Here is a 288,358-nt window from a genome sequence, read left to right as displayed (position 1 = left end):
GCAGTAAGGTACTTAATTGTTATCCAGAAATGATTTGATATTGAGATAAAAATGGCTGCATTGGACCTTTTTAAGGCCTAATGGGAGCTAGGGTGCGCAGCATGCATGTGTGGAGAGGGTGCGGTCGGATCGGAATTGAGTGAGAGACGTAACGGAGGTAAAAAAGAATGTAGGGAGAAGAACTGATCACTTGGCTAAGTTTGAGTCACTAATGCACATAACACATGGAAGGAACACTGGAGTCTATGTGAATTCATGGTTGTCTTCTGGACAAAATGTCACCTGCAGAAGCAGATTCAAGATGCCGCCTACTGTACGACTGCGGTATAACTTAATTGCCCCCTAGCGGTCATACCAAGCAATATGATTTGATATGGAATTGTATTAAATGTTCTTATCGTTTTAACGGAAAACCCATTTAAAAAATGGCAGTTTAAACGTTAAGAAATATTTTCCATTTGTCACATCCCTAAACCATAGTAGGTCTCCAAGCAGATACCTGCTGTACAACATATTTTCAGTCTCAGCTTACCTGCAAGTCAGATAAAGCGCTTATAATGACTCATAACTATCTCATGGACAGGAAGCCACTCAAAAAGAGGATGAGTTTCATCCACTTGGATCTTCAGTTTTTGATTGGCCCCTTGCAGGTGACTGAAGGTGGATGATATTATAGCTGTAAAAAATGTAATTCTGATTGTTGGGGGTTTACTGTCATTCATGAGTTGCCAAGACTGTTACAAGCATGGAGGGGTCCAGATAATGATCACAGTCATTTAACTTGGGCTTTGGTTTGATTGGTCGCAACCCAATTGTTTGTAACTAAATGCCCCAAACCTTTTTGAATGGGATGTCTGTACAGTCTGTAGATTGTAAAGTCTTGCAGACTTGGCAGCTCCTTTGACTTCCTATTATTCTGTGCTGTTATTACCTGTCCTGCCCTGTGCTGTGTGTTGTGGTGCTGAGCCAGCGTAAATGCTGTTTGTATCCACATCTCCCCCAGGTATTGAAAACCCCGAGCGCTCCCCCACCCACCCCGTCCCCCACCCTGGTGTCTGTGCAGGCCCTGGTCCGCATGCCCGTTCTGCCGCTGCCTGTAGGTCTGTCAGTGCCGAAAACCCAAACGGTTGGGGGTCCTTGGGTCCTACTTGAGCCCACCTGCAGGGATGGCCCCTCGTGTTTAAAACAGGTTGTATACCACTTTCAGTACATTGAAGGTAAGCTATCCCCCCCCCCCTCCTCCTCCTCCAAAAAACAAAACCCATCAACTTCACCTGGTTATTACCTCATGTTTATTTATTTTTAAATATATTTTAATATTGTACACATTGTTTTAGCCAGATGCCCCCATAGACATGATTTACATGTTGTTTAAAAACATGTCAAAGACAAACTGGATAAAAGTAAGCTTAATCAAGCAAATCAGTCACGCACCCAAATTGTGGAGAGAAAGTTGGCAAATCAGTCACGCACCCAAATTGTGGAGAGAAAGTTGGGTCGGGTATGGGGGGCTGTATCCAACAAGCTATGATGGACAAGACAAGAGCACCTTCAGTGTACTATGTTATCTTACTGGAACAGCTCAGATGTATTTGCTCCTGTAATGAATACCTTTTTGTTTTCCCCGTGTTCCCTTTGATACAATGTTAGAAACTGCATGTGAGGATAGCAGTCTTGCTACGTATACAAATCCATGTGTTGCGGTTCTTTTAGGTGTGTTCCTCTAAAAAAATAAGGATATTGAAGTGTTTTGTTTCCCCTCTATCACTGGTTTTCATGTTTGTATGACCATGCTGTCTTTTGATACAGGGATATTTCTGCTCTGAGCTTTGAGTCTGCTTGTTATGAGCGGTAATTACCTCTACTTTATTTTGTGTGTATATATCATTATAATGTTCTTTATAGGAGCAAAACAGAAATAAAAGAGCCCACATGAGTAGCTAATGGAGTATTTATGCCTTTTCCACAAATGTCTTCCCTACATACACATGTCAATGTTCAGGCCCCTTTAAGTGTCTAACAATTAACAGAAATGTAGTATTTTTAAAGCTAATCCACCAAACCTAAACTAGAATACTTTTGTTTTCATCAGCATTTGTGCAGCTTTTAGGCTGGAATCCCAACTTGATTTGTGCGCAAAACTTGACTAACACAGATTTCAAGTTAGGATTTGGCCCATATATGATACATTTAGTTCAAATCAAATAAGCAAAAGACAACAACAAAAAACATCCTTTTGTGTGCTTTTTTACTGACACTAACTGATGTTTGTGATGTTTTCCCCCACAATTATGTTTCCTGTGGTGGCTGAGAGCGAGACAGTCCAGCACCTTCTCCAGCCTGGGCTCCACTTTCAGAGAGACAAGACCTCCACCAAGCCACTTATCAAGGTCATTTTTTATGGCATGTGTAGATCCAAAAAGCAAACAACACTGGGCTGATAGAAAAGTCAAGATGGGGAATTACTTTCACTTACTATTTTCTTGAAGTAATTACTTTTTAAATTTATAATATAAATATATATAGTATTTAAAATAAATAAAGTAAATTTACTTTTTTCTTCTTATCATAGACACTCATAAACATACCTTAAGTTTGGTTCCAAAAGTTTGCGCTCACAAGACTTTTAAGGCCTTGTATTTTTTACAGATGACAGACTCTTTCTGGTTAACAAAGTATCATTCCCAGCTGCTCATATACCTGACTGCGAATGTTTGGTTAATCATATGGCTCTAAACTGGTTCCAGATTGCCACAAGCAAGGCTTCAGGTAGCTTGTCTTGTAACTGTGTCAAAGTTTAGCCAAGATACTTGTTAATTTGTTCTCTATATATTCTAGGTGCTGCCACTTTAGAGAAGAAAAGCACAAGGAACCTCATCTGGACAAAGGTTTCTGTTCTGGAGATAGTTACTGTATTTGTAAAGGTGGACTCATCAATATGACAGAATCATACAGAAATCAACAACAGTATTCAAATCTTCTGAGATTGCCACTTGAGGCTTTTCCCAATGTGAGCTAGGCTCAAGGGAGGGTGCAGATTGGGAAGAGCCAAATGTGGCAGTCTTGGCAGATTGTTTTATTCTGTTTTCTGTAAGCAGAAAGAAGCTCTGCTGTGTATGATGTGATTTTGCTAAGTCAACCTTTAAAAGGCATGATGTCATGATCTGATTTGCTGTTCTTTTTCAAACATGTTAGCAGCAACTACTGTGGTTACCATAATGAGCCAGTATTGGACACATTGGGTGAGATCTTGGAATCATTATAGACGTTTGAGATTTGTTCATGAACTCAATGCTTTGCTTATGGATTCTGAGCAAAGCCAAATAGATGGCAATCGTGTTAGGTAATAATAATAATATGCCATTTAGCAGACGCTTTTATCCAAAGCGACTTACAGTCATGTGCGCATACATTTTTACGTATGGGTGGTCCCGGGGATCGAACCCACTACCCTGGCGTTACAAGCGCCATGCTCTACCAATTGAGCTAATTTAGATTAAACTTGTGTTATAATTTGGCTAAATCTATGCCAAAGTGACCATCAACAATAAGGTAATACGTTTTCATGTTATTGATCAATATCGGCAGATTCATATTATCATTGTGGTAACGTTGCAATTTTGTGTTTTATTTTTCAGGGTAAGTCAGAACTGTCTTGGTTTCATCAAAGTCTCCTTTTTCTGCTTTGGTGCCCATGTAAGACTCAAGACCAGAGAGATGTTCAACGATGGGCCCTGTGGATATTTCTCAGAACATTATAAAACAGAAATATGTTTTTAAATGTATGTAACACATTTGTCCATATCCTTCACTTTATTCATGTGATCCAACCCGAATAATTGGACACCACTTTTTCCAATATGATATAAAACATAAATATGTATATTTTGTCCGCTGTTGAGAACATAACTTGTACTCATTTTCATGTGTGTATAAATATAATAAACATGTCTGTGAAAAGTATTTGGTATAGTCCGTGCCTATCTGATTATCAATAAGAGATCTTTGGTAACTGTTTACTTGGACACTGTCAAGGCCTACATAATCGTGTAGCCATAATGACATCCTGACTTGGCCTATGTCTGCTTAAGTCTAAGCCCTTAGGTCGCAATATCTACTAAGCTAACATATGGAATTGTTTTAAGATGTTCATAAAATTGATAATTTAGCCATTTGATTTAGAATTTTTGGACCCCTGTAGGTAGATATATTTTTGAAATAAAAAAATCATGATGAAACATTGAATTTGGCCTTTACTGCTAGATCCCATAGAAACGCATTGAATAACATTTGTACATGGCAAAACGGTCAAAAAATGAATCATAAGGAATAAGACACGGCAAGAGCATGGTGAACGGATAGATGTGGTTATGGACAGAGAGGAAGAAGAAGAGCCGAGTGCAGTGGGAAGATGTGTGTTGAGGAAGAATAGTGCCAAGTACAAACCATATTCTGCTGTCGCTGATAGCTCAGAAATTGAACCTAAGGAGAGTGAGGATGAATTACCTGTGGTGGCAGGTGTGGTGCAGACCTCAGAGTCTCACCCCAGCCCAGTGGGAGTGACATTTTTGGAGGAAGTGGATCCCTGCCTTTTGGCTGATCCATATGTAGTCTCAGGCTGGGTAGGAAAGACGTTGGGTACTGTTAAATCGGTGAAGGTAGCTCGAAGTGGACTTGATTTTTTTTGTTTGTTCCATCCAGAGGGAGCAGGCGCATTGCGTCACACGACTAGGGACAAGACCTGTGACTTGCTTTACTCTCCATAGCAGGACGCCTTTGAAAGGAGTGATTTACTGGTGTGCCGTTAAATGTTGAGGTGGAGCAACTGAAATTGAATATTCCCTGTGTCTGTGACACCCACTGTTTGGTGTGACGCAGACCTGTCCTTTTGAGTTTTGAAGCAGTCTTTACCCGATAAATCCATGTTAGGATACGTCGGTTATCCAGTGAGAGCTTTTGTGCCGAACCCACTAAGGTGTTTCAGATGTCAAGCTTATGGTCATGTTGCAATAGTGGGAAGGAGGGAGATTCCGAGATGTGAGAAGTGAGCAAGAGGGCATGGGATAAAGGAATCTGTAGTATCGGTGGGAAAAAACAGTCAATTGTGGGGGTGCCCATGTTGCTGGGGATCAGAAGTGCCCGGTGCGAGAGAGACCGGTTGAGGTTACCAGGGTCAGAGTAGAACATAAGGTGTCGTATGCTAAGGCAGTGAAGAGAGTAGAGGATGATGGGTCAAGGTTGAGTAGTAGGCTTAGGGCAATACAGAGTGATATACTGGTGGTGGTCATGGTCTCCCGAGTGGCGCAGTGGTCTAAGGCTAGATGTGCTAGATGTGCCACTAGAGATCCTGATTCGTATCCAGGCTCTGTCGTAGCTGGCCGCGACCGGGAGACCCATGGGGCGGCGCACAATTGGCCCAGCGTCGTCCAGGGTAGGGGAGGGAATGGCCAGCAGGGATGTAGCTCAGTTTGTAGAGCATGGTGTTTGCAATGCCAGAGTTGTGGGTTCGTTTCCCACAGGGGGCCAGTATGAAAAAATTAAAATTATGTATGCACTCACTAACTGTAAGTCGCTCTGGATAAGAGCGTCTGCTAAATGACAAAAAAATAAATAAATATATATATATACAAATTTGTGTTTCAATAAGGTTGGCTTCTTACCATTCATTGACATGGTTATCAACTTTACCGCAGAAATGGAACGTAAATCAGAGAAAATAGATGTTGTAGTGACAGCTGCAGAGAAGTACTAGGGTGTATGAGTTTTTTCTGCAGAAAAGTTACAAGGTGTGTTGAATGAAAGAATCCTGTCCTCCCAGGCCATCGGCCTGTTATAGGATCAGTTAGGGTGAAGTAGTGGATTGGGGTGGTTTTGTATGAAATAGTGGTTTATAGGTCACTGGCGTACCGGACACCCCCATGAGCTCTGGGGGCCCATGCGCATGGCATCGATGTAGTTCCTTATGAGTTTTAGTTTAAAAAATGATCTCTCCGCAGTTACAGGGATGGTAAAAACAGCTTGATTGCCATAGTAACATCAGGGAAACTGGACAGAAGGTAGTTGTACTTCAAATAAAGCAGTTCTGTTACATCTTTAATTGAGCCTCTCATTCTCCTTAATTGCCAGCCTCAACACGTTACGGAAATATATTAACTGTATAGGAAGCTCTGGGGACAGGTCGTCTGGATACTGGACAGCCAATAAATTGGCAGATGCAAAGAGATTATCATCTTTAGCAGACAACAGTTCTTGAGGGCTTGAACAAAAAAAGTTAATTTGATTTAATTGACCTTGAATATTGCAGCCCAATTGATCCTCAAGCCAACTACATTTCTGCTCATTGTTTGGCTATTTGATGTGTAATTGTTATAAACATTTTATAAATAGCAGTTAAATACAGTATATAGTTATAGATAGCACACTGCATAATGAAACAATCCCTAGTAAGCTAGTGTTTTGAGGATGGACTGACTGTATTATTTGGCATTAATAGAATGGTTTTACGCACAACTTTCTATCCAAGCTGGGAGAGAGCGTGAGGACGGCTCATGTCATGCAGGTTCAGGTAGCCTATACAGAACAGTTGTATATTCTCTGGACCTTGGGGGGACCAGAGAAACTGCGTTATGCCAGTGATATAGGTGTATGGTTAGTTGGTGGTGCAAGTTTTTCCTTTTCCCTTTTCCCATTTCCTTTTTTATTTTTGTATCACAAAATGTGACGTGATTGACCACACACTACCGGATAGTAGATGGCTGCATGCACAAATAAAGACCCTAGCAACAGATTCGGCTCCGCCCACAAAGGGTAAAGAAAAACAAAGCTTTAATTGAAATGCATTCATTTTAGCGCTGTTTTAAAGGTACAATATGCAGAAATCGCTCCGGCATTTCCTGGTTGCAAAAATTCTAATAGTTTGCCTAATTTCAGTTTATGTTACAAAACAATCAATGTTTACCTTCAGACGACTAGTGTAGAAAATCAATGTACCATCTAAACCGCTGTCAAATATCAGTAACACTTCCTTTTAACAAGTCACATAATAAGTTGCATGGACTCACTCTGTGTGCAATAATAGTGTTTAACATGATTTTTGAATGACTACCTCATCTCTGTACCCCACACAATTATCTTGAAGGTCCCTCAGTTGAGCAGTGAATTTCAAACACAGATTCAACCACAAATACCAATAGGTGCCTCGCAAAGAAGGGCACCTATTGGTAGATGGGTAAAAAAAAAAAAGCAGATATTGAATATTCCTTTGAGCATGGTGCTAGTTATGGTGCTAGTTATTATGGTGCTAGTCGCTACATTTACATTTACATTTACATTTACGTCATTTAGCGACTTACAAATTGGTGCATTCACCTTATAGCCAGTAGGATAACCACTTTACAATATGTATATATTTTTTTTGGGGGGGTGGGGTAAGGGGGGTGGGGGGGGGGGGGGGGGGGGGGTAGAATGATTACTTTATCCTATCCCAGGTATTCCTTAAAGAGGTGGGGTTTCAAGTGTCTCCGGAAGGTGGTGAGTGACTTCGCTGTCCTGACGTCGTGAGGGAGCTTGTTCCACCACTGGGGTGCCAGAGAAGCGAACAGTTTTGACTGAGCTGAGCGGGAACTGTGCTTCCGCAGAGGTAGGGGAGCCAGCAGGCCAGAGGTGGATGAACGCAATGCCCTCGTTTGGGTGTAGGGACTGATCAGAGCCTGAAGGTACGGAGGTGCCGTTCCCCTCACAGCTCCGTAGGCAAGCACCATGGTCTTGTAGCAGATGCGAGCTTCAACTGGAAGCCAGTGGAGTGTGCGGAGGAGCGGGGTGACGTGAGAGAACTTGGGAAGGTTGAACACCAGACGGGCTGCGGCATTCTGGATGAGTTGTAGGGGTTTAATGGCACAGGCAGGGAGCCCAGCCAACAGCGAGTTGCAGTAATCCAGACGGGAGATGACAAGTGCCTGGATTAGGACTACAAAGACACAGTCATCCATCCTAACTCAGTTGCTGGAGAGGAGGGAAACTGCTCAGGGATTTCACCATGAGGCCGATGGTAACTTTAAAACAGTTACAGAGTTTAATGGCTGTGATAGGAGAAAACTGACGATGGATCAACAACATTTTAGTTACTCCACAATACTAACCTAATTGACAGAATGAAAAGAAGGAAGCCTGTACAGAATAACAAATATTCCAAAACATGCATCCTGTTTGCAAGAAGGCACTAAAGTAATACTGCAACAAAATGTGGCAAAGCAATCAACTTTTTGTCCTGAATAGAATACAAAGTGTTATGTTTAGGGCAAATCCAATACCAACACACTACTGAGTACCACTCTCCATATTTTAAAGCATAGTGGTGGCTGCATCATGTTATGGGTATGCTCGTAATCGTTAAGTACTGGGGAGTTTTTCAGGATAAAAAATAAATGCAATTGAGCTAAGCACAGGCAAAATCCTAGAGGAAAACCTGGTTCAGTCTGCTTTCCACCAGACACTGGGAGATGTATTCACCTTTCAGCAGGACAATAACATAAAACACGCCAAATCTACACTGGCGTTGCTTACCAAGAAGACAGTGAATGTTCCTGAGTGGCCGAGTTACAGTTTTGACATAAATCTGCTTGAAAATATATGGCCTGACCTGAAAATGGTTGACAAGCAATGATCAACAAACAATTTGACAGAGCTTGAAGAATTTTTAAAATTATAATGGGCAAATGTTGCACAATCCAGGTGTGGAAAGCTCTTAGAGACGTACCCAGAAAGACTCACAGCTGTAATCACTGCCAAAGGTATTTCTAACATGTATTGACCCAGGGGGTTGAATGCTTATCTCATCAAGATATTTTAGTTTTATTTTTCATACATTGTTTACAAATGTTAGAATTTTTCTTCCACTTTGAAATTAAAGAGTATGATTTTTTTTTTTTATAATTTAAATCCATTTTAATCCCACTTTGTAACACAACAAAATTTGGAAAAAGTCAAGGGGTGTGAATACTTTTTGAAGGTACTGTACAAAAAGAATGCTTAATGTATGGGGCATCAGACTGGTCTCATAGACTAGACGTAATATAGTTAACGTAAATCGGGCCAATCAAATTAGTATGATATGTTACATTTGGTATGGTTACATAAGATAGAAGGTTACTTAAGGCAAGTCTCTTCTCCACCCGTTACGGGGTCTGAACCGCCGAAGCCTCCCACCATTAGCTCTGACAAATTGAAAATCCTAATCATTGGCAACTCCATTACTCGCAATATTAAACATAAAAATAATCATCCTGCGATCATACATTGTTTACCAGGGGGCAGGGCTACCGACATAAAGGCTAATCTGAAGATGGTGCTGGCTGAGGCTAAAACTGGCGAGTGTAGATGGTATAGGGATATGGTTATCCATGTCATCACCAACGATGTTAGAATGAAACAGTCAGAGGTCACCAAGCGCAACATAACTTCAGCGTGTAACTTAGCTAGAAAGATGTGTTGACATCGAGTAATTGTCTCTGGCCCCCTCCCAGTTAGGAGGAGTGATGAGCTCTACAGCAGACTCGCACAACTCAATCGCTTGTTGAAAACTGTTTTCTGCCCCTCCCAAAATATATAATTTGTAGATAACTGGTCTTCTTTCTGGGACTCCCCCACAAACAGGACGAAGCCTGGCCTGCTGAGGAGTGACGGACTCCATCCTAGCTGGAGGGGTGCTCTCATCTTATCTATCAACATAGACAGGACTCTCTCCTCTAGCTCATCAATGAGATAGCCTGCTGCCTGTCTGCCACTAGCACAGTCAGTATAGTCAGCTCAGTTTTCCCCATTGAGACCGTGTCTTTGCCTCGATCTATGTCGGGCAAAACTAAACTAAACATGGCTGTGTTCACTTTATAATAATAATAATATGCCATTTAGCAGACACTTTTATCCAAAGCGACTTACAGTCGTGCGTGCATACATTTTTGTGTATGGGTGGTCCCGGGGATCGAACCCACTACCTTGGCGTTACAAGCGCCGTGCTCTACCAGCTGAGCTACAGAGGACCACTTTGTCAGTATAGCTGTAGGTGGGTGTGGTGGTGGAATCAGGCGCAGGACGCACAAAGTAAGTCCAAAAGACTTTAGTGGTTAGCAATAAACACAGCACGAAAATAAATGCCCTGAGGCGAGAAACTCCGCACGCAGGCGAAATAAAACGGGCGCACTAAACACGTGCGACAAAATACTCCAAACACAAATGGAGAGCAGCTCAACCGAGCAAACTGTATAGACACAAGCAATACGCCCGACAGTGAAAACAATCACACACAACACTAGACAAACACAACGAGAACTTATAGGACACTAATTACACTAAACGATAACAGGTGTAACAACAATCAGACAAAAGCAAACGAACATAGAAACATGCAACGGTGGCAGCTAGTATTCCGGAGACGACGAACGCCGAAGCCTGCCCGAGCAAGGAAGAGAGGCAGCCTCGGCCGAAACCGTGACAGTACCCCCCCCTTGACGCGCGGCTCCAGACGTGCGCCGACTCCGGCCTCGGGGACGACCAGGAGGACGCGGAGCAGGGTGCGTCGGGTGCCCACGATGGAATTCCGTCAGGAGAGACGGGTCCAAAATGTCTCTCCTCGGCACCCAGCACCGTTCCTCCGGGCCGTACCCCTCCCACTCCACTAGATATTGGAGACACCCCATCCGACGTCTCGAATCCAAGATGGACCGCACGGAGTACGCCGGTGCCCCCTCGATGTCCAATGGGGGCGGAGGAGTCTCCCTGATCTCACTTTCTTGGAGTGGGCCAGCTACCACCGGCCTGAGAAGAGACACATGGAACGAGGGGTTAATACTTTTATACTCAACAGGCAGTTGTAATTTGTAACACACCTCGTTCAACCTTCTCAGGACTTTAAATGGCCCTACACACCGCCGACCCAGTTTCCGACAGGGCAGGCAGGTTTCTGGTAGAGAGCCAGACTCGATCACCAGGTGCGTACACTGTCATGAGCCTCTCACTCCACCGGGTTACCACCTTATTTTCTTCCACTCTGCTCACCACTCTCTCTACTCAGCCTAACTAGCTCCACCTGTCCCTGCTCTGCTCTGCTCTAATTACTCTGCCAGCTGCGCTGCATTACCCACTACCTCTCCCAGTATTTAAGGCCCTGTCTTTCAGCTCTCCGGTGTCAGATCGTCTGCAAAGCTCACACCCGGAACCTGTTTGCTCGCGCTTCTGGCTCACCCTGGTTTTGTGACCCCGGACCTGCCTGATTTTTGGATACTCGTCTGCCCCAGGAGATCCAGACCTGCTTCTGCCATTACGACTCCTGACTACTCTTCAATCCCGGTAACTCTGACCAGCCTTCTGCCTTGCTACTACGTATTTTGGATTTCCCTTGAACTGTACTGCTGCCTTGTTTCATTCCGCCCTGTTGTGTCTGTGTCTCCCCCCCCCCCCAGGACTTCTGGACCACCCACCACCGGCTTCATAGGACGCATCGCTGCCACTGGGGGGAGCACAGACCCAGCACATTGGACGGGATCCCTGTTACCCCTGGAGCCTTCATTCACTCCCTACTTCCCTTTTCCCTTAAGTTTAATAAACTTTCTGGTGTGACGCAATTGTGGTCCTCTGGTCGTCTGTCTGAACCGTGACAGTACGATCTGACCATTATGGACTCAGCGCACACTTTCCCCGACATTGGAAACCCCGAGCGGTTCAACGGCGATTCAACCCAGGTCCGGCCATTCCTGACTAGCTGCCGACTTCAGTTCTCCTTGCAGCCAAGGACCTTCGCCACGGAGGGGGCTAAAGTTGGGTATGCCATCACTCACCTGACGGGCCGAGCTCGACTCTGGGGAACAGCAGAGTTCGAACGTCAAACCCCCGCATGTGCAACCTTCGACCTGTTTGCTGAGGAGATGCTGAAGGTGTTTGACCTGGATTCACCAACCGCAGAGGCGTCTCGTGAACTGTTCAGTATTCGACAAGGCAGACGTACAGTCGCAGACCATTCCATCGACTTCCGAACCCTGGCTAGACGAAGTTCTTGGAACACACCATCGTTGGTGGACGCGTTCTTCCATAGTTTGGCTGACTATATCAAGGACGAGTTGGTCTCCCATGAACTGCCTTCCACTCTTGATGAAGCCATCGCACTAACTGTCAGGATCGACAGAAGGATACAGACCCGTCGTCGTGAGAGGGGGCGCCAAGGTCCACCTACTACCGGCATTCGGAGAGATCCGACTGGGCTCCTGTCATCTACTGCCACTCACCCAGGTCAGCTTGATCAGTCTGAGCCTATGGAGATTGGGCGAGCCTCTCTCACTCCTGCAGAGCGCCAGCGACGCTTCACCTCAAACCTCTGCCTCTATTGTGGAGGTGATGGACATCGTGTGGTAACCTGCCCTTTAAAGGGCCGAAGCTCACCGGGCATAGGGGGAGTCCGGTTGAGTTCAATGACCATCCAGTCCTCCGACCGCAAACCCCTGCTGCAAGTTCACCTCCGCCTCTCTGACTCAACTCACACCCTGGCTGCTCTGGTGGATTCTGGCGCCGAAGCCAACATAATGGACATCAAGCTGGCACGCCAACTGGGACTGGAGAACCTCCGTTTGACACCTCCTATTCCTGCCCGGGCACTGGACGGACACTTACTCGGATCGGTCACTCATGTCACGGCCCCGGTCTCGATGGGTCTGTCCGGAAACCATCAAGAAACTATCCAGTTTCACCTGCTCCCCTCTCCAGGCCAACCCCTCATCCTGGGTTACCCATGGCTCCGCCGGCACAACCCTCAGCTCGACTGGGTGACCGGGGTGATCAGGGAGTGGGGAGAGGACTGCCACCGAACCTGCCTGCTTGCTGCCGCACTACCCCCTCGGCCAGTACCTACTAACTCCGCTCCTGACCTCTCCAATGTCCCAGAATGCTACCATGGTCTCAGAGAGGTGTTTAACAAAGCAAGAGCCACATCTCTGCCCCCTCACCGACCGTACGACTGTGCCATCGACCTCCTCCCTGGAACAGCCCCTCCAAAGGGTCGTCTTTATTCGTTGTCTGCTCCTGAAAGAAAGTCCATGGAGGACTACATCAATGGCTCTCTGTCCGCAGGATTAATCCGTTCATCTTCATCTCCTGCTGGTGCTGGCTTCTTCTTTGTGGGGAAGAAGGACGGATCTCTTCGCCCCTGCATCGACTACAGGGGACTCAACGACATCACAGTAAAAAACCGTTACCCTCTGCCTCTGCTCACCTCTGCTTTTGAGTTGCTCCAGGGAGCCACTGTTTTTACCAAGTTGGATCTCAGAAACGCTTACCACCTAGTGCGGATCCGGGAGGGAGATGAATGGAAAACCGCATTCAATACACCAACAGGCCACTACGAGTATCTGGTTATGCCTTTTGGCCTCACCAATGCTCCTGCTGTGTTCCAGGCTCTAGTGAATGATGTACTGCGGGACATGTTAAACAAGTTTGTCTTCGTTTACCTGGATGACATCTTAATCTACTCCAGAAACCTGTCTGAACACACCCGCCATGTCCAGCAAGTCCTTCATCGTCTTCTGGAGAATTCCCTCTACGCCAAGGCAGAGAAATGTGAGTTTCACGTCAAGACAGTGGCCTTCCTGGGGTACATAGTGGCAGAGGGAAGTATCCAAATGGATCCTGCCAAAGTATCAGCAGTCACTTCATGGCCAGTTCCGGAGAACAGAAAGAAGCTGCAACAGTTTCTGGGGTTTGCTAACTTCTATAGAAAGTTTATCCGGAACTACAGTACCGTTGCTGCCCCTCTCACTGCTCTAACCAGCACCAAGCAACCCTTCACCTGGACCCCAGCAGCCGACAAAGCCTTCAGTACCCTCAAGGTGAGGTTCACCTCCGCTCCCATCCTCCAGATGCCTGATGTGGACCGGCAATTCATTGTGGAGGTGGACGCCTCGGATGTGGGAGTTGGTGCTGTGATTTCTCAGTGGGCTGCGGAGGATAGGAAGCTCCATCCCTGTGCCTTTTTCTCACGTCGGTTGTCCCCCTCTGAGTGCAATTACGACATAGGGAACCGTGAGCTGCTGGCTGTGAAGCTTGCCTTGGAGGAGTGGCGTCACTGGCTGGAGGGGTCCACCATTCCATTTCTCGTTTGGACCGATCATAAGAACTTGGAGTACATCCGCACGGCCAAACGGTTGAACTCCAGGCAGTCCCGCTGGGCCCTGTTCTTCACCAGGTTTAATTTCACTCTGTCATACCGGCCTGGATCACGCAACACCAAGCCAGACGCCCTCTCCCGTCAATTCCAGAAGGATGACACCCCCTCCAAGGACCCTGTGTCGATTCTGCCAAGTCCCTGCATCGTTGCAGCTCTGACCTGGGCTGTTGAGGAACAGGTGCTGGAGGCTCTCCGTAACCAGCCAGGTCCCAGCACTTGCCCAGCTGACCGCCTTTTTGTCCCCGAAGACCTGAGGTCCCAGGTCGTTCAGTGGGGACATGACTCCCGCCTAGCTTGTCACCCTGGCTCCACCCGCACTTACAACCTGCTCGCCCAGAGGTTCTGGTGGCCCTCTCTGAGGAAGGATGTACGGGAATTCGTCCAAGCCTGCCCCATCTGCAACCAACACAAGTCGTCCTGCCAGCCCCCAGCCGGATTGCTGCAGCCCCTGCCTGTGCCCAGACGTCCCTGGTCTCACATCGCCCTTGACTTTGTCACGGGGCTGCCCCCTTCAAGTGGCATGACCGTCATTCTCACCATAGTTGACCGTTTCAGCAAGATGGCACACTTCATTCCCCTCCCCAAGCTCCCAACCGCCAAGGAGACCGCCCAGGTGGTCCTGGAACACGTCTTCCGGATCCACGGACTGCCAAAGGATGTAGTTTCTGACCGTGGTCCACAATTCTCCTCCGCTTTTTGGAAGGAGTTCTGTCACCTGCTGGGAGCCACAGTCAGTCTGACTTCCGGATTCCATCCCCAATCCAATGGGCAGTCAGAGCGGGCTAATCAGGAGCTCGAGAAGGCACTGCGATGCATGACTTCACGCAACCCCCACTCCTGGTCGCAGCAATTGACATGGGTGGAGTACGCACACAATTCTCTGACCTGCTCTGCCATCGGTATGTCCCCTTTCCAATGTGTTTATGGATACCAGCCTCCTCTATTTGCCAGCCAGGAAGAGGAGGTTACTTGCCCATCTGCACTTGCTTTTGCCCGTCGATGTCGCCGCACCTGGTCACAAGCCCGAGCCACACTCCTCAGATCCGTTGCCAGCTACACTACCGGGGCCAACCGTCGGAGAATTCCTGCTCCCACCTACCATGTTGGTCAAAGGGTGTGGTTGTCATCGAAGAACCTGCCACTCAGGGTGGAGTCGCAGAAGCTGGCACCTCGGTTCATTGGCCCATTCCCTATCATAAGAGTGATTAGCCCAACTGCTGTCCGGCTCCAACTGCCTAATTCCCTGAGGGTGCACCCCACTTTCCATGTGTCTAAGATTAAGCCCATCCATGAGAGTCCGCTGGTCCCTGCTGCGCCTTGTCCTCCTCCTCCACGGCTCGTCGATGGTGGTCTGGTTTACACCGTCCGCCGCCTGCTTCGGTCCAGACGGAGGGGTAGGGGTCTCCAGTACCTCATTGACTGGGAGGGCTATGGACCTGAGGAAAGGACCTGGGTGCCAGCTAGTCGGATTGTGGATAGGACTCTCATCACCGCTTTCCACCAACAGCATCCTGATCAACCTGCAATCCGTAGGGGCCGCCCCAGAGGGGTCCCTAACCGTCCTGCCCGCTCGGCTTCCTGTCCTGTGCCTGATCCTGTCTCGGGACCTGTCCCATCTCCCGACCACGGCCCTCCGGCTTCCTCCGAGGATGAGGACGTTCACTCGGACCGTTCGGAGGAGTTCTAGCCCTCCTCCGGCTCCCCTCCTCCCGCCCGGCGTGGTGTTGCTCTTGGGACTTCTGGGGCCGTCCCTTGGGGGGGGGGTTCTGTCATGAGCCTCTCACTCCACCGGGTTACCACCTTATTTTCTTCCACTCTGCTCACCACTCTCTCTACTCAGCCTAACTAGCTCCACCTGTCCCTGCTCTGCTCTGCTCTAATTACTCTGCCAGCTGCGCTGCATTACCCACTACCTCTCCCAGTATTTAAGGCCCTGTCTTTCAGCTCTCCGGTGTCAGATCGTCTGCAAAGCTCACACCCGGAACCTGTTTGCTCGCGCTTCTGGCTCACCCTGGTTTTGTGACCCCGGACCTGCCTGATTTTTGGATACTCGTCTGCCCCAGGAGATCCAGACCTGCTTCTGCCATTACGACTCCTGACTACTCTTCAATCCCGGTAACTCTGACCAGCCTTCTGCCTTGCTACTACGTATTTTGGATTTCCCTTGAACTGTACTGCTGCCTTGTTTCATTCCGCCCTGTTGTGTCTGTGTCTCCCCCCCCCCCCAGGACTTCTGGACCACCCACCACCGGCTTCATAGGACGCATCGCTGCCACTGGGGGGAGCACAGACCCAGCACATTGGACGGGATCCCTGTTACCCCTGGAGCCTTCATTCACTCCCTACTTCCCTTTTCCCTTAAGTTTAATAAACTTTCTGGTGTGACGCAATTGTGGTCCTCTGGTCGTCTGTCTGAACCGTGACATACACCGGTCCCTCACTGCGGTGGAGATCGGCGCTCGCCTTATGACGACGGAGGGCCCGCTGCAGGTGGACGTGTGCAGCGTTCCATGTCTCCTCCGAGCGCCGCACCCACTCATCCACTGCAGGAGCCTCGATCTGGCTCTGCTGCCAAGGTGCCAGAACCGGCTGGTAACCCAACTCACATTGGAAAGGGGTTAGGTTAGTGGAGGAATGGCGTAGGGAATTCTGGGCCATTTCGGCCCAGGGAACGTACCTTGCCCACTCCTCCGGCCGGTCCTGGCAGTATGTTCTAAGAAACCTACCCACATCCTGGTTCACACGTTCCACCTGCCCATTACTCTCCGGGTGGTAACCCGAGGTGAGGCTCACCGAGACCCCCAACCGCTCCATAAAAGCTCTCCAGACTCTGGAGGTAAATTGGGGACCTCGATCAGACACAATATCCTCAGGTACCCCGTAGTGCCGGAACACATGGGTGAATAGTGCTTCGGCGGTTTGCAGGGCAGTAGGAAGGCCCGGCATAGGGAGCAAACGACAGGCCTTAGAAAACCGGTCCACAACGACCAGTATAGTGGTATTCCCCTGTGAAGGAGGAAGGTCAGTGAGGAAATCCACCGAGAGGTGAGACCATGGTCGTTGTGGAACGGGCAGGGGTAGTAACTTACCCCTAGGCAGATGTCTAGGCGCCTTACACTGGGCGCACACCGAGCAGGAGGAAACATAAACCCTCACATCCCTCGCCAACGTGGGCCACCAGTACTTGGCACTAAGACAGTGCACTGTCCGGCCGATACCAGGGTGTCCAGAGGAGGGTGACGTGTGAGCCCAATAGATCAATCGATCCCGAACCTCGAGCGGAACGTACTTCCGACCCTCCGGGCATTGAGGTGGACTAGGGTCGGTGCGTAACGCCCGCTCGAGTTCAGCATCGACCTCCCACACTACCGGTGCCACCAGACAAGACTCCGGCAGTATGGGAGTGGGCTCCACGGACCTCTCCTCCGTGTCATACCGCCGAGACGTCTGCCTTACCGTTCTGTGACCCAGGGATGTACGTGATCTTAAATGTGAACCGGGTCAAAAACATATTCCACCTCGCCTGGCGAGGGTTCAGCCTCCTCGCTTCCCGGATGTACTCCAGGTTACGGTGGTCCGTCAAAATGAGGAAAGGGTGTTGAGCCCCCTCAAGCCAGTGCCTCCACACCTTTAGGGCCTGTACCACGGCTAACAGCTCCCTGTCCCCTACGTCATAGTTTCGCTCCGCCGGACTGAGCTTCTTGGAATAAAAAGCACAGGGGCGGAGTTTAGGTGGCGCGCCGGACCATTGCGAAAGCACGGCTCCTATACCGGCCTCTGACGCGTCCACCTCTACCTGAAATGGCAAAGAGGGATCCGGATGCGCCAGCACCGGGGCCGAGGTAAACAGGTCCTTCAGCCTCCCAAACGCCCTGTCCGCCTCGGCTGACCACTGCAGACGCACCGGACCCCCCTTCAAAAGAGACGTTATGGGAGCTGCCACCTGTCCAAAACCCCGGATAAACCTCCGGTAGTAATTCGCAAACCCCAAAAACTGCTGCACCTCCTTCACAGTGGTTGGCGTTTGCCAATTACGCACGGCTGACACCCGGTCTACCTCCATCTTCACCCCTGACGCAGACAACTGATAACCCAAAAAGGAGACCGACTCCTGGAAGAACAGACACTTCTCTGCCTTGACATACAGGTCGTGCTCCAACAGCCTCCGCAACACTCGGCGCACCAGGGCCACATGCTCGACTCGGGTAGGCGAGTACACGAGAATGTCATCTATGTACACGACCACCCCCTGCCCCTGCATGTCCCTGAAGATCTCATCCACAAATGATTGGAAAACTGAAGGAGCGTTCATCAACCCGTATGGCATGACAAGATACTCGTAATGGCCCGAGGTGGTACTAAAGGCTGTCTTCCATTCATCGCCCCCCCCCTAATGCGCACCAAGTTGTACGCGCTCCTGAGATCTAATTTAGTGAAGAAACGCGCCCCGTGCAATGACTCCGTCATGGTCGCAATCAGCGCGAGTGGATAACTGTACTTCACCGTGATCTGATTGAGACCACGGTAATCAATGCACGGGCGTAACCCACCATCCTTTTTCTTCACAAAAAAGAAACTCGAGGACGCAGGGGAAGTGGAGGGCCGTATGTATCCTTGTCTCAGAGATTCGTCTATGTAAGTCTCCATAGCTCTCTTCTCCTCCTGAGACAGAGGATACACATGGCTCCGTGGGAGCGCAGCTCCTGCCTGGAGGTCTATCGCACAATCTCCCTGCCTATGGGGAGGCAACTGCGTCGCCCTCGACTTACTGAACACAATAGCCAAATCCCCATACTCAGGGGGAACGTGCAATGCGGGCACCTGGTTTGGACTCTCCACCGAGGTAGCCCCTACGGAAACGCCTAAACATCGACCCACACACTGGGCAGACAACTCCATCAGAGCCCTCTCCTGCCACGAAATAGATGGGTTATGGGTACTCAACCAGGGCATGCCCAGCACTACCGGATACGCAGGCGAGTCGATCAGAAATAGCTGGATCATCTCCTGATGACCCCCCTGCGCACACATCCTAAGTGGCGCCGTGACCTCCCTGATCAAGCCCGCACCCAACGGACGGCTATCTAGGGCATGAACGGGGAAGGGGACGTCAACAGGGAGAAGGGGAATCCCTAAGGCTAAACAAAATTTCTTATCAACAAAATTCCCAGCCGCGCCTGAATCTACCAGCACCTTATGCTGGGAATGAGGTGCTACCTGTGGAAAACGCACAGGTATACAGAAGTGTGCAACAGAGAGCTCTGGGTGAGTGGGGCGCCTACTCACCTGGAAGGACTCCCCAGTGCGGGACCTGTCGTCTTCTCCCCTAGGAGGCCATCCCCAGCACCTAGCCGCGGTGTGTCCTCCCTGACCACAGTTGGTGCAGGAGATGGACCCCCTCGTAATCCGACCCTCCTCTCTCTAGCGCCAGCGCCCCCGAGCTCCATGGGGCACGGCTCGGAGGCGCTGGAGGGTGAAATGGACGGACCCCCCTCAGGACGTCCGCGGGTAGCTAGCAGGGTATCCAGCCTGAATGACATGGCGACCAACTGGTCGAACGAGAGGCTGGTGTCCCTACAGGCCAGCTCCCTACGGACGTCCTCACGTAGACTACATCGGTAGTGATCGATGAGAGCCCGCTCATTCCACCCTGCATCCGCCGCTAGAGTACGGAATTCCAAGGCGAACTCCTGGGCACTCCTCTTCCCCTGCCGGAGGCAGAACAGACGCTCCCCCGCCGCTTTCCCCTCCGGGGGATGGTCAAACACCGCCCTGAAGCGGCGGGAGAACTCGTCGTATGTGATGGTGGTAGCGTCTATTCTCCTCCACTCTGCGTTGGCCCATTCCAACGCCTTACCGGAAAGGCAGGAGATCAGGGCGGACACGCTCTCGTGTCCCGAGGGCGCCGGGTGCACGGTGGCCAGGTAAAGCTCCACCTGGAGAAGGAATCCCTGACACCCGGCAGCGGTCCCATCGTAGGCCCTCGGGAGCGAGAGTCGAACTCCTCTGGGTTCCGGAGCGGGAATGGGCTGACTTGCCGATGGTGCGGGCAGGGAAGATGGCGGTGGAGGTGTCCCTCGGGTCTCCCAGCCTCGGATGGTGGTGATCACCTCCTGCAGTGCGGACCCCATCCGCAGGATCTGGTCATTCTGCTCGCGGACCCTGTCCTCCAACGTCGCCTGTGCTGCTGCGGCTCCTGCTGATTCCATTCGAGCTGGTGTGTGATTCTGTCAGTATAGCTGTAGGTGGGTGTGGTGGTGGAATCAGGCGCAGGACGCACAAAGTAAGTCCAAAAGACTTTAGTGGTTAGCAATAAACACAGCACGAAAATAAATGCCCTGAGGCGAGAAACTCCGCACGCAGGCGAAATAAAACGGGCGCACTAAACACGTGCGACAAAATACTCCAAACACAAATGGAGAGCAGCTCAACCGAGCAAACTGTATAGACACAAGCAATACGCCCGACAGTGAAAACAATCACACACAACACTAGACAAACACAACGAGAACTTATAGGACACTAATTACACTAAACGATAACAGGTGTAACAACAATCAGACAAAAGCAAACGAACATAGAAACATGCAACGGTGGCAGCTAGTATTCCGGAGACGACGAACGCCGAAGCCTGCCCGAGCAAGGAAGAGAGGCAGCCTCGGCCGAAACCGTGACACACTTTAGCAATCTCACTGGAATAAAGACCTGTCAGTATTGAAAGAGATTGTGACAATATCTCACATCTCAAAATAGGACTACTTAATGTTAGATCCCTCACTTCCAAGGCAGTCATAGTCAATTAACTGATCATAATCTTGATGTGATTGGCTTGACTGAAACATGGCTCAAGCCTGATGAATTTACTGTGTTAAATGAGGCCTCTCCTCCTGGTTACACTAGTGACCATATAACCTGCGCATCCTGCGAAGGTGTTGCTAACATTTACGACAGCAAATAAATGACTGAGTTTTTGTCTTCTGAGCTTCTTGTCATGAAATCTATGCAGCCTACTCAATCTCTTTTTATAGCTACTGTTTAAGCGAAATAAGGCGTTTCCATGTTAAGTTGTTTGTTATTTCAAATGAAACTACTAAGTACATTCACAACTATTTTCAAATACATCCAAATAATTCAAATATTTATTTGAAAATACTATTTTTCAAATACTTCCAACGATATGTATTTGAAGTAATTGTAAATACATGCCAATACTTTCTAATTGGCATTTAGAAATAGATTCAAATAGAGCCCCACAGTGGAGGTGTCATAATACCCATAAAACCTAGTGTTCAAAGAGGGAAATGGTTCCAATCGTTTTTCCTCCATTTATTTTTACCATAGGGAATTTTAGAAACAATTAAAATAAGGGCTGTGTTTCGTGTAGGCTTACCCTGGCTTGACGTTTTGATAACCATGTAAATCTCTCTCGGACAAGGTGACTTTTATCAATATATTCAGCTCCATTTACTTTCAGATTCGAAAATGCTGATTAGCATCAAAGTAGACGTCACGCAGGACAACAAATCCCTCCTTGTTTGACCGCTAGGTTTTATAGGTATTATGACTCATACTGTGGTACTCTATATTCATCTACTTACTTTTTTCAAATAAAGGTTATCTTAATACTTGTTTTAAAATATATTGAAAAGTAATTGAAATACATGAACCCAGATCTGCTATGCTGAGGCACTTTATGAATATGGGCCCTGGTTCACACAAGCTTGTGATAGATGTGGTGAAGATTGTACACCTGAAGTAAATGTATCATAGCCAAAAAAGGAGTTGCTATAAGAATATTTGTATTTGTTTTTATTCTGTTTTTATTTGGGAAAAGCAAGGTTCAGACACACATTACATTTTTACAGTATCATTGAGACTCACACCTATCCATAGTTCGGCAATAGTTCAGAAGCAAGTCTAGTCATGCAACGCAGCCCTCAAGGTCACGACCCACTAGCAAGTCCATTCACACAATGTACATAGTTGCCACCATAATTAAAAGTGAGAATATGCAAGATGTCGACAATGAAAAGTATAAAGTTAAAGAGCACACTAAAAGTTGAAACAATCAGTGAGTCAAAAATATCAAAGGAATTAATCATTCTGTATATCCCGATTTTTTAAAATGTCCCCCTTTTATAGTAACTATTAACAGTTGAACAGGAGGATGTTATTACAAAGTATGTGGTTAATGTTGCTCCAACACTCCGTTCTATTACCCTGATGTATTTTCTGCAGAGGAGTGATAAAGAACCAAAGTCAATGAGCTTGTTGATTTCCATAAGGTTTCCCACTCCACAGAAATGGCCTCCCTTTCCCATTTCTCCTTTATGTATAGTGTATTTTTAGATTTGGACTTTAAGAAGCCATTGTATAGTCTGGAGAGTTTTGCTGCATGTTTCTGTAGCTCAGTTGGTATGGGTTTGTTTCCCACGGGGGGCCAGTATGAAAAATGTATGCACTCACTAACTGTAAGTCGCTCTGGATAAGAGCGTCTGCTAAATGACTAAAATGTAAAAACTTTATAAGCAGATATTAATATTGTTCTATAGTCTCCGAATCCTCCTCCTTTATGATTTCATTAAAGCGGTGACATAGGAATATTTGGAGATACTGTATCTATAGAAATCTTGACCTTCTAATCTTTGGCTGTCTTAGTACTTGGAAGCTTTGGAGTGCCCCCTTGTGTACAAAAGTACAGCAGGCTGAGATAATGTTTTTTTTGTTTTTAAGGTATTGATTGTAGCTAGGTCAACCTCATTTAGATGGAAAACCAAGCACAGTTTTGGGTATTAAATAATTTTGATCGTTTTACCAATTAGCCTAAATACATTTTGCTCAAACAAGCTATGACTTATTGACTCATTTTGAGCAACTTGTATTTTTCTTCATCTGGTAGGAAATAAATCGTGCTGCTTCCCTATTTGGCCACTAGATGGAGTCAATGAGCTACCACATATGAGTAGGCCTCCAGCACCAGCCCCTTCTGCGATATAGCCCTGTATGTGCCATTACGCTTTGCAAACGGATAAGAGTTACAGATATAGAGTGATATACTATATGTGCAGGTTTGGTTCTTGTAAACTGACTGATGATGACAGAAATTATCAACAATCATGAAGATAACGTCAAGTAAAGAGCACGAATGGTAAACCATAGAAGGCCTATAGCCCCACAATACGTAGTCACAGCTGTGCACAACTTCCTTCTGACCACGATGCGTTCTGTATTGTACTGTATTGTACTGTATTGTACTGTGACTTCTGAATTTGCCACAAGACAGCTATGAAATGACAACATAAAAAATAACATTCAATGTTATGTAATATTTTTCGACAGCAACAAAACAATCTGTTGGTGGGAAGTGTGTCTGTGCATGTGTCCGTGTATTTGTGCATTTGTGAGTGACTATATATATGTTTATTTCTTAATGCACATTTATGAGACACTTGTAACTGAAAATATTTATTCAAATTCAACAACAGTGACCTACATTTTTGATGATAATTGTCATTGTGAACAGGGCAATACAACTTTTTTGTTTATGACACTTTTTCACTCTCACTGTGAAAGCTAAACATACTCATCACAAATAAGGGCTTTCCTACTTAGAAAGTATTTCAAAGAATTGATCAGTTCATTGATATGCTCCTAACAAAGAAATTGATACAAAAAATAATATGCATAGTAGATCGTAATGACTGGCTAATATAGAAAACAAACCTTATAACATAGAGATGGATAGAGGGTACACTTGCCACAAAGCTGTCTAAGTATGGGCAGCACTTTACACCTTTTCAGACTATACACAATCCAGTGATGGTATGCACCTTTTCAGTTTGTTTACAAACTGTCAATAAACCCAGAAGTAGAAGAAGAAAAATTGACTACTTTAAAATGGAGATAGACCACAATGGTGCTGCCCATGCTGTCACAGAATCCATCATTGCAAAGAAAAGAGGGGTCTTCTTCTCTTTCCCATCTCTCTGCTTTCTAAACAAATGCAAAAAAAGACACAAAAACAACATGGCTGAATTGGCTGAACATTAAAGACCAATGCAAATGCATTAGACCAGTACAGGACCAATGCTGTCATGGTTAGCTCTTTTCCCATCCCTGGCATCGTCAAACACAAATCCCCAACCACACCAGACTGTGATTGTCCATCCTTTGTGGACACCAGCAAAAATGAAAAGGTGTTTGGACCAGCCAATTTAAGAGTCTTATCATGACCAACACTTATAGCAATGCCCCCAAAGAGCCAAGAGGTCTTCCTCGACATTCCCCCAGCTCTCAGAAAGGGACCTCTTCCTTCCCCATGTCACTGCCTCAGCCTCAGCCATGGTCCGATAACCAAAGAAGTCAAAGTCTGATTCAAGAGTGGGCAACCGGGGGAAAAAAACACTACAACTTCTGCATCATGGAATAGAGCGTATGTCCGCAAACAAGTTTGCACAGACCCCAATTGTTATGAGGGACTTCTGGTCGCAAGTGAAAGGTTGTACTATGACCGCGCCTTCAAAGCGAGAGCGCCTGTGTGGTGTCCGTGTCCGACATGACTGATGAGCGCCCGGGGCCTCCCTGGATCTTGCTGAGTTTCCCCTTGGCCGGCCAACAGTGGTAGATGCGGAGAAGCTTGAGGACGTCTCTGCGGAAGCGTACGCCCACAAACACATACAGGAAGGGGTTGAGGCAGGCGTGCGTGTAGGCCAGACTCTTCAGCACCTGGCCGACCACGTCGAAACGCTTTGCCGCGTCGCAGTCCGTCTCGGTGCTGTTGGCTGCCTGGGTGGCCTCCATCACCAGCACGCTGTTGTACGGCAACTGGGAGAGGACAAACACAGCCACCACCACCAGGATCACGCGCAACGCCTTGTGCTTCTGGAAGCTGCGGGTTTTGAGAAGGGTGCGGATGATGCCGGCATAGCAGAACACAATGACCAGCAGGGGCAGGCAGAAGCCCATGCAGATCTGAAGCGCCAGGACCAGGATCTTAGTACGGTTGTTCTCGTTGCTCCAGTAGACCATGGTGCAGTAGCTCTGGCCCTCCAGCTCCTTGACGTTGGCGAACGTGAACTCGGGCAGGGCCAACACCACGGCCAGTAGCCAGACGCAGGCACACACCAACTTGCTGCAGCTCAGCCGCTGTTTCTTGGAGTTCTGGGCCATGGTGGGCTGGACGATGACCACGTAGCGATCGACGCTGATGCAGGTGAGCAGTAGCATGCTGCTGAAGAAGTTGATCTTGTAAAGGGCCGAGGTGACCTTGCAGAGGCCCAGGCCGAAGCTCCATCCCTGGGTGGCCTCCACGGCCCAGAAGGGCAGAGTGCCCAGGAAGAAGAGGTCGGCCACAGCTAGGTTCAACAGGTAGACATCGGTCATGGTCTTGAGACGCTGGCGGAAGTGGAGGTAGATCCAAACTACGGTCAGGTTGCCCAGGCCGCCCAGGATGATGATGGTCCAGTAGAGAGGCGGTTCGTACTGGCCTCGGAATTCCCTGACGGCATATTTGTCGCACATAAAGCCGTCCAGATTGTCCTCACCAGCCGTGGGGGTGAAGCTGGAGTCATAGTCATACACCTGTGTGTGAGACAGGACAGCATACTGTAGCTTGTTGGACATGTGGACCAATTGTGCGAGTAAATGATATGAGCAGAATACACAGTATGTAGACCATGGCTCTCTAATATTTTCTTTCATAAGAGCGACAAAAAATACAATATATGTATGTAATTGAACACTTGAAACGGTTATTAATTAAAATAATACAAATAGCTATTTCACACAAATATAACACACACAATCTTTTATACAAATTGTAAAGAAATGTATAAGTTGTTTACCTCTGAATCCATTAGTGAAGTCACCATGCCACCTATAACTGGCATCTGAAAAGAGAAGGAAGAGGAAAACAACATGAAAATAATACACAGCTATACAGTATATGTCATTGTGTAATATTGGCAGGACTATTTAGTAATGTAATGCTTATTTTCTCTCAGTCTCCTGCTTGTAGATAGTCAATGTTTCACAAATTCCATATTATGTCTAGACTTGCATATCATTGCACATAGTTAGGCAAGAACACGACCTCCTTGTTTTACCATGCCTCATCACTTGCAGTCAAGTGATGGAACTACCACAAAACAATCTGATGGAACTACCACAAAACAATGTGTCAAGACATTTAGAAATGTCCTCACTTAGCATTTTGATCATTTTGATTGCACATCATTCAGAAATAATTGTCCAATCGGACGACAATGAAGTATCTAAATATCAAGGAAACAAACATCCTGTCGTGGCTAATCTATTTCTGAGCATAATGTAAAGAGACAAAGTCAGACAGAAATATTACAACACCATAAAGTGCATACTTTATAGTAATACATGGCGTTATTGATACACTTGAGAACACTGCATGAGACCAGCTTTTCAGACAATTCGACTTACTGTCATTCTCTGCTATTGTGAGTGAGATGTCAATCAGGCGCCTGAATTCAAAATGCTTGTTGGTCGCTTCCTTCTCACTAAGTTGCTTTAGGGAACTGTCTGGCAACGGTCTGCTCTGCAGAGGCTTTTGAAGAATTCAGTTAAACCACAAGTGACGTGCATGAAATCAGTTTGCAAAGCAGGGTGATGCTCTATAGTATTCATTTGGGTGTTTTACCCCCTCTTGCCAGTGCAAACCTGCAGAATGCATAAAGACTGATTAAACTTCAGGGATTTTAGTCATTTATGAAATTGTGAATGTACCTGTCCAGTATACAATGAATGAGTCATAGGAAATTACTTTTTCTATTGTCAGCAGAATTTTCTTCTGCCGTATGTATTCACCCCACATATGCAAGAAGAAAGCTTTCTCAAGACACCTTTGTTCATATACTGATTTACAGTAAATTGCTCAGTGGTGTACTTATATTTTGATTTTGGTTCAGAGATTTTGCTTTGAAATCTCCAATGTGACAATCAAAAATCCTATTACAATGTGTTTTAGACTTATTGACTGTAGAATAAGCATATGCATTATGATGTTTGCTGATGGCGCACACTCACCACACACAACCTCTTCCCTCCTCTTAGGAGTGGAGGCCTATACTGCACACAATGACTTAGGTTTGTTACTTCAGGCACCATGGCACAATGTTGTGGTTACCGTTTCATAATATTGCTGTAATTGATTGAGGAGATGGTCCACTCACCTTGGCCAGCGGGTACACTAACCTGGTGTCGCAGGCTGAATCAGGCCCTGATTAGGGGGGAAGGATGAAAACCAACACTGTAACACGAGGCTGCAACATGGGTGGGGGTAGAAACCTATTGTGCTATCGCTTAAATCCTTATTATATACAGTATGTTATTATATAATATTTACATGCAGATTTTAGTCTGTCTCTATTTGTCAAACGTTGGCTTGCTAAGTAGAGGCGCCGGGTTGACACTGGAGCAGATTAGTAAGGTGATACACTCAAACCAAATGCCGCCAAGTTAAAAATTGCTCAAGGTGTTACCGTACCTTTGTTTTTCACTCTGCATAACTGTTCAAGAGTGACACAGTGTCAGGCATGCTATCATGTGAAGATCGAGTCATAAACAATCAGATGAATTGAAGACATGACAACGCATTGAGGATATTTGACTTGTATGCATGGTCCAAAACCATTATGATATGTGTTGGCATTACATTTTGAAAACGTTTTGAATTTTGTAATGTACATACGGCCTACACTCTTAGAAAAAAGGGTTCTTCAGCTGTCCCCATAGGATAACCCTTTTTGGTTCCAGGTAGAACTCTTTTGGGTTCCATGTAGAACCCTCTGTAGAAAGGGTTCTACATGGAACCCAAAATGGTTTTTCAAAGGGTTCTCCTATGGGAACAGCCAAATAACCCATTTAGGTTCTAGATAGAGGAGGTTCTAAGAGTTATAAGAGTTTAGGTTCTTTTAGGTTCTAAAAGTGTATGAACAGTAATTTCAAAATGTCTAGTCTAGTAACAGCATGCCATCTCGGGTCACCTCTCTAATCGGCTCTGACTGAATAACCCCTGGATGCTACCAGCAGAATATGGAGATTCGACACTGTCATGCTTGCCTTGACTTGCCATTTAGGCCTCTGTGTTGTGTTAACAACTAGTGATATTTCACCTGTCTATCATATCAAGTGAATTTGCACATCATTTGAGCGAAGACATATTGAGAAACACAGACGTGGGCAGGAAAAGCAGTATAACTTAATGGAAATTACACAGAAGTAAGTGTGTGTGTCTCTCTCAGTGTGTGTGTGTGTGTGTGTGTGTGTGTGTGTGCCCTACACTGTAATAAGATATTTTTAAACTTTGCTTGAACTCTTCATCATAAGGGACTGCTTATGATGATAATAAAGCCTATAACCACTGTAATGGCACAAAGCAGCAAACTGGCTAGGCATATTGCTAACCAATAGCTTACCTAGATAACAGCTTTTGCCCTGACAGTGTAAAGCTAGTTGCTATAAGCTGACACCAACATGACTGTTTATAACATCTGGTATGCCATTATTTTAGTGTTATGTAGAACTTATGGTGAAGGGTGAAGATAAAGTGATATTAAACAGATCAATAGGGGGAAAGATTAATTCAAAACATGTTTGTTTATGCCATTTGATTTCCGACCTAGCCTTACATCACTATGTTTGGTACACTTGATTTGGAAATACTGAGATAGAAAGATTATATTAGATTCGTGATGAGAAAAGTGTTGCAATCAATCTTATGCAATGAAGCCGGTAAAACAACACAACAACTCGTGTTTTTGCGAGCCAGAACTCGTGTTTGGATGTAAAATGTTAATAATATCATACCAATTTAACGTTAAGATACCAGTGTTCTCAAGACCAATTCACCATTAAAATGGATGTGTCATACTAATAGGAGAGGTAAATGAGAGTGCAGAGAGAATAACACATTGAAGCTCACCTCCAACATTGTAGCGCTAAACAGGGAAAGACAAACAACAAAGAATACTGTAATAATAAACGGATCATTGACCATGTGCAGCCAAAGTTAACTAAACAGAATCTTTGTCTCTGTGGTAGACTAGTGTCATTTAAAATGCTATATCTTTCTAACAGGAGGGTCTGTGTGTATCAAATCAAATCAAATCAAATTTTATTTGACACATGTGCCGAATACAACAGGTGTAGACCTTACAGTGAAATGCTTATTTACAAGCCCTTAACCAACAATGCAGTTTTAAGAAAAAAATAGTGTAAAATATAGATAAGTAAAAAATATAAATAACTAATAATTAAAGAGCAGCAGTAAAATAAAATAACAGTAGGGAGACTATATAACGGGGGGTACCGGTACAGAGTCAATGTGCGGGGGCACCGGTTAGTCCCCGTGACTGGCCCTCTCCACATATCTTGGCCAGATGTTATCCTACATTAAACAGGAAGACGGATAATAATTTCACTGCTCGTTATCTGCTCTACATGATAATAGTCATCTAGCCAGCTAACGTTAACCCAAAGTCATCATTTATATATGACTCTGGTTAACCTAGCAGCTGTGCACATAACTAGATTCTGTAGATAGCATTTGCTACTTCCTTTGTCCCCACAATGCTGAAGCTTCCATACTTCAACTATTCGGTTTCACCAAAATAATGTTTTCCGTCTACAGAGGCATATCCAATATACTGTGTGTGTGTGTGTGTTTATGTGTGTGTGTGCGCACGCTCTGTGTGTAAGGACCGCGGAGGTGCAGCAGGTTGTGTTCAAGATGAATGTGGAGAGGGCCAGTCACGGGGAGCAGCCCTGCCCACTGCTGCATGCACAGCCATGGAGCTATCGATATAGTCATTGTAAATAAGAATTTGTTCTTAACTGACTTGCCTAGTTAAAGGCCTCTACTTCCAGCCCATACATACTATATACATTTTATGGACACAGTCAAATTCTACAATAATTATATTTTGTTTGTTTTTACTCCTGAACTTCCTCCGATCATTTTCATGCTGTCCATCTGGTTTGCTTCTATATGCCATATTTTTCTAACTGTGCTCTTTCACAAAAGCTCTCAACCTATAACCTATATACTTATTATGGACACAGTATGCTTTACATTAGTTATCTTGTTGTTATTAGTTGTTGTTAGTTGGTATTAGTCCCATCCTTCAGCTCCATTCAACACCTCCCATCTACCTCAACACCATCCATATTGGATTTATATTTGCCATATATTTTTCAACTCTACTGTGATGTTTTACAAAAGTTCTGAACCTTTCTATTCTCATTGTTTCTACAGATTGTACATTGAAAATAAACATTTTTGCTAAAAGTATTATTATATTATTGATCGATTGACTATGACTTTTCAGATCACTCAGTAGTGCTATCTGCAGGGTTAGCTCCAGGTAAATATTGCAATCCTTTAGCCATTCCTGGACCTGTGTCCAAAAACAAGCTACAAATGGACAATACCAAAACAAATGATCTAATGATTCTGTCTCTTCGCAGCAAAATCTGCAGAGCTGGGAAGATTGTATCCCCCATATAAATAACATTCTATTGGTAGCAAGAATTGTATATAATAATTTAAATAGAAACATTCTACGTTTTGAATCCGGCATCGTTTTGCGTATCAATTCATAAACACTATGCCATGGAATCGGTACGTCAAAAATCTCTTCCCAACTATTTTGCAATCTATATGGGACGGCTGTCAATCCTTTGGTCCTTAAATGAAACTGGTATACTTTTTTATTTATCACAATTTTCTTTAACCAATTATATTATTTAATGCAAGGCCGACAGACAAGTTCCTTACTTTTTCCCCATTCCACTTTCCTTTTCCATTTTTGCGGTAATGCTGCAATTATTTGGTTGTAACTTTGGGTAGAGCAGACATTTCCATATGTTTTTGTTAGCTGCATGTGCAACATAACTCCACCAGTCCTACCGATAATATCATTTACGAAGATTATACCTTTTTTTTTTTCAAATAACTTAAAGTGAGAGGTTGTAATCTGAATAAAGGAAAAAAGGCCATTTCTGAACATTGTCTCACCCAATCTTACTAATTTGCTAGAGAACCAGTTCGGATTTCAGTATAACTGTTGCATGACTGAAGCTTTTAGTGATAGGTCTAATGCTTTAATATCTAATAATTTCTGTCCTCCGAATTCATATTCATTAAATAAATAGGCCCGTTCAATTTTGTCTGACTTGCCGTTCCAAATAAAATGGAATATTTTTTTCTCATATAACTTAAAAAACTGTTCGCTAGGCGTAGGCAAGACCATGAGCAAATAGGTAAACTGGGATAATACTAAAGAGTTAATCAGGGTGATTTTTCCACAAATTCACAGGTATTTACCTTTCCATGGTAGCAAGATCTTATCTATTTTTGCTAACTTTCTATTAAAATGTATTGGTGTGAGATAATTTATTTCATTTGGGATATGTATTCCGAGTATATCCACATCACCATCAGACCATTTTATTGGTAAACTACATGGTAATGTAAAATGTTTATTTTTTAGTGATCCAATACGTAATATAGTACATTTATCATAATTTGGTTGTAATCCAGAGAGGTTAGAAAATGTAACTAGATCCTCTATGAGGCTGTGGAGGGATTCAAGTTGTGGAAAAGAAAACATGAATCATCAGCGTACAATGACACCTTTGTTTTTAAGCCCTGGATATCTAATCCCTTGATATTATTGTTGAATCTGATTTTAATAGCTAACATCTCGATGGTAATAATAAATAGATATGCCGATAGTGGACAACCTTGTTTCACTCCTCTTGACAGTTTAAAACTTTCTGAGAAATAGCCATTATTTACTATTTTTCACCTAGGGTTACTATAGATGATTTTAACCCAATTTATAAGAGATTGTCCAAAATTGAAATCCTCCAGGCATTTATATATAAACCCCAGTCGTACTTTATCAAATGCCTTTTCGAAATCTGCTATGAATAGTAGGCCTGGTTTCCCAGATTTTTCATAGTGTTCTATTGTTTCCAGTACTTGCCTTATATTATCTCCAATGTATCGCCCATGTAAAAAACCTGTCTGATTAGAATGAATAATGTCCAACAATACCTTTTTAATTCTATGAGCTATACATTTTGCTAGAATTTTTGCATCACAACACTGAAATGTAAGGGGCCTCCAATGTTTTAAATGGACTGGATCTTTATATTTTCTACTTGTATCCTGTTTCAGTAATAATGAAATCAGACCTTCTTCTTGAGTGTCTGATAATCTACCATTTACATAGGAGTGGTTAAAACATGCTAATAACGATCCTCTGAGTATATCAAGAAAGGTTTGTTATACCTCGACTGGTATGCCATTCAATCCTGGAGTTTTCCCGGACTTAAAGTCTTTAATTGCATCCAGAAGTTCCTCCTCTGTAATTTCACCTTGACATGAGTCTTTCTGTATGGCTGTTAATTTTACATTATCAATAGAAAAAAAATCTCTACAATTTGCTTCAGTTAGAGGAGATGGAGGCGACAGAAACGAAAACATATGCTTAAAGTACTTTGTTTCCTCCTTCAAAATATCATTTGGTGAATCATGGGTGACTCCGTCATTTGTAACCAGTTTCAATAAATTATTTTTGGTAGCATTCCTATGTTGAAGATTTAAAAATAATTTGGCGCATTTTTCCCCATATTCCATCCAGTTTGCTTTATTTTGATAATATATTACACTTGATCTTTCTTGAATAAGTTTCTCCATTTCTTTTTGTTTTTCCTCTAATTTATTCTGACCCTCTATGTAACAGTTTTTATTGCTATCTATCTGTTCTGTTAGACCTTCTATTTCCTTTCGAGATGAGTACTGAATTGCATTGCCTCTAAAGGCACATTTAAAGGTGTCCCATACAATAAGGGGATTTGCTGTACCTATGTTATGTCGGAAAAAAACAGTTTTTAAATTCCTCTGTCCTAGTTAAAAACAAGTTATCATCCAATAGGCTTTGATTACATTTCCAATATCCTCGCACACGTGGAAATTCAGTAAGAGTAATGTATACAGTGGGGAAAAAAAGTATTTAGTCAGCCACCAATTGTGCAAGTTCTCCCACTTAAAAAGATGAGAGAGGCCTGTAATTTTCATCATAGGTACACGTCAACTATGACAGACAAACTGAGCATTTTTTTTCCAGAAAATCACATTGTAGGATTTTTAATGAATTTATTTGCAAATTATGGTGGAAAATAAGTATTTGGTCAATAACAAAAGTTTCTCAATACTTTGTTATATACCCTTTGTTGGCAATGACACAGGTCAAACGTTTTCTGTAAGTCTTCACAAGGTTTTCACACACTGTTGCTGGTATTTTGGCCCATTCCTCCATGCAGATCTCCTCTAGAGCAGTGATGTTTTGGGGCTGTCGCTGGGCAACACGGACTTTCAACTCCCTCCAAAGATTTTCTATGGGGTTGAGATCTGGAGACTGGCTAGGCCACTCCAGGACCTTGAAATGCTTCTTACGAAGCCACTCCTTCGTTGCCCGGGCGGTGTGTTTGGGATCATTGTCATGCTGAAAGACCCAGCCACGTTTCATCTTCAATGCCCTTGCTGATGGAAGGAGGTTTTCACTCAAAATCTCACGATACATGGCCCCATTCATTCTTTCTTTTACACGGATCAGTCGTCCTGGTCCCTTTGCAGAAAAACAGCCCCAAAGCATGATGTTTCCACCCCCATGCTTCACAGTAGGTATGGTGTTCTTTGGATGCAACTCAGCATTCTTTGTCCTCCAAACACGACCAGTTGAGTTTTTACCAAAAAGTTCTATTTTGGTTTCATCTGACCATATGACATTCTCCCAATCCTCTTCTGGATCATCCAAATGCACTCTAGCAAACTTCAGACGGGCCTGGACATGTACTGGCTTAAGCAGGGGGACACGTCTGGCACTGCAGGATTTGAGTCCCTGGCGGCGTAGTGTGTTACTGATGGTAGGCTTTGTTACTTTGGTCCCAGCTCTCTGCAGGTCATTCACTAGGTCCCCCCGTGTGGTTCTGGGATTTTTGCTCACCGTTCTTGTGATCATTTTGACCCCACGGTGTGAGATCTTGCGTGGAGCCCCAGATCGAGGGAGATTATTAGTGGTCTTGTATGTCTTCCATTTCCTAATAATTGCTCCCACAGTTGATTTCTTCAAACCAAGCTGCTTACCTATTGCAGATTCAGTCTTCCCAGCCTGGTGCAGGTCTACAATATTGTTTCTGGTGTCCTTTGACAGCTCTTTGGTCTTGGCCATAGTGGAGTTTGGAGTGTGACTGTTTGAGGTTGTGGACAGGTGTCTTTTATACTGATAACAAGTTCAAACAGGTGCCATTAATACAGGTAACGAGTGGAGGACAGAGGAGCCTCTTAAAGAAGAAGTTACAGGTCTGTGAGAGCCAGAAATCTTGCTTGTTTGTAGGTGACCAAATACTTATTTTCCACCATAATTTGCAAATAAATTCATTAAAAATCCTACAATGTGATTTTCTCGATTATTTTTTTCTCAATTTGTCTGTCATAGTTGACGTGTACCTATGATGAAAATTACAGGCCTCTCTCATCTTTTTAAGTGGGAGAACTTGCAAAATTGGTGGCTGACTAAATACTTTTTTTCACCACTGTATGCCAATTATATGATGGTCCGACCGCATTCTGTCCCCTATCAACACTTTTTAAACTTTTGGTGAAACGAGAATGACATAAAAAATAAGTCAAGACGACTAGCTTGATTGAGTCTCCGCCATGTATATCTCACTAGATCAGGATATTTAAGCCTCCATATATCTACTAGTTCTAATGTATACATGACATTCACGATTTCCGTAAGAGCATAAGGGTGATTGTTTGTAGTGTGATTTCCTTTACGGTCCATTGAGCTATTTAAAACGGTATTATTATCTCCCACCATATTAATAGTCTTGAATTGCTTGCAGAGTTGATAATTTATTATATATATTGTCAAAAAAGTGTGGATCATTATTTGGTCCGTAAAGGCTAATGAGCCATATCTGTTTATGGTCCAATAACATATTTAAAATAATCCATCTACCTTGCGTATCTGTTTGGACAATTTGCACATTCGGATCGAAATTACTGTTAATTAATATCATCACCCCTTTTGAGTTTCTTTGCCTATGGGAGAAGTATATTTCGCCCACCCATTCCTTTTTCCACGCAACTTCATCTAGAATTGTTGAATGAGTTTCCTGTAAACAATAGATATTATATTCCTTCTCTTGGAGCCATGTAAATATTGTTCTTATTTTGTTATTATCTGCTAAGCCATTACAATTATAACTGGCTATATTTATTTCACCACATACCATAATGGGATACAAGTTTCAAATCTATTTATCATTATATATGTTTGTAAATTTACTAATAAAAAATACCATAGCGATTGACTGTCCATATAGCTGTACCATGATATTTGCATTGTTACTAAGTAACCCTCCAATTGTTCTCCACTAATTCCCCCGCTAAAGCCCCTCCCCATCCCAAGTTGGGCCGTCATCCCAGTGATCAGCATACCACCCCCGTCCCCCCGAATCCCTAGGCCCCCGAAAGGCCAGGACCCATCCATCGAAAACAGCACACAGTGCCACCCACAAAACAGAAGCAGGTCAACCGCCAAAAGCATTTCCAATGCTCTCACCTCAATATATATATACAGTGGGGAAAAAAAGTATTTAGTCAGCCACCAATTTTGCAAGTTCTCCCACTTAAAAAGATGAGAGAGGCCTGTAATTTTCATCATAGGTACACGTCAACTATGACAGACAAATTGAGAGAAAAAAATTCCAGAAAATCACATTGTAGGATTTTTAATGAATTTATTTGCAAATTATGGTGGAAAATAAGTATTTGGTCACCTACAAACAAGCACGATTTCTGGCTCTCACAGACCTGTAACTTCTTCTTTAAGAGGCTCCTCTGTCCTCCACTCGTTACCTGTATTAATGGCACCTGTTTGAACTTGTTATCAGTATAAAAGACACCTGTCCACAACCTCAAACAGTCACACTCCAAACTCCACTATGGCCAAGACCAAAGAGCTGTCAAAGGACACCAGAAACAATATTGTAGACCTGCACCAGGCTGGGAAGACTGAATCTGCAATAGGTAAGCAGCTTGGTTTGAAGAAATCAACTGTGTGAGCAATTATTAGGAAATGGAAGACATACAAGACCACTGATAATCTCCCTCGATCTGGGGCTCCACGCAAGATCTCACCCCGTGGGGTCAAAATGATCACAAGAACGGTGAGCAAAAATCCCAGAACCACACGGGGGGACCTAGTGAATGACCTGCAGAGAGCTGGGATCAAAGTAACAAAGCCTACCATCAGTAACACACTACGCCGCCAGGGACTCAAATCCTGCAGTGCCAGACGTGTCCCCCTGCTTAAGCCAGTACATGTCCAGGCCCGTCTGAAGTTTGCTAGAGTGCATTTGGATGATCCAGAAGAGGATTGGGAGAATGTCATATGGTCAGATGAAACCAAAATAGAACTTTTTGGTAAAAACTCAACTCGTCGTGTTTGGAGGACAAAGAATGCTGAGTTGCATCCAAAGAACACCATACCTACTGTGAAGCATGGGGGTGGAAACATCATGCTTTGGGGCTGTTTTTCTGCAAAGGGACCAGGACGACTGATCCGTGTAAAGGAAAGAATGAATGGGGCCATGTAACGTGAGATTTTGAGTGAAAACCTCCTTCCATCAGCAAGGGCATTGAAGATGAAACGTGGCTGGGTCTTTCAGCATGACAATGATCCCAAACACACCGCCCGGGCAACGAAGGAGTGGCTTCGTAAGAAGCATTTCAAGGTCCTGGAGTGGCCTAGCCAGTCTCCAGATCTCAACCCCATAGAAAATCTTTGGAGGGAGTTGAAAGTCCGTGTTGCCCAGCGACAGCCCCAAAACATCACTGCTCTAGAGGAGATCTGCATGGAGGAATGGGCCAAAATACCAGCAACAGTGTGTGAAAACCTTGTGAAGACTTACAGAAAACGTTTGACCTGTGTCATTGCCAACAAAGGGTATATAACAAAGTATTGAGAAACTTTTGTTATTGACCAAATACTTATTTTTCCACCATAATTTGCAAATAAATTCATTAAAAATCCTACAATGTGATTTTCTGGATTTTTTTTCCTCATTTTGTCTGTCATAGTTGACGTGTACCTATGATGAAAATTACAGGCCTCTCTCATCTTTTTAAGTGGGAGAACATGCACAATTGGTGGCTGACTAAATACTTTTTTTCCCCACTGTATATATATATAGCCATTTAAAAATATATAAACCTACCATTAAAATTATAGACTGATCATGTCTTTGTCAGTGGGCAAACGTACAAAATCAGCAGGGGATCAATCCCCACCGGCTAGGTACAAGGTCGTCAAGGTTCTCATTAGCAGCTTTGAGAATTTCCTTGTATATTATGCTCTCCCATCAGGGGGCTCTGGCTTTGTAGGACCAACCCTGCCGGGCAGGCTCAGAATCTTGAGGGGGCGGTGCTGCTCAAGTAGGCCTCTGACCGCATTTATTTTTCTGTTTAGGCTGCATATAGACAACTCACAGCAGGTCCATAAAACAGATGGGGACTTCTCTTTGGGTATGGGTCACTCAGGTGGGTGTCTAGGATATAGGGTTGGGGATCGTTCCATCATGATAGGACAATAAAAAATAGATTAGATGTATACTATATTTTAAAATGTATATCCCTCATCTGCACAAAATTGAAAGCTCTCTCTCACAACCCCTGCTCACAGACACACGTTGATTCTGGGATATGCAACCATTTCCTTTCTCACTCACTTAACGCCACACTTATTCAAACACAAAAACGCACACCATACCTTCCATCACAATTCATCCACACATACCCACATACTGTGCCTTCTATGTCTTCTGTTCGCTATGTTTTTATCTATGTTGATTGAGTACGTGTTCTACTTAGTTGTATTTGAAGATGTATTATTTTGCTTGTTATCTTTTCTTGTAATACCATTTTATCCTTTTATAAAATACTATACATACTATAAATGTTCTTTATTATTACAATACCTACCATGGCTAGTATTGGGTGTTCCATTATTCGACTGCTCTATTAGAACTTTCAGAATAGCCATGGAGTAGTCTTTCTGTAGCGGTACATTTGGTTGTCAATATACAGTTTATCGACAATGAGAGCAACACGCTTCCCTTTTAATCTATTTTCCTTGAAGATTGGGTACAGAACTTTGCGCCGTTCTGCAATCTCCCTTGGGAACTGATCATTCATTCCTATTTTGGTGCCAGCAAGTCTTTTACCTAGGCTTTTAACCATTACTTTATCCTTAAAAAAAGCAAATTTGGCAACGATTGGATGCTCATATCTCTGTCCTCTTTGTCCGAAACGGTGTACACGTTCGACTTGGATTTTATCGACAGCCTCGAGTGGGATTTGAAGCGCTGTTAGAAAGAAGTCCTTCACAATAGTCTCGGTTAAATCTCCCTCTTTTTCCTGGATACCCGTAAGTACTAGATTTTCTCTCATCGATCTAGTTTGCATGTCTAATAAGGCTTCTCTCAGAAAGTTGTTCTCCTTTTTAAGTTCCTGAACGTCAGTTTCTATCTGTCTCTTTTAGTTTTTTTGTATCTTTCTCCATTATCGCAGCTTTTCCGTCACTCATTTCAAAGACTCGCCTTCAACTCTTTTACATCATTACTGACCAACTCTAGTATGCCCAGTTTGTCATTTATCTACTTCAACAGGTCGCTTTCCACACTTACCAGTCCCAGTGGTGAAAAGCATAAATCATCTGTATCAGTCGACGAGTCGCGTTTTCTCTTGGAGATTGATTCTCCTCATTTATCTTCCGTCATGTTTGGGTGTTGCATGTTGTTGTAATATTTGTCGATACATTTTTAGCCTTATAATTTGTTTTGTGTTATTATCCAGATTGAATGTTATTACCCTCGAATATATGAAGTGCTAATATTTAGTCTAACTTACTGATATTTAATATTATGTTGTTATCTTGAGGTGATTTTTACCGCTGTGTATTCAATACGCCATCTTGTCTACCGGACGCCTGCCCACCTATTAGTCCCAACCAATAGGTAACATCTTACTGTCATCTCAGAACCTGGCCAACTCTCCTAGTGGGGCTGTATTATACCCATGGTGCTAGTGCTGCTAAACTAAACTAAGCTCCACCAGACCACACACAGCCAGACAGTCAGGATGACCTAGCCACACCTCTTCACTCTTTCTCACACCTTCATCGTCATCATCAACAACACCACCAGCGCTCTCTTTTTGTTCTGTTCATCTTTAGATAGGAAGATATATAGCTAGGTAGATGTAGAGGCCCACAGTCTGAAAAAGGGTGTAAAGCAGGGGTGTCAAACGTACGGCCCGCGGGCCGGATCAGGCCCGCAAACGGGTTTAATCCGGCCCGCGAGATGATTTAAAAAAAAAAAAAAAAAAAAAAAAAATTTTTTGTATTTTTTTTTTAAGTATAAAAATGCGCTGCAATTTTTCTATAAAATAAACTGCTGTTCCAATTGCGTCCACTGGATGGCGCAATAGCAATTGTGTTAAGCAAGCAAACTGTTTATACCGGGGCAGAGCAAGTAGGTCAGCACGTGCAGCCAATGAGCTACTTTGTTTTGCCCGCGATATTTATTACGGCTTCTACTTTTAACATTATGTGCTTTGGCACCCTCATTGCCCCAATATGTCTCTGTCAAAAAAGAGAAAAGTGGACGCAGAGTGCAGAGGGTTCCAAGAAAAATGGTCATCCTATTTAATCACGGAATTGAATGGGAAAGCTGTATGTTTGGTGTGTTCAGAGCATGTTGCAGTGCTGAAAGAATATAACCTTCGTCGCCACTATGTGAGTCTTCATGCCGACAAATATGACAACTTTCAAGGACAGCGGGGATGAGAGAAGGTGAATGAACTGTTGGCGGGTCTGAAGAAACAGCAGTCTGTGTTTACTCACAGCCGAGACATCAGTGACGCTGCAGTGAAAGCTAGCTACCTCATTGCTAATGAAATCGCAGTGGCTTCAAAACCATTTAGTGAGGGTGAATTTGTAAAAACATGCATGATGAAGGCAGCGGAGATTGTGTGCCCTGAAAAGCGGCAGGCTTTTGCAAATATCAGCCTGACAAGAAACACAGTTGCAGACAGGATTTCCGATCTTTCAGTGGATTTGGACAGCCAGTTGAAGCAAAAAGTAAAGTCATTTATTGCGTTTTCGGTTGCAATTGATGAAAGCACGGACATTACAGATGTTGCACAACTGGCCATTTTTTCATCCGCTGAGTTGATGACACATTGACCGTCACCGAGGAGTTCGTGTTGGTGCTGATGACAGATACAACGACAGCAGCTGATATTTTTACCGCACTCGTCGGCGCGCTGGACAGGGTCGGAGTGGACTGGTCCCGCGCTGTCAGCCTGGCTACAGATGGTGCGCCCTCAATGATCGGGAAAAAAGCAGGCGTTGTGACAAAGTTCAGAGAGAAAGTGCAATCTGCAAATGGAGGACGTGATTTTTTGACTTTTCACTGTATTTTGCACCAGGAGGCTTTGTGTTGCAAGTCATTAAATATGGATAATGTCATGAAGGTGGTCATCCAAACTGTTAATTTCATCCGATCCAGAAGCCTGAATCACCGTCAGTTTGACAGCCTTCTCAGAGAGAAAGACCACATCTATGGCCTGCCATACCACACTGAGGTAAGATGGTTAAGCCGAGGTGCTGTGCTGAGGCGTTTCTTTGATTTACGAGAAGAAATTGAACAGTTCATGGAAGAAAAGGGCAAACCAGTGTTAGAATTTCATTACGCAGAATGGATGCCGGACCTTGCATTTATGGTGGATGTTACAGAGCACCTGAATAACTTGAACAAACAGCTGCAAGGGCGCAACAAAGTTGTCACGCAGTATTATGACAGCATACGTTCTTTCAAGTTGAAGCTGTCATTGTGGGAGACGCAACTTGCCGGTGGTGATGCAGCTCACTTCCCCTGTCTGAAAAATGTGTGCGCGACCCAACATGTGGCAGACATGAAGCGGTTCAAAGATAAAATAACTGGACTGTTACGGGAGTTTGAGCAACGCTTTCAGATTTATGTTTATATGTTTTTATGTTGATGTGCTATTGTTTTTAATTGATTTTATTTTATTTGTATATTTAACCTATTCTTGACTCTGTGGTTCTTGCACTTGTTTGGGGAACAGGATTTCATTATTTTTATCTACATTTCTGCCTGAGAAATGACACCCTGATATAGTTCTGTGATCTGTGATATACTTCTGTGAATCACTGAGGCATTGTGTGTTTGTGTGTTCTTTGTCCTCAGAACTTTCAAATAACTTGAGGTGTTTTATGATTAATAGTGATGTTGTGCTTTTGGACACTGTCCTCAGGCTCCAGCTTTATGTTTATATGTTTTTATGTTGATGTGCTATTGTTTTTAATTGATTTTATTTTATTTGTATATTTAACCTATTCTTGACTCTGTGGTTCTTGCACTTGTTTGGGGAACAGGATTTCATTATTTGTATCTACATTTCTGCCTGAGAAATGACACCCTGATATAGTTCTGTGATCTGTGAAACAGTTCTGTTAATCACTGAGGCATTGTGTGTTTGTGTGTTCTTTTTCTTTAGAATTTTCAAATAAACTTGACGTGTTTTATGATTAATAGTGATGTTGTGCTTGTACTATTTTGGACACACTGTCCTCAGGCTCCAGCTTTATGTTGTATGTTGATCGTATTAAAACAAAGAAAACAATCTGAAGTTGTTGTTTTTAAGTTATATATACCATGATTTTTCCGGTCCGGCCCACTTGGGAATAGATTTTCCTCCATGTGGCCCCTGAGCTAAAATGAGTTTGACACCCCTGGTGTAAAGGATCATGTGAAAGGTGCAGAACAGCTTGAAACCATCCAGGAGTATTTAAACTGTTGCTGTTCAGAGAGGGGAGGCTGGCTGGGCTGTATTTGGTTTGTTTACACCTCTCTTCCTCCCTCTCTCAAACCTTCTAGCCCGGTCCAAAAACAACCCCTGTAAGAGATAGAGTTTGTTTTCAGACTGGGCATGTCTGTAATAGCTTGGCCCTGTTCAGAACCAACCCCTAGCCACTACTACCCCCTATGCACTTCATGTAGATCTGAAAGACATGGATAGGTTTAATCAATATGGTAGTAGCCACATTTCTTCCACTATCTAGTCCTCTCAGATCTAGCCTAGGGGTTAGGGGCTAGGCGTTGTTTAGGACAGGTGCTATGTCTTCTAGCTAGTCTCTCATTCATGACTCTAACCCTGGTGCAGTTTGATCTCATGTTCAAAGCAAAGGGAGATAGGATGCAGTTTGCTTCCTTTAACTACAAAAAAAGCTTTTTTAAATTTAAATCAGAATATCACAGCTTCAGTATTTAGCACTGATTTTCTTTCTTGTTATAGTTGTTTTCTGTTCATTGTTAATTCATAATTATGATGGGACAAAAACAAGATGTTTGAAGACAGCCTTTGGATGCACTTGGGTTGCGGCGAGCCTGTCTGAACGCCGGATGCTGAAGAAAAAATTATTTAAAATGTTTGCAATTAATAGTTTATAGGAAGAGAATGGCTTTACAATGTTGGAGTGTTCAAGGACTCCCCTGACAAGGTTGTTAAAAATAGAATTAGAACCTTTGTATCTATTGAACGTTTATTTTAATATTGTTTCAGATAAAAAATATAATCTGTACTAGTATACACTTAGTATACAAAACATTATGAACACCTTCCTAATATTGAGTTGCAATTCATCAGGGGCATGGACTCTACTCTACAAGGTGTCAAAAGCGTTCCACAGGGATGCTGGTCCATGGCGACTCCTATGCTTCCCACAGTTGTGTCAAGTCGGCTGGATGTCCTTTGGGTTGTGGATCATTCTTGATGCACACAGGAAACTGTTGAGCAAAAAAAAAACGCAGCGATGCAGTTCTTGACACACTCAAACCTACTACCATACCCCGTTCAAAGGCACTTAAATCTTTTGTCTTCACTCTCTGAATGGCACACATACTCAATCCATGTCTCAATTGTCTCAAGGCTTAAAAATTATTATTTAACCTGTCTCCTCCCCTTCATCTACACTGATTGAAGTGGATTGAACAAGTGATATCAATAAGGGATCATCACTTTCATCTGGATTCACCTGGTCAGTCTATGTCATGGAAAGAGCAGATGTCCTTAATGTTTTGTACACTCAGTGTACGTACAGTGCATTCGGAAAGTATTCAGACACCTTCCCTTTTTCCACATTTTATTACGTTACAGCCTTATTCTAAAATGGATTAAATACGAAAATGTCCTTATCAATCTACACACAATACCCCATAATGACAAGCAAAAAACGTTTTTTTGAAAGTTTTGTTGATGTGTTAAAAATAAAATATAGAAATACCGTATTTACATAAGTATTCAGACCCTTTGCTATGGGACTTGAAATTGAGCTCAGGTGCATCCTGTTTCCATTGATCATCCTTAAGATGTTTCTACAACTTGATTGAAGTCCACCTGTGGTAAATTCAATTGATTGGAAAGGCACACACCTGTCTATAAAAGGTTCCACCGTTGACAGTGCATGTCAGAGCAAAAACCAAGCCATGAGGTCAAAGGAATTTTCCGTAGAGCTCCGAGACAGGATTGTGTCGAGGCACAGATCTGGGGAAGGAAACCAAAACATTTCTGCAGCATTGAAGGTCCCCAAGAACACAATGGCCTCCATCATTCTTAAATGGAAGAAGTTTAGAACCACCAAGACTTATCCTAGAGCTGGCCGCCAGGCCAAACTGAGAAATCAGGGGAGAAGGGCCTTAGTCAGGGAGGTGACCAAGAACCCGATGGTCACTCTGACAGAGCTCCAGAGTTCCTCTGTGGAGATGGGAGAACCTTCCAGAAGGACAACCATCTCTGCAGCACTCCGCCAATCAGGCCTTTATGGTAGAGTGGCCAGACGGAAGCCACTCCTCAGTAAAATACACATGAGAGCCCGCTTGGAGTTTGCAAAAAGGCACCTAAAGGACTCTCAGACCATGGGACACAAGATTCTCTGGTCTGATGAAATCAAGATTTAACTCTTTGGCCTGAATGCCAAGTGTCACGTCTGGAGGAAATTTGGCACCATACCTACGGTGAAGCATGGTGGTGGCAGCATCATGCTGTAGGGATGTTTTTCAGCGGCAGGGACTGGGACTTTCCCTCGATCCTGTAGTCAGGATCGAGGGAAAGATGAAGGGAGCAAAGTACAGAGAGATCCTTGATGAAAATTTGCTCCAGAGTGCTCAGGATCTGAGACTGAGATGAAGGTTCACCTTGCAACAGGACAACAACCCTAAGCACACTGCCAAGACAATGCAGGAGTGGCTTCGGGACAAGTCTCTGAATGTCCTTGAGTGGCCCAGCCAGAGCCCGGCTTGAACCCGATCTAACATCTCTGGAGAGACCTGAAAATAGCTGTGCAGTGACGCTCCCCATCCAACCTGACAGAGCTTGAGAGAATCTGCAGAGAAGAATGGGAGAAACTCCCCAAATACAGGTGTGCCAAGCTTGTAGCATCATACCCAAGACTCGAGGCTGTAATCGCTGCCAAAGGTGCTTCAACAAAGTACTTTAGTAAAGGGTCTGAATACTTATGTAAATGTTATACTTCAGTTTTTGTCTTTTTTATACATTTGCAAAAAATTCTAAAAACCTGTTTTTGCTTTGTCATTATGGGGTATTATGTGTAGATTGATGAGGGAAAAAATACAATTTAATCAATTTCAGAATAAATCTGTAATGTAACAAAATGTGGAAAATGTGAAGGGGTCTGAATACTTTCCGAATGCACTGTAAATATTGTACTTCAGTGATTTATGGGTGAAATGATCATTATTGCACTAGTTGGAAGGTCTTCATTTCAGAAAATAGCGATATCTTGAATATGCAGGTTCATGTTTTCTTTCTTCTGTTGTACATAAAGAGAATTCAGGTGTATTTTTCTTAATGAAACATTTGCTATAGGGAACCCTTTTTTATCTAATAGGTAGTGCTGAAAGCTAGCCTGCCGCTGCAGACCCCTCTATGTAGACACCATATGCACTTGCGGTGAACCAAGAGGATTAGGTAGGTATGGGCAATGTAGAAAATGCTCCACCTTTCCCTGAAAGACTTTACATAATTTTCACCACATTGCTTATACCCCCTTATAATCCTCTCAGATTACTGCACAGGGTTTAGGTACTAGGGGTTGATTTGGGACTGGGCCATAGGCTAAGGTAGGAGCAGTCTAAATTCAGCCATCACTCAGAGCTCAGGTAAACCAGGGAAGACTAATGCTGACATAGTTCTCTCACCCATTAATAGTCACCAATACAAAAAACATCTGTGTGAATTCACTTATCTACCTAGTATATACCAAATATGACTGAACCGGTGTTATGGGTGTGTGTGGACTATTGCCCGCTTCATGAGATATGACGACTGGACTGATATGGAAAATGTGTTTGAACCAACTGACACTGTGTTGATAAACGTCAATACTTGATGGTGGTATGAGCGCTGGGGCCTGTTCAGAGGGGTGTGACATCATGAAATGTTCACATAGAAATGTATTGTGTAACAGAGATATGTGTAGAACAGATATGTGAATATTTGTCAGGTAGAATAAGGAATCGTGTTGGCTCTATTCATTACATTTCTACTTGCACATTTCAGGGGCAAGTTTTCCCGAAAGCTTCATAACACTGAGTTCATTTTACAATCACAGACTCTTATCTCCCTCACTAACTTTAAGCATCAGTTGTCAGAGCAGCTTACCGATCACTGCACCTGTACACAGCCCATCTGAAATTAGCCCACCCAACTACCTCATCCCCATATTGTTATTTATTTTGCTCATTTGCACCCCAGTATCTCTATTTGCACATAATCTCTTGCACATCTATCATTCCAGTGTTAATACTAATTGTAATTATTTTGCACTATAGCCTATTTATTGCCTTACCTCCATAACTTGCTACATTTGCACACACTGTATATATATTTTCTGTTGTATTTTTGACTTTATGTTTTGTTTTACCCCATATGTAACTCTGTGTTGTTGTTTTTATTGCACTGCTTTGCTTTATCTTGGCCAGGTCGCAGTTGTAAATGAGAACTTGTTCTCAACTGGCTTACCTGGTTAAATAAAGGTTAAATAAAAAATAATAATAAAAAAAAAACAATGGACTTGCATAACGAATAGTTTAATGCTATAAATCTTCCGGGAAACTCACCCCTGAACGTTTCACCTCCCTGAACGTTTCACCTCCCTGAAAACACCCCAGGAGACGAGGGAGTGTGTGAAGCACCCAAGTAAGCAGATTAAGGTCTAACAGTGGGAGTGTTTTTTACTTCATGTGACACCTATTAAACAGCTTTGACAGACCTTTTTGTCGCTGACCTCCAGTCTTTACTAGTAGGCCTAAGGCCTGAATGGGCAGTCAGTCACCAGAGGAGTTTCTTCATATTTTTCAAACTTGAAAGAAACAAAATTACAGTGCAATTGTCATCATGAGTCTAGTGGTTTAAGCAGCATTGTATGAGCACATGAGACCTAGTAGTCTGTTTAAATGCAATCAGTCTCAAGTCACTGAACACAGTGTATTTTTTACCAACTGTTTTAATAACTTTGTTGTGGCTCTAAAAGAGCTGAAATTATGGTTTCTTGGAACATATATTAAACCACCACATTGTGTCTCCACCACCCTCACCCAAAGCATTATGGGCCTGGGAGTAGTGAGTCTGTCAGTATTTTGGGTCTCCTGCCCAGGGGGGGGTTGGTACAGCTGTCGAAGGCCTGGCAATGGGACTCATCTCTGGGCTGAGGGACAAGAAGACTTTGTTGTCCATACAGAGATGGAAATAGTATTTAGACCCCTTGGATTTCTTCAAATTGTATTGTGTTACAAAGTGGGATTAAAATTGATAAATAAAAAATTCATAACTAAAATATAGTCGTTGCATAAGTATTTAGCCAGTTTGTTTAGGCAAGCCTAAATTAGTTCAGGAGTCAAATGTGGCTTAACAAATCACATAATAAGTTACATGGACCCTGTCCCCCATACATACAACATCTGTAAGGTCCCTCAGTCAAGTACTGAATTTCAAGCACAGATTCAACTACAAAGACCAGGGAGCTTTTCAAAAGAAGGGCAGTGATTGGTAGATGGGTAACTATAACAAATCAGACAGTGAATATCTCTTTAAGCATGGTGTAGTTAATAATTGTGCTGTGGATTATACATTACACCACCCAGACACATTAAAGATATAGTCGTCCTTCTGAACTGAGCTGCAGGACATGAATGCAACTGCTCAGGGATGTTACCATGAGGTCATTGGTGATTCTAAAACAGCTACAGAGTTCAATGTCTGTGATTGTAGAAAACTGAGGACGGATCAAGAACATTGTAGTGACTCCACAATACTGACCTAAATGACAGAGTGAAAAGAAGAATACACATATCCATATATTGTATTCAACAAGGCACTAAAGTAATACTGCAAAAAACCACAGCAAAGGAATACACTTCTTGGCCTAAATGCAAAGTGTTATGTTTGGGGCAAATCCAACACAACACATCACTGAGAAACTGCCTCCTTATTTTCAAGCATGGTGGTGGCTGCATCATGGTATGGGTATGCTTGACATCGGCAAGTACTGGGGAGTTTTTCAGGATAAAAATAAATGGGATGGTGCTAAGCACAGGCAAAATCCTAGAGGAAAACCTGCTTCAGTCTGCTTTACACCAGAGGCTGGGAGAGGAATTTCACCTTTCAGCAGGACAATAACCTACAACACAAGGCCAAATCTACACTGGAGTAGTTTACCAAGAAAACAGTGAATGTTCATGAGTGGCCAAGTTACAGTTTTGACTTAAATCTGCTTGAAAATCTATGGCAAGACTTGAAAATTGCTTTCTAGCCATGATCCCCAACATATTGACAGAGCTTAAGGAATTCTAAAAAGAAGAATGGGCAAATATTTCACAATCCAAGTCACAGGCGCACAAATATCATACCCCCAAGACATGCTAACCTTTCACCATTACAATAACAGGGGAGGTTAGCATATTTAAACGTCTGTAACTTTCTCACTCATCATTATTCACAGTTCATTCAGGATTATCCGTAATCATGGTAGCATCCACATTAATGTAGAAGTGTTTAGAAACATATTCTACTATGTACAAACGTGCAGTAATTTCTAAACAGTTCACCTGATATGGATGAAAATACCCTCAAATTAAAGCTGACAGTCTGCACTTTAACATCATAGTCATTGTATAATTTCACATCCAAAGTGCTGGAGTGCAGAGCCAAAACAACAACAAAACAATTCACTCTCCCAATAGTTTTGGAGCTCACTGTACATAGGAACATATCTGCACTCTGCTTATGTTGAACTTCTGTGAATTCTCTACACATCAACTCACATAGAATACAAAGCAGTGATCACATCAGTAAAAGGAATGGAGGAGGGATGCATGTTTAAAGTATTGGGATGGAGCCTGTGTTTTTGACCACTGACCTGCTTCTGGTCATCATGGATACAATGGCAGGGAGGTGTACACAGGGTGGGTCCTGGATGTGCCGAAGGAGGGTGTGGGGTAGTGACAGGTCCTGGGCACTGGGGGGACAGCTACACTTAGTCTGGGTAACTACACTGCATAGCACAGGGTCATTTGGCGCTGGGAGTGGGAGGTAGACAGGATTTGTTAGAGAAGTTCTTGAATGTGCAGTATTATGGTTGTAGGGATGTCAGTGGACAGTGTACAGCAGGCTACAGTGTACTACAGTGCTAGGTTAGCATGTACAGAATGAGTCACACATGGGACCAGAAGTCCCCACAAGAATAGTAAATGAACAAACATTTGACCAACTGGGGATATTTTGTTAGTCCCCACATGGTCAAATGCTATTTCTAGGGGGTTTAGGGATAAGGTTAGAATTCGTGTTAGGGTTAGAATTAGGTTTAGGGTTAGGGTTAGGAGCTAGGGTTAGTTTTCGGGTTAGGATTAAGGTTAGGGTTAGAGTACGGGTTAGGGTTAGGTTTAGGGGTTAGGGAAAATAGGATTTTGAATGGGACTGAACTGTGTGTCCCCACAAGGTTAGTTGTGCAAGACTATGTGTGTGTGTGTGTGTGTGTGTGTGTCGTCTACCATGCCTAGGGTGTGTTGGAGGCCCTCTCCCCTCTTTTCAGGGTCCTGCTGGCTCGTCTAAAGAGCTGCAGCTCTCCTTTCTTCCAGCCTGCCTTGGAACAACACACACTTACACACACATGCACATACACACACATGCACATACACACATAGTACATGAGCTACCACATCACACTGCGCTTAATACGTTCCAAGTAACATGATTAGCTTTGCTTTTTAATCTGCTTGGCACATTTGTCCTATAAAAACGATGGATGGAGAATAATCTGAAAATGGTGGAGTGAGATCAAGTGTGTACACTAACTAAGAGGACAGCAATCTGTACTGTGAGATATTATACCGGCCGATATGTGGAAGGAGAGGTGGTGGAAGAAAATGAAAACCATTACATGTAAAACACGGGTCTTGGGCTGTATCCCAAATGAAACTTTGGGCCCTTGTCAAAAGTAGTGTACTACATAGGGAATAGGGTGCCTTGGTCTGAGTAGCCGAGTCCCGCTGAGACTCACAGTTGCTCTCTGAAGACGGGGTGTTGCAGGGCGGCTCTGGAGCTGATACGGTCGTCAGGGTCATACTTCAGCATGCAGAGACAGACTGCTCTCAGAGCACTGGAGGAGCAGCCTGGACAGACCACAACCTTTCCTCCGCGGGAAGTTAAAGGGCATTGTACGAGACCTGGCTGGAACAAAAATGTCCCTTTCTCAGAAACAGTCAGAATACCACTGCTATTGTTGAGGTTGATCATTCCAAACAAGGTGTGCGGAAGCATGAAACCTGAGGCTACTAAAGACAGACAGACACACACACACAAAACACACACACACACACAGGTTAGAGCCTTCAGATACATACCCTCTAACAGAGCCCATTGGGAAACATACGCTCTGCCCCCTTACCTCACACATACACACACCTCCTCCCCCCTTCTCTCTCACCTCTCTCACCGTAGTGATTTTATTCACCACCAGCTGTCCATCACGCTGGACCATCTGACACTTCCTGTCCAATCAGTGGTCCTGAAGCTGAGAGGAGAGAATTGATGGGAATGTAACATTGTATAGTTTTGATGTTTTAGTCTAATAATAAGGTTTTGTACGATGGTCTAGACGGATCTAGCCCGTGTGGACCGTTTCTGTCCGGTTCCAACTGCTGGCTAACAGTACCTTGATGTACTCATGGTGGTTCTGCTCCGGTGTCCCCAGATTCATAGACAGGTAGGCTGTTTGGAAAGAGAGACAGAAACAGTAAGCGCAGACTTAGAAACCACAACTCTCAGACTCTCCCACACCCCACACTTCCTCCCCCTGTGTCTCTCACCTCCCTCCCCCTATCTCCTCCCTCCTTCCCTCTTTCTCCCCCCTGTCTTATCAGTGATTGTGGTACCACAGGGAGTGTTGTCGATAGCTCCATGGCTGTGCATGCAGCAGTAGGCAGGGCTGCTCCCCGTGACTGGCCCTCTCCACATTCATCTTAAACTCTCCCAGCCCCACTCGGACACCAGAGAGTCTTCAAACACACACTGCTCCACCTCCGCTGCCCCTACACACAGAGCGTGCATACACACACACACTCAATCATTCTCCTTCCTGGCGTTCAGATGTGATGACAACTTCCGCCAAGATTTTTTAGTTCAATAGAGAGCAATAGTAATATAATATTTTTGTAGGCACTAGCTCTGCCATGACATGAAATGATGGGGTTTTGTAGGGTTTTTGGATAAACGCCGAAAATAAGGTCTGTGGTAAACACAGGTTTAGGAGATCTAATACGTTTTGTTCTATGAAATAATTTTAATCAGCTAACGTCACTTTTTGTGAATTTTGAAGCATTTATGTAATCAAAACAAGCACATCCAGCACATAAAAGCTTCATAATTCATAAAGGTCATGTTAACTGACTGATATTATGTCATAGAACAAAACAAATAAGATCTCATAAGCCTGTGTTAACCTCAGACTTTGCCGTTTATCCTAAAACCCCAATCTTTTCCGTTCATTTCCCTCATAGGAATGGCTGAACGAACCAGAGGTAACTCATTTCTGGTTTTAGGACTACAAGCTGGAGAGCTCTATGGAGATGGCCAACTAAGAGTAACCCATTGCATTTGTGAAATTTTTGTGCCAAAAAATGTTAGTGCCAAAATTCTGTAAACAAATTAAAACAAAACCACAGACGTCATTTGATTCGCAGATTCAACAGTTCTAATGCGAAAGTGTTGTGTTGAAATGATTGGATACCTACACAATGCAGTGCTTTTATTTATAACTTTGGAAAGATGTTTGTCAGTGCTTTCGTTTTTATCTACATATCGTGATGTTTGTTTGCAAATGTGAGAGCATTTACTCACAGATCTTTATCCATATTTACAAATCATTTTACATTTATTAAAATATTGTTTTACAAATACAAGGCAAGAGGTGTTTGTGTGTGGATAGTGAATTATATTTGTGCGTTGTGTTTTTTGTTTACATTTGTAAGTTATACTCTGTCTATTTACAATAATATTGGTGAAGCCATTGTAATGGAATAACCTGATTTAACACGATGGTACGTAAGAGCGGTGGGTTTTTGAAAAACTGTAACAGCGGGAGCAGCAATGGCAGCACAAGCAGATTTTGTACAAATTAAACAGATTAAATTAACATAAAAATATATACATTTTCAAACATTATGAATTACAATCTGTGTGGGGTTTACAGTTTTAGTAATTGCCAGAAAGAAATGTCTGTTTTTCTGCATGTGTAACAGGGCGGAAATGGCTGCTGTGGAATTAGAATTAGAATGGGTTCCATGTTTGAAATGGAATTGGTCCTAATTGAGTTGATTGCTAACTGCTGTGTCTAATTAACAGTTTTGCTGCAACCTTTAAAAAGGGGTGTCCCCTCAGCACCACAGAGCATGGCCTGGTTTCTCAAAAGCATCTTAAGGCTAAGTGAATCGTTAGAACCTTCGTAGGAACATCATTAAATCTCGGAGCTGTTTCCCAAAACCATCGTTACTAAAGTTGTACTTGAAAATAGAACAGCTAAGTGCGTTGTCAGCTGCTTTTTTGCCTTAATACACAGAAGATCTACACTAAACATAGAATCAAGATGTTTATCTTGAGAACCACGAGCCTCCTAGGTTTTGTATTGAAGTCAGTGTACCCAGAGGAGGACGGAAGCTAGCTGTCCTCCGGCTACACCATGGTGCTACCCTACAGAGTGCTGTTGAGGCTACTGTAGACCTTCTTTGCAAAATAGTGTGTTTTAATCAGTTATTTGGTGACATGATTATATTAGTATAGTTTTATCTAAAAGGGAAACTTTTTAAATGTTTTACCATTTTTATTTCTATGAAATTCACTGAGGAGGATGGTCCTCCCCTTCCTCCTCTGAGGAGCCTCCACTGGTGTGTATTCATGGAGGGCAAGGGAAGCCAGGCTTCCCCAGAAAATTACCAATACAATTTTTTATCTTTCGTCTCTCTGTGTTTCATATTTTCCCTTCATTCGCAAGAGGCTGAATGTATCTCCCCGGAGAAAGCGTCTCAGCAAGCGAAACACCGCCCCTCTGTCTCTGTATGTGTAGCCAATGTAGGCCAATCTAATGATGTCTGGTCAAAAAGAGTATGACATTGTTGCTACCCGTAGCATTGAATGCAAGGGAAGCCAGCGAGCATTTGGCCTCCCTTGATAAAAAAATAAAAAAATAATAATAGCCAATCAGCGTTGAGCTAAACTGAGTGAGCTCAACTGTGAATGGTCCTGGCGCCCCCCCAAAAAAGTGTCAAGGGAAGCCAGTTTGGATTTGGCTTTACACCAATCACATTGAGAGCATAACGTCAAATGACAGAATTGTCCCTTTCCTAAATTAGCCATGGATGGAGATAGGGATTTGGACTTGTGGGTTTTTACTTAATTCTTCGTACTGGCCAATGATTATAATGGTGATTCTGATACAACCATAAATTCATAAATTGTGCCCCTGGGCTGAGAGGATGGAAGTTGAATATGTACAGTGCCTTGCAAAAGTATTCATCCCCATTGGCATTTTTCCTATTTTGTTGCATTACATGTAATGGACATACACAAAATAGTCCAAATTGGTGAAGTGAAATTTTAAAATTCAAAAAAATAAATAACGGAAAGGTGGTGCGTGCATATGTATTCATCCCTTTGCTATGAAGCCCCTAAATAAGATCTGGTGCAACCAATTACCTTCAGAAGTCACATAATTAGTTAAATAAAGTACACCTGTGTGCAATCTAAGTGTCACATGATCTGTCACATGATCTCAGTATACATACACCTGTTCTGAAAGGTCCCAGAGTCTGCAACACCACTAAGCAAAGGGCACCACCAAGGAAGCGGCACCATGAAGACCAAGGAGCTCTCCAAACAGGTCAGGGACAAAGTTGTGGATAAGTACAGATCAGGGTTGGGTTATTAAAAAAATATCAGAAACTTTGAACATCCCACGGAGCACCATTAAATCCATTATTTAAAAATGGAAAGAATATGGCACCACAACAAACCTGCCAAGAGAGGGCCGCCCACCAAAACTCACGGACCAGGCAAGGAGGGCATTAATCAGAGAGGCAACAAAGAGACCAAAGATAACCCTGAAAGAGCTGCAAAGCTCCACAGCAGAGATTGGAGTATCTGTCCATAGGACCACTTTAAGCTATACACTCCACAGAGCTGGGCTTTACGGAAGAGTGGCCAGAAAAAAGCCATTGCTTATAGAAAAAATAAGCAAACACGTTTGGTGTTCACCAAAAGGCATGTGGGAGACTCCCCAAACATATGGAAGAAGGTACTCTGGTCAGATGAGACTAAAATTTAGCTTTTTGGCCATCAAGGAAAACGCTATGTCTGGCGCAAACCCAACACCTCTCATCACCCCGAGAACACCATCCCCACAGTGAAGCATGGTGGAGGCAGCATCATGCTGTGGGGATGTTTTTCCATCGGCAGGGACTGGGAAACTGGTCAGAATTGAAAGAATGATGGATGGCGCTAAATTCAGGGAAATTCTTGAGGGAAACCTGTTTCAGTCTTCCAGAGATTTGAGACTGGTTCACCTTCCAGCAGGACAATGACCCTATGCATACTGCTAAAGCAACACTTGAGTGGTTTAAGGGGAAATGTTTAAATGTCTTGGAATGGCCTAGTCAAAGCCCAGACCTCAATCCAATTGAGAATCTGTGGTATGCCTTAAAGATTGCTGTACACCAGCGGAACCCATCCAACTTGAAGGAGCTGGAGCAGTTTTGCCTTGAAGAATGGGCAAAAATCCCAGTGGCTAGATAAAAATATTATTATTATAGAGACATACCCCAAGAGACTTGCAGCTGTAATTGCTGCAAAAGGTGGTTCTACAAAGTATTGACTTTGAGGGGGTGAATAGTTATGCACGCTCAAGTTCTCTGTTTTTTTGTCTTATTTATTGTTTGTTTCACAATAAAACATATTTTGCATCTTCAAAGTGGTAGGCATGTTGTGTAAATCAAATGATACAAATCCTAAAAAAAAAACATTTTAATTCCAGGTTGTAAGGCAACAAAATAGGAAAAATTCTAAGGGGGTGAATACTTTCGCAAGCTACTGTAGCTAGATGTAGTAGACTAATGTTAACTAGTCTACCTGGTGCATTGGCCTGGTGAATTGTTGCCCATTAAAAGAAGTTAGGCTAACGAGTAAGCATTTTAGCCAGGTAGCCTATACAGTGAGAGAAAAAAGTATTTGATCCCCTGCTGATTTTGTAAGTTTGCCCACTGACAAAGACATGATCCGTCTATACTTTTAATGGTAGGTTTATTTGAACAGTGAAAGACAGAATAACAACAACAAAATCCAGAAAAACGCATGTCAAAAATGTTATAAATTTATTTGCATTTTAATGAGGGAAATAAGTATTTGACCCCTCTGCAAAACATGACTTAGTACTTGGTGGCAAAACCCTTGTTGGCAATCACAGAGGTCAGACGTTTCTTGTAGTTGGCCACCAGGTTTGCACACATCTCAGGAGGGATTTTGTCCCACTCCTCTTTGCAGATCTTCTCCAAGTCATTAAGGTTTCGAGGCTGACGTTTGGCAACTCAAACTTTCAGCTCCCTCCACAGATTTTCTATGGGATTAAGGTCTGGAGACTGGCTAGGCCACTCCAGGACCTTAATGTGCTTCATCTTGAGCTACTCCTTTGTTGCCTTGGCCGTGTGTTTTGGGTCATTGTCATGCTGGACTACCCATCCACGACCTATTTTCAATGCCCTGGCTGGGGGAAGGAGGTTCTCACCCAAGATTTGACGGTACATGGCCCCGTCCATCGTCCCTTTGATGCGGTGAAGTTGTCCTGTCCCCTTAGCAGAAAAACACCCCCAAAGCATAATGTTTCCACCTCCATGTTTGACGGTGGGGATGGTGTTCTTGGGGTCATAGGCAGCATTCCTCCCCCTCCAAACACGGCGAGTTGAGTTGATGCCAAAGAGCTCGATTTTGGTCTCATCTGACCACAACACTTTCACCCAGTTCTCCTCTGAATCATTCAGATGTTCATTGGCAAACTTCAGACGGGCCTGTATATGTGCTTTCTTGAGCAGGGGGACCTTGCGAGCGCTGCAGGATTTCAGTCCTTCACGGCGTAGTGTGTTACCAATTGTTTTCTTGGTGACTATGGTTCCAGGTACTTTGAGATCATTGACAAGATCCTCCCGTGTAGTTCTGGGCTGATTCCTCACCGTTCTCATGATCATTGCAACTCCATGAGGTGAGATCTTGCATGGAGCCCCAGACCGAGGGAGATTGACAGTTATTTTGTGTTTCTTCCATTTGGGAATAATCGCACCAACTGTTGTCACCTTCTCACCAAGCTGCTTGGCGATGGTCTTGTAGCCCATTCCAGCCTTGTGTAGGTCTACAATCTTGTCCCTGACATCCTTGGAGAGCTCTTTGGTCTTGGCCATGGTGGAGAGTTTGGAATCTGATTGATTGATTGCTTCTGTGGACAGGTGTCTTTTATACAGGTAACAAACTGAGATTAGGAGTGTGCTCCTAATCTCAGCTCGTTACCTGTATAAAACACACCTGGGAGCCAGACATCTTTCTGATTGAGAGGGGGTCAAATACTTATTTCCCTCATTAAAATGCAAATCAATTTATATAATTTTTGACATGCGTTTTTCTGGATTTTGTTGTTGTTATTCTGTCTCTCACAGTTCAAATAAACCTACCATTAAAATTATAGACTGATCATTTCTTTGTCAGTGGGCAAACGTACAAAATCAGCAGGGTATCAAATACTTTTTTCCCTCACTGTAGCAACAAAAAGAAAAATGTGTACTCTATGAAGGAGTCATAGACCATTTCATTAACACGAAATAGAGGAGGATGGCATTGGCGTTTGAAGGTGAAATGGTTCTGGAATATTGGAGGCAGCTACTGTTTTCTTTGCGACTTGTGATAACTCTCCAGTGTTCTAAATCAATAGTTGTTTAGTCGTCCGAAAATGTCAGAAACATTAACTTGCTTGACCATGCTGTAGGTCATGTAACTGTTTGTCACATGCAATATGCTTTGTGGACTTCAGCGGAACATGCAATATGCTTTGTGGACTTCAGCGGACAGTGGACATTTCCATCAGTGAACCATAACTATAGTTAGGCATCTGTTTACATTCAGAGAATAATAGAGCACAAAAGAGGAAGTGGAACAGTGTGGGTAAATCTGTTTACGTTCACAGAGGACTTGGCACACATCTGGTGTGGTTAGAGATAGCAGCAGAGTGTACCAATCATACAGTATGCCTTTGTTGATGATTTTACTTTAACTGAGTGCCTTCAGAAAGTATTCACACCCCTTGACTTTTTCCACATTTTGTTGTGTAAATGCCTGAATTTAAAATTGATTAAATTGAGAGTTTTTGTCACTGGCCTACACACAATATCCCATAGTGTCAAAGTGGAATAATGTTTTTAGCAATATTTACAAATTAATACAAAATAAAAAGCTGAAATGTCTTGAGTCAATAAGTATTCAACCCCTTTGTTATGGCAAGCCTAAATAAGTTCAGCAGTAAAAATGTGCTTAACAAGTCATATAACTTGCATGGACTCACTCTGTGTGCAATAATAGTGTTTAACATGATTTGTGCTTAACATGACCACACACGTAAAATAATCTGCAAGTTCCCTCAGTCGAACAGTGAATTTCAAACACAGATTCAACCACAAAGACCAGGGAGGTTTTCCAATGCCTTGCAAAGAAGGGCACCTATTGGTAGATAAAAAAAAAAAAAAAAAAAAAGCAGACATTGAATATCCCTTTGAGCACGGTGAAGTCATTAATTATACTTTGGATGGTGTTTCAATACACCCAGTCACTACAAAGATACAGGCATCCCTCCTAACTCAGTTGCCGGAGAGGAAGGAAACCGCTCAGGGATTTCACCATGAGGCCAATGGTGCCTATAAAACAGTTACAGAGTTTAATGGCTGTGATAGGAGAAAACTGAGGATGGATGAACAACATTGTAGTTACTCCACAATACTAACGTAATTGACAGAGTGAAAAGAAGGAAGCATGTACAGAAATAAAATCTTCCAAAACATGCATCCTGTTTGCAACAAGGCACTAAAGTAATACTGCAAAAAATATGGCAAAGCAATTCACTTTTTGTCCTGAAAACAAAGTGTTATGTTTGGGGCAAATCCAATACAACACATTACTGAGTACCACTCTCCATATTTTCAAGCATAGTGGTGGCTGCATCATGTTATGGGTATGCTTGTAATCCTAAAGGAAAACCTGGTTCAGTCTGCTTTACACCAGACACTGGGAGATTAATTCACCTTTCAGCAGGACAATAACCTAAAACACAAGGCCAAATCTACACTGGAGTTACTTGCCAAGAAGACATTGAATGTTCCTGAGTGGCCAAGTTACAGTTTTGACTTAAATCTGCTTGGAAATTTCATTTTCTATCAATTTGCAAACATGTTTTCACTTTTTCATTATGTGCAATTCTGTGTAGATGAGTGAGAGAAATTAATATATTTATTCAGGCCGTAACACAACAAAATGTGTTATAAGTCAAGGGGTATGAATACTTTCTGAAGGCACTGTAGTTGTTGAAGTAGGTTATTTATCTGACCAATTAGGTCTAATTTTTTATTTGTATTTCATACCACCTCAGAAACCAATGTTACAAAATGTTATTTCGACCTTTTTTTTTTGTGCAACCTAGTACCCACACAGTCGCACACAGAAAGTGAAGAACAAGAGGAAAAACTGTGGCCAAAGCTAGTAGCCTAAAATAAGTAGTGGTTAGCACCTAGCTGCATGTAGGGCAATGTGGTGCTTGCAGACAAATGGCTCTACACGTGTCTTTAGAATTATATTGGCAGCTCTAATCCTACTGAGGACATACAGTAGCTGCCCACATTTGACAAGCCAAAGCCCAATTTGTTTTATTCCTCACTTTTTCAATTGTTAGTTCAGCTTTCCTAATGCTTCCTTGCAGTACTTTTCAAACATATTTTGAAGTTTGTAATTTTGGAAACACTACTAAAACTTAACAGTGTCCTTATTACTATAACTTGATACAAATGGAAGTATATACTGAAAATCATGTTCTGTAAACCCAATAATTACCTACAATACACTACTACTACCACCCTTAGCAAATTGTTTGCTAAAACATCCAGTACAGCTACAGGTTCTCAACGTATACTTCATAAATAAATATGCATGATTTGAATCAGTGCAAAAACAAATAACTAAACCTCAGATAAATGGAAACCCCACACACAACAGGGTTGTCGTGACAAATGTAAATGGAAACCCCACATTCAACAGGGTTGTCGTGGCAACAGACAGTCCTGCATAGCGTGACAAAGTTTCACAGCAGTTGCAGCTAGTGTTGGTTGTGACGTTCTTTCTCTACCTGTTTACCAGTGGCTGTACTGTCTGGAACATTGTGCGGTGTACTTTCTCTGGGGCCTTGCATGCCAAGGGCCGACCACAAAAGCAACGATATTTGAGGAACAGGATAGAGATGACGGAGACAAGCACACACTAACATTCTTACATGCTCCTCCCCTATCATTTATCTACTCACAAACACAACAATTATGCAACCCCAATTGCGAATCAAAACACAGTACATTGATGACTGCACTGACACTCAGCCACACATCCACACATGAAATGATATGAGTTTTAAAATGTATTGAAAATAATAATAACATCTACAAGACCTTTATAATGTAACAGCATGAACACATAAGCAAACATAAATGAGCCAGATCTAAGATGCAATGTTTATTGGGTAGTCTACAAATTGGGCATAGATTGACAGAGAAGCTAGAGGGTTGGGTTAAAAGACTCACTTTAAGCATCTGAACATCCAACGGTCCAGGTGGATCCAGATTCATCTGCAGCTGTGGGTTCCTAAATCAGCGAGGGTCCTGTATGTTCTAAGTGGAAGAAGTGACTTAATAAGTAGGGTTCAATAAGTAGATTTATCACAAGATTGCATGTCTTTGACAGCCAGGTCACCCGTGATACAAGTCAGTATTCGATGTCCATCCATGTCTCAGGACGTCAGGAGATGACGTGGAAACAGTGAAAGCTGTTACCTTAAATTAGGTTTCGGTTTTGCTTGGGCATTGTGGACGGGGATGGCGGATGGGTGTAAGCACCTGCCTCTGATTCCAAAGGTTGCAAGTTCCAATCCAGCGATAGAAAGTTATTTTTTATGTTTTTGTTTTAAGCCTATCCCAAACCTTAAGCCTTACCTTAACCATTTGGAGTTAATGCCTAATCTTAAGAATTTGGAGTTAATGCCTGAACTCAACCCTAACATTAACAATTCAGAGTTAATGCCTAAACTTAACCTTAAACACTTTGAAATGTGATGTTTAGAACAACTTCGAAATTTGACATTTGAGAAACATGGATGAACGTCTAATTCTGATGTGAGACTGTGAGAGCTGGTAGGTTTTTGACCTGCATGTGTATTCACTTCACATTATATACATGCATATCTATGCTTTTATTTTATATTGACTAATAGCCTGACATGATAACATGCAGAAGGCTTGTATATGTTTAATGGGGTCAGCACTGCATAACATGTTATGAAACATTGATATGACTGACCTGTTATGATATCTTTAACTTGAATACTCCCACCTCCTGCTAGAGAAAGAGAGATATGAAAGGAAAATTGGGTGTGGGGATAGAGAAAGAGTACAGAAGAGATAGCAAGGGAGATAATTTGTTTAGCCATATTCACAACTTTTTACTGAAGAGATGTCGTGACCACAAAAACGATGTTGAGCAACTTCCCACTGCTAAATGTGTTACCAATGTCATCGGTTCTGCATACACAGACAACAACCTCTTTTCACCCAAAACATACAGTGGGGAAAAAAAGTATTTAGTCAGCCACCAATTGTGCAAGTTCTCCCACTTAAAAAGATGAGAGAGGCCTGTAATTTTCATCATAGGTACACGTCAACTATGACAGACAAATTGAGAGAGAAAAAATCCAGAAAATCACATTGTAGGATTTTTTATGAATTTATATGCAAATTATGGTGGAAAATAAGTATTTGGTCACCTACAAACAAGCAAGATTTCTGGCTCTCACAGACCTGTAACTTCTTCTTTAATAGGCTCCTCTGTCCTCCACTTGTTACCTGTATTAATGGCACCTGTTTGAACTTGTTATCAGTATAAAAGACACCTGTCCACAACCTCAAACAGTCACACTCCTAACTCCACTATGGCCAAGACCAAAGAGCTGTCAAAGGACACCAGAAACAAAATTGTAGACCTGCACCAGGCTGGGAAGACTGAATCTGCAATAGGTAAGCAGCTTGATTTGAAGAAATCAACTGTGGGAGCAATTATTAGGAAATGGAAGACATACAAAACCACTGATAATCTCCCTCAATCTGGGGCTCCACGCAAGATCTCACCCCGTGGGGTCAAAATGATCACAAGAACGGTGAGCAAAAATCCCAGAACCACACGGGGGGACCTAGTGAATGACCTGCAGAGAGCTGGGACCAAAGTAACAAAGCCTACCATCAGTAACACACTACGCCGCCAGGGACTCAAATCCTGCAGTGCCAGACGTGTCCCCCTGCTTAAGCCAGTACATGTCCAGGCCCGTCTGAAGTTTGCTAGAGTGCATTTGGATGATCCAGAAGAGGATTGGGAGAATGTCATATGGTCAGATGAAACCAAAATATAACTTTTTGGTAAAAACTCAACTCGTCGTGTTTGGAGGACAAAGAATGCTGAGTTGCATCCAAAGAACACCATACCTACTGTGAAGCATGGGGGTGGAAACATCATGCTTTGGGGCTGTTTTTCTGCAAAGGGACCAGGACGACTGATCCGTGTAAAGGAAAGAATGAATGGGGCCATGTATCGTGAGATTTTGAGTGAAAACCTCCTTCCATCAGCAAGGACATTGAAGATGAAACGTGGCTGGGTCTTTCAGCATGACAATGATCCCAAACACAACGAAGGAGTGGCTTCGTAAGAAGCATTTCAAGGTCCTGGAGTGGCCTAGCCAGTCTCCAGATCTCAACCCCATAGAAAATCTTTGGAGGGAGTTGAAAGTCCGTGTTGCCCAGCGACAGCCCCAAAACATCACTGCTCTAGAGGAGATCTGCATGGAGGAATGGGCCAAAATACCAGCAACAGTGTGTGAAAACCTTGTGAAGACTTACAGAAAACGTTTGACCTGTGTCATTGCCAACAAAGGTTATATAACAAAGTATTGAGAAACTTATGTTATTGACCAAATACTTATTTTCCACCATAATTTGCAAATACATTCATTAAAAATCCTACAATGTGATTTTCTGGATTTCTTTTTCTCATTTTGTCTGTCATAGTTGACGTGTACCTATGATGAAAATTACAGGCCTCTCTCATCTTTTTAAGTGGGAGAACTTGTACAATTGGTGGTTGACTAAATACTTTTTTCCCCCACTGTACGTGAAATCAACAAATGTTATTTTAGAAAGCTTTTTGCATCAGCATTTGACACAAAGTGCTTTACAGTAACCCTGTCTAGACCCCAAAAGAGCAAGCATAATCACAGTGGCAAGGAAAAACTCCCTAAAAGGAAGAAACCTTGAGAAGAACCAGACTCAGAGGGGAGGCCTATCCTCCTCTGGCTGTACCAGGTTGAAGTTAAGAGTACATGATTGTTACGGATACAGGTATCCTGTATGTGTTTTTCCTCTCCTTCTGTCCTAATCACAGGTGTCCCTTGTGTTCCTGATTGGAGGTCATTGGTATGTCTCACCTGTCAGTCATCAGTTCATCTGCTGATTGCTGAGGTGGACCAAGCAGTGGCCACTTCCCCTGATTGCACCACCTGTTTCTGTTTTTCATACCTAATCACATCACACATCCTCTTGCTTTAAAAGCCAGTCAGTTGTGTTTTCTGACAGAGACTCTTTTTGTTTGGGAGTATGGATATTGTGGTGTCTTGTTTTTTGTGTACTCACTCATTTGCTGTTTACTCCATATGGTAACTATGTTGTTTGTTTGTTCCTGGGAAAATTTGATTTTTAGCAAGTCGCCCTTGGGCATACACTACCCGTAGGAAAACTTTGTTTAAAAACACTAGTTAGACCTGAGTGGACCACCCACTGTATTTTTGTGTAGTTAGTAGTAAGCTTAGCGGTTCTTGAGGCAGGCAAGATCAGTTTATTTTTTATTTTTTTACATTATTGTTTCATTCCTTGGGTCCTGCTCAGCCCCTTTTCCCCAAACCTTTACCGTGTGTTTATAATAAACATTTTTGTGTTTGACGGTAGCTTTTTGGTTGTCTGCGTATTTTTGTTCTCACTGTTCCATGGCAATATTCTAATTCGCATGAGTTATGTTACGGGTCTCTTTTCCATCCACCCTAGACTTTTAAAGCCACAGGGTTCATAACAATGATCATATAAGCCAGACAGACATATTTGTTAAAAGACAAAATAGCTATCAAATAGTTCAGAGAACACATGACTAGAAAGTCCAGACAGTTTGCCAAATCAGCGAGGCAACCATTCTCCTACCCTGACGCTCCCTCTACGTGTGTAAACTTGCCTTTGTATCTAGCCTGGGCAGAAGGTAAGGGGGAGTCCCAGCCTGCAGGTTGGAAATGTGAAGGTGAGTGAGGGCTATGTCTACCCTACACTCCCCAGGACTCCTGCCCCCTAAGGCCAACTTGTGAAAACAGGTCAGCTCATGTGGTCCGGAAAAACACCCGGCCCTACTGATTAACCATCAGGTGGTCTGACTGGGCCTTCTCCACAATGGATTAGTTAACATTTCTTGATAAATCAATTAGTCAGTCGAGGGGGTCCACATCAATTGAAAAGGTTGATATACGATTTGAGAGCACTAGGAAGGGCCCATCCTGAGTGTATCTAAGATGGGTAATTCCCTTTGTGTGTATATATATATATTTTTGAAAATGGTATATATTGTATTACTGTTGTGCTATCCATTTGGGTACTATTTCTTTTTTTGTGCTACTAAAAATCTACCACTCAATCAATCAATCAATCAATCAATTTTATTTTATATAGCCCTTCTTACATCAGCTAATATCTCGAAGTGCTGTACAGAAACCCAGCCTAAAACCCCAAACAGCTAGTAATGCAGGTGTAGAAGCACTGAGTGTTCTGCCATTTTCTGTTGTATTTTCCCGCATGGTATTTTTGGACACTATTCACCTCCACTAAATCTCCTTGTTTAAAATGTCTCTCACCTGAGAAACTGTAGGAAGATGCTGTAAAGCCAGATTTCTCTAGTAATCTGGAGAGAAAGCGTGAAAATATGAGCGTAAACAGCTTCCTTACCGTCCTTTAAAATTACATTATCTTATATTTGACTACATCAGTACACATGCCTACACCACAGTCGTGTATAGCCTTTAGCTGAGCTGGCTGACACGGTCTTGGATTGCACCGATAGCCCAGCATTAATACGGTATGTTGTATGGTATACTTACTTGAGGTCGTCTCCTTCCAGCAGGTTTCTGTAGGTTGAGAGCTCCACGTCCAGAGCCAGTTTAACGTCCAGAAGCTCCTGGTAGGCCAGGATCTGCTTGTGGAGGTCAGTTTTGGCCACCTCGATGGCCGATGCCAAGCTGGAGATCTGAGCATGGTACCCGGCCACACCCATGTTGGACTGGGACTGGGTCTGCTCCAAGGACATGTTCTGGAGAGCGGGGTAGAGGGAGAGCGCAGAGGAATGGATGAGTGTGAAGGTGGGAATTCAGGACAGAGTAGGGTAGGAGGATAAAGGAGTGACAGAGATTTATTAGGTGAGAATAAGGGAGACAGGGGAGAGGGTAATGAGAGGGTAGAGGAATGGAAAGAGGAGAAAGAGAAAAAAAGAAGAACAGGAAAGCAATGGAAAGTAGGGAGGGGAGGGGAGGGAGATTATGAACACTACACCACAGTATTTAGCTATATTAATGTGAAGAAACTGTGATTACAGCTTGCAAGTAACAATGTCACCGAATCATTAACTAATTGTTCGCACAACTCTGCACAAGTCTGCACAAGACTCTGGAAATCTCTTTATAAGTCAGAGCCGAGAGAACAGGCAAGGGGTTGTGGGGGTGCTGGTTCTCTGATGGACATGGGGCTTCATAGCCCTTGCAAGTAACCGTTTTGCACTCACTAATGGTGGGAGGTTGTCATTCGCTGCTGTGTAGGCCGGCTGCCGACGAAGCCAGGTATTTAGGGGGGAATTTGTGGAACCAGGTAAGATAGTGGGATTTCTAGGAGTGATAGCCCTCTCCCCTGCGTTTGTAAGCCGCTGTGAGTTGTAGCGCACTCTTTTATTCAATGTAATCAATCAGGTTAAACCCGAGCATAGATTACGGCATTTGTCTACCCTATCGTGGTTTTCTGGATTCACAGTGATTAACCTGAATCTGAGTGTAGCCTAGCTGTTGATCCTGTTTAGTCCATTGTAGATAATTCAGTGCACCATGGATACGTATCCACTGCCGGTCTTCAGCTTGCCATGCTGGCTGGCTCAACAAGGGTGCACATGCTCAGACCCCATGGATGGTTCTCATCAGCGACATTTAAATGTTCAATGTAATGTCTGTGTCCCATTTGGTCCCTAGCCTTTTAAATACAGTGTGGGTTATGAGGGGCGGGCAGAACGGTGATTGCAGACTGTGTGGCTTAAAGTGGTCTGGGTTCTATATTACTTTATCACCCGTGGGTCTTTTGACAATGTGTATTTAGTTCCTGTTTGCAGGGAATTTGCACATTTGTAGAACAATTGCTATTTATTGGGCTAAGCGCCGATTTGCATGGCAGTCACATGTTAGTAGAACCTTTGATGTTCAGTTTGCGGTGTATCCGCATGATCTCACTATTGTGTGCAGTGTGTTACCTTCTAGGGTGTAATTATGCTCATAGCCTATGTGTGCCTTATACCACAGTTTGTTTATTCTTATAGGCCTATTCATGTTCAGGTTGAGTTGCATAGACTTAGTAGGGAGCCTATCTCATGTACTCCATGCTGTCCTATGAATTTGTGTCTAATAAAGATCCTTGTTTGCAATATCTGTTGAGTTCTGGTGTGTCCAAGCCTCTGACGCCAGGCACCACTACGCTACTCTGCTCAATCCAGTACTTGTCCCTCTCAGGGGCAGTGTTAAATTCGTCAACTAAAATCGTGATGAACACCTATTCTTTAGTGGCAATTGACGAGACGATAACTTACTAAATAGACCGAGAAAAAAGTAAATAAATTGTTTCATTTGGGTTGTCGAAAACGAGATGAGACTAAATGATCTCTGTGACTAATTCTGACAACTATGTGGACTGGACAAGAGTTTTTGGAATGACTGAGATCTTTTCAGTGATATTTGCCATCTGGTGGAAACAAATCATTGATGTAAATAAGCCATGGGCTACTCTCCAAGTGGTAAAAGCTCCCAGTAGAAAAAGGGGTGATGTTTGGAGCCACTTTACTTATGGTGTAGATTCAAACAAGACCGGATGCAACATTTCCATGGGAGTTTATTCATTACATGGTCACCACACTCAAAAGTTTCAAAACATTCTATTTTTTTGGGCGGCTAAAACCATGATTTGATCAAACAGTAAAGTGCATTATCCTCATGATTCCTGTAATGAAAGTGTCTGCCCCATTCACTGGGGCCTGTTCCGCTTGGGCCTGCTGCTGTGATGAGCGAGCCACTTGATGTGCTCTCCAGCAGAGAGAAAAGGCTTCTGATTGTATAACATTTCAAAATCCAATTGTGGGAAATACATAGCTTTGGAAGCAACTACTGTTCTCAGCTTTCTGTGGGTATACTTTCTATTTGTCAAGTCTTAATATTGAGCTCAATAACAACTATTTTACAACCGAGATATTTGATATGCCTTTAAGATATGAAGCGCCAAAATGCCCAATTGCGCATCGACCATTACATTTACTGTTAGATTAGTACATGAGTTCTAGTAGTGGGTTTTATATTTAGTGAAAGCGATCTAGCTGTGTTAAGAGTTTTCACTTCCTCATGTGGTGAATAAGCCCCAAAATAAATGAGCCTATCTTATTAGTGCACATAAAGATGTAGGCAAATTCATCTCTATTGAACAAAAATAAATAAAACATTCTGGAGCCCTATTTTAACAGTAAAATTTAACAACCATACCCTATTGTCAACCCACAATTCATGACAATTCCTGGATTAGGTTGCACATCAAAATATCTTGAATCATGCATTCCTGCTTGGACATGTTAGATGAAACAACTAATTTCTTGACTAGCCCATCCATCTCAGTAGTCTATTACACAGTCTAAAGCACTGCGAATTACTTTATAAGTTGAATGATTAAAAAAAGGTATATCGCGTGACGCCGCAGAAAACAAATGGTGCGACCAAATCATGGGCTGGTGCCACTGAAAAGGTTGGTGGCACTGGGGAAAATGTTAGTCTGGAGCCCTGTCAAGGGGTGTGATTTTTAATCTGCTGCAGAGTAATGTGTTCTGGTGCCAATTTGGTTGTGGGGAAGAATATCATGCGATAGGATGTTATGCAGAAAAATATGTTGATAGGACAAAGCTATGTATGTTTGTGCACATGAAAGTCAGTGACTTATGTTTACTATAGGGTTATGAGTAAATAAAAATGTGATGTGACTAAAATATGACTAAAAAGAAAGGGTATTTAGTTGACTAAAATGGCCCACTGTTTATGTCCTTTTGACAATAACTAGACAATCATTATTCAAATGACAAATGTGACTTCATTATACTTTAGTCAAAATGACTAAGACTAGACAAAATCTAAAAAAGAGTGCCAAAATGAACACTGCTCTCAGGTGGTCTGCAAGCTTTATTACATATTTATTACAGTGTTGGTGTTGTAATGTCTTGGGTGAGCAAAGATCTTTTGACAGAGAAAATCATCTGTTGTTTCAACAGGAAAAAACATTGACTGCAAATTAATTAGTTCCCGTTTCCTCAGAGGAATTCTGCCTAATACATTCATAGCTGTGCCATCTGTGGCAGTCCCGTGTAGCTCAGTTGGTAGAGCATGGCGCTTGCAACACCAGGGTTGTGGGTTTGATTCCCACGGGGGACCAGTATGAGAAGAAAAAAAAAAAATATATATATACAGTGAGGGAAAAAAGTATTTGATCCCCTGCTGATTTTGTACGTTTGCCCACTGACAAAGAAATGATCAGTCTATAATTTTAATGGTAGGTTTATTTGAACTGTGAGAGACAGAATAACAACAACAAAAATCCAGAAAAGAAACGCATGTCAAAAATGTTATAAAATTGATTTGCATTTTAATGAGGGAAATAAGTATTTGACCCCCTCTCAATCAGAAAGATTTCTGGCTCCCAGGTGTCTTTTATACAGGTAACGAGCTGAGATTTGGAGCACACTCTTAAAGGGAGTGCTCCTAATCTCAGCTTGTTACCTGTATAAAAGACACCTGTCCACAGAAGCAATCAATCAATCAGATTCCAAACTCTCCATCATGGCCAAGACCAAAGTGCTCTCCAAGGATGTCAGGGACAAGATTGTAGACCTACACAAGGCTGGAATGCGCTACAAAACCATCGCCAAGCAGCTTGGTGAGAAGGTGACAACAGTTGGTGCGATTATTCGCAAATGGAAGAAACACAAAACAACTGTCAATCTCCCTCGGCCTGGGGCTGCATGCAAGATCTCACCTCGTGGAGTTGCAATGATCATGAGAACGGTGAGGAATCAGCCCAGAACTACACGGGAGGATCTTGTCAATGATCTCAAGGCAGCTGGGGCCATAGTCACCAAGAAAACAATTGGTAACACACTACGCCGTGAAGGACTGAAATCCTGCTGCACCCGCAAGGTCCCCCTGCTCAAGAAAGCACATATACAGGGCCGTCTGAAGTTTGCCTATGAACATCTGAATGATTCAGAGGAGAACTGGGTGAAAGTGTTGTGGTCAGATGAGACCAAAATCTAGCTCTTTGGCATCAACTCAACTCGCCGTGTTTGGAGGAGGAGGAATGCTGCCTATGACCCCAAGAACACCATCCCCACCGTCAAACATGGAGGTGGAAACATTATGCTTCGGGGGTGTTTTTCTGCTAAGGGGACAGGACAACTTCACCTCATCAAAGGGACGATGGACGGGGCCATGTACCGTCAAATCTTGGGTGAGAACCTCCTTCCCTCAGCCAGGGCATTGAAAATGGGTCGTGAATGGGTATTCCAGCATGACAATGACCCAAAACACACGGCCAAGGCAACAAAGGAGTGGCTCAAGAAGAAGCATATTAAGGTCCTGGAGTGGCCTAGCCAGTCTCCAGACCTTAATCCCATAGAAAATCTGGGTGCTGAAGGTTCGAGTTGCCTAATATCAGCCTTGAAACCTTAATGACTTGGAGAAGATCTGCAAAGAGAAGAGGAACAAAATCCCTCCTGAGATGTGTGCAAACCTGGTGGCCAACTACAAGAAACGTCTGACCTTAGTACTTGGTGGCAAAACCCTTGTTGGCAATCACAAAGTCATGTTTTGCAGAGGTGTCAAATACTTATTTCCCTCATTAAAATGCAAATCAATTTATAACATTCTTGACATGTGTTTTTCTGGATTTTTTTGTTGTTATTCTGTCTCTCACGGTTCAAATAAACCTACCATTAAAATTATAGACTGATCATGTCTTTGTCAGTGGGCAAACGTACAAAATCAACAGGGGATCAAATACTTGTTTCCCTCACTGTATGCACTCACTAACTGTAAGTCGCTCTGGATAAGAGCTTCTGCTAAATGACTAAAATGTAAAATATGTGGCAGTAGGGACTTTCATACAGATAACAAAAAATACAGATTCAACCACTTCCTTTGTCTTCTGCATACTACTTCCTGCCGTGATTTATCGTAAAGTATGATGGGGATCTGCTGGGTTTCGGTTGCTGGAGAGCTGTCTTACCATCATTTTGCTAGTTCTTCAAAGTAGATGAGTCATACTTTCACAAACTGTCTCTATCCCTTTCTCTCGTCACTGTGTTGTGTATATTCCTCTCTCATGTGGTCTCTGTGTATCTAACCTAACGTAGCAGGTGGAAAAGTGTATCCATCTCGGTCCGAGACGTAAAAAACAGGCCAATGGATTATGGTCATTTTAGTTAATTACCACGTTTCTGCGCTGAACTAGGTTGAATATTGTTTTTGTTTTTGTTTTGTTTTGTTTTTTTGGGGGGGGAATGGATCAGCTTAATATTGCAGATATATTGTATCTTCTATCAATGTAATTGTCTGGATCACTTCCAATCCCCCATGTTTTTATTTTTATTTTTATATATATACGCCCCTTTATTACTTTTCAACCCCACCATCCTTTCCCTACTTGGAGTAAATTAGTGAACAACAATGCCCAGGCCTCTACTTCCGGTCTATACTTACTATCTACACCTTATGGACAGAGTTAATTTTACAATAATTCTATTATATATATATATGTTTTTTTTGTTTTTGTTTTTTTTTGCTCCTGAACTTCTTCTACTCTCAACCTCTCCGATCATTTTCATGATGTCCATCCGGTTTGCTTCTATATGCCATATCTTTCTAACTGTGCTCTTTCCCAAAAGCTGCCAACATACAACCTATATACTTATTATGGACACAGTATGCTTACATTATTAGCTATCTTTGTTATTATTTGTTGTTATTTGATATTAGTCCCATCCTTCAACTCTATTCAATACCTCCCATCTATCTCTTAACACCATCCATATAGGATTTCTATTTGCCATATATATTTCAACCGTACTGTGATGTTTTACAAAGTTCTGAACCTTTCTATTCTCATTGCTTCTACAGATTGTGAATTAAAAATAAACATTTTTGCTAAAAGTATTATTATATTATTGATTGATTGACTATGACTTTTCAGATCACCCAGTAATGCTATCTGCAAGGTTAGTTCCAGGTAAATATTGCAATCCTTTAGCCATTCCTGGACCTGTGTCCAAAAACAAGCTACAAATGGACAATACCAAAACAAATGATCTAATGATTCTGTCTCTTCACAGCAAAATCTGCAGAGCTGGGAAGATTGTATCCCCCATATAAATAACAATCTATTGGTAGCAAGAATTTTATATAATAATTTAAATTGAAAGATTCTAATTTTTGAATCCGGTGTCGTTTTGCGTGTCAGTTCATAAACACTATGCCATGGGATCGGTACGTCAAAGATCTCTTCCCAACTATTTTGCAATCTATATGGGACGGCTGTCAATCTTTTGGTCCTTAAGTGAAACTGATATACTTTTTTATTTATCACAGTTTTCCTTAACCAATTATGTTCTTTAATGCAAGGCCGACAGACAAGTTCCTTACTTTCTCCCCCTTCCACTTTCCTCTTCCACTTTTGCGGTAAGGCTGCAATTATTTGGTTGTACTTTTGGGTAGAGCAGACATTTCCATATGTTTTTGTTAGCTGCATGTGCGACATAACTCCACCAGTCCTACCGATGATATCATTTACGAAGATTATACCTTTTTTAAACATTCTGTCAAAAAATAAAAGGTTTTTTGTCAAGTAGTATATTTGAATTTAACCACAATATTTGTTGCATTATTTGTTCTGTCGTTTCTGGAGGATTAAATTGAAATTGCAACCAACTTTCTATGGCTTGTTTTAGAAATAGTGACATTTGAGAGATTATTTCCTTTTCAAATATCTGAAAGTGAGAGGTTGTAATCTGAATAAAGGGAAAAAGGCCTTTCTTGAACATTGGGTGAGACAATCTTACTAATTTGCTTGAGAACCAGTTCGGATTTAAGTATAACTTTTGTATGACTGAAGCTTTTAGTGATAGGTCTAATGCTTTAATATGTAATCATTTCTGTCCTCCGAATTAATATTCATTATATAAATATGCTCTTTTAATTTTGTCTGGCTTGCCGTTCCAAATTAAATTGAATATTTTTTTTTCATATAATTTAAAAAACTGTTCGCTAGGCGTAGGCAAAACCATAAGCAAATAGGTAAACTGGGATAATAATAAAGAGTGAATCAGGGTGATTTTTCCACAAATTGACAGGTATTTTCCTTTCCATGGTAGTAAGATTGTATCTATTTTTGCTAACTTTCTATTAAAATGTATTGAAGTGAGATCATTTATTTCTTTTGGGATATGTATTCGGAGTATATCCACATCACCACCAGACCATTTTACTGGTAAACTACATGGTAATGTAAAACATTTATTTTTTAGTGATCCAATACGTAATATAGTACATTTGTCATAATTTGGTTGTAATCCAGAGAGGTTAGAAAATGTATCTAGATCCTCTATGAGGCTGTGGAGGGATTGTAGTTGTGGATTTTAATAAAAACATGAATCATCAGCGTACAATGACACCTTTGTTTTTAAGCCCTGTATTTCTAATCCTCTGATATTATTATTGGATCTGATTTTAATAGCTAACATCTCGATGGCCATAATAAATAGATATGCCGATAGTGGACAACCTTGTTTCACTCCTCTTGACAGTTTAAAACTTTCTGAGAAATAGCCATTATTTACTATTTTACACCTAGGGTTACTATACATGATTTTGACCCATTTTATAAGAGATTCTCCAAAATTGAAATGCTCCAGGCATTTATATATAAACCCCAGTCGAACTTTATCAAATGCCTTTTCGAAGTCTGCTATGAATAGCAGGCCTGGTTTCCCATATTTTCCATAGTGTTCTATTGTTTCCAATACTTGCCTTATATTATCTTCAATGTATCTTCCATGTAAAAAACCTGTCTGATTAGAATGAATAATATTTTAAAAAATTACATTTACGTCATTTAGCAGACGCTCTTACCAGAGCGACTTACAAATAGGTGCATTCACCTTATAGCCAGTGGGATAACCACTTTACAATATTTTATTTTTATTTATTTATTTTTTATTTTTTGGGGGGGTGGGGGGGTGGGTTGGAGTAAAGGGGGGGGGGGGGGTAGAAGGATTACTTTATCCTATCCCAGGTATTCCTTAAAGAGGTGGGGTTTCAAATGTCTCCGGAAGGTGGTGAGTGACTCCGCTGTCCTGGCGTCGTGAGGGAGCTTGTTCCACCATTGGGGTGCCAGAGCAGCGAACAGTTTTGACTGGGCTGAGCGGGAACTATGCTTCCGCAGAGGTAGGGGAGCCAGCAGGCCAGAGGTGGATGAACGCAGTGCCCTCGTTTGGGTGTAGGGACTGATCAGAGCCTGAAGGTACGGAGGTGCCATTCCCCTCACAGCTCCGTAGGCAAGCACCATGGTCTTGTAGCAGATGCGAGCTTCAACTGGAAGCCAGTGGAGTGTGCGGAGGAGCGGGGTGACGTGAGAGAACTTGGGAAGGTTGAACACCAGACGGGCTGCGGCATTCTGGATGAGTTGTAGGGGTTTAATGGCACAGGCAGGGAGCCCAGCCAACAGCGAGTTGCAGTATTCCAGACGGGAGATGACAAGTGCCTGGATTAGGACCTGTGCCGCTTCCTGTGTAAGGCAGGGTCGTACTCTCCGAATGTTGTAGAGCATGAACCTACAGGATCGGGTCACCACCTTGATGTTAGCGGAGAACGACAGGGTGTTGTCCAGGGTCACGCCAAGGCTCTTTGCACTCTGGGAGGAGGACACAACGGAGTTGTCAACCGTGATGGCGAGATCATGGAACGGGCAGTCCTTCCCCGGGAGGAAGAGCAGCTCCGTCTTGCCGAGGTTCAGCTTGAGGTGGTGATCCGTCATCCATACTGATATGTCTGCCAGACATGCAGAGATGCGATTCGCCACCTGGTTATCAGAAGGGGGAAAGGAGAATATTAGTTGTGTGTCGTCAGCGTAGCAATGATAGGAGAGGCCATGTGAGGATATGACAGAGCCAAGTGACTTGGTGTATAGCGAGAATAGGAGAGGGCCTAGAACTGAGCCCTGGGGGACACCAGTGGTGAGAGCACGTGGTGCGGAGACAGCTTCTCGCCACGCCACTTGGTAGGAGCGACCGGTCAGGTAGGACGCAATCCAAGAGTGAGCCGCGCCGGAGATGCCCAGCTCGGAGAGGGTGGAGAGGAGGATCTGATGGTTCACAGTATCAAAGGCAGCAGACAGGTCTAGAAGGACAAGAGCTGAGGAGAGAGAGTTAGCTTTAGCAGTGCGGAGAGCCTCTGTGACACAGAGAAGAGCAGTCTCAGTTGAATGACCAGTCTTGAAACCTGACTGGTTTGGATCAAGAAGGTCATTCTGGGAGAGATAGCAAGAGAGTTGGCTAAAGACGGCACGCTCAATAGTTTTGGAGAGAAAAGAAAGAAGGGATACTGGTCTGTAGTTGTTGACATCGGAGGGATCGAGTGTTGGTTTTTTGAGAAGGGGTGCAACTCTCGCTCTCTTGAAGACGCAAGGGACATAGCCAGCGGTCAAGGATGAGTTGATCAGCGAGGTGAGGTAGGGGAGAAGGTCACCGGAGATGGTCTGGAGAAGAGAGGAGGGGATAGGGTCAAGCGGGCAGGTTGTTGGGCGGCCTGCCGTCACAAGTCGCAAGATTTTATCTGGAGAGAGAGGGGAGAAAGAAGTCAAAGCATAGGGTAGGGCAGTGTGAGCAGGACCAGCAGTGTCATTTGACTTTACAAACGAGGATCGGATGTCGTCAACCTTCTTTTCAAAATGGTTGATGAAGTCATCCACAGAGAGGGAGGAGGGGGGGGGGGATTCAGCAGGGAGGAGAATGTGGCAAAGAGCTTCCTAGGGTTAGAGGCGGATGCTTGGAATTTAGAGTGGTAGAAAGTGGCCTTAGCAGCAGAAACAGATGAAGAAAATGTAGAGAGGAGGGAGTGAAAAGATGCCACGTCTGCAGGGAGTCTAGTTTTCTTCCATTTCCGCTCAGCTGCCCAGAGCTCTGTTCTGTGAGCTCGCAATGAGTCATCAAGCCACGGAGCTGGAGGGGAGGACCGAGCCGGCCGGGAGGATAGGGGACATAGAGAGTCAAAGGATGCAGAAAGGGAGGAGAGGAGGGTTGAGGAGGCAGAATCAGGAGATTGGAGGGAGAAGGATTGAGCAGAGGGAAGAGATGATAGGATGGAAGAGGAGAGAGTAGCGGGAGAGAGAGAGCGAAGGTTGCAACGGCGCATTACCATCTGTGTAGGGGCAGAGTGAGTAGTGTTGGAGGAGAGGGAGAGAGAAAAGGATACAAAGTAGTGGTCGGAGACTTGGAGGGGAGTTGCAGTGAGATTAGTAGAAGAACAGCATCTAGTAAAGATGAGGTCAAGCGTATTGCCTGCCTTGTGAGTAGGGGGGGACGGTGAGAGGGTGAGGTCAAAAGAGGAGAGGAGTGGAAAGAAGGAGGCAGAGAGAAATGAGTCAAATGTAGACGTAGGGAGGTTGAAATCCCCCAGAACTGTGAGGGGTGAGCCATCCTCAGGAAAGGAGCTTATCAAGGCGTCAAGCTCATTGATGAACTCTCCAAGGGAATGTGGAGGGCGATAGATGACAAGGATATTAAGCTTAAATGGGCTAGTGACTGTGACAGCATGGAATTCAAATGAGGAGATAGACAGATGGGTCAGGGGAAAAATTGAGAATGTCCACTTGGGAGAGATGAGGATTCCTGTGCCACCACCCCGCTGACCAGATGCTCTCGGGGTATGCGAGAACACATGGTCAGACGAGGAGAGAGCAGCAGGAGTAGCAGTGTTTTCAGTGGTAATCCATGTTTCCGTCAGCGCCAAGAAGTCGAGGGACTGGAGGGTAGCATAGGCTGGGATGAAGTCTGCCTTGTTGGCAGCAGAACGGCAGTTCCAGAGGCTGCCTGAGACCTGGAACTCCACGTGGGTCGTGCGTGCAGGGACCACCAGGTTAGAGAGGCAGCAGCCACGCGGTGTGAGGCGTTTGTGTAGCCTGTGCGGAGAGGAGAGAACAGGGATAGGCAGAGGCATAGTTGACAGGCTGCAGCAGATGGCTACAATAATGCAGAGGAGATCGGAATAAAATGAACTAAACATCTGGGAAAGGAGAGAGCGGGGCCTCCCTCACCACAACTCCCAAATATAACTCTCCCAACTTCCACCTCAGAAACTATAATTGTTGTAAACTACAGCGGTTCAATGTTTTCTAGGAATAGACCAACCTAGTTTATTCAGCTAGCTAACTAGGTGCAGTATTATTCCGTGAAAAACGTCCGGGCACCTCGTCATAAGACGCCACAGCCAGCTAGCATGCCGGTCTCCAGCAGCAGGGTTTAGCGCCAATACTCAGCCACAACAACCACCAGTGTATCAACACACAAGCAGATCGTTCGTGTCCGTGTCTAACGTTGTGGGTTAGTCCCGACAGCTTGAGCGAGTCCGTCGTCAACTTATTCAGCCAGTTAGTTAGCTAGAATAGTTAGCAAACTAGCTAGCCATTGCTTTCAGACAAAGAAGAACCCCTCCTTTCACGGCACGAACACACAGAGAGAGCCAAACTAACGTTGACTAGTCACCCATGTCCCGAATTCCTTGAGCGACTCGGGCTATCAATATGTAAAAAACAAAACACAAGTTTAGGTTATGACTTACCCCTAGCAGCTACTGTTAGCTAGCCAAGTGCAAAGCTAGCCACTGAATTGACTTAGCCAGTTCGCGTCTGTTCGCTCGGTCGTTCCAGCTATTGTTTACAAGTAGCTATCCAGGTTGCAACAAGCTTGCTAATTTTCAGGCACAGTAGCCACTTGCTACCTAACGTTAACGGTTCAGACAATGAGGTTAGAAAACAGCTGAACGGTAGGCAGTTATTGTATGTAACCATTGTAGGCAGCCAGCTGGCGTAATTACAGGCACTCTCAGGCGTGAAACAACTATACCGTTGCTAATAGCTACTCGCCAGCTAGTCCAGGTGGTGAGTTAGCTAGCTAGCTAGCTTCGTGCTACACCCGGCACCGCCGAATACAATACTAACCTACAATAATTACATACAACAACTACCTACAACAACCCACGATACCTACCTACAATACCTAACTACAATCTAAATACATAGTTTAAGCCTTACTCGACAAAGCCCAAGCTATGTATAAAGCTATGTATAAAGCCAGACTTACCCGACGACCTCCTCCCAGCTCAGCTCTCTCCGACAACACCTTTTTAATTCTATGTGCTATACATTTTGCTAGGATTTTTGCATCACAACACTGAAGTGTAAGGGGCCTCCAATTTAGTAAATGGACTGGATCTTTATATTTTCCACTTGTATCCTGTTTCAGTAATAATGAGATCAGACCTTCTTCTTGAGTGTCAGATAATCTACCATTTACATAGGAGTGGTTAAAACATGCTAATAACGGTCCTCTTAGTATATCAAAAAAGGTTTGGTATACCTCGACTGGTATGCCATCCAACCCTGGAGTTTTCCCGGACTTAAAGTCTTTAATTGCATCCAGAAGTTCCTCCTCTGTAATTTCACATTCACATGAGTCTTTCTGTGTGGCTGTTAATTTGACACTATCAATAGAAAAAAAATCTCTACAATTAGCTTCAGTTAGAGGAGATGGAGGCGACTGAAAAGAAAACATATGCTTAAAGTACTTTGTTTCTTCCTTCAAAATATAATTTGGTGAATTATGGGTGACTCCGTCAATTGTAACCAGTTTCATTAAGTTCTTTTTGGTAGCATTCCTATGTTGAAGATTAAAAAATTATTTTGTGCATTTTTCCCCATATTCCATCCAGTTTGCTTTATTTTTATTATATATTACACTTGATCTTTCTTGAATAAGTTTCTCCATTTCTTTTTGTTTTTCCTCTAATTTATTCTGAGCCTCTATGTTACAGTTTTTATTGCCATCAATCTGTTCTGTTAGACTTTCTATTTCCTTTCTTAGTATAAACTCTTTTGACCTAAATTGCTTTTGTTTTTTCGAGATGAGTACTGAATTGCATGGCCTCTAAAGGCACATTTAAAGGTGTCCCATACAATAAGGGGATTCGCTGTACCTATGTTATGTTGGAAAAAGTCAGTTATAAATTCCATTGTTCTAATTATAAATAAATTATCATCCAATAGGCTTTGATTAAATTTCCAATATCCTCGCCCACATGGAAATTCAGTAAGAGTAATGTATATGCCTATTATATGATGGTCCGACCGCATTCTGTCCCCTATCAACACTTTTTTTACTTTTGGTGCCAACGAGAATGAGATAAGAAAGAAGTCAAGACAACTAGCTTGATTCAGTCTCCGCCATGTATATCTCACTAGATCAGTATATTTAAGCCTCCATATATCTACTAGTTCTAATGTATCCATGACATTCACAATTTCCTTAAGAGCATGTGGGTGATTGTTTGTGGTGTGATTTCCTTTACGGTCCATTGAGCTATTTAAAACAGTATTATAATCCCCCACCATAATAATAGTGTCTTGAGTTGCTTGCAGGCTTGATAATTTATTATATATATTGTCAAAGAATTGTGGATCATCATTATTTGGTCCGTAAAGGTTAATGAGCCATATCTGTTTATGGTCCAATAACATATTTAAAATAATCCATCTACCTTGCGTATCTATTTGGACAATTTGCACATTCGGATCGAAATTACTATTAATTAATATCATCACCCCTTTTGAATTTCTTTGCCCATGGGAGAAGTATATTCCCCCCCCCCATTCTTTTTTTCCACGCTACTTCATCTCGAATTGTTGAATGAGTTTCCTGTGTACAATAGATATTATATTCCTTCTCTTTGAGCCATGTAAATATTGTTCTTCTTTTGTTATTATCAGCTAAGCCATTACAATTATAACTGGCTATACTTATTTCACCATACACCATAATGAGATACAAGTTTCAAGTCTATTTATCATTATATATGTTTGTAAATTTACCAATAAAAAATAGCGTAATGATTGAGTGTCCATATAGCTGTACCGTGATATTTGCATTGCTACGGAGTAACCCTTCAATTGTTCTCCACTAATTCCCCCGCTAAAGCCCCTCCCCATCCCAAGTTGAGCCGTCATCCCAGTGATCAGCATCCCACCCACGTCCCTCCGTATCCCTAAGGCCCCGAGAGGCCAGGACCCATCCATCGAAAACAGCACACAGTGCCACCCACAAAACAGAAGCAGATTAACCGCCAAAAGCATTTCCAATGCTTTCACCTCTATATATATATATCTCTCTATAACATTTTTTTTTTTATTATGCATATCCTATTTTCCATCATTATCAATTAATATGCGTAATAATGTCGGCAGTTCACACGTAGGATTCTAACATATAACCCGGATTGCCATTGAATTACATTTAATTCATTGACAAGCAATTATTATCCTAGCAAATAATTCCCGTGGTCCATCCCATACCCTCCCCCCCAACATCCCCACCCCCCCCCACAACAGATGCCAGACAAGCACATACTCACATACTCCAACACACTCAACCCCCCTCCTCCACAATCCACCATAAAATCAGATACTCAACGGCTGTTATATCCCAGAGCCCAACTCGAGAAATAACTTGATTTACGAGTGCACATACAGTTAAAGCTGATTGAGAAAGCATGCAGATTGAGCAGAAATTGATAACAATGTGAGATTTTATTCATCTGCTTAATCTATGTCAAGTCCTAGGTGATGGAGATCAGATCCATCCTCTTCACCTGAGACACAAACACTCCCTGTTGTAACCATTTTCCCAAGCATCTCCATGCGGTCAGACCTTTGATTAGTTTGTGCCACCTGGGCCACAATGATAAACCCCCTCTCTGATTGTCCGAGTGTGACCCCCTCCCCATGGGTTACTGCAGCCAGTGTTGCCAGCACTGCCACTACCTGGGTGGGCGTACCCCACCGGAATCCCCACCGGCTAGGTAAAAGGTCGTCAAGGTTCTCATTAGCAGCTTTGAGAATTTCCTTGTATATTATGCTCTCCCATCAGGGGGCTCTAGCTTTGTAGGACCAACCCTGCCAGGCAGGCTCAGAATCTTGAGGGGGCGATGCTGCTCAAGTAGGTCTCTGACCGCATTTATTTCTCTGTTTAGGCTGCATATTCACAGCAGGTCCATAATTTTTAATTTTTTATTTCACCTTTATTTAACCAGGTAAACCAGTTGAGAACAAGTTCTCATTTACAACTGCGACCTGGCCAAGATAAAGCAAAGCAGTGCGATAAAAACAACAACACAGAGTTACATATGGGGTAAAACAAAACAAAAATCTAAAAAATATATACAACAGAAATACAATTAATATACAGTGTGCAAATTTAGCAAGTTATGGAGGTAAGGCAATAAAATAGGCTATAGTGCAAAATAATTACAATTTAGTATTAACACTGGAATGATGTGCAAGAGATGATGTGCAAATAGAGATACTGGGGTACAGATGAGCAAAATAAATAACAATATAGGGATGAGGTAGTTGGGCGGGCTAATTTCAGATGGGCTGTGTACAGGTGCAGTGATCGGTAAGGTGCTCTGACAACTGATGCTTAAAGTTAGTGAGGGAGATAAGTGTCTCCAGCTTCAGAGATTTTTGCAATTTGTTCCAGTCATTGGCAGCAGAGAACTGGAAGGAATTGCGGCCAAAGGAGGTGTTGGCTTTGGGGATGACCAGTGAGATATACCCGCTGGAGCGCAGACTACGGGTGGGTGTTGCTATGGTGACCAATGAGCTAAGATAAGGCGGGGATTTGCCTAGCAGTGATTTATAGATGGCCTGGAGCCAGTGGGTTTGGCGACGAATATGTAGTGAGGACCAGCCAACAAGAGCGTACAGGTCACAGTGGTGGGTATTATATGGGGCTTTGGAGACAAAACGGATGGCACTGTGATAGACAACATCCAACTTGCTGAGTAGAGTGTTGGAGGCTATTTTGTAAATGACATCGCCGAAGTCGAGGATCGGTAGGATAGTCAGTTTTACGAGGGCATGTTTGGCAGCATGAGTGAAGGAGGCTTTGTTGCGAAATAGGAAACCGATTCTAGATTTAACTTTGGATTGGAGATTCTTAATGTGAGTCTGGAAGGAGAGTTTACAGTCTAACCAGACACCTAGATATTTGTAGTTGTCCACGTACTCTAGGTCAAACCCGTCTAGAGTAGTGATTCTAGTCGGGTGGGTGGGTGCAAGCAGCGTTCGGTTGAAGAGCATGCATTTTGTTTTACTAGTGTTTAAGAGCAGTTGGAGGCTACTGAAGGAGTGTTGTATGGAATTGAAGCTCGTTTGGAGGTTTGTTAACACAGTGTCCAATGAAGGGCCAGATGTATACAAAATGGTGTCGTCTGCGTAGAGGTGGATCTGAGAGTCACCAGCAGCAAGAGCGACGTCATTGATATACACAGAGAAAAGAGTTGGCCCAAGAATTGAACCCTGTGGCACCCCCATAGAGACTGCCATAGGTCCAGACAACAGGCCCTCCGATTTGACACATTGAACTCTATCTGAGAAGTAGTTGGTGAACCAGGCGAGGCAGTCATTTGAGAAACCAAGGCTATTTAGTCTGCCAATAAGAATGCGGTGGTTGACAGAGTCGAAAGCCTTGGCCAGGTCAATGAAAACGGCTGCACAGTACTGTCTATTATCGATCGCGGTTATAATATCATTTAGGACCTTGAGCGTGGCTGAACTGCACCCATGACCAGCTCGGAAACCGGATTGCATAGCAGAGAAGGTACGGTGGGATTAGAAATGGTTGGTGATCTGTTTGAGATGGGAACTTCTCTTTGGTGTATGGGTCGCTCAGGTGGGTGTCCAGGTTATAGGGTTAGGGATCTTTCCGTCATGATAGGACAATGAAAAATTAGATTAGATGTATACTATATTTAAAAATGTATATCCCTCATCTACACAAAATTGAAAGCTCTCTCTCACTACCCCTGCTCATAGACTCCCGGTCGGCTCTGGGATATGCAACCATTTCCCCTCTCACTCACTTAACGCCGCACCTTTTCAAACACAAAAATGCACACCACATGGTTGACTGCGGAAAAAATGGGCCGAGCGTGCAAACGCACCCGCATCCACACCTGCCGCAAGGGGGAAAGGACGCCAGAGAGAACACAGGACCAACCACAACAACCATCCGCCAAAACAACAACCTCCCGCCAAAAAAGCCATGTTCGAATTATTTGTATTTAAAGATGTATTATTCTGCTTGTTATATCGTTTTATCCTTTTATAAAATACTATACTTACATTAAATGTTATTTAATATTACAATCCCTATCATTGCTAGTATCAGGTGCTCCAATATTTGACTCCTCTATTACAACTTTTAGAATAGCCATGGAGTAGTCTTTGTGTCTGAACATTTGGTTGTCAATATATAATTTATCCACCACTAGTGCAACACGTTTCCCTTTTATTCTGTTTTCCTTGAAGATTGGATACAGAACTTTGCGCCTTTCTACAATCTCCCTCGGGAACTGATAATTTCTGCCTATTTTCGTGCCAGCAAGTATTTTTCCTAGGCTTTTCACCATAGCTTTATCCTTAAAAAAAGCAAATTTGGCAACGATTGGGCGCTCATATTTCTGTCCTCTTTTTCCCGAAACGATGTACACGTTCGAGTTGGATTTTATCGACAGCCTCAAGTGGGATTTGTAGCGCTGTATGCAGGAAGTCCTTCATAATATTCTCTGTTATTTCTCCCTCCTTTTCCTGAATACCCGTAAGTACTAGATTTTCCCTCATCGATCTAGTTTGGATGTCTAGTAAGGCTTCTCTCAGAAGATTGTTCTCCTTTTTTAGTTCCCTAACATCCGTTTCCATTTTAGAGACTGTCACTTTTAATTATTTGGTTTCTTTCTCCATTACCAAAGCTTTTTCGTCACTCATTTGAAGACTCGCTATCAACACTTTTACGTCTTTACTGACCAATTCTAGTATGCCCAATTTGTCATTTATCGACTTCAACAGGTCACTTTCCACACTAACCATACCCAGTGGTGAAAAGCATATATCATCTGTATCAGTCGATGAGTCGCGTTTCCTTTTGGGGATCGGCTCTCCACGCTTGTCTTCAGTCATGTTTGGGTGTTACGTGTTGTTGTAATATTTGTCGATATATTTCTCTAGCCTTATGATCTGTTTTGTGTTATTATCCAGATTGAATTATATTAACTATGAATATATGAAATGCTAATATTTAGTCTAACTTACTGATTTTGAATATTACGTTTTTATCTTGAGGTGTTTTGTACCGATTTCTATTCAATACGCCATCTTGTCTACGCGTACCCAGCCTAGGTTGAATATTTCTTAATGAAAACTACAATGCCCTTCAGCCCAGCGTCCCACATAGTTCTTGACATGATTTCTCTCATCAATGATTTGATTTTGCTCTAGAGAAACGGCACATTGGGCTCACAAAAAAACGAAATGGAATTCAAGTAATTGAACCGATGTCGGCCAATTAGTTGTTTAATAACCCACCAAAAAATGAAATGTTGGTTAATCGCTCAGCACTACAGTGTACTGAAGAAGGTAAATGTTTCTATACAGTTGCTGTTGCTTTGTTAGCAAAGGCAGAGTTTGCACAATGTGCAAGGTCTTGCTAAGTTGTTTTTACTGTAGTTTTATCTTCTTCTGAAATTGGCCTTGTGATCTTACTCTGGTGGGGATTCTCCATGTGGTAACAGTTCTACTGTGTCACTGTGAGGCGTTAGTGGCATTTGTAGTCCACGATAGAACAGATGAACTGGGACTTTTGAAATCAAAATGTTAGGTGTCCCCTCCCACCCCCAAATCTCCCATAACTTTACAGTAAAGAGATTACACCAGAGGTAGCCAATATACATGATAGACAGGCCTCTACATGAATCATGCATTGATGTCAAAAGAGACTTGCATGAAACAATAGCATGACGACTTCCTAACATGGATTCCGTATGCAGAGCTCAAGTTGTGATCTTGGCCCATAGTGCATTTTTAGTGTGAGGTGAAGTAGCAAGATGGAGGATCCACTCACTGCACTGAGCAGGCATTGGAACTCTAGACTGAGCGCCTGCAGCTCTTTCTGGGCCGCCCTTTCCATCTTGGCCTCTGAGACGACCTCTGAACTCTTGGCAGTAGCTGTCTGTTTCTCTTCCACCTGTAAGAGGAGAGAGACGCTCCCTGTTAAAACAGTGTGTGACATGTATTGTTTACACTGTATTTTTCTATATTTACTTTCTTTGGGATTAGCTAATTTAAACAGGCACCATTTTGCGACTTGGTACCTTGTAGTTACCACTCAGTATAGTGTTGCACTATAGTGATTACCAGAAGTATGAGTATCAGAAGTATGCTTTGTTGCTGACAGACAGACAGACACCAGGCAAGGCCAGGCAAGGGTAGGCAGGTAGCTTGGTAGATACTGTAGGTGCAGTAAATTGTTGAAGTTAGCATTAGGTGCTTGCACACACCTTCAGTTTGTAGTAAGCGTCCGCCTCCTCTCTGTGTTGCTGCACGGACTTCTCGTACTCCATCCTGATCTAGATGAGAGCGGTGGAGATGCCAAAGGACTTGCCGGTGTCCACCTCGATTATCAACACAGACGTGTCTATAGCCGTCGCGCCCAGTTTGGACTGCAGAGTGGACAATACTTGTGTGGATAGATGATGGACAGTGATGTACAGAGTCAGGTATTTGCAATGAACACTAATATTTAGACAACCAGATATCAAAATAATGACATATTTACTATTCTCATACTTTCTTAACGTCAAGACTTAATTCTCTGTACCTCCTTCTGCATCTTGGTGACAAAGTCCAGTTTGTTCTTCAAGCTTGTGTACTTGGCATCCAAATCAATACGTAATTCGGATGCCATATCTATGTCCAGGAAAAAAAAGCGTGATGATAGTACATTTCAGCTACTGTACATCTACAAGAACTTGCTGAACAAATTAGAGGGACAGAGTAAAATACATTTGGTTTTCTCTTCACCTTCTTCAGGGCTGAGATGTCAGAATCCAGCTGAAACTTCACACCTTGCTCAAAGTCAAACCTGCAACATAACATGCAGCCAACCATTTTAATGTAACGTACAGTGCAGATCCATCTAGCCCAAAGCTTGTCTATTGAGGGACAAAATGAATCTGAGACTAGGATAAAAGTGTCATGCAACATAAAAGCTATCCTGTCAAGGCATCATTTCACCAAATTGAGGAATCTTAAAAGGGTCACCGTTAAAAGTTTTCAGATAGTTTTATCAACCCAATATGGTAATAACTGATTGGACTCTCCTGGACTGCAAACACACAACATATATGCAAAAAAGGACAACAACGACTGTATTTCATGAGATTAAATAAATATCAGGTCAATAAAATAATAACAACCATATTGTACACATCCTTTGTTCAGTGTTCTCACTTTCTGTTTCCAAGCCTTGTACAATCAGCTATCTATCTCAAATAAAAACGAACTACACAAAATAGTAAAGCTGTCAAGCACAATCAGTGGAGTTAATCTCAAGAACGTGGAAGCACTGTTCTTGAAGAGAGTGGTGAGGGCAGGAGCGGGAATTGCCACCGACCTGACACCCACTCAACCAGGAGTACCAGCTCCTACCATCAGGCCGCCAATATAGAGTCCATCTTTACAAAACCGCCAGAGGCCAGAAAATATTAATTCCCACCAGTATAAGTCAATTGAATGAGTAAATGCTCCCCCACTCCCCACAGAATTGAAAGACTAAATTACCACGTGTTGTCTGCTGTAGTTAGTGCTTGTCATTTATGTACAGTTGAAGTCGGAAGTTTACATACACTTAGGTTGGAGTCATTAAAACTTGTTTTTCAACCACTCCACACATTTCTTGTTAACAAACTATAGTTTTGGCAAGTCGGTTAGGACATCTACTTTGTGCATGACACAAGTAATTTTTCCAACAATTGTTTACAGACAGATTATTTCACTTATAATTCACTGTATCACAATTCCAGTGGGTCAGAGGTTTACATACACTAAGTTGACTGTGCCTTTAAACAGCTTGGAAAATTGTGTGTCTTGGCTTTAGAAGCTTCTGATAGGCTAATTGACATCATTTGAGTCAATTGGAGGTGTACCTGTGGATGTATTTCAAGGCCTACCTTCAAACTCAGTGCCTCTTTGCTTGACATCATAGGAAAATCAAAATAAATCAGCCAAGACCTCTGAAAAAATATTGTAGCCCTCCACAAGTCTGGTTCATCCTTGGGATCAATTTCCAAATGCCTGAAGGTACCACGTTCATCTGTACAAACAATAGTACGCAAGTATAAACACCATGGGACCACGCAGCCGTCATACCGCTCAGGAAGGAGACACGTTCTGTCTCCTAGAGATGAATGTACTTTGGTGCGAAAAGTGCAAATCAATCCCAGAACAACAGCAAAGGACCTTGTGAAGATGCTGGAGGAAACAGGTACAAAAGTATCTATATCCACAGTAAAACAAGTCCTATATCGACATAACCTGAAAGGCCGCTCAGCAAGGAAGAAGCCACTGCTCCAAAACCGCCATAAAAAAGCCAGACTATTGTTTGCATCTGCACATGGGGACAAAGATCGTACTTTTTGGAGAAATGTCCTCTGGTCTGATTAAACAAAAATAGAACTGTTTGGCCATAATGACCATCGTTATGTACTAGCATTAACAGCGCCGGAGAAGATGGCTGCCGTTTTACAGCCCTCTAACCAATTCTACTATTATGTGTGTTTTTCCGCGTTATTTGTAATTTATTTTGTACATAATGTTTCTGTCATCGTCTCTTATAACTAAAAAGAGCTTCTGGATATCAGGACAGCGATCACTCACCTCGTATTGAACGAAGATTTTTTCTTCAACGAGGCGGCCGCGAAGGATATCATACAGACACCCGACAAGGCCCAAATCCCCGTCATTCGCGTGAGGAAGAGACAGACATATCGTGGACGTAGATCGGGGTGCCTTGTAAGGATCCGACGGCGAGCGAGTAAACTGCCTCTTCCATCAATCCTATTAGCCAACGTTCAATCATTTGAAAATAAATTGGATGACCTAAGATTACGGTTATCCTACCAACGGGACATTAAAAACTGTAATATCTTATGTTTCACCGAGTCGTGGCTGAACGACGACATGGATATCATACAGCTAGCGGGCTATACGCTACATCGGCAGGATAGAACGGCTGACTCCGGTAAGACAAGGGGTGGCGGTCTGTGTATATTTGTAAACAACAGCTGGTGCACAAAATCAAATACTAAGGAAGTCTCAAGGTTTTGCTCGCCTGAGGTAGAGTATCTTATGATAAGCTGTTTACCAAGAGAGTTTTCATCTATATTTTTCATAGCTGTCTATTTACCACCACAAACCAATGCTGGCATTAAGATTGCACTATATGAGTTGTACAAGGCCATAAATCAACAGGAAAACGCTCATCCAGATGCAGCGCTCCTAGTGGCCGGGGACATTAATGCAGGGAAACTTAAATCCGTTCTACCTAATTTCTACCAGCATGTTAAATGTGCAACCAGAGGAAAAAAAACTCTAGACCACCTTTACTCCACACACAGAGACGCATACAAAGCTCTCCCTCACCCTCCATTTGGCAAATCTGACCATAACTCTATCCTCCTGATTCCTGCTTATAAGCAAAAACTAAAGCAGGAAGCACCAGTGACTCGGTTAATAAAAAAGTGGTCAGATGACGCAGATGCTAAGCTACAGGACTGTTTTGCTAGCACAGACTGGAACATGTTCCGGGATTCTTCAGACAGCATTGAGGAGTACACCACATCAGTCACTGGCTTCATCAATAAGTGCATCGATGATGTCGTCCCCACAGTGACCGTACGTACATACCCCAACCAGAAGCCATGGATTACAGGAAACATCCGCACTGAGCTAAAGGGTAGGGCTGCCGCTTTCAAGGAACGGGACTCTAACCCGGACGCTTATAAGAAATCCCGCTATGACCTCCGACGAACCATCAAACAGGCAAAGAGTCAATACAGGACTAAGATTGAATCGTACTACACTGGCTCTGACGCTCGTCGGATGTGGCAGGGCTTGAAAACTATTACAGACTACAAAAGGAAGCACAGCCGCGAGCTGCCCAGTTACACAAGCCTACCAGACGAGCTAAACCACTTCTATGCTCGCTTCGAGGCAAGCAACACTGAAGCATGCATGAGAGCACCAGCTGTTCCGGATGACTATGTGATCACGCTCTCCGTAGCTGATGTGAGTAAGACTTTTAAGCAGGTCAACATTCACAAGGCCGCAGGGCCAGACGGATTACATTTACATTACATTTACATTTCAGTCATTTAGCAGACGCTCTTATCCAGAGCGACTTCCATGAGCAATTAGGGTTAAGTGCCTTGCTCAAGGGCACATTTACGTCATTTAGCAGACGCTCTTATCCAGAGCGACTCACCAATTGGTGCGTAGAAGGATTACTTTATCCTATCCCAGGTATTCCTTAAAGAGGTGGAGTTTCAAATGTCTCCGGAAGGTGGTGAGTGACTCTGCTGTCCTGGCGTCGTGAGGGAGCTTGTTCCACCATTGAGGTGCCAGAGCAGCGAACAGTTTTGACTGGGCTGAGCGGGAACTATGCTTCCGCAGAGGAAGGGGAGCCAGCAGGCCAGAGGTGGATGAACGCAATGCCCTCGTTTGGGTGTAGGGACTGATCAGAGCCCGAAGGTACAGAGGTGCCGTTCCCCTCACTGCTCCATAGGCAAGCACCATGGTCTTGTAGCGGATGCGAGCTTCAACTGGAAGCCAGTGGAGTGTGCGGAGGAGGGGGGTGACGTGAGAGAACTTGGGAAGGTTGAACACCAGACGGGCTGCGGCATTCTGGATGAGTTGTAGGGGTTTAATGGCACAGGCAGGGAGGCCAGCCAACAGCGAGTTGCAGTAGTCCAGACGGGAGATGACAAGTGCCTGGATTAGGACCTGTGCCGCTTCCTGTGTAAGGCAGGGTCGTACTCTCCGAATGTTGTAGAGCATGAACCTGCAGGAGCGGGTCACCGCCTTGATGTTGGCGGAGAACGACAGGGTGTTGTCCAGGGTCACGCCTAGGCTCTTCGCACTCTGGGAGGAGGACACAGCGGAGTTGTCAACCGTGATGGCGAGATCATGGAACGGGCAGTCCTTCCCCGGGAGGAAGAGCAGCTCCGTCTTGCCAGGGTTCAGCTTGAGGTGGTGATCCGTCATCCATACTGATATGTCTGCCAGACATGCAGAGATGCGATTCGCCACCTGGTTATCAGAAGGGGGAAAGGAGAAGATTAGTTGTGTATCGTCAGCGTAGCAATGATAGGAGAGGCCATGTGAGGATATGACAGAGCCAAGTGACTTGGTGTATAGGGAGAAAAGGAGAGGGCCTAGAACTGAGCCCTGGGGGACACCAGTGGTGAGAGCACGTGGTGCGGAGACAGCTTCTCGCCACGCCACTTGGTAGGAGCGACCGGTCAGGTAGGACGCAATCCAGGAGTGAGCCGCGCCGGAGATGCCCAGCTCGGAGAGGGTGGAGAGGAGGATCTGATGGTTCACAGTATCAAAGGCAGCAGACAGGTCTAGAAGGACAAGAGCAGAGGAGAGAGAGTTAGCTTTAGCAGTGCGGAGAGCCTCCGTGACACAGAGAAGAGCAGTCTCAGTTGAATGACCAGTCCTGAAACCTGACTGGTTTGGATCAAGAAGGTCATTCTGAGAGAGATAGCAAGAGAGTTGGCTAAAGACGGCACGCTCAATAGTTTTGGAAAGAAAAGAAAGAAGGGATACTGGTCTGTAGTTGTTGACATCAGTGGGATCGAGTGTTGGTTTTTTGAGAAGGGGAGCAACTCTCGCTCTCTTGAAGACGGAAGGGACATGGCCAGCGGTCAAGGATGAGTTGATCAGCGAGGTGAGGTAGGGGAGAAGGTCACCGGAGATGGTCTGGAGAAGAGAGGAGGGGATGGGGTCAAGCGGGCAGGTTGTTGGAGAGGGCCTAGAACTGAGCCCTGGGGGACACCAGTGGTGAGAGCACGTGGTGCGGAGACAGCTTCTCGCCACGCCACTTGGTAGGAGCGACCGGTCAGGTAGGACGCAATCCAGGAGTGAGCCGCGCCGGAGATGCCCAGCTCGGAGAGGGTGGAGAGGAGGATCTGATGGTTCACAGTATCAAAGGCAGCAGACAGGTCTAGAAGGACAAGAGCAGAGGAGAGAGAGTTAGCTTTAGCAGTGCGGAGAGCCTCCGTGACACAGAGAAGAGCAGTCTCAGTTGAATGACCAGTCCTGAAACCTGACTGGTTTGGATCAAGAAGGTCATTCTGAGAGAGATAGCAAGAGAGTTGGCTAAAGACGGCACGCTCAATAGTTTTGGAAAGAAAAGAAAGAAGGGATACTGGTCTGTAGTTGTTGACATCAGTGGGATCGAGTGTTGGTTTTTTGAGAAGGGGAGCAACTCTCGCTCTCTTGAAGACGGAAGGGACATGGCCAGCGGTCAAGGATGAGTTGATCAGCGAGGTGAGGTAGGGGAGAAGGTCACCGGAGATGGTCTGGAGAAGAGAGGAGGGGATGGGGTCAAGCGGGCAGGTTGTTGGGCGGCCTGCAGTCACAAGTCGCAGGATTTTATCTGGAGAGAGAGGGGAGAAAGAAGTCAAAGCATAGGGTAGGGCAGTGTGAGTAGGACCAGCAGTGTCATTAGACTTAACAAACGAGGATCGAATGTCGTCAACCTTCTTTTCAAAGTGGTTGACGAAGTCATCCACAGAGAGAGAGGAGGGGGGGGTGGGGGGGGGGAGGATTCAGGTGGGAGGAAAATGTGGCAAAGAGCTTCCTAGGGTTAGAGGCAGATGCTTGGAATTTAGAGTGGTAGAAAGTGGCCTTAGCAGCAGAAACAGATGAAGAAAATGTAGAGAGGAGGGAGTGAAAAGATGCCAGGTCGGCAGGGAGTTTAGTTTTCTTCCATTTCCGCTCCGCTGCCCGGAGCTCTGTTCTGTGAGCTCGCAATGAGTCATCAAGCCACGGAGCTGGAGGGGAGGACCGAGCCGGCCGGGAGGATAGGGGACACAGAGAGTCAAAGGATGCAGAAAGGGAGGAGAGGAGGGTTGAGGAGGCAGAATCAGGAGATTGGAGGGAGAAGGATTGAGCAGAGGGAAGAGATGATAGGATGGAAGAGGAGAGAGTAGTGGGAGAGAGAGAGCGAAGGTTGCGGCGGCGCATTACCATCTGTGTAGGGGCAGAGTGAGTAGTGTGGGAGGAGAGCGAGAGAGAAAAGGAAACAAAGTAGTGGTCGGAGACATGGAGGGGAGTTGCAGTGAGATTAGTAGAAGAGCAGCATCTAGTAAAGATGAGGTCAAGCGTATTGCCTGCCTTGTGAGTAGGGGGGGACGGTGAGAGGGTGAGGTCAAAAGAGGAGAGAAGTGGAAAGAAGGAGGCAGAGAGAAATGAGTCAAATGTGGACATAGGGAGGTTGAAATCCCCCAAAACTGTGAGGGGTGAGCCATCCTCAGGAAAGGAACTTGTCAAGCTCATTGATGAACTCTCCAAGGGAACCTGGAGGGCGATAGATGACAAGGATATTAAGCTTAAATGGGCTAGTGACTGTGACAGCATGGAATTCAAATGAGGAGATAGACAGATGGGTTAGGGGAAAAATTGAGAATGTCCACTTGGGAGAGATGAGGATTCCTGTGCCACCACCCCTCTGACCAGATGCTCTCGGGGTATGCGAGAACACATGGTCAGACGAGGAGAGAGCAGTAGGAGTAGCAGTGTTTTCAGTGGTAATCCATGTTTCCGTCAGCGCCAGGAAGTCGAGGGACTGGAGATTAGCATAGGCTGGGATGAAGTCAGCTTTGTTGGCAGCAGAACGGCAGTTCCAGAGGCTGCCTGAGACCTGGAACTCCAGGTGTGGGGTGCGTGCAGGGACCACCAGGTTAGAGAGGCAGCAGCCACGCGGTGTGGGGCGTTTGTGTAGCCTGTGCAGAGAGGAGAGAACAGGGATAGGCAGAGGCATAGTTGACAGGCTGTAGCAAATGGCTACAATAATGCAGAGGAGATCGGAATGAGATGAACTAAACATCTGGGACAGTAGAGAGCAGGGCCTCCCTCACCAAAAACTTCTACTTCTGACAACTATAATTGTTTCACTGAACCACCCGAACAAAAACTCTACCAACTTCCACCTTTAGAAATCAGAATTGTTGTGAACCACAGCGGTTCAATGTTTAAAGGAATAGACTCAACCCACTTTATTCAGCTAGCTAACTATGACACCATAGCTAACTAGCATGCTAGCATCCAAAAACACACAGTTTAGCACCAACACTTGCATCCAAAAACACACAGTTTAGCGCCAACACTTGGTCACAACAAACCACCAATAGTGTGTTACAACAAACCACCAATAGTGTGTTAACACACTAAGCAGATAATTCGTGTCCGTGTCTGTTGGCTAGCTAGCAATGGCCACTGTGTTGACCTTGTTTGAAGAACGGCTAGCTAGCTAGCTAGCTTCGTGCTACCCCCGGCACCGCCGAACAACAATGCCAACCCACAGTAACTAACCACAACAGCCCACGATGCCTAGCTATGACGCCATAGCTAACTAGCATGCTAGCATCCAATAACACACAGTTTAGCACCAATACTTGGTTACAACAAACCACCAAGAGTGTGTTAACACACTAAACAGATAATTCATGTCCGTGTCTAGTTTCTTTCGTAACGCAGCAAAAAATTAAGCGTTGGTTAGCCAGCACATTAACATTGGAAACAACTCTCCACCGTTGCACTAAACAGATAATTACCAATAAACGTTACCAGTAGCTACCCGCTAGCTAGCTAGCATACCAAGAGTGTGTTAACCCACAAAACAGATCATTCATGTCCGTGTCAAGTTCCTTTCATAACGCAGCAAAAGAATTAAACGTTGGCTAGCTAGCTAGCACATTAGCTAGCACATTAACATTGGAAACCACTCTCCACATTGGAAACCAGGACGTGTACCAGGACGTGTACTCCGAGCATGTGCTGACCAACTGGCAAGTGTCTTCACTGACATTTTCAACATGTCCCTGACTGAGTCTGTAATACCAACATGTTTCAAGCAGACCACCATAGTCCCCGTGCCCAAGGACTCTAAGATAACCTGCCTAAATGACTACCGACCCGTAGCACTGACGTCTGTAGCCATGAAGTGCTTTGAAAGGCTGGTCATGGCTCACATCAACAGCATTATCCCAGAAACCCTAGACCCACTCCAATTTGCATACCGCCCCAACAGATCCACAGATGATGCAATCTCTATTGCACTCCACACTGCCCTTTCCCACCTGGACAAGAGGAACACCTACGTGAGAATGCTATTCATTGACTACAGCTCAGCATTCAACACCATAGTGCCCTCTAAGCTCATCACTAAGCTAAGGATCCTGGGACTAAACACCTCCCTCTGCAACTGGATCCTGGACTTCCTGACGGGCCGCCCCCAGGTGGTAAGGGTAGGTAACAACACATCTGCCACACTGATCCTCAACACGGGGGCCCCTCAGGGGTGCGTGCTCAGTCCCCTCCTGTACTCTCTGTTCACCCATGACTGCATGGCCAGGCACGACTCCAACACCATCATTAAGTTTGCCGACGACACAACAGTGGTAGGCCTGATCACCGACAACGATGAGACAGCCTATAGGGAGGAGGTCAGAGACCTGGCCGTGTGGTGCCAGGACAACAACCTCTCCCTCAACGTGACCAAGACAAAGGAGATGATTGTGGACTACAGGAAAAAAAAGAGGACTGAGCACGCCCCCATTCTCATCGACGGGGCTGTAGTGGAACAGGTTGAGAGCTTCAAGTTCCTTGGTGTCCACATCACCAACGAACTATCATGGTCCAAACACACCAAGACAGTCGTGAAGAGGGCACGACAAAGCCTATTCCCCCTCAGGAGACTGAAAAGATTTGGCATGGGTCCTCAGATCCTCAAAAAATTCTACAGCTGCACCATCGAGAGCATCCTGACTGGTTGCATCACCGCCTGGTATGGCAACTGCTTGGCCTCCGACCGCAAGGCACCACAGAGGGTAGTGCGTACGGCCCAGTACATCACTGGGGCCAAGGACCTCTATACCAGGCGGTGTCAGAGGAAGGCCCTCAAAATTGTCAAAGACTCTAGCCACCCTAGTCATAGACTGTTCTCTCTGCTACCGCACGGCAAGCGGTACCGGAGTGCCAAGTCTAGGTCCAAAAGACTTCTCAACAGCTTCTACCCCCAAGCCATAAGACTCCTGAACAGCTAATCATGGCTACCCGGACTATTTGCACTGCCCCCCCCACCCCATCCTTTTTACGCTGCTGCTACTCTGTTAATTATTTATGCATAGTCACTTTAACTCTACCCACATGTACATATTACCTCAACTACCTCAACTAGCCGGTGCTCCCGCACATTGACTCTGCAACGGTACCCCCCTGTATATATAGCCTCCCTACTGTTACTTTATTTTACTTCTGCTCTTTTTTTTCTCAACACTTTTTTTGTTGTTGTTTTATTTTTTAAAAAATAAATGCACTGTTGGTTAAGGGCTGTAAGTAAGCATTTCACTGTAATGTCTGCACCTGCTGTATTCGGCGCATGTGACCAATACAATTTGATTTGATTTAATTTGATTTATGTTTGAAGGAAAAAGGGGGTAGCTTGCAAGCCGAAGAACATCATCCCAACCATGAAACACGGGGGAGGCCCCGTGTATCTCAGTTGGTAGAGCATGGCGTTTGCAATGCCAGGGTTGTGGGTTCGATTCCCACGGGGGGCCAGTATGAAAAAAAGTAAATAATAAAAATATGTGTAAACTCACTAACTGTAAATCACTCTGGATAAGAGCGTCTGCTAAATGACGTAAATGTAAATGTGGCAGCATCGTGCTGTGGGGGTGCTTTGCTGCAGGAGGGACTGGTGCACTTCACAAAATAGATGGCATCACGAGGAAGAAAAATTATGTGGGTATATTGAAGCAACATCTCAAGACATTAGTCAGGAAGTTAAAGCTTGGTCGCAAATGGGTCTTAAGGACAACAAAGTCAAGGTATTGGAGTGGCCATCACAAAGCCCTGACCTCAATCCTATAGAAAATGTGTGGGCAGAACTGAAAAAGCGTATGCGAGCAAGGAGGCCTACAAACCTGACTCAGTTACACCAGCTCTGTAAGGAGAAATGGGCCAAAATTCACCCAACTTATTGTGGGAAGCTTGTGGAAGGCTACCCGAAATGTTTGACCCAAGTTAAACAATTTAAAGGCAATGCTACCAAATACTAATTGAGTGTATGTAAACTTCTGACCCACTGGGAATGTGATGAAATAAATAAAAGCTGAAATAAATCATTCTCTCTACTATTATTCTGACATTTCACATTCTTAAAATAAAGTGGTGATCCTAACTGACCTAAGACAGGGAATTTTTACTAGGATTAAATGTCAGGAATTGTAAAAAAACTGAGTTTAAATGTATTTGGCTAACGTGTATGTAAACTTCCGACTTCAACTGTATTTATTTATGCACCTATTGGTGATGCTGTGCTGTTGTTTGTTGAGATGCAAGACACATTTCCCGAAAGGGACACACAATAAATAATTATTTTTATTACTCTAGAATTTTCAATGACAGAGTATTTGGCTAAATAAAGATGGCCTAAGTTACAACTTGATAGATTTCAAATATTTTCTGAAAGTGAAATAAGTTATAAGAAACGGACACTCACTTGGCCTTGTGTTCGTGGGACGTTCCGCAAATGTTGTCCAGCTCGATCTCCAGTTTAATGGTGTCCAGGGTGAGCGTCTCCAGGTTACTGCAGTACTCGCCGAGCTGAGCCTCGTACTCCGCTGTGGTGGTGCCGGAGGACTCGGGCGACCCCCATTTCTGACCCCCTTCAAGGATGGCATTCTCCTGCTGGAGGGCTCTCACTTTGCCCATGTACGAGGAGAAGCGTTCATTGAGGCCGGACAGAGTGTGCTTCTCTGCCTCCCGGGATTGCATGGGAGCCAAAGCTGGCCCCAGAGCAGTACCCCAGAGCAGTTCCCAGCACCATGGCCGACCCGTCCCATAGCGAAGACAGGACTGTCCATCAGGGCTCTGCTGCCACCCCCACCATAACCTCCACCACCACCTCCACCTAAGCCACCACCAAAATGCTGCAAGCGTGTTGACAGAACAGCCTTTCTGAGCTCTTTAAAGGCTCCCAGAACATTATATTAAGGTTGTGAGAAGAGTGTGGGTACATTACAAGAGATAGGTTCCCAAAATGCAAAATATGCTCAGTTGTGATGACATTCATACAATATTTAAGTTAGGTTGCACAGGACATTCCTATAATGTTATAAGAATGTTGACAGAACACTTGGTCTAAGTTCCCAGAACCTTTCATTAAGTTATGGGAGTTGTCTGGGATGTTGCAAGAATATTATTGTGATATTCATATAGGTTGCACAGGACATTACCACAATGTTGTACAATGTTTCACAATTTCAAGTAAGTCTGTTTTTCATAGCATATTTGTTTTCGGTTTAACATAATAATCCATTAATGTTCACGCAATATACACTGAACAAAATATGAAAGCAACATGCAACAATTTAAAAGATTTTACTGAGTTACAGTTCATATAAGGAAATCAGTCAATTGAAATAAATAAATTAGGCCCTAATCTATGGATTTCACAACTGGGAATACAGATATGCATCTGTTGGTCACAGATACCTTAGAAAAAAGGTAGGGGCATGGATCAGAAAACATTTTTACATTACATTTTAGTCATTTAGCAGACGCTCTTATCCAGAGCGACTTATAGTTGAGTGCATACAGTTTCATACTGGAAAACCAGTCAGTAGCTGGTGTGACCACCATTTTCCAAATGCAGTGCGACACATCTCCTTCGAATAGAGTTGATCAGGATGTTGATTGTGGTCTGTGGAATGTTGCTGCACTCCTCTTCAATGGCTGTGCGAAGTTAGTGGATATTGGCGGGAGCTAGAACCTGCTGTCGTACACGTCGATCCAGAGCATCCCAAACTTTGTCAATGGGTGACATGTCTGGTGCATTATCATGCTGAAACATGAGGTGATGGCGGCGGATGAATGGCACGACAATGGGCCTCAGAATCTTGTCACGGTATCTCTTTGCATTCAAATTGCTATCAATAAAATGCAATTGTGTTCGTTGTCCGTAGCTTATGCCTGCCCATACCATAACCCCACCGTCACCATGGGGTACTCTGTTCACAACGTTGACATCAGCAAACTACTTGCCCACACGACGCCATACACGTGGTCTGCAGTTGTGAGGCCGGTTGGACGTACTGCCAAATTCTCTAAAACTAAGTTGGAGGCGGCTTATGGTAGAGAAATGAACATTCAATTCAGCTCTGGTGGACATTCTTGCAGTCAGGATGCCAATTGCACTCTCCCTCAAAACTTGAGACATCTGTGGCGTTGTGTTGGGTTGTGTAACAAAACTGCACATTTTAGAGTGGCCTTTTATTGTCCCCAGCACAAGGTGCACCTGTGTAATGAGTATGAACTTTTTTATATATAAGCTTTTTGTGCATATGGAACATTTCTGGGAACTTTTATTTCAGCTCATGAAACATGGGACCAACACTTTACAGGTTGCGTTTATATTTTTGTACATTTGACCTTGTCTTGGAGGTCCTCAGAACATATCAAGAATGTTGTATTTAAGTTTACCTAATATTACCCCAACATTCTCAGCAAGCAAATTTGTAGCTCTTTAAAGCAGATTGGAATGCATCCTCATTATGTTTCTCTCCAGATTTAATGGCAATTCACATTTGAGGACTGTATCATAGGTGATATAGACACATGCCATTTTAATTTCATTCACAGGCCATTTGAACAGTACTTTATCATATTAACACAACCATATATTTTTTTTGACTTCATATGTTGACAATCTCCATATGTGGCATTTGAACCTACAATGTTTGGTTTCCAAGCCAGGTCCTTTATCCTCTGTGCCACCAGGGAAGCTCTCCTACATCTTTTATTTTCAGTATATAGCCATGGCAGTAAGGTCAATCATGAATTCCATGCTCCCTTTTTAGCCATCTTAGACATTACTAACCCAGTGAAATACCGGTAACTGGGTTTTCCACAATCACTTCACCCATCCTCTTTATATGCTGTGTACTTCTGGTCCCATATTTACAAGGTATCCAAGACTGTGAGTGCTGATCTAGGTTAACTTTTCAGATAATGAAAGGGGGGACTATATCAAGCGTCTCAAAGTAGGAATGAAATCAGATGTGTTTTTTAAAGTTGAACAGTCAATTTTTACACAATGTTTAATTTTTTACAGTTATTCTAAATTCTGCATTTCTGACTGGATTTATAAATCTAGACAAAATAAAGACATCTCTTTTAGTAGATTATATCTGAGCCACAATTTCACAGTTTGTTTCTCAAAAGAAACATGTTTAAAGAATATGTGGCTCAATAATACCTGCGCCACCAGGGGATAGCTGTGGTATTGGGGGGGGGGGGGGGGGGGGGTTCAGTCTAATATGGTCAATAAGGACACAGAACACAATTTCTGAGTTAATAAAATGTTCCCATCATCTTCATATGCTGTGTACTTGTAATACTGTATTTGCCACAGACCGTTCAATTGAGGACAGGCTATCTGAATGAACAACAAAGGCCAAATGAAAGTATGAACATTCATTAAAATAGTTTGGGAGGGGCCTCGTCTCTGAGGGATGATCCTCGGAGCCAGATGCTGTGATGCCGGTAGCCCTATGCAGGGCGCTGGCATCGAACCCCCCCCCCCACTGGGAGAAAGAGGTTCCGATGACAGGCCTACAGCTTGTGGTGGTGGAGAGGAGGCGTGTCGGCTGTGAACCTTTTTACTGTAAGACGCAAGTGAGAGAAACAAGAGTAAGCCTTCATTTGAAATACATCACAAGATGTATTCCCATTGGTGAGAAGAGAGCAAGGTAATTATTGCCCAGGTGTGCCCATAGGTTGTTTAGCAAGCGTGGTAAAGTTGCATTATTCTGCTGTGCTCTTTGGCCATTGGATAATAGGTGACTGACATTCTGCACGTGGCTAATTGATAGTAAAGGAGGCAGAGTGACATGACGTTGTGCTGTTGTTGAGAACATAAACATAAGATATAAATTCCTGCTGAACTTACGTTAACTACATTACGGTAGAGCAGCCTCATGCTGGGTGACCTTTGACGTCATGGACAAGGAGCTCCTTACCAGACATTTACAGGAGAATTCAACAAAATATCCCACATAAAAACACAGGACTTTTCAAAGTAATCATGAAAAAAGAGCCAATGGGACATTTACATCCAGTATGATGACGTATTCTGAGAATATCAGGGTTGGGGTTAATTCCACAAATTCAATTCATATTCCAAGTCAGTGTTTTAATTCAGAGATCCCCAACAATTCCACAAATTCCCTTAAATTCAATTATCAGGCTGATCATGCCACTGTTCAGACAGCCTGGAAATGAAAAGTTTCATTCTAAAACGCTATACTGTATATACAGTACCAGTCAAAAGTTTGGACACACCTACTCTTTCCAGGGTTTTTATTTATTTTTTAAAAACAATTTTCTACATTGTAGAATTATAGCAAAGACATCAAAACTATGAAATAACACATATGCAATCATGTAGTAACCAAAAAAGTGTTACACAAATCAAAATACATTTTATATTTGAGATTCTTCAAAGTAGCCACCCTTTGCCTTGATGACAGCTTTGCACTATTGGCATTCTCTCAACCAGCTTCATGAGGTAGTCACCTGGAATGCATTTCGATTAACAGGTGTACCTTCTTAAAAGTTAATTTGTGGAATTTCTTTCCTTCTTAATGCGTTTGAGCCAATCAGTTGTGTTGTGACAAGGTAGGGGGGTATACAGAAGATAGCCCTATTTGGTAAAAGACCAAGTCCATATTATGTCAAGAACAGCTCAAATAAGCAAAGAGAAACGACAGTTCATCATTACTTTACGACATGGAGGTCAGTCAATATGGAAAATGTCAAGAACTTTGAAAGTTTCTTCAAGTGCAGTCGCAAAAACCATCAAGCGCTATGATGAAACTGGCTCTCATGAGGACCGTGCTCTACCAGCTGAGCTACAGAGGACCACAGATGAGGCATGACGTGGGATGGGACCCTGCCGAGCTTGCTGAGTCATGGGAGCCTGACGAGCCAGCTGAGGCATGACGTGAGATGGGAGCCTGCCGAGCCAACCGAGGCAAGAAAACCTCTTGAGCCAGCTAAGGCATGGAAGCCTGATGAGCCAGCTGAGGTATCCCCGGTTCCTTCGGCAGCGGCACCAAGACCCAACGTCCCCAACCCAAATGAAAAAACAATGCTTCTGATATTGGTGTCAGTATTCTGTAAGGACAGACGCTGGGAGACAGGAAGCAAGTACAGGGAGTGAACATTTATTGAAAAAACAGACAGGAACAAAACACTGACCACCGTCTGGACAACGGAAACGAAACAACATTAATTCAGACACTGGGATCAAACTGAGGAACAGACAGATATAGGGGAGGTAAACCAAGCAGTGATGAAGTCCAGGTGAGTCCAATGAAGCGTTGATGCGCGTAACGATGGTGACAGGTGGGCGTAATGATGGGCAGCCTGGTGCCCTCGAGTGCCAGGGAGGGGGAGCGGGAGCAGGCGTGACAGAATATCTATATGAATAAAAACTTTTCAAGACAAAATTCTGCATTTTGATATGTCCCTCTATGCACTCTCTGTGACTTCTCTGAAGATTTTAACCCACTTAACCACAAAGTTTTTCCAAGTTTCCACCATCATTCTAAAGCCCTAGTTATTTTGTTGCTTTGACAAAGTCATTTCTGAAGATTATTAATTATTTAATGTGAACGGTGATTCATTTTAAGGAGAAAAATAAACTGTCCCTCATTTTAAGGTCAAACCTGTTACGTGAACTGAACTCTCATTTTGATATGGTGAAACTATTCAATTTTAAATAATTGTTTCAAAAGAAACATAGAACATATAATAGTCAAATCATAGCAGGTGAGCTGGTTCTACTCTTTTTGGCCATTTTCTGGTGTTTTGTGGTGGAAAACTGAGTGGATCGAGCATAACACGTCGACCCTGTTACCAATAGATAAACAGGCTAGAACTGTTTTAACAATTTCATTTTTTTGTAAAGCTTTCATTCAATTCCCCCTCCCTGTTCCACACAACACGCTTCCATTCCCCCGGTCACAAGGGTATTTATGATTGATTTAAGATGAAATCGTCAACCCTGTTACTTTATTTGGCACTTAAAAAGGTCCAATGCAGCCATTTTTATCTCAATATCATATCATTTCTTGGTAACTATCAAGAACCTTACTCTGATTGTTTTCAATTAAAATGGTCAAAAATAAGTAAAAATTGCTTCTTAGCAAAGACCAATTTCTCAAGCAAGAATTTTGTCTAGGACTGTCTGGGAGTGGTCTGAGTTGGGAAGGGAAAACTGAAAACTAGCAGAGGTTTGGAACTCTCTTTCTTATTGGTCTATTAACTAATTACAATTTGAAATTTCAGGCGATCTTTTCAAACAGCTCTTACACTAAAAGGCCATTATTATAATTTTCACAATTTCACAGTGTTCCAACCTCATAGCGTGGTAATTTACACTGAGTGTACAAAACATTAGGAACACCTTCCTAATATTGAGTTGCACCCCCTTTTGCCCCTCAGAACAGCCTCAATTCATCAGGGCATGGACTACACAAGGTGTCGAAATCGTTCCACAGGGATGCTGGCCCATGTTGACTCCAATGCTTCCCACAGTTGTGTCAAGTTGGCTAGATGTCCTTTGGGTGGTGGACCATTGTTGATATACACGGGAAACTGTTGAGCATGAAAAACCCAGCAGCATTGCAGTTGACACACAAAAGATTCAAAAGGCACTCTCACATCTGAGCTATCTTTGTTGCAGGTGCATGGTAACAATTGAATAACATGAGAAAGAAGAAGATACTCGCACACTGCTCTTGCTAGTATCACTGCTCTTTATTAAGCTTTACGTATCGGCCTCAAGGCCTTCGTCAGAGCTTTTGTGATTGTTTTTAATTTACACCCTTATGTAGACATTGCTCCACCCACATCCGTTCAATGCATCGAATGGGTTTGGAGTCAAGGGAAAATAAACATCTGTTACCAAATATAACAATGTGCATTTCATAAGTATTCTAATAAAGTGTGTACATAAAACGTATTAAACACGTCTGTAAAACCACAATGAGGACATCGACCTATCAAGTAAGTTTTCATAAATCATTGGGTACATTGCAAGAAAAAACATCAGAGTAGTCTGAAGCGGCGGCATTAGTTCATGTTCACATTTACAAGATAACATGCACGGGCATTTCATCATTAAAACCTTTTGGGAATAATGTCTGGAGGGTGAAAATCCAAAAACATTATCTTTTGCTCAGAGCATTATCTATATCACCTCCCCTGTCTGATATCTTGACTTTCTCTATGCCACAACATCTAAAAAAGGTAGAAATGTCATGTTTTTGGTCATTAAAATGTACTGCGACTGAATAATCCCTGTCCTTTCTCCTGATTTATCTTTTATGTTCACTAATTCTCTGTTTGAGAGAATGAGAGGTTTTATCTACATAACACAGCTCACATGGACATTTAATCATGTAGATAACATGGGTGGAGGAGCATGTAATAATGTCATTTATTTGGAACCGTTTCCCTGTATGTGGGGGGCAGAAATATTCACATCATATTGTTGCACTGTGCGCAGCCTCTGCATTTATAGCTACCATTCGGAAGAGGGCGTGAAAGAGCCTGGCTCATTTTCTTTTGTGGCTGACAGTTGGCATGGACCAATTTGTTGTATAAATTACAACATCTCCTATATACAATAAGTGGTGGGTTCTTAAATTCAGCTGGCAGAAGCTGGGTCCGATGATAAAACATGCCAGTGTTTCTTGACCGCATCTCCCACTTTGTGTGAGTTCAAAGTATATGTGGTGGTGAACATTACAGCGTGTTCTTTAGCTCTAGTGGGTATTTTTTTGTAGCAGTTCATCTAATGTTTTCCCTAATGCCAAGTTAAGAGTTTCATCCACACATTGTGGAGAGTAGCCTCTTCTTAGAAACCTATTGCGCATCTCCTCTGTTTTTTCTAGGTAGTCCTCTGTGGAGTGGCATATACAGCGCACTCTGAAAAAAGTTATTAAAACACTAAAACCGATTCGCCTGGCACTTACTACCATACCCCGTTCAAAGGCACATAAATATTTTGTCTTGCCCAATTACCTTCTGAATAGCACACATATACAATCCATGTCTTAATTGTCTCGAGGCTTAAAAATCATTCTTTACCCTGTCTTCTCCCCTTCATCCACACTGATTGAAGTGGATGTAACAGATCAATAAGGGATCATAGCTTTGATGTGGATTCACCTGGTCGGTCTATGTCATGGAAAGAGCAGGTGTTCATAATGTTTTGTACACTGTATATAAAACACAGGAAAATAATGTTTTTGACTGCACTGGGCCTTTAATAGGCACTTACTATAGTCATTTTTATTATCCCTCTTGAGATGGGAAAACATGTTTTTTATTAAGTTGAACATATGCTCGTCATGACAGAATGTTAAATTAGGTTAAATAAATAAAAATTCTCCCACCAAGTTACGCTACCCAAAAGGGACTCAGTTTGTGGAACTACCCAACAGCCTTTGGTCCTGAAAAGCTTTTGTAGAGGTGATGTATGGGTTGAATAGTGTAGGTCTTTGTAGAAGAATCGAGGTAGCTATAGACCCCTTCCTTTGTGTACAAATATTGGCACGATATGTGAATGCGCACGTGTGGATGGCAGTAGCTACGTTCAGTGAAGAAGTTGGCTCGTAGCAACCACTTGGTCTATACGTAGCAGGCTGCATGGCCTAGGATAAAAAAATAAAAAAATAAAAGAATAGATAAAACATGGCAGAGCTGAAATTCCTTACGCCAAAATCAGCTGTACTCACCAGGATGGTGAAAAACCACAGTGATGTAGATACGGAATCAGGGGATTCCAACACCCACACAGAGGACCTGCCAGAGCCACTCACGGCTCTGTATGATGCCAATCTAAGGGACCTCTCACCACATGAAATAAAGGAGAAGTGTGAAGAAGCTTTCCAGAGATTGAAACAGAAACTGACCCGTGATCAGTGTGAAACCCTTGAGCTTACCTCCAAGGAGCAGTCCAAATGCCAGGCCTGGCACACAAACCGAATCGGACGAATAACAAGCACCGCCTTCCATCGTGTCTGCACGGCAGGCCGAAACACAGACAAAATCAACCTGGTGAAAAAGACAATGCATTACAATGACAGTGAGTTGCATCATGTCCCAGCTGTACTTTGGGGAAGAGACATGGAGGACACAGCCAGAAAGCACTACACGGAAGAAATGAGCAAAATCCATGCCAACTTCAGCGTGAAACTCTCTGGTCTTGTTGTGCGGAACGATCAACCACATCTCGGGGCATCCCCAGATGGATTAGTGAACTGTTCCTGTTGTGGGAGAGGAACCCTTGAAGTTAAGTGCCCATACAAATACCGCGATGGCCTTACAGGGTGCTGTGGTGACACACAGTTCTGCTTGGACAAATCACTGCACCTAAAGAAGAATCATCAATATTACCACCAAGTTCAACTTCACATGTTTGTATGCAATGTCCAATACTGTGACTTTGTGGTTTGGACAAGTGCTGAGGTCATTGTGCGTCGCATAATCAGAGATGAAGAAATGCTGCAAAAAGCCCTACCTAAGGCTGAAAGGTTCTTTCTTGCAAGTGTTTTACCGGAACTATTGACACGAAGCCACGACCCTCTCCTAGAAACACTTAAAAAGAGTGTTCACACTGATATGCCGGAATTTGTACAATCTCAAGAAAGTAAAAAAGTCTATATGTAGTGGAAATAATTAAAATTAATTAACATTGACATTTGTTACTTTGGTAAGGATGTTGCAATATCACATAACACACAGCACAAAACACCTCATATGATCACATTGTTAGAGTTTTCAGTTCTTATCTTCTCGCGACAACACTCTTCGTTAGATTTTACATCACACACTATCACCACCATGTAATCTAATAGGACTGTAAAATCTTGAAGTAATTCCATCTACGGATGACTCTTTCAACATGTATTCTGACATGAGACAGTTGCGTTGATGTATCCACCTTTTGAGCACAGAGTTGCTTCTTTCCGTTGATGAAATTACGGATTCAACGGGTCTACGGCAAGTTCCTCTCTGATTAAAAATAATTTGCCAAAATCTGGTGTATCGGTCAGAGCTCCTGATTCTGGATCACATAATCCCTGGCAACAGGGTTTGAGCCCCACTTTGACCACTCTGCCTGAGCCCTGCTATTATTTCTCCCTATCTACCTTAAATACAAAAGGAGATCAGGAATCCAGGCTCCTTTAAAAAGTATTACAAAAGTATTTGATCAGCAAATATCTCATCCCTCTACTAGTGCTCAAAATCCTGATTAAATCCAGATTATATGACTATTCTGTCACCAAACAGCACAACAGGACATTTCCATTCGACTTTTAGAGTTTTACGGCTGTCTGTTTTGATCACTGAGCTTAAACCCACTTCATCTGATTTCAATGGGCCAGTCTCTTCTTTTGGCACCAACTCTAATGCTCATTTGCTTGTCTGGTATGCGTGGTGTTGCATAACAGTCCATTCCACTCACTCACAGTGGAGAGAATTCAGGAATGGTAAGTGGTGACTCTATTGTCTCTGGTATTCGACCTGCTGTACAGTGGGGAAAAAAAGTATTTAGTCAGCCACCAATTGTGCAAGTTCTCCCACTTAAAAAGATGAGAGAGGCCTGTAATTTTCATCATAGGTACACGTCAACTATGACAGACATATTGAGAAAAAAAGATCCAGAAAAATCACATTGTAGGATTTTTTATGAATTTATTTGCAAATTGTGGTGGAAAATAAGTATTTGGTCACCTACAAACAAGCAATATTTCTGGCTCTCACAGACATGTAACTTCTTCTTTAAGAGGCTCCTCTGTCCTCCACTCATTACCTGTATTAATGGCACCTGTTTGAACTTGTTATCAGTATAAAAGACACCTGTCCACAACCTCAAACAGTCACACTCCAAACTCCACTATGGCCAAGACCAAAGAGCTGTCAAAGGACACCAGAAACAAAATTGTAGACCTGCACCAGGCTGGGAAGACTGAATCTGCAATAGGTAAGCAGCTTGGTTTGAAGAAATCAACTGTGTGAGCAATTATTAGGAAATGGAAGACATACAAGACCACTGATAATCTCCCTCGATCTGGGGCTCCACGCAAGATCTCACCCCGTGGGGTCAAAATGATCACAAGAACGGTGAGCAAGAATCCCAGAACCACTGTGGGGACCTAGTGAATGACCTGCAGAGAGCTGGGACCAAAGTAACAAAGCCTACCATCAGTAACACACTACGCCGCCAGGGACTCAAATCCTGCAGTGCCAGATGTGTCCCCCTGCTTAAGCCAGTACATGTCCAGGCCCGTCTGAAGTTTGCTAGAGTGCATTTTGATGATCCAGAAGAGGATTGGGAGAATGTCATATGGTCAGATGAAACCAAAATATAACTTTTTGGTAAAAACTCAACTCGTCGTGTTTGGAGGACAAAGAATGCTGAGTTGCATCCAAAGAACACCATACCTACTGTGAAGCATGGGGGTGGAAACACCATGCTTTGGGGCTGTTTTTCTGCAAAGGGACCAGGACGACTGATCCGTGTAAAGGAAAGAATGAATGGGGCCATGTATCGTGAGATTTTGAGTGAAAACCTCCTTCCATCAGCAAGGGCATTGAAGATGAAACGTGGCTGGGTCTTTCAGCATGACAATGATCCCAAACACACCACCCGGGCAACGAAGGAGTGGTGTCGTAAGAAGCATTTCAAGGTCCTGGAGTGGCCTAGCCAGTCTCCAGATCTCAACCCCATAGAAAATCTTTGGAGGGAGTTGAAGTCCGTGTTGCCCAGCGACAGCCCCAAAACATCATTGCTCTAGAGGAGATCTGCATTGAGGAATGGGCCAAAATACCAGCAACAGTGTGTGAAAACCTTGTGAAGACTTACAGAAAACGTTTGACCTGTGTCATTGCCAACAAAGGGTATATAACAAAGTATTGAGAAACTTTTGTTATTGACCAAATACTTATTTTCCACCATAATTTGCAAATAAATTCATAAAAAATCCTACAATGTGATTTTCTGGATATTTTTTTCTCATTTTGTCTGTCATATTTGACGTGTACCTATGATGAAAATTATAGGCCTCTCATCTTTTTAAGTGGGAGAACTTGCACAATTGGTGGCTAACTAAATACTTTTTTCCCCCACTGTATATGGTCCATGCTGCATGACATTATCACATGGCCTTTGTTCCCCACAAGGTTGGTAAAGCCTTCTACAGAAAAGCACATAAAGTTTTGAAAGTATATAACCTCGTTATTGTTATTTTATTGTGTTACTTTTTATTTTATTTGTAACTTTCTTTTTATTTAGTAAATATTTTCTTAAATCTATTTCTTGAACTGCAATGTTGGTTAAGGGCTTGTAAGTAAGCATTTCACGGTAAGGTCTACACCTGTTGTATTCCGCGCATGTGAAAAATAAAATTTTATTTGATTTGAAGTACTCGCTGGACCATCTGGTATGTTTCTGTGGCAAAGAAGAGGACCACTCTCAAAGACAGAGGTCATGCTCAGATATCTCCAGGGTGATCAATTCAGTTTGAACTCAGTTAATTCAGGACACAAGTTTAAATTTAACACGGGAATTCAACACATCTTTAATAATACAATCATTTAACTCTTCTTTTACGCTTGAATTCTTTAACACTTCTTTAAAACTTGAGAGAATTATCCTTGAAAATACCAGTGGCGAACCGTGGCTATTTGACCTTCAGTGGGAGAAACAATTTGTCCAAAACGTTGTATCAAGCTAAAAAATTAAGAAACACTGAGACATTACCCGCACTAACGTTACCAGCAACAGTGACCTAATTTCATAATAATACATTGTATTTCCCAATGGGTTTTTTTCATTAGAATATTTATCATTTCATAATGACGCTTATGTATTTCCGAATATCATTGTATTTTTCCTTTCATGGCCACTACAGTGGGGAGAACAAGTATTTGATACACTGCCGATTTTGCAGGTTTTCCTACTTACAAAGCATGTAGAGGTCTGTAATTTTAATCATAGGTACACTTCAACTGTGAGAGACGGAATCTAAAACAAAAATCCAGAAAATCACATTATGATTTTTAAGTATTTAATTTGCATTTTATTGCATGACATAAGTATTGGATCACCTACCAACCAGTAAGAATTCCGGCTCTCACAGACCTGTTAGTTTTTCTTTAAGAAGCCCTCCTGTTCTCCACTCATTACCTGTATTAACTGCACCTGTTTGAACTCGTTACCTGTATAAAAGACACCTGTCCACACACTCAATCAAACAGACTCCAACCTCTCCACAATGGCCAAGACTAGAGAGCTGTGTAAGGACATCAGGGATAAAATTGTAGACCTGCACAAGGCTGGGATGGTTCAAGATGACGGTCAATCACCCTCGGTCTGGGGCTCCATGCAAGATCTCACCTCGTGGGGCATCAATGATAATAATAATAATAGTAATATGCCATTTAGCAGACGCTTTTATCCTAAGCGATTTACAGTCATGTGCGCATACATTTTTACGTATGGGTGGTCCAGGGGATCGAACCCACTACCCTGGTGTTACAAGCGCCATGCTCTACCAATTGAGTTACAGAGGACCACGATCCATGATCATGAGGAAGGTGAGGGATCAGCCCAGAACTACACGGCAGGACCTGGTCAATGACCTGAAGAGAGCTGGGACCACAGTCTCAAAGAAAACCATTAGTAACACACTACGCCGTCATGGATTAAAATCCTGCAGCGCACGCAAGGTCCCCCTGCTCAAGCCAGCGCATGTCCAGGCCCGTCTGAAGTTTGCCAATGATCATCTGGATGATCCAGAGGAGGAATGGGAGAAGGTCATGTGGTCTGATGAGACAAAAATAGAGCTTTTGGTCTAAACTCCACTCGCCGTGTTTGGAGGAAGAAGAAGGATGAGTACAACCCCAAGAACACCATCCCAACCATGAAGCATGGAGGTGGAAACATCATTCTTTGGGGATGCTTTTCTGCAAAGGGGACAGGACAACTGCACCGTATTGAGGGGAGGATGGATGGGGCCATGTATCGCGAGATCTTGGCCAACAACCTCCTTCCCTCAGTAAGAGCATTGAAGATGGGTTGTGGCTGGGTCTTCCAGCATGACATCGACCCGAAACACACAGCCAGGGCAACTAAGGAGTGGCTCCGTAAGAAGCATCTCAAGGTCCTGGAGTGGCCTAGCAAGTCTCCAGACCTGAACCCAATAGAAAATCTTTGGAGGGAGCTGAAAGTCCGTATTGCCCAGCGACAGCCCCGAAACCTGAAGTATCTGGAGAAGTTCTGTATGGAGGAGTGGGCCAAAATCCCTGCTGCAGTGTGTGCAAACCTGGTCAAGACCTACATGAAACGTATGATCTCTGTAATTGCAAACAAAGGTTTCTGTACCAAATATTAAGTTCTGCTTTTCTGATGTATCAAATACTTATGTCATGCAATAAAATCCAAATTAATTACTTAAAAATCATGTGATTTTCTGGATTTTTGTTTTAGATTCCGTCTCTCACAGTTGAAGTGTACCTATGATAAAAATTACAGACCTCTACATGCTTTGTAAGTAGGAAAACCTGCAAAATCGGCATTGTATCAAATACTTGTTCTCCCCACTGTATATATATCCCTTATATGTCAATCAGCCCAGGTGGGAAGTCTTTAGCCACTGATTGTATAATCCTTTACAATCGATTACTTCACCCTGTTGAACTTGACCTGACAGTTAGGACAGAGCTAGGTACGCCATACCTCTGTGTAAGGGTGTGCCGAGCCGTCGGACAAAACTAGTATCATAACGGATATGGTCAACTCGTCCACTTGCTCACCCCATCACTTCTCCTTGCATGTTTCGGTCTGATCATTTAGATTGCTGCTGCCTCCTGTTAGTCTGCTACTATAATATATCAAATGGCGAGGATGTTTGCTAGCAAGCAATGTGCATAGCATCTAACAAGTGGCTGATATTTATTTTTTAAATAATAAATGTTGATGCGCATTCTGAGTGACAGCAAACAGCAAAAGTTGAGGAGACCCCTCCGTGTGCTGCTCCTGATCTGCAGCATTTTAGGTCTATAAACATGCAGGGAGATAAGTATTTTTCCAACATGTGGAGTGTTTGGTGCCGAATTATCCAAATGATTGGCGGCTTCACAGAGAAACTCCGATATAGACTTGTGGTTTCATCTATTGTTAAGCAAAGTAACTAGATCAAAAATAGGGCAATGCGAGAATGCATACTGTTACGCGCTCAACTTCTTCTTCTTTAAGGTTTTATTGGCGGACTACATCCAAAAAGGTGTATTGCCGCCACCCACTGGGTGGGGTTTAAACTGAGATACTTTAACGAAATTAAATAAATTAAATAAAAACTAAACAAAAGTAAATGTACTCCTTCACTTAGTCAAATGTACTCAGATCCCTACACAGGCTCTGGGGTCTGAGAGGGGGAAGCATCTTCATACAGTATTTTCTGCAATGTTTCAGCCGTGAAATCCTCGAGATCCAAGAACCTTTTAGCCACTTTCACTATGATTTCCAGTTTCTTCGATTTTTTGTTAGTTTTGTCCTGTACAATAAATCACCTGTGCAATAAATGCAACAAAATCAACCTTCTACACGATTAGTGTTTCAGGATTTCTCAACTGACTGACATCCACTGACTGTTGGGCATCATCCACTGCCATAGCTTCATCATCCCTACTCGCTGCTTCGACAATTGTCACTGCCTCTGCATAGAAGACCACCTCGAATAGCCCTGATCCTTCCTACTTTGACCTCCTTCACCACTAACAGGGCAGTCAGGGAACTCTAGAACGTGATTCCCATCACAATTGCAACGTCGTGCGTCCTCAGACTCTTCAACAATTATATTTCATTTGCAAACACTTGACACGTGGCCAAACGTCTTTACATTTATGACATTGGAGTGGCTTTTGTACATAAGCTCGCACCACATATCATATATATCCCAGCTCTACATGGGTTTGGAGAAATTCTTCATCAAACATCAATAATACAGAAAGGCTTCTTTCCATTCACAGTGTGGGTTAAACAACGTGAATCGACTATTCCTGGCATGTTTATCTTAATCCATGAAGCCTCAATATCCATGGAGATGCCAGATATTACCTTTTATCAGAGCCCTACTCCGATAATCATAGCATTCCACTTCATGCATCGATAATATGTACATCCAAAGTGCTTTCTCCTTTTGTTCTTTTGACACACATTAAATCAACATCTTACCACTACTGGGCAATCTGACTGACTCCACTTCTCCCAATAAATCCTTCTCCATCTTCGTGAGCGCAAACGGTTTCCCAAAAAACATCCTTGCTCATGAATCACACTCCAACAAGGATTGAGGCATTATCATACCGAGGCTTATCTTGATTTACAACTTTAGCCCTTCTAGCTCCATTCTTAGATGTTACAGTGTTCCACTCATTTCCTCTAGCTTCACTCGCACCAACAGAAGCAAGCATTGCTTCTGCTTCCACCATTGCTCAACTTCAGCAATCTCTTTGACTTCAGCCACTACTTTTGCCTAATAGTCTTGTTCAAGGGCTTTGAACCAATTACCTACTTGACCTCGCCCACTTGCATTGATTGACATATCCCTTGTGATTATGGAAAGAGTAGCCTTGAAATGAAAAAGGCCATGAAATTCAGGAATACCAAAGATTATGGATATACTGACAAGATACACGTCTCTCCGCCCTAACAATGGGAGTCATTGTCCACAAAGCGGCACGGCGGGCTGTCTACCTCCCACCTTTCCTTTCTTTGCTGTCTACCTCCCACCTTTCCTTTCTTTGCTATCTAGCTCCCGCCTATCCTTTCTTTGGATTGGTGGATACATCTCATTCTTGCAATCCATTACTGACTCTCATTGACCTCCATACAAAAACTCCTTGCTTGGTGGGCAAAGCAACAAAAGAACTCCACCTGCTGGAGGGAGACAGATTTTCCGCCGAGTTGGGCCTCTCTCTTCCTCTTCCTCTATGGAAATACATAATGTGATTAAGCGCCATTATGAAATGATAAATGTTCTAATGAAAAAAAGCTATTGGGAAATACAATGTATTATGAAATTAAATATGGTAACATTATTTTGAAAAGTGACATTATGAAAATATATTTCATAATAATGCAGCACCTATTCTTGAATCATTTACATGTAATTATTTATTCATTTATTTATATATATTCACATTGAGTACTTTGGTCCTCCATATACTGTACTTCCCTTTGCAAACATCGTCATCACATTCAGCACAAAAAATAACCAGTGAACAAAGTTTAAATGCAACAATGTTTCACACACATAACACATTTATTTTCAGAGATAGCTAACAACAGCAAGCGAGCTGCAATAAAAAAAAGGACATTTCCACTCACCAGATAATGATCATTTGAAACGTAACTTCTTGTTGAAAGTTAATCTTGAAAAGGGCGAAGATAATAAATGAGCATCAACATCTTCTTTGATAACATCTGCAGCTACTGCAGCCGCCGCACACTATCCTACAACAAAAACGAGCTAGCTATTGAGCAGGGATCTGTCAGCCTTCGTGAAGGCGGAAGCTTCCATACGTTTTTGTAAGTCCAAATGTGATTGGTTGATTCCATAGTCACTCCAAAGATTCTGCTCTAATACAGTTGAAAGACAGCCTTCTATCAAACTTCTGAGGGCCTAGCTCGGGGTAGGCAACCCTGGTCCTGGAGTGCCGCAGGCACTTCATGTTTTTGATTTAACCAACCTGGAAGACCAGGTGTTTTGAATTTAGGCAATCATTGAACTGATCAATTAGCTCAGTTGGTCAGGTTGGAACAAAATCCTGCAATGCCTGCGGCACTCCAGGAACAGGGTTGCCTACCCCTGCGTAGCCAATGGTGAGTTATCTAGCTAGAAGTATCTACAGAGTTTCTAAACCCAGAGGCACAACATCGGAAGACTTCAAAGAAGCAGAAGCAGACCAAGCAGACCAGGCCAGTGTTTTGGGTTTGAGAAGTCAATGTGACATATGAAAAATTATTCCTTAGTTGTTAATTTTCTCGAAATCTAAAGGCACGACCTAGATTTGAGCCAATGTCTTAAGTTGATCATGATATTACTCCAAACTTGTGAAAGTGACAAACTGACACGTTTTCATTTTGGTCAAAAACGACTTTATATCAAAGGAGTGCCTTTAATTTGACGGCCTGCACATGCGCAGTTCAGCGCGAGCCAACCGTTAGACCCGGTGGTGTGTTTCTACACATGAGCTTAGATAGCCAACATCACCATGACATCACCTACAAGCAAAATGCGGATTCGATATTTGTTTCTCATCAATTTTAACCTCTACGGGATCGGTGTCCCGTATACGGGACGGTTGAGCTAACGTGCTGTCAAAACTTCCTCTGAAGCTGCCTCCTCTCCTTGTTCGGGCAGGCTTCGGCGTTCGTGGTCACCGGCCTTCTAGCCACTGCTGCTCCTCTTTTCATCATTCCATTTGTTTTGTCTTGTTTTTTACATACACCTGGTTCATATCCCCTCATCAGTCCCTGTATAATTATTCCCTCTGCCCCCCATGTCTTTGTGTGTGATTGTTTCCATGTGGAGGTGTCGATAGCTCGGTGGAGCATTATGTACTTTATCGCCGGGATATTCACCTGTGTGTTTTGTTTTTCCCAGTGCGCCATTAAGTCGCACTGTAGATGTTTTACGCATTGCTGCGAACCACTGTATTGGCAGAATAAACCAATATTCTGTGATTTACACCTCCTGCGCCTGACTCCGTCCAAATCACCCACTACAGAATCATACACCCAACAGCACGGAGTCAGCAGGAGAGGGGAATATGCCTGGACTCTTTGAGCGGGTCCGGGAGCATTCCAACATGTTAGCCAGCTTGGGCGAAGCGATGGATCGGGTTCTCCAGGACGTCCAGCGCCTGGAGAGGAGAGGACCCGACCCTGCGGAACCAGCTGAGCGACCGGATCCAGCCCCCCACACACCAGCACCCAGAGGTATTCACCTGTCTCGACTGAGGGAATACGACGGGACAGCGGCCCGCTGCCAGGGTTTCCTCCTGCAACTGGACCACTATTTCAACACCATCAGCCCTGCTCCATCGGATCGGGAGAAGGTGTCCACCCTCGTCTCCTGCCTCTCTGGGAAAGCCCTGGAGTGGGCCAACACGGTCTGGAGTGAAGGAGGAAACGCGTTGGACAACTACAGAGAGTTCGCTCGCCTCTTCCGGGCAGTATTCGATCATCTCCCTGAAGGAAGAGAGGCGGGCAAGCGTCTGGTCCATCTGAGGCAGGGAGTTTAGAACTCTAGTGGCTGGGTCCGGGTGGAATGAGCAGGCCCTCATCGACCACTACCGATGCAGCCTGCGTGAGGACGTCCGAAGGGAGCTAGCCTGCCGGGATACCACGTTGACCTTCAACCAACTGGTGGACATGGCCATCCGGTTGGACAACCAGCTGGCTTCAAGAGGACGTCCTGGAAGGGGCCTGCTCGTTTCACCCACCTTCAACCCGGATCACGTTCCGATGGTGCTGGGTGGTGCAGCGTTCCGGGAGAACGGAGGACAACAGATCCAGTGTCACTCTTGTGGCAAGAGAGGACATTCTGCTGCACGATGTCGTCAGAGTTCTTCTGGTTCTGGAGGCGTCAGGCAGGGCACTCTCGCATCACCCCAGGTAGTGCAAACCCACACTCGTTCAGAGCCCTCTGCTGCACATTTCACCATCCACGTCAACTTCCCTGATTACACGGTAGTTCCCCAGTGTAAGGCGCTGGTAGATTCACGCACAGCTGGGAACTTTATGGACAGGTCGTTAGCTAATAGTCTATGATTTCCATTGGTTCCCCTGTCTATTCCATTTCCCATCAAAGCACTTGACAATCAACCATTAGGGTCAGGTTTTGTTAGGGAGGTTACAGCACCAGTCACTATGATTATGCAGGAGATCCATAATGAGCAAATCACGTTTGACATTGTTTCCGTTGGTGCGACCAAGGTGGAAAGTCCAGACAATACCTCCTCCGTGCGCATTCCCCCCGAATACCTCGATTTGGCGCACACGTTTTCCAAAACGCAGGCGACCAAATTACCACCCCATCGGGCGGGGGTATTGCGCGATAAACCTACGGTTAGATGCTGTGCCGCCCTGGATTCATGTATATCCCCTGTCGCAGGCTGAAACTAAGGCTGTGGAAACACACGTCTCTGAGTCCCTGCGTCAGGGGTTCATACGTCCCTCCACTTCATCCGCCTCCTCGAGTTTCTTTTTCGTGAAGAAGAAATACGGGTTTCTGTGCCCTTGCATTGATTACTGTGCACTTAATAAAACTACCATTCGCTATAGTTATCCTCTACCCCTAATTTCCTCTGTGATTGAATCAATGCATGGGGCGCGCTTCTTCACGAAATTAGATCTCAGGAGTGCATACAACCTGGTGCGTGTCCGGGAAGGGGACGAGTGGTAGACAGCATTTAGCACAACCACAGGGCACTATGAATACCTGGTGATGCCTTTCGGGTTGATGAATGCTCCATCAGTCTTCCAGTCCTTTGTGAACGAGGTGTTTCGGGACATGCTTGGTCGCGATGTGGTGGTCTACATCGATGACATCCTGGTGTATTCTGCTACGCGCGCTGAGCATGTGTCCCTGGTTCGCAGAGTGCTGGGCCGACTGTTGGAGCATGACCTGTTTGCCAAGGCAGAAAAGTGTCTGTTCTTCCAACAATCCGTCTCCTTCCTCGGATACCACATCACCACCTCAGGTGTGGAGATGAAGGGAGACCGCATTTCAGCCGTGCGTAATTGGCCGACTCCAACCATGGTAAAGGAGGGGCAGCGCTTCATTGGCATTGCCATTTACTGTCTGAGGTTTATCTGGGGCTTGGGCAAGGTCGCAGCTCCTATCACCTCTCTGTTGAAGGGTGGGCCGTCCCGGCTCCGCTGGTCTGCTGAGGCTGACAGGGCTTTCAGTAACCTGAGGGCTCTGTTCACCTCAGCCCCGGTACTGGCCCATCCCGATCCATCATTGCCGTTCGTAGTGGAGGTGGATGCGTCCGAGGTAGGGGTGTGCGATGTTAGTGATCGGGAGCTGTTGGCTGTTGTCAGAGTCCTGACAGCGTGGAGGCACTGGCTCGAGGGGGCGAAACTCCCTTTCCTCGTCTGGACTGACCACCGTAACCTGGAGTACATCCGGTTTGATGGAGTACACCCGGTTTGATTTCACGCTGTCCTATATACCACACACTATGAACATGAAGGCAGATGCACTGTCACGGCTGTACGACACAGAGGAGAGGCTCATTGACAACACCCCTATACTCCCGGCCTCCTGCATTTTGGCGCCGGTGGTGTGGGCGGTGGACGCAGCCAGAGTTAGGCACCATTGCCGTTGTGGAACTGGTAAGGGATGTAACTTACCCGATGGAAGGTGCCTAACCTTCCATCGGGTAAGTTACATCCCTTACCAGTTCCACAACGGCAATGGTCCCACTTATACATTGATTTCCTAACTGATCTTCCCCTCTCTCAGGGTAACACCACCATCCTGGTCGTAGTGGACCGCTTCTCTAAAGCCTGCCGCCTCCTTCCTCTGCCCGGTCTCCCCACGGCCCTGCAAACTGCGGAAGCCCTGTTTACTCACGTCTTCCGGCACTATGGTTGTGCCAGAGGACATAGTGTCTGACCGGGGTCCCCAGTTTATGTCCAGGGTCTGGAAGGCGTTCATGGAACGTCTGGAGGTCTCGGTCAGCCTGACCTTTGGGTTTCACCCAGAATCTAATGGACTGGTGGAACAGGTGAATCAGGATGTGGGTAGGTTCCTGCAGTCCTACTGCCAGGACCGGCCGGGGGGATGGTCGGTGTTCGTGACATGGGCCGTTTATGCCCAGAACTCTCTCCGCCACTCCTCCACTAACCTGTCACCATTTCAATGTGTTTTAGGGTATCAGCCGGTCCTGGCACCGTGGCATCAGAGCCAGACCGAAGCTCCTGCGGTGGACGACTGGTTTCGGCGCGCAGAGGAGACGTGGAACTCTGCCCACGTCTAACTCCAGTGCGCAGTGCGTCACCAGAAGGCCAAAACGCTGACCGCCACCGCAGTGAGGCCCCGGTCTTTGTACCGGGTGATCGGAACCTGCCCCTCCGCATGCCCTGCCGGATGTTGAGTCCGCGGTTTGTGGGGCCGTTCAAAGTCCTGAGGAGAGTTAACAATGTTATGTATAGGTTGCTGCTCCCTCCTGATTACCGTATTAACCCCTCGTTTCATGTATTTCTCCTCAGGCCGGTGGTGGCTGGTCCGCTCCAGGAGTCTGAAGTGCGGGAGGTCCCTCCGCCCCCTCTGGACATCGAGGGGGCCCCGGCGTACTCCGTCCGTTCCATCCTTGATTTGAGGCGTCGGGTGGGGGGCCTTCAGTACCTCGTGGAGTGGGAAGGGTACGGTCCTGAGGAGTGGTGCTGGGTCCCGGTGAAGGATGTCCTTGATCCCTCCACCTTCGCCATCCATTATTCTGTGATTTACAGCTCCTGCGCCTCCGTCCAAATCACCCGCTACACGTGCACTAATGTGATTAGCATGACTGTTGTAAGTAACAGCAAACTTTCCAGGACATAGACATGTCTTAAATGGGCAGAAAGCTTAAATTCTTGTTAATCTAACGGCACTGTCCAATTTACAGTAGGTATTGCAGTAAAAAAATACCATGCTATTGTTTGAGGAGAGTGCACAACAACAAAATACTTATCACCGTAACTGAAGGTAAATGATTTACTTACATTCAGTAATCTTGCTCTGAATTGTCATCCTAAGGGTCCCAGAGATAAAATGTAGCATAGTTCTGTTTGATAAAATCCATTTTTATATTCAAATGTTGGAACTGGGTTCTACAGTTTGAACCCCTGCTGTGTCTGGCTCCACACCCACCCCGCCCAGCCATCTAGATGTGTGAAAGTTAGTGTATAAGCTAATGATCCATCATGTATGACATTCCTGGGAGTGTGTAAACTTACATTTTGTATTACCATATAATTTTGTATGTTCTCTATAGTTATGTACTTTAAGATATATCAATTGACCAATTCAGCACTTTTGGGCAAATAGAAAACACATATCTTATCTTTTACCAGATCTAATGTGCTATGTTCTCCTACATTAATTTCACATTTCCACAAACTTCAACGTGTTTCCTTTCAAATGGTATCAAGAATATGCATATCCTTGCTTCAGGTCCTGAGCTACAGGCAGTGAGATTTGGGTATGTCATTTTAGGCGAAAATTTTAAAAAAGGGTCCGATCCTTAAGAGGTTAACCCTTTCCTTTCCAACACAAACTGAAGAGATTAAAACAGAATATTATTGAAAATAAGAATATCATCAGAATATCATCGAAATGTTATTGAAATGATTGAATAGAAATTAAAACAACGTTTATATTTTAAAAATACAACAATTATTTTATAAATCCTTGGGCCTTCATTGACTGTATTTTAATCAAACATATTCCAACTTTAGACAAAAAAAAAACTGGCTATACTGAACATTCCTCTGGCCCCTTCTCCAGTCTGTTATGCTTACAGCCATTGGGCATACTCTTTACACTGATGCATGACCTGATTATTAAGTTCTCACATATAAATTCACATACACACACACAAACTCACTCACTCATGCACACATACAAAAGAGGAGGTAGAAGCATCTCCAGTCAGATTTTGTCCAGTCAGATGAAGCCCGGTGGTAGTTTGTGCTTGGGGATGGGGTGAGCAAGCCAGCGCTCGATGGAGTTTTCTCCAATGCTGAGGCAGCCAAAAAAACAACCAGTACACACACACAAAGAGCCCCAATCCACCAACCTGAACCAGGCCACTGTCACAATGACAACACAAACACCACAGGGGAACAATAAGCCCCTCTGCTTTCCAGAAGCCCAGGCCACAATAAAGAGCCATGCGCCCAGGGACTCCGGCTGTTTGACACAACAGACCACCGAACAGATTCTCAAGCCACTCAATGATGTCTATGCATGGTGACTAGCCTTCTTCTGACACACCCACACACACGCTCCCGCATTCTCTCGTCTCATACCCGCATTCTCTAAGAACAAGGGACATGCCTCTGCCAAGACGTCGATCCTCCTTCTTGGGCCAGCCCACCGCTGCAGAGCGTCCGGGTAGCGCCAGCACCAGGGCTGGCACCGCGGGCATCACCACAGCCCCCCGGGGCGTCTTTGTGGGGACAGCCCCCACGAGCTGCGCCTCCAGCCTGGGTACGCGCGTGTCGCGGCGCGCCCTGGGCATCAGCAGTGTGTTCCTGCAGGGGCTGAGGAGCACGGCCGCGCCTGTGATGCCCCGCGGGGCCGGGGCTGGTGGCAGGCAGCACCCCGGGGGTGCTGAGAGCCTTAACGCCTGCCTGATGGAGTACAGGGACAAGGTGCGTGCCCTGGAGCTTCTCAACCAGCAGCTGGAGGAGCAGATCAGACAATGCCTGGATCGTAAGGCGTCCAGCGCCGGAGCCTGGGGTCCCCTCAGACAGGACTGGGAGGATGTCTACAGACAGGTAAGCAAGGGGGAAGAAGGAGGGAGTGGAGGATGATGGGTAGAAAGGTTACAGATAGGTAAGGGGGAGAAAGGCAGAGCAGGGAGGAGAGGGGTAGAGAAGGACTAGGAGGACATCTACAGACAGTTAAGGAAGGACGAGGGAGAGAGAGAGGGAGTTGAGTATGATGGGTACAGACTGGTAAGAAGGGAAAGAGAAAGGGAGAAGAGAAGGGAAGATAGAACGGGAGGAGAGGGGTAGAGAAGGACTGGGAAGACACATATGGACAGGTAAAGAAGAGAGGGAGTCCTAGAATGAAGTTAAGAAAGCTCCTGCTGATCCGGCAGTGCAGCATTTTACTGTTCTGTGCCTCCGACCTGATGGGAGTAGGTTGAAGCACTGATTGAGTGGGTGGTCGGAGCTGGAGATTGTGGCGGGATTTGCGCTGGATAGTGTGTTCATTTAAAAGTGACAGTTTTGGAATGGGGAGTCTAACTTTGATGCAGTGTTTATGATCCTCAATTGTTTATTGCACTGTGAGACTGTTAGCATATTTTGTCTTTTTATTTACCTTTATTTAACCAATGGAAACCCATTGACACCAGCGTCTCATTTTATAAGGGTGCCCTGGGAACAATACATCAACATGATCAGCCTCAATACAACACTATAAATGTACAATGACACATTACAACAAATAAAATTCAAAAGTGACAGATACAATTATACATCAATCAAAACATAAATCAAAACAAGTGCAATTCTCCTTCACCACATTCCTCATCAAAGTCCCGCACTGACTCTTCAAGACCAGAGAGTCAAGCCTCAAAGTGGCCTGCAGGTCATTCCATGCACTAGGGTCACAATAACTAAAAGCAATCTTCCCGGACACTGTGGAGACCCACTGTACCTCTAGAGCCAGCCAGTCTTGAGAGCGAGTCTGATGGTGGCTGGATTTCCAATAAAGAAATGATGTTGAAGTATTGCAGTCTTCCATAGATGAGGTGGAATGCACTATGATGCCATTATAATGCACTCTAAGACTTGGCACAGGCATGCATGGCCCCCCTTGTAATCAGTGATGTAGTGAGTAAACAAAACAGGTGGGTAAACGCTGACCACCTTTCGTGGTTTATAAAGTAACGCGGTTTTCATATAGGGAGTCTGGTCTTATTATCATCTGATAATGAGCCTGACTTAATAACAGCTATTTTGAGTCCGTTGAAAATGACCTGCATAGAGAGACTTAACATACCATAAGCCTTATAATTAGACATTGTAAAGGCGCACACATGCTTATAACAAGTAATAGAGCATTATACCTGTATGTAGAATACCCATTTATCGAAAAATTCACCCTACGTTGGACTCAGAACATCTGTTGCACCCTACTGGACAGACTGACATGTTGCAAAATCTCCCACACAGGTTAGTGAGTCCATCCTTGACAATGCCAGGCTAATGCTACAGACAGAGAATGTGCAGGCCAACGCTGAGGACTTCAAGGACCGGTGAGCATACACTCTCCACGCATCATCTCTCCTCACATCCTCTCTCCTCACCTCCTTCCCAAAATGTCAGAACCTGGGGAATCGAGGAGAGCATGGAGAAGAACACCTTGATTTTTGAGATTCACTTTCTCTCTGTCCTGTAGGTATGAGAATGAGCAGCCCTTCAGGAAAGTGGTGGAGGAGGAGATTAGCTCTCTGTACAAGGTGATTGACAACGCCAACCTGACCAAGTCAGACCTGGAGAGCCAGATGGACAGCATGAGGGCTGAGCTCCGAGACCTGGCCCGCAACCACGAGGAGGTGGGTCAAGCATGAAGGAATGGAGCACATAATGGGGTTTTTAGTGTGAGATATTAGAGAAAGGGATATTCCCATCAAAATACAATCTAACATTACTTTTCCCACTTAGTTCAATCCCCAAGACAGTTATTGGGTATTCATTTAGTTTACTTACCCAGCATAGAAATAAATGGAGCACATATGAACCCTAACTGCTAGCATTTCCATAGGATTCCTTTCTTGTGGGGTTTTAAGTTTTAAGACAAAATGTCCACTGACAATCATTTACCTCCATCCCAGTGAAAGCCCACACCTCATCCAGCTAGTTGTTATTTAAAATCAGATGATTAAGATCATATTGATTCTATGAATCCGGTGTATTAATGTTTTCCCATGTGTTCTGCTGCCCCCTTCAGGACGTGAGGGTGCTCTACAACCAGATGGCAGGCCATGAGGTGGACGAGCCGGACGCTCCCATTGAGACCAATCTGGACCAGATACTGGCCTACATCCGCTCCCACTGGGAAAGAGTCATCGAGAAGAACCGTGCCGAGACCGATGCCTACCTGGAATTCAAGGTAAGTTCATACTGTGGTTCCCCATGCATACAACCTTTAACACCTGAATAAACAGGGGAGAAATCAACTATTTACTTTTGATAAATGTGTAGTGGACATTAGTTGTTTATCTATTCCAGGGTCAGCTTGAGGTTTATTGTGTCTACTAGGGGCCAGTCAAAACAAACGGAATACACCTGCCCTTTGACATAGCTTGACGGCTGTACATTTGTGTGTGTGTGTGTGTGTGTGTGTGTGGGTGCGTGCGTGCGTGCGTGTGTGCATGAGTTCAGCAGGCGGAGAGTGTGGGCTGTAAGCTGAGTCGTGAGGAGGAGGAGCTGGAGAGTCTGAAGACGGAGTGTAATGACGCTGGCTGTAAGATCCAGAGTCTGCAGGCCGAAACAGAGTCCATCAGAGCACTGGTACGAATTGTGCTGCCACCTCGACAGTGTCCCTATATAGGGCAACGTTTCTGGGGACAGCTCCACCACCAATAGTGTGTATGTCAGTGGAGGCTGGTGGAGGTAGAAATAGGAAGGACGGGCTAATTGGAATGGTTGAAATGGAACAAATGAAACACAGAGTGTGTGTGTGTGTTTTGGAGGTGTCAACTGCATCAACTGTGTCAACTTGCTCCAACAGAAGCGCGGTCTGGAGAACTCCCTGAACGACGCCAAGCATTGGCATGACATTGAGCTGCAGAACCTGGGATCCGTCATTGGCAAGCTGGAGTCGGAGCTGGGCGACGTCCGCGGCGACATTGAACAGCAACGCTGTGACTATGAGACGTTGCTAGGCAACAAAATGCGCCTGGAGCTGGAGATCGGCACCTACCACGGCATCTTGGATGGGGAGGAGAGCCGCTACCACCCCTCAATGTGAGTAGCTAACTTCAGAGGTAACCTTCGAGGCAAAGTCAATTTCAAAAAATAAGATTAATAGCCCAGCAGGACAAAATACCATTAGCACATGACTTCTTAATTATATAATTTTTATAATTTTTATAATAATATTATAGCAACAGTGCTTGACTTGGTCTGAAATTGGTTCCGGACCTCATTTTGGGAGCCGGTGCTGTTTATATTTAGGTGCAGGAGCTCCACAATACTTTTGAGTTAATATTCTATAAGAGGAACAGGAGCTCAAGCAGTAGAACATTTTAGGTGCCGGTACTCAGCTCTGGTGAAATCCTGCTCAAGTCAAGCACTGGATATCAAGGTGAACTCCACGTAATATATTCCAATGGGTGAGATTTCATGACCTCCTTTGACACGGTGTTCCTCTCAACAGGTGCACAGGTGCATCAGAGCCTGAGGGGAGACAAACTCCCCTTCCTCCCCATTCAGAGCCCTGCGGCAGCTCAGCACCCCAAGGTAAAGTCTACTAGGAGGAGCAAAGCACTCTTCATGATATTAAAATGGCTCTATTGTGGTGGCAAGTTCAATAGAACAATATCTTAAAAACTCAGACTTTTTTCTGAATGTGAAGCATTCATCAGGGAGAACAGCCTGATTGTTTAGAATATTGACATATACAGGTAACTGCCAAAATAAAGAATGGTGTCGAATCCCTGCTATAGAGTTCCAGACACTTGGAGACTCTATGCCAGGGTACATTGAAGCTGTTCTGGTGGCTCTGGCGGCTCGTGGTGGCCCAAAGCCCTATTAAAAAACTTTATTTTGGTGTTTCCTTTATTTTGGCAGTTACCTGTATATCTCTTCCTAAAGCATATCCACGTACAGATCACAATGATCTTGATTTCCGCAAAAATTTTAAACACCTCCATGTGTAAACTGACTGGCGTGTGAGCGATGTAGACGTTGTTCCCTGTTTCTGGGAGCATCTTCCAAGTGCTAGTCACCCTTGTAGAAACCAATAGGGGTAAGACGTTGTTGTTAGGTTGTTTGTAATTATGGCGGACCAGGAGTGACAAACTCTTTTTAAACAATTTATAAATTAATAATGAAAATGTATTCAAATCAATGTATATATTTCCTCATCAGTTTTCAAATGTTTTCTTTGTTTATTAATTTAGAAGTGCATTATTAATGCATTAATAGTCAATTACTTTTATAATTTAATTATTGGTTTATGTTCACATTTATTTATTTATTTATTTTCTTGTCACTCCTGGTCCTCCATACTAGTATGAAAAAATGTATGCACTCACTAACTGTAAGTCGCTCTGGATAAGAGCGTCTGCTAAATGACTAAAATGTAAATGTATTAGCTTGTTGGTTCATTGGGGACGGAAATCATTTCTGCAAGTGCAGACACAAATTCTCACCTTTCTTCATACTATTTCAAAAAAATATATCTTTAATATATACATTGTTCAAGTCCTTTATACTTGATTTGATTCATTAGGATCTGCATTAGCCAACTCCAATGGCGACAGCTAGTCTTACTGGGGTCTGACACTATTCCGGTATAACTACTTATTATGTATTTTTTGTCTTATCAGGCTCCAACACATCTAGTCACTAGTGGAAAGACTGAGAACCATTTGGGGACATGGCTACTTCTTAATGATGGAGCTCAAGTTATGATTGGGTTTGGAATAACACCAATGAACATGAAGCTCTCACACCGTTGATCTCCAAGGTATCTGTGCAAAGTTTCCTTCAGAGACCATGTTCTTACTAAAGAGTTTAATAAAATCAAAACCTCTGCAAGAAAGTATCGGGTCCTCTTTTTTCAACTAAGCCTCTTTATTCAAATAGATTGGGGTTAGATTGGAATTTTCCTTTTGGGGACACTACTTTCAATAATGGCACATAAGACTACTTTGTTGATATATTAACAAAGTCTATACAAGTGGTGGGTCTAATCCTGGATTCTGATTGGTTAAAACTGCTACTTGGCCTCAACTTCAATTAAATGTAATAATGATTGAGTAAGGTGTTGGTCGTTCTCATCTCAAGAAGTTAGCCAATATAGTTTTGGAGTTGTGGCATGGTTTCAATGACTCATTTTTTAAATACCACTTGTGCCACCCAGCCTATGACCACACTGAAACTTGTGCTCAACATGACGTGAAACAATCGTGAGCACAGCATTCAGTCTGGTTTAACCAGGCTACGACTCAGCATGTGTAGAGCTCTAAATTGAAGTCATTGATAATGACATGCCTAAATTATAGTTATTGCCCTTATGAGTCAAAATGAGGATGGGGGAAAGGACATTTTAACAGGCGCTCCCACAAGACACAGCCAGCGTTCATCCATACAATACACGACACAGCACGATTCATATGAAACAGTGTCATTCGTTTATCTTAGAAAACACCGAGTTCAACACATAGTTCAACCAAACAGCGTCTCCTCAATATAAATTCTCGAATGTGGAAAAAAAGGGGGAGCAGTGATGATATTTACTTTGAGGATAGTTCCTCTGTTTAGTAGTTTATTCTTGTTCTTTGGAGTGGAGTTTCTGGTGATTCCGCGTTTGTTGATTTGTCCTATGGAAGGGTGAAACCAGCTCCTGCAAGGTGAGTCGAGGCGGTTGTATAAAGCATTAATAAACAGCTCACCTTAAGTTACATTTCAATACACTACATGTAGTCCTACTGATCTGAGTAAATAAGGACTTTATGGGCTGTGAAATGATGGCTCTCACCTCACTGGCGTGATGATCATGTTGTAGTGGGGTCCCCTATGACAGAGTAGCAGCCAGAGCAGGAGTGGGAGGGTTTCTTGAAGGAGTCATCGGTCCCCCTTCTCCTGCGCAACTGGCTCGTGCTGATGTGTTGCGTTTTCTCAATCTGCGGAGGACAATGAGCCAACACTTACTGTTAACTATACCTATAGGTATAATTCAGAAGTTTGAAAATCAAGAAAATAAGAAAATCATCAAATTTGATTATGATCAGGTATGTTTGCTTTTTTGTTATTTTTGTTGTTGTTGGAGGGACATGCATTCAAAGGAACTTTGTGCTTTTAACCCTTTGATGATTATGATTGACTGTGAAATAATCTCTATAGCTAGTGCCCCTACACGTAAATCAAAGGTCTTACATATGCTACCATCCTATTCCAAAGCAAAAAAAATATAAATGCTGCAATGAATGTCCCACGTTAAAAAAGTTCCCTCTGATCCAAGAGTCAAAGAATTAAAGGACTGCTCACCAATGTTAGTCTACTCATCAAAAGCAATCACAAAAAACAATGTTACTCCTCAAAAACTTTTAAAGATAGTGAATAAGTAATCATATAAAAAGCTTACCAAAAGAGATAGGAGGATGATTTCACCACTTGTTTCTATGGGCACAGATTGTATTGTAATTATTGCAATGGTGAAAATGACCAATGCCAATGATACCCGCTGCATTTTGTCTCTTCTGTCAAAGCCTGTGGCGGAGGGAGTCTGCTGTATTCAAGACAGCATTGACTCTAAATAGGCATGTCTGTTACAGCTGGGTGGGACCTGTTCGAAGCCCTTCCCTTTTTGTGACCAATGAAGCAATATCGTGATGTGGTTGTTTAAAGGTAGAAGACCATGGACCATGGATAACCACTATGTTAAAAAGTGAAAACTTCCTTGAATCTATGTTTAACATATTAATACCAATATTTTATCACAAATCAAAATATGCAACGTATGACCTTGCTTCTAGATAGGAAGTGTATATTTGACCGTCAGAATGAAAACTTAAAGGCTCAATCTGCAGTTCAAACAAGTGATCACCCTCATCCAGCCTGTACCCACTCTCAAATTCATAGACAGAGCTATGGATGCAAGGACTGACCATCCATGAGATAAAAAGTATAGTTTTAACCATGTTTTGAGGACATATCCTACACTGTTTGTTTATAAATACATTGTTTACAAACAATGGAGTAAAACAAGCTTATATTATGGGTTCTGATGGGGTATTACATTTGATCTAGGTTCATGAGACAATAATAAGTTATATTCTTCAAGAATCAATGGTAACATTAATTTAAAAGTCAAAAAATGGGTGCACCAATGGCAGATTGCGACTAAGTTTAGGCATAGGGCTCGAAATTAATTAAGGTTAGGGTTGAGGTCAGGTTTAGGAACAAGAGTTAGGTATAGTTTTAGTGAGGTTAGGGTTAGGGTTAATATAGCCTCTACAAATCCCAGTGTGTACAGGTCCACTCTTGTCTCTAACATTTAGAAAAAAAACATTCCAAACAGTCCCTTCACAAGTCAGAATGTTGAATAAACTTCATTTGAACTTACTCTACCTGTTGTCTATTGATTTCCTTCTGCTAGTGGAAATTTGAGACAAAATATCCACCGGAAAGTATAACTAAACCGACTTCAAAACGCAGGTCTCTGTGTGTGGTTATCACGATTTGTTTGCTCATTATCCAAGGCATGTGTACAAGACGGAAGTACATGCATACTAACCGAAGTCTTGCAGGTGTTAACATGGTTTAATTTGCGCATGTGCCAGGTGATAGAAATGTAAATGGTAGAAATCTTTTTTTAATGGTATTTTTAATTTCTACTTTTTGTTTTGGGGGGGGGGGGGGGGGGGGGGCTTAAATGTATATATATATATATATATATATATATATATATATATATAAAAACTCAGCAAAAAAAGAAACGTCCTCTCACTGTCAACTGCGTTTATTTTCAGCAAACTTAACGTGTGTAAATATTTGTATGAACATAACAAGATTCAACAACTGAGACATAAACTGAACAAGTTCCACAGACGTGACTAACAGAAATGGAATAATGTGTCCCTTAACAAGGGGGGGGGGGGTCAAAATCAAAAGTAACAGTCAGTATTTGGTGTGGCCACCAGCTGCATTAAGTACTGCAGTGCATCTCCTCCTCATGGACTGCACCAGATTTGCCAGTTCTTGCTGTGAGATGTTACCGTACTCTTCCACCAAGGCACCTGCAAGTTCCCGGACATTTCTGGGGGGAATGGCCCTAGCCCTTACCCTCAGATCCAACAGGTCCCAGATGTGCTCAATGGGATTGAGATCCGGGCTCTTCGCTGGCCATGGCAGAACACTGACATTCCTGTCTTGCAGGAAATCACGCACAGAACGAGCAGTATGGCTGGTGGCCTGTGATCATTTTGGCCCCACGGGGTGAGTTCTTGCGTGGAGCCCCAGATCGAGGGAGATTATCAGTGGTCTTGTATGTCTTCCATTTCCTAATAATTGCTCCCACAGTTGATTTCTTCAAACCAAGCTGCTTACCTATTGCAGATTCAGTCTTCCCAGCCTGGTGCAGGTCTACAATTTTGTTTCTGGTGTCCTTTGACAGCTCTTTGGTCTTGGCCATAGTGGACTTTGGAGTGTGACTGTTTGAGGTTGTTGACAGGTGTCTTTTATACTGATAACAAGTTCAAACAGGTGCCATTAATACAGGTAACGAGTGGAGGACAGAGGAGCCTCTTAAAGAAGAAGTTACAGGTCTGTGAGAGCCAGAAATCTTGCTTGTTTGTAGGTGACCAAATACTTATTTTCCACCATAATTTGCAAATAAATTCATTAAAAATCCTACAATGTGATTTTCTGGATTTTTTTTCTCTCAATTTGTCTGTCATAGTTGACGTGTACCTATGATGAAAATTACAGGCCTCTCTCATCTTTTTAAGTGGGAGAACTTGCACAATTGGTGGCTGACTAAATGCTTTTTCCCCCCACTGTACATACATCCAGTTGGAGTCGGATGTTTACATACACCTTAGCCAAATACATTTAAACTCAGTTTTTCACAATTCCTGACATTTAATCCTAGTAAAGATTCCGTCTTAGATCAGTTAGGATCACCACTTTATTTTAAGAATGTGAAATGTCCGAATAATAGTAGAAATAATTATTTATTTCAGCTTTTATTTATTTCATCACATTCCAAGTGGGTCAGAAGTTTACATACACTCGATTAGTATTTGGTAGCATTGCCTTTAAATTGTTTAACTTGGGTCAAACGTTTCGGGTAGCATTCCACAAGCTTCCCACAATAAGTTGGGTGAATTTTGTCCCATTCCTCCTGACAGAGCTGGTGTAACTGAGTCAGGTTAGTAGGCCTAGTATGCTTGGGGTCATTGTCCATTTGGAAGACCCATTTGCGACCAAGCTTTAACTTCCTGACTGATGTCTTGAGATGTTGCTTTAATATATCCACATAATTTTCTTTCCTCATGATGCCATCTATTATGTGAAGTGCACCAGTCCCTCCTGCAGCAAAACACCCCCACAGCATGATGCTGCCACCCCTGTGCTTCACGGTTGGGATGGTGTTCTTCGGCTTGCAAGCAACACCCTTTTTACTCCAAACATAACAATGGTCATTATGGCCAAACAGTTATATTTTTGTTTCATCAGACCAGAGCACATTTCTCCAAAAAGTACAATCTTTGTCCCCATGTGCAGTTGCAAACCTTAGTCTGGCTTTTTTATGGCGGTTTTGCAGAAATTGATTCTTCCTTGCTGAGCGGCCTTTCAAGTTATGTCGATATAGGACTCGTTTTACTGTGGATATAGATACTTTTGTACCTGTTTCCTCCAGCATCTTCACAAGGTCCTTTGCTGTTGTTCTGGGATTGAGCGCCAAGTCTAGGTCCAAAAGGCTTCTCAACACCTTCTACCCCAAGCCATAAGACTCCTGAACAGCTAATCATGGCTACCCAGACTATTTGCACTGCCCCCCCCCCCCCACCCCCACCCCATCCCCACCCCATCCCCCTCTTTTACGCTGCTGCTACTCTGTTTAGTATTTATGCATAGTCACGTTAACTCTACACACATGTACATATGACCTCAATTACCTCGACATGCCGGTGCCCCCGCACATTGACTCTGTACCGGTACCCCCCCTGTATAATGTATATAGCCTCCCTACTGCTATTTTATTTTACTGCTGCTCTTTAGCTATTTGCTTTTATTTTTAATTTTTTCTTAATTACATTTAAATGTAAGTCATTTAGCAGACGCTTTATTTTACATTTTTCTTTAAAAAACTGCATTGTTGGTTAAGGGCTTGTAAGTAAGCATTTCACTGTAATTTCACAAATAACATTTGATTTGATTTGCACTTTTCGCACCAAAGTACGTTCATCTCTAGGAGACAGAACGCGTCTATGTCCTGAGCGGTATGATGGCTGCGTGGTCCCATGGTGTTTATACTTGCGTACTATTTTTTGTACAGATGAACGTGGTACCTTCAGGCATTTGGAAATTGTTCCCAAGGATGAACCAGACCTGTGGAGGGCTACCATTTTTTTTTTCTGAGGTCTTGGCTGATTTATTTTGATTTTCCCATGATGTCAAGCAAAGAGGCAGAAGGTAGGCCTTGAAATACATCCACAGGTACACCTCCAATTGACTCAAATGATGTCAATTAGCCTATCAGAAGCTTCTAAAGCCATGACATCATTTTCTGGAATTTTCCAAAGTGTTTATAGGCACAGTCAACTTAGTGTATGTAAACTTCTGACCCACTGGAATTGTGATACAGTGAATTATAAGTGAAATAATCTGTCTGTAAACAATTGTTGGAAAAATTACTTGTGTCATGCACAAAGTAGATGTCCTAACCGACTTGCCAAAACTATAATTTGTTAACAAGAAATTTGTGGAGTGGTTGAAAAACGAGTTTTAATGACTCCAACCTAAGTGTACGTAAACTTCTGACTTCAACTGTATATATACATATCCTTTTAAAAAATATATTTCCCTTTATTACTTTCCAACTCCACCACCCCTTCCCTAATTGAAATAAACTAGTCAACAACAACGCTTAGGCCTCTACTTCCAGTTTATACATACTATATACAAATACCTAGGTGTCTGGTTAGACTGTAAACTCTCCTTCCAGACTCACATTAAGCATCTCCAATCCAAAGTTAAATCTAGAATCGGATTCCTATTTCGCAACAAAGCCGCCTTCACTCATGCTGCCAAACAAACCCTCGTAAAACTGACTATCCTACCGATCCTTGACTTCGGCGATGTTATTTACAAAATGGCCTCCAACACTCTACTCAGCAAATTGGATGTAGTCTATCACAGTGCCATCCGTTTTGTCACCAAAGCCCCATATACTACCCACCACTGTGACCTGTACGCTCTTGTTGGCTGGTCCTCACTACATATTCGTCGCCAAAACCACTGGCTCCAGGCCATCTATAAATCACTGCTAAGCAAATCCCCTCCTTATCTTAGCTCATTGGTCACCATAGCAACACCCACCCGTAGTATGCGCTCCAGCAGGTATATCTCACTGGTCATCCCCAAAGCCAACACCTCCTTTGGCTGCCATTCCTTCCAGTTCTCTGCTGCCAATGACTGAAACGAACTGCAAAAATCTCTGAAGCTGGAGACTCTTATCTCCCTCACTAACTTTAAGCATCAGTTGTCAGAGTAGCTTACCGATCACTGCACCTGTACACAGCCCATCTGAAATTAGCCCACCCAACTACCTCATCCCCATATTGTTATTTATTTTGCTCATTTGCACCCCAGTATCTCTATTTGCACATCATCTCTTGCACATCTATCATTCCAGTGTTAATACTAATTGTAATTATTTTGCACACACTGTATATATATTTTAGGTTGTATTTTTGACTTTATGTTTTGTTTTACCCCATATGTAACTCTGTGTTGTTGTTTTTATCGCACTGCTTTGCTTTATCTTGGCCAGGTCGCAGTTGTAAATGAGAACGTGTTCTCAAATCAAATCAAATCAAATTGTATTGGCCACATAAAGGTGAAATAAAAATAAATAAATATACATTTTATGGACACAGTCAATTTTACAAAAATTCTCTTTTGTTTGTTTTTACTCCTGAACTTCCTCTACCCTCAACCTCTCCGATCATTTTCATGATGTCCATCCGGTTTGCTTCTATATGCCATATCTTTCTAACTGTGCTCTTTCACAAAAGCTCTCAACCTATAACCTATATACTTATTATGGACACAGTATGCTTTACATTAGTTATCTTGTTGTTATTAGTTGTTGTTAGTTGGTATTAGTCCCATCCTTCAGCTCCATTCAACACCTCCAATCTATCTCTTAACACCATCCATATCGGATTTCTGTTTGCCATATATTTTTCAACTGTACTGTGATGTTTCACAAAAGTTCTGAACCCTTCTATTCTCATTGTTTCTACCGATTGTAAATTGAAAATAAACATTTTTGCTAAATGTTTTATTATATTATTGATCGATTGACTATGACTTTTCAGATCACCCAGTAATGCTATCTGCAGGGTTAGCTCCAGGTAAATATTGCAATCCTTCAGCCATTCCTGGACCTGTGACCAAAATCAAGCTACAAATGGAGAGTACCAAAACAAATGATCTAATGATTCTGTCTCTTTTGCAGTGATTTAATTCAGACTGTGTCCCCAGAAAGCTGGTTTCAGTCTGATTTATTAAGCAAGGGTTAACCCTTGACTGCCAAGCCTTAGTGCAATTTCTGAATCTCGATAGACCAAATGCAAATAGTCCGGGTAGCCATGATTAGCTGTTCAAGAGTCTTATGGCTTGGGAGTAGAAGCTGTTAAGAAGCCTTTTGGACCTAGACTTAGCGCTCCGGTACCGCTTGCTGTGCAGTAGCAGAGAGAACAGTCTAAGACTATTGTAGCTGGAGTCTTTGATAATTTTTAGGGCCTTCCTTTTTAGGGCCTTCCTTGGTTACGGATTATATGTATTTTCTGTTGTTATGATTCAATGTTGTTATGTTGTGGTTTATTTTTTAAACTGATGCAAACCAATATAGTAGACTGAACTTGAGATTTAACTCAATATGAGAAAAAATTGAATTGTCAGTTTACTTCCTGAATTGACTGAATTTAAATGGAATTGACCACAACCCTGCTTGAGTCTTTAGATGTGTAAATAAGCTCAATAGTTACAATTATTTATTTTAAGCCTATTGAATAACAATCATTATTTTTGTTTCACTGGAGTTCTATGTAGCCTAAAACGTGTTCCAGTAAAAAAGAGTGCAAATTCTGACAAGCCGTAAATCCAAAATGTCTGTGAAAAATGAGGTCCATCAATGATGTTGCAATAATGAATCATTTCTGGTCTTTATGTAATAACGTACAGAAAACACAATTTCCCACAACCCTTCCTATTTTACCCGCCCTATATTAAAATGAGAAAGTAGGTCTAGAAAGACAACTCGACATTTCATTGGTCGGTGAACCGGCATTGGGACACGCGACAACGAGCTCATTCTTTCTTGTGCGTTTCCAACATCGTCGCAGCCGCCGGTGAAGAGGAAAAAGACCGGTAAGAAAACGCTAGCATGATATTTAAACATATATAAACCACAACTAACATAGTCACAAATAGTTTTTAAATCTTGTTGAATTCAGTAAAAAGCATCTGATAAATTGTTGGCAGGATATGTTTGTTTGGAATTGTTTGAGAACGTTAGCTAGCATACCGGTAAACTAGCTAGTTTCTAGCTACTACACAATGCAATGAAAAGAGGACCACGAGTTTCTCGGCATTAGCCGCCAGTTAGCTGACCGGCGTCCGTGACTCTAAAATCAGTTTGGGATTTCTATCCAGTGGGATTATTGGCATCTGACAAATCGAAATATAACAAAGCCCACACGGACTTCCTGGATTTGTGATAAGATTGCTTAGCTACTAGTTTGAGATTTGGAGGTAGTTTGGCTAGCCGGTTTGAGCTAACTTGGTAGGGCCTCAATATTTCAGTCACCAAAATACAATGGCCCAGCGCGCCAGTTTAACAGCTAGTTAGTTAACGTAAATTTGCAGTTGGCTAACTGATTAAATGTTGATAGCTAGCGAACGTTACGTACAGTTCTGAGCGAATATAACTTTAGCCAGGTAGCTAGCCATGGTAATTTAAATGTCAGGAAAGGAGTATGAGGACGATACGTGAGGTTAGCCATAGGCCACCTGGCTAGCTACCCCAGTTATTCAGTGCCTACTGCTATGCTGGAAGATAACTCGGCTGGCCAGGTATAGGATGCTGGCATTTATTAGTGTTGAGCAACAATGTTAGGCCCGGAATACACTGACGTATCGCCATAACACCAATGTAATGCGCAATATGATTAGTTAGCTAACTAGCGCTAGTTGCGAAATATGATTAGGTAACTGCGCGTAAATTCTATCGTCGGTCTAACTTGAGCAATTCTCAATGGATCGTCTTCGATTGCGATTCGTATGAATGGCAACGGAGGACATGCAAGCCGTTCGACTAAAGCCAGATCAAGCAGAGCTTTAAGAGGGTTAAGTACATTTAATTGGTCATTTAGCTGGTCAGCAACATGTTTCACGATGACGATAACAAACCCTTTCCAACCAAATTGATATATTACTTCCATTTGTCTTGGTGTTGGGATACAGAATGACTCCCAACATTGGCTTGCTAGGCGTTTCCATTTTAGGCGCCGTGTCAAACAAAACGAAATGGCACGGGCCTTTTGACTTGAAGACTGCTTACCATATTAGCTTACTGACCCAGTTTTCCCTGCTTTGTCCCCCAGCTCTCTGTCTTCAGGTTTAATTTTGTCGAGGTCAACAGCAGCCATGCCTTCAGACCTGGCCAAGAAGAAGGCGCAGAAGAAGAAAGAAGCCGCCAAATCCCGGCAGAAGACAAAAAAAACAGAAGATGGAGAGGGAGAGAAACCAGAAGAAGGCCAGGAGAATGGAGGCATAAGCAATGGTAATAGTTGTCGATCATAGATCAACTAAAGAAGGGCTCAAGTCTAAATCCTCTTCACAGCTACTTAAAGTTTCAGAAATGTATTTGTATTCCGGGTGGTTGTTCTCTCATGTTAAACAGGGGTAGGCTGGTATGCAGATGTATGTAAGTGGAGATGGGTAACCCTTCATATGGAGAAATGACTGACTAATCGGCCCTCCATGTCACTGAGTTACAGGCGTGGAAAGCCTGACCAAGGAGATGGATGAATTTGAACTGAAGAAGACGGAGGCACGGGCGGTGACCGGCGTGCTGGCATCGCACCCCAACAGCACGGATGTGCACGTCACCAGCATGTCGCTCACCTTCCATGGGCAGGAGCTGCTGCAGGACACCAGCCTGGAGCTCAACTCGGGCCGCCGCTACGGCCTCATTGGCCTCAACGGCACTGGTAAGTGGTGACCATCACATGGGGCGTGTTCAGTAGGCACAAAGAGGAAGTAAGCGCTTTGAATGTGTTTTGGGTAGGAATTTATCCATTAAGACCCTTTTACATTGGAAAACATTTTGCTGTCGTGTGCTCTAATGAACATGACCCAGTGCCCTTGGGAAACCTATTTTTGCTACGTCATTGCTCATTTCAGTGTTAGTTACACCCATCCACAAGGGACATCTTTCTGCCAACTCAGCCTTTATCTCCTCAGGACATAATATGCCCTAGTTTTACCAGGTGTATGTATTAGCCCCGTATAACATTAATAACTGAACAGTAGCCGTAGACCCTCTATCTTCTGTGTAGAAGTTTATTTGAACTATCCCCACCTTATTTACAAATACAAATTTGAGCTCTACGGGGACTCTAAAATGACACATTTACAAATCCTTCTCTTTCCAGGTAAATCCATGTTGCTGGCAGCCATTGGCCACCGCGAGGTACCTATCCCAGAGCACATTGACATCTACCACCTAACCCGTGAGATGGCTCCCAGCGAGAAGACTGCACTGCAGTGTGTCATGGAGGTGGACGAGGAAAGGATACATCTGGAGAAGGAGGCAGAGCGCCTGGCATCCGAGGACTGTGAGTTGCTTCATAATGGTGGCTTGGTTGTAGTAGTTCTGTGAATTACCATGTTACCATGGGAACTGTGCTCACTGTGGCAGCTTCCCTTCCTAGGCGTGGTACACTACCTCCCATGTCCCGAATAGTCCTGCATAATGTGTTCCCTTCATGATGTAGCATCGGGACAAGGGCACAAAGGCTTAATTGGTGGGATAATATCCTTGATTCAGTTTTGCTCCAACCAGTTATAAGAGATACCACAGAGTAAAAGTTCCCTTTCTCTCCACCCAACCCAACTCTTCTCTTCTTATCCTCCTCGTCTCCTCTCCTCCACCCAAACGCTCATCTCCTTCTCTTTTTTCCTGCTCCCCCTCTTCCTCTCTCTCGCTCCCTTTTCTCTCCCCTAAAGCCGAGTGTGAGAAGCTGATGGAGCTGTACGAGCGTCTGGAGGAGTTGGACGCAGACAAGGCGGAGGTGCGGGCCTCCCAGATCCTCCACGGTCTTGGCTTCACCGCCCCCATGCAGCAGAAGAAGCTTAAGGACTTCAGCGGAGGCTGGAGGATGCGCGTCGCTCTGGCCAGGTACAAAACCCTGTACAGTACAAAGACAAACCTTTACCTACACTAATAAAGCGTCTCCGTGCATATTTGGGATCTGGGCCTGTGTTCATAAAGCTTCCAAGAGTAGGAGTGCTGATCTACGATCAGTTTTAACTTTTGGATCATAATGAAGAGGATCACATGGACAGGTGTGACCGGATCCTAGATCAGCACCACTACTCTGAGAATACGGCCCCAGCTCCGCCCCATGCCCCTGTTCATTCATTATAACATAAAAAGCGAAACGGATCCTAGATCAGCACTCCTACTGTGAGACACTATATGAGTACAGGCCTTGAGCCCAGTCTTTTTCCTAGACTCTCTTAAGCCTCGCTTCAACTGTCTAAACCAGTCCAGAAAACTGTCAGTCTACATGAAGAGCCTTGGGATAGGGGCTGTGAGGGTTCTGTTTGGAATTGGCTAAATAACATCAAGCCACAAACACTTTTTTCTTTCCCACTTTATCTTTGACTGCCCTAACTTGACCAGTCGAATCCTAACAAAACATGGACACCAACTATATTCTACTGATGCACAGGCGTTTGGCTCAGAACTGTTTGGAAGTGATGTGAAAAAAGGCCGAATGATAACGCCGCCGCCAAGCAGTATGTTCTCAGTGCAGCGGCGCAGTGACAAAAATTGACCGAAGCGTTTATCTGATCCCAGCAGTTCTGTCCACTCTTGAGTTTCACTTTGCCCAAATGCCTTTAGTCATAACTATTTAAGAGGTTTTAGAGTAAAAAATATCTAAATCACAACCTCAATAAGACCTACCCGTAAATTGTGTTTTTCATTCGCACATGCCCTGTTTATTTTTTTTATTTTTTTTGGGGTGTGTGTGAATAAGCCTATTTTAGCACTGTTATTTTGAAGACCTACTAACCTGGGTTTGTGGGTTCCTTGTCTCCAGGGCCCTGTTCTTGAAGCCCTTCATGTTGCTGCTGGATGAGCCCACCAACCACCTGGACCTGGACGCCTGTGTGTGGCTGGAGGAAGAGCTTAGCCAGTAAGGCCATTTACACACAGGACATGACTTCTCTAGAAACAATTGTCTGTATCATTACTTTTTAATGTGAAAAGTCACCTTAGATTGGTTGAAGGCAGGTTTCTGCTATGACATGTAAGTGTTCTGGATTGATCGACAACTCGAGGTAAACTGGAAAATCGAAACACTACGTTTATATGATCTACTCCTCTTTAAGCCGCTATTATTGCTGCTGTGACATGATGTAAACAAAAGGCCGAATTATAGTGCCCCTGCCAGGCAGTGTGTTCTCAGTGCGGGGGCACGTTGACAAAAACTAGACCGAAGCGTTTATCTGATCTAAGCAGCATGCCAAAAAGAGTAGAGCGGATGCCACAGGGTTTGTTAGTTCCAAGATAACATATTTGTTTTAGACATTGCACATGGAGTTTATTGTTCTGTGCTAACTAGCTATATACAGGTAACTGCCAAAATAAAGGAAACACTGACAGTGTCTTAATGGGGCGTTGGGCTACCACGAGCCAGAATATCTGGAACACTATTGGAGGGATTCTTCCACAAGAAATTCCATCATTTGGTGTTTTGTTGATGGTGGTGGAAAATGCTGTCTTACACTCCAGAATCTCCCGTTAGTGTTCAATTTGGTTGAGCTCTGGTGAGTGAGACAGCCATGGCATATGGTTTACATTGTTTTCATGCTCATCAAACCATTCGGTGACCACTCGTGCCCTGTGGGTGGGGGTATTGTTTCATGTCAAAATGAGGGGTGTTGGACAAAACCAAGTCATCAGCGAATGGATCATCTCTAACCAACCGGTGTCACAGCCAATGACACATTTTCTAAATGTAGCTTTACCCACGCATGCTCTGGCCCAACCCATCGCTTTCTGCGACCAATCGGAATAGGTAAGAATGTGTTTTGCGTTTTAGAAATTGTTGGGGGGGTACTCTGATCCCGACTCATTATGGAGAAGAAACGAATGTCTGTGGGCGTAGCGTTTGGGTAGCCAGGCAAGGCATAGCCATGGGAGCCAAAATAATGGCCTGCCCAGCATTTTTAGACATGACCCTAAGCATGATGGGATGTTAATTGCTTAATTAACTCTGGAACCACACCTGTTTGGAAGCACCTGCTTTCAATATCCCTCATTTACTCAAGTGTTTCCTTTATTTTGGCAGTTACCTGTACCTTTGACTATGTTCCCTGACATTGTACAAATAATCCCTATGGTTTGTGTAACTCAAGCATTGACATTGTTGCTATTTAGAAGTGTCCTAAGTTGCAACCTTTCTCTTATTCTACAGATTCAAACGTATTCTGGTCCTTATCTCCCATTCGCAAGATTTCCTCAACGGCGTGTGCACCAACATCATGCACTTACACGAGCGCAAGCTGAAATACTACACGGTAAGAGCAACTGCACTCCACCATGAGCCACCATGGACCAACAAGATGTTTGTGTGGTTTAGAATAATTCTCCAGGTCTGAGCAGTTGCTTTTCCTGTCTTCAGTTGATAAATAAACACTAGTTCATTAAACTTACTTAACCAAATGGACCCAGTTAAAGCTCAGACTTCAACCATTTACAGGGTTCGTACGGTCATGGGAAATACTGGAAAAGTCAAGGATTTTTTTTTAATGGTGTTTTCCAGGCCTGGATGAGTTTTGGAAAATGATCAAATCCGAGAAGTTTTGAAAAGTCATGGACATTAATTTCTGTTTAATGTGATATTCAGGCAGTTAATATTATATCAATAAAATTTTAAATCAACATTTCTGCCAGGACTTTTTGACGAAACAAACAATTCACTTTGCTATTGTGAACAGTAACTGTAGGAAAAAAAGATCTGATGTAGCCTTTATTTTGGATTGTGTGGCTTCAAAACTTGTTGTAGATGCTTCCATTTGATTTGGGTATCCAATGTATGGGACATTGCAATTCGATAGATGCTATTTGGCCTGCAAAGTAAACACTTCTAAGTTAGGTAGCAAAGATACATGCCTATACTCGGAAAGGTACATTTCCTGAATTTGTGGGCTTGCTTCAGCTGAATAAAAAGATTTGTAGCCTACCATAGCCATTTCATCTTTGATATATTGAATGAGCTAATTATTTCAAAAGGAACAAAATATATTTGGTTGCAATGTTACACATCAAGGGTGGTCAACCATCCTTCAGGAGAGCTTATTGGGTGTGCAGGCCTTTATTCCAGTCCCTCTATATAAATAATAATAATATGCCATTTAGCAGACGCTTCTATCCAAAGCGACCTACAGTCATATATCAAACCACATTTTAGAAATTTGCTCCTCAACCAAACCTTGATAAACTGGCTTTGTGATTTGAGCAGGGCTTGATCAAATTTGGTTAGATGTCATGGAAAAGTTATGAAATTCCACCTGTCAGAATGTTTATTGAACTCTGCACTTACTTGTTATAGTGTATTTTGCCTTGGTGAGTTACTATGATTTAAAAGCTTACTATTTTCAAGTCATAAAAACAAAGTAAAAGAAAAAAGATGTGGGAGTACATCCCTTTAAGTGTAAAATGGTACACAATCATCTAAACTAATATTTGTTTACTTCCTTAAAGGGTAACTATGACCAGTACATTAAGACCAGGGAGGAGCTGGAAGAGAACCAGATGAAGAGGTTCAATTGGGAGCAGGACCAGATCAAACACATGAAGGTAAAATCCCCTTTCTCTCACGACACTTTCACATACACAAGTAGTTTGGCAATATGTATGTGAAATTCGGGCCAGTAATATGTGATACGTCAGCCATAGTGATGGGTTATTTTGGAACCACCAAGCTTGTGGCCGATGAGGAAGTGTTGGTAGTGAACTGCTTCACCAAATGTCAGTTTTGTAAACCCCACCCCCCCTCTTCTCTCTTTTTCTTACTTTCTTTTATTTACTACCCCACCAGAACTACATAGCCCGGTTTGGGCACGGTTCAGCCAAGCTGGCCCGCCAAGCCCAGAGTAAAGAGAAGACGCTGCAGAAGATGGTGGCCTCGGGCCTGACTGAGAGTGTTAAGAATGACCAAGTAAGTCTATTTAGTGACTTTGACAGGGGTGATGGTGCTTCCCATGGGGTCAGACAGGTGCTCTTTTAGGTATAACAAGTTTGTAGTTTTGGCTACAGCCCAGAGTTTTTCCATGGGCGGGCTAGTCACATGATCAGGAAAATCTCTTGACCCTAGTTATAGTGGATGTTACTGCAGGCAGGTGACCAGAGTTTGGGTGTACTCTATTTATGAAGTCGCAGATTATAGTCAGATTTGATACATCATTTTTTTTTGCAAGTGACATTTTGATGTTCCTTTCCTACTGTGCTTTTTTTGTTGGTTTGCTGCTGTGACATGATGTAAACAAAAGGCCGAATTATAGTGCCCCTGCCAGGCAGTGTGTTCTCAGTGCGGGGGCACGTTGACAAAAACTAGACCGAAGCGTTTATCTGATCTAAGCAGCATGCCAAAAAGAGTGTAGCGTAGACGCCACAGGGTTTGTCAGTTCCAGGATAACAGATTTGTTTTATATAATTGCAAAAGAGAATCCATAATCTCATAGCTTCCTTCAGGGTGTCACAAGGCAGGAATCAAAGAATAACACCTGCAAACCATCCTGAACTCATAACTCATTATTCTTTTCCTTTTTTAGACCCTGTCATTTTGTTTTCCTCCCTGTGGGAAGATTCCCCCTCCTGTCATCATGGTCCAGAATGTCAGCTTCAAGTACTCTGATGACCAGGTAGGTGGTTGTTGAACCCTCTCTCACTTCTGCCTAATGAATGTTTTGCTCAATTTGTTTTATTTTGTAACTGTTCCTAAAATGAAATACTAAAGAGATTCCAGCTCCAAACTATACTGTATCATGTTTTTCGCAATATTGTCTTACATTTTTCCCTTGTTTGATGTTTCAGCCCCATATATACAAGAACCTTGAGTTCGGTATCGACCTCGACACCAGAGTGGCCCTTGTGGGGCCCAACGGTGCCGGGAAGTCCACCCTGCTTAAACTCCTCATGGGAGAGGTGAGTCTTGATATTGTTATGACTATACCGTATATGGTCATTTAGCAGACTTGAATTGTTGTCCTGTTATTCGGCCATGCCATGACGCTTTACCATAAAAAGTGGTACCATTTTTACTAATAAGTGAGGATGGTCAATAAGTAGAAATGTAAGCTGTTTATTTCCTGTTCAGTTGCCTATGCATTTCTCTGAACAGATATCCCACAACTGCCTTCTCTCCATCCCTACCAATGTCTCCTCATTGTCTTTGTCCTCAGCTCCTCCCCACTGACGGTATGATCCGCAAGAACTCCCACGTCAAGATTGGAAGATATCACCAGGTACCATACCATTTTAAAGTGCACTGGTACCCTAAACTGTCTTAAATCATTTAAGTGCGTATGCTCCTACAATGCCAAAATTGGAGTAGTCTGCAAATTTAAGAAAAAATAATGCAGTTCCACTGACTAATTTTGTGCTTGGTTGTGAAGTGGATTACTTTTTATTTGATTGAAGACATTTTTACAAATCTCCATGATTCACATGGCTGAACCTACTCTTTATTTCCTCTCCAGCATCTAACAGAGCAGCTGGAACTCGACCTCTCTCCCCTAGATTACATGATGAAATGTTACCCAGAGATCAAGGAGAGGGAGGAGATGAGGAAGATCATTGGCCGCTATGGGCTGACGGGCAAACAGCAGGTCAGTTTGATCGTTAGTGATCAATTGTGATCCTCAAATATTGTCATGTCTGAATTGCAGACCTGCATTCAGATAACGTTTTGCTTTCAAATCTTTGTAATGTTTGATTGAGCGTGTCTGGTGTGCCAGGGGAGCGGGGTTTGTACTTTTGGGACTATTCCATCAGTTCCATTTGTACCACGCAAGCTCCAAGGTCAGCTTAAGTATGGAGAAAAAAATAACTATTTGAACCCAGGTCTGCAGGGTTTTAGTCAATTGAAATTCAAACCAAGTCTGTAATTGAATTAAAACCCTATATATGAATTGGGGGAACTGTCTTGTGACAATTTTCTGTTTTCCCCCAGGTGAACCCCATCAGAAACCTGTCCGACGGGCAGAAGTGCCGGGTGTGCTTTGCCTGGCTGGCCGGGCAGAACGCCCACATGCTCTTCCTGGACGAGCCCACCAATCACTTGGACATAGAGACCATCGATGCCCTGGCCGACGCCATCAACGAGTATGAGGGTGGCATGATGCTGGTTAGCCACGACTTCAGGCTCATCCAGCAGGTGCGGATCGATGAATTGGAACCTGATTTTTGTTTGAAAGGGTTGTTTTTAAAATGGAAAACGATTACCTCCAACCCTATTGAGGGCAATATGTTGGTGGACCACCGCCACACTTTCTGAACATACTCGACCATGCCAATGGCACACCGGTGCTGAGCCGTTACACTCAACTAGTATACAGTAGCGGAGTCAACATTTTGAATGAGCTTATCAGAAATGGCTCTAGTTTATTTGTTGGAAGAACTGTGATTGATGCACTTGTATGTGCTTGTCCTGTTTTTGGGTCACTATTTAACCCCTTTTCTCCTTTGTTCTCCATAGGTGGCCCAGGAGATCTGGGTGTGCGAAAAGCAAACCATCACCAAATGGAACCGGGATATCTTGGCTTACAAAGACCATCTGAAAAAGAAGATTGACAAAAATTCTCATGGTGTATAAAAAATAAATAAACTACCTCCCCAGATTCAAGACTGCACTGTCCCAAGACTGTGGACTCCCATTTTCCCATTCCCGCTTCACTTGGCTATATAACTCAAGAAGCATGTTATTTGAAGGTGCCCAATTCCTTCCTGCTTTTAAAGCCTCTTTATAGGCTGCTGGAAGGTTGTGGTGCAACCTAGTTGCCTTCCATTGCTACCCTCTTCACAGGCATACATATGGTATCTTGATTTCTCAATTAAATTAAATAATTTATCCATCAATGTGTTAGAGAACACGTGCATTTTTCCACAGTTCAGATATAGTAGGATGTAAGCCGCCTGTACCAATTTATTTCATTTTCCTCTAAAATAGCTTTTTATTATTTTGTCATTATTTAACTGTACCTGCAATAATGGGATTGTATGAATAAAGGAGCAAAGTAACTGACTTGGTTTGATTTTAGTGACATATGATAACTTTGACTCATCAGTTCATGGACAAAGTGCTTTAGCATACATAAAGCTTTGTCCTGTTTAATATCTTACACTTTTGATGTCATGGTGTATAGGTGCTCTTATTTTGAAGGCAGAAACCGGACGTTATTTCTACGCTTGTTAGCGTTTGGGTCATCGAGGGATTGACAACCGTAGCAGGTAAAAATAATTGTTTCATTGGCATTTAGGTAGCGTACGACAATTTAAAATAATTGGATATCTGCAGTCCAGCGATGTCAAAATAGCCGTAAACTACCGTTATAGCTAGTTCAAAGTTAAATTAACGAGATGGAACATTTTGGTAGCTCTTCCTTAGCAACGATAGCAAATGGTATCATTTTGTGTAGTTATGCGAACTAGCTAGCTAATTACTCTATAGAGATTAATATGCATAGGCTAATAGATAGCTAGTAGTGTTGGAAGCTACTGTACTCTTGGGGGGGAAAAATGTCTACCAAGGTACTGTACCAACAATTCACACTGGAAGACATTTACCTACATAACGTTAGTTTTATTTAACTAAAGTTATTTTGAAAAGGTAGTTCACTACATCCAAACTGCTTCGTCAAAAATTATGTAAATCTGAACTGTCAGACGGATCACTTACACTGCCCGGTGTAGCTCAGTTGGTAGAGCATGGCGCTTGGAACGCCAGGGTTGTGGGTTCGTTTCCCACGGGGGGCCAGTATGAAAATGTATGCACTCACTAACTAAATCGCTCTGGATAAGAGCGTCTGCTAAATGACTAAAATGTTAGCTAGCGTACGACAAAGTTTGGGTAGGGACGTCAAAAGTTCAGCCTGCTGCACAGACCCTATGGATGCAGTCTAAAGCTCCTAGTTAAATTGTGTTTAGGAGCATTTTTTTATATCTCAATGTTTAAAATAGTGAGCAATGTCTGTTTATTAAAGAAACTTTTCATTTCCTATGATCCTAAATTAAGATATTGAGTTACTCTGCCATATTTTTTTTACATTCTAATGTATATTACGCTACTTTCAATGTGTGGACACTGACAGTATACTAATTACACTTTTTTTTTTACCTCAGACTGGTGATGTTGGTATAGAAGTTTATAGACGACACAATATCAATTGCTTAAAACGGATGAATATCTTTGTTTTTTTTAACTGTTTTTGTCATACCCGCTGGGGGTTGCAGGATTTAGAATGCACCTATCATTTTCTTTCACAAATGGCACCGATGATTCGGGGCGGTCTCTAAATCCGCTGGCCACACACCAATACACTGATTTGACAGTCAAACTATCACTTAAATAGTAGCCAACCGTTACTGCTGATATAGTATATACTGAACAAAAATATAAACGCAACAATTAACGATTTTACTGAGGTATAGTTACATTTACATTTTAGTCATTTAGCAGACGCTCTTATCCAGAGCGACTTACAGTTAGATCATATAAGGAAATCAGTCAATTGAAATAAATTAATGAGGCCCTCATTTATTGATTTCACAACTGTGAATACAGATATGCATCTGATAACAGATGCCATACAAAAAAAATGGGCCTCACAATGGGCCTCAGGATCTTGTCACAGTATCTCTGTGCATTCAAATTGCCATTAATAAAATGCAATCGTTGTCCGTAGTTTATGCCTGCCCATACCATAACCCCACCGCCACCATGGGGTTTACAATTCACAACGCCATCAGCAAACCGCTCGCCCACACGCCGCCATACATGTGGTCTGTGGTTGTGAGGCCGGTTGGACGTACTGCCAAATTCTCTAAAATGACATTGAAGGTGGCTTATTGTAGAGAAATTAACATAACATTCTCTGTCAACAGCTCTGGTGGACATTCCTGCAGTCAGCATGCCAGTTCCACACTCCCTCAAAACATGAGACATTTTTAATCAGCTTCTTGATATGCCACACCTGTCAGGTGGATGGATTATCTTGGCAAAGGAGAAATGCTCACTAACAGGGATGTAAACACATTTGTGCACAACATTTGAGATTGAAATAAGCTTTTTGTGCATATGGAACATTTCTGTATTATTTTTTTAGCTCATGAAACATAGTGTTAGTTTAAACAGCGCTACACCTTAAACATTTGCCCCTGGTTCTATTGATTTCAGCATGATATCGAAGTGATTAACAAAAAAAAAGTGTTAAGGTACACTTACCACGTTGGCTACCCACTTAAATCAAAATGCAACACTTTAAAATGTTACTAGTTGTCTTCTACAAATTGTCCTCTGACCAGTGATGTACACATTATTCCCAGATTCCGTGTGGTTTTTGAGCTGTGTTAGTTTTAACAGGACATGCAACCTCATCTCCCCCTCTCACGCAATTGATTTCAAGTTGATAATCAATGAGTGATTGACAAAACAGTGTTGCGTTTCTTTATCAGTTTTGGTGACCACCGTATTTTACATTTACATTTTAGTCATTTAGCAGACGCTCTTATCCAGAGCGACTTACAGTTAGTGAGTGCATACATGATTTTATTTTTTATTTCAGGTAAAATAACAACCCAATGTTTATATCCCTGGACAAATGAGCTAGCAACAGCAAGCTAGCTAGCTAGCTAAATTGCCATAAATGTTTAATGCTTTTTGACCTGTCCCCAAATTAATATAGTTGGTTCAGAGTTCGTTTTGATATTTCAACCTGCGTGTCCTGATCGCATCTGGCGCACACGGACACACAAATAATAATAGTAATAATTTATTCAACTTCTATAGCACTTTTCATTACAAAAATAATCTCAGAAGCGCTTGAAAAACAAACAAGAATAAAATAAAACTCCATGATAAAAGAGTGACACTGAGACTCAGATTCCCCTCCTCAAAATGTATGTCAAACAAAAACCAATGATTGCAAAGTTGAACAAACCACACAAATCTATGCACTACTTTTAAAATGCAACATTAAAATGCAACATTCCAAAATGTACACAATACAGTGGGGGAAAAAAGTATTTAGTCAGCCACCAATTGTGCAAGTTCTCCCACTTAAAAAGATGAGAGAGGCCTGTAATTTTCATCATAGGTACACGTCAACTATGACAGACAAAATTAGAGAAAAAAAATCCAGAAAATCACATTGTAGGATTTTTTTTTTTTTTTTTTTTGTCATTTAGCAGACGCTCTTATCCAGAGCGACTTACAGTTAGTGAATACATTTTTTATTTTATTTTTTATACTGGCCCCCCGTGGGAATCGAACCCACAACCCTGGCGTTGCAAACGCCATGCTCTATCAACTGAGCTACATCCCTGCCGGCCATTCCCTCCCCTACCCTGGACGACGCTGGGCCAATTGTGCGCCGCCCATGAGTCTCCCGGTCGCGGCCGGCTGCGAAAATTATTTGCAAATTATTGTGGAAAATAAGTATTTGGTCAATAACAAAAGTTTCTCAATACTTTGTTATATACCCTTTGTTGGCAATGACACAGGTCAAACGTTTTCTGTAAGTCTTCACAAGGTTTTCACACACTTTTGCTGGTATTTTGGCCCATTCCTCCATGCAGATCTCCTCTAGAGCAGTGATGTTTTGAGGCTGTCGCTGGGCAACACGGACTTTCAACTCCCTCCAAAGATTTTCTATGGGGTTGAGATCTGCAGACTGGCTAGGCCACTCCAGGACCTTGAAATGCTTCTTACGAAGCCACTCCTTCGTTGCCCGGGTGGTGTGTTTGAGATCATTGTCATGCTGAAAGACCCAGCCACGTTTCATCTTCAATGCCCTTGCTGATGGAAGGAGGTTTTCACTCAAAATCTCACGATACATGGCCCCATTTATTCTTTCCTTTACACGGATCAGTCGTCCTGGTCCCTTTGCAGAAAAACAGCCCCAAAGCATGATGTTTCCACCCCCATGCTTCACAGTAGGTATGGTGTTCTTTGGATGCAACTCAGCATTCTTTGTCCTCCAAACACAAAAAGTTCTATTTTGGTTTCATCTGACCATATGACATTCTCCCAATCCTCTTCTGGATCATCCAAATGCACTCTAGCAAACTTCAGACGGGCCTGGACATGTACTGGCTTAAGCAGGGGGACACGTCTGGCACTGCAGGATATGAGTCCCTGGCGGCGTAGTGTGTTACTGATGGTAGGCTTTGTTACTTTGGTCCCAGCTCTCTGCAGGTCATTCACTAGGTCCCCCCGTGTGGTTCTGGGATTCTTGCTCACCGTTCTTGTGATCATTTTGACCCCACGGGGTGAGATCTTGCGTGGAGCCCCAGATCGAGGGAGATTATCAGTGGTCTTGAATGTCTTCCATTTCCTAATAATTGCTCCCACAGTTGATTTCTTCAAACCAAGCTGCTTACCTATTGCAGATTCAGTCTTCCCAGCCTGGTGCAGGTCTACAATTTAGTTTCTGGTGTCCTTTGACAGCTCTTTGGTCTTGGCCATAGTGGAGTTTGGAGTGTGACTGTTTGAGGTTGTGGACAGGTGTCTTTTATACTGATAACAAGTTCAAACAGGTGCCATTAATACAGGTAATGAGTGGAGGACAGAGGAGCCTCTTAAAGAAGAAGTTACAGGTCTGTGAGAGCCAGAAATCTTGCTTGTTTGTAGGTGACCAAATACTTATTTTCCACCATAATTTGCAAATAAATTCATGAAAAATCCTACAATGTGATTTTCTGGATTTTATTTTCTCAATTTGTCTGTCATAGTTGACGTGTACCTATGATGAAAACTACAGGCCTCTCTCATCTTTTTAAGTGGGAGAACTTGCACAATTGGTGGCTGACTAAATACTTTTTTTCCCCACTGTATATGCAAAAGTATGTGGACACCCCTTCAAATTAGTGGATTCAGCTATTTCAGCCACACCCGTTGCTGACAGTTGTATAAAATAGAGCACACAGCCATGCAATCTCCATTGACAAACATTGGCAGTAGAATGGCCCTACTGAAGAGCTCAGTAACTCTCAAAGTGGCACCGTCATAGGATGCCACCTTTCCTACAAGGCAGTTAGTCAGATTTCTGCCCTGCTAGAGCTGCCTCGGTCTACTGTAATTGCTATTATTTTGATGTTGAAACGTCTAGGAGCAACAACGGTGCTGAAGTGTGTAATGCATTAAAATCGTCTATCCCCGGTTGCAACACTCACTACCGAGTTCCAAACTGCCTCTGGAAGCAACATCAGCACAATAACTGTTTGTCGGGAGCTTCATGAAATGAGTTTCCATGGCCGAGCAGCCGCACACAAGCCTAAGTTCACCATGCTCAATGCCACACATCGGCTGGAGTGGTGTAAAGCTTGCCACCATTGGACTCTGGAGGAGTGGAAACGCGTTCTCTGGAGTGATGAATCACGCTTCACCATCTGGCAGTCCCCGACGGACGAATCTGGGTTTGGCGGATGTCAGGAGAACGCAAACCTGCCCCAATGCATAGTGCCAACTGTAAAGTTTGGTGGAGGAGGAATAATGGTTTGAGGCTGTTTTTTATGGTTCGGGCTAGGCCCCTTAGTTCCAGTGTTGGGAGATCTTAACGCTACAGCATACAATGACATTCTAGATGATTCTGTGTGGCTGCCTAAGTATGATCCCCAATCAGAGATAACGATCGACAGCTGCCTCTGATTGGGAACCACACCCGGCCAACATAGAAATAGATAAACTAGAACAACTAGCATTCACACCCTGACCAATCTAACTAGAGACATAACAGGGCTCTCAAGGTCAGGGTGTGACACTGTGCTTCAAACTTTGTGGCAACAGTTTGGGGAAGGCCCTTTCCTGTTTCAGCATGACAATACACATGTGCACAAAGCGAGGTCCATATAGAAATGGTTTGTAGAGATCGTAGAAATGGTTTGTAGAGATCGGTGTGGAAGAACTTGACTGGCCTGCACAGAGCCCTGACCTCAACCCCATCGAACACCTTTGGGATGAATTGGAACGCCGACTGCTAGCCAGGCCTAATCGCCCAACATCAGTGCCCGACCTCACTAATGCTCGTGGCTGAATGGAAACAAGTCCCCGCAGCAATGTTCCAACATCTAGTGGAAAGCCTTGCCAGAAGAGTGGAGGCTGTTATAGCGGCAAAGGTGGGACCAACTCCATATTAATGCCCATGATTTTGGAATGAGAGATTTGACGAGCAGGTGTCCACACACTTTTGGTCATGTAGTGTATGTACATATAGGTAGGGATAAAGTGACTAGGCAACAGGACAGATAATAACAGTAACAACAGCGAGTCAAAAGAGTTACTGCAAAAAGGGTCAATGCAGATAGTCCGGGTGGCTATTGGTTAACTATTTATCTAACTAACTAGTAGTCTTATGGCTTGGGGGTAGAAGCTGTTCAGGGTCCTGTTGGTTCCTGACTTGGTCTGACATCGGTACCGCTTGCCATGCGGTAGCAGAGAGAACAGTCTATGACTTGGGTGGCTGGAATCTTAAATGTTTAGGGCCTTCCTCTGACACAGCCTGGTATAGAGGTCCTGGATGGCAGAGAGCTCGGCCCCAGTGATGTACTGGGCCTTAGGCACTAGCCTCTGTAGCACCTTACAGTCGGATGCCAAGCAGTTGCCATACCAAGCGGTGATGCAGCAAGTTAAGATGCTCTCAATGGTGCAGTTGTAGAACTGAGGGCCCATACAGGGATATTTTCAGCCTCCTGAGTAGGGGTGTGACGAAGTTGGGATCCTTAACGTTAAGAAAAATCTTTGTTTTTTTTGTTTTTTCCACACTTAATTAAAATTACAGTTCAGTTATCACAAAACATATTATTTTCCATGTTATAGCCGACAGGCTATAAAACATTTACATTTAGTCATTTAGCAGACGCTCTTATCCAGAGCGACTTACAGTTGGTGCATTCATCTTAAGATATGTGGTTGTCCCACCTACCTATCACAGGCATAGAAAATAAAATGTTCCTCTAAGTAGCTATCAGTAGAGTCGGAGCTAGAAAGGGGTGGGGGGGGTGGGGGGGGGGGGGGGCAAGTGCAAGTGCTGGTTCTGTTTTTGGTGAGGAGGATTATTTAAGATACTGTTTGAAGAGGTAGGATTTCAGATGTTTTCGGAAGATGGGCAGGGACTCTGCTGTCCTAGCTTGGTTCCACCATTGGGGTGCCAGGACAGAGAAGAGCTTGGACTGGGCTGAGCTGGAGCTGCCCTTCCGTAGGGGTGGGAGGGCCAAGAGACCTGAGGTGGCTAAACGGAGTGCTCGGGTTGGGGTGTAGGGTTTGAACATAGCCTGAAGGTAGGGAGGGGAGTTCCTCTTGCTGTTCCGTAGGTAAGCACCATGGTCTGAAGATGGCGCCAACAGACATGGCCCGCTCTGCTTCTAGCTCCTAAGCAACTTTGCAGTATTTTGTTTTTTTGGGTGTTATTTCTTACATTATTAGCCCAGAACGTTTAATGTGTTATTACATACAGCCAGAAAAAACGTTGGGATATCAGAGCGGCGGTAACTCACCAGCATTACGACCAGGAATACGAATTGGATCCTTTGTTCGTACCCCCAGGGCAATTTAACTTATCCCAGAGGCTGCTCCAAGACGCCGCAGGCGGAGAAGAGGTATTCGGAGTGGACTTCTATTCCGATTCAGGTGTGCACACCATCCACCGCTTCTGAGTATATTACTCGCTAATGTTCAGTCTCTGAACAATAAAGTAGACGAGCTCAGGGCGAGGATCTCCTTCTAGAGAGACATCAGGGACTGTAACATACTCTGTTTCACGGAATCATGGCTCTCTCCAGATATACTGTCCCCATCCATACAGCCAACTGGGTTCTCAGTACATCGCGCAGACAGGAATAAAGAACTCTCTGGGAAGAAGAAAGGCGGTGGTGTATGTTTCATGATTAACTACTCATGGTATGATTGTGATAACGTACAGAAACTCGAGTCCTTTTGTTCACCCGACCTAGAATACCTCAATCAAATGCAGACCGTATTACCTCTCAAGAGATTTCTCTTCGGTTATAGTCACAGCCGTGTATATTCCCCCTCAAGCCGATACCACGACGGCCCTCAAGGAACTACACTGGACTTTACGCAAACTGGAAACCACATATCCTGAGGCTGAATTTATTGTAGCTGGGGATTTTAACAAAGCAAATTTGAAGAAAACGCTACTGAAGTTCTATCAACACATTGACTGTAGTACTCGCGCTGGAAAAACACTCGACCACTGCTACTCCCCCTTCCGGGATGCCTACAAGGCCCTCCCCCACCCTCCCTTCGGCAAATCAAATCACGACTCCATTTTGCTCCTCCTTTCCTATAGGCAGAAACTCAAACAGGAAGTACCCGTGCTAAGGTCTATTCAACGCTGGTCTGACCAATCGGAATCCATGCTTTAAGATTGTTTTGATCACGCGGACTGGGATATGTTCCGGGTAGCCTCTGAAAATACAGACAAAGTGGATTCGCAATTCAATGGCTCAGACACGAGGCGTATCTGGCAAGGTCTACAGACAATCACGGATTACAAAGGGAAAACCAGCCATGTCGCGGACACCGATGTCTTGCTCCCGGACAAGCTAAACACCTTTTTCGCCCGCTTTAAGGATAACACAGTGCCACCGACGCGGCATGCTCCCAAGGACTGTGGGCTCTTGTTCTCCGTGGCCAACATGAGTAAGACATTTAAGCGTGTTAACCTTCGCAAGGCTGCCGGCCCAGACGGCATCCCTAGCCGCATCCTCAGAGCATGCGCAGACCTGCTGGCTGGAGTGTTTACGGACATATTCAATCTCTCCCTATACCAGTCTGCTGTCCCCACCTGCTTCAAAATGTCCACCTTTGTTCCTGTACCCAAGAAAGCAAAGGTAACTGAACTAAATGACTATCGGCCCGTAGCACTCACTTCTGTCATCATGAAGTGCTTTGAGAGACTAGTCAAGGATCATATCACCTCTACCTTACCTGTCACCCTAGACCCACTTCAATTTGCTTACCGCCCCAATAGATCCACAAATGATGCAATCACCATCGCACTGCCCTATCCCATCTTGACAAGAGGAATGAATACCTATGTAAGAATGCTGTTCATTGACTATAGCTCAGCCTTCAACACCATAGTACCCTCCAAGCTCATCATTAAGCTCGGGGCACTGGGTCTGAACCCCGCCCTGTGGAACTGGGTCCTGGACAAACAACACCTCCACTTCGCTGATTCTCAACACTGGGGCCCCACAAGAGTGCGTGCTCAGCCCCCTCCTGTACTCCCTGTTCACCCATGACTGCGTGGCCATGCACGCCTCCAACTCAATCATCAAGTTTGCAGACGACACAACAGTAGTAGGCCTGATAACCAACAATGACGAGACAGCCTACAGGGAGGAGGTGAGAGCCCTGGCGGAGTGGTGCCAGGAAAATATCCTCTCCTTCAACGTCAACAACACGAAGGAGCTGATCGTGGACGTCAGGAAACAGCAGAGGGAGCATGCCCCTATCCACATTGACGGGACCGCAGTGGAAAAGGTTAAAAGCTTCAAGTTCCTTGGCGTACACATCACTGACAATTTGAAATAGTCCACACACACAGACAGTGTGGTGAAGAAGGCGCAACAGCACCTGGTACAACAACTGCGCCGCCCGCAACCGCAGGGCTCTCCAGAGGGTGGTGTGGTCTGCCCAACGCATCACCGGGGGCACACTGCCTGCCCTCCAGGATACCTACAGCACCCGATGTCACAGGAAGGCCAAAAATATCATCAGGGACATCAACCACCCGAGCCACAGCCTGTTCACCCTGCTGTCATCCAGAAGGCGAGGTCAGTACAGGTGCATCAAAGCTGGGACCGAGAGACTGATAAACAGCTTCTATCTCAAGGCCATCAGACTGTTAAATAGCCATCACTAGCCGGCTACCACCCAGTTACTCAACCCTACACCTTGGAGGCTGCTGCCCTATATACATAGACATGAAATCACTGGTCACTTTAATAATGGAACACTAGTCACTTTAATAATGTTTACATACTGCTTTACTCATTTCATATGTATATACTGTATTCTTTTCTACTGTATTTTAGTCAATGCCACTCCGACATTGCTCGTCCTAATATTTATATATTTCTTAATTCCATTATTTTACTTTTAGATTTTTGTGTGTTGTTGTGAATTGTTAGATACTACTGGAAGCCAGTCAAAGCTCGCATCCACTACAATATCAAATCAAATGTTATTTCTCACATACACATATTTAGCAGATGTTATTGCGGGTGTAGCGAAATGCTTGTGTTCCTAGCTCCAACAGGAGCGGGGTGACATGAGAAAACTTGGGAGGGTTGAAAACAAGGCAGGGTGCAGCATTCTTGATAGGTTGCAGGGGTTAGATGGCAAAAGCAGGGATCCCAGCCAACAGCGAGTTGCAGTAGTCCAGACGGGAGAGGACAAGTGCCAGGATTACTACCTGCACCGCTTCCTGTGTGAGGTAGAGTCGTGCTCTACGGATGTTGTAGAGCATGAACCTGCAGGAGCAAGTCACTGCTTTGATGTTTGCAGAGAACGACAGGGTGTTGTCCAGGGTCATGCCAAGGTTCTTTGCACTCTGGGAGGTTGACACTGTGCAGTTGTCAACCGTAATAGAGAGGCCTTTGAGCGGGCAGGCCTTCCACAGGAGGAAGAGCAGCTCCGTCTTGTCGAGGTTGAGATTGAGGTGGTGTCTCCACCTGGGTGTCAGAAGGGGGGAAATAGAAAAGTAGTTGAGCGTCATTCGCATAGCAATGATAGGAGAGACCATGTAAGGATATAATTGAGCCGAGTGACTTGGTGTATAGAGAAAAGAGGAGACGGCCTAGAACCGAGCCCTGGGGGAGACCAGTAGTGAGAGAACGTGGTGCAGACACAGATCCTCTTCACGTCACCTGGTAGGAGCGGCCTGCCAGGTAGGATACAATCCAAGAGTGTGCAGAGCCTGAGACGCCCAGCCCTGAGAGAGTGGTTAGCAGTGTCGAAGGCAGCAGATAGATCTAGGACAGGGTTCTTCAATTCCGGTCCTGGAGGGCCGAAACACCTCTGTTTTTCATCCTCTCCTTCTAATCAGGGGCTAATTCAGACCTGGGACACCAGGTGAGTGCAATTAACTACCAGGTAGAAATAAAAAACAGAAGTGTTTCGGCCCTCCAGGACCGGAATTGAAGAACCCTGATCTAGGAGGATGAGAACAGAGGAGATAGTCAGCTTTGGCAGTGCAGAGAGCCTCCGTGACACAGAAGAGGAGTCTTGGTTGAGTGACCCATCTTGAAGCCTGACTGGTTAGGGACAATAAGATCGCTGTGAGAGAGATAACGAGAAAGTTGATCAGAGACAGCACGCTCAAGTGTTTTGGAAAGAAAAGAAAGAAGGGATACAGGTCTATAGTTTTTGACGTCAGATGAGTCGAGTGTTGGTTTTTTGATGAGGTGAGCGACTCGGGCCATTTTAAAGTCAAAGGGGATGCAGCCAGTGGTCAGGGATGAGTTGATGAGGGGAGTGAGGAATGGGAGTTCTCCAGAGATGGTCTGGAGAAGGGAGGAGGGGATGGGGTTGAGCGGGCAGGTTGTCGGGATGCCAGGCCTCACTAGTCGCAGGATGTCATCTGGAGAGAGAGGGGAGAAAGAGGTCAAGGCGTAGGGTAGTTCTGTGTGAGTGAGACCAGTGGACTCAATAGGCTGAGTGAATGAGTAGCGGATATAATAATATGCCATTTAGCAGACGCTTTTATCCAAAGCGACTTACAGTCATGCGTGCATACATTTTTGTGTATGGGTGGTCCCGGGGATCGAACCCACTACCTTGGCGTTACAAGCGCCGTGCTCTACCAGCTGAGCTACAGAGGACCATCATCAACCTTCTTTTCAAAGTGGTTGACAAAGTCATCCACAGAGAGGGGGGGGGGGGGATTAAAGAGGGAGGAGAAGGTGGAGAAGAATTTCATAGGGTTAGAGGCAGAAGCTTGAAATGTAAGAGTGGTAGAAAGTGGCTTTAGCAGCGGATACAGTGGAAGAGAAGGTAGAGAGTAGGGAGTGAAAGGATCATAGGTCCTCCGGAAGGTTAGTTTTCCTCCATTTCTGCTTAGCTGCCCGCAGCCATGTTCTGTAAGCTCGCAATGATTCACTCAGCCACAGAGCAGGAGGGGAGGGCCAAGCCGTCCGGGATGTAAGGGGACAGTGCGAGTCATAGGATGCAGAAAGGGAGGAGAGGAAGGTCAAAGAGGCAGAATCAGGAGACAGGAGGGAGAAGGATTTAGCAGAAGGGAGAGATGATAGGATAGAAGAGGAGAGAGAGCGAAGATTGCGACGGCGCATGACCATCTGGGTCGGGGCTGAGTAGTTAGGGTTGGAGGAAAGGGAGACAAAAGGAAACAAAGTAGTGATCAGAGACCTGGAGGGGGGGTTGCAGTGAGATTAGAAGGCGTGCAGCCTCTAGAAAAGATGAGGTCAATCGTATTGCTGCCTTGTGAGTTGGAGGGGATTGGGAGAGGGTGAGGTCAAAAGAGGCAAGGAGGGAAAAGAGAGAGTTGGACAGAAATTAATCGAAGGCAGACGTTGGGAGGATGAAGTCGCCAAGTACGAAGAGCGGTGAGCCATCGTCAGGAAATTAGCTTATCAAGGTGTCAAGCTCATTGAGGAACTCTCCAAGGGAACCTGGTGGGTGGTAGATGACAATAATGTTAAGCTTGAGTAGACAAGTGACAGTGACAGCATGGAATTCAAATGAGGAGATGGACAGGTGAGAGAGGGAGAAAATGGATCATCTGAAAATAACTTGGTAAGCTACTCAATGAGAGAGTGGTGTGGAGCCTTCCTTGAAAAACTCGGCAGAACAACTCGGCAGAACAGTCTTAGTTTTGACGACAAGACCGCCGCTGACACAACATGGGAGACTTAAGTACTAACACTAATTGCTAATTGCCTATCAGAGGTGGAGAGCACTGTACTAATTGCTGATTGCATAGGAGAGGTGAAACAACTCCCCCTCCAATACAGCCACTGATTACCAAAACAATTCACAAATTGCCCTGCCCCTTGATCCTGGTTGATGTGTCAACAACTATCTGCAAATTATGAGCAGTCAGCAGTTCACACACCAAGTAGGCCACTGGGAAGACAGGCAGCACTTAAAGTAGATGGCCCTAACTAGCAAAAAGACAGTACTGAAACATGATGGCGGTGGATGAATGACACAACAATGGGCCTCAGGATCTCGTCACGGTATCTCTGTGCTTTCAAATTGCCATCGATAAAATGCAATTGTGTTCGTATCTTATGCCTGCCCATACCATAACCCCACCGCCGCCATGGGGCACTTTGTTCACAACATTGACATCAGCAAACCGCTCACCCACACGACGTCATACACGCTGTCTGCCCGGTACATTTAAAACCGGGATTGATCTGTGAAGAGCACACTTCTCCAGCGTGCTAGTGGCCATCGAAGGTGAGCATTTGCACACTGAAGTTGGTTACGACGCTGAACTGCAGTCAGTTCAAGACCCTGGTGAGGATGGCGAACATGCAGATGAGCTTCCCTGTGACAGTTTCTGACAGTTTGTGCAGAAATTCTTCGGTTGTGCAAACCCACAGTTTCATCAGCTGTCCGGGTGGCTGGTCTCTGACGATCTCGCAGGTGAAGAAGCCGGATGTGGAGGTCTTGGTGCTGGCATGGTTACGCCTGGTCTCGGTTGTGAGGCCGGTTGGACATACTGCCATTTTCTCTAATACGACGTGGGATGCAGCTTATGGTAGAGAAATGAACATTCAATTATCTGGCAACAGCTACATTGAACACCACACATTTGCTGCTACTGTAGGCTGAATGATAGAACAGCTATTTCCATGTTCAAATGTTATGGGATGCATTTTTCTCCATTGTTTTTGATGGTAGGCCAGTCAGGTAGACCTACATTATGATCAAATAGCCACAGTAGGCTAATTGGCCACTGTTAAAACTGTAACTTAAAGCGGGTACAGCCTCAGTGTTCACAATAAGCACGCGCCGGAAGTTGCACAGAATTTTGACAACGTTCAAGTTTGCGCTCAGCAGACCTGAAATTTGCTCAGTGCAGATATCTTTTTGAGAGAACGTGCTCTACTTTTCTCTACTGTACGGTACTGTACTCTACTGTGCTGTACTGTAATGTGCTCTACGTACTGTGCTGTACTGAACTATACTCTACTTTTCTTTACTGTACTGTCCTGTGCTGTACCTTTGTGTACCTATTCAGGATACATAACCATGAAGAGAATGACATTCATAATTATGCATTTCTGTATAGTACAAATAAAGGACACATGATGTCATTCTGTTACCGGGTGTTGATCATCTTCACTTATCAAAATAGATTTTTTCAAACTCAAGGTGTCATATCATAGTTGACACCCCATTATTTCTGCAGGCATCTTTGAATCTTAATTCGGGGGTAGATATTTAACCGAGTTTTTGGAAAATGTGGTCACATAAAAAAAACTGAGGGAGGTTTTACTGTCATTCTGTTGGCAAACTTTGCATCTACACAAGAAAATGTGTTTTAGTAACATTTTCAGTGGAAATTCTTGAAAGTAGTTGTCTGCATATAAAATGCCTTCAGAACGTATTCACACCCCTTGACTTTTTCTACATTTTGTTGTGTTACAGCCTGAATATTTTTTAAATTAAATTGATATTTTTTTTGTCACTGGCCAACACACAATACCCCATAATGTCAAAGTGGAATTATGTACAAATTTGTTTTCAAATTAATTACAAATGAAAAAGCTGAAATGTCTTGCGTCAATAAATATTCAACCCCTTTGTTAAGGTAAGCCTAAATAAATTCAGGAGTAAAACTGTCCTTCACAGTTCACAATAAGTTGCATGGACTCACCCTGTGTGCAATAATAGTGTTTAACATGATTTTTGAATGACTATCTCATCTCTGTACCCCACACATACAATTATCAGTAAGGTCCCTCAGTCAAGGAGTGAATTTCAAACACAGAGTCAACCACAAAGACCAGGGAGGTTTTCCAATGACTCACAAAGAAGGGCAGCTATTGGTAGATAGGTTAAAAAAAAAGCAGACCTTGAATATCCCTTTGAGCATGGTGAAGCTATTAATTACACTTTGTATGGTGTATCAATACACCCAGTCACTACAAAGATACAGGTGTCCTTCCTAACTCAGTTGTTGGAGAGGAAGTTAACCACTCAGGGATTTCACCATGAGGCCAATGGTTACAGAGTTTAATGGCTGTGATAGGAGAAAACTGAGGATGGATCAACAACATTGTAGTTACTCCACAATACTAACCTAATTGACAGAGTGAAAAGAAGGAAGCCTGCACAGAAATAAAATATTCCAAAACATGCATCCTGTTTGCAACAAGGCACTAAAATAATACTGGAAAAAAAAAAGCTAACCAATTCACTTCTTGTCCTGAATACAGAGTGTTATGTTTGGGGCAAATCCAATACAACACATTACTGAGTACCACTCTCCATATTTTCAAGCATAGTGGTGGCTGCATCATGTTATGGGTATGCTTGTAATCGTTAAGGACTGGGTAGATTTTCAGGATAAAAAAGAAACGGAATGAAACTAAGCACAAGCAAAATCCTAGAGGAAAACCTGGTTCAGTATGATTAATTCACCTTTCAGCAGGAAGATAACCTAAAACACAAGGCCAAATCTACACTGGAGTTGCTTACCAAGAAGACAGTGAATGTTCCTGAGTGACCGAGTTACAGTTTTGACTTAAATCTACTTGAAAATCTATGGCAATACCTGAAAATGGTTGTCTAGCAATGATCAACAACCAATTTGACCGAGCTTGAAGAATTCTGAAAAGAATAATGGGCAAATGTTGCACAATCCAGGTGTGGAAAGACTCAGAGCTGTAATCGCTGCCAAAGGTGCTTCTACAATGTCTTGACTTGGGTGTGAATCAAAGGAGGTTGGTGGCACCTTAATTAGGGAGAAGGGGCTCGTGGTAATGACTGGAGCGGAATTAGTGGAATGGTAACAAATACATCAAACACATGGTCTCCATTCCATTTTTTTGCCGTTCCGGATGCTATTATGAGCCGTTCTCCCCTCAGCAGCCTCCTGTGGTGTGAATACTTATGTAAATGAGATATTTCTGTATTTCATTTTAAATAAATGTGCGAACATTTCTAAAAACATGTTTTCACTTTGTCATTACTGGGTATTGGTGTAGATGGGTGAGAGAAAAACAATATATTTAATCTATTTTGAATTCAGGCTGTAACACAACAAAATGTGGAAAAAGTAAAGGGGTGTGAATACTTTCTGTAGGTACTGTAGGTGTATGGTTTGTTAAACTTTGCAATCAATGGTTTTTGCTTGGTATACATTTCAAAGTGAAAAAGTGAATCTTAGCGTCACTCTGTTTTCCGTGGAATTGCTCAGTTCTGAAGGGACAGCCAGGAGAGGTGTAGTCTTCTAATGGCTATGGGGAGTTTGGTTTCTGCCACATTGCTCAGGCCTAGCCGGTTCCTTCAGATCTGAGAAGAAACTAAAAGATAGTTTCAAGTTGAATTATTAACTCCCTTTGTCTTCCTCAGCCGTTTTCCTCATACACAGACTGCCTCGCCATGAGTCTACCGGCCGCCCCGCCCAGCTACGCTGAATCCATGGCAGGGAACAAGGAGCAGGCGTTAGGGGGAGTGATAGTGGCAATACCCCCCTACAGTGACCACCCGCCCCCCATGCCCCCTCCACCGGTGCCCATCCACACCAGATGGGCCTACGTACACCCCAGTCCCAGTGAGTCGGGGGGCAACTTAGCCTACCTCCTTATCCTATAGAAATGTAATTGCTGTTGACTATTTATATTTCCGTCATGAGACTTATGATACCAACATTTTAGAATAATGTAATACAGTTTCATATGATACTACCACATTTTTCAGCCCTACTGATCTAAAGAACCTGCTGGAGCCTATTACATTGTTTTATAAGGGCATTTTTGTTCATAAATTCAGTTGAATTTAAGCAACAGCCACTAGTCTCTTGAATGCGCAGGTCCAATAATATCCACTTAACTTTCATGCGCATATCATGTGTGGCAGCAGTAACCAGCCAGCCGCATCCCCTACTATCTATTCCTCCATCAGTTTTTAAAATATAATTTAGCCGTGATGGCGAGGGGGGATGCTGACCCTGATGAGTCTTCTGTTGTTAGATTGGTACATGTGTTACATTGGAGCAACGTGCAGACCGAGCAATGTTGATACATTGTATAATTTCATCGCCTATTATAACCAAGAGCACAGGCCAGTCTGAGTAGATTTAGCAAGTTCACTGTCATGCAGACCCTGAGTGCCAGAGAGGGAAAATGGAGCACCGTTTCGCAGCTTTACAGCAAAGAAAATGGCTTGTCTCTAGCTTAAACGGTTAAAACCCATATTACCAGAGATGCCTTTTTTTCTTTCTATCGGGATTCACTCGCATTTTATATAATTTCACAAACCATGTCGCGGGCCGTTTTAAACTAATCCCGGGTCGCTAATTATTGGTTTGATAACAAACAACTTTGTTCAGTCATGTTACCTAGCTAGCTAACCTGGTAACTTGACAGTAGGTCTAGGCAAATTTGATTGGCACAGTAAGAAAGTAAAAAGGTCTGCTACACATAAGATGTGCTTAAAAGGTAGGATTCATATAGGCCTAATGTAAGCCTAAACTATATCAAAAATCAATGTATTTCTGGTGCTCGTTAAATTCTGTTTGGTGGCTAACGTTTTAAAAGTTGAGAGCAGTGTGTGTTCTATTAAACACTGAACAGTGTGAAGTGAAATTCAATGTGTTGTATTAAGTAGAAGTGTAAATTTCAGTGACAGGGTTTTGCGTAGCACATGCTCAGAACGTTTAGAAAACGGGAACAAGCATCCGGGGGACGGGACGAACAGGACACTAGGCCACTGATTTTTTCCCCCATGGTATTCCGATACTACTCGGTATCATGATAGTTGGCCTCGTGATAGTTGGCCTGGTATCGTATCATTAGTCAAATGTTGGTATCGTGACAACACTAATTATATCCGGTCTTTAAATATACTCCCTTATCCTGTCTTATGGACACATATCAGAGCTTAGCCTTGCATGTTGATCGTAACTAAGCATTTCCAAAACTAAGCAAATCGAAAGTAAGCATTTTACTGTTAGTTGTTTTACGAGGCATGTGACAAATCAAATTTGATTTAACTGACACAGACCTGCTGTGGTTACTCAGTAAGTAGCCTCGTCGAGAGCCAGGCTTCCCTAATTGGTAAGCCTGGTGAAGTCAATGGCAGAAAGTAGCTACAATGGGGTGGAATCCCGGTGTAAATCAGTGACGCCTCGCAACACGTCAAACCAATCACTCCAACAGTGCGTGAGGATGGCTGGGATTAAAACCCCATCAAAATATGTTGATGTATGCCGTGTTTCAATTTCAATAAATCGCAGACTGTCGGCCACACTTGATACACTAAACTTTGACCATAGCCTGTAGGTAGACACGCCATAATGTCTCTTTTTTTTGTAGAGTGTTCAACCAGAGAAGAGCTGTAATGCCTTCATCGACTCGATTGGTCGGAAAACAGTAATGAACATAACACGTAACGCAGCACCCCTTCTACGGGCATGTGGGGGAGGGTTCTTGAAATGTAACGGCCAATCAAAATGTAGCCGCTTCCAGCGGACCATTCTAGCCATTTCGACTAATACAAAGTTCTCCAGACCTCCAAAGGAGTGCCGTAACTACAACGTGATTTGGAGGTATGGCTACGCGAGACTACTCAGTGAGTGACTGTCCTAACTCCCGATGTTGGACTCTCTTAAAGAGTATTGTCCTTTCACTCTCTCCTTTTTTCACATCAAGTGCTGACCTGAGTATTAAATTATATGTTCTGTTCTGAATGACATGAGCGCCACGTTAGTTACCTAGTCAACAAGTTGTCATCTCTCCCTTAATTCTCTTGATCTCCCTCTCTGTTAGGCCCGGGCTACACCAACCCCTACACTTCCAACATGTCCTCTCCCTTCTCCGCCCCCAGCACCAGCGACAGCTTCAACGGTAGCAACTGGGAGGACAAGAACATCCGACGCATGTTCATTCGCAAGGTGAGAGGCTCTATCTAGTGCCCTTTTCTTTTGTCAACATCTTTTTATTGACTCTTGACATTTTTATTGACAAAGGCTCAACAAATTCAAGAGGTGGCGATGAAGGTCTGCCCTTTGTTCAGTTCATGTTGAAATTCTCTATTGTATGCTAATACTGATCATTTTTATAATGTACAGGTTTTTCTGATATAAGACAATGATCAGAAAACTAAGCCTTTTGATCTCCCGAGTGGCGCAGCAGTGTAAGGCGATGCAGTGCCTTACACTGCTGCGCCACTTGAGGCGTCACTACAGATCCGGGTTCGGTCCCGGGCTGTGTCGCAGCCAGCCGCGACCGGGAGACCCATGAGGCGGCGCACAATTGGCCCAGCGTCGTCCGGGTTAGGGGAGGGTCTGGCCGGCCGGGATGTCCTTGTCCCATCGCGCTCCAGCGACACTTGTGTCGGGCCGGGCGCATGCACACTGACACGGTTACCAGTTGTACGGTGTTTCCTCCAACACATTGGTGCGGCTGGCTTCCGGGTTAAGCGAGCAGTGTGTCAAGAAGCAGTGCGGCTTGGCAGGGTCGTGTTTTGGAGGACGCATGGCTCTCGACCTTCGCCTCTCCCGAGTCCATACGGGAGTTGCAGCAATGGGACAAGACTGTAACTACCAATTGGATGTCACGAAATTGGGGAGAAAAAGGAGGGAAAAGTACAACAAAATAAATAAATAATGGTATGGAATAGCTAAGCACTTAGGATCAATCTGAATACATTTTTATTAGTGTTTTCTTCCAAACCTCTGTGTTGCTTTCCTATATTTTCACCCAGCGCTTGATATAATGGGAGTTACCTCCCGCTTCCAGCACTAATGTGTAGCAGCACTGTGTCTTAATGTTGTTCTGCCTGAACTAGGCCATTTCACATTTCACTGTGCCCCTTTTGAATGGCCACAGTGAGTGTCGATAATATTTACCTTTGTGGATAGTCTTTTTCTAAAAGGGACCCATACTAGCACTCTGTTTGTCGTTGTTAAAATATATAGTGTTTTAACAGCTTCCTGTTTCATTTGGTCATTCCATGTCAAATCAACAAGTCATGACAGCCACCATTTCAGAAAAATCTGAGATGGTGGGTGTCATAAACCACTTTCTTGTGTTCATTTGACATGGAATGACCCATTTGTCTTTATTTGGTCTTGTTTCTATTTAACTCTAATCCTCTCAACTATCCTCATTTAACACTGTCCTATTGTTTTTAACTGTCAAAAGACTACCTTCAGAACTTGAAAGCATGTGCTCACAGTGAGTGATATTTCATCAGTACAGCACTAGACGTAACCATTGAAACGTAGATTAATCTTATCTGGTAGATTTACATTTTTAGTCATTTAGCAGACGCTCTTATCCAGAGCGACTTACAGTTAGTGAGTGCATACATTTTCATACTGGCCCCCCGTGGGAATCGAACCCACAACCCTGGCGTTGCAAGCGCCATGCTCTACCAACTGAGCTACACGGGGATATATAGAAGATAAATCATTTTTCACACTATACTATCCTGCTGACCCAAACCAAACTGAGCTGTCACTTTTACATTATCTTCTTCAGCAACTACGGTGGATGCGTAACCAGGCCAGCTCAGTGCAGCTTGGTTTGGCTCGGCTCGTTTCGATTGGTCTCAGTAGTGTGAAAAGCCCTATAGTGTCTTCTGTCTTAGTAGTGTGTAGTCCTCTCAGCTAGGATGTTGTGAGAGGCTATCTAACACATCCTATTCCTATCCTCAGGTGTTCACTATCCCCATGGTCCAGCTATTGGTGACCTTTGGTATCGTGGCACTCTTCACATTTTGGTGAGGTCCACTGTCATGAAACCACACTCCAGAAAACAGTTGAGGGCCCAATTTAATAAGCGTTTTTGCACTTGCAAACTGGTTATTTTCTGAATGACAAACAACAAACACCTCAACGGGTGCAAACTTTGCCCTTGTTACAAACGCTTAGTTAGAAAAAGCTGTCTCCATATTGTAATAAAAAAGGTATTCTCCACAGTTATTACAGTTGAAGTCGGAAGTGTACATACACTTAGGTTGGAGTCATTAAAACTTGTTTTTCAACCACTCCACTAATTTCTTGTTAACAAACTATAGTTATGGCAAGTCGGTTAGGACATCTACTTTGTGCATGTGCATGCAAGTAATTTTTCCAACAATTGTTTACAGACAGATTATTTCACTTATAATTCACTGTATCACAATTCCAGTGGGTCAGAAGTTTACATACACTAAGTTGACTGTGCCTTTAAACAGCTTGGAAAATTCCAGAAAATGATGTCTGGCTTTAGAAGCTTCTGATAGGCTAATTGACATAATTTGAGTAAATTGGAGGTGTACCTGTGGGTGTATTTCAAGGCCAACCTTCAAACTTTGCTTTGCTTGACATCATGGGAAAATCAAAAGAAATCAGCCAAGACCTCAGAATTTTTTTTTAGACCTCCATAAGTCTGGTTCATCCTTGGGAGCAATTTCCAAACGCCTGAATGTACCACGTTCATCTGTACAAACAATAGTACGCAAGTATAAACACCATGGGACCACGCAGCCGTCATACCGCTCAGGAAGGAGACACGTTCTGTCTCCTAGAGATTAAGGTACTTTGGTGCGAAAAGTGCAAATCAATCCCAGAACAACAGCAAAGGACCTTGTGAAGATGCTGGAGGAAACAGGTACAAAAGTATCTATATCCACAGTAAAACGAGTCCTATATCAACATAACCTGAAAGGCCACTCAGCAAGGAAGAAGCCACTGCTCCAAAACCGCCATAAAAAAGCCAGACTACGGTTTGCAACTGCACATGGGGACAAAGATTGTACTTTTTGGAGAAATGTCCTCTGGTCTGATGAAACAAAAATATAACTGTTTGGCCATAATGATCATCATTATGTTTGGAGGAAAAGGGGTGTATTTGCAAGCCGAAGAACACAATCCCAACACAATCCCAACCGTGAAGCACGGGGGTGGCAGCATCATGCTGCAGGAGGGACCGGTGCACTTCACAAAATAGATGGCATCATGAGGAAGGGAAATTATGTGGATATACTGAAGCAACATCTCAAGACATCAGTTAGGAAGTTAAAGCTTGGTCGCAAATGGGTCTTCCAAATGGACAATGACCCCAAGCATACAGTGAGGGAAAAAAGTATTTGATCCCCTGCTGATTTTGTACTTTTGCCCACTGACAAAGAAATGATCAGTCTATAATTTTTATGGTAGGTTTATTTGAACAGTGAGAGACAGAATAACAACAAAAAAATCCAGAAAAACCCATTAAAAAAATGTTATAAATTGATTTGCATTTTAATGACAGAAATAAGTATTTGACCCCTCTGCAAAACATGACTTAGTACTTGGTGGCAAAACCCTTGTTGGCAATCACAGAGGTCAGACGTTTCTTGTAGTTGGCCCGCAGGTTTGCACACATCTCAGGAGGGATTTTGTCCCACTCCTCTTTGCAGATCTTCTCGAAGTCATTAAGGTTTCGAGGCTGACGTGTGGCAACTCGAACCTTCAGCTCCCTCCACAGATTTTCTATGGGATTAAGGTCTGGAGACTGGCTAGGCCACTCCAGGACCTTAATGTGCTTCTTCTTGAGCCACTCCTTTGTTGCCTTGGCCGTGTATTTTGGGTCATTGTCATGCTGGAATACCCATCCACGACCCATTTTCAATGCCCTGGCTGAGGGAAGGAAGTTCTCACCAAAGATTTGACGGTACATGGCCCCGTCCATCGTCCCTTTGATGCGGTGAAGTTGTCCTGTCCCCTTAGCAGAAAAACACCCCCAAAGCATAATGTTTCCACCTCCATGTTTGACGGTGGAGATGGTGTTCTTGGAGTCATAGGCAGCATTCCTCCTCCTCCAAACACGGCGAGTTGAGTTGATGCAAAAGAGCTCCATTTTGGTCTCATCTGACCACAACACTTTCACCCAGTTCTCCTCTGAATCATTCAGATGTTCATTGGCAAACTTCAGACGGGCATGTATATGTGCTTTCTTGAGCAGGGGGACCTTGCGGGCGCTGCAGGATTTTAGTCCTTCATGGCGTAGTGAAGCCAGAAATCTTTCTGATTGAGAGGGGGTCAAATACTTATTTCCCTCATTAAAATGCAAATCCATTTTTAACATTTTTGACATGCGTTTTTTCTGGATTTTTGTTGTTGTTATTCTGTCTCTCACTGTTCAAATAAACCTAACATTTAAATTATAGACTGATCATTTCTTTGTCAGTGGGCAAACGTACAAAATCAGCAGGGGATCAAATACTTTTTTCCCTCACTGTACTTCCAAAGTTGTGGAAAAATGGCTTAAGGACAACAAAGTCAAGGTATTGGAGTGGCCATCACAAAGCCCTGACCTCAATCCTATAGAAAATGTGTGGGCAGAACTGAAAATGCGTGTGCGAGCAAGGAGGCCTACAAACCTAACTCAATTACACCAGCTCTGTCAGGAGGAATGGGCCAAAATTCACCCAACTTATTGTGGGAAGCTTGTGGAAGGCTACCCGAAACATTTGACCCAAGTTAAACAATTTAAAGGCAATGCTACCAAATACTAATTGAGTGTATGTAAACTTCTGACCCACTTGGAATGTGTTGAAATAAATAAAAGCTGAAATAAATCATTCTCTCTACTATTATTCTGACATTTCACTATCTTAAAATAAAGTGGTGATCCTAACTGACCAATTTGTACTAGGATTAAATGTCAGGAATTGTGAAAAACTGAGTTTTTTAATCTATTTGGCTAAGGTGTATGTAAACTTCCGACTTCAACTGTATATACTGGATTGTCAGATAAAGATGAGAAAGTGAAAAATGGTTGCCCATCCTCTCATTAGATGTCCAAACTCATGAATTGTCACTCAAATTTACAGTGAACCAGTCCGGCAGTTTGTGCAGTACAACCGAATCCTCTACCTTGCCTCATAGTGAGTATTCTATCTCTTACTCTATGTGCTATTTACTAATGCCAAACTGGTAAAAGAAATGTGTCATAAGACTTAACCTACTGAGAACACTACGTCATTTCAACCTGGATCCTCGGGTAATATTTGGTTGCGACGTTGATAAATGAGATAACAATTTATATTCACCCACTCAAAAAGACAGCCAAAAGTTAGTTGAATTTCCAATGTGTTATCACTATACTTTCAACCATATAAAAGCACAACCAAATTACGATGTTGCCCAAATGACTATCACTGCGCTTTCAACCATTTAAAAGCGCAGCGAAGTTCAAATGGGAATACAATGTCAGATCTTTAGTTTATTTATACAACAGATTAATGTGTTATTACTGTGCTTCATCTAATAGCAGAACCAAATGACCTGGATTGTAGTTAAGATTACATAAAAGTACATGGTGCAAGTGATCAATGCCGTTCGAGATTCTGCGCAGATTATCACAGCAATTGTGAAGATCTCCACAGACCTGCGACGACCTATGCATGCTATCTTGAACATACACGCCTAAAATGATTACATAACTGTCATGCCCTGACATAGAGTTCGCTAGTTGGTTTGGTCAGGGTGTGAGTATCTATGTGTGTGTGTGTGTGTGTGTGTGGCCATTGTGAGCTTGACGTTACGTTGCTTTTGTTGTTTTGTCGTGTGTTTACTTTATAAATAAACATGTATGCATTCCACGCTGCTCCTTGGTCCAATCCTGTACTCAACGAACGTGACAATAACAAGGATTGTATAGTTACACTAACCTCAAATTGTGACCATGGAGGTGCTACTCATTTTAAAGTTGTATGTTACATTATTTTCTATGTTACGTTATTTTGTAAGATAGACTTCATTCTTGGCTATTTACTGTATTACAAAAGTAATATTGAATTGTGCTTGGTTGACAACACAACCAAATATCAACATTTAAAGGACATGTATCTACTGCTTGGATAGTTCCATCTGTGCCATTGACTTAGTCTGGCTTTAATTCAAATTTGTCTAATAATTGCTATGTTGGATTCACGTCTCCATCTCAACCAAAAATCTAAGTTAAATAATAGGACTAAATCAAATCAAACTTTAAATGAACTTTAAATACAGTTTCATTTGATTTTGTCCTATTCTTTAACTTAGATTTTTTTAGGTGCACTGATATGGCACTCTGAGCTACCTGTCATAACTGGTGACCACATAATGGTTCTTATTCCAGCATCACCTTCATGGGGACATATCTTGTGCTAGTCTGCAGCACAAGTGCCCGGTAAGAAGCCAACTCTTCAGGCAACACTTTTTTCTTACATTTGATTGGTCTTCCTTCAATCATTCCCAATTCCTACTTTCATAACTAAAAGGTCAAGGCACTTTTGTACCATTTAATATCCATTTTTGATTCACTGAAGACAGTATTTGGGTCATTCCATCAATTTGGTGCCTTTTTCTCAAATGTGTATTTTTTTTTTAATATTTCACCAAATTCTAACATTCTGTAATAGAGTACATGTTCAACTTCATAAAAAACATTTTCCCATCTCAAGAGGTTAAATTAAAAAAGAAGACAATAGTAAGTGCCTATTAAAGCTGCAATATGTAACTTTTGGGGCGACCCGACAACATTCACATAGAAATGTGAGTTATACATCTGTCATTCTCATTGAAAGCATGTCTAAGAAGCAGTATATCTGTTCTATATCAAATCAAATCAAATCAAATTGTATTGGTCACATGCGCCGAATACAACAGGTGCAGACATTACAGTGAAATGCTTACTTACAGCCCTTAACCAACAGTGCATTTATTTTAAACAAAAAAAGTAAAAATAAAACAACAACAAAAAAAAAGTGTTGAGAAAGAAAAGAGCAGAAGTAAAATAAAGTGACAGTAGGGAGGCTATATATACAGGGGGGTACCGTTGCAGAGTCAATGTGCGGGGGCACCGGCTAGTTGAGGTAGTTGAGGTAATATGTACATGTGGGTAGAGTTAAAGTGACTATGCATAAATACTTAACAGAGTAGCAGCAGCGTAAAAAGGATGGGGTGGGGGGGCAGTGCAAATAGTCCGGGTAGCCATGATTAGCTGTTCAGGAGTCTTATGGCTTGGGGGTAGAAGCTGTTGAGAAGTCTTTTGGACCTAGACTTGGCACTCCGGTACCGCTTGCCGTGCGGTAGCAGAGAGAACAGTCTATGACTAGGGTGGCTGGAGTCTTTGACAATTTTGAGGGCCTTCCTCTGACACCGCCTGGTATAGAGGTCCTGGATGGCAGGAAGCTTTGCCCCAGTGATGTACTGGGCGTACGCACTACCCTCTGTAGCACATTGCGGTCGGAGGCCGAGCAGTTGCCATACCAGGCGCTGATGCAACCAGTCAGGATGCTCTTGATGGTGCACTTGTAGAACCTTTTGAGGATCTGAGGACCCATGCCAAATCTTTTCCGTCTCCTGAGGGGGAAAATGTGTTGTCGTGCCCTCTTCACGACTGTCTTGGTGTGTTTGGACCATGATAGGTTGTTGGCTATGTGGACACCAAGGAACTTGAAGCTCTCACCCTGCTCCACTACAGCCCCGTCGATGAAAATGGGGGCGTGCTCGGCCCTCCTTTTCCTATAGTCCACGATCATCTCCTTTGTCTTGATCACGTTGAGGGAGAGGTTGTTGTCCTGGCACCACACTTCCAGGTCTCTGACCTCCTCCCTATAGGCTGTCTCATCGTTGTCAGTGATCAGGCCTACCACCGTTTTGTCGTTGGCAAACTTAATGATGGTATTGGAGTCGTGCTTGGCCACACAGTCATGGGTGAACAGAGTACAGGAGGGGACTAAGCACGCACCCCTGAGGGGCCCCCGTGTTGAGGATCAGCGTGGCAGATGTGTTGTTGCCTACCCTTACCACCTGGGGGCGGCCTGTCAGGAAGTCCAGGATCCAGTTGCAGAGGGAGGTGTTTAGTCCCAGGGTCCTTAGCTTAGTGATGAGCTTTGAGGGCACTATGGTGTTGAACGCTGAGTTGTAGGCAATGAGCTGCAGTGTTGAGTGCAATAGAGATTGCGTCATCTGTGGATCTGTTGGGGCGGTATGCAAATTGGAGTGGGTCTAGGGTTTCTGGGATGATGGTGTTGATGTGAGCCATGACCAGCCTTTCAGAGCACTTCATGGCTACAGACGTGAGTGCTACGGGTCGGTAGTCATTTAGGCAGGTTACCTTGGTGTTCTTGGGCACAGGGACTATGGTGGTCTGCTTGAAACATGTAGGTATGACAGACTCGGCCAAGGACAGGTTGAAAATGTCCGTGAAGACACTTGCCAGTTGGTCAGCGCATGCTCGGAGAACATGTCCTGGTAATCCGTCTAGCCCTGCAGTCTTGTGAATGTTGACCTGTTTAAAGGTCTTACTCACATTGGCTACGGCGAGCGTGATCACACTGTCGTCTGTAACAGCTGGTGCTCTCATGCATGCTTCAGTGTTGCTTGCCTTGAAGCGAGCATAGAAGTGTTTTAGCTCGTCTGGTAGGCTTGTGTCACTGGGCAGCTCGCGGCTGTGCTTCCGTTTGTAGTCTGTAATAGTTTTAAAGCCCTGCCACTACGGTCACTGTGGGGACGACGTCATCGATGCACTTATTGATGAAGCCAGTGAGTGATGTGGTGTACTCCTCAATGCTATCTGAAGAATCCCTGAACATGTTCCAGTCTGTGCTAGCAAAACAGCCCTGTAGCTTAGCATCTGCGTCATCTGACCACTTTTTTATTAACCGAGTCACTGGTGCTTCCTGCTTTAGTTTTTGCTTATAAGCAGGAATCAGGAGGATATAGTTATGGTCAGATTTGCCAAATGGAGGGCGAGGGAGAGCTTTTTTATGCGTCTCTGTGTGTGGAGTAAAGGTGGTCTAGAGTTTTTTGCTTGCCTCAAAGCGTGCATAGAAGTAATTTAGCTCGTCTGGTAGGCTTGTGTCACTGGGCAGCTCGCGGCTGGGCTTCCCTTTGTAGTCCGTAATAGTTTGCAAGCCCTGCCACATCCGATGAGCGTCGGAGCCGGTGTAGTAGGATGATGCAAAATGCATCATCATGATATGTGGCAAGTGACACTTCTTGAAATTCCTATATCTTGAAAACTTGACTGCTGACATGAAAAACATTTTGGGACTGTATCAACAGTGGACTAATGGAAAACATTTCAAATATATAGTTTTTCCTTTAAAAAAGAATTGCTCCGCCATTTCCTGGTTGCTAAAATTCTAATAGTTTGCCTAATTTCAGTTTATGTGACAAAACAACTATAGTGTAGAGTCATTGTACCATCTAAACCGCTGTGAAATATATTTTCTATAACCAAAAATATTGTGTTTTCAGCTGGTGTACAAAACCTAAAATTAAAAGACTCAAAAATTAACTTAAGACTGGGAAGCATAGAAATAGCACACATAGAACAGATCTACCGTTTCTTAGATTTGCTTTCAATGGAATGAAATAACTTCAATTTCTATGTGAATTTGGTCGGGTTGCCCAAAAAGTTACATATTGCAGCTTTAAGTGCCAAATAAAGTAACAGGGTTTACTGTAAAAGGGTTGACAATTTCTTCTTAAATCCCCTTGTGACAGGTAGAATGGAAGCTTGTTGTATGCAACAGAGAATGCCAATTGAACGCAAGCTTCACAACATTTGTTCAATTGTAAAAAATATCAAGTTTTGTGGTAAGGTTTGTTAAATTGGTGCTCTGCTCATACAAAAATTATCTCACTATATCTCATTGGCTTTTTACAGGCGACAGTACCCCACCAACCTCATCCTCTTGGGGATATTTGTAAGTGTCCAGGAAGCTATTTCTGCTTGATATTTAGTGGTATGCTTAGTTAGTGCCGCAATGATAAACATTTTACTGAAATTGTGGTACTCAAAATTATGAGGTGAAAACTTTACTAGATCTGTGAAATTGTTGTGTTTGTGATCCTATTTTTGTCCTCACTTATACAGACTTTGGCAATGTCTTACATGGCAGGCATGCTGGCCAGGTAAATTGTGTGTGTGTGTGCATGCATGCGTGCATGTGTAAATATGTGGTGTGTGAGTGTAGACTGTCCCATTTTTTTGATGTCTACGGTAATGATGTCTACTGAAAGGTATTGTCATACAGAGGAGTAGTAACTTGGTTATCCCTCCCCTGTGTCCATAGCTACCACAACACTAAAGTGGTGATGTTGTGTGTGGGCATCACCGCCATGGTGTGTCTGTTCATCACCCTCTTCTGTTTCCAGACCAAGGTGAGTTTTTACAAGCAGACAGCTAACAGAACAATCTGTATGCCTGTTGTCAGGTTAAATTATTTAGTTTTGTCCAAGTAGTGGCATTTTGATCATTTGTGACTAGTTTCAGGAAACTAGGTGTATGTCGCGCGTCACTACTTCACAGGAGAGCCATTTGAACGTAAACCTTTTTTTAAAATCAAAATGTGTTTTTTGGCGTAGTAGAACTGCATAAGTGTTGCTCTCCACGTTCTGGAGGACCGAGTTTTGAAATCGGTGGAATTAGTGTATGATAGCTAAGGAGATGGAGAAAACACCTGTCTCCGGATTCATCTTCAAACTAAGGGCAACCATGGCATCCGTGACATAGATACGGGTAAGATTATCTTACGGGTAAGACTATCTTACGGGTAAGATAGTCTAGCTAGCTACATTTTCAGATATTACATGTTTCTAATTTTGTCAGAAAGTCATTTTCATTTCAAGTTAAGGTGTACTGTTAGCTAGCTAGCTAACGTTAGCTGGCTGGCTCGCTAGCTAACGTTACGTGTATGATCTGTGTAGTAATATTATTCGTATCTCAGAGCCATTTGATTTGCTAGTTATAGCCTACATTGAACCTGGTTGGTTAGCTACCTGCAGATTCATGCAGGGTAGTAACGTCATGAGTTGGGATTATGGTTCATTGTTTAGCTAGCTGGCTACATGTCTTAACAAAAGACTCCACTATGCAAGTAACCATTTCAATAGAATATTGTTGATAGACGTTGCTGGTAAATTCGCTGTGGCTATCTACTCCGATTTCAGAGCACTCTCGTCTGTGTGCCAGAGGGCAGAATAACTGATGAATTTACGAATCCTCAACACCCGTTGAATATGGCCGGTGTCAGTAAACGTTGGCAAAAAAGTGTAATTAAATTGTTGCCAGCAGCACAGTTGCAGTCACCAACGCTCTAGATAACATAAAAACAGCCTAACCAGCTCTGCTAGGGTGAGTAAAATGGTCAGAGTGAGCTGTGCTCTCATTTGTGTCTGGAAGTAGCTAGCAAGCTAGCCAACGTTAGCCAGTTAGCTTGGGTGCTTGACTGCTGTTGTTTAGATAGAACGCTCGGATCAACCCTTAAAGAGATGGGTGGGGCTAAAGCTTAAGAGGGTGTGAACAATGCTGAATGGGTGTAGACAAAGAAGAGCTCTCCAGTAGGTGTACCAAAACATTCAAAGGCCATTTTCTCAAAAGTGAGGTTACAAGTTTATCAACTTTCAAAGCAGAATTATTTTCCCATTGTTCCTCAACTGTAGTGTATGATATACCATTTTCTAGCTCAGTCTCTACTTTTATCCAATGTAAAAAACACAATTTTACATGTTGCTAAATAAAACCGAATTGAGTCGGTTGGTCACATTTAGCTAGGTTGATTTGACGTCATGTGGCACGTTCAGCAGGGCAGAAGGTTGTAGAAGGTTCAGATAGAAATACAGTGCCTAGTGAGTCTACACACCCCTTGCACAGTCTTTACATTTTGCTGCCTTCAAACTTTATCTAAAAAGGATTCAATTGCATGTTTACCCAAGATCTACACAACCTACTCCACACCTACAACACACTCCCAGTCCCTCCCGCTGAAAAACATCCCCACAGCATGATGCTGCCACCACCATGCTTCACCGTAGGAATGGTACCAGGTTTCCTTCAGACGTGACACTTGGCATTCAGGCCAAAGAGTTCAATCTTGGTTTCATCAGACCAGAGAATCTTGTTTCTCATGGTCTGAGAGTCCTTTAGGTGCCTTTTGGCAAACTCCAAGCGGGCTGTCATGTGCCTTTTACTGAGGAGTGGCTTCCGTCTGGCCACTCTACCATAAAGGCCTGATTGGTGGAGTGCTGCAGAGATGGTTGTTCTTCTGGAAGGTTCTCCCATCTCCACAGAGGAACTCTGTCAGAGTGACACTCACCTCCCTGACCAAGACCCTTCTCCCCTGATTGCTCAGTTTGGCCGAGCGGCCAGCTCTAGGAAGAGTCTTGGTGGTTGCAAACTTCTTCCATTTAAGAATCAGCGCCACTGTGTTCTTGGGGACCTTCAATGCTGCAGAATTTTTTTGGTAACCTTCCCCATATCTGTGCCTCGACACAATCCTGTCTCAGAGCTCTACGGACAATTCATTCGACTTCATGGCTTGGTTCTTGCTCTGACATGCACTGTCAACTGTGGGACCTTACATAGACAGGTGTGTGCCTTTCCAAATCATGTCCTATCAATTGAATTTACCTCAGGTGGACTCCAATCAAGTTGTAGAAACATCTCAAGGATGATCAATGGAAACAGAATGCACCTGAGCTGAATTTCGAGTCTCATATGAAAGGGTCTGAATACTTATGTAAATAAGGTATTTCTACTTTTTATTTGTAATACATTTGCAAAAATGTATAAAAACCTGTTTTCGCTTTGTCATTATGGGGTATTGTGTGTAGATTGATGAGGGGATTATTATTTTTTAAATCCCATTTTAGGATAGGGCTGTAACGTAACAACATGTGGAAAAAGTCAATGGGTCTGAATACTTTCGGAATGCACTGTAATTTACATAAGTATTCACACCCTTGAGTCAATACTTTGTAGAAGCACCTTTGGTTGCGATAACAGCTTCGAGTCGTCTTGGGTATATCTGTATCAGCTTTGCACATCTGGATTTGGGGATTTTCTCCCATTCTTCCTTGCAGATTTTCTCAAGCTCTGTTTAGTTAGATGGGGAGTGGCTGTGAACAGCAATCTTCAAGTCTTTCCACTGATTTTTCAATGGGATTCAAGTCTGGGCTTTGGCTGGGCCACTCAAGGACTTTCACATTCATGTTCTGTAGCCATTGCAGCGTTGCTTTGGCTTTATGCTTGAGGTCATTGTCCTGTTGGAACGTAAATGTTGTTTGCACTCTGAAGCAGGTTCTCATCTAGGATTTGCCTGCATTTGGAGCCATTCATTGTTCCCTCATTCGTTACCAGTGTTGTGACTTTGGCTATGGATATTCCAGATAATTTACTGATTAATTACTGGAAAAATTAATGTACCTAATTTATTAGGTTATCCTATCCAAATTAATCAAAGGAGGGGCACCATTCAGTTTTTTTTAAATATAGAGATTCCTTGAATCATCCTTAATCAACAGTCAGTTACTATATTCCTGTTCTGAAAGTCGTTGAGCTCGAAAACTTTAAGGACCCAATCACTTGTAAATGAACTCAAGGTCACAGATTCATTTTTAAGGTTGTATTTACTAGACTAAATAAGTTGGAAAATGAGGTACTTAACAGAGTAAGGCAGGGTATAGGCTAACAGGATACAACTCAGTTATTGAGGTGAGACTCTTCACAGGTCGATTGACATGAACATTTTTTATTTTTATTTTTATTTTATTTAATACTAACAGTCTTACAATAATCAGTTACTGCCACCACTTTTACACAGACACAGTGTCACACAAAAGGGAAATTCAATGCAATGAGGTATTTATGTGAATTTGAGTGTCGTCTGGTTCAGTTGAGTTTCCGTTATGACGGAGTGGTACACAGGGAAAAGGGTTGGTTCGGGGTCCTGGCGTTGGAGTTTCGGTCGAAGAAGGCCCTTGTCGGAGCTCAAGCATAGGCTCTTTCGCTCTCTCAGTTCATTCAGTCCAACGAGATAAGGTTTGTTAAGGCACTCGGGTGCAATAGAATCTTTGGGTCCCCTCTTGGGAGAGATAAAGACTCAGCGGTCCATCGTGAGTGAGCAGAGATGCAGGTTCCTCTCAGGTGATTCTTCTGTTTGAGTAGGATGGTGCAAGTCAAAGTTGCATAGGTTTCTTGCAGCGATATGTTGGTTTCTAAGGAGATGGTTCATTGAACCTTCCAAGGCTTGGCCTACACCTCACGAAGATCTGATCTCATTTCTGTTTAGTAAGTCCTCTAATTTATAGGTAGACTCAGAGAAGGCGGGCTCTAACGGCCGGACAATGTCATTGGGACCGCCCCGTTGATCCGGGGAACGAAACACATTTAATGCTCATTTGAGATAAACCTAAGACTTGCTCATAGGTGTTCACAGAATGTTAAAATATGTTTTGAATAAAAAAAATCTCTTGGATGAATTATGTAATCTGTGGAGTACAAATATGACCATGATGAAACCCAGACATTTTATGTTACAGCAAAATCCACATTATACCTTTTAATAATGTGGGAAAAAGAGAGGAAAAGTATCACAATGTATATTCAGGTTATATCAACAGGTAATATTAACAATATCAACAGAAAACGTGTTTAATTGTCCTTTAGCTCTCTTGGCGCCGTTCCCTCTTCGTTAAGGAGAGTGAGGGAATAACAGTTCCTTTGTTAAAGCACAACTCTGTCGCCCAAGGTCTCTGACGACCTTCCCCCCTTAATACATGTGAGTCGTAAAAGGGGTCTGCTGACTGTCTCCTGACAACCAGCAAGGCATTCAGAGTCGTAAAAGGATGGTGGAGAAGAGCAGTTTGTTCTGTGATGGTTAGAAAGGGGGCGCTGTCAATTACAGGATCTGTAAATCTTGGCATGGAAGGTCATGCTCTCTCAGAAACACTCAACACCTCTTGGAAAGCAGTTCTGGTTTGTCTTTGGCATAAAAATATTTGTAATTGTCTCGCTAAACAATATATCCCAGGGTTGGGTTTTCAGAACACTGAGGCGGCTTTTCCTTTTTACCTGGAGTGTGCTCCTTTCATATTTATTTTGATCCTGACAAACTCCCCAGTCCCTTCAGGTGACAAGCATACCCATAACATGATGCTACCACCACGATACTTGAAAATACAGAGGGTTTCACTATGTGTTGTTTTGTATTGGATTTGACCCAAACCTGTAGTTTTTAATTTAGGCCAAAAATGTCATGTATTTTCCATGTTGTATTACTTAAAGGCCTTGTTGCAAACATAATGGATGATTTGGAATGGATTTTTTAACACAGGCTTACTTCTTTTAACTTTGTCATACATGCCAGTGATGTGGAGTGAAAGCAATGTTGTTGATCCCTTTATATTTTAAGTATTGTGGGGGCAGCATCATGTTATGGGTATGCTTGTCACCAGCGGGGACTGAAAGGAGCATAGCCCAGGTAAAAGATTAGAGAAAAACCCACCTCAGTCTTCTGAAAACATAACCCTGGGATAGAGTTGTATTTTTCTGCGGGACAATTACACAAATTGTAATGCCAAAGTCACACCAGAATGGCTTTCCAAGAGGTGTTGGGGGTTCCTGAATGGTCCAGCCTCCATCCTGCCTTAAATCTGCTTAAAAATCAGATGTAAGGTTTGAATATTGCTGTCCATCAATGATTCCAAGCCACATTTACTGAGCTTGAGCAATTTTGACAAAAACAATGGATATATGTTGCACTGAGAGTTGTGCAAGGTTGATAGAATCATATAAAAAATTATTCACAGCTGTAATGGCTGCCAAAGGTGCTTCCACCAAGTATTAACTGGGGTGTGAAGACATACACAATCAATATAACCTCAGTTTGTAATTCTTAGTAATTTGGAAAATGTTGTATATTTTTTCTTACACTTTAGAAATGTGGAGTAGGTTGTGTAGATCGATAGGAGAAATTTAACCCTTCACAGATTTGAGATTTAACCCTTTACATTCGTACGGGTTGAAAATGGCAGATTTGGACACTGATAAGTGCTTAAATTGGAACACAGTGACTGTACAGTAACATGCTATACATGACGTCAGAGCTCATGGTCTCCACTTCACAGCTCTAAATGGGTTTTGACTGATGTCCGTTCTGAACTTATGCACTGCACACTACAAGAAGTAGCCCCCATCCCTCCCGCTAATTGGCCAACTTTTGCAAGTGTTTTGTTGTCTGAGTGAGGGAAATGTTGTACAGTACATTAAGAAGACTCAATGTATTTTGAAAGATGAGACATAGAGGATTATAATAAATACCACTTTGATGTCATAGAAGCAAGCCAAACACCTGTGAGTCCAAATGTGCAGTTCACATTTCCCTATCATAAAACTCATGTCATATACAGTGTCAACGTTTATGATCACTATGTTTGACGTACAGTTACAAGTTGACATGGCGTTATACCCAGGGTTGTATTGAACAGAATGAGCCTATCTTTGTTGTATTGTGAAGAAGATTTGCTGCGGACCACGCATCTGAATGCACTCATGATTCCGTTCTATGCGCACCAAAATTACGATCTGTTTCTCTGAATTGCCTTGTGAAAGCCTAACACTGTAAGATTGTATTTTATAATTTAGCTAGTCAGCAATAGAACAAGCTTTAAAATGATGCCCACCTGACCCAGATTGCAATTTATAATGGACCATTTTTGGATTGTGTAAACAAATCAAATGAAAATGTATTTGTCACATGCGCCGAATACAACAGTTGTAGACCTTACAGTGAAGTGCTTACTTACAAGCCCTTAAGCAGTTTTAAGAAAGAATACACCCCCAAAAAAGTAATATATATATATATATATATATATATATATATATATATATATATATATATATATATATATATACATATAAAAGTAACTAATAATTAAAGAGCAGCAGTAAAATAACAATAGCAAGGCTATATACAGGGGGTACCTGTCCCGAAGTGACTATGCATAGATAATAAACAGAGAGTAGCAGCAAATAGTCTGGGTACTGGATTAGATGTTCAGGAGTATGGATTAGATGTTCAGGAGTCTGGATTAGATGTTCAGGAGTCTGGATTAGATGTTCAGGAGTCTGGATTAGATGTTCAGGAGTCTGGATTAGATGTTCAGGAGTCTTATATTATTATATTATTATTATGGCTTGGGGGTAGAAGCTGTTTAGAAGCCTCTTGGACCTAGACTTGGCGCTCCGGTACCGCTTGCCATGCGGTAGCAGAGAGAACAGTCTATGACTAGGGTGGCTGGAGTCTTTGACAATTTTTAGGGCCTTCCTCTGAAACAACAACAGTAATTGTGTGATAGCGGGGATGCAGGGCTGTGATCCAAGCAAAACAACTACAAGTGTGCTTGCTCTACTTCCTCAACGACACATCTAGGAGAGCTAAAAAAAAGCACCTTATAGTTGAAGACTCTTGTTTGAGTCATAAAAGTGCATGGAAATCACTTTGGAGAGGTGTGTGGCCACTTGGAGACACCAGTTAGTCCTCTCACTCAAACCCTTGTCATTTATTTGTCTAATGTTGCACCTACCCCCAAATTTCCAACAATATTCTTATCATGTTACTGAATGTTTCCAGAGTATTTTCAGATTTCGTTATCAACAAATGCGGTGAAAAGTACAGTAAATGCACATAAAACCAACAGTGTAATGTTTGAATTCAGTCTTGTGTCAGGTGAACTGTTGTGTCCTTATAATAATAATATAATATGCCATTTAGCAGACGCTTTTATCCAAAGCGACTTTTTTTTTGTGTATGGTTGGTCCCGGGGATCGAACCCACTACCTTGGCGTTACAAGCGCCGTGCTCTACCAGCTGAGCTACAGAGGACCACACCTTTAGTCTAATAATTTTCCCATAATCTCCAAATTATTCCCTTTTAATTGCTACCATGGTTATGCAATTTCCACGAGTGTAAAGGGTTCATTTTAAGGCATCAAAATGTGAAGACTGTGCAAGGGCTGTGTAGACTTTCAGTAGCGACTGCATGTTATGTAACACTAACAGGCCTCCCTGACATGTAGAATAATAACTAATTTTGAGTTATTCATGGCATTCCTATTTGCAACATTCAACAATGTTTGCATACTGAACGTGGCCCTGGTTTTCTCTGTGTTGTCTTGACATTGTTTTTCACCGCCCTTGTGTGCCAGGTTGATTTTACGTCGTGTCAAGGTCTTCTCTTCTCTCTCATGATGGTGCTGATGGTGACTGGACTGTTGCTCCTCTTCACCGCCCCCTTCGGATATGTAAGCAACACACCTCTTAAAGGCCCAGTGCAGTCAAAAATGTAATTTTCCTGTGTTTTATATATATTGAACAAAAATATAAACGCAACATGTCAAGTGTTGGTCCCATGTTTCATGAGCTGAAATAAAAGATTCCAGTAATTTTCCATACGCATAAAAAGCTTATTTCTCTCAAAGTTTGTGCACAAATTTGTTTACATCCCTGTTAGTGAGCATTTCTCCTTTGCCAAATTAATCCATTCACCTGACAGGTGTGGCATATCAAGAAGCTGATTAAACAGCATGATCATTACACAGGTGCACCTTGTGCTGGGGACAATAAAAGGCCACTCTAAAATGTGCAGTTTTGTCACACAACACAATGCCACAGATGTCTCAAGTTTTGAGGGAGTGTGCAATTGGCATGCTGACTGCAGGAATGTCCACCAGAGCTGTTGCCAAATAATGTAATGTTCATTTCTCTACCATAAGCTGCCTCCAACGTCATTTTAGAGAATTTGGCATTACGTCCAACCGGCACATCCGCAGACCACGTGTAACCACGTCACCCGAGGACCTCCACATCCGGCTTCTTCACCTGCGGGATCGTCTGAGACCAGCCACCCGGACAGCTGATGAAACTGTGGGTTTGCACATTTGAAGACTTTCTGCACAAACTGTCAAAAACCGTCTCAGGGAAGCTCATCTGCATGCTCGTCGTCCTCACCAGAGTCTTCCTCACCAGCAACTTCACACAGCCATTGAAGAGGAGTGGGACGTCATTCCACAGGCCACAATCAACAGCCTGATGAACTCTATGTGAAGGATATGTGTTGCGCTGCATGAGGCAAATGGTGGTCACACCAGATACTGACTGGTCTTCTGATCCACGCCCCTACATAAAAAAAAAAGGTATCTATGACCAACAGATGCATATCTGTATTCCCAGTCATGTGAAATCCATAGATTAGGGCCTAATGAATTATTTCAATTGACTGATTTCCTTATATGAACTTTAACTCAGTAAAATCTTTTAAATTGTTGCATGTTGCGTTATATTTTTGTTCAGTGTATATTTAAACACTTTGAAGGTTGGAATAATACTGTGAAATTATGAAAACTATGATAATGATCTTTTAGTGTAAGAGCTGTTTGAAAAGACCACCTGAAATTTGAGCCTGTTATGGTGGGAGGGAGTTTTGGCCTTCAATGGTGACATCACCATGCGGTAGGGTAAGCGTACACATTCAGCCCACGTACCCATTAAGCCCACTTCCATCTTTGGATTCAAATAAAAAACAAAAAAGTTCTGCTATTTAATGTTTCTGTCACGGTTCAGACAGACGACCAGAGGACCACAATTGCGTCACACCAGAAAGTTTATTAAACTTAAGGGAAAAGGGAAGTAGGGAGTGAATGAAGGCTCCAGGGGTAACAGGGATCCCGTCCAATGTGCTGGGTCTGTGCCCCCCCCAGTGGCAGCGATGCGTCCTATGAAGCCGGTGGTGGGTGGTCCAGAAGTCCTGGGGGGGGGGAGACACAGACACAACAGGGCGGAATGAAACAAGGCAGCAGTACAGTTCAAGGGAAATCCAAAATACGTAGTAGCAAGGCAGAAGGCTGGTCAGAGTTACCGGGAATGAAGAGTAGTCAGGAGTCGTAATGGCAGAAGCAGGTCTGGATCTCCTGGGGCAGACGAGTATCCAAAAATCAGGCAGGTCCGGGGTCACAAAACCAGGGTGAGCCAGAAGCGCGAGCAAACAGGTTCCGGGTGTGAGCTTTGCAGACGATCTGACACCGGAGAGCTGAAAGACAGGGCCTTAAATACTGGGAGAGGTAGTGGGTAATGCAGCGCAGCTGGCAGAGTAATTAGAGCAGAGCAGAGCAGGGACAGGTGGAGCTAGTTAGGCTGAGTAGAGAGAGTGGTGAGCAGAGTGGAAGAAACTAAGGTGGTAACCCGGTGGAGTGAGAGGCTCATGACAGAACCCCCCCCCCAAGGGACGGCCCCAGAAGTCCCAAGAGCAACACCACGCCGGGCGGGAGGAGGGGAGCCGGAGGAGGGCTAGAACTCCTCCGAACGGTCCGAGTGAACGTCCTCATCCTCGGAGGAAGCCGGAGGGCCGTGGTCGGGAGATGGGACAGGTCCCGAGACAGGATCAGGCACAGGACAGGAAGCCGAGCGGGCAGGACGGTTAGGGACCCCTCTGGGGCGGCCCCTACGGATTGCAGGTTGATCAGGATGCCGTTGGTGGAAAGCGGTGATGAGAGTCCTATCCACAATCCGACTAGCTGGCACCCAGGTCCTTTCCTCAGGTCCATAGCCCTCCCAGTCAATGAGGTACTGGAGACCCCTACCCCTCCGTCTGGACCGAAGCAGGCGGCGGACGGTGTAAACCAGACCACCATCGACGAGCCGTGGAGGAGGAGGACAAGGCGCAGCAGGGACCAGCGGACTCTCATGGATGGGCTTAATCTTAGACACATGGAAAGTGGGGTGCACCCTCAGGGAATTAGGCAGTTGGAGCCGGACAGCAGTTGGGCTAATCACTCTTATGATAGGGAATGGGCCAATGAACCGAGGTGCCAGCTTCTGCGACTCCACCCTGAGTGGCAGGTTCTTCGCTGACAACCACACCCTTTGACCAACATGGTAGGTGGGAGCAGGAATTCTCCGACGGTTGGCCCCGGTAGTGTAGCTGGCAACGGATCTGAGGAGTGTGGCTCGGGCTTGTGACCAGGTGCGGCGACATCGACGGGCAAAAGCAAGTGCAGATGGGCAAGTAACCTCCTCTTCCTGGCTGGCAAATAGAGGAGGCTGGTATCCATAAACACATTGGAAAGGGGACATACCGATGGCAGAGCAGGTCAGAGAATTGTGTGCGTACTCCACCCATGTCAATTGCTGCGACCAGGAGTGGGGGTTGCGTGAAGTCATGCATCGCAGTGCCTTCTCGAGCTCCTGATTAGCCCGCTCTGACTGCCCATTGGATTGGGGATGGAATCCGGAAGTCAGACTGACTGTGGCTCCCAGCAGGTGACAGAACTCCTTCCAAAAAGCGGAGGAGAATTGTGGACCACGGTCAGAAACTACATCCTTTGGCAGTCCGTGGATCCGGAAGACGTGTTCCAGGACCACCTGGGCGGTCTCCTTGGCGGTTGGGAGCTTGGGGAGGGGAATGAAGTGTGCCATCTTGCTGAAACGGTCAACTATGGTGAGAATGACGGTCATGCCACTTGAAGGGGGCAGCCCCGTGACAAAGTCAAGGGCGATGTGAGACCAGGGACGTCTGGGCACAGGCAGGGGCTGCAGCAATCCGGCTGGGGGCTGGCAGGACGACTTGTGTTGGTTGCAGATGGGGCAGGCTTGGACGAATTCCCGTACATCCTTCCTCAGAGAGGGCCACCAGAACCTCTGGGCGAGCAGGTTGTAAGTGCGGGTGGAGCCAGGGTGACAAGCTAGGCGGGAGTCATGTCCCCACTGAACGACCTGGGACCTCAGGTCTTCGGGGACAAAAAGGCGGTCAGCTGGGCAAGTGCTGGGACCTGGCTGGTTACGGAGAGCCTCCAGCACCTGTTCCTCAACAGCCCAGGTCAGAGCTGCAACGATGCAGGGACTTGGCAGAATCGACACAGGGTCCTTGGAGGGGGTGTCATCCTTCTGGAATTGACGGGAGAGGGCGTCTGGCTTGGTGTTGCGTGATCCAGGCCGGTATGACAGAGTGAAATTAAACCTGGTGAAGAACAGGGCCCAGCGGGACTGCCTGGAGTTCAACCGTTTGGCCGTGCGGATGTACTCCAAGTTCTTATGATCGGTCCAAACGAGAAATGGAATGGTGGACCCCTCCAGCCAGTGACGCCACTCCTCCAAGGCAAGCTTCACAGCCAACAGCTCACGGTTCCCTATGTCGTAATTGCACTCAGAGGGGGACAACCGACGTGAGAAAAAGGCACAGGGATGGAGCTTCCTATCCTCCGCAGCCCACTGAGAAATCACAGCACCAACTCCCACATCCGAGGCGTCCACCTCCACAATGAATTGCCGGTCCACATCAGGCATCTGGAGGATGGGAGCGGAGGTGAACCTCACCTTGAGGGTACTGAAGGCTTTGTCGGCTGCTGGGGTCCAGGTGAAGGGTTGCTTGGTGCTGGTTAGAGCAGTGAGAGGGGCAGCAACGGTACTGTAGTTCCGGATAAACTTTCTATAGAAGTTAGCAAACCCCAGAAACTGTTGCAGCTTCTTTCTGTTCTCCGGAACTGGCCATGAAGTGACTGCTGATACTTTGGCAGGATCCATTTGGATACTTCCCTCTGCCACTATGTACCCCAGGAAGGCCACTGTCTTGACGTGAAACTCACATTTCTCTGCCTTGGCGTAGAGGGAATTCTCCAGAAGACGATGAAGGACTTGCTGGACATGGCGGGTGTGTTCAGACAGGTTTCTGGAGTAGATTAAGATGTCATCCAGGTAAACGAAGACAAACTTGTTTAACATGTCCCGCAGTACATCATTCACTAGAGCCTGGAACACAGCAGGAGCATTGGTGAGGCCAAAAGGCATAACCAGATACTCGTAGTGGCCTGTTGGTGTATTGAATGCGGTTTTCCATTCATCTCCCTCCCGGATCCGCACTAGGTGGTAAGCGTTTCTGAGATCCAACTTGGTAAAAACAGTGGCTCCCTGGAGCAACTCAAAAGCAGAGGTGAGCAGAGGCAGAGGGTAACGGTTTTTCACTGTGATGTCGTTGAGTCCCCTGTAGTCGATGCAGGGGCGAAGAGATCCGTCCTTCTTCCCCACAAAGAAGAAGCCAGCACCAGCAGGAGATGAAGATGAACGGATTAATCCTGCGGACAGAGAGCCATTGATGTAGTCCTCCATGGACTTTCTTTCAGGAGCAGACAACGAATAAAGACGACCCTTTGGAGGGGCTGTTCCAGGGAGGAGGTCGATGGCACAGTCGTACGGTCGGTGAGGGGGCAGAGATGTGGCTCTTGCTTTGTTAAACACCTCTCTGAGACCATGGTAGCATTCTGGGACATTGGAGAGGTCAGGAGCGGAGTTAGTAGGTACTGGCCGAGGGGGTAGTGCGGCAGCAAGCAGGCAGGTTCGGTGGCAGTCCTCTCCCCACTCCCTGATCACCCCGGTCACCCAGTCGAGCTGAGGGTTGTGCCGGCGGAGCCATGGGTAACCCAGGATAAGGGGTTGGCCTGGAGAGGGGAGCAGGTGAAACTGGATAGTTTCTTGATGGTTTCCGGACAGACCCATCGAGACCGGGGCCGTGACATGAGTGACCGATCCGAGTAAGTGTCCGTCCAGTGCCCGGGCAGGAATAGGAGGTGTCAAACGGAGGTTCTCCAGTCCCAGTTGGCGTGCCAGCTTGATGTCCATTATGTTGGCTTCGGCGCCAGAATCCACCAGAGCAGCCAGGGTGTGAGTTGAGTCAGAGAGGCGGAGGTGAACTTGCAGCAGGGGTTTGCGGTCGGAGGACTGGATGGTCATTGAACTCAACCGGACTCCCCCTATGCCCGGTGAGCTTCGGCCCTTTAAAGGGCAGGTTACCACACGATGTCCATCACCTCCACAATAGAGGCAGAGGTTTGAGGTGAAGCGTCGCTGGCGCTCTGCAGGAGTGAGAGAGGCTCGCCCAATCTCCATAGGCTCAGACTGATCAAGCTGACCTGGGTGAGTGGCAGTAGATGACAGGAGCCCAGTCGGACCTCTCCGAATGCCGGTAGTAGGTGGACCTTGGCGCCCCCTCTCACGACGACGGGTCTGTATCCTTCTGTCGATCCTGACGGTCAGTGCGATGGCTTCATCAAGAGTGGAAGGCAGTTCATGGGAGACCAACTCGTCCTTGATATAGTCAGCCAAACTATGGAAGAACGCGTCCACCAACGATGGTGTGTTCCAAGAACTTCGTCTAGCCAGGGTTCGGAAGTCGATGGAATGGTCTGCGACTGTACGTCTGCCTTGTCGAATACTGAACAGTTCACGAGACGCCTCTGCGGTTGGTGAATCCAGGTCAAACACCTTCAGCATCTCCTCAGCAAACAGGTCGAAGGTTGCACATGCGGGGGTTTGACGTTCGAACTCTGCTGTTCCCCAGAGTCGAGCTCGGCCCGTCAGGTGAGTGATGGCATACCCAACTTTAGCCCCCTCCGTGGCGAAGGTCCGTGGCTGCAAGGAGAACTGAAGTCGGCAGCTAGTCAGGAATGGCCGGACCTGGGTTGAATCGCCGTTGAACCGCTCGGGGTTTCCAATCTTGGGTTCCGGAGCAGCGGCTGCAATGACCGGGGCAGGTAACTCGGGGGCAGGGCTGGTGGGCAGACTGGCTGGGGTCAGGTTGGTGAGGAGTTGAATGATCATGGCGAGTTGTTGTTGCTGCTGCTGGAACTGCTGCTCATGCTCATCGGTTTCCATGTCGGGGAAAGTGTGCGCTGAGTCCATAATGGTCAGATCGTACTGTCACGGTTCAGACAGACGACCAGAGGACCACAATTGCGTCACACCAGAAAGTTTATTAAACTTAAGGGAAAAGGGAAGTAGGGAGTGAATGAAGGCTCCAGGGGTAACAGGGATCCCGTCCAATGTGCTGGGTCTGTGCCCCCCCCAGTGGCAGCGATGCGTCCTATGAAGCCGGTGGTGGGTGGTCCAGAAGTCCTGGGGGGGGGGAGACACAGACACAACAGGGCGGAATGAAACAAGGCAGCAGTACAGTTCAAGGGAAATCCAAAATACGTAGTAGCAAGGCAGAAGGCTGGTCAGAGTTACCGGGAATGAAGAGTAGTCAGGAGTCGTAATGGCAGAAGCAGGTCTGGATCTCCTGGGGCAGACGAGTATCCAAAAATCAGGCAGGTCCGGGGTCACAAAACCAGGGTGAGCCAGAAGCGCGAGCAAACAGGTTCCGGGTGTGAGCTTTGCAGACGATCTGACACCGGAGAGCTGAAAGACAGGGCCTTAAATACTGGGAGAGGTAGTGGGTAATGCAGCGCAGCTGGCAGAGTAATTAGAGCAGAGCAGAGCAGGGACAGGTGGAGCTAGTTAGGCTGAGTAGAGAGAGTGGTGAGCAGAGTGGAAGAAACTAAGGTGGTAACCCGGTGGAGTGAGAGGCTCATGACAGTTTCAACCAGTTCATGTGGTTGTTATACCCATACCAGTTTTATGCTAAGCCGATCAGATGTTATTGACAGTTATGTCTAAGTTCCTACTACTGACCAATTTCAAAGCTGCAAAAAACCTTTGGTGTAGAAGCGACTCTCAGATAAACAAGTCAAGTTCTAAAACTTCACATGAGAGATTAATCTTAAATTTGATCTCCACTTTTCTTACAAAAATAAGAGCAATATATGTTAGAAAGGTCTAAACTTTTGGTGGGCGTAATAGGTACACTTACCCCAAATGAGTTAATAGACCAATAAGCCAAATTATTGCTTGACAGATTGCTCTTTGATAAGAAGCTATTTTGTTTCTTTTTGACCATTTTAATCGAAAACAATCGCAGTACTTAATTGTTATCCAGAAATGATTTGATATTGAGATAAAAATGGCTGCAATGGACCTTTAAAGCTACGATCTATGATTGGTAAAATCCATTTAAATTAATGATATATACTTATTGATTCTTGAAGAATATACCTTATAAATGCTTGATGAGCTTAATTCAACTATGCACACCATCACAAACCAAAATATAAGCTTGTTTTACTTCATTGTTTGTACACAATGTAATTGTAAACAAACATTGTATCTTCAAACCATGGTTAAAACTATCATTTTGATCTCATGGATAGTCAGTCCTTGCATCCATAGCTCAGTTTATAAATTTGAGAGTGGTTACATTACTCCAGCCCCCTTCCACAGCCAATTACCAAAACAAGGGGTGGGGCGGCCGTTTTGTTGTTTTTTGAATCAGAGACTGTAGCTTTAAGTCCTAGGGCTCTATTTTAACAAACCTAATGCAATGGCAAATCTTAGCGCTGGCGGTAGGGCTATACTGTAGGTCGGTGGGTGTGTCAGAAATATTTTTGCAATTTTACTGCTTGAATTATGAGCGCAATAGCTGGCGGTGGCGTGAAAGGGCTGGGTAAATTATACGTGTGACGAGGACTTGACCGCTCACTAGCCAATCAACGCGTTTCATGGCTTAATACAGCATGCCGTTGTCTCAAGTTCTGTAGGTTGTTGACGGTCTTTGTGTTGTCATCAACTCCAATTCGGCCGGGGGCGTGGAATATTCTCTTCCTAGTCCATTGTGGATTGATGCAGTTGATTAAATAGCATAGGCTACAGTAGGGTTCTCCAACCGCGCCAACACCGGCCTCGGGGACGGCCAGGAGGATGCGGAGCAGGACGAGCTGGATGGCGACGGTGGAAATCCCGCAATAGGATGGGATCGAGGATATCCCTTACCGGAACACAGCACCGCTCCTCCGGACCGTGCCCCTCCCAGTCCACGAGGTACTGAAGGCCCCCCACCCGACGCCTCAAATCCAGGATGGAACAGACGGAGTACGCCGGGGCCCCCTCGATGTCCAGAGGGGGTAGAGGAACCTCCCGCACCTCAGACTCCTGGAGCGGACCAGCCACCACTGGCCTGAGGAGAGACACATGGAAAGAGGGGTTAATACGGTAATCTGGAGGGAGTAATAACCTATATGTAACCTCGTTTATCCTCCTCAGGACTTTGAACGGCTCCACAAACCACGGGCTCAGCTTCCAGCAGGGCAGGTGGAGGGGAATATTCTGGGTCGAGAGCCAGACTCGATCACCCGGTACCAAGATCGGGGCCTCACTGCAGTGGCGGTCAGCGTTGGCCTTCTGGCGACGCACAGCGCCCTGGAGGTGGACGTGAGCTGCATTCCACGTCTCCTCTGCGCGCCGAAACCAGTCATCCACCACAGGAGTTTCGGTCTAGCTCTGATGCCACGGTGCCAGAACCGGCTGATAACTTAAAACACATTGAAATGGCGATAGGTTAGTGGAGGAGTGGCGGAGAGAGTTCTAGGCATATTCTGCCCATGGCAAGAACACCGACCACTCCCCCGGCCGGTCCTGGCAGTAGGACTGCAGGAACCTACCCACATCCTGATTCACCCGTTCCACCTGCCCATTATTCTAGGAGTGAAACCCAGAAGTCAGGCTGACCGAGACCCCCAGACGTTCCATGAATGCCTTCCAGACCCTGGATGTAAACTGGGGACCCCGGTCAGACACTATGTCCTCTGGCACTCCGTAGTTCCAGAAGACTTGAGTAAACAGGGCCTCCGCAGTCTGCAGGGCCGTGGGGAGACCGGGCAGAGGAAGGAGGCGGCAGGCCTTTGAAAAGCGGTCCACAACGACCAGGATGGTGGTGTTACCCTGAGAGAGGGGAAGACCAGTGAGAAAGTCAATACACAGGTGGGACCATGGCCGTTGTGGAACTGGTAAGGGCTGTAACTTACCCGCTGGGAGGTGCCTAGGTGCCTTACTCTGGGCGCACACCGAGCAGGAGGAGACATACACCCTCACGCCCTTAGCCAAGGTAGGCCACCAGTACTTTCCGGTCAGGCAGCGCACTGTATGGACGATACCTGGGTGACCAGAGAAGGGGGACGTGTGTGCCCAATAGATCAGACGGTCACGGACAAGAGACGGCACGTACTGCAGCCCAGCTGGGCACTAAAGTGGAGATGGCTCTGTGTGTAACGCCCGCTCTATGTCCACGTCCATCGCCCACACTACCGGCGCCACAATGCGAGGCCGGGAGTATGGGGGTGTTGTCTATGGGCCTCTCTCCTCTGTGTCGTACAGCCGTGACAGTGCGTCTGCCTTCACGTTCTTCGTACCCAGGATGTAAGACAGTGTAAAATCAAACCAGGTGAAGAATAGGGCCCACCTGGCCTGGCGATGGTTCAACCTCCTCGCTGCCCGGATGTACTCCAGGTTACAGTGGTTCGTCCAGACGAGGAAAGGGTGTTTCGCCCCCTCGAGCCAGTGCCTCCACACGGTCAGGGCTCGGACAACAGCCAACAGCTCCCGATCACCAACGTCGTAGTTCTGCTCTGCCGGGTTGAGCTTCTTGGAGAAGAAGGCACAGGTGCGGAGCTTGGGTGGCATGCCCGATCGTTGAGATAGGACAGCGCCTATCCCTACCTCGGACGCATCCACCTCCACTACGAACGGTAGTGATGGATCGGGATGGGCCAGTACTGGGGCCGAGGTGAACAGAACCCTCAGGTTACTGAAGGCCCTGTCAGCCTCAGCAGACCAGCGGATCCGGGACGGCCCACCCTTCAACAGAGAGGTGATGGGAGCTGCGACCTTGCCAAAGCCCTGGATAAACCTCCGATAGTAGTTGGCAAAGCCAATTAACCGCTGCACCTCCTTTACCGTGGTTGGAGTCGGCCAATTACGCACGGCTGAAATGCGATCTCCCTCCTTCTCCACACCTGAGGTGGTAATGCGGTATCCGAGGAAGGAGACGGACTGTTGGAAAAAACAGACACTTTTCTGCCTTGGCATAAAGGTCATGTTCCAACAGTCGGCCCAGCACTTTGCGAACCAGGGACATTCTGGAATACACCAGAATGTCATCGATGTAGACCACTACACCGCAACCAAGCATGTCCCGAAACACCTCGTTCACAAAGGACTGGAAGACGGATGGAGCATTCATCAAACTGTAAGGCATCACCAGGTATTCACAATGCCCCGTGGTTGTGCTGAATGCTGTCTTCCACTCGTCCCCCTCTCGGACATCCATGCCATAACCAACCGCGTTACCACTAAGACCAGCTGTTGGTTGGTCTTAAATATCCCCACCAGTGCTGCCTGAAATTGGCACTTTGGTGCACTAAGGACACACCTCAGATATTGCCACCCCTCCCACCTCAGCGCAAGCGAGCACATATAACACAGGTAAATTACCAATCCTTGCGCTAGGGTTTGAGAACAGAATAGCACCGGCTTTAACAGGTCGAAATTGTAAACAAGCATGCGTTTGACAATTGTGCTAGCTTAACGCTAGCCTTAAAGTTACTGCCACACAGAGATTTTGTGTCTGAAAAACGGATAGAGCCAATGGTTTATGTAATCTGTTGACGGATGATGGACAACGGAGATCATTGTCTGTCAAAAAATTCACAATATGTCCGCCTTTGTGCACATAAAACTTAGATGAGCCGGTTTAAAAATGATGAATGCATATGCGTTTTCAAACGTCTCTGTGTGGCCACAGCCTATCCTGCTCACAAACCTGGAACTTTCTCGCAGCTCTCCCACTGACTCACGATTTACGTGAAAATTCGACGTGAGTTTGTACCTTGTTGGACATGACCGTCTCCTCTCATTGTCTCCTCTCATATTGACTAGCGTGGGTCCTTTTTATGCTGCGTTTATAAATTATGAGTATGTTTCTGATCATGCTGTCTTGTCTTTCACAGATACCTTGGTTGCAGACAGCGTATGCTGGACTGGGTGCACTTGTCTTCACTTTGGTACTTTGCTTAATCATCAGTGAATTAATAACCACGTAACGAGTGTATGATTGCTGCGGTCTTGGGACAGGTGTCTCTTGTAAAAGAGATGTATCATCTAAATATAATCACCTGTATAAATATAAGGATGTACTGTATATACACTACCAGTCAAAAGTTTGGACACACCTACTCATTACAGGGTTTGTCTTTATTATTACTATTTTCTACATTGTAGAATAATAGTGAAGACATCAAAACTATGAAATAACACATATGGAATCCTGTAGTAACCAAAAAAGTGTTAAACAAATCACAATATATTTTATATTCTTTAAAGTAGCCACACTTTGCCTTGATGACAGCTTTGCACTTTTGGCATTCTCTCAAACTGCTTTATGAGGTAGTAACTTTGAATGCATTTCCATTAACAGGTGTGCCTTCATAAAAGTTAATTTGTGGAATTTATTTCTGAATGTGTTTGAGCCAATCAGTTGTGTTGTGACAAGGTGGGGGGGGGGGGGGGGGGGGGGGGGGGGGTATACAGAAGATAGCCCTATTTGGTAAAAGACCAAGTCCATATTATGGCAAAAACACCTCAAATAAGCAAAGAGAAACGACAGTCCATCATTACTTTAAGACATGAAGGTCAGTCAATATGGACAATTTCAAGAACTTTGAACGTTTCTTCAAGTGCAGTCGCAAAAACCATCAAGCGCTATGATGAAACTTGCTCTCATGCGGACCACCACAGGAATGGAAGTCCCAGAGTTACCTCTGCTGCAGAGGATAAGTTCATTAGAGTTACCAGCCTCAGAAATTGCAGCCCAAATAAATTCTTCACAGAGTTCAAGTAACAGACACATCTCAACATCAACTGTTCAGAGGAGACTGTGTGAATCAGGCCTTCATGGTCGAATTGCTGCAAAGAAACCACTACTAAAGGACACCAATAAGAAGAAGAGACTTGCTTGGGCCAAGAAACACAAGCAATGGGCATTAGACCGTTGGATATTTGTCCTTTGGTCTGGAGTCCAAATTTGAGATTTTTGGTTCCAACCACCGTGTCTTTATGAGACGCGGTGTGGGTGAACGGATGATCTCCGCATGTGTATTCCCCACCATAAAGCTTAGAGGAGGAGGTGTTATGGTGTTGGGGTGCTTTGCTGGTGATACTGTCTGTGATTTATTTAGAATTCAAGGCACACTTAACCAGCATGGCTACCACAGCATTCTGCAGCGATACGCCATCCCATCTGGTTTGGGCTTAGTGGGACTATCATTTGTTTTTCAACAGGACAATGACCCATCACACCTCCAGGATGTGTAAGGGCTATTTTACCAAGAAGGAGAGTGATGGAGTGCTGCATCAGATGACCTGGCCTCCACAATCCCCCGACCTCAACCAAATTGAGATTGTTTGGGATGAGTCGGACTGCAGAGTGAAGGAAAAGCAGCAAACAAGTGCTCAGCCAGGGGCGGTGTGTTCATTAGGGCGATATGGGCGACGCACTGCCAAACGGGAAAAGGAAGGGATTTTTTTTCTAATCAATTATATCACGGCAACAGTAGTTATCAGTGTTCTAATCTAGACGTCTGATCTGCCACTAAATGTCCAATCAGGCTAAAGTCGTGCTTCAAATGGTCCCGCCCCTTTTGGGGCGATTTCAGTCAGGTTGAAAATCGCCCAGAAGTGTCTCATAGCCTCTCATGTAAAATCTTTTTTTTCCAAATATCAGAGCTTTCAATACAATCTCTATGGGTTTCTGAGGGCTTGCACTTACGCGCTTTCGTCATACGTAACATAACCATGAACGTAACTAAGAAAAGAGCGGGTAGCAGCGTCAATCAATTCACGTACTACTATGAAGATGGCTAGCGTTCAGTGCAACTCGATTGTCTCTTTGAAAGAAGTTCACATCAAAGACCATTCAAAACGAGCTACTGGAGTGTATGCTAGCGGTCATGAGGGAACATATTGTGGAGGAGGTGAAGTCGGCGAACTTCGTAGCTATCCAAGCTGACGAGACCACGGACGTTTCTACACAGACACAGCTGGTGCTTGTGCTGAGGTACATAGATAGCAACCACAAAGTGCAGGAGCGCTTTTTTGAGTTCCTTCCCATCTCGGAATCAACCTCAGTCTCAATCGCCAGTGTGCTTTTGGAGAGACTGAACGGTCTTTTTGCCGATGACGAGAAAGTCAAACTGTGGTGCACTGGCACTGTACCAGGTTCTCATGAGCTACAACCTCCAGGAGACGTTCTCTGAGACTGTGACTCTGTTGAACATCCTCATAACTACTCCCATGACAACAGCTGAAGCTGAGAGATGTTTCTCAACTTTGACACGAGTTAAGACATTCCTGCGAAATTCAATGGGCCAGGAACGTCTGAATGCACTGGCCATGCTTTCCATGGAGAGGGAACTAGTCCTCAGCATGCCTGATTTCAATGAGAAAGTCATTGACCGCTTTGCTGCATTGAAAGAGAGAAGAGAAAAGTTTCAGTACAAGTAATGTAGCCTCTCTCTCTCTTTGTCCCTCCCTGTCTGTCTCTTTAACACACAAACGCCCAAATCAGTTCACAGTTGATGTTGTTTAAAATAGTTATTTTTCATTTAAAAAAAAGTTTAAAAAATAAAATAATCTGTTCATGTTCATTTTTACAAATCTATACAATTGGCCAGAATATGGTTGTTCATATTACAAATCTATACAATTGGCCAGAATATGGTTGTTCATTTTTACAAAGCCATACAGATAGCTGTGTTTACCTTTTCTAGAAATTATTTTCAAATTCTGTTTTCAGGCAAAATGTCTATCACTGTTCATTTTCACAAATCTATACAAGAGGGCAGAATATGGAAGTCTATAAAAATGTCTTATTACCAATAACTTGCATCAATGTTTTCAGTAGCCTCTATCAAAAGCTCCTGCTTGCTTGTTGTGAATTATGCTCAGGTGCACATATTTCCAATTCAACCATGAGGCAAAAAATGTGGTAAAAGCTCTTGTTGATCCTGCAATCTGAACAAATACCAATATGCTGTATTTTCAGCTGATATTTCATTTGTTTATGGAAATGCATATTGTTTATGCAGTGTTGAGGAATGTGAAAGAACACCCTTGATTATTTTTACTGTGATAACTTATTTTGCTTTTGTAAGCCAACACTTTTGAGATCAGTCAATAAATGCTTCTGGCATTGACTTATATGCTGCCCCTGTCTTCATGTTGTTGCTGGACATATCTTTTTTAAAATGTGTGTAGGTCACCTAAATCATCAGAAAAATTGCCCCCCCTGAGAATTTTTTCAGGAGCCGCCACTGTGCTCAGCATATGTGGGAACTCCTTCAAGACTGTTGGAAAAGCATTCCAGGTGAAGCTGGTTGAGAGAATGCCAAGAGTGTGCAAAGCTGTCATCAAGGCAAAGGGTGGCTATTTGAAGAATCTCAAATATAAAATATATTTTGATTTGTTTAACTTTTTTGGTTACTATATGGTTCCATATGTGTTATTTCATAGTTTTGATGTCTTCACTATTTTTCTACAATGTAAACATTTTTAAAAATAAAGAAAAACCCTTGAATGAGTAGGTGTGTCCAAACATTTGACTGGAAGTGTATATTTTTAAAGCCACAAATGTGAATGTTAGTGATAACTAGTTGAGGATGAAAATTATAATATTCTAGGACCTTGTGTTAATCCTCTCTCTCCCCCAATCTCTCATTCTTTCTCTCCCTTCCCCTTCTCTCTCCTCCCCCTCTCTTCTGTAGTTCTTAGCCTTTGACGTGCAGCTGCTGATGGGCAACCGGTGGTACTCTCTGAGTCCCGAGGAGCACGTGTTCGGGGCGCTGTGCCTCTACATGGACGTGGTCTACATCTTCGTCTTCCTCCTGCAGCTGTTTGGGAGTCAGGATTGAAGTTGTACGACCTTGTAGTCACGTTCAATAGCCGCTTTACTCTCTCTCTGCCTCTTCAACTGCACACACCTACTCTGATAGCCTTTCGCACTACTTCTGTTTGGTCACACTCACACAAGCACACTTTTGAGAGAAGATACATCTACATACACACATACTGGCACATATTTGTAAGCTGACTCAAATACACACAGAGACACACACGGTACACTCAGACAAACTCCCACAGCCTGACTGTGGGGTCTCTTATAAAAGCAGGATTTACATATACTTTTCCTCTCCCTGAGTTTCTCTTATGTGTGCGGTAAATTTATTATTTTTGGAGTAACAACTCAATTCAATTTCAATTTTTTTATATCATTGAAGTTGTGTAGGGCTATTATTCCTAGACTACTGTGTGTGACTGGTTTGATGTCAACTCTGCACTGGCAGACTCTTACCTCTAGGGGGCACTGCATGCCTTGCCACTTCCTCTGGAATGTTCTTCACTGGTTTGAAATTATGCTAGCTGTGGGACTGTGTAAGGGTTTGAACTGATCTAGGGCAGTGTAAGGTAAGCAGGGCCGGCGTTATCGGCGGGCCTTAGGGGGCCTGGCCCGCCCTACTGTACCTCCTTGCCCGTCCAAATCAAATATTGAAATATTGATCAGTTATTTGACCGAGACGCGGCAACAGAAAGACGCATCAATCTCAATTAAAGCATCTGAGCGATCGAACAGTATGTGTAGACCATGTATCCAATGCTGTCTAGACCAAAAGAGTATGGTATGTCATACTATTTCTGGCCAGACAGCATCAGATACATGAGCTACATATAGAGTGGCGCTGTTTCGCTCGCTCTGATGCTTTCTCCAGTGATATAGTTTCAGCAGAGAGGAAGAGGCGAAGCGAGAGGGCTCACAAAATCTGTCCAGAATAAGCCCAATGCGTTTCTATGGGAATAATATGCAGACCTAAACTTGTCGCCTGCCTTTGACTGAGGAATTTTCTCTACTTCAAAGTTATGTGCCCGTGTAACAAGGTTGTCAGGGCAGATTCCAAGTTAGAATATACCTTGGAATTAAGGATTGGTTCACTATTTTACAACCAAATCTCTATTGATGTAAATTGCATGTTATAGTAAGGTCCAGACAGTTTTTTTGCAATCTCACTGCAATAGACTTCCTCATTGCTCGTTTTGCAGTATGGGGGCTACGGAAAAGCATGAACAAAGGCTCCAAAAACACCCAAATACATCCTTTTAGAAACAGCAAAGTTCTCATTAAAGTGATGCAGGTCTTTAGATGTCGTACACATGAAATAGTGAAAAGTGCAAATCCAATACATTAACTTGTAATATGAAAAAAAATATGAAAATGTATGCACTCACTACTGTAAGTCGCTCTGGATAAGAGCGTCTGCTAAATGAAAAAAAAGTTAAAAAACATTTCAATGCAAGTAGGGTATGGGCTTGTTATGTAATGTGGGGGCAATATTGGTCATTTCTTAGGTTGGGTGAAAAACATGTAAATGAACATTTACCTAAGTAGTATTCCTATTCCTACTTATTATTACTTAGAATTGTTCATAGGTGTCACGCCCTGACTCAGGGGACGCTTATATGTTGAGTCAGGGTGTGTATATTCCTTGTTGTGCTTTTTCTATGTTGTATTCTAGTATGATAGATCTATGTTGGCCGGTGTGGTTCCCAATCAGAGGCAGCTGTCGCTCGTTGTCTCTGATTGGGGATCATACTTAGGCAGCCTATTGGCACTGTGTAGTTGTGGGATCTTGTTCCGGTTAAGGTATGTTGTGTGTTCTACCTTGGACTTCACGTTTCGGTTGTTGTTTTGTCGTTGTGTTTAGAAGTTAATAAACATGTACGTATATCACGCTGCGCCTTGGTCTGACCCGCCATTCAAGGAACGTGACAGAAGATCCCACCAAACGAGGACCAAGCAGAGTGCCCAGGCGGAGCGAATAGCCATGTCACAGGTGGGCAATTTGTGGTCATGGGAAGAGATATTTGCGGGGAGAGGACCATGGGCTAAGGTAGATGCCCAGGCAGGAGAGGTGCAACGGCAACACGGAGGAGGCCGGTCGAGGAGGAAGCCCGAGAAAAAGCCCCAATAAAACATTTTGGGGGGGGGGCACACGGGGTGGTTGGCGGAGCCTAGTGTCAGAGCAGAGCCAACTCCCCGTACTCACGAGAGGAAGCGTATGACTGGGCAGGCTCCGTGTTATGCGGAGCTACGTACTGTGTCGCCAGTGCGCCGGCACAGTCCTGTACTTCCTGTGCTTGCACCACGCACGTGCCGTGCGAAGATGGGCATCCAGCCAGGACGGGGTGTGCCGGCTCAACGCTCCTGGTCTCCAGTACGCCTCCTCGGTCCCGCATATCCTGCGCCAGTTCTACGAACTGTATCGCCAGTGCGCGTGCACAGCCCAGTGCGTCCTGTGCTGATGCCTCACACATACTGTGCGGAAGTAGGCATCCAGCCAGGACGGGTTGTGCCAGCTCTCCGCTCCAGACCTCCAGTCCGCCTCCACAGTCCGGCCCGGCCTGTTCCTGCTCCTTGCACCAAGCCAGTGGTGCGTGTCGCCGGCCCGGCCTGTTCCTGCTCCTCGCACCAAGACAGTGGTGCGCGTCGCTAGCCCGGCCCGGCCTGTTCCTGCTCCTCGCACCAAGCCAGTGGTGCGCGTCGCCAGCCCGGCCTGTTCCTGCTCCTCGCACCAAGCCAGTGGTGCGCGTCGCCAGCCCGACCCGGCCTGTTCCTGCTCCTCGCACCAAGCCAGTGGTGCGCGTCGCCAGCCCGGTCTGGCCTGTTCCTGCTCCTCGCACCAAGCCAGTGGTGCGCGTCACCGGCCCGGCCTGTTCCTGCTCCTCGCACCAAGCCAGTGGTGCGCGTCGCCAGCCCGGCCCGGCCTGTTCCTTCTCCTCGCACCAAGCCAGTGGTGCGCGTCGCCAGTCCGGCCCTGCCCGTTCCTGCCCCTCGCACCAGACCAGTGGTGCGTTTGTCCGGCACGGCCCGTGCCCGTTCCACCGGTGCCTGGTCCGGCACCGGTCAGCTGCTCCACTCCGGAGCCAGAGCAGTCCGCCCCACCCTTGCCTGATCCAGTTCCGGTCAGCTGTTCCACTCCGGAGCCAGAGCAGTCCGCTCCACCGGTGCCTGATCCAGCTCCGGTCAGCTGCGCCACTCCGGAGCCAGAGCAGTCCGCTCCATCGGGGTCCAGTCCAGCTCCGGTCAGCGGCTCCACTCCGGACCCAGAGCAGTCCGCTCCACCGGTGCCTGATCCAGCTCCGGTCAGTGGCTCCACTCCGGAGCCAGAGCAGACCACTCCACCGGTGCCCAGTCCAGCTCCGGTCAGCAGCCCCAGTCCAGACCATGACGTCAGCCCCTCTCCAGGTTCGGGGTCTCCCACACCAGGGTCCAGACAGGGCCTGGCGTATCGTGGGAGGAAGGAGAGGGGAAGCAGCGCGCCGAGGTCCAGACCAGACCAGGGGCGCAACAGGGAGGCGGAGAGTGAGAGGTCGACACGCCCCGAGCCGGATCCGCCTCCGAGGCAGAATGCCCACCCGGCCCCTACCCTGTTATGTTTATGTTGTGCGGTCGGAGTCTGCACCTTTGGGGGGGGGGGGTACTGTCACGCCCTGACTCAGGGGACGCTTATATGTTGAGTCAGGGTGTGTATATTCCTTGTTGTGCTTTTTCTATGTTGTATTCTAGTATGTATAGATTTATGTTGGCCGGTGTGGTTCCCAATCAGAGGCAGCTGTCGCTCGTTGTCTCTGATTGGGGATCATACTTAGGCAGCCTATTGGCACTGTGTAGTTGTGGGATCTTGTTCCGGTTAAGGTATGTTGTGTGTTCTACCTTGGACTTCACGTTTCGTTTCGGTTGTTGTTTTGTCGTTGTGTTTAGAAGTTAATAAACATGTACGTATATCACGCTGCGCCTTGGTCTGACCCGTCATTCAACGAACGTGACAATAGGTGTCACCAGTTTGAGGAAACTGCTTTAACCACATAATCAAGAGAATGGAGGTGTCCTAGTTGTGTATGAGTATGTATACGGTACACTATTAAACCCATATGACTCTTGATATAATTTTGAATTTTACTTAAAGGCCCAGTGCAGTCAAAAACATGATTTTCCAGTGTTTTATATATATTTCCACACTATGAGGTAGGAATAATACTGTGAAAATTATGATTATAATATAATAATAATAATATGCCATTTAGCAGACGCTTTTATCCAAAGCGACTTACAGTCATGCGTGCATACATTTGTGTATGGGTGGTCCCGGGGATCGAACCCACTACCTTGGCGTTACAAGCGCCGTGCTCTACCAGCTGAGCTACAGAGGACCATGATAATACACTTTTAGTGTAAGAGCTGTTTGAAAAGAACACCTGACATTTCAGCCTGATTTGGTGGGATGAAGTTTTGGCCTGCCTGGTGACATCACCTGGTGGTAAATTAGTTAATAAGACCATTAAGAAATAGACTTCCAAACCTCTCTTCCAATAACAGCTAGTTTTCACTCAGACCACTCCCAGACAGACCTAGCAAAAATATTGCTTGAGAAATTGCTCTTGCTAAGAATTTTCTTTGTTTATTTTTGACAATTTTGATTGAAAACAATCACAGTAATCACAGAAATGATTTGATATTGAGATAAAAACAGCTGCATTGGGCCTATAATTCACTCTGGGTCACAACTCTGATGAATCAATGCTATTCTTACTACTTTCCCCCTCGAAATCAGTATTATTTTAAATAGTAAATGAAAGACGATGTTGTTTGACTGTGGTGTATTGCACCGATACTTCAAATACTCAACATAATAATAATATTATTATTATCCACGAATTATGTATGGTTTCTTATACTAGATTTTGACCTTATATTACACTTAAATCATGCTAATTGCTAGCCTAGTGCACCAGACTGACCACTCACGTTCTGCTTCACTTGATGAGGCTAGCAAATTGCAGGTATGGATAATATTGTGGATTTTTCTGCTCATAGAACAAACCTGCACACTTACTGGGACGATGTTCAGACCCACAATGGGTCTTCTTCAGGATCTTCATTACTTAAGAGTATAGCTACAACAGTTGATATTCTATTCACATTGAACTATTTGCTTAACCCAGCACTTGGCAAGTGTTATATGGTTTGCAGATAACACCTGAAGAATTAAATGTTGAGGGCCAAAATGGAATGTTGTAGTGTGCTGGATATGGCAACCAGGGTGCTATGAAAACGTAAGTGGTGTGATGTACTTCATGTGTGTTGGATGAGCTTTATCGCCAATATAGTAGCCTTTATAGGTCTGTTGAAGAACCACCAGATTCTCAGGCGATGCCAAGCATGATGGACAATGCTGCTTCAACTGAATATGGTCCCGCCACGTACTAAGAAGCTCACCACAGACTAGCTCACATGCTACTGCTAGCCCTTCCAGCTGTATGTTTGAATCAGAGCCTCCACCAACCCTCAACACGGTACCAGAGGATATTTTCTGTGGACAAGCCCAATCGGGTGATACTGGACAAATACCCATGCCACTTTTACAATGAGAAAAAAAACGCTATTTTGTGAGTTCTTGGTTTTGTGGGAGAGACTGGTCGTTAGAGTATTCGGTAAAGGCTGATGCAGCTTTTTGTTTCCCTGTAGGACATTTCATTCGTCATGTGCCACTGTTAACTAATTTTATGATGAAGGGATATTGCAATTGGAAACATGCCATTGAATGACAAAAGGCTTCAGTCATACAAAAGCTATACTTAAATCCAAACTTGTTCTCTAGCAGATTAGTAAGAATGGCTCACCCCGTGTTCAAGAATGGCCTTTTTCCCTTTATTCAGATTACAACCTCTTAATTTTGGTTATTTGAAATCTCCAAAATATCGCTAGTTTTAAAACAAGCCAAAGAAAGTTGGTTGCAATTTCAGTTTAATCCACCAGAAAAACGGAACAAATATTGAAATTACATTGAAACAACGTTGATTTAACCAGTTTGCGCCCAGTGGGTTGCAGCTAAGCAGAACAATCTACTTTGGTTTATGCAAGCATCATGACACAATAAGCATCATGACAACCTCTAATACAATAAATTCATTTGACTTGAAAATAATGTTGGTACCACTTTTCCCGTGTGGTTTCTTATTTCAGACTCCATTAAATAATGGCCTCTTCCTAAATATTTGGTCAAATTATTAATTTTGTGTACGGTTTCCTAGAAACAAGGGTGGCTCAACTTACCCCTTTGGCTGAACTTACCTTGTAGCACTTTACCTGTGCTTAAATAATGAATTAGAGGTCTAATATTGGGCTAAGAGTTTCCCACTTGTAATTATGTACGTCGTTCAAGTGAAACTTCCCAGTTGGAACCTCCGATAACTCCGAAAGGGTTATCGGAGAAGTTGAATATTTGAAACTTTGGTCAACTTGAAATTATGGTTTGTATACTTGATACACAGACAATGAATGCAATATCTACCATATTGAAACTGAATTTATAAATATTGTTGAATTTGAATATAAACTGAAATTTAATTTTAAAACAATGCAATATTCATACAAATACAATTGTTAAATTACGAGCCTAGTTGGTTTAACCACGGAAAGACAGGAACCTTCCCGTTAGCCATGATTTGCTGAGTTAATGGATGGGCTGGACATGCGGAGAGATGAGTTCAAAATTCACCCAACTTATTGTGGGAAGCTTGTGGAAGGCTACCCGAAATATTTGACCCAAGTTAAACAATTTAAAGGCAATGCTACCAAATACGAATTGAGTGTATGTAAACTTCTGACCCACTGGGAATGTGATGAAATAAATAAAAGCTGAAATAAATAATTCTCTCTACTATTACTCTGACATTTCACATTCTTAAAATAAAGTGGTGATCCTAACTGACCTAAGACAGGGAATTTTTACTAGGATTAAATGTCAGGTATTGTGAAAAACTGAGTTTAAATGTATTTGGCTAAGGTGTATGTAAACTTCTGACTTCAACTGTAGGTCCTGGATGGCAGGAAGCTTGGCCCCAGTGATGTACTGGGCCATACGCACTACCCTCTGTAGCGCCTTATGGTCAGATGGCGAGCAGTTGCCATATCAGGCAGTGATGCAACCTGTCAGGATGCTCTCGATGGTGCAGCTGTATAACTTTTTGAGGATCTGGGGAACCATGTCAAATCTTTTCAGTCTCCGGGGGGGGGGGGGGGAATGTGTTGTCATCCCTCTTCATGACTGTCTTGATGTGTTTGGACCATGATAGTTTGTTGATGATGTGGACACCAAGGAACTTTAAACTTTCGACCCGCTCCACTACAGCCCCGTCGATATGAATGGGGGCGAGTTCGGCCCTCTTTTTCCTGTAGTCCACGATCAGCTCCTTTGTCTTGCTCAGGTTGAGGGAGAGGTTGTTGCCCTGGCACCACACTGCCAGGTCTCTGACCTCCTCCCTATAGGCTGTCTCATCGTTGTCGGTGATCAGGCCTACCACTGTTGTGTCGTCAGCAAACTTAATGATGGTGTTGGAGTCGTGCTTGGCCACGCAATCGTGGGAGAACAGGGAGCGCCACTTCTGGATGAGCATTTTCTTGTTTGCTTATGGCCTTATACAGCTCATTGAGTGCGGTCTTAGTGCCAGCATCGGTTTGTGGTGGTAAATAGACGGCTACGAAAAATATAGATGAAAACTCTTGTTAGATAGTGTGGTCTAGAGCTTATCATGAGGTACTCTACCTCAGGCGAGTAATACCTTGAGACTTCCTTAATAACAGCTGGTGTGCGATGTCTAATATTAACAAATAGACACACACCCCCACCCCTCGTTTTACCAGACGTAGCTGTTATGTCCCGTCGATGCACGGAAAACACATTTAACTGTATATTTTCCGTGACGTCATTCAGCCAAACATAAGATATTACAGTTTTTAATGTCCCGTTCATAGGATAGTCTCGAACGGAGATAATTCAGTTTATTCTCCAGTGTTTGCACGTTGGCCAATAAAACGGATGGTGGAGGCTGGTTACCCACTCGCCGATGAATTCTCACAAGGCACCCCGATCTCCGCCCCCTGTATTTCCGTATTTTCTTCACCCGAATGATGGGGATTTGGGCCTGGTCTCGGAGAAGCAGTATATCCTTCACGTCGGACTCATTAAAGAAAAAATCTTCGTCCAGTTCGAGGTGAGTAATCGCTGTTCTGATATCCAGACGCTCTTTTCGGTCATAAGAGACGGTAGCAGTAACATTATTTACTAAATAATTTACAAACAATGCAAAAAAACACACAAAATAGCACAGTTTGTTAGGAGCCCGTAAAACGGCAGCCATCCCCTCCGGCGCCATTATCTTCCAATCAAAGACAGTACAGTCTTTAGCATGAGCTGCTCAGTATGTGTAGATAATCCTTGCTACTGCAGCTTTTTTGAAAGATATAACGTTAGCCATGGAGAACTTCAAAAGTGTTGCTACTGCTCTCAATAACATTGCTGCCCTGAATTTAGCAGGCGCTATCGTCAAAGATCAGTGGGAAAAAGTTGTGATGGACTACTTTCTGCACACGGTCAGTGTGAACCGGAGTGACTTGACAAAACGCGGGTCAAACAAGCTGTACAGACAAAACTGAGTTAAAGGGGTTCCAGTCTGCCGTGAAGCATTCATTAGGGGTGTGCCAAGTAGTCGGACAAAACGAGTATCGTAATGGATATGGGCAATTTTTTTTAATTATCCGTGATTGGAAAAAAATAATAATTGGGGTGCCAGCAAGCAGGTTTCTCATGTGTCAGTCACAGAGTTTCTAAACCATACTGTACTGTCTTTGAGTCAGTCATGTGCGTGGTCTAAGTAACTCAACTGGATAGTTTCCCTGTCTGTAAAGAGAAGGGCGGGCTCTACGTTGATGCTGCTGCTCTGATTGGATAGAGTGAAGCTGTATTTCTCTTTCCACTCGCTTCATAATTTCACCTGATCTCTTTTCCTTGCATGGTTTCGGTCTGATAATTTAGATTGCTGCTGCCTGCTACTTTGATAAATCACATGGCGAGGACGTTTGCTATCAAGCAATCAATGTGCATAATATCTAACAAGTGGGGCAAGGGTAGGGCAAAAATATGAAACGCTAGTTAATGCGCATTCTGACTGAGTGACAGCAAACTTGAGGACAAAGACAGACACACAGACACAGACACACAGACACACAGACACACACACACACACAGACACACATACACACCCACCCCTCCGCGCACTGCTCCTAATCTGCAGCTTTCTTACAGTGAGAACGTGCAGGGAGGTATTTTGCCAACATCTATTTAGGCATATTTTTCTGATCATGAGTATCATTCGATCCGACTATCAACTGTCAATTTATGGATACGATTACGAATACGAGTATGGCCATGTTGGCAAACCCCTAGCATTCATCCATGTATACAGGTAAGAGTCTAGCTACATGTTCAGATATTATACATTTCTACTTTTGTCAGAAAGTCGTTTTCATTGCAAGTTAAAGCTTACTGTTCGCTAGCCAGCGAACGTTGCTTGCTGGCTCACTAGCTAACGTTACGTGTATGATCTGTGTAGTAATATTATTAGTATCTCAGAAATCCATTTGTATTGCTAGTTATAACCTAATGTTAGCTAACTAGCTGACATTTAACCTAGTTGGTTAGCTTTAGCTACCTGCAGATTCATACTACAGCATTTCATGCATGGTGGCTAGCTATGACAATCAGTTTATATAATAGTAGTATGGGTTGGGATTATGGTTCATTGTCTAGCTAGCCACATGTCAAAACAAAATACTCCACATCGCCAGATGATTACATGACCCATCAAGTCTGGGGATAATTACGGCCATCTATTGTATTTCATTAACATGTGTACAAGTCTAGACCATAGTGACCCATCCAATTAGCCAGGTGTGTCTGGGGTGATTACGGCCATCTATTGTATTTCATGAACATGTGTACATGTCTAGACAATAGTGGCCCATCCACTTAGCTAGATGTGGCTGGGGGGTGGTTATAGCATTTCCTTCACATGACCCATCAATATAGACAAGTGTGTCTAGGTAAGCATCATCTAATAATTATAAAAATGTATACAATATTTTTTATCTGGACACTTTCTATTTTTGATATTGCTACTATGTAAATATGCAACTAACCATTTGTACTGTTTACACCTTCTGTGTCCTGTGCATGTGACAAACTTAGATTTTATTTGATGTAGTGTGTGTTTACCAGAGATGGTAATGTGAAGAACAATATGACCAGCACCAAAGTCAGATTAGGATATAGGCCAAGGACTAGATAAAGTGTATTTTTACCTGCAGTTCTTCCTTATTGTAGGCTACTATTTTCACCACTTTTAGTCAAGAAGTCTTTGGTTGTTTACTACACTACCTTACTCACTCTGTTTAGCACATGGCCTCACATCTGAATCCTGAAAGAGATGGGTGGGGCTTAAGAGGGTGTGAATGATGCTGAATATGTGTGGATAAAGGAGAGCTCTCCAGTATGTGTTCCACAGTGGCGGTCAGTGTCGTTTATGATGAGGGAGGACCTTTTTTTTTAATGAGCATGGCCTTTTTCTATTACAGCATGTTGGATGACTGTCATTCATATTCCATTCATCCAGTTCAATGTAACATCGATAGGTTTAGGCTACTACATGATATTAACATTTTCCCTATACCCATCATGAGGTTGCTACAACCTTTGAATGAAAGTTTACAACGTAGGTGCACACAGGTCGAGAGAAAAATTTGAGATGAAGGACAGTGACACATTCAATACCGCCATGCACACTCTTGCCTGCATCAAGCTTATCTAGGGTGTAATCATTAGTCGAACAGTTGCAAACAAGAGTTTCTATTGGACAAATTCAGGTATTTTTATCCCCGTTTCGTTTGCTTCCATTTAAGAAACGTTTTTCAACAGAATCGTCGGAATGAATACATCCCTGATCATGCATAAACACAGTTCACTTTCATACGTAGCAGCCACATTGTTTTCATTCTAGCCTCTATGCACTCTCCTCCTCTCACCTTTTCCCTTATTTTGTGGACTTCAATGAACAACACATCAGCTGTATGTGTCCAGGCGAAAAAACCTTTCCAAACCATGTCATAACCGGTACACACAGCCTACAGTGCCTTGCAAAAGTATTCACCCCCCTTGGAGTTTTCCTATTTTGTTGCATTACAACCTGTAATTTAAATTGATATTTATTTGGATTTCATGTAATGGACATACACAAAATAGTCCAAATTGGTGAAGTGAAATGAAAAAAATATTAAATAATGGAAAAGTGGTGCATGTATATATATATTCACCCCCTTTGCTATGAAGCCCCTAAATAAGATCTGGTGCAACCAATTACCTTCAGAAGTCACATAATTAGTTCAATAAAGTCCACCTGTGTGCAATCTAAATGTCACATGATCTGTCACAGGATCTCAGTATATATACACTTGTTCTGAAAGGCCCCAGAGTCTGCAACACCACTAAGCAAGGGGCACCACCAAGCAAGTGGCACCATGAAGACCAAGGAGCTCTCCAAACAGGTCAGGGACAAAGTTGTGATCAGGGTTGGGGGTTATAAAAAAATATCCAAAAATTTGAACATCCCACGGAGCACCATTTAAATCCATTATTAAAAAATTGAAAGAATATGGCACCACAACAAACCTGCCAAGAGAGGGCCGCCCACCAAAACTCACGGATCAGGCAAGGAGGGCATTAATCAGAGAGGCAACAAAGAGACCAAAGATAACCCTGAAGGAGCTGCAAAGCTCCACAGCGGAGATTAGAGTATCTGTCCATAGGACCACTTTAAGCCATACACTCCACAGAGCTGGGCTTTACGGAAGAGTGGCCAAAAAAAGCCATTGCTTAAAGAAAAAAATAAGCAAACACGTTTGGTGTTTGCCAAAAGCCATGTGGGAGACTCCCCAAACATATGGAAGAAGGTACTCTGGTCAGATGAGACTAAAATTGAGCTTTTTGGCCATCAAGGAAAACGCTATGTCTGGCGCAAACCCAACACCTCTCATCACCCCAAGAACACCATCCCCATCATGTTTTTCATCGGCAGGGACTGGGAAACTGGTCAGAATTGAAGGAATGATGGATGGCGCTAAATACAGGGAAATTCTTGAGGTTTCAGTCTTCCAGAGATTTGAGTCTGGGATGGAGGTTCACCTTCCAGCAGGACGATGACCCTAAGCATACTGCTAAAGCAACACTCGAGTGGTTTAAGGGGAAACAGTTAAATGTCTTGGAATGGCCTAGTCAAAGCCCAGATCTCAATCCAATTGAGAATCTGTGGTATGACTTAAAGATTGCTGTACACCAGCGGAACCCATCCAACTTGAAAGAGCTGGAGCAGTTTTGCCTTGAAGAATGGGCAAAAATCCCAGTGGCTAGATGTGCCAAGCTTATAGAGCCATACCCCAAGAGACTTGCAGCTGTAATTGCTGCAAAAGGTGGCTCTACAAAGTATTGACTTTGGGGGGGGTGAATAGTTAAGCACACTCAAGTTTTCAGTTTTTTTGTCTTATTTCCTGTTTGTTTCACACCAACAAATATTTTGCATCTTCAAAGTGGTAGGCATGTTGTGTAAATCAAATGATACAAACCCCCCAAAAATCCATTTTAATTCCAGGTTGTAAGGCAACAAAATAGGAAAAATGCCAAGCGGGGTGAATACTTTCGCAAGCCACTGTACATTGTTGTCCCCATATTAGCTAAAGTAACGTCCTAGTCAACATAGCTAATTGAACTAATGCGTTAGTAAACCCACTACAATCATGCAGTAATGTTACAGGGTATAGTCAGTAAGCAGTTAGACTGGCTGGCCCCAGTGGCAATAAATTAATAAAACCAAAAGCTTACCTTAACTTGAAAGAGTTCCAGTGTTGTGTCGGATAGTCATAGCCAGCTAGCTAACATAGCATCCCTCTGTTTGAGTAACTAAACTAGCCAGCTGCATTTGCTAGCTAAGTAAGTGAAACTGAAAGTGAAAAAAAAATAGAAATCTCTCTCTCTCTTGCTTCTCCTTCATTTTTGAAGAAATTAATTTGTTGAAAACTGTTCAACTATTGTCTTTCTCTCTCTTTGAGTCAACTACTCACCACATTGTATGCACTGTAGTGCTAGCTAGCTGTAGCTTACGCTTTCAGTACTAGATTCATTCTCTGAACCTTTGATTGGGTGGACAACATGTCAGTTCATGCTGCAAGAGCTCTGATTGGTTGGAGGATATCCTCCGGAAGTTGTCATAATTGCTGTGTAAGTCTATGGAAGGCGGTGAGAACCAAGAGCCTCCTAGGTTTTGTATTGAAGTCAATGTACCAAGATCATACAAGCCATTGCCCCTGGGGCCTCTTTGGATGGCCCAGTAGATGCAACACTGATAGTTCCGGATAAGATGGGACTGATCACCTACAAGCATGGCTTCTATGTCTACCAGTTGGTCCAGGGCAACATGCTTACAGAGGCTAAAGAGAAGATCGTATCCTTCCTTAATGAGTCTGCCAAAAAAAGTCTACAAGCTGCAAAGAAGAAAGACTGAGTTATGCAGGGGGAACTGCCAGGCAGACAATTGCCCATTTGAAGAAAGCGTGGCCTCCCTTTTTCAAAGGCTTGGAGGCCAGGTATACAAGTAAATGTATGCCCCTTTTCAAACAGGTTTGCCACAGCTAGGGGTTGATGAGCTCGATTCGGAAGCACTACAGGACTGCACCTCAGCACTGGAACTTGGAGTCCTGATAAAGCATGGTTTTAGAAAAACTGAGTGAACCAGGCAATATGTGAGTTAAAGGTTGAGTTCACCCACACTTAAGGTTGTGCAGTGTTGTTATACTTTAAACATACTCAGGAAAATAAAAGTATTGCAAAGAATTGTAAACAAATTGTTTTATTTTGTTGCGATAGTTTATATTTGCAGATAAAAAGTAGTTGTGTTTTTGTACTACATGGTCAATAAATACAATACAAACTACAATATTGTACTTTATAAACTATGCATCTGTCTGATATGAAATGCTGACGAAATCTAACACACACATACACATTTCTCAGGGGCAGAGAGGAGGAGACATAGTACAGCAGCTCACAGATGGCTGAACACTTGACATTCAAGTTGATAAAAAGCTTTTCGTGAAAATGTACAAAATATATGTCATACATGCACATGTCACCAATTTATAGCTAGAGCATCACTGAAAAATATGATCTGGATTCACAGCCTTTCGTCTCTTTCTACCAAATCTTGAGACCATTTCCTCATTTGCATTTTCTTGTGTTTCCTCTTCATCTTCACGGTCATGTACTTCCAAAAGAACTTCCTCTTTCCCCATTTCAGTGTCTGAGTCTGACTCTTCTCCTGATTCAGATTCACCTGATGGATCTGGTACTGTGTCCACACCCTTCAGTACCTCAGAGTAAACAGCTCTTCCAATGTGGGCTGTCACTATATCCAACTTTAAATGTTTGCTTCCTCTTTGGTCTAGCCCATGCTTTGACAAGTATTTATGCAGCTCTGCCACGTGACGTTTATGCAGTAGACCTTGTCTATAGAGTTCAGGCCAGTCATAATCATCATATGCCTTTCCCACAGACTGTGTTTTTGCAATCTAAGCCACTGCAGACCTCTCTTCTCTGATCTACTTGGGGTGCTGTATGTGATCCATGTAATCCCTTATATGGATCACAATTCAGTTATTGAAATGTGATTGACCAGGCGAACTTCACCACTGCTGACTGCAGCCTTCAACTGGGCATGACTCTGAAAATCATCAGGTTGACGTCCATTGATAGGTGTTCTTTGGTAGGGGAGGTACTTCAGATCTGGTACATGGTGATGGTCAGGGTATGTATGTCTTGGTATTCTTGTAGCTGGTGGTCCAGTGAAGGGATTCTTAGAGCAGAATTCACAAGTCACACCTGAAACTGAAAAAACCACATTTAAACAGACATAAATATCTAATAGGAATGCTTTTCCTAAAAGGCTCTAAGTTACAATTCCATAAGGGTTTTAATATAAACACAAAGCCATATAACATTACAGTGCCTTTAGAGAGTATTCATACCCCTTGACTTATTCCACATTTTGTTGTTTTACAGCCTGAATTCAAAATGGATTAAATTTTTTAAAAACATCTCACCCATCTACACACAATACAACATAATGACGAAGTGAAAACATGTTTTTAGAGATTTTAGCAAATGTATTGAAACTGAAATATCTCATTTACATAAGTATTCACACCCGAGTCAATACTTTGTAGAAGCACCTTTGGCAGCCATTACAGCTGTGAGTCTTTCTGGGTAAGTCTCTAAGAGCTTTCCACACCTGGATTGTGCAACATTTGCCTATTATTATTTTCTAAATTCTTCAAGCTCTGTCAAATTGGTTGTTGATCATTGCTAGACAACCATTTTCAGGTCTTGCCATAGATTTTCAAGTAGATTTAAGTCAAAAGTGTAACTCGGCAATTCAGGAACATTCACTGTCTTATTGGTAAGCAACTCCAGTGTAGATTTGGCCTTGTGTTTTAGGTTATTGTCCTGCTGAAAGGTGAATTAATCTCCCAGTGTCTGGTGGAAAGCAGACTGAACCAGGTTTTCTTCTAGGATTTTGCCTGTCCTTAGCTCTATTCCATTTCTTTTTTATCCTGAAAAACTCCCGAGGTCTTAACGATTACAAGCACACCCATAACATGATGCAGTACTCAGTAATGTGATGTATTGGATTTGCCCCAAACATAACACTTTGTATTCAGGACAAAAAGTTAATTGCTTTGCCAATTTATTTTGCAGTGTTACTTTAATGCCTTGCTGCAAACAGGATGCATCTTTTTGAATATTTGTATTCTGTACAGGTTTCCTTTTTTTCACTCTGTCAATTAGTTTAGTATTGTGGAGTAACTACAATGTTGGTGATCCATCCTCAGTTTTCTCCTATCACAGCCATTCAACTATTTTTTAAGTCACCATTGGCCTCATGGTGAAATCCCTAAACGCTTTCCTTCCTCTCCGACAACTGAGTTAGGAAGAACGCCTGTATCTTTGTAGTGGCTGGGTATATTTATACACCATCCATAGTGTAATTAATAACTTTACTATGCTCAAAGGGATATTCAATGTCTGCTTTTTTTTACCCATCTATCAATAGGTGCCCTTCTTTGCGAGGCATTGGAAAACCTCCCTGGTCTTTGTGGTTGAATCTGTGTTTGAAATTCACTCCTCAACTGAAGGACCTTACAGATAATTGAATGTGTGGGGTACAGAGATGAGGTAGTCATTCAAAAATCATGTTAAACACTATTATTGCACACAGAGTGAGTCCATGTATTCATTTGTAAAAAATTTGAAAAATACAATTCCACTTTGACATTATTGTGTGTCGGCCAGTGACAAAAATCTCAATTAAATACATTTTACGTTCAGGCTGTAACACAATAAAATGTGGAAAACGTCAAGGAGTGTGAATACTTTTTGAAGACACTGTAAATCAATTAATCACAATTGTATGGTCAAGATAAACATGTTATCTCACCTTTGCAACTTCCCTTCAAGAACTCCATGTACAGTTTGCTAAACTGGAAGTGTTTGTCAATGAACGTCTCTCGATCTTCTCAAAGTAGTGATGGCCAGGAACAGTGACTCTGCTGTTTTCATGTACAGTCGTGGTCAAAAGTTTGGTCTTCACAAAGTTCGCTGCTTCAGTGTTATGAGATATTTTTGCCAGATGTTACTATGGTATACTGAAGTATAATTACAAGCATTCCATAAGTGTCAAAGGCTTTTATTGACAATTACATTAAGTTTATGCAAAGAGTCAATATTTGCAATGTTGACCCTTCTTTTTCAAGACCTCTGCAAGCCGCCCTGGCATGCTGTCAATTAACTTCTGGGCCACATCCTGACTGATGGCAGCCCATTCTTGCATAATCAATGCTTGGAGTTTGTGGGTTTTTGTTTGTCCACCCGCCTCTTGAGGATCGACCACAAGTTCTCAACGGGATTAAGGTCTGGGGAGTTTCCTGGCCATGGACCCAAAATGTTGATGTTTTGTTCCCCGAGCCACTTTGTTATCACTTTTGCCTTATGGCAAGGTGTTCCATCATGCTGGAAAAGGCATTGGTCGTCACCAAACTATTCTTGGATGGTTGGGAGAAGTTGCTCTCGGAGGATGTGTTGCTACCATTTTTTATTCATGGCTGTGTTCTTAGGCAAAATTGTGAGTGAGCCCACTCCCTTGGCTGAGAAGCAACCCCACACATGAATGGTCTCAGGATGCTTTACTGTTGGCATGACACAGGACTGATGGTAGCGCTCACCTTGTCTTCTCCGGACAAGGTGTTTTCCGGATGCCCCAAACAATCGGAAAGGGGATTCATCAGAGAAAATGACTTTACCCCTGTCCTCAGCAGTCCAATCCCTGTACCTTTTGCAGAATATCAGTCTGTCCCTGATGTTTTTCCTGGAGAGAAGTGGCTTCTTTGCTGCCCTTCTTGACACCAGGCCATCCTCCAAAAGTCTTCTCCTCACTGTGCGTGCAGATGCACTCACACCTGCCTGCTGCCATTCCTGAGCAAGCTCTGCACTGGTGGTGCCCCGATCCTGCAGCTGAATCAACTTTAGGAGACGGTCCTGGCGCTTGCTGGACTTTCTTGGGCACCCTGACGCCTTCTTCACAACAATTGAACCTCGTTCCTTGAAGTTCTTGATGATCCAATAAATTGTTGATTTAGGTGCAATCTTACTAGCAGCAATATCCTTGCCTGTGAAGCCCTTTTTGTGCAAAGCAATGATGACGACACGTGTTTCCTTGCAGGTAACCATGGTTAACAGAGGAAGAACAATGATTTCAAGCACCACCCTCCTTTTAAAGCTTCCAGTCTGTTATTCTAACTCAATCAGCATGACAGAGTGCTCTCCAGCCTTGTCCTCGTCAACACTCTCACCTGTGTTAACGAGAGAATCACTGACATGATGTCAGCTGGTCCTTTTGTGGCAGGGCTGAAATGCAGTGGAATTTTTTGGGGGGGGATTAAGTTCATTTTCATGGCAAAGAGGGACTTTGCAATTAATTGCAATTCATCTGATCACTCTTCATGACATTCTGGAGTATATGCAAATTGCCATCATCAAAACTGAGGCAGCAGACTTTGTGAAAATTGGTATTTGTGTCATTCTCAAAACTTTTGACCATGACTGAGTGAAAACCTCCTTCCATCAGCAAGGGCATTGAAGATGAAACGTGGCTGGGTCTTTCAGCATGACAATGATCCCAAACACACCGCCCGGGCAACGAAGGAGTGGCTTCGTAAGAAGCATTTCAAGGTCCTGGAGTGGCATGTCTAGGGTATCCAGATATTTCACCAAATCGTGGCAGGTGGCTTGAAGTTTCACAGAGACTAACAAGTCTCTTTGCAGACAGGACAGACAAGCCCTTTTCCACTTCTTCAATTGCTTCAGAGACAATCAACAGTTTGTCAATTATCTCACTACCTGTAGCTTTTTCTCTGCCACAGATGCCTTCTTTAAGCTCAAATCAATCACGTTGGGCTTGCTTAAATGACTGTGTCAATTAGTTGGTTTGCAAAAGGGCATTCTTCACAGAAGTCTTCTGAGTTATGCTCATTATATCACCTTCCTCTAAAGTGTCAAGAAAGTAGACTGTGGTGTCCCTGATCTGGCAACAAAGTGTATGTAGAGCTGTACTATGTCTTATGGCTTCAGAGTCTTGTGTGACTTCAAATTCATTAGGGCATTCACGTCTAAGACACGTGATTCGATCCACTTGGGTGGATGACTGCCATGCTTGAATCTTCAGTGGCGATACGAGTTGTTTTGCCTTCCACGTTGACTGGCTTTTTCTTCAGTATGTGAAAGGCAGATGGGGTGATGTACATTGAAAATTCTGGGAAGTCATGAAGTGGTAGTTTTCTGCTTCTTGCTTTGTCTGTTGGCTGGAGAATAGACTGCCTCTTGGTACTGAGGAAACCCTATGTTGAGGAGTACAAAAGCCAAAGTTAGTCAATATCTAGCCACATATTTTATTTTGGTGATGCGTGCATTAGTTGTCTCAATCCTCTGGTTTTGGTGGCTTCTTGGAACACCACTGGCCTAAACCCTTCCGTGGAATAAAAGGATACAAGCAGGGCATGGGGTGATCTACTGGTCAAGGTCTCAGCTTTCAGAACTATTTAACAGTACATACAGTGATTTCAATCTGGCCAACACTCTACATCTACAGCTAGGTTTCCATCTAATTGGCGACAGAATTTCATGCGAATATTCTAAAATCTGCATAAAAACAATATGTGCAGTTTCCCACCAGAGATGTGTGTCCTTCAAATTGACTTGTTGCTGATAAAAATTACTTTTGTTCTTAAATTCCCATGTACCGAAGTTAAATGGGTTTCCATCGCATTTTCAACTCTACTGATGGTTTTGTCACAAAAAATGTTTTGTGTTATATTGCGAATGTGCCCACATATTGCGGTCTTGGCACATGCGCTTTAGCCAACAGCTTGCAGATATACAGTGCTGGTAGGCTAGCCTACATGGTGAGATTATTATGGACAGAAGATCATTTTTGGAAAACTGCAGCCAAGCATCGATCATCATGTAACCAGAATAAGACACTCAATATGTATTGGAAAGGAGCATCAAGCGCTTCACTGTGCACTTTCACCACCTTGTGAAGTTCATAATCTAACACCTACCTATACACTTTGCCATTCACTGTTCATCCTCCTCATCCATCGTGGGCTTGGCCCCTGCACCTCGTGCAAGCTTTCTGATTCTACTGTTGTCCGCCAGCTCCTCTGCTTTCCGCTTCTGCTGCCTATATTGACAAAAGATCACAATGAAAATGAAGGAAATGATGAATTGCAAAGTACACAACAATATTTTAATCATAACTGTATTCAATACTTGATAACTGTTTTTTATGATCACATGGGGCTCTATATTCAATTTCCTTCATTTAAACAGGGAAATCATTAAGGCCCACAATCTCTGTACATTTTAGACACTATATGGGTGTTTTCATATGCTGTTCGTAATATCTTGTAGCACACTTAACCACTTGATTTTCTGGTTGCTAACATCAAAATACATGACAAAACCCTTACCTGTACTTTTTAAAAACTCTTTCCAGACTCCTCCAGACTTATTTTTTCCTCCTCCATATCTCCCACTCTCTCAGGGAGCCATTTCCCTGTGACCTTGTCGATTTTTCTCTTGCGCTTCCCTCACCGTGGCCTCTAGCCCATTATGCACTCTTAAGGAGCCTACTGTTACTCCTTAAGGACCTTACATGTTATTTTCAGAGGTAGACTGGCTCTGGCAGCCAAAAACTCCATCTAAATGTGATACGGTTCTAGAAACATAAAGCACTTTACTTTCATATCACATCAAAAATAATTTCACAAATACAAAATAAACACTTACTGTACACTGTTTTAACCAGCTTTATCACAGTTGCAGCCAACAGTATTTTTCAGTGACAACACATTTCTGGCGTCCTTCTTCCGTTACACACAGGTGTTCGGAGCATGCTAGTTAGCTAATTAGCACAGGTGGTCCCTCTGAGTTCCTTGAACACACGCTGTAACATAGAGATATGGCCGTGTGGGAACACTAACCCCTAACCCTATAAAGGTGTGTATCAATTTGTTGCTGATATGAAAGATAAAGTCCTTATATTTACAAAACCGTACCGCAAGCGATGTCTCAGTCCACCCTCAAAACACTAGCTTACTATGGATTGTTTCATTATGCATTGTAACCTGCTATCTAAAGCTATATACCGTCTTTAGCTGCGATTTAGAAATAGCTTAACAATTAATAAAACTAGTCAGCTTGAGATTCAGTTACTATTTATTGTTGAACTCTGAGGCTTTTGTCTGCCTAATAGCCTACACAAATGGGCTGCAATACTCAAGGTAAATTAAATTAGGCCTAAATCGAACCTGGTCTCATGAAGTCCTACTTTTTTGTTTGCAAATGTTTGCACCACGGCCTCTAGGTCCAGGTTGCGGGCCCGACTGTTTTCTATACATAGTATTGACAACCCAGACAGTCTTTCCAGAGACATAGTGCATTATACACTGAGTGTACAAAACATTAGGAACACCTTCCTAATATTGAGTTGCACCCCCTTTTGCCCTCAGAACAACATCAATTCGTCGGGGCATGGACTCTACAAGGCGTCGAAAGCCTTCCACAGGGATACGGGCCCATGTTGACTCCAATGCCTCCCACAGTTGTGTCAAGTTGGCTGGATGTCCTTTAGGTGGTGGACCATTCTTGATACACACGGGAAACTGTTGAAAAACCCAGCTTCGTGGCAGTTCTTGACACACTCAAACCGGTGCACAAGGCACCTACTACCATACCCTGTTCAAAGGCACTTAAATATTTTGTCCTCTTCTGAATGGCACATATACACAATCCATGTCTCAATTATCTCAAGGCTTAAAAATCCTTCTTTAACCTGTCTCTTCCCCTTCATCTACACTGATTTAAGTGGATTTTACAAGTGACATCAATAAGGGATAGACTTGGTCAGTCTATGTCATGGACAGAGCAGTTCCTAATGTTTTGTACACTCAGTATGTCCATTGCGCTGCACACAATTGAAACTTAGTCTTGAATGATGAATACCAAGATATACCAGAGATAAGGGACTGTTGATTATGCAGCCACACAACTCAAACGCCAGTTCACCAGTATGAACAGAAATAGCAAACCGCTTTTTTGTTGAAGCCCTCAAGAACTGTTGTCCGCTAAATATGATCATCTGTTTGCATCTGCCAATTAATTGGCTGTCCAGTATCCAGACGACCTGTCCCCAGAGCTTCCTATACAGTTAATCTCTTTCCGTAATGTGTTGAGGCCAGCAATTAAGGAGAATGAGAGGCTCAATTATAGATGTTGCAGAACTGCTGTTTTTGAAGTACTCCTCCCTTCTGCCCAGTTTCCCTGATGTTGCTACGGCAGTCAAGCTGTTTTTACCATCCCTGTAACTGTCACTTCTGCATAGAGATCGTTTTCTAAACTAGAACTCATAAAGAACTACGTAAGAAGCATTAGGCTCTCGTCTGATATGAGCTTTTGAACACCTGAGTAAACGCCACTCATTGCACTGGCGCAATCGTAGCTTTGACCACGACATTTGTTCGCCGATATCCCCCTTATACTTTCAATCAGTTTAATTTTTTTATTTTTCAAGATCTGGGGCACTTTTTCAGTCACATTCCTGAAGCCCAATCAATCAATCAATCAATTTTATTTTATATAGCCCTTCTTACATCAGCTAATATCTCGAAGTGCTGTACAGAAACCCAGCCTAAAACCCCAAACAGCTAGTAATGCAGGTGTAGAAGCACGGTGGCTAGGAAAAACTCCCTAGAAAGGCGAAAACCTAGGAAGAAACCTAGAGAGGAACCAGGCTATGAGGGGTGGCCAGTCCTCTTCTGGCTGTGCCGGGTGGAGATTATAACAGAACCATGCCAAGATGTTCAAAAATGTTCATAAGTGACAAGCATGGTCAAATAATAATCAGGAATAAATCTCAGTTGGCTTTTCATAGCCGATCATTAAGAGTTGAAAACAGCAGGTCTGGGACAGGTAGGGGTTCCATAACCGCAGGCAGAACAGTTTAAACTGGAATAGCAGCAAGGCCAGGCGGACTGGGGACAGCAAGGAGTCACCACGGCCGGTAGTCCCGACGTATGGTCCTAGGGCTCAGGTCTCTCAGTTGGCTTTTCATAGCCGATCATTAAGAGTTGAAAACAGCAGGTCTGGGACAGGTAGGGGTTTCGTAGCCGCAGGCAGAACAGTTGAAACTGGAATAGCAGCAAGGCCAGGCGGACTGGGGACAGCAAGGTGTCATCATGCCCGGTAGTCCTGACGTATGGTCCTAGGGCTCAGGTTCTCAGAGAGAAAGAGAGAACGAGAGAATTAGAGAGAGCATACTTAAATTCACACAGGACACTGGATAAGACAGGAGAAGTACTCCAGGTATAACCAACTAACCCCAGCCCCCCGACACATAAACTACTGCAGCATAAATACTGGAGGCTGAGACAGGAGCGGTCCGGAGACACTGTGGCCCCATCCGAAGAAACCCCCGGACAGGGCCAAACAGGAAGGATATAACCCCACCCACTCCGCCAAAGCACAGCCCCCGCACCACTAGAGGGATATCCCCAACCACCAACTTACAATCCTGAGACAAGGCCGAGAATAGCCCACAGAGGTCTCCACCACAGCACAAACCAAGGGGGGGGCGCCAACCCAGACAGGAAGATCACGTCAGTAACTCAACCCACTCAAGTGACGCACCCCTCCCAGGGACGGCATGAAAGAGCACCAGCAAGCCAGTGACTCAGCCCCTGCAACAGGGTTAGAGGCAGAGAACCCCAGTGGAGAGGGGAACCGGCCTGGCAGAGACAGCAAGGGCTGTTCGTTGCTCCAGCCTTTCCGTTCACCTTCACACTCCTGGGCCAGACTACACTCAATCATATGACCTACTGAAGAGATAAGTCTTCAGTAAAGACTTAAAGGTTGAGACCGAGTCTGCGTCTCTCACATGGGTAGGCAGACTGTTCCATAAAAATTGAGATCTATAGGAGAAAGCCCTGCCTCCCGCTGTTTGCTTAGAAATTCTAGGGACAATTAGGAGGCCTGCGTCTTGTGACCGTAGCGTACGTATTGGTATGTACGGCAGGACCAACTCGGAAAGATAGGTAGGAGCAAGCCCATGTAACGCTTTATAGGTTAACAGTAAAACCTTGAAATCAGCCCTTGCCTTAACAGGAAGCCAGTGTAGGGAAGCTAGCACTGGAGTAATATGATCAAATTTCTTGGTTCTAGTCAGGATTCTAGCAGCCGTATTTAGCACTAACTGAAGTTTATTTAGTGCTTTATCCGGGTAGCCGGAAAATAGAGCATTGCAGTAGTCTAACCTAGAAGTAACAAATGCATGGATTAATTTTTCTGCATCATTTTTGGACAGAAAATTTCTGATTTTTGCAATGTTACGTAGATGGAAAAAAGCTGTCCTTGAAACAGTCTTGATATGTTCGTCAAAAGAGAGATCAGGGTCAAGAGTAACGCCTAGGTCCTTCACAGTTTTATTTGAGACGACTTTACAACCATCAAGATGAATTGTCAGATTTAACAGAAGATCTCTTTGTTTCTTGGGACCTAGAACAAGCATCTCTGTTTTGTCCGAGTTTAAAAGTAAAACGTTTTCAGCCATCCACTTCCTTATGTCTGAAACACAGGCTTCTAGCGAGGGCAATTTTGGGGCTTCACCATGCTTCATTGAAATGTGAGTCCCAGAAAGAGGGCCAATTATCCACAAATGTTATCTTTTGGGAGGGGCAGAAAACAGTTTTCAACCAGCGATTAAGTGCTGAGACTCTGCTGTAGAGCTCGTCACTTCCCCTAACTGGGAGGGGGCCAGAGACAATTACTCGATGCCGACACATCTTTCTAGCTGATTTACACGCTGAAGCTATGTTGCACTTGGTGACCTCTGACTGTTTCATCCTAACATCGTTGGTGCCGACGTGGATAACAATATCTCTATACTCTCTACACTCGCCAGTTTTAGCTTTAGCCAGCACCATCTTTAGATTAGCCTTAACGTCGGTAGCCCTGCCCCCTGGTAAACAGTGTATGATCGCTGGGTGATTCGTTTTAAGTCTAATACTGCAGGTAATGGAGTCGCCAATGACTAGGGTTTTCAATTTGTCAGAGCTAATGGTGGGAGCCTTCGGAGTCTCAGACCCCGTAACGGGAGGAGTAGAGACTAGAGAAGACTCAGACTCAGACTCCGACTCGCTACATAATGGGGAAAACCGGTTGAAGGTTTCTGTCGGCTGAATGAGCGACACCGGTTGAGCATTCCAACAGTATTTCCCTCCAGAAGCCATGAGAAAGTTGTCCGGCTGCGGGGACTGTGCGGGGGGATTTATACTAACGTTACTGTCTGTACTTACTGGTGGCACAGACGCTGTTTCTTCCTTTCCTACACTGATATTACCCTTGCCTAACGATTGCGTCTGAAGCTGGGCTTGTAGCACAGCTATTCTCGCCGTAAGGCGAGAATTCTCCTGTATATTATGAGTACAGCGACTGCAATTAGAAGACATCATGTTAATGTTACTACTTAGCTTCGGCTGTTGAAGATGTTGATGAACCATGTCCAGATAAAGCGTCCGGAGTGAAAAAGTTGAATAAGGGAAAAAAGTTGCGATGGAAAAAAGGAAAATAACGTAAAGTTGGCAGCTAAAACGCACAGGAAAATGACTCTTCTGTCTCGGGATAAACGTCCGGGGTGAAAAAGTTTAACGAAAAAAGATGAGTGAGGACAAAACTAAAAAGTTGGTAAATTTGTTGAACACAGAGATTGATTAAACGTTTATTAAAAGTAAAACGTGAATAGTTTGGCAGGTAGCCAAGTAGCAACAAACAGCACAGCAGCACAGCAGCACGGAGACAATGCGGAAGCGAGACGAGCAGTCTTTCCAGCTTCAGTTTGAAACAAACACTTAGGTTCCTAGTACTCTGGAAATTGAAAAGGTTTAAGAAGGGATTACTTTTTGGAGGGTTACTGTCAAAATTATTTATTACATTTTTAAAAATAGACATCGATGACGCATGGGCCCGTAGAGCTCGTGGGTGTCGGGTACGTCAGTGCTCATACCCTGCCGGCCTATGATTGGTCTGTGTCAGCACATGGTCCTGTGTGCTGACAAATGTAGTAGTCAGAATGGATCAGTATTTCATTAAATATCTGGATTTGTAGCGAAAATAATTCACGTTGGGGATCGAACTTGATTATAGTAAACACATTTTAGAGCCCAATTTACATATGCTTTCGGCACCGCTAGGTTGCTACGTAGTAGCCGACCAGCAGAGCCTGTGACTTCACACTCCAGACTGGACACTGAGGGCCTGGACCAAAGACATGACTGAAACAGGAACCGATTTGGCGAGATTCATGTGCACAGGAAATATATACAGAGAGGAGAAAGAGGAGAAGGTTCACTTTCACCAAAATCTGTCCAAAATAAGCCCAAAGCGTTTCTATGGGCTTATTTTGGGCATAAGCTTGTCGCCTGCCTTCCTGCTTTTGGGACGACTCCCATTGTTAGGGCGGAGACTAGAGCTCTGCTACCCGACCTGACGGTCCCTGACATTATACATCGTGTTAGAGTCGGATAGGGCCTGTTTTTTCATCAATAACTAGGGTACGGGCAGGGCTCGGGTATCACTAAATTGATCACTAACATTTTGAAGCTGAGCCATTTTCTTGTGCTCTGCTGCGCAGTACAGTCATATCTGACTAAGATTATAAAATGGTGTCAGAAGTGCTTCAACCTCGTCAAATATAAAAGAGGAAAGATTATTTCACAGAAAATAATAATGTTCCTTTAGTTTTGTCTGAGTTTAGTGACAAAAAGTAGCTAACAACTACTCTCTCATGGCTCTTCATTGAGCAGCCCAAGAGGAACCATTGCTATGGAACTCAGTCTCAGAGCCTCCATGAGCAGAGCGCATGCAGAGCGAGCTGTGCACAGGAAGCGAGTGACAGACAGAGAGGAGCAGCTAATGGATTTACTAACAGTTATTTCTGATTTCGGGTTTCGGGCCAGGCCTTACATTTGGCAGAAGCAATTGGGCCTGGGTAGGGTAGGGCTTGAACGTTGAGGGCATGGGCAGGGCTTGGGCTTAAAATTAATGCCTGTGCAGGGCTCTAGCGGAGACATGAATATCTCGTCATTATATACAGATCTCTGATATATACAAATACATGTGATATTTGAGGCACTCTCTCACTAATTGATTGTGTAATGTACACACATATGATTGTGAGTGTGTGATATGGGTGTTGGAGACATTGTTTAGACATTATAAAGATTACATTACATTGTACAATCAATTAGTGAGAGAGAGAGAGCTATCTTGTATCACATTCATTTGTATATCCATTGTAGCCTGCTATACATGAATCGTGGCAAAGTTGGTTCCTGTTTCAGTCATTTCTTTGGTCATGTTCGCGTGGGTCAAACAAAAACAACCTAATGATTGGTTGACAATAGAGCCTCCCATAAGTTTCAAGTTTTAATGTCACCTGCACAAGTACAGTGAAATACCTTTCTTGCAAACTCAAAACCCAACAATGCAGTAATCAATAACAATGTAATACTAGAAAAAACACACAAGAAATAAGAAGAAATATGAAGAACACAATAAGTAAGTAAGCAAGCATACTATATACAGGGTCAGTTCTAATACCATATTTACAATGTGCAGGGACTCTGGAGTGATGGAGTTAAATATGTATTGGGGTAAGGTGACTAGGCTAGGATATAAGATAAACTGAGTAGCAGCAGCTTGTATGTGAGTGGGTGTGCGTGTGTGTAGAGTCAGTATAAATGTATGTGCATATTATGTTTGACTGAGCAGATGATGGAGTGAGTGTGTATGTGAGTGTGTAGGGCCCTGTGAGTGTGCATAGAGACAGCAATGCAGGTGATGGCTGCAGGATGAAGTTGGTGAAGAGGAACTACAGAAACTTGCCATCGACTGCAGTCAACTTCATGACCTTTGATCACATTTTTGTAAGGTTCATGCAGTCGACATTTAGGCACAAGTCGGAAATGTTTTATCCCATGCAACACACTTTGAAAGGCGGTTTGAGAAAAGTGATCTGCTTGAACGAGCCCAAGATGTGGTTAGCTGATATGTAAAAATATAATAAAAATACCTATCCAGGCATTGTAAGATTTGGCATGCGTCAGCAACGTCTGACCATTATAAAGATTTAACTCCACCCTTTGATGGGTGGAGTTAAGCCGATGAGGGAGGCGCTCCCTGCTCAAATCGAACAGTAATCTTTGCCGCAGCATGATGCATCAATCAGTAACATCCAACATCACTTTTCCATAAAATATATGTTCACATTTTCAAACTAATTTTCATTGGGAAGGCAGATACAAAAAGGTTTTATTAAAAGCAATCACTTTTGCGTGTGAAAACACAGAATCCTACTCATTACTCCTCGTGCTTAACTCATGCCACTTTCGTTTTGAGCCGACTTCACCGTCGGCCAGAGCGGGGCACCCGGGAGTCAGCCCGGTTCCGAAACGAATGCAAACACTTTTCACCCGGTGCAAACTCCGCCCACCCGGTTCAACTTCATCGAATCCCCTCATGGTTCAGTACGGGTTGAAAAGTGCCACCCTCCGCCTTTTTGTAAAAGTGAAAGAGGAGACATAACTTCCAAGATCCGGTCAAAGTAAAAGTTTTAATACAGAACTTTGGGGTACAGGTGGTCATGTGAAAATGCAAAGGCTAAGCGAGAGGGTTCACTTCAGTGATGTTTCTTCAGTTTCAATGTTTTATACTGTTCATTATAATATCATGATTATTCACTGTCTTCCTGTCATAATATACGTTTATTGTTTAGATTCTGGTAATTGACGTGTCCACGACGTTAGTTGATAGAATACTGATATATTAAACAATGAAGAAAGTGACACTTCGGCTACTTTATGTGGGCCATGATGTCCTGTACAGAACACTGGTCAACGACTTCAGACCAGAAAGTTATACCGTTTTAGATAGTTAGTTAGATACAATCATGTCCAACATTTTTGGCAACCTTGATAAAGATTAGCAAAAAATACTTTAAAATAAATAACACATATACTGAGGAATATTGGATGCAAAAAATACAAATAAAAAAAACGACAATTATATACTTTTATTCTAATACAATTGCTCAGAGAAAGATATTTTGTAATACATCTAAAAATGATGGGGGTCTAAATTATTGGTACACTCAGGCATCCTCCCCTTGCCATGATAATGGCACTGAGCCTTTTTCTTAAATGCTTTATGAGATTGGAGAACACATTGGGAAGGATCTTAGACCATTCCTCCATACAGAATATTTCCAGATCCTTGATATCCTTCATCTGCGCTTATGGACTGCCCTCTTCATGTACGGAGACTGATGGCTATTGCAAAATGTTGATTTTGTGGTCAATTAACCATTTCTAAAATCACTGGCCACGAGTTGGGGACCCCTGCCATATGCATTACTACTATGTGTAAGCAGTTACGATTATCACAATGTGTGAGCATTTAATAAGCCCCTAAATCAACAAGTCAATCCTGCTTATTTGACACCAAACTGAAGATGGTAATGTTGACTTTGAAATGTTTAAAGACTCGACTTCCAGGATCCGGTTAAAGTAAAAGTTTTAATACAGAGCTTTGGGGTACACACGGTCATGTGAAAATGCAAAGGCTAATACAATGATGTTTCTTCATTGTCAATGTTTTATACTCTTCATGATAATATCATGAGTATTCAGTGTCTTCCTGTCATAAAACATGAGTTTATTGTCACAGTGTCTAGATTCTGGTAACTGTTGTGTCCATGACGTTAGTTGATAGGGAGCTGATACATTGAACAATGAAGACAGTGACATTTCAGATACTTTATGTGGGCCATGATGTCCTGTACAGAACGATAGTCATCTGTTTGTCGTAAGTGTCCTTTGTGATCTGATAAACAGCAGTGATGAAAAAAATCTAGAAAAAGACTTGTACTTCAGACCAGAGAGTTATACCTTTTTAGATACAGTATGTGTAAGCATTAAGCAGGTTAGGCTATTCTTGTTATGATTGTAAGCAGAGATATGTAAGGATTTTTATTTAATGTTGCTATTTATTTTTATTTAGTAGGTAGTTCATACAACCCATCCCAATTTGGCAATTCCAAGTATGATTTAAGATCAACGTTAATGTGAAATGTGAAAATGCAGTACACAGTATACCAGTTCAGCAATCTGCTGTATCAGTTTATAAATTGATCAGAGGAGACGGAGTGAAGTCTGATCTTGAATATGGCACTGATCTGTGTGGTTTCTTTTTGCCTCTGTTGTCTCTTGTGATAATAATTGTGGAGATAATGTTGTTCTTCCTTACTAAACAGCAGAGAGGAACATCAACTGAAGTGGCTGTCCAGTTTCATTAATTTGATCATTTGGTTTTACTTTAGTTTTTCTCTTTTTTGTTGTTTGCGTGTGAAAAGCAAGAAAATGAACCTCAGAGTATAGGTGATCGGTTGACCTGCTGAGTGCTTGACAAAATAGTTTGAGTTGTTGATGGTGTTGTTGATGATGTTATGAACAAGTGGTTTCCCTTTCAGATTTATGCACCATGGATACACACTCTATCCCAAACACTCACTGTACCTGGAGAAATTGAACCCACTGGGCACAGACGTCAATTCAACATCTATTCCACATTGGTGGAAACAACGTTGATTTAACCAGTGTGTGCCCAGTGGGAAGTTTAATCAGATTTATCTGTAACAAAACAGGTACATTTTCAGGGTGAACCAGGATGTCTGAGAGAAACTCCTCTTCCTAAGTAGTGGTGTGATTTACAGAGCTTCTATAGTGCTTTATGTCTGGATCTGAATAGTAATGACTGATCCAAGATGATTGGCCAGATCCTCCTGATGGAAACAGCCTGATAAGCGTTGCATAGATTGACAGACAGCCTCTCAGTTAATCTCAATCTATTCAGGGGATGGGGGAAATGGAGTTAAAATCTTTTGTTTAATCCAGTTAATTTAGTTAAGAGTGTCACTTCTTTTTAATGCTGAAGTGAATTAGGGTGGTAGTGTCAGGGCCAGCCAGATGAGCAGCCCTGAACACGGCTTCTTGTTAGGTCTAATTCATCTGGTTCAGTCTGTTTTAGTCCCAGGCATCACCTCATTACCGTAGTTACCGCGACACACATCACTTTAATAGCATTTAATGTGGTTTGACTGATTTGAGTGCAAAGGAAGAATGTAATTAATATTAAGGAGATGTTCCGAAAATGAATGAGGAGGTAGATTGACTGGCAACCCACAGGATGTGCAGGCTTTTGTTCCAGCCCAGCACTAACACACCTTGATTCCACCAATCATCAAGTCCCCTGATTAGCTGGTGCATCCTCACATTGTCAAATTGTCACCATGGGAATTAAAGAGCAATACAGCTTTAAAAGGATCAGCCTTCACAAAGAAAGAAGTACAGTGGGAGGGGTTATGTTTCTTCTGTGACACTGGTGCCTTGTTGCATTCATATAAATACATTGAATGTGTTCTGTCATTCTCATCTGAAAGGAGTGTAAGTTGTGATTGTTTTGACAGACCATTTAACAATGTCCTATGCTTTGAGGAGTCTGGTGGAGGATGATAACAGATACCTGCAGTCCTTCCAGTTGTTCCTGGAGTGCTCCTCTGAACATCAGTGCATGCAGGACTTCATCCACGCCATCCTGCCTGACATACTAACCAGGTAACAAGGATGTAGCTAAGACTCTGGGGTGTTTTATGCTAGTAGCTACCTGTCCTGATAGCACAATATCCTGCCTTTGTCTTCCCCAGCATTGGAGAGGGAAAAGCCAATATTAATGTGATGGGAGTCGGAAGTGGAGCAGGTGAGATACAAGCTGTTACAAGGGATTACAATACTATAGATAAACTATTCAAATATTTACTGTTTGTTTAACGACATTGATTTACCTAAGAGCATACCAAGTAAAGTAATTTACCTGTTTTATTATAGGCATATTACGTCCACCAAGTTCTGCTAATCATAACTGAGGACAATTTATTTTTGGTTCGCACAATGTACGTCACTTATTTGGTAGCTAACATTACTTATAAAATTACATTACTTTGTTATGTCCTCCGGTTCTTACTCTTTCTGTTTGACTCTAGTAGAAAAGCCTTCCTTTAGGGGCCTCAAACTCAGCTCTGGACCTCCAAGCCAGTTCCACTGCATTTTTTCATTGTTCCCCTCTAATCAGGGATTGATTTTAGACCTGGGACACCAGGTGTGTGCAATTAATTATCAGGTAGAACAGAAAACCAGCAGGCTCTGGATCTCGTAGGGTAAGAGTTGAGTATCCCTGCTTTAGGGTCTGGTTCCAGCTCTTCATAGGTTGTCTGTTTGTGATGTTCCCACATTAACAGGTGAGGTTGACCTGAAGATGTTCTCTGAGCTGCGTCTGAAGCATCTTGCCATAACCGTGGACAACCAGGTGGTGGAGCCCAGTGCCCAGCAGCTACACCTTTATAAGGGTAAAGTAGACTGTAGTACAATACAACTATAGGGGTAAAGTAGACTGTAGTACAATACAACTATAAGGGTAAAGTAGACTGTAGTACAATACAACTATAAGGGTAAAGTAGACTGTAGTACAATACAACTATAAGGGTAAAGTAGACTGTAGTACAATACAACTATAAGGGTAAAGTAGACTGTAATGGAAAGGTTTACCAGTACCACAATTAAAAGGGTATAACGTTATTACAGTTACGGGACTGCAGACTCCAATGGAAAGGTTTAAGACAACTATAAGGGTATATTTTTAATTTCAGTATGATTGTGTAATAAATGATTAATTCAATGGCATATCCTAATAACCTAATCTTACAGTCACTTTTTGTGTAGATTGACTTCATACACTGAGTGTACAAAACCTTCCTCCTCCCCTGTAGATGAAGGGGAGGAGGCAGGTTAAATTATGATTTTTACACCTTGAGACATGGATTGTGTATGTATGCCATTCAGAGGGTGAATATTGAAGTGCCTTTGAACAGGGTATGGTAGTAGGTACCAGGCGCACCAGGTTGTGTGAAGAACTGCAACACTGCTGAGTTTTTCACGCTCAACAGTTTCCCGTTTGTATCAAGAATGGTCCACCACCCAAAGGACATCCAGCCAACTTGACAAAAATGTGGGAAGCATTGGAGGCAACATGGGCCAGCATCCCTGTGGAGTGCTTTTGACAACTCTTAGAGTCCATGCCCCGACAAATTGAGGCTGTTCTTAGGGCAAAAGCTGCAACTCAATATTAGGAAGGTGTTCTTAATGTTTTGTACACTCAGTGTATATCTTTATCTTGTGTAGTGTTGGTGTCCCAGAAACCAAATCTAGATTACATTAAATTCACCTGGAATAAGATGACTGCCACTGAGTTTGAGAAGGACTGGCGAGAGAAGAACTATACCAAGAAGATGGACTTCATACACATGATACAGGTTAGAACTAACCCACATGGCTTTGTATAGTGGATGCCTGGTGTGTGTGCTGCAGTACAGTACATTTGGAAGGTATTCAGACCCCTTGACCTTTTCCACATTTTGTTACTTTACAGACTTATTCTAAAATTGATGAAATTGTTTTTTCCCCTCATCAATACTCCATAATAACAAAGCAAAAACAGGTTTCTATCAATTTTAGCAAATGTATTACAAATAAAAAACGTAAATATTACATTTACATAAGTATTCAAACCCTTTACTCAGTACTTTGTTGAAGCTCCTTTGGCAGCGATTACAGCCTCGAGACTTCTTGGGTATGACGCTACAAGCTTGGCACACCTATATTTAGGGAGTTTCTCTAATTCTTCTCTGCAGATCCTCTCAAGTTCTGTCAGGTTTCATGGGGAGCGTTGCTGCACAGCTATTTTCAGGTATCTCCAGAGATGTTCGATCGGTTTCAAGTCCAGGCTCTGGCTGGGCCACTCAAGGACATTCAGAGACTTGTCCCGAAGCCACTCCTGCTTTGTCTTGGCTGTGTGCTTAGGGTCGTTGTCCTGTTGGAAGGTGAACCTTCGCCCTAGTCTGAGGTCCTGAGCGCTCTGGAGCAGGTTTTCATTAAGGATCTCTCTGTACTTTGCTCCGTTCATCTTTCCCTCGATCCTGACTAGTCTCCCAGTCCCTGCAGGTTTCCTCCAGACGTGACGCTTGGCATTCAGGCCAAAGAGTTCAATCTTGGTTTCATCAGACCAGAGAATCTTGTTTCTCATGGTCTGAGTCCTTTAGGTGCCTTTTGCCAAACTCCAAGCGGGCTGTCATATGCCTTTTTCTGAGGAATGGATTCCGTCTGGCCACTCTACCATAAAGGCCTGATTGGTGGAGTGCTGCAGAGATGGTTGTCCTTCTGGAAGGTTCTCTCATCTCCACAGAAGTACTCTGGAGCACTGTCAGAGTGATCATTGGGTTCCTGGTCACCTCCCTGACCAAGGCCCTTCTCCCCCGATTGCTCAGTTTGACCGGGCGGCCAGCTCTACGAAGAGTCTTGGTCGTTCCAAACTTCTTCCATTTAAGTATGATGGAGACCACTGTGTTCTTGGGGACCTTCCATGCTGCAGACAATTGTTGGTACCCTTCCCCAGATCTGTGCCTCGACACAATCCTGTCTCTGAGCTCTACGGACAATTCCTTCAACCTCATGGCTTGGTTTTTGCTCTGACATGCACTGTCAACTGTGGGACATTATATAGACAGGTGTGTGCCTTTCCAAATCATGTCCAATCAATTGAATTTACCACAGGAGGACTCCAATCAAGTTGTATAAACATCTCAAGGATGATCAATGGAAACAGGATGCACCTGAGCTCAATTTCGAGTCTCATAGCAAAGGGTCTGAATACTTATTTAAATAAGGTTTTTCTGGTTTTTCTGTTTAATAAATTAGCTAAAATTTCTAAAAACCTGTTTTCGCTTTTTCATTATGGGGTATTGTGTGTAGATTGATGAGGAAAAAATATAATTTAATCAATTTAGAATAAGGCTGTAACGTAACAGAATGTGGAAAAAGTCAAGGGGTCTGAATACTTTCCGAATGCACTGTATGTACCATACAGTGAGGGAAAAAAGTATTTGATCCCCTGCTGATTTTGTACGTTTGCCCACTGACAAAGAAATGATCAATCTATAATTTTTATGGTAGGTTTATTTGAACAGTGAGAGACAGAATAACAACAAAATAATCCAGAAAAACGCATGTCAAAAATGTTATAAATTGATTTGCATTTTAATGAGGGAAATAAGTACTTGACCCCCTCTCAGTCAGAAAGATTTCTGACTCCCAAGTGTCTTTTATACAGGTAACGAGCTGAGATTAGGAGCACACTCTTAAAGGGAGTGCTCCTAATCTCAGTTTGTTACCTGTATAAAAGACACCTGTCCACAGAAGCAATCAATCAATCAGATTCCAAACTCTCCACCATGGCCAAGACCAAAGAGCTCTCCAAGGATGTCAGGGACAAGATTGTAGACCTACACAAGGCTGGAATGGGCTACAAGACCATCGCCAAGCAGCTTGGTGAGAAGGTGACAACAGTTGGTGCGATTATTCGCAAATGGAAGAAACACAAAATAACTGTCAATCTCCCTCGGCCTGGGGCTCCATGCAAGATCTCACCTCGTGGAGTTGCAATGATCATGAGAATGGTGAGGAATCAGCCCAGAACTACACGGGAGGATCTTGTCAATGATCTCAAGGCAGCTGGGACCATAGTCACCAAGAAAACAATTGGTATCACACTACGCCATGAAGGACTGAAATCCTGTAGCGCCCGCAAGGTCTTCCTGCTCAAGAAAGCACATATACAGGCCCGTCTGAAGTTTGCCAATGAACATCTGAATGATTCAGAGGAGAACTTGGTGAAAGTATTGTGGTCAGATGAGACCAAAATCGAGGTCTTTGGCATCAACTCAACTCGCCGTGTTTGGAGGAGGAGGAATGCTGCCTATGACCCCAAGAACACCATCCCCACCATCAAACATGGAGGTGGAAACATTATGCTAAGGGGGTGTTTTTCTGCTAAGGGGACAGGACAACTTCACCGCATCAAAGGGACGATGGACGGGGCCATGTACCATCAAATCTTGGGTGAGAACCTCCTTCCCTCAGCCAGGGCATTGAAAATGGGTCGTGGATGGGTATTCCAGCATGACAATGACCCAAAACACACGGCCAAGGTAACAAAGGAGTGGCTCAAGAAGAAGCACATTAAGGTCCTGGAGTGGCCTAGCCAGTCTCCAGACCTTAATCCCATAGAAAATCTGTGGAGGGAGCTGAAGGTTCGAGTTGCCAAACGTCAGCCTCGAAACCTTAATGACTTGGAGAAGATCTGCAAAGAGGAGTGGGACAAAATCCCTCCTGAGATGTGTGCAAACCTGGTGGCCAACTACAAGAAACGTCTGACCTCTGTGATTGCCAACAAGGGTTTTGCCACCAAGTACTAAGTAATGTTTTGCAGAGGGGTCAAATACTTATTTCCCTCATTAAAATGCAAATCAATTTATAACAATTTTGACATGCGTTTTTCTGGATTTCTTTGTTGTTATTCTGTCTCTTACTGTTCAAATAAACCTACCATTAAAATGATAGACTGATCATGTCTTTGTCAGTGGGCAAACGTACAAAATCAGCAGGGGATCAAATACTTTTTTTCCTCACTGTACATAGCTATTGCTATTTATTTGTATTGCATTATTAAGATCACATTCAGTCTTTTTATGAGAATAATCGGATAGTTCCTCTGGGTTCCATCCAGATGTTGTATTACGTGAAGGATCCTTGTGCTACAGTCTCATTCTACCAGAGCCTCCTGGACAAGAAAGGAAAACTACTCATCATTCTGGTGTCTGGTGAGTCAAATGGGTTTATCAGAACCCATGCCTGCCAGAGCACTGTTATATGTTATACTTATTGATTTGAATACCTACTTGTCTAATAGGGAAATGTGTCTGGCAACAATACAGGGATCCCTGGCATACACATAATACACAAACATCTAAAATACTGTGTGGACTGTTATACTGTTATACTTTTTCTGTAGGTGAGAGTGGCTGGGGGAAGCTGTGGAGGACCTTCAGGACCCAGCTGTGTAGCACAGAGAGTAGTCAGTGTGTCACCACGGGTGATATTAAAACCTACCTGGACTCTAAGGCAGTGAGTTACCAGAGCTACGAGCTGCCTTCTCAGATGGATATCACAGAATGTTTCACTGAGGGGGACCAGAGAGGAGAGCTACTGCTGGACTTCCTGACTGAGGTGTTGAACTTCAGCAGCACGGCTCCTGCAGAGCTGAAGGCTAGTGCTCTGGAGCTGCTGAGACACCCAGACTGTAGTAGAGAGGTAGACGGAAGGGTTATCTTCAATAACACCCTGGGCGTGCTGGTCGTTGACCCTCTACAGTAACTAGTTGTTAACCCTCTACAGTCACTTTAAATACTTTAGCAACAATGATGAATTGAGTGACAACATCAGAACCTGACATAAGATACATGGTTGCTTTTTTGATTGACATCTTGTCTTAATTATATGTGAATGTATCCTGTATACACTCCAGAATGTATACAGTTTTATCATTACCTCTATCAGTTATGATAAGATATGATCCACCAGTCTACTGAATTACTAAAGATATCAGCATGTCTCATGTACTGTTAACAATAGGCTAATCAGTCTGAAGTAGTTCATAAATATTTTGACTTGCAGTAATCATTTAGCCTGTGAGGATTTTGATTCTGTCTCAGTGATATCAAGAGAAGTGGAACCAAACGGTGACCAGTCTTACCTTTGTTCAGATGTGCTTTGTATAAAGTAAACTTGTAGCTCATGTACTTATACTCTTTTCTGTTTGATCACCTACAGTATTTGAATAGGTGACCAATCATACAATATATTGTTAATGCATTATAGTTTCTAATCAGTGTAAGCTATTATTGTATGGTTTTGATACATAGGCCTGCAGGCGCAGAGCTTGGGTATTCGCCACAGGCAACAAACATTCGAGGGGCCCCCCATATTATTTAGAATTTTACAATCAGGGCTACCCAGTGAGCAAAATTACTCTGAAAAAAGGCATTATATCACATCCACAAAAAAATACTCTAATTAAAAAAGGAAAATGGAGCCAACTGAAGATTGTAACGTGGAACATTTATTATTCAAAAGCTTTAACCTGTCAGCGATGATGTTCAACGTTTTCTGAGAACAGAAAAAATAAATAAATGAACACCTCAACTACAATAACATTCTCAGTAACGGTTACAGAAACATTTTTCTTGCTATGACTGTGATATGTGATTGTTTAGCTACCTAGGTTGAATGCACTGACTGTAAGTTGCTCTGGATAAGAGTGTCTGCTAAATCACAAAATGTAAATGTAAAAATGAACACTTGCAAAGCAAGCTGGGTATTTATTATTCTAATGAGATCCGCACCCAAAGAAGAACAAATTTGGTCGGACCGGACCAAATCCGAACCAATCAGAGACGTCTGTTTCATAAATATGGACAGCACAGTTCAGTACAGTAGAGCACAGTAGATTACAGTGCAGTGCCGTAGAGTTTAGTTCAGTATAGTAAAGTACAGTGGGGTACAGTACAGCACAATACAGAACATTATACTGTACTAGGGGTGTGAACATAAATGAAATTGGGATTGTTAACTTTAAGAAAAAAAAAAAACCGAGAATTTTTTCTTTTCTTCTCCTCAACATTTTTATCACAGTGGAGTTATCACAAAACTACCACTAACAGGTCCAGATCATCATCATAAAGGGAAAAATATAGATTAAACAAATACCTAATGCAACAATGCTGTAACGTTAGTAGGAGGAGATAAGTATCTTTCTAGTTATTTGCTACGGATATAAAGCACTCCGCACGTCATCGTCGTTAACAGTTGGAAAAATGGCAGAGAGTGAGACAGGGAAGCAACAGCAGCGAAGTCCTGAATGGCAATAAATTCAGAAGTTAAATGAAAGGTTCACCCATTTTGAATGTTAATTGTTTTTGTGCATCTCTGAGGGATGTTCTATCGAGTTCCTGGGTCATTTCGTGTTTTCATGTGTATCTGAGTTATTGGCGTTCAAGCAGGCAGAAATCCAGCCGGTATGACGTAGCACCGTGATAATGTCACTCTCACTACACTGGAAGTTAATAGGAATATGACATTTAGATCTTGAAAACGTCTATCATACATGTCAAATTTCATTACTGGCCGATGTCATAACTCGGGAGGATGTCTTCTCTCGAATGAGCCATTGATCATATTTTTGCAATTTTCCTACCTCGAGAAATTTGTAATTTAACTGAGGGTCTAGCACATGTTTCCTATTTGTCTGCCTCTTTAGCCCAGGGTGCGTTGCATGGTGCCGTTGCCAGAGATATTAGAGAAAGGAGATAGCAATCCAATGAATGAAGGAACGTAAAACGCCCCACCCAGCAGACTGTCAACCAATCGCGCCCTCTTCACGACTGTCTTGGTGTGTTTGGACCATGATAGTTTGTTGGTGATGTGGACACCAAGGAACTTGAAGCTCTCACCCTGCTTTTCCTGTAGTCCACGATCATATCCTTTGTCTTAATCACGTTCAGGGAGAGGTTGTTGTCCTGGAACCAGGCCAGGTCTCTGACCTCCTCCTTATAGGCTGTCTCATCGTTGTCGGTGATCAGGCCTGTCACCGTTGTGTTGTCGGCAAACTTAATGATGGTGTTGGAGTCGTGCTTGGCCACGCAGTCATGGGTGAACAGGGATTACAGGAGGGGACTAAACACGCACCCCTGAGGGGCCCCCGTGTTGAGGATCAGCGTGGAAAATGTGTTGTTGCCTACCCTTACCACCTGGTGGCGGCACATCAGGAAGTCCAGGACCCAGTTGCAGAGGGAGGTGTTTAGTCCCAGGGTCCTTAGCTTAGTGATGAGCTTTGAGGGCACTATGGTGTTGAACACTGAGCTGTAGTCAATGAACAGCATTTTCACGTAGGTGTTCCTTTTGTCCAGGTGGGAAAGGGCACTGTGAAGTGCAATAGAGATTGCGTCATATGTGGATCTGTTGGGGCGGTATGCGAATTGGAGTGGGCCTAGGGTTTCTGGGATGTTGGTGTTAATACGAGCCATGACCAGCCTTTCAAAGCACTTCATGGCTACAGACGTGAGTGCTACGGGTCGGTAGTCATTTAGGCAGGTTACCTTGGTTTTCTTGGGCACAGGGACTATGGTGGTCTGCTTGAAACGTAGGTGTTACAAACTCGGTCAGGGACAGGCTGAAAATGTCAGTGAAGACATTTGCCAGTTGGTCAGCACATGCTCGGAGTACACGTCCTGGTAATCCGTCTGGCCCTGCGGCCTTGTGAATGTTGACCTGCTTAAAAGTCTTACTCACATCGGCTACGGAGAGAGCGTGATCACAGTCATCCGGAACAGCTGGTGCTCTCATGCATGCTTCAGTGTTGCTTGCCTCGAAGCGAGCATAGAAGTGGTTTAGCTCGTCTGGAAGTCTTGTGTCACTGGGCAGCTCGCGGCTGTGCTTCCCTTTGTAGTCTGTAATAGTTTTCAAGCCCTGCCACATCCACGAGCGTCAGAGCCAGTGTAGTACGATTCAATCTTAGTCCTGTATTGACTCTTTGCCTGTTTGATGGTTCGTCGGAGGGCATAGCGGGATTTCTTATAAGTGTCCGGGTTAGAGTCCCGCTCCTTGAAAGCGGCAGCTCTACCCTTTAGCTCAGTGCGGATGTTTCCTGTAATCCAAGGCTTCTGGTTGGGGTATGTACGTACGTACGGTCACTGTGGGGACGACATCATCGATGCACTTATTGATGAAGCCAGTGACTGATGTGGTGTACTCCTCAATGCTATCTGAAGAATCCCGGAACATGTTCCAGTCTGTGCTAGCAAAACAGTCCTGTAGCTTAGCATCTGCGTCATCTGACCACTTTTTTATTAACAGAGTCACTGGTGCTTCCTGCTTTAGTTTTTGCTTATAAGCAGGAATCAGGAGGATAGAGTTATGGTCAGATTTGCCAAATGGAGGGCGAGGGAGAGCTTTGTATGCGTCTCTGTGTGTGGAGTAAAGGTGGTCTAGAGTTTTTTTTCCTCTGGTTGCACATTTAACATGCTGGTAGAAATTAGGTAGAACAGATTTAAGTTTCCCTGCATTAAAATCCCCGGCCACTAGGAGCGCTGCATTTGGATGAGCGTTTTCCTGTTGATTTATGGCCTTATACAGCTCATTCAGTGCAATCTTAATGCCAGCATTGGTTTGTGGTGGTAAATAGACAGCTATGAAAAATTTAGATGAAAACTCTCTTGGTAAATAGTGTGGTCTACAGCTGATAGCTTGATAACAAACTTCCTCGCCATGTGATTTATCATAGTAGAAAGCAGCAGCAATCTAAATGATCAGACCGAAAACATACAAGGAAAAGTGATCTGGTGAAATTATGAAGCCAGTGGATCAACATACAGCCCGCACTTCTCTTTACAGACAGCCAGTTGAATTATTTAGACCTCGTAGAACCTTGCACATGACTGACTGAGGGGGTTCGATTAATCCCACCTGGGCGCCCGTGTCAGCGTGTTTTGCATCGGCTGAAAATGGATTGCATTCAATTTGGAACCGGGCTACCTCCACAGTGAAGTCGGCTCAAAACAAAAGTGACATAATTAAGCAAGTGTAGTAATTACAAGGATTCTGTGTTTTCCCATGCAGAAGGGATTGCTTTTGATAAAAAACACTTTATCTGCCTTCCCAATGAAAACTAGTTAGAAAATTCAAACATTTATTTTATGGAAAAGAGATGTATGTTTCTGGACGGTGCACCATGCTGCCTTGTTGACAAAATGACAGAGCGGCGCAGATTACTGTTCGATTTGAGAAGGGCGCGCCTCCTTCCCCACTTTCGCCCGATGATGTGACGGGCCTATGCCCGGTGCCCTCCTGCTCAGCATAATCGAATCCGCCCAGTGACATGAGAAAGATGCGTGCTGGCACCTGAAAATGACTTTTTTTCCTAATCATGGATAATTACAAAAAATACTCTGATCATAATTGCCCATATCCGTTACGATTCTCGTTTTGTCCGATTACTCGGCACAACCCCTACACTCTTAGAAGAAGAAAAATTTTTTTGGTTCCAGGTAGAACTCTTTATTTTTGGCTTCCACGTATATCCCTCTGTGTAAAGGGTTCTACCTGGAACCAAAAAGGGTTATTCAAAGGGTTCTCCTATGGGGACAGCTGAAGAACCCTTTAAAGTTTTTTGTAAGAGTGTACCAGACACATCACCTGCTTTGCCCGTCTCCTGAACCTGGTGCTGGAGGTTTTTCCAGAGGTGTTTGAGGAGGTGAACAGGCTGTGTGCTCTGGTGAAGGTGTTCTGTCAGGCACCCCAGTGTTGTCTGGAGCTGAGAGCATTCATGCTGGAAAATGGCCAGGTGCTGTGCAGACCAGGTGGGGCTCCTCCTGGATATGTGCTGTGGAGTATCTGGCAGAGTCCATGGATGTGCTCACCGACTTCACTAACACCTTACCAGAAACAGTGAAGTGTATCCAGGACCTTTGTAAGCTGCTGAAGGAGCACAAGGCCCAGCTGAAGGCCCAAGCAGTGTTCATTGTGGAGCATTGTGTGGACATAGTGGCTATCCTGACAAACTGGAGGAGACCTCTGTGCCAACAGCCCACAACATCGCCAGGAAGCTGGAGGACCTGCAGATGAAGTTTGAGTATGGCAGAACAGCTGGGTCTGACGACTGGCACCCTCATACAACTGAGCTGCTGGGGAAGCTTCCAGAGAAAGACAGGCTCTCCTGCACTGAGTTGTTCCAGTCTGTCATGGCAGCATGCTCAATCAAGCTGCAGACTGTGCTGGAGAAGCACCCCTGCCTTCACCTGTTCAAGTCACTAACAGTTCTAGATCCAGCACAGGTGGTAGGGGCAAGACAGGACATTAAGGACTATGTCCATGCCATCCCTGCTTTGAGTAAGATGTCTGCAGAGGAGTGGCACAGATACATGGGCATCGACAAGGCAGACGCTATGGAAGTGAGTGCAGTGGACTGGTGGGCAGCGAGGCAGGACATCCTAGAATGCCAGGCTTAACTCACATTGCGGCGATACATCTGTGCCTCCCCACTACCTCAGTGGATGTAGAGACTTTTCTCACATTATCAAATGCCACTTAGTCGGCGTAGAAGGAGCCTCACAGATAATTTATTTTAAATGTTGTTGATTGCAAGGTACAATAGCATTGCGCACTAAAAAGCATGTCAGTCACACACACCACACCCACCAACTCTCCCGCTCTTTCTGTGTTTTGGTTTGAAGCAATTTTATAATACACTGAACAAAAATATAAACGCAACATGTAAAGTGTTGGTCCCATGTTCCATGAGCTGAAATAAAATATCCCAGAAATGTTCCAAACGCACAAAAAGCTTATTGCTCTAAAATGTTGTGCACAAATTTGTTTACATCCCTGTTAGTGAGCATATCTCCTTTGCCAAGATAATCCATCCACCTGACAGGTGTGGCATATCAAGAAGCTAATTAAACAGCATGGTCATTACACAGCACCTTGTGCTGGGGACAATAAAAGGCCACTCTAAAATGTGCAGTTTTGTCACAAAACACAATGCCACAGATGTCTCAAGTTTTGAGGGAGTGTGCAATTGGTATACTGACTGCAGGAATGTCCACCAGAGAATTGAATGTTAATTTGTTTACCATAAGCCGCCTCCAACATAGTTTTAGAGGATTTGGCAGTACATCCAACCGGCCTCACAACCGCAGACTACGTGTAACCACGCCAGCCCAGGACCTCCAGATACGGCGTCTTCACCTGTGGGATAGTCTGAGACCAGCCACCCGGACAGCTGATAAAACTGTGGGTTTGCATAATCCGAAGAATTTCTGCACAAACTGTCAGAAACGGTCTCAAGGAAGCTCATCTGCGTGCTCGTCGTCCTCACCAGGGTCTTGACCTGACTGCAGTTCGGCGTCGTAACCAACATCAGTGGGCAAATGCTCACCTTCAATGGCACTGGCACGCTGGAGAACTGTGCTCTTCACGGATTAATCCCAGTTTCAACTGTACCGGGAAGATGGCAGACAGTGTGTATGGTGTCGTGTGGGCGAGCGGTTTGCTTATATCAAAGTTGTGAACAGAGTGCCCCATAAGCTAAGGACAACGAACACAACTGTATTTTATTGATGACGATTTGAATGCACAGAGATACTGTGACGAGATCCTAAGGCCCATTGTTGTGCCATTCATCCGCTGCCATCACCTCATGTTTCAGCATGATAATGCATGGCCCCATGTTGCAAGAATCTGTACACAATTCCTGGAAGCTGAAAATGTCCCAGTTCTTCCATGGCCTGCATACTCACCAGATCGACGTGTACGACAGCGTTTTCCAGTTCCTGCCAATATCCAGCAACTTCGCACAGCCATTGAAGAGCAGTGGGACAACATTCCACAGGCCACAATCAACAACTCTATGCGAAGGAGATGTGTCGCGCTGCATGAGGCAAATGGTGGTCACACCAGACACTGACTGGTTTTCTGATCCACGCCCCTACCTTTTTTTTAAGGTACAGTATGTGGTGCGCTGCCTGTCAAGCAGCTGCTAGCTTATAAATCAGGCAAAAAAAGGTCAGAGTTAGGTACAAATAACTATAAGATTCAGAGCACATGAAAAGTCTTATTTACCACCTAAGACAACTTTACATCCAGAAGGCCAAAGTCAACCCAGCCACGTCAGTAACAGAACAGCTGTTGACAAAGATGACACCAGGCAACAAAAATGTGCATTTTGTTCAGAAAAGTCAGACTTGGAAGTGTCCAGAATCATTCAGTTTTGATCCAAGTAAATGTTCTGTTTCTTTCCCCACAACAAACTATGACTTGTTGACGTCTGTAACAGAACAGCTGTTGATTGAAGATGACGCCTTACCAGGCAACAAAACTTCGCACTTTGTTCAGAAAAGTCAGGCTTGGAAGTGTCCAGAATCATCCAGTTTTTATTTAAGTAATTGTTCTGGTGGTCTTTTCACAAAAATGTTGACGTTAATGCCATAGTTGTACATTTTGCAGTGAAAATGACTAGAAATACTGTGCTTCAACTGTCACCATGATATTGGCTACACTACCTATCTTTTATGTTCAGAATCAGCCGGCAAGCCATTTCCAACATAGTGGTCGAAACATGCCAAGCGCCGTACAAAGTGCTAAAAGGTACCTGTCAGTGCCGCGTGCCGAGGCATAGAGGCAGAGCATCGCAAATAAATACCAGGAGCTTTTCCAATTTTCTCACTGTGAAGGATCTTTAGATGGCAAACATTAATATCCAACCACCCAAGCACAGTGGGTCCCATTACCACAACTACAAGAGCAACCACTCAAATGTGCTAATGGCTCTCAACAAATGTACCCTCAGCCAGGCACTACAAGACTGATCCTAAACATCCCTCATCCATCTGCCCGCCCATCACGGAGCAGCTGGAAGAACAGAAGCAGCAACAGGGTAAGAGACAGCAGTAGCAGCAACAATGGTAGGAAGAACAGAAGCAGCAACAGGGTAAGAGACAGCAGTAGCAGCAACAATGGTAGGAAGAACAGAAGCAGCAGGGCAAGGGGCACAGCAGCAGAGGCAGAGTTCAGGAAGAACAAGAACTGTAGAGAGGTCAGTATTTGTCAACTGACAGTCTTCAGAACTGCATATAAAATTGCAGGTTCAAGACCATAAACAGACCTTCCTATCGATGTTGACCTTCAAGTCATGAATGGAATAAATATGGGACGGACTTTGCACAGGACTTTGACAAATCCTGCACTAATATTTGCCACCACATTGCTGATGCAATGAGGAAGAAAGTTGCAACTAATATTCTTATGAGTGATGCAAAGTTGTCGATTCTGGTGGTCTGTGCTGACAATATATGTTAGAGCAAACCTTACTGAGGCTGACGAACCTGTAACATTCGTTTTGGATTTGATGGATCTTTCTGAAACCAACAGTCATTGCATGTGGCATGTGAATAACCACCCATCATATACTAAAACAATGTCTTGTTTGTTTAGTCTCAGATGGAACTAATGTAAATCAATGTCGCAGCCAGTCTCCACAGTAGATAGTCAAGTCAGCGCGTACCCAGGGTAGTTGTCGCTTTAAGCTACCCTGGGTCGTTGTAGATTCAAGCCAATCATTGCAGAGCATTATTTTCAGCGTCAAACCAATCAGAGTGCAGCATTTTTATGCCACTCAACATAGATACACAGGGTGAGACGTGTCTTAACGTGACCATGCCCCCAAGTAGGGTACAGCTGTAGGGTACTCCTGTTACTCCCATGTAATTAGCCTAACTGTGGCGTCACCCTAAGCGAACAACTGAAACTTTTTTGTAATTTCAATAAACGTTTTCAGCAGCCTCACGTGTTGTTATTAACATACTTGGCTGTCACAACAATAAATTATTTGCATGATACTTATTCTGCCAGTCAAATTTGTTACCCGACCTGCTAACACTGACAGTAAAACTAGTAAAGCTGTCGTATTATACTTACATCACTGTTTGTTTACCCCTAGCTTTTTCGCTGGTTAGCTGGCTGGCTAGTCTTAGATATGTCACGTAACTACTTCCAGTCTTTGCCTGCCCTTGAACGGTCTAGGTATGTTGAAAAGTTGATTCTTGTTGGCTTGCCTATTTGTCCTTTCAGCTTGCTGGAGACCAGCTGGGGAGACAACCCTACCAAATGGCCAAAAGTAGCCTATGGCGATATCTACACCTACTTGGTGGAATCTCCAGGTTTGCATAAATATCCAAAGAATATTATAGCTGTTATTTAGACAGATACAGCTTACTAGTCCTTCCTACAAGCTTTGTGCAATACACATAGCTAGTTAAGATACAAACAAGTGTTAGCGACTTGATGCTGATAAAATGCTTCGAAACACAGAAATGTATCGAGTAACTGGAGCCCACAGCTTTCTATCATCATCATCGCGGCGTAGTTGCCTAAAACCATGAGGTTCAACTAACCTGGTCCTTAGGCAGTTGATTAAACTTAATTTGGTGGTCTTTTCTACTATTGTTCAAACAAAACGGTACGCAACAGCTTCTCGGCATCTTAAAAGCAGCTTTAGTTAGCTAGTTGAAGAAAGTCTGTTGGAATCTTCTCTTTGGCTGAGAATCGTGACGTATATTCCATGTTCATGCTAACATTTTTACATTTAGAATGAAAATGTTTTTAGGTATGATGTAGTTTGTTGATTACGACAACATGGAAGTATGTTAAAAATGACCAACCAAGCATATCCAAAATGTTTAATGAATGATATAAAAAAGAATACAGCCGTTGTCAGGTTATGAGTAAAGTAGACAATTAACGGGAGTAACCTACAGCTGTACCTATTCGGGGGTGTGGTCTTGTTAAGCCATACCTCGCTGTGTATATCTATGAACATGGACACCTCTGAGAACATAAACCCTGAGGAGCAGGAGATGATCCAGCTGGCAGAAGATGCAGAGAAGAGTGCAGAAATTGACTACTTAAAGATGCCCTATGCAGAAATCACTCCGCCATTTCATGGTTGCTAAAATTTGAATAGTTTTCCCAATTTCAGTTTATGTGACAAAACAAGCAAGTATAGTGTAGAGAATCATTATTGTACCACCTAAACCGCTGTGAAATATATTTTCCATAACCCAAAATATTGTATTTTCAGCTGTTTGAACCTGGTGTACCAAACCGAAAGTAAAAGACTCAAAAACGAAACTTAAGAACAGGAAGCATAGAAATAACGCACATAGAACAAATCTACCACTTTTTAGACTTTCAATGAGAATGACAGATCTATAACTCACTTTTCTATGTGAATTTGATCTGTCGCCCAACAAGTTACATATTGCAGCTTTAAAAGAAAAATCCACCCAAAACCACTAATTCCTTTAATTTACAGTGTAAAATAACAATATTTTTTGTGAACAACTGTTTCATTTTGTCGTTATAAGGTTGGTAGCAACTGAAAATCGTTGTGGAAATCTGTTGCAGTTGATGTCGACTACAAAACCCGCAATGCAATCAATGCTCTCTTCAAACGTAGCTACACAATAATACCAAAGTCAATATCAGCATGTGCTAGTTGGCTGTAAAATCGCCTAAACAAACTGCACTATCAATTTAGGAGCCTACAATCTCATCATGTTCAGATCGAGTCCGACATTCACAATGGCCATGCAATAGCACCATGCAATAGCACCCTGGACTGATGAGGAAGACAAATAGGAGAAATGTTAAGTTACACATTTCTCGAGGTAAGAATATCGCAAAAAATATGATCAATGGCTCATTCGAGAGAAGACAACCTCCCACGTTATGACATCAGCCAGTATTGAAATCAGACATGTATGATAGACGTTTTCGCGATCTAAAAGTCAGATTCCTATTAACTTCCAGTGTAGTGAGAGCGGCTTTATCACAATGCTAAGTCATACCGGAACAGCAATAGCTCAGATACACATGAAAACATTAAATGACCCCAGGAATCGATAGAACATCGCACAGAGATGCACAAAAACGATATAACATTCAAAATTGGTGAATCTTTCCTTTAAGATGGCCCATAACATTATATCCAAGGAGGATGAGATGCAGGAGTGGTCAAGCATGGACGAGAGCTCCTACAAAGGCTGTTAACGTATTGTATAGAGCAGCATTCCTTGGTCCCCCCAGCACAGAGAAGCAAGTTGGTGATGAACAAGGGGTGTAAAGAAATGTACTAGACAGGAGGACCTGGGGCTTTACGACCACGGCTGAGGACTGTTACTACCTACTTTTGGATCGGCCTTCCTCTTTTCTCGCCGCCTTCAGGATGCTAAACTACAATACCACCACATAGCCAACCTGATGGGCGGCCCTTATTCTGTATCGGCAAACCCTATTCTCACATACTTTAATGTATTTGTTTACCATGCCTTTATGAAAAGTCACCTGAAATATCTGTTTTGGTAGTTCTGTCAACTTTTGAGTGCATTGGACTTGATTTCTCACAATTTGCTAAACCAACTGAGAAAATTATAACATAAACGTGTATTTGACCTCCCCCAAAAAAGTTTCCTGGAGTCTTGATCTGGCAGTGCATAAACCATCGTCCAGAGCAGTGGTTCCCAAAGTGGGGTCTCGACCACCGGGGGGCGCGAGAAGGTTGTTGTAAAAATGAATTTTTCAACATATTTTAATAGGCTACACATACAGTTTGTATTATATTTATACCTTTGCTATAAACTGTTGTAATGGAACGCAAGAGTGCATTCTAAATAATTGTGGAACCCCTGATGATTCCGATCTGAAAAGTTGTTGGGTCTGCTACCCTTCCCACCAAGAAAGCAAAATGTATCCGACCAACTTCGGTTCTTACTGTTGTTTGTTGGTTGTGGTCCGACACGAATGCCTTTTTCAAAGATTAAAATTCATATGTCCTAAAAACGAGGAAAGGCGACGAGTTTGGCCCACTGTAGTCCGAAGGGAGGCTTGGTAGACCAGAATTCATAGCAGGATCTGCAGCACTCACTTAATTTCAGGTAGATTCACCATTACACAATTCATTTGAAATCTACCTAGCTTGTAAAACGAAGGTCAATGTTATTAGCAAACTCTGAAATACGACAAAGTTATTACAGTTATCTGGCTTGCTAGCTAACGTTACCTAGCTATTACTAGCGGGGTCCACCCTATGTTCCCTTAGGCCGATGTTCCCCATAGTTGATATTTTATTTTTGTTATAATTTGGTTGGGACAGATTGTCTGAGTGCTGTCCTGAGGCTTTGTTGGCAAGACTTTATTAGTGAATTGAGCCCACCAGTTGACTGAGAGGCCTCTCTGCCTTCATCATACTCCAGACCGGTAGGTGGCTGTAATGCACCAAATGTTGGCAAAGCCATCAACAGAGGAAGACCAAAAAGTTGCATGTTGGGAACATGGGCGACACCGGGGCTGCTAACGTCGTTAGGAACGAGGAATGAGAGGACGGGGAAACGAGTCGTTCTTGCGGCAAATGACATCGGTCGTGTTTAGAACATTTTCTGGTGTAGATGCGTCCAAGCTACCAGGGTAAAGACTCCGTCGGTCAGTGTGAATAAGTCAAGTGAATAGTCAATACACCAACCCATGTTCACTGCTGCTGCTGGGCAGAGGATAGAGCGAGTCCAATTGAATTCCTAGCACCATAACTAGTTAGTTTGCAAACGAAGGTGTCATTGCATGGACGGCCACGACCAATAAATTAGAGTGTTATGCCATGATTAACTAACTAACTTTTAAGTGAAATGGTCAATAGAGATTGTCAAGGTTTTCATTGACGGGCTGTCTGTCACTCCTATGTTTGACAGCTAACACTGCTGCTAACGTTAACTCGTCACCAGATTAGATAGTTAGCTAGCTAACTAGTTAATTTAGGTAGCTAGCTAACGTTAGCTAACAAGCATCCCTTCAAGTCCCCTAGAAGGCAATGCCTTTATTGGTCTACCAAGCGAAATATCCCTTTGATAAAACTTCGTTAATAGCTATCTAGCTACTACTGAGCTTTGTGGTAAATGATTGAGAGTGTCACTGTCAGATTAACTGTTATTGTTTCCTGCTAGATAAAACACCACCACCCATCTGGATATCCCTCTTCTGCGTTGACATCCAACATGTAAGTATGTTCATCAATGAGTGATTGCCATTGTATCAATAGTCAGCTACTCTAGCTAGATACCTTGTTTATCCAGTACTTTTTATATGAATCCATTCGATGGTAACGTAGCTAGCTGTAGCCGACCTAACTAATGGCCTCTGACAGCACGAGGTTGCTGAAAATGCCCCTGGCCCTAGTGATTGTGTGTAGTGATTAATAAATAATAATAATATGCCATTTAGCAGACGCTTTTATCCAAAGCGACTTACAGTCATGCGTGCATAATTTTTTTTTTTGTGTTTGGGTGGTCCCGGGGATCGAACCCACTACCTTGGCGTTACAAGCGCCGTGCTCTACCAGCTGAGCTACAGAGGACCAATAGTGGAATCGGTAGTTCGCCTTCAAAATAAAAGTCCCCCATTTGAAATCAATGCAAACAGATACAAATAGTGAAAACATGCCACAGTTGTACTAGTTAATGCTAAACAAGGTTGGAATTAGGCTTGGGCGGTATACCGGGGTATTTGGAAAAAGCCACGGGATGATTTTTTCGATACCGTCAATACTGTTGTAACTATGTTTTTAAATAAATTGGAATATTATTATTACAGATGTGTAGGTCCTGGGGCTGGTGTGGTTACATGTGGTCAGCGGTTGTGAGGCTGGTTGGACGTACTGCCAAATTCACTAAAACGACGTTGGAGGTGGCTTATGGTAGAGAAATTAACATTCAATTATCTGGCAACAGCTCTGGTGGACATTCCTGCAGTCAGTATGCCAATTGCACGCTCCCTCAAAACTTGAGACATCTTTGGCATTGTGTTGTGACAAAACTGCACATTTTAGAGCTGGCCTCTTTTATTTCATCTCATATTTGAGAAACATGGGACCAACACTTTACATGTTGCGTTTTATATTTTTGTTCAGTATATGAAGCTTACGGTAGTCCCCAGTCACTTGTCACGTGATGTTTGTTTACAAGCACACAGCGACGAGACACCAGAGCCTTGTGAGTCACACTGTTGTGCAGCATGCGCCAGGTGATCTAATTACAGTATGTAATTCACAACTAAATGCTTGCCAGCTAGATATCTTATAACTATTATCTAGGTAAGTTGTTAGCTTCTTCCAAAATCAAGCATTCGCTTGGTAACAGCAGAGAATTCCCTCCTGCATCAAGAGCCTTGCTGGATAATATTTGTTTTATGGGTGCAGCAAACTGTGAGTAGCATTTTTGAGTTACTTGTATAGTTTAGGTCAGCAACTGTACAAAATGTTCGCAATGTGCTCGTTGGCATTTAGTTAGCATTCTCAATGGGATTTTACATGTACTTGTTAGCATTGCTAACCTTCTGACTACAGAGTATCAGTGGTGTTTGAAAACGGTGCCCCTTGTGTTCAGTGCCGGTATTACCGACTATCCCGGGATTGGCACAAGGCCATTATGACAATCTGTATTCCGCCCTAGCCTAGTTGGAATGTTATGTAAATCCAACAAATTACAATTATTAGTTAATTTGCCCCCCAAAAAGTAAACATCTGTTGAAATCGCACCGTGGATGTATTTTAATTCAGAATTGCGTTGGGAACATTCTTATATGCACTGTACAGCCTGACCTATGGATTGTGCACCCTTGAAATGGGGTATCAGCCTACTCCGTGACACCCACAGAACACAACTATGTTGAGTTTAGACAAATATTAGCGTCTTAGCTCTTATTGCAGGACTTTGACTGTGGGAAATCACCATCCCAGTCAGTCTATTGTGTGTATTGTACTGTACAGCCTGACCTATGAATTGTGCACCCAATATTCCAACTTTGTTTAGCATTATATAGTCCAATTTTGGCATGTTTTCACTTTTCATCCGTTTGCATCAGTTTCAATGTGGGACTTTGAGTTTTAAGGCGAACCGTTGATTCCACTGTTGTTGCTCGCGCTTATGTTGGTCACAACACACTGGTGGCCCTAGTACTAGCCACTGTTTGGCAATGGAATATTTCCCTGCTAGTAGTGCTACATAACATTTCCACTGATATTAGCTACGTGCTAATTTGCAACTAGCTACCGGTACTTCAGATTTGCAGATTGCTTATTTAGATAGCTAGCTATGCCAGTTCAGCTTGACAGTAAGTTAGCCGTAGCAAGCTATACATAGTTGGCTAGCTTGCAAAAACATGACTAGCTAGATATTAGCTAAGATGGCACTTTATTCATTATTCACTGTGCCAATATTTCAATTTTTATCTGTAACTCTGCATTGTTGGAAAAGGACCCGTAAGTAAGCATTTCACTGTAAATCTACTCCTGTTATCTACAAAGCATGTGACAAAAATAAAATGTATTTGACCTGCTTTATCCGATCCTATGCATTTGCAGACATTATGCTTGACATTTTCTTATGCTTGCAATTCTGGATAGAGTGTTTGTCATCAGGATAGGCTAGCTAGGTACTTTTACCAAGCTAACTAGCTAATAATGGCATTAGTGGTTTGTTGAGGAGGACAATTGTGAAAGGTTGAGTTGGAACATTTCCATATGCTGAAGGAGAAATTGGTTACCTGTTCAAATTTACTTGACATTTGAGAATTATTTTCTGGATAAAAATGGGGTTTAGGTGGTGGGTGTGGCAGGGGCGTTTCAATGGTGCAGTTGCCAACTGAACATTTTCGGGTCCCTCCTGTTGGCCACAGTGACCAAAAAATGGGGTCTTTTAAACTAATTTCCTGCAATTCTACATATTTTGCCATGGCTTATGCTATCTGAGTGACTCAAACATTACAAAAATAATCCTGAATGCATAATTTTTGGAATTTTAGATTCTCCCTGACTGTCTAACTTTTATTTTGGTGATTGTTAGTTCTCATGATCTTATAAAAAAATTTATAGGTACATTATATTTTCTACATACTTTATATCTGGTTTTAGTCATTTTAAGTTTACACTGAAAAGTTTTTCCATCCCAAAATGAATAACAAAAATATTTCTTTTATTTTTACTGTTTGGACATAGGCTGCCCGAAAACACTTAGGGGGTCCGCCCAATACTTTTCTATACAGAAAAAAACCTGCATTTGGAGAGGTTGGTTATGTTTTGACTGACTCAGTAGGTGTACTCAACTACTGCATTTTGGTTGCATTGAACCACAATTGAATTGTGGTTGAAACTACAGGTGAAACAAAACTCTAGATCACCTATACTCCACACACAGACGTAAAGCTCTCCATCGCCCTCCATTTGGCAAATCTGACCATAATAATAATATAATATGCCATTTAGCAGACGCTTTTATCCAAAGCGACTTACAGTCATGCGTGCATAAATCTTTTGTGTATGGGTGGTCCCGGGGATCGAACCCACTACCTTGGCGTTACAAGCGCCGTGCTCTACCAGCTGAGCTACAGAGGACCATAACTCTGTCCTGTTTCCTGCTTACAAGCAAAAACTCAAACAGGAAGTACCAGTGATCAATACGGAAGTGGTCTGATGAAGCGGATGCTAAGCTACAGGACTGTTTCGCTAGCACAGACTGGAATATGTCCCGGGATTCATTCAATGGCATTGAGGAGTTTACCAAATCAGTCACCGGCTTCATTAATAAGTGCATCAACAACGTCACCCCCACAGTGACCATACGTACATAACCCAACCAGAAGCCATGGATTACAGGCAACATCCGCAGTGAGCTAAAGGCTAGAGCTGCCGCTTTCAAGGAGCGGGACACAAATCCGGACGCTTATAAGAAATCCCGTCACACCCTCCGACGAACCATCAAACAGGAAAAGCGTCAATACAGGGCTAAGATCAAATCCTATTACACCAGCTCTGACACTCGTCGGATGTGCCAGTGCGTGCAAACTATCACGGATTACAAAGGAAAACCCAGCCGTGAGCTGCCCAGTGACGCGAGCCTACCAGACGAGCTAAATGCCTTCTATGCTTGCTTCGAGGTACATTGAACCATGCATGAGAGCACCAGCTGTTCCGGACGACTGTGTGATCACGCTCGCCGTAGCTGATGTGAGTAAGACCTTTAAACAGGTTAACATTCACAAGGCCGCAGGGCCAGATGGATTGCCAGGACGTGCACTCAGAGCATGCGCTGACCAGCTGGCATGTGTCTTCATTGACATTTTCAACCTCTCTCTGACCCAGTCTGTAATACCTAGCAGACCACCAAAGTCCCTGTGCCAAGAACGCCAAGGTAACCTGTCTAAATGACTATCGCTCCATAGCACTCGCATCTGTAGCCATGAAATGCTTTGAAAGGCTGGTCATGGCTCACATCAACACCATCATCCCAGACACCCTGGACCCACTCCAATTCGCATACTGCCCAAACAGATCCACAGATGACACAATTTCATGCACTTCCCACTGCTCTTTCTCACCTGGACAAAAGGAACACCTACGTGAGAATGCTGTTCATTGACTACAGCTCAGCCTTCAACACCATAGTGCCCTCCAAGCTCATCACTAAGCTAAGGTCCCAGGGACTGAACACCTCCCTCTGCAACTGGATCCTGGACTTCCTGACGGGCCGCACCCAGGTGGTGAGGGTAGGCAACAACTCATCCGCCATGCTGACCCTCAACACAAGGGCCCCTCGGGTGCATGCTTACTCCCTGTTCACCCACGACTCTGTCCGTGCTCAACTTTACACCATCGTCAGTGGTAGGCCTGATTACCGACAACAATGAGACAGCCTATAGGAATGAGACCAGAGACCTGGCATTGTGGTGTAACAACCTCGCCCTCAATGTCAGCAAGACAAAAGAGCTGATTGTGGACTACAGGAAACGGAGGGCCGAGCACGCCCCCATTCACATTGACGGGGCTGTAGTGGAGCGGGTCGAGAGCTTCAAGTTTCTTGGTGTCCACATTACTAAGGATCTTTCATGGTCCAAACACACCAACGCAGATGTGAAAAGGGCACGACAACGCCTCTTCCCCCTCAGGAGGCTGAAAAGATTTGGCATGGGACCTCAGATCCTCAAAGTTTTACAGCTGTACCATTTGAGAGCATCTTGACTGGCTGCATCACCGCTTGGTATGGCAACTGGTTGGCATCCGACCGCAAGGCTCTACAGAGGGTAGTGCGTACGTCCCAGTACATCACTGGGGCTGACTTCCCTGCCATCCAGGACCTCTATACCAGGCAGTGTCAGAGGAAGGCCCTAACAATTGTCAGACTCCAGCCACCCAAGTCATAGACTGTTCTCTCTGCTACCGCACGGCAAGCAGTACTGAAGCGCCAAGTATGGGACCAAAAGGTTCCTGAAAAGCTTCTACCCCCAAGCCATAAGCCTTGGTTTCTCAAATGACTGCCTCGCCTGGTTCACCAACTACTTCTCAGATAGAGTTCAATGTGTCAAATCGGAGGGCCTGTTGTCTGGACCTATGGCAGTCTCTATGGGGGTGCCACAGGGTTCAATTCTTGGGCCGACTCTTTTCTCTGTGTATATCAATGACGTCGCTCTTGCTGCTGGTGACTCTCAGATCCACCTCTACGCAGACGACACCATTTTGTATACATCTGGCCCTTCATTGGACACTGTGTTAACAAACCTCCAAACGAGCTTCAATTCCATACAACACTCCTTCAGTAGCCTCCAACTGCTCTTAAACACTAGTAAAACTAAATGCATGCTCTTCAACCGAACGCTGCTTGCACCCGCCCACCCGACTAGAATCACTACTCTCGACGGGTCTGACCTAGAGTATGTGGACAACTACAAATATCTAGGTGTCTGGTTAGACTGTAAACTCTCCTTCCAGACTCACATTAAGAATCTCCAATCCAAAGTTAAATCTAGAATCGGTTTCCTATTTCGCAACAAAGCCTCCTTCACTCATGCTGCCAAACATGCCCTCGTAAAACTGACTATCCTACCGATCCTTGACTTCGGCGATGTCATTTACAAAATAGCCTCCAACACTCTACTCAGCAAATTGGATGTAGTCTATCACAGTGCCATCCGTTTTGTCTCCAAAGCCCCATATAATACCCACCACTGTGACCTGTACGCTCTTGTTGGCTGGTCCTCACTACATATTCGTCGCCAAACCCACTGGCTCCAGGCCATCTATAAATCACTGCTAGGCAAATCCCCTCCTTATCTTAGCTCATTGGTCACCATAGCAACACCCACCCGTAGTCTGCGCTCCAGCGGGTATATCTCACTGGTCATCCCCAAAGCCAACACCTCCTTTGGCCGCAATTCCTTCCAGTTCTCTGCTGCCAATGACTGGAACAAATTGCAAAAATCTCTGAAGCTGGAGACACTTATCTCCCTCACTAACTTTAAGCATCAGTTGTCAGAGCACCTTACCGATCACTGCACCTGTACACAGCCCATCTGAAATTAGCCCGCCCAACTACCTCATCCCTATATTGCTCATTTGTACCCCAGTATCTCTATTTGCACATCATCTCTTGCACATCTATCATTCCAGTGTTAATACTAATTGTAATTATTTTGCACTATAGCCTATTTTATTGCCTTACCTCCATAACTTGCTAAATTTGCACACTGTATATTATATGTATTTCTGTTGTATTTTTGACTTTGTTTTGTTTTACCCCATATGTAACTCTGTGTTTGTTTTTTATCGCACTGCTATGCTTTATCTTGGCCAGGTCGCAGTTGTAAATGAGAACTTGTTCTCAACTGGTTTACCTGGTTAAATAAAGGTGAAATAAAAAATAAAATAAATAAAATAAGACTGCTGAACACTTAATCAAATGGCTACCCAGACTATGTGCATAGAGCACTGACTCTGCACACTCACTGGACTCTACCCACACATACTACACTGACACTCCAGCACACAAAACACACACCTGCATATTGACGCCACACTGACACATAGACACTCTTTCAAACTCTTCACATACGCTGCTGCTACTATTTATTATCTATTCTGATTGCCTAGTCACTTTTACCCCTACCGACATGTACATATTACCTCAACTACCTCATACCCCTGCACATTGAGCATGGTTACATGCACACAATAATACGATTCTTGTGGCTAGTTTTACATGCTTAGCAAAAATAATGATTTCCCTAGTAATCCTGTTTACATGGACACATCTGAAATTGGGCTACTGATGGGACTTTTGATAAATGCAGAAAATCGGCAATCAAAATAAACCTTCTACCACAGTGACCTTTTTTTCCCCCAGAACCTTTTTGATTTTGGACATATTTCTAAGGTGCATACTTTTAAAGTTTTTCCGAACTCACTTCACTTGCTGGCACATGCGCAGATCAAATACACTGCTGGAACGCCAATTAAGCTGTTTAAATGTCCCAATAATTCTAAAAATTTCTCAGAAAACCAGGTGTTTTTAATTACGTAATTATTTCCATACTCTGCCTACTGCCATAATCAGTTTAATATCGAATTATTAGTGTTCATGTAAATATACTCAGTTATTCTGAACCGGTACTCCTTGTATATAGCCTTGTTATTGTTATTTTATTGTTACTGTTTCCTTTTTTTATTTTAGCTAATTTTTCTTACTTTTTAACTCTGCATTTCTGGGAAAGGGCTCATCAGCATTTCACAGTAAGGTCTACACCTGTTGTATTTGGCGCATGTGACAAATAACATTTGATTTTGTTTTGATACTCTAGTCCTAGCTAGTTATAAACTAAAGAGACTGCTCTGTCAACGTGTTTAGTAACACTGTATTTGGAAACAACATACGGTTTGGATTAGGCTACCTCCAGTAATATTAAAGTAGTCCTTGCCTTGTCTATTATAAAGCTGACATATAAAGCTGACCGTTTTTTTTGTTGACCAGTAAGGTGCACACAAAGGACATTTGTGTACGTTTCTTGATTGTAACTAGCGCAATAATGGACAGAAGGAGGCTAACATCTACTCCTTCTAGTCCAAGGATCTTACATGTTCTGTTTTAAAGGCGAATTGTCTCTGGCAGCCAAAACAGCAGATTCTCAATTGTGGTACGGTTCTAGAAACATAAAGCCCTATAATTTCATATCACATCAAAATAATTTCACAAATGCAAAATATACACTTGCAATATACGCAGAGTATACAAAACATTAAGAACACCTGCTCTTTCCATGACAAAGACTGACCAGGTGAATCCAGGTGAAAGCAATGATCGCTTATTGAGTATGTTTACATGCACACTAATAATTCGATATTAAACTGATTGTGGCAGAAGGCAAAGTATGGCATTAGTCACGTAAACACCTTACTCTGCTAATCTTAATCGCCTTAAGGTCATAATCGAAGTAAGCATACTCCGATTAAAACACCAGGTTTTCTGAGCAATCTTTCAAATTATTAGGACATGTAAACAGCTTAATCGGCGTTCCAGCAGTGTATTTGATCTGTACTCATGTGCCAGCACCGGGTAGCGCAAGCTTCCCTCTTATATGAGCGAGTGAAGTGAGTTCGGAAAAACTGAAAGTATGCATCTTTTACATTTTTCACATACAAACGTTATATGTCCGAACTCAGAATCAAATAGTCTTCGCAAAAATAATATGGTCACTATGGTAGAACGTTTATTTTGATTGCCGATTTTTCTGGATTTATCAAAAGGCCCATCAGTAGCATGATTTCAGATGTGTCCATGTAAACAGGCTTGTTAGGTAAATCGTTATTCTGTCAAAGAATGTAAACAAACGATTATATTAACCTAACTATCCACAATAACCTCATTATTGTGTGCACGTAACCGTGCTCATTGATGCCAATTGTTAAATCCACTTCAATCAGTGTAGATGAAGGGGAGGAGACGGGTTAAAGAAGGAGTTTTAAGCCTTGATACAATTGAGACATGGATTGTGTATGTGTGCCATTCAGAGGGTGAATGGGCAATACAAAATATTTAAGTGGCTTTGAACAGGGTATGGTAGTAGGTGCCAGGTGCACTGTTTTGTGTCAAGAACTGCAACGCTGCTGTGTTTTTCACACTCAACAGTTTTCTGTTTGCATCAAGAATGGTCCACCACCCAAAGGACATCCAGCCAACTTGACACAACCGTTTGAAGCACTGGAGTCAACATGGGCCAGCATCTGTCTTTCGTTTTATACACAGGTGTTCAGAGATGCGAATAGCTAATTAGCACAGGTACGCCTCTGTCTTCCGTCTGTTATTCGTAAACAAGCACTGTAACATGGAAATATGGCTGGGTGGGAACCCTTACCCTAATAATGTGTAGTAATTTACATTTTTAGAAAATGATGTTTCTCACTGATATGTTCTTTATGTTTACAAAACCGTACCGCAAGCGATGCTTTTTAGCGTTCAGAACAAGCGTCGGGGCTCTTAACAAAACTCCTCCGGCCAGAAGACACTTTCGTCAATAGGCGCTAAAGGTAGTTGGTGTCTAGTGTTGCACGATATACTGAAACGTCTCTACTTTTTCACACACAAAAAAAAACAGTTTAGTTTTTATGTTATGTTCGGTACTTCTGTCAAATGTGTCTTGTAGCTTTGGCAAGTATGAGTTTTCTATCCCAGTTCGCTTCTCTCCCTTTAGGCTTTACAGACGCTCCCCACCCCTTAGCTGCAACTCTTCTAGTTTAGTGTAGCCTGCGCGCACAACCCATGTGGAATTCCGGGTTTCTGGAAGCGTTTGGAACTGCCGATCTGCGGCCAAGAACGCAGAGTTCATTTCAGCCTATGCTGCCCTTCAGTCCCTTGACTTTTTGGCCCTGACGGAGACATGGATCACCCCAGAGAACACTGCTACTCTCTCTTCATCTGACTACATTTTCTCTCATAGTCCAAGACCATCTGGTCGTCGCGGTGGTGGCACAAGGCTACTCATTTCTCCTAACTGGAGATTTTATCTTTGCTTCCTCTTTCACCTGTCCATCTGCTCATTTTAATTCCATGCTGTCACTGTCACTTGTCCACTCAAGCTTATCATTGTTGTCATCTCGCCCCCCAGGTGCCCTTGGAGAGTTCCTCAATGAGCTTGACACCTTGATAAGCTCATTTCCTGACGATGGCTCTTCATACTTGGCAACTTCAACCTCCCGACGTCTGCCTTCGATTAATTTATTTACAGCTCTCTTTCCCCTCCTTGCCTCTTTTGACCTCACCCTTTCCCAATCCCCTCCAACTCACAAGGCAGGCAATACACTTCACTTCATCTTTACTAGATGCTGTTGGCCTACTAATCTCACTGCAACCCCCCTCAAGGTCTCTGATCAGTACTTTGTTTCCTTTTCTCTCTCCCTTTCCTCCAACCCGAGCCACTCGGCCCATACCCAGATGGTCATGCGCCGTCGCAATCTTCGCTCTCTCTCTCTCCCCCACTACTCTGTCCTCTTCTATCCTATCATCTCTTCCCACTGCTAAATCCTCCTCCCTCTGTCTCCTGATTCTGCCTCTTTGACCCTACTCTCCTCCCTTTCCGCATCCTATGACTCTCACTGTCCCCTTTCCTCCTGGCTTGCTCGTCCCTCCCCTACTGCTCCGTGGCTGAGTGACTCATTGCGATCTGATAGAACAGGACTGCAGGCAGCTGAGAAAAAATTGAGGAAAACTAAACTTCCGGAGGACCTATCATCCTTTCACTCCCTCCTCTCTACCTTCTCTTCCTCTGTATCTGCAGCTAAAGCCACATTCTATCACAAAAAAATGTAAAGCTTCTGCCCCCTAACCCTAGGAAACTCTTTTCCACCTTCTCCTCCCTCCGTAATCCTCCACCCACTCCCTCCTCCCTCTCTGCGGACGACTTTGTCAACCACTTTGAAAAGAAGGTTGACGATATCTTCTCATTCACTCAGCCTATTGAGTCCACTGGTCCCACTCACACAGAACTACCCTACACCTTGAGCTCATTGTCCCCTCTCGTGAGGTCTGCCCGCTCGACCCCATCCCCTCCTCCCTTCTACAGACCATCTCTGTAGACCTCCTTACTTCCCTCAACTCATCCCTGACCACTGGCTGCGTCCCCTCTGACTTCAAAATGGGCCGAGTCGCTCCCCTCCTCAAGAAGCCAACACTCAACTCATCTGACGTGAAAAAAATTTGACCTGTATCCCTTCTTTATTTTCTTTCCAAAACACTTGAGCGTGCTGTCTCTGATCAACCCTCTCGTTATCTCTCTCAGAACGATCCTAACCAGTCAGGCTTCAAAATGGGTCACTTAACCGTGACTGCTCTTCTCTGTGTCACGGAGGCTCTCCGCACAGCCAAAGCTGACTCTCTCTCTCTCTCTATTCTCATCCTCCTAGATCTATCTGCTGCCTTCGACACCGTGAACCATCAGATCCTCCTCTCCACCCTCTCAGGGCTAGGCATCTCAGGCTCTGCACACTCTTGGATTGCATCCTACCTGGCAGGCTGCTCCTACCAGGTGACGTGGAGAGGATCTGTGTCTGCTCTACGTACTCTCACTAATGGTGTCCCCCAGGGCTCGGTTCTAGGCACTCTTCTCTCAATACACGAAGTCCTCATGGTCTCTCCTATAATTGCTATGTGGATGACACTCAACTACTTTTCTCCTTCCCGTCTTCTGACACCCAGGTGGGGACACAGATCTCTGTGTGCCTGGCAGATATCTCAGCTTGGATGTCGGCCCACCACCTTGGATGTCGGCCCACCACCTCAAGCTCTGGTTGGGCCACTCATGAACATTCAGAGACTTGTCCCGAAAGCTCTCCTGCGTTGTCTTGGCTGTGTGCTTAGGGTTGTTGTCCTGTTGGAAGGGGAACCTTCGCCCCGGTCTGAGGTCCTGAGCGCTCTGGAGCAGGTTTTCATCAAGGATCTCTCTGTAGTTTGCTCCGTTCATCATTCCCTCGATCCTGACTAGTCTCCCAGTCCCTGCCTCTAAAAAACATCCCCACAGCATGATGCTGCCACCACCATGCTTCACCATAGGGATGGTGCCAGGTTTCCTCCAGACGTGACACTTGGCATTCAGGCCAAAGAGTTCAATCTTGGTTTCATCAGACCAGAGAATCTTGTTTTTCATGGTCTGAGAGTCCTTTAGGTGCCTTTTGGCAAACGCCAAGTGGGCTGTTGTGCCTTTTTACTAAGGAGTGGCTTCCGTCTGGCCACGCTACCGTAAAGGCCTGCTTGGGGGAGTGCTGCAGAGATGGTTGTCCTTCTGGAAGGTTCTCCCATCTCCACATAGGAACTCTGGAGGGCTGTCAGAGTGACCATCGGGTTCTTGGTCACCTCCCTGACGAAGGCCATGCTCAGTTTGGCCGGGCAGCCAGCTCTAGGAAGAGTGTTGGTGGTTCCAAACTTCTTCCATTTAAGAATGATGGAGGCCACTGTGTTCTTGTGGACCTTCAATGCTGCAGACATTTTTTGATACCCTTCCCAAGATCTGTGCCTCGACACAATCCTGTCTCTGAGCTCTACGGACAATTCCTTCGACCTCATGGCTTGATTTTTGCTCTGACATGCACGGTCAATTGTGGGACCTTTTATATAGACAGGTGTGTGTGCCTTTCCAAATCATGTCCAATCAATTGAATTTACCACAGGTGGACTCCAATCAAGTTGTAGAAACATCTCAAGAATGATCAATGGAAACAGGATGCACCTGAGCTCAATTTCGAGTCTCATAGCAAAGGGTCTGAATACTTATGTAAATAAGGTATTTCTGTTTTTATTTGTAAGAAATTACAAATAAACCTGTTTTCGCTTTGTCATTATTTGTTATTGTGTGTAGATCCATTTTAGAATAAGGCTAACGTAACAAAATGTGGAAAAGGCAAGGTGTCTGAATACTTTCCGAATGCACGGTATATATTTTTATATATTTTGTATTATATACATTTATATTGTTTTAAATATTTCTAAAAACCTGTTTTTGCTTTGTCGTTATTGGGTATTTTGTGTAGATTGATGAGGACAATGTTTTATTTAATCAATTTTAGAATAAGGCTGTAATGTAACAAAATGTGGAAAAAGTCAAAGGGTCTGAATACTTTCCGAATGCACTGTGTTTATAGCTTTGTAAGACTATAAATTACTAACCACCCAGCTTTGGACTAGTTTGGTCTATTTCCTTGCTTTTGAGAGGAGCAGGCTAGTAGATACCCATAGACTTCCAGAAATTGCGTTAAGTTAACGATATGCTACCTTCAACCTCCTTCAAACTGCACAAAGACATAAAAATGGTATCCATGAGTTGGTCTGACTCTGGTTAAGTAGGAAATTACCCAAAATACCAAAATATTCCTTTAAGAATCCCAATTTCACCCCTAATGTGTACATGTACTCTGTGACCCTCCAGGGATTCTCACACATTCTCAACTGGAGTGTGTTTTATTTAGCCTATTCTTTCTCTCTTCTCTCCTCTCGGTCTGTCCCTTCCGTCCTCTCTCCCTGTAGGTGTAGTGTGCCGTGCCCCAGCGGACTAGCCCATGTACTATGCTGCGGCTGCCCTCCGGCCCAGGCCTCCTGAGCTGCGGCAGCATCATCCCTCACTCCTCTGCCCGCGACACGCCCACCGCCCTGGTGTCCTCGCTGTTGCCCTCGCCGGCATGTACGCTACCCGCCTGTACAGCTCAGGAGGTGGGGGAGGAGGAGGAGGGGGAAAGCCCGGGCGCCGGCCGGGCCTGGGGGGTGGAGGGCTGGTCATGCTGGAGAACCACCACCACCACATTGCTCATCCCCATTATCATCATCATCACCACCACCCTCTCCCCCCACCCCACCACCCCCACCATGTGCACCCTCCACCCCCCAGCAACCCGCCCTTCTACCCTGGCCCTCACCGGGGGCCCCCCAGTCACCACCACCACCAGCAGCACTACCACCCGCACCTGGCCCCCCCTCCTCCTCCGCCTCCCCCCATCCCCCCGTACGCCCACCTGCACCACCACGCCACTGTTGGCGCCGCTGGCAACAAGAAGAAGACATGGAACTTCATCCACGAGAAGATGAGCTACGACACCTTCTTCACCATGAAGCGGCTGATTGAGCGCTCGCGGCGGGGCGACGAGGTGCTGCGCTGGGTGACGCAGAACCCGGGCAAGATCTCACACAACCACTACCCCATCGCCCTGCAGAAGATCGGCCAGCTACTACAGGCCGGGGCTGGAGGAGGGGGCGGAGGTGACTCAGAGGCAGCCCTGGTTCCCGGAACCGGTGGAGGAGCTGAGGACGAAGGCAGACAGATCCTGGAGCACCAGGACTTCCAGATGCTGTGCAACGCCATTGTGAGAGACTGTGTCAAGTTTGACAACTTCAGCATCGTCAACTGCCTGTATGCTGTGGCTGCACTAGGTGAGGCTATGTGGTCGCATGGAGGCAGCTCTGTTTTCCATAGTAACTTTTTGCAGTTGTTGATCGGCAGAGTTTGAAAGTAGTATTGCTAGTAAAGGTTAAGCATCGTTTTTATGCATTTGATATTATGAATGAGACATGAACATTGGGAAATGGCAATTACTACTTTAAATGCTAATTACTACGTGTATTCACTTGTTTTTTATGGATATGAAAGGAATTATTGTACATATAACAACCGTGAATGCAATATTCTGATATATAAAACAGACTATATTCCTTATAAAGAAATGAAGTAAACCAAATAAACCCAGAACTTCCCGTCTCCCCCTCCTAGGCCTTCCCAGCGACTCGCAGGTGGTGCAGGTGCTGGAGGTGGAGTCACAGTCGCGGCTGGACCAGTTCAACCAGAAGGACGTGTCCATGGTGTTCAGCTCCAGCATGAAGCTGCACCCCAGCAGCCAGCACCCGCTCACCGAGGCCTGCCTGGCAGGCTTGGAGAAGAACCTGGAGCGGGAGCGCCACCCGCAGACCCTCTTTCTGCTACTCTCCTACTACCGGCTCAAGTGGCACTCGCTGGAACCCACCGACACAGCGACGGCTGGGAACGTCGCCAACGTACACCCCAACCCAGAGCAGCTTCTGGCCAACAGGTAGGTTTGGTATGATGGTTGATTACCAGTTTAGGGTAATATAGACAAATGTATACAACTTTACATGTTATATTGGGTTTTCTTGTTTGTAAGAGGTCCATTCATAATTTATGACTAGCCATCCAAGTAGAGGCAATGCAGGGTTATGAAGTACAACTGGGTTGCTTTCGATAGGAAATCAATGGAGACAATGTTTTCAAAAATACTAATAGTGATCTTACTGGACATGCCTTAGAGTTCCCGAGTGTCAGTTATTATTGTGATAAAAGCAGTTATCGCAATACTTGGTAATATCGCGATAATGGCTTTAATCGTGATACTTGATAAAATCGTGATAACCGCTTTTATCGCGATAATTGACGTTATCATGATACCAAATTCCACCATTTGTCGTTTTTGACTAGGTGATATACAGCTACGACCGAAAGTGACTTTTTCGCATTAGTTTAGGAGAATTTACGTGGCAGGTTAGGAGAATTAGGTTAAGGTTAGGAAAAGGGTTAGGGCTAGTTAAAATGCTCTCTTAACCAGCTACGAAAAGTCACTTCCGGTTGTAGCTATACTCCATTTAGTCACAACCACCATTGTTCCGCTCAACCTACAAACAGGAAGATCCTGCGACTGGTCAAGCACACACTGGCTAGCGTAAGTGGTGTGCGCGACCAGGAGATGGCGCTGCTGGATGAGATGCTGGCTGTGTGTGCACGCGAAGCTAGCAACAAGAGCCTAGAGCTCATCTTCAGCTCGCACCTCTTCTACCAGAACAGGCAAGAGAGGTTTGTGTGCAGCCTGGCTGGTGAGTTTTCCTTTCCTCACTTCCCCTCCTCTGCCATTATCTGGCAGCTGTTTAATCTGCCGGTTTCTCCGTACTTCTATCATTTCCAAGATAACCGTCTGCTCTTTTCTCAATAGAGGAACTGCCTAAAAAAGTGGACAGCATAACCCCATTCACCATGGCCCTCATTGCCAAATACATTGCCCGCCACCGGCTCAGAGAGACTCGACTTCTTGACACCATCGCTGATTTTCTGGTCAAGAAGGGCGAATACCTGGACAGCAAGGTAAGGAGGCCCACTCATCTGTAGAAAATCTCTGTCATACATTTAAACCGCTGTTGAGCAACTCCGATGTTGCGATTATGGGCATATTGTATCTGTTTTTTATGAAAGGCTATTATTACACCTGAAATGTTAGTTATTTACTAATGATGGGGGTTTGAAATAATTTCACTATTCGAATAGTAACATACATTTTTGTCCGCTATCCGGATATTCGAAATACATGTTTCTTTTTTAAACGTACGTTTTTAACCTGAGCACTGCTGCGTGACGGAGAGAGGCTGCCGATGGGCAGGTGTGTGCGGGAGCGAGCAGACGGAGAGAGAGAGAGAGAGAGAGTAGCCGCGGCAACTATAACCAAGACTAGCTAACTTGTAGCAGACACAATGTTATTTATCATCTCATATAACAGTTCCTGTCTTGACTGGAGTAGCCTAGAGAAGCTGAGCTATCTAGGCTAATTGAGGCCACATGCTGCGCTTTCTCCCCAACCCCATTCAGATAAAACAACAGCCTACCTGTTGGTTGCTCATTGTAGCCTACTCCTTCTCATTTCGCTAACTTTTAATACCGTAATTTTATTCCAGCTTGCATTGCAATAGTGAACTTTCACTCCACTTGCTACACATTGAGCCTCTTTAAAAAGGCTACCGGTCTTTTTATGGGGCGCACATCATAGAAACTACATTGAAAAGATAGTTGTTTTATTAAATTAATAATTTGTATGTTATTTGTGTGTAACAATGTCAGATGGATATTTAGGTATGCATGCAAAGCAATGCACTCTAGATTTCTTACATACTCATTATTATTGTGGGGCTCGCAAAACAAGAGTCCCCGCTTAAATCTTCTACATACTTCTTATTCTTCAGCATTCAACTCCTCTTACACCGTTTGAGCTAGAAATGCCGTTCCAACTTTAAACGTGTAGACTGGTCTGGATTGAGTTGCTTGTATTCAACTTTTTGATATCTTTTATACTTTTTAAAGTACTCAAGTTTTTGTCCTTCATTCACCTTCATGGGACTTTTTTCAACATTCTAAATCTCCCCATTTTGACATAACTTCCAACATTCCATTCACTGTAAATGCAACTATGCAACTTGACACAAATCTGCTACTTCGACCACTTCGCCAACAACTTAGACAACTTCTTAGACTACTTCTCTGCTTCTTAGACTACTTCTCTGCTTTTCAAATCTGTTTGTGGAACAAAAATATCTGATACGGTTCTAACGATATAGCAGTTTTAGTAACTGCATTAACACATATTTTACCAACTTTTTCCAAACAACCTCCGTTTTTGACCACTCCCCCAACAAGTCAGACAAAATATAGAGCATATAAAAATCTTCCCCTACTTCTCTGCTTTTCAAATCTGAAAACGGATTAGGAATAGCTACTATATATAGATAGAGCTGCTTTAGTAACCCATCAACTGCTTTCTTTATAGATGCAGTAAGTCATATCAGAAGCTAGCAGATTCATTACTTACCAACAACAGCTGCAAATTTCAAGAGAACCACATCAAGTTTGAAGTTCACTTTCCTTGCTTTGCCCAACAACACTATCATAAATTTAGCAAATAAGTTTTGTGGGACAGAGTGCAGTATTTATTTAGCTTCATCGCACAAACGTTTGTTAGCATGTTCCTCACACTGGTTTTAGCCATGGAGTGAGCAGGCCTGTCAAGGCAACTGTTTGCCTAGAAACACATAACTCTGAGGGAGAAAACTCTTCATAGCTTGACAAATTCCCATGATTTGGGAATCTGTTTCAAAAATCGAACAGCTAGTACTAAGATTTCACTAGCTTCGTCCTCCTTCTCAAGAACATGCCCCATGCCCTAAATAACTGGCTATTTTGCCTGTCTGTAAAGAAAAGGGTGGGCAGGACGTTGATCCTGCTGCTCTGAATGGATAGAGCGAAGCTGTCTCCGTTCACTCGCTTCATATTTTACCCGTTCTGCTTCTCATCGCACTTTCAGTTTTCACACACAACTGTAGTTTAGACACTGACCACAACTACCGACCACAACCACACAACTACTGACCACAACTACAACTACTGACTACAACTACTGACCGCTAATGACCACGACTACTGACCACAACTACTGACCACATACTACTCAACCACACAACTACTGACCACAACCACACAATTACTGACCACAACTACTAAATGACTTACCACTACTGACCACAACCACACTACTACTGACCACAACTACTGACCACTACCACACAACTACTGAACCACACAACTACTGACCACAACTGCTGAGCACAACCATACAACTACTGACCATAGCCCCACAACTACTGACCACAACCACACAACTACAGACCACAACTACTGACCACAACTGCTGAGCACAACCATACAACTACTGACCACAACAACACAACTACAGACCATAACTACTGACCACAACTACAGACCACAACCGCACAACTACATACCACAACTGCACAACTACGGACCACAACCACATAACTACTGACCACAACTACTGACTACAACTACTGACCGCTAATAATGACCATGACTACTGACTACAACTACAGACCACAACCACAGAACTACTGACCACAACCTCACAATTACTGACCACAACTACTAAATTACTGACCACTACTGACCACAACCACACTACTACTGACCACAACTACTGACCACTACCACACTACTGACCACAACTACTGAACCACACAACTACTGACCACAACTGCTGAGCACAACCATACAACTACTGACCATAGCCACACAACTACGGACCACAACCACACAACTACTGACCACAACTACTAAATTACTGACCACTACTGACCACAACCACACTACTACAGACCACAACTACTGACAACAACCACACAACTACTGACCACAACTGCTGACCACTACCACACAACTACTGACCACAAATACTGAACCACAATCACTGACCACAACTACTGAACAAAACCACACAACTGACTACTGACCACAATTATTGACCACAACCAAACAACTACTGACCACAGAACTACTGACAACAACAACAACAATACAACTACAGACTATAACTGCTGACCACAACTACTGACCACACAACTACTGACCATAACTACTGGCCAGTATTTTTATTTTTTTTATTTTTTTTAGTAGGTAGATCAGTTTTAATATTGCAGATTGTAACTTCCATCAATGTAATTGTCTGCATCACTTCCAATCTCCCATGTTTTTTTTTCTCGCATATATATACAGTGGGGAGAATAAGTATTTGATACACTGCCGATTTTGCAGGTTTTCCTACTTACAAAGCATGTAGAGGTCTGTAATTTTTATCATATGTACACTTCAACTGTGAGAGACGGAATCTAAAACAAAAATCCAGAAAATCACATTGTATGATTTTTAAGTAATTCATTTGCTTTTTATTGCATGACATAAGTATTTGATACATCAGAAAAGCAGAACTTAATATTTGGTACAGAAACCTTTGTTTGCAATTACAGAGATCATACGTTTCCTGTAGGTCTTGACCAGGTTTGCACACACTGCAGCAGGGATTTTGGCCCACTCCTCCATACAGACCTTCTCCAGATCCTTTAGGTTTCGGGGCTGTCGCTGGGCAATACGGACTTTCAGCTCCCTCCAAATATTTTCTATTGGGTTCAGGTCTGGAGACTGGCTAGGCCACTCCAGGACCTTGAGATGCTTCTTACGGAGCCACTCCTTAGTTGCCCTGGCTGTGTGTTTCGGGTCGTTGTCATGCTGGAAGACCCAGCCACGACCCATCTTCAATGCTCTTACTGAGGGAAGGAGGTTGTTGGCCAAGATCTCGCGATCGGGGACGCAACTGCGCGCATCCTTATCCAATTACGCAGTGCATATTGAAGATATTGGAAGAACTTTTACCCGTTCTGCTTCTCATCGCACTTTCAGTTTTCACACACAACTGTAGTTTAGACACTGACCACAACCACACAACTACTGACCACAACCACACAACTACTGACCACAACTACAACAACTGACTACAACTACTGACCGCTAATGACCACAACTACTGACCACATACTACTCAACCACACAACTACTGACCACAACCACACAACTAAGTGTCTCGGGGAACAAAACATCAACATTTTGGGTCCATGGCCAGGAAACTCCCCAGACCTTAATCCCATTGAGAACTTGTGGTCGATCCTCAAGAGGCGGGTGGACAAACAAAAACCCACAAATGCTGACAAACTCCAAGCAACGATTGTGCAAGAATGGGCTGCCATCAGTCAGGATGTGGCCCAGAAGTTAATTGACAGCATGCCAAGGCGGATTGCAGAGGTCTTGAAAAAGAAGGGTCAACACTGCAGATATTGACTCTTTGCATAAACTTCATGTAATTGTCAATAAAAGCCTTTGACACTTATGGAATGCTTGTAATTATACTTCAGTGTATACCATAGTAACATCTGACAAAAATATCTCATAACACTGAGGCAGCAAACTTTGTGAAGACCAATACTTGTCATTCTCAAAACATTTGACCATGACTGTACAATGTATGAAATGGAAACAATTTATTTATATCCACACATTACAGATGGACTAATAATAATAATCTACTATCCCCCATAGTACAAAAGTTGACCTATTCTGTGCGAGAAATAAATATTCCAAACATAGTCTGGGACAGTTGTGGGATGCGATAGATCCCAAATTAATACATCCACTAGCATCAAAAACTTTTTTAAGCAATGAGGCTGACGCAACAGATCAGAACGTTTAGCTTAAAATGTGATAAACTATTAGGCTATTTCTTCACATTATAAGCACAGCAATGCGCACACGGCAGTAGGTCTTAAGCGCAAATGTTCCATTAGCGGGAAAACACCATCAAAAGTGACCACAAATGCAATTATGCATGTCATGCTTTTATTATAAAGGTGTATTTTTATGGTGAAAATGATCTTCCCCAAACTTCAAACTCACGCGCTGCTTATGTACTGTATGCCAGTTAGGCTCTACACCTGTTGTAAAGCGGATTAATGTGCTTAATTTTAAGAAGTTATTTGGCCACTCTATCATCATGAAGTGCTTTGAGAGACTAGTCAAGGATCATATCACCTCTACCTTACCTGTCACCCTAGACCCACTTCAATTTGCTTACCGCCCCAATAGATCCACAGACGATTCAATCGCCATCACACTGCACACTGCCCTATCCCATCTGGACATGAGGAATACCTATGTAAGAATGCTGTTCATTGACTATAGCTCAGCATTCAACACCATAGTACCCTTTAAGCTCATCATTAAGCTCGAGGCCGTGGGTCTGAACCCCGCCCTGTGCAATTGGGTCCTGGACTTCCTGATGGGCTGCCCCCCCAGGTGGTGAAGGTAGGAAACAACATCTCCACTTTGCTGATCCTCAACACTGGGGCCCCACAAGGGTGCGTGCTCAGCCCCCTCCTGTAGTCCCTGTTCACCCATGACTGCTTGGCCAAGCATGCCTCCAACTCAATCATCAAGATTGCAGACGACACAACAGTAGTAGGCTTGATTACCAACAAGGACGAGACCGCCTACAGGGAGGAGGTGAGGGCTCTGGGAGTGTGGTGCCAGGAAAATAACCTCACTCAACGTCAACAAAACAAAGGAGATGATCGTGGACTTCAGGAAACAGCAGAGGGTGCACCCCCCTATCCACATCGACAGGACCGCAGTGGAGAAGGTGGAAAGCTTCAAGTTCCTTGGCGTACACATCACCGACAAACTGAAATGGTCCACCCACGCAGACAGTGTGGTAAAGAAGGTGCAACAGAGCCTCTTCAATCTCAGGAGGCTGAAGAAATTCGGCTTCCTAAAACCCTCACAAACCTTTACAGATGCACAGGCTGGCCAAAAAGATCATCAAGGACATCAACCACCCGAGCCACTGCCTGTTCACTCCGCTATCATCCAGAAGGCGAGGTCAGTACAGGTGCATCAAAGCTGGGACCGAGAGAATGAAAAACTGCTTCTATCTCAAGGCCATCAGACTGTTAAATAGCCATCACTAGCACATTAGAGGCTGCTGCTGCCTATTGAAATCACTGGCAACTTTAAGAAATGGAACACTAGTCACTTTAATAATGTTTACATATCTTGCACTACTCATCTCATATGTATATACTGCATTCTATTCTATAATATTCTACTGTATCTTAGTCCATGCCGCTCTGTCATTGCTTGTCCATATATGTATATATTCTTAAATCCCATTCCTTACTAGTTTTGTGTGTATTGGGTATATGTTGTGAAATTGTTAGATATTACTTGTTAGATATTACTGCACTGTCGGAGCTAGAAGCACAAGCATTTCGCCACACCCGCTATAACATCTGCTAAACACGTGTATGTGACAAATAAAATTTGATTTGATTTGAATGGAGGACTCTTTTTCTGTGGGCTATACTCCTGTTGTAAAGATAATCAATGTGCTTAATATTAGGAAAGTTGATAAATATACTAGGCCTAGCATATAGAAAGCTGATCCTCCTCTTTTCAGTAGAGGCCATCACTCTGTTTTCTCGCGCAATTGCATAGCCTATTGAAATGAGCAACATGAGCTCATTGGCTCTCATTAATTGTTTGATTAGATTTTCGAACACATTTGCATTGACGTCAGAGTGATAAGAGGGACAATAGAGTGCTGAGTACCAGGCAGGTAGCAAGTTTGGTAGGCTACTAATGACCATCAGCAGCAGCAGAGCTTGGAGAAGCCTAATTACCGTGACTAAACGGTTATGTGGAATTTGACTGCCTTCATGACTCGTGACCGCCGGTGTGGCGGTAATACGGTCACCGCAACAGCCCTAACCACAACTACTGACTACAACCACACAACTACTGAACACTCTTGATGATATGAAAGTACATTTTCAAACAACATAATGTGTGAGTAGCATTAGGTCAAAATGGATGAGAAATACTCCTACTAGACAGACAGAAAGATACAGTGCCTTCAGAAAGTATTAACACTCCTCGACTTTTTCCACATTTTGTGTTACAGCCTGAATTTAAAATGGAATAAATTGAGTTTTTCACTCACATAATACGTAATTCATAATTTAATACAACATAATAGAACATTTTTTATATATATATATATATATATATATATATATAACATATAACATAATGATAATACATAATGCACTGGCAATACACATAATACCCTATAATGTCAAAGTGGAATTTTGTTTTTCATTTTTTTAACAAATTAATTAAACATTTAAAAGCTGAAATGTCTTGAGTTATGGCAAGCCTAAATAAGTTCATAAGTAAAAATGTGCTTAAAAAGTATCATAAGTTGCATGGACTCACTCTGTGTGCAATAAGTTTGAATTTTTGAATGACTACCTCATCTCTGTACCCTAAACATACAATTATCTGAAATTCCCCCAGTCGAGCAGTGAATTTCTAACACAGATTCAACATAAAGACCACATTTTCTAATGCCTCACAAAGGGCACCTATTGGTAGATGGGTAATAATAAAAAAAAAACCATATTGAATATCCCTTTCAGCATGAAGAAGTTATTAATTACACTTTGGATTGGTGTATCAATGCACCCAGTCGCTACAAATATACAGGCGTCCTTCCTAATGCAGTTGACGGAGAGGAAGGAAACCACTCAGGGATTTCACCATGAGGCCAATAGTGACTTTAAAACAATTACAGAGTTTAATGGCTGGGATGGGAGAAAACTGATAATGGATCAACAACATTGTAGTTACTCCACAATACTAACCTAATTGACAGACGGAAAAGAAGGAAGCCTGTACAGAATAACAAATATTCCAAAACATGCATACTCTTTGCAACAAGGCACTAAAGTAATACTGCAACATATGTGGCAAAGCAATTAACTTTTTGTCCTGAATACAAAGTTATGTTTGGGGCAAATCCAATACAACACATTACTGAGTACCACTCTCCATATTTTCAAGCATAGTAGTGGCTGCATCATGTTATAGGTATGCTTGTAATCGTTAAGGACTGGGGAGTTTTTCAGGATAAAAAAGAAATGGAATGGAGCTAAGCACAGGCAAAATCCTAGAGGAAAACCTGGCTCAGTCTGCTTTCCACCAGATACTGGGAAATGAATACACCTTTCAGCAGGACAATAACCTAAAACACAAGTCCAAATCTACACTGGAGTTGCTTATCAAGAAGACTGAATTTTGCTGAGTTACAGTTTTGACTTAAATCTACTTGAAAATCTATGGCAAGACCTGAAAAAGGGTTGTCTAGCAATGATCAACAACCAATTTGACAGAGCTTGAAGAGTTTTTAAAATAATGGGCAAATATTGCACAATCCATGTGTGGAAAGCTCTTAGAGATTTACCCAGAAAGACTAACAGCTGTAAAGATGCTTCTACAAAGTATTGACTCAGGGGGTTTGAATACTTAAGTAAATGAGATTTCTGTGTTTCATTTTCAATAAATGTGCAAACATTTCCAAAAACGTTGTCATTTATGCGGTATTGTGTGTAGATGGGTGAGGGAAAAAAACGGTTTAATCCATTTTAGAATAAAGTTACAAAATGTGGAGTAAGTCAAGGGGTATGAATATTGTCTGAAGGACCTGTATATGGGATTTTTTTTATATATTTGGGCATGTACAGTGCATTGAGAAAGTATTTAGACCCCTTGACTTTTTCCATGTTCTAAAATGGATTACACCCTTTATTCAGTACTTTGTTGAAGCACCTTTGTCATTCTTCTTGTGTATGACGCTACAAACTTGGCACACCTGTATTTGGGGAGTTTCTCCCATTCTTCTCTGCAGATCCTCTCAAGCTCTATCAGGTTGGATGGGGAGTGTCGCTGCACAGCTATTTTCAGGTCTCTACAGAGATGTTCGATTGGGTTCAAGTCCGGGCTCTGGCTGGGCCACTCAAGGACATTGAGACTTGTCCCGAAGCCACTCCTGCGTTGTCTTGGCTGTGTGCTTAGGGTTGTTGTCCTATTGGAAGGTGAACCTTCGCCCCAGTCTGAGGTCCTGAGCACTCTGGAGCAGGTTTTCATCAAGGATCTCTCTGTACTTTGCTCCGTTCATCTTTCCCTCGATCCTGACTAGTCCCTGCAGCTGAAAAACATCCCCACAGCATGATGCTGCCACCACCATGCTTCACATGTGACGCTTGGCATTCAGGCCAAACAGTTCAATCTTGTTTGTCATGGTCTGAGGTTCCTTTAGATGCCTTTTGGCAAACTCCAAGTGGGCTGTCATGTGCCTTTTACTGAGGAGGGGCTTCCGTCTTGGTCACTCTACCATAAAGGCCTGATTGGTGGATTGCTGCAGAGATGGTTGTCCTTCTGGAAAATTCTCCATTCTCCACAGAGGAACTCTGGAGCTCTGTCAGAATGACCATTGGGTTCTTGTTCACCTCCCTGATCACGGCCCTTCTCTCCCGATTGCTCAGTCTGGTCCGGGCGGCCAGCTCAAGAAAGAGTCTTGGTGGTTCCAAACTTCTTCCATTTAAGATGGATGGAGGCCACTGTGTTCTTGTGGACCTTCAATGCTGCAGAAATGTTTTGGTACCCTTTCCCAGATCTGTGCCTCGACACAATCCTGTCTCGGAGCTCTACGGACAATTCCTTCGACCTCATGGCTTGGTTTTTGCTCTACCATGCACTGTCAACTGTGGGACCTTTATATAGACAGGTGTGTGCCTTTCCAAATCATGTCCGATCAATTGAATTTACCACAGGTGGACTCCAATCAAGTTGTACAAACATCTCAAGGATGATCAATGGAACAGAATGCACCTGAGGACAATTTTGAGTCTCAAAGCAAATGATCTGAATAGTTTTGTAAATAAGGTATTTCATTTTTTTATTTTTAATAAATGTGCTAACATTTCTAAGAACCTGTTTTCGCTTTGTCATTATGGGGTATTGTGTACAGTGGCTTGTATTCAACCCCCTTTGCATTTTTCCTATTTTGTTGCCTTGCAACCTGGAATTAAAATAGGTTTTTGGGGGGGTTGTATCATTTGATTTACACAACATGCCTACCACTTTGAAGATGCAAAATAATTGTGTGTGTGAAAAAACTAGATATAAAACAAAATAACTGAACTTGAGCGTGCATAACTATTCCCCCCCCCCCCCCTATTTTGTAGAGCCACCTTCTGCAGGAATTACAGCTGCAAGTCTCTTGGGGTATGTCTCTATAAGCTTGGCACATCTAGCCACTGGGATTTTTGCCCATTCTTCAAGGCAAAACTGCTCCAGCTCCTTCAAGTTGGATGGGTTCCGCTGGTGTACAGCAATCTTTAAGTCATACCACAGATTCTCAATTGGATTGAGGTCTGGGCTTTGACTAGGCCATTCCAACACATTTAAATGTTTCCCCTTAAACCAAGTGTTGCTTTAGCAGTATGCTTAGGGTCATTGTCCTGCTGGAAGGTGAACCTCCGTCCCAGTCTCAAGATTGAAACAGGTTTCCCTCAAGAATTTCCCTGTATTTAGCGCCATCCATCATTCCTTCAATTCTGACTAGTTTCCCAGTCCCTGCCGATGGGAAAAACATCCCCCACAGCATGATGCTGCCACCACCATGCTTCACTGTGGGGATGGTGTTCTCGGGGTGATGAGAGGTGTTGGGTTTGCGCCAGACATAGCGTTTTTCTTGATGACCAAAAAGCTCAATTTTAGTCTCATCTGACCAGAGTACCTTCTTCCATATGATTGGAGAGTCTCCCACATGTCTTTTGGCGAACACCAAACATGTTTGCTTATGTTTTTCTTTAAGCAATGGCTTTTTTCTTCCGTAAAGCCCAGCTCTGTGGAGTGTACGGTTTAAAGTGGTCCTATGGACAGATACTCCAATCTCCACTGTGGAGCTTTTGAGCTCCTTCAGGGTTATGTTTGGCGTCTTTGTTGCCTCTCTGATTAATGCCCTCCTTGCCAGGTACGTGAGTTTTGGTGGGCGGCCCTGTCTTGGCAGGTTTGTTGTGGTGCCATATTCTTTCCATTTTTTAATAATTGATTTAATGGTGCTCCGTGGATGTTCAAAGTTTCTGATATTTTTTTTATAACCCAACCCTGATCTGTACTTCTCCACAACTTTGTCCCTGACCTGTTTGGAGAGCTCCTTGGTCTTCATGGTGCCGCTTGCTTGGTGGTGCCCCTTGCTTAGTGGTGTTACAGACTCTGGGGCCTTTCAGAACATATGTATATTTACTGAGATCATGTGACAGATCATGTGACACTTAGATTGCACACAGGTGGACTTTATTTAACTTCTGAAGGTAATTGGTTGCACCAGATCTTATTTAGGGGCTTCATAGCAAAGGGGGTGAATACATATGCACGCACCACTTTTCCATTATTTAATTTGTTGAATTCTTTGAAACAAGTTATTTTTTTAATTTCACTTAACCAATTTGGACTATTTTGTGTATGTCCATTACATGAAATCCAAATAAAAATCAATTTAAATTACAGGTTGTAATGCAACAAAATAGGAAAAACACCAATTGGGATGAATACTTTTGCAAGGCACTGTAGATGAATGAGGAAAAAAATGCATTTAATAAATTTTAGAAGAAGGCTGTAAAGTAACAAAGTGGAAAAGGGGAAGGGGTCTGAATACTTTCCGAATACACTATGTCCTCCTACACCATTTAAGTTATGAACGCCAAACTAACGTTAAGATGTTCAAACTGACCCAGCTTAGATTGTTTCTATTCAGAATTTTTGTAACATTTATACTTTTTTAACTATAACCATTTAAAATGTTAAAGCTCCATAGGCTTGAATGGGAAGTATTTGGATTCGCTACTACTCTTACACCATTTAAGCAATCAACAACAAACTAACGTTGAGATGTTCAGACTGACCCAACTTATATTGCTTGCATTCAGCTTGTAAATTAAAGATAAGTATTTTTATATTATTGATCGATTGACTAAGACTTTTTAAATCACCCAGCAGTGCTATTTGCAGAGTTAGCTCCAGGTAAATGTTGCAATTTTTCAGCCATTCCTGAACCTGCGTCCAAAAACAAGCTACATATGGACATTACCATAACAAGTGATCTAATGATTCTGTCTCTTCGCAGCAACATCTGATACTTGACGATAATGTATTTTCTCTTTTCCCCACAGGTGATCCAGAAGCTGGTGTTCCCCTTCAGCCGAATGAACTACCTGCCGTCCAACGAGGTCCAGTTCTTCTCCAAGCTGGAGGTGGTGCTGGAGCTCAAGGCCCTGAGCTCCCCGCTGGCCACCGTCAATATCCTTATGTCCCTATTCCAGCTAGGCCACTTTCCCAGCCTGGTGCTGCACAGGGTCTTCTCCAGCACCTTTATCAGCAACGTCACCAGTGAGTGGCACGCACGCGCGTATAACAAGCAACATGAAAGAACAGCTGTGTTTCATTTCTTTTGACTTACAGACTTTCAGTAGACACAATAAACCTCAAGCTGACCCCTTATAAACAACTAATAAACACACACATACATGAACTGAAGCATGAAGTGGAATAGTACACCCACATACCCCAACTCAATCCCAGTCAGTTGTATGTGCTTCATTTTCACGTTCTGCCATTTTAGAAAGTCCTTATGCTCTGATCGTGCGTCGCTACTTGTCTCTGTTGGACGCAGCGGTTGAGCTGGAGTACCGGGACTACACCGGTCCACGGCTCCAGGACACGCACAAGGTGCTCATGTTTGACCGTGCGCTGACCGCTGACGAGGTCAACCGCAAATACAGGTACGGTGCAGTACTAGAGTGATTGGTTAACCAACTGTTAGTTGGTACATGGTCACCTATTTTCTTTATTGAATTATGTCTGCTTTTTCATTGCAAATTCCAGTGAAGCATGAAAAGTATCTGGTTGACATGAGTGTTTTGTGTGTGTATATGTGTGTTTTTCAGCTACAAGGGTCTTGTTGCTGAAGCCCTCAGACAATTGGTTGGAGAACATGGCTACAAGCAAGATGAAGTCCTAGCCCCTGGGTATTACACAGGTACATTGAACAAACACCAGATTGCGTGTTAAACCCAAAGGCCACTGTAAGATAGAGACCTGCACCGGTCAGTTTTTTTTTAGCCTCCTTTATCAATTCCGAGCCTTTATCAATTCCGAGCACCACCCGATACCAGGACAGATTTTTCTCCGCAACCCAACCCACCCGAATAGATTTGTTCCGAGAGCTGATCCGTGACCCGCCAAACAACACCAATTTATTTAATTGTTTTAGAGTAGGCTAGTAGGCTAATATTCCCCTCCCTGCATGAATTAAGTTGTCTGCATGTATAATCAACATTTGGATAAAAGAAAACCATGCCATGAATTAAGAACAATATATTTTATTTTCACAATGAGATGCGGCACATTGACAACTCGAATCGCTCTGAAAAAAAGGGTGTCCTAATTAGCTTTCTTACCTAATGAAATGCTATAGCCAACAACAAAACAAGACCTTTACATTTAATATTATAATTGAATAATTTAATTGAAACTTAAGTAAATAATTCCCAGAATTGAATATAGGCTGCAAAAGTACATTTATTTTGTAGGCTGTAGCCTTACTCAAACTTTTACGAGCCACACCAGTTTAAACTTATTTTACTCTTATTTTACCAGGTAAGTTGACTGAGAACACATTCTCATTTGCAGCAACGACCTGGGGAATAGTTACAAGGGAGAGGAGGCGGGATGAATGAGCCAATTGGAAGATGGGGATGATTAGGTGGCCATGATGGTATGAGGGCCAGATTGGGAAATTAGCCAAGACACCGGGGTTAACCTCTACTGGATGGGTGTCCCGAAATCGGGACAGTTGTTGCTCAATACGGATAATGTGACTACAATGACTTTGTAAACAAAAGCACATTTTCATGGACATATACATGTCTTATATGGGCAGAAAGCTTAAATTATTGTTAATCTAACTGCAGTGTCCAATTTACAGTAGGTATTACAGCGAAAAAAATACCATGCTATTGTTTTAAGATAGTGCACAACAACAAAACACTTATCACGGCAACTGGTTTGATACATTCACCTCTGAAGGTAAATAATGTACTTACATTTAGTAATCGTGCTCTGATCTGTCATCCTGAGGGGTCCAGAGATAAAATGTAGAGTTGTTTTGTTTGTAAAATCCATTTTTATATCCTAACACGATCCATGTTGTATAAAGCGTTTCGCCTGAATTCCAACTCCTTCAACTTGCAACAAAATATTTCAACATAATATAAATGCTACTCCTTGTTTCACTCAGTCAAGTTCGGTTTTTCTGCGATCCTCAGATACTCAAGAAGGCAACCAAACTTGTTTCCGTCATTCTGCATGAGGTATAGGCTACACAAAAGCTATTTGAGTCCAACAAGAACTGACATGATTACGCACCAATGAGGTGGAGGGTGTTCACTTGATTGACTGTATCTTGATCCAATGACCACCTGTCATTTTGAAACATAGCTAGCTAGATAGCCAATGAGCCGGGCTTTACAGGAGTATGAGATGGTCTTTGCCTGTGGGTTCAGCACACGCGCAATGCGGTTTAGTGTTCATTGGAAATCTAAACAAGGAAGTGGCGCATCACGTTACGCACAGCTCGATTTAGTATACAAAGTGTTCTGCAAATTTTGAAAGTACAATATGGCTACTAATACTTGAAAAGCTAAATCAAAGTCCAGGTATAAAGATTTGGACGAGATTATAGCAGAAATCGACCGGGAAAGTGTCACAGAAGCAGTAGATGAGGACTTAGTGAATATAGTTTAGACTCAACAGCTGAAGATATGTTTTTGGAAGGAGAGGACGCCGCTTTAGACTGGTAAGTCAAATACGTTCTTTCTACTCATGCTAATGCGGTTGTTTGAATCGTTGCATATTATTCATTTGAGAGATTTTTTCTTTGATTGCTATAAATACACTACCGTTCAAAAGTTTGGGGTCACTTAGAAATGTCCTTGTTTTCGAAAGTTTTGTCCATTTTTAAAATAACATCAAATCGATCAGAAATACAGTGTAGACATTGTTAATGTTGTAAATGGCTATTGTAGCTGGAAACGGCTGATTTTTAATGGAATATCTACATAGGCGTACAGTCTCATTATCAGCAACCATCAGTCCTGTGTTCCAATGGCACATTGTTTTTGCTAATCCAAGTTTATCATTTTAAAAGGCAAATGTAATTATGGAAAATGTATGCACTCACTAACTGTAAGTCGCTCTGGATAAGAGCGTCTGCTAAATGACTAAAATGTAAATGTAATTAGCCTATCAGAAGCTTCTTAAGCCATATCATTTTCTAAAATTTTCCAAGCTGTTTAAAGGCACAGTCAACTTAGTGTATGTAAACTTCTGACCCACTGGAATTGTGATACAGTGAATTATAAGTGAAAGAATCTGTCTGTAAACAATTGTTGGAAAAATGACTTGTGTCATGCACAAAGTAGATGTCCTAACTGACTTGCCAAAACTATAGTTTGTTAACAAGACATTTGTGGAGTGGTTGAAAAACAAGTTTTAATTTTATATATATACATACATACATACATACATACATACATACATACATACATACATACATACATACAGTGAGGGGGGAAAAGTATTTCATCCTGCTGGTTTTATAAGTTTGCCAACTGACAAAGAAATGATCAGTCTATACTTTTAATGGTAGGTTTATTTGAACAGTGAGAGACAGATTAACAACAAAAAAATCCAGAAAAACGCATGTCAAAAATGTTATAAATTGATTTGCATTTTAATGAGGGAAATAAGTATTTGACCCCCTCTCAATCAAAGATTTCTGGCTCCCAGGTGTCTTTTATACAGGTAACGAGCTGAGATTAGGAACACACTCTTAAAGGGAGTGCTCTGTATAAAAGACACCTGTCCACAGAAGTAATCAATCAATCAGATTCCAAACTCTCCACCATGGCCAAGACCAAAGAGCTCTCCAAGGATGTCAGAGACAAGATTGTAGACCTACACAAGGCTGGAATGGGCTACAAGACCATCGCCAAGCAGCTTGGTGAGAAGGTGACAACAGTTGGTGCGATTATTCGCAAATGGAAGAAACACAAAAGAACTGTCAATCTCGCTCGGTCTGGGGCTCCATGCAAGATCTCACCTCATGGAGTTGCAATGATCATGAGAACGGTGAGGAATCAGCCCAGAACTACACAGGAGGATATTGTCAATGATCTCAAGGCAGCTGGGACCATAGTCACCAAGAAAACAATTGGTAACACACTATGCCGTGAAGGACTGAAATCCTGCAGTGCCCGCAAGGTCCCCCTGCTCAAGAAAGCACATATACAGGCCCGTCTGAAGTTTGCCAATGAACATCTGAATGATTCAGAGGAGAACTGGGTGAAAGTGTTGTGGTCAGAAGAGACCAAAATGGAGCTCTTTGGCATCAACTCAACTCGCTGTGTTTGGAGGAGGAGGAATGCTGCATATGACCCCAAGAACACCATCCCCACCGTCAAACATGGAGGTGGAAACGTTATGCTTTGGGGGTGTTTTTCTGCTAAGGGGACAGGACAACTTAATCGCATCAAAGGGACGATGGACGGGGCCATGTACTGTCAAATTTTGGGTGAGAACCTCCCCTCAGCCAGGGCATTGAAAATGGGTCGTGGATTGGTATTCCAGCATGACAATGACCCAAAACACACGGCCAAGGCAACAAAAGAGTGGCTCAAGAAGAAGCACATTAAGGTCCTGGAGTGGCCTAGCCAGTCTCAAGACCTTAATCCCATAGAAAATCTGTGGAGGGAGCTGAAGGTTCGAGTTGCCAAACTTCAGCCTCGAAACCTTAATGACTTGGAGAAGATCTGCAAAGAGGAGTGGGACAAAATCCGTCCTGAGATGTGTGCAAACCTGGTGGCCAACTATAAGAAATGTCTGACCTCTGTGATTGCCAACAAGGGTTTTGCCACCAAGTACTAAGTCATGTTTTGCAGAGGGGTCAAATACTTATTTCCCTAATTTAAATGCAAATCAATTTATAAAATTTTTGACATGCGTTTTTCAGGATTTTTTTGCTGTTATTCTGTCTCTCAATGTTCAAATAAACCTACCATTACAATTATAGACTGATCATTTCTTTGTCAGTGGGCAAACGTACAAAATCAGCAGGGGATCAAATACTTTTTACCCTCACTGTATATACTAAGGACATGTGTATGAATAGCAAACAAGGCACTCGAAAACCACAGCCACAGCATGTCAAATTCAACATAAAATACACATTGGCTATACATTGTGGGTCTATATATATCAATAAAAGCCAGTAGGGGCTGGTGACGGGAGGACGGCCCACAACAATGGCCGGAATGGAGTGAATGGAACAACACAAAACAGACAAACCCAAATGCTTGATACCATTCCACTCTTCCCTCCCCGGCCACCACTACGAGCCGTCCTCCCCTCACCAGCCTTATTTACCTTTGGTACACACATTTCACCACAGTGATTGTGTTCCCCCTACTCTATATAATATTTATGTTTATAGAAATGTGTTGTTTATTTGATGTATTGATGCAGGGCTTATCCGTAAAAGTATTCTTACTGATTTTGTTATTTATTCAGTCCGACCCCTGCTGCTGTCTCTGGCTCCACACCTAGCCCCGCCCGGCCATCTAGAGGTGTGAAGAGGCCAGCCCAGAAGCGGCACTCTGTGCTAGAAGATGATGTGGAGCCACTTCCACCAACAGGACCTCAGCTGGCCATGACTGGAAAGTACAGCCCCCTTCATCTTCACCCCTCTACTCCTGCCACCAGTGGTGTTCACCTGCCAAAATACATAACTGCTGACAGGAATGTGCCAAAAGAGCACAGCAGGGAGGCGCCGTTGTATTTGTATTTATTATGGGTCCCCATTAGCTGCTGCCAAGGCAGCAGCTATTCTTCCTGCGGTCCAGCGAAATTAAGGCAGTTTATACAATTTTAAAAACATTACAATACATTCACTGATTTCACAACACACTGTGTGCCCTCAGGCCCCTACTCCACAACTACCACATATCTACAGTGTGTACGTGTGTGTATAGTGCGTATGTTATCCTGTGTGTGTGTGTGTGTGTGTGTGTGTGTGTGTGTGTGTGTGTATGCATGTGTCTGTGCCTGTGTTTGTGTTGCTTCACAGTCCCTGCTGTTCTATAAGGTGTATGAATGAGGGAGCTACATAACATTTAGTATGAAGTCACCCAGGTGTCTTCACAAGAAATCTCCTATCACCTGCACTACTTTTTCTGTTACCCTCTGCTTTACATCAGAAAGAGACTGCTATGGGACTTGGCATCAGCAGTACAATCTTGTGTAGAGGATTGAGGGTGTTCTAAATACTGTAATTGTAAATAGTGTGTAAATGTATATTATAATTGTTTCACTTTGTGTGTGGTTTGTGGTGTGTTCACATATGACATTAGATCAGTGTTGGCTGCTAACTTGGCCCTTACCTTAAATAGTTCACTTCTGTGTTGGGAGGCGTTGGATCAGCATTCTCATCGCATCTCCTGTTAGTACCTTTTTATGTAGGGAATCTAATGATCCATCATGTATGACATTCCTGGGAATGTGTAAACTTGTATTTTTTATTACCATAGTATTTTTGTATGTTCTCTATAGTTATGTACTTGAAAATGTATCAATTTACCAATTCGGCCACTTGGGTACATTTGGGCGAACTCGTGAGGGACACCTGGGTAACTTCATTCTAAATGTTATGTAGCTCCCTCATTCTTGATGGTGTCAGTCTGAAACTTTGCACATACACTGTTGCCCTCTTGTGGACAACATCTAAATGACCTCCAGCTTCCTATCTGAATGTATGGCTTTTCTTTTTCATGTCAAAGATGATAAAATAAAAATAGATATGTTTTTTTGTTTGTTTAATCTTTTACCAGATCTATTGTTTGTTCTCCTACATTAATTTCACATTTCCACAAACTTCAAAGTGTTTCCTTTTCAAATAGTACCAAGAATATGCATATCCTTGCTTCAGGTCCTGAGCTACAGGCAGTTAGATTTGGGTATGTCATTTTAGGCAGAAATTGAAAAGAAGGGTCTGATCCTTAAGAGGTTAACACCCTTACGATAAGTGCCATGGGCTCTTTAGTGAGCACAGAGAGTCAGGACATCCGTTTAACTTCCCATCTGAAAGATGGCACCCTAAACAAGGCAACGTCCCCAATCACTGCCCTGGGGCATTGGGATATTTATTTCGACCTACTGGCCCTCCAGTACCACTTCCAGCAGCATCTGGTCTCCCATCCAGGGACTGACCAGGGCCAACCCTGCTTAGCTTCAGAGGCAAGCCAGCAGTTGGGATGCAGGGTGCTATGCTGCTGGCAAATAAACTTGATATGGTCTAAATGAACGAAAGCCTGAATTAACTTCATAATTAACTGATAATAAACTGAATTAGCCTATCGTAAACAAATAAGTGCTTGCATTTTTGCAGGCTGTGTATCCATCTACCGGGTTGTTGTCCTTATCCACAATGACTCCAAAATCCTTCCTTACCAAACCGGGGATTTCACTCACTGTGTGGTATCTTACCCACGTTGTATTTCATAACCTTTCTATTTCTCCGGTTACGTTAGCCATTTTCACGTGAACTAGGCTAGCCAGGAAAAGTAGGCTAAACTTGGCAATGTATTCTCACGTGGGGGGATGAAACATATGTTTTCAGCACCACAGGAATAATGGACAGTTCCCTGACCCACTGCGTGCATGGCTTGTAGCCTACAGTATATGTCTGCCTCACCACTCAGAATGGAATTCGCAACATCATGCAACACAACAAGCTCCTGGGTTTGTAAAAACAATATCTTAATTTCAAAAGTTTCTGACCCGCAATATAATTGTTCTGAACTGCGAGCCGATACGCGGGTTGAAAGAATGTTTTCATTCCCACCCGCCACCATGTTTTTTTGCAGATATCCAACCCGATGCAGGCTCTACTGTAAGATACCACACAGTTACTGAACACAATGGTATATCATTCTGTAGTACTGTATTCTCTTTGGGGTTAGAATTCTGGAAACTTTTGCAAAATTCCTATGTTTTCCTAAATTCCAAGTTTGAGAAATATTAGGGAAAGTTTCAACCCTAAATGTTGCAACCCTAATCCTCTATATCCACATTGCTTTGTAGACTTCCTCCTGTGGATTGATGGCTTTGGCCGAGTTCTCCCTATCCGGACGGGGTCAGGGACCTCCCTAGGTGTGGCCCCCAAAGCCCCAGAGGGATCCGCAGCCGTGACAGCCCTCAATTCAGACTTTCAAAAGTTCTCCCCCTTCGCCCCACTAGTGGTAGGGGGGGACCAGCGACCCGTCGAGGGGGACGATGCAGTGAACTTTCTGCCCCACCACATGCAGCGAGGGGCAAACCCTGCCTCGGCCCAGAGGGCGGGTCCTAATGGCGGGGGCCCTCTGGACTACAACCCTTACTACACGCCGGCCGATTACTACTCCAGCCTGGCCAAGGAGCACTCTTTGGAGAGCCAGGACAGCTCCACGCTCAGCGGCCCTCCCTCAGACAGCCTGGCACAGCCAGGGGCCTCCGGGGCAGGGGCATCTGCCACATCTGCCCTAGATTCCCTCTTCCAATTCTCCATTGGAAAAATCCTAGTGGAGGAGGGAGGGGCGGAGGTGGGGCCGGGGAGTCAGGGGCTCAACTGCGAGCTTCCTGCATTCTATGAGGGGGTGGCGCACCCTGAAGGGGCGGACGGGGACGTGAAGCCCACCTTGCCACTTCAACTTCACCCGGCCAATCGAGCCAACGCAAAGAGGGTGGCGGTGGACCAGCGGCAGCTGAAGAGGTCAGTGCTGATGGATCCCCAAATCTGTCCATTCAGATTTGTATCCTCAACTAAGTGCTTGATAATGCATCAGTGGAGCAATGCAAGCTAGAGAATAACTTTCAGAAAGATAGTTTTGTTTTTTGGAGGTCTGCCATCTTTCTACCGTCTTTCTAAATGATAAATTATTTGTTAATCGCTGTATACCACTTCCTTTCTTCTTTCAGAGTGATCATGTCGGTGAATGACAAGTGGCACTACTGTCACAACTCTGAGGTGCTGGTGGGCTCCCGGGCCATGAGAGACCGTCACCTGCTACTCCTGGGATATGTCATCCTGCAGGTGAGCCCATACCATTTCAACCATCTTAAAAACCACATTTTTTACCATTTTACAAACCACATTGTAAACCTCTTACAAACCATATTTTAACCATCTTACAACCACATTTCAACCAAATTTCAGTATTCCCTTACCTTCATTACAATCATCCTATGAAGCTTTTGAATTGGCAACTGGTACCAGGCAACTGGTCTACTAATGGTCCACTTGGCCCAAATAAAGAACAACTAAGTGTAATCCCTCCTTGTGTTTTCTCTATTCTCTGCTCCTCTTTTTCCTCTCTCCCTCTGTTGTTCCTGTCTTCCACAGCTGCCCTATCATGAGCTGGAGAAGCTGAATGGTATAGAGGAGGTGAAGCAGTACCTCCACAAAAAGCTCCTGGAGGTCCCCTTATGACAACAAAAGACTTGAGTTTGTGTTTGTGTGCGCGAGTGTATGCCATTTTGGCTGCTTGGAATAGGGCGGTTGTTGGTGGGATTGGGAAAGGGGGCGTGGTTTGGGGTGGAAGAAAAACCCTGGTCAAAGTCTAAAACTGAAGAGTTTCTGGCAACTTGCTCTTACATTCATCAAAATGGTGCCAGCCTATTTGCAACCAGTCACGTCCCCAGTTGATGACATGTCTAGTATCATGTTGTCAATGCAATCTTGTCATTGTCACTTCACAACGGTTCAAATCTAATTTTATTGGTCGCGTACACATATTTTGCTAATGTTTTCGCGAGTGTAGCAAAATGCTTCCTAGCTTCAACAGTGCAGTAATGCCTATCAATACAAAAACAATACACGCAAATCCAAAAATCTAAAGGAAAGGAATTAAGAAATAAAGAAATATTAGAATGCGCAATGTCAGAGTCCGGAATAAAAAATACACTATATATACAAAAGTATGTGGTCACCCCTTCAAATTAGTGGATTCGGCTATTTCAGCAACACCCGTTGCTGAAAGTTGTATAAAATCGAGCACACAGACATGCAATCTCCATATTCAAACATTGGCAGTAGAATGGCCTTACTGAAGAGCTCAGTGACTTTCAACTTGGCACCGTTATAGAATGCCACCTTTCCAACAAGTCAGTTCGTCAAATGTCTGCCCTGCTAAAGCTGACCCGGTCAACTGTAAGTGCTGTTATTGTAAAGTGGAAACGTCTAGGAGCAACAACGGCTCAGCTGTGAAGTGGTCACACAAGCTGACAGAACGGAACCGCCGAGTGCTGTAGTGCGTAGCGCGTAAAAATCGTCTGTCCTCGGTTGCAACACTCACTACTGAGTTCCAAACTGCCTCTGGAAACAACGTCAGCACAATAACTGTTCATCGGGAGCTTCATGAAATGGGTTTCCATGGCCGAGCAGCCACACACAAGTCTAAGATCACCATGCGCAATGCCAAGCGTCGGCTGGAATGGTGTAAAGCTCGCTGCCATTGGACTCTGGAGTAATGGAAACGCATTCTCTGTAGTGATGAATCCCGCTTCACTATCTGGCAGTCTGGCGGACAAATCTGGGTTTGGTGGATGCCAGGAGAATGCTACCTGCCCCAATGCATAGTGCCAAGTGTAAAGTTTGGAGAAGGATAATGGTCTGGGGCGGTTTTTCATGGTTCGGGCTAGGCCCCTTAGTTCCAGTGAAGCTATTAAAAAAAAAATATATATATATTTTTAGGAGGTAGATCAGCTTTAATATTGCAGATAGATTGTAATTTCTGCATCACTTCCAATCCCCCATATGTTTTTTTTTCTCGCATATATATATATATATATATATATATATATATATATATATATATATATATATACACTGCTCAAAAAAATAAAGGGAACACTAAAATAACACATCCTAGATCTGAATGAATGAAATAATCTTATTAAATACTTTTTTCTTTACATAGTTGAATGTGCTGACAACAAAATCACACAAAAATTATCAATGGAAATCAAATGTATCAACCCATGGAGGTCTGGATTTGGAGTCACCCTAAAAATTAAAGTGGAAAACCACACTACAGGCTGATCCAACTTTGATGTAATGTCCTTAAAACAAGTCAAAATGAGGCTCAGTAGTGAGTGTGGCCTCCACGTGCCTGTATGACCTCCCTACAACGCCTGGGCATTCTCCTGATGAGGTGGCGGATGGTCTCCTGAGGGATCTCCTCCCAGACCTGGACTAAACCATCCGCTAACTCCTGGACAGTCTGTGGTGCAACGTGGCGTTGCTGGATGGAGCGAGACATGATGTCCCAGATGTGCTCAATTTGATTCAGGTCTGGGGAACGGGCGGGCCAGTCCATAGCATCAATGCCTTCCTCTTGCAGGAACTGCTGACACACTCCAGCCACATGAGGTCTAGCATTGTCTTGCATTAGGAGGAACCCAGGGCCAACCTCACCTGCATATGGTCTCACAAGGGGTCTGAGGATCTCATCTCGGTACCTAATGGCAGTCAGGCTACCTCTGGCGAGCACATGGAGGGCTGTGCGGCCCACCAAAGAAATGCCACCCCACACCATGACTGACCCACCGCCAAACCGGTCATGCTGGAGGATGTTGCAGGCAGCAGAACGTTCTCCACGGCGTCTCCAGACTCTGTCACGTCTGTCACATGTGCTCAGTGTGAACCTGCTTTCATCTGTGAAGAGCACAGGGCGCCAGTGGCGAATTTGCCAATCTTCGTGTTCTCTGGCAAATGCCAAATGTCCTGCACGGTGTTGGGCTGTAAGCACAACCCCCACCTGTGGACGTCGGGCCCTCATACCACCCTCATGGAGTCTGTTTCTGACCATTTGAGCAGACACATGCACATTTGTGGCCTGCTGGAAGTCATTTTGCAGGGCTCTGGCAGTGCTCCTCCTGCTCCTCCTTGCACAAAGGCGGAGGTAGCAGTCCTGCTGCTGGGTTGTTGCCCTCCTACGGCCTCCTCCACGTCTCCTGATGTACTGGCCTGTCTCCTGGTAGCGCCTCCATGCTCTGGACACTACGCTGACAGACACAGCAAACCTTCTTGCCACAGCTCGCATTGATGTGCCATCCTGGATGAGCTGCACTACCTGAGCCACTTGTGTGGGTTGTAGACTCCGTCTCATGCTACCACTAGAGTGAAAGCACCGCCAGCATTCAAAAGTGACCAAAACATCATCCAGGAAGCATAGGAATTGAGAAGTGGTCTGTGGTCACCACCTGCAAAACCAGTCCTTTATTGGGGGTGTCTTGCTAATTGCCTATAATTTCCACCTGTTGTCTATTCCATTTGCAAAACAGCATGTGAAATGTATTGTCAATCAGTGTTGCTTCCTAAGTGGACAGTTTGATTTCACAGAAGTGTGATTGACTTGGAGTTACATTGTGTTGTTTAAGTGAAGTCCTTTATTTTTTTGAGCAGTGTATATATATATATATATACACACACACATCCTTTCAAAAAATATATTTACCTTTATTACTTTCCAACCCCACCACCCCTTCCCTAATTGGAGTAAACTAGTGAACAACAATGCTTAGGCCTCTACTTCCAGCTTACACATACTATATACATTTTATGGACAGTCAATTTTACAATAATTCTATTTTGTTTGTTTTTAGTCCTAAACTTCCTCTACCCTCAACCTCTCTGATCATTTTCATGATGTCCATCCTGTTTGCTTCTATATGCCATATCTTTCTAACTGTGCTCTTTCACAAAAGCTCTCAACCTATAACCTATATACTTATTATGGACACAGTATGCTTACATTATTAGTTATCTTGTTGTTTTTAGTGAAGGGAAATGTTAACGCTAAAGCATACAATGACATTCTAGACGATTCTGTGCTTCAACTTTGTGGCAACAGTTTGGGGAAGACCCTTTCCTGTTTCAGCATGACAATGCCCCCGTGCTCAAAGCGAGGTCCATACAGAAATGGTTTGTCGAGATCGGTGTGCAAGAATTTGACTGGCCTGCACAGAGCCCTGAGCTCAACCCCATCGAACACATTTGGGATGAATTGGAACGCCGACTGCGAGCCAGGCCTAATCGCCCAACATCAGTGCCCAGGGGGGACCAGCAAAGGGTGGACCAACTCCATATTAATGCCCATGATTTTGGAATTAGATGTTTAACGAGCAGGTGTCCACATACTTTTGGTCATGTGGTGTAGAAGCTGTTTTTCAGTCTCTCGGTCCCAGCTTTGATGCTCCTGTACTGTCGTCGCCTTCTAGATGGTAGCGGGGTGAACAGGCCGTGGCTCGGGTGGCTGAGGTCCTTGATGATCTTCTCCATCCTGTGACACCGGTTGCTGTAGATGTCCTGGAGGGCAGGCAGTGTGCCCCCGGTGATGCGTTGGGCTGACCGCCCCACCCACTGGAGAGCCCTGCGGTTGCGGACGGTGCAGTTGCCGTACCAGGCGGTGATACAGCCCAACAGGATGCTCTCAATGGTGCATCTGTAGAACTTAGTAATTGTCTTAGGGGCCAAGCCAAATTTCTACAGCCTCCTGAGGTTGAATAGGCGCTGTTGACATCTTGCCTACGGACAATTTCTAATATATCACAATAGCATGACTAAACAGTCGTGTTCATTTTAGATTTTGACCAGCGTATTTCTATAGTTCTAGTTTTGATCATGGTTTGGTGTGAACAAGTGGGAAATAAATTGTTGTTATTATTATTATTATTATTATTATTATAGTCATTCAGAGATGACAATATTCTGGTATTTTTTCTTGAACTCCAGTTGTAACGCA

At 43.6% G+C, this 288,358-nt stretch overlaps 6 protein-coding genes, 1 long non-coding RNA gene and 1 pseudogene across 11 annotated transcripts; 6 read left to right on the top strand and 2 right to left on the bottom strand.

Annotated features, from left to right (window-relative positions):
* Window positions 1–2,307: 2,307 nt before the first annotated feature.
* Window positions 2,308–3,724, top strand: LOC311150457. The gene is made up of 3 exons (XR_014615112.1): window positions 2,308–2,390; window positions 2,839–2,888; window positions 3,639–3,724. It is a non-coding gene; the product is annotated as an uncharacterized lncRNA (long non-coding RNA).
* Window positions 3,725–23,663: 19,939 nt separating this feature from the next.
* On the bottom strand, window positions 23,664–26,760 carry LOC311150555 (C-C chemokine receptor type 9-like). Its single transcript, XM_084188033.1, has 3 exons — window positions 26,660–26,760; window positions 26,050–26,094; window positions 23,664–25,786 (listed from the first exon to the last, which is right to left on the bottom strand). The coding sequence occupies exons 1-3, from the start codon at window positions 26,663–26,665 to the stop codon at window positions 24,725–24,727; spliced, it is 1,113 nt and encodes a 370-aa protein (XP_084044159.1). The 5' UTR covers window positions 26,666–26,760; the 3' UTR covers window positions 23,664–24,724.
* A 22,710-nt stretch (window positions 26,761–49,470) lies between these two features.
* On the bottom strand, window positions 49,471–99,140 carry LOC311150528 (thread biopolymer filament subunit gamma-like; annotated as a pseudogene). The gene is made up of 10 exons: window positions 99,111–99,140; window positions 95,661–96,090; window positions 84,893–84,953; window positions 84,676–84,785; window positions 84,370–84,604; window positions 83,934–84,056; window positions 64,480–64,688; window positions 64,237–64,283; window positions 50,629–50,684; window positions 49,471–49,557 (listed from the first exon to the last, which is right to left on the bottom strand). The product of its transcript is annotated as a thread biopolymer filament subunit gamma-like (transcript).
* A 20,208-nt stretch (window positions 99,141–119,348) lies between these two features.
* On the top strand, window positions 119,349–123,003 carry LOC311098674 (phakinin-like; the record flags this gene model as incomplete). The annotated part of the gene is made up of 6 exons (XM_084139210.1): window positions 119,349–119,795; window positions 121,203–121,285; window positions 121,429–121,585; window positions 121,981–122,142; window positions 122,415–122,543; window positions 122,764–123,003. 6 exons carry the CDS (start codon window positions 119,349–119,351, stop codon window positions 123,001–123,003), a joined length of 1,218 nt encoding a protein of 405 aa, XP_083995336.1.
* Window positions 123,004–133,283: 10,280 nt separating this feature from the next.
* Window positions 133,284–143,536, top strand: LOC311099008 (ATP-binding cassette sub-family F member 2-like). The gene is made up of 15 exons (XM_084139607.1): window positions 133,284–133,364; window positions 134,600–134,778; window positions 134,996–135,208; window positions 135,653–135,835; window positions 136,227–136,398; window positions 137,327–137,422; window positions 138,707–138,809; window positions 139,996–140,091; window positions 140,333–140,452; window positions 141,066–141,155; window positions 141,328–141,438; window positions 141,696–141,758; window positions 141,993–142,121; window positions 142,466–142,669; window positions 142,991–143,536. Exons 2-15 carry the CDS (start codon window positions 134,643–134,645, stop codon window positions 143,105–143,107), a joined length of 1,833 nt encoding a protein of 610 aa, XP_083995733.1. The 5' UTR covers window positions 133,284–133,364; window positions 134,600–134,642; the 3' UTR covers window positions 143,108–143,536.
* Window positions 143,537–143,693: 157 nt separating this feature from the next.
* On the top strand, window positions 143,694–200,064 carry faim2a (Fas apoptotic inhibitory molecule 2a). Its single transcript, XM_084188032.1, has 12 exons — window positions 143,694–143,742; window positions 160,085–160,286; window positions 162,502–162,626; window positions 164,394–164,458; window positions 167,537–167,590; window positions 168,826–168,876; window positions 172,366–172,405; window positions 172,576–172,613; window positions 172,775–172,862; window positions 180,688–180,783; window positions 192,181–192,234; window positions 195,991–200,064. The coding sequence occupies exons 2-12, from the start codon at window positions 160,115–160,117 to the stop codon at window positions 196,135–196,137; spliced, it is 930 nt and encodes a 309-aa protein (XP_084044158.1). The 5' UTR covers window positions 143,694–143,742; window positions 160,085–160,114; the 3' UTR covers window positions 196,138–200,064.
* A 3,634-nt stretch (window positions 200,065–203,698) lies between these two features.
* LOC311098701 (histamine N-methyltransferase-like) lies at window positions 203,699–234,094 on the top strand. 4 transcript variants are annotated; one of them, XM_084139237.1, is made up of 7 exons: window positions 203,699–204,389; window positions 227,436–227,555; window positions 227,645–227,697; window positions 228,236–228,343; window positions 229,176–229,306; window positions 232,615–232,708; window positions 232,900–233,562. In XM_084139237.1, the coding sequence occupies exons 2-7, from the start codon at window positions 227,512–227,514 to the stop codon at window positions 233,259–233,261; spliced, it is 792 nt and encodes a 263-aa protein (XP_083995363.1). In that variant the 5' UTR covers window positions 203,699–204,389; window positions 227,436–227,511; the 3' UTR covers window positions 233,262–233,562. The 4 variants fall into 4 exon arrangements, with proteins under 4 accessions (XP_083995363.1, XP_083995364.1, XP_083995362.1 ...); XM_084139238.1 differs by having other exon boundaries at window positions 204,040–204,383; window positions 232,900–233,689; XM_084139236.1 differs by lacking the exon at window positions 203,699–204,389 and adding an exon at window positions 205,334–205,582 and having other exon boundaries at window positions 227,381–227,555; window positions 232,900–233,681.
* Window positions 234,095–245,816: 11,722 nt separating this feature from the next.
* Window positions 245,817–285,279, top strand: LOC311099211 (FAST kinase domain-containing protein 4-like). Its single transcript, XM_084139892.1, has 12 exons — window positions 245,817–245,960; window positions 246,491–246,543; window positions 259,877–260,773; window positions 261,111–261,426; window positions 262,035–262,222; window positions 262,339–262,487; window positions 274,637–274,853; window positions 275,086–275,245; window positions 275,411–275,502; window positions 282,660–283,326; window positions 283,533–283,647; window positions 283,957–285,279. Exons 3-12 carry the CDS (start codon window positions 259,909–259,911, stop codon window positions 284,041–284,043), a joined length of 2,856 nt encoding a protein of 951 aa, XP_083996018.1. The 5' UTR covers window positions 245,817–245,960; window positions 246,491–246,543; window positions 259,877–259,908; the 3' UTR covers window positions 284,044–285,279.
* The last annotated feature ends 3,079 nt before the right edge of the window (window positions 285,280–288,358 follow it).

The sequence above is a fragment of the Coregonus lavaretus genome (assembly GCF_964263955.1).
Source record: "Coregonus lavaretus genome assembly, chromosome: 23".
Classification (NCBI taxonomy): domain Eukaryota; kingdom Metazoa; phylum Chordata; class Actinopteri; order Salmoniformes; family Salmonidae; genus Coregonus; species Coregonus lavaretus.
This window is presented reverse-complemented; position numbering and strand designations above follow the sequence as displayed.

Excerpts from the sequence above, each read along its gene's own strand:
- LOC311099211 (XM_084139892.1), top strand. The coding sequence starts at position 259,909 with ATGTACTATGCTGCGGCTGCCCTCCGGCCCAGGCCTCCTGAGCTGCGG. Across the intron at positions 262,488-274,636 it reads GCGAATACCTGGACAGCAAG|GTGATCCAGAAGCTGGTGTT; the intron begins GTAAGGAGGCCC and ends TTTTCCCCACAG. Across the intron at positions 275,503-282,659 it reads AGCCCCTGGGTATTACACAG|ACTTCCTCCTGTGGATTGAT; the intron begins GTACATTGAACA and ends ATTGCTTTGTAG.
- LOC311150555 (XM_084188033.1), bottom strand. Across the intron at positions 25,787-26,049 it reads CTTCACTAATGGATTCAGAG|GTGTATGACTATGACTCCAG; the intron begins GTAAACAACTTA and ends TCTCACACACAG.
- LOC311098701 (XM_084139235.1), top strand. The coding sequence starts at position 227,419 with ATGTCCTATGCTTTGAGGAGTCTGGTGGAGGATGATAACAGATACCTG. Across the intron at positions 227,698-228,235 it reads GGGAGTCGGAAGTGGAGCAG|GTGAGGTTGACCTGAAGATG; the intron begins GTGAGATACAAG and ends CCACATTAACAG. Across the intron at positions 228,344-229,175 it reads GCAGCTACACCTTTATAAGG|TGTTGGTGTCCCAGAAACCA; the intron begins GTAAAGTAGACT and ends TATCTTGTGTAG.
- LOC311099008 (XM_084139607.1), top strand. The coding sequence starts at position 134,643 with ATGCCTTCAGACCTGGCCAAGAAGAAGGCGCAGAAGAAGAAAGAAGCC. Across the intron at positions 136,399-137,326 it reads ATGCGCGTCGCTCTGGCCAG|GGCCCTGTTCTTGAAGCCCT; the intron begins GTACAAAACCCT and ends CCTTGTCTCCAG. Across the intron at positions 141,156-141,327 it reads TCAAGTACTCTGATGACCAG|CCCCATATATACAAGAACCT; the intron begins GTAGGTGGTTGT and ends TTGATGTTTCAG.
- faim2a (XM_084188032.1), top strand. The coding sequence starts at position 160,115 with ATGAGTCTACCGGCCGCCCCGCCCAGCTACGCTGAATCCATGGCAGGG. Across the intron at positions 162,627-164,393 it reads GACGCATGTTCATTCGCAAG|GTGTTCACTATCCCCATGGT; the intron begins GTGAGAGGCTCT and ends TCCTATCCTCAG. Across the intron at positions 172,863-180,687 it reads TCTTCTGTTTCCAGACCAAG|GTTGATTTTACGTCGTGTCA; the intron begins GTGAGTTTTTAC and ends CTTGTGTGCCAG.